The sequence below is a fragment of the Erinaceus europaeus genome, chromosome 1, assembly GCF_950295315.1.
Source record: "Erinaceus europaeus chromosome 1, mEriEur2.1, whole genome shotgun sequence".
Classification (NCBI taxonomy): Eukaryota; Metazoa; Chordata; class Mammalia; order Eulipotyphla; family Erinaceidae; genus Erinaceus; species Erinaceus europaeus.
The window spans coordinates 64,426,634-64,658,098 of record NC_080162.1 but is presented as its reverse complement, the minus strand read 5'-3'; the positions used below and the strand labels follow the sequence as shown (position 1 = coordinate 64,658,098).

Below are 231,465 nucleotides of genomic sequence, written 5' to 3'. Positions count from 1 at the left end.
AACTCCACACACTTCCCACCACCAGAACTCTGCATCCCATCCCCTCCCCTGATAGCTTTCCTATTCTTTATCCCTCTGGGAGTATGGATCAAGGGTCATTATGAGGTAAAGAAGGTGGAAGGTCTGGCTCCTGTAATTGAAGCGTAGCCTAGTTGACTCTTAGCCTTTTTGAGGCTGTGTTTCATTGCAAAAACAGTTGCTATTGCCTGTAGCAATGCCCAGAGACAAGTTCACATCACAAGGAATAAGGTGATTAAATTTAGCCTTTGTCTTGTGGAATATTCAGGAGGTAGAACTAGGTAAGTGGAAGACCAATAATCAAGAGTTTAGGCATCTCCTTAGTGAAGTGAAAAAAAAAAAAAAAAATCCAGATCCTGCAGGTATTCCCCAATCTGTGATCAGGGGTGCCTAAAGGGCAGGTGTCTTTTAGGAGGCTGGAGAGATGATCCCAAACCAGAAGAGAAACTGACAGGAGTCAGGACAGCAAACTACTTGGCCTTTTTCTCTCCTAGAAACCCCAAGAGCTCTAAAAGTCTGATATCTGAGGCAGCAGTAGTACAACCTTATCCCTGCTTGAAGCATTTTTCTTAATAAGAAATAAGATTGGGAGTCAGGCAGTAGTGTAGCGGGTTAAGCGCAAATGGCAAGGACCGGAGTAAGAATCTCAGTTCGAGCCCCTGGCTCCCCACCTGCAGGGGAGTCGCTTCACAGGCGATGAAGCAGGTCTGTAGGTGTCTATCTTTCTCTCCCCTCTCTGTCTTCCCCTCCTCTCTCCATTTCTCGCTGTCTTATCTAACAATGACATCAATAACAACAATAACTACAACAACAATAAAAAAACAAGGGCAACAAAAGGGAATATATATATGAAATAGGATCTTCTTTACTTCAAAATAACCATTTTAGGACTAGAGACTATCCAGTGGCATTCACTGTTCTCACTGATGCTTGATAAAAACTTTGCCAGAGGAGTCGAACTACGCATTATGACTATTTCTATGACTGTCATAACAAAGTGCTACAAACCGGGTAGTTTTAAAAAACAGAAATGTATTGTCTCACAGTTCTGGAGGCTAAATGTTCAAAATCAGAGTGTTGACATGGCCATATTTCCTCTGAGACTTTAGGTAGACTTCTTTCTTGTCTCTCCCTATGTTCATGTGGTAACTGTCAGTACATGGTGTTTATGGGCTAGAGCTATATCATGCCAGTATCTGTCATTGTCATTACATAGACTTTTCCCTGTGTGTCTCTATCTTCATAAGGATGCTTCCCTCTTCATAAACTAACTCCAACCTTACAGATTAGGACCCATCTTAATTACTTCATTTATCTTTGTTACATCTGAGAAGATCCTATTTCTGCAAAGATTGCAGGTACTGGGATTTGGGATGTCTACATTATCTTGTGGAGGAGAGAGAGAGAATTCAACTATAATGGGCAAGAATTACTATCTCTGTTTACTTTTAGAAGAAAAGTGAGACTCAGAGAAATAAGGATTTGTACAACATCATTAGGTGGATACTAGTAGCTTCAATTTTTTTTTCATGACTGTACATCTTTTGATAGTATCTTTCTATTTTAATTCATTTTGATTTTATTTGTATAAAATAGATTTTAAATATTATTTATTTTGTTTCCATGAGTGAAAGAGACAGAGAAGTACCAGTTCTGGCATCTGGCAGTGCTAGAAATTAAACTTGAGACTACAGGAGACTCAGCCAGGCAAGTCTACTGCACTACTGTGATGCTATCTTCCTAGCTCCCAGGAGTGCTTTTCCACACTGACTCTGGGTCCAGCTATATGACTTGCTTCGGTTGATGGGACAGAGCAAATATGATGTAAGCAGAGGCTTGAAAAGTATTTACACTTTAGGATTTACTACTCTTTCATAATCCTAGAGCTCTGTGGCCATCATGTGAATAAGTTTAGGTTAGCCTGCTGGGTGGTGAATGATCATATGGAAAAGCATATTTCACAATGAATAAATAAGGGTAACAGGTCTGGAGATTAGATACAACTTAATATTTAAGCAAGTCAAGTATCACCTCCCACCCTCCACTAAATTTTTAGCCCATTTTTAGTCTTATTAATTGGGCCATTTCATTTGCACAAATGTCACCTTTTTGTCATTTCTACTGGAGCCTAATAATTTACAGTACAGTTGACACATGGGTACAACTTCTCATATACTCAAGATAGGTGTCTGCAAAAAGTCGCACTTTCTTAAGTGTTTGCTACTTGAAAAGTTTGTTTTTCAGTTAGGGTTTGAGGTAGGTACAGATGCATGTGACAGAACATCTAAAATCATAGTGACTTATGCTCTATTTTACATCAGAAGAATCTGATTAATCCAGAGCATATTTGGAACAAAATGATGCCAAGAACCCAGGCACCTATTTACTTTGTAAAGTGAAATACCATGAGGAAATATCAGTAATCTCAGATATATAAAGTCATTACAATTCCTCAATATCTTTTTCCTTTCTTCTTTAACCATAGAACAGTATAATCTTAGTTGAGCATATGAACCTCCCCTGAGAACAAGTTATATTCCTCAGCTTTCCTTGAAATTAGCTATGGTCATGGGATCATACTTTGGTCAATGCCATTAAAGATGTGATGTTAGGTGTAACTGATGGGGCATTTTCCTAAAGAGTCTCTTACTCAGGCCACCAAAATAATTGAACCTGATAATGTACCTGCTTTATTATTTACATATTTCAGCTCCCTCATTGTACCCCTTTGCTTAGTCTTTTTCTCTTTGGAAATCACTGGAGAGAGAGAGACAGAGAGAGAACACTGTACTTTCAGTATGTTCTCTCTTCCAATCTCACAGCTCTCAGTTTCCCAAGGTATAAAATGAGGAAAGTGAAACCAGCCTCATAGGCTTATTATAAGGGTTGTTTGGAAAATAATTGGCAAACTGTCCGGAATCCATCTCTACTTGATGTGCATTATTAGTTCATATCTACTCATCCTTTTGGTAACAACATAAAGCAATCAGTTGTAAAGACACACTTCCACAAGACAACATGCTCAGTCTGGCAAGATATTTAAGGTTATGACATGATAGCTATTTGCCACTTGTAGCTATTAAGCCACACTGGAAATGTGTCTGCTAATCTAGGAACTACATTTTAAATTTTATTTCATTTTAAGTTTTTGAATTTAACTTTTAAAATCTCATACTTGACTCACTATTAGAAAGTGTTTATAGCAACTTACCTATACAAATCTCCCTTTTTGACTAAAATCTAAGTACAGGTTAAGTATTTCCTCTGAAACTCTAGCAGTCAGATTAAGATGTACAGAGTGTCAAACACCAAATTTCAAAATTTTACCATGAAAAATAGGACATAAACTACCACATTAATAACTTCTAGGTTGAGTTTTTATTGATTACATATGAAATCTTATTTTGAATGTATACATTATGATGTTGATCTCATCTGTTTCTTTGTACACTTTCATGTGGCATCTAGCACATTAAGCATTACATAAGTGGCTTGTATGTTATTCCTACTGAGCAATTCTTGGTGAGGGATAGTGAATAATCAATTGGATTGGATTTTCTTGCCAGACAAACTGGCAATTTTGACATTTTTCAGTACTCACTAACTACACATCTATTTAGTGTTAAAAGTAGCAACTGAATGAGAAAACAAACAAAAAAGTATCAAAGAAAACATTATAGGGGCCAGGTAGTGGTGCACCTGTTTGAGAGCACATGTTACAGTGCACATAGACCAGAGTTCAAGCCCCCAGACACAGCTGCAGGGGTAAAGTTGCAGGAGTAGTGAAGCAGGGCTACAGGTGTCTCTCTCCCTCTCTCCCTCTCTATATCCCCCTTCATCTCGATTTCTGGATGTCTCTATCAAATAAACAAAGATAATAAACAAAAAAAAGACGTGAAAATAGTTTAAGGGTGTCGGGCAGTAACACAGAGGGTTAAGCACACATGGCGCAAAGCACAAGGACTGTAAGGATCCTAGTTTGAGCCTCCGGTTCCCCACCTGCAAGGGGGGTCACTTCACAGGCTGTGAAGCAGGTCTGCAGGTGTCTATCTTTCCCTCACCCTCTCTGTCTTCCCTTTCTCTCTGTCCTATCTAACTACAATAACCACATCAATAACAACAACAACAATAACTACAACAACAATAAAAAAACAGCAAGGGCAACAAAAGGGAAAGTAAATAAATATTTTTAAAATAGTTTAAAAAGACATTATAAATAAGGACATCACAAATAATTACCATGAATGAAAGGAAGAAAATAAATACAGTAAGAAATTGGCCAGAGACGCAGGTGGTTGCCTTATGTGAGAGAATAAACAAAGAAGGCCTTTCAAGGGAAGACATTTGAATTACGATTTGAATAATAAAATTGAGCTAAAAGTGCAGTAGCCTAGATTAGAGGTACATTTTATAGACATAGTCAATGTCTGCTCAAGTCCAGACAACTTTCAAAAATCAGATTAGGACTACATAAGCAGCTTATTTTGTCCCCAGAGTTTGTGATTGCAACCATTTGTGAGAGATGCTAGTTTTGCCTCTGATAATATTGTCAAAGTTGTCTAATGGAACACAACTACTGACAGTGATTAACTACTCTCCTCCTAGCCAATCAGATAGAACCAGCCTTATATGTTATTTCCCAGTTAAATTCCCAAGGGCAGGAATCCAGAACAGTTGATGTGCTGCATAGTTGGATGAAATCTGAAATCCTTTTCTACTCTTTTCAGCATTTTGACTGTTAATGACAAGAACCAATTACAAAGATTGCATGAATGATTTCTGAGGAGAGGAGTTAAGCAGGTATATCTTTCTAAAACTGACTTAATGGGGTCAGACTAACAAGTCTAAAAGATAAAAAATGACCTTGTGAGAAAAATAATAATAATTTTTAAAGAAAAAATAATATGGATTGGGGGGCAGGAGGCTAATCAGCACTATAGTCTCATGGGAAGTTATTAGATCTGGAAGAACACTCCTCCCTTGGGGCTTTTTAGAATGAAAAATGCATATAATATGATACATGAGGTTCAGAATTTTATAGATAGAATAGATGATATGCACTATCATTTTTTTCAGATTTTGAGTCTCCAATATTTTTCTTGAACTCCTGGGGGAGTCTATGAAATTAAAAATGTATAGTGTGAGGCCACTTAAATAACAGACATTGATTGTTTTTATCTGATGCTGCAACTAACAGCCCAGAAATCTGGTTAGTTTTTGCTTCACTTCACAGAAGCAATGAGCTAAGGAAAATTATCATAGGATCACAAATGAAACAGTGGTCAGGAAAAGTGAACCCAGCACTGTGTGAAGAAGCCTGGAATTAAAATGACTGAAGAAATTCAACAAAATATACAAGCCTGGAGAAAGGCAGATGTAGACAAAAGGGTAATTCAAGTTGAAAAAAAAAGTGGAAGAGTAATTTTATCTTACTCAGATCTCTCTCCTAAGTTCCAGACTTGCAGATCCAATTACCCACTGATATCCAACCACCAATAGAAAGCAGAATAGAAAGAAAGGGAGAGCTAGAGAGGTAGCATGGCGGTTCTGCAATCAACTTTCATGCCTGAGGTTCTAAGATCTCAGGTTCAATCCCAGGCACCATCATTAACTAGAACTAATAAGTGCTAGGGAAAAAAAAAGTAGGATAGTTCAGTCATCCCAAGTATTACATGACTAAAATATAACTGTTGGTTTCTTTGCTTAGTTTTTGCCAACTAGGGAAAGTAACAGTATTGAATTGTATGCCATTTATAGCTATTCTTTCATGAAGTCTAGGAAATTTTACCTTCTGTGTGAGTTTCAAACTTCCTTCCATCTCTTGAATTATCCAGTCCAAGCCATCTTTATTCTATTTTTTGAAACAGTCATCCATTTTATATTTTTGTTACCCAGCATCAACCAATTCTTCAGGTAGTAGTCATTGCCTGTCCCAATCCAGGGAAGGTGACATGAATTCTCAAATTCTTAATGAAAAATCAGTCAAAGGATTTGTAGCCATTTTAAAAGCTACCATACTCAATTTTAAGAAAAGCATGGTTATTAGGTATAGACCAGGTCCCATAAGATACGGCATATGTTCACATGTATCCATAAATTAGGGCAAAATATATGCAAAGCAAAAATACACAATAGTCTGCAGTGAGTCAATATATGCAGCAAGTAGACAGACCTAGAAAGACACCATAAATGTCCTAATGAAATAGTTTCTACTTAGACCTAGATACCCTCCTCACCTACTTCCAATTACACTTCCCTCAGTCACTCCAAAGCTAATCTTATCAAAGTAAGGACTGCAAAAGCTGAATAAGGGCAAGAGACTGGCATACCTTAACAATGACACTCTAGTCACTATCAGGCCACCTCATCAGCTGGGGTCCTACTCAGGGAGTCCTGAGATTCCCAAACAGACATGATGGGCCTAGACCTTGAATAGATCCCTCTCTCCATTGTTACCAGTCATTTCTATCAGGAACAACACAATAGACCCCTTTGTGGGCCCCCATAGGACCTTGCCCTCAGCGTGGATCAACAATAGTAAAGAATGTTCCATCCTCCGGAAGGAGGCTGGGCAACATACTCTGTCATCCACCTGAAGAAGATGGGTCTTGAAACTGGGTCAGCTTGGAACATTCCTACACACGAGCACAGAATGTGAAGTCAGATCTACAGGGATGCAGAGGCTACATAGGCTCCTAAGCTGAATATGGGTCCCAGATCAGATCAAATTGATGGCGTTTACAGTCAACAATATCTATACACCTTTCCCATATTTGGGAGCTACTCTCTTCCCTGACCCAGCTTTCTGATCCTTTTTCTAGCCATGACATCATCTCCCCAGACAATAACTTGAATCCACCTGCATATCAGATGTCAGGCTCAGGGAAAAAAAAAAAAACTAGTAGTCAGGAGCCCTTTGGAATACAGCTAAAATAGGCCTACTAGCTATCTACAAAATGGAGACCCTCCCAAATCTTCATCTGAACTATTCCAGCCTTTAGGTTTATGATTAGTCAACATTTTATTTGGCTTTATATGTTAACTCTTCTTTCAGCCACCAGGTACCAGATGCTAACATGATGCCAACCAGACTACCCTGGGCAGATGACTCTACAAATGTGTCCTAGAGCCCCGCTTCCCCAGAGCCCCACCCACTAGGAAAAGAGAGAGACAGGTTGGGAGTATGGCTCGACCTGCCAATGCCCATGTTCAGTGGGGAAGCAATTGCAGAAGCCAGACCTTCCACCTTCTGCTCCCCATAATGACCCTGGGTCCATACTCACAGAGGGATAAAGAATAGGAAAGTTATCAGGGGAGGGGATGGGATACAGAGTTCTGGTGGTGGGAATTGTGTGGAATTGTACCTCTCTTATCCTATGGTTTTAGTCAGTGTTTCCTTTTTATTTTATTTTATTTATTTATTTTTTATTTTTTTTATTTAAGAAAGAATTAACTAACAAAACCATAGGGTAGGAGGGGTACAACTCCACACAATTCCCACCACCCAATCTCCATATCCCACCCCCTCCCCTGATAGCTTTCCCATTCTCTATCCCTCTGGGAGCATGGACCCAGGGTCATTGTGGGTTGCAGAAGGTAGAAGGTCTGGCTTCTGTAATTGCCTCCCCGCTGAACATGGACGTTGACTGGTCGGTCCATACTCCCAGTCTGCCTCTCTCTTTCCCTAGTAGGGTGTGTCTCTGGGGAAGCTGAGCTCCAGGACACATTGATGGGGTCTTCAATACAGGGAAGCCTGACCAGCATCCTGATGGCATCTGGAACCTGGTGACTGAAAAGAGAGTTAACATACGAAGCCAAACAAATTGTTGAGTCTTTAGGTCCATGATTGTTCAACAATTTGTTTGGCTTTGTATGTTAACTCTCTTTTCAGCCACCAGGTTCCGGATGCTGACCAGACTTCCCCGGACAGACGACCCTATCAATGTGTACTGGAGCGCCACTTCCTCAGAGCTCCACCCTACTAGGGAAAGAGAGAGACAGGCTGGGAGTATGAATCGACCAGTCAACGCCCATGTTCAGCAGGGAAGCAATTACAGAAGCCAGACCTTCCACCCTCTGCAACCCACAACGACCCTGGATCCATACTCCCAGAGAGACAGAGAATGGGAAGGCTATCAGGGGAGGAGGTGGGATGTGGAGATCGGGTTATGGGAATTGTGTGGAACTGTACCCCTCTCATTCTATGGCTTTGTTAATGTCTCCTTTCTTAAATAAATAAATAAATACCTCCCCTCCTCTCTCCATTTTTCTCTCTCCTATCCAACAATAATGACATCAATAACAATAACTACAACAATAGAACAAGGACCAAAAAAGGGAATGAGTAAATAAATAAACAAACATAAAACAGATATATTTGGAGACTCCAACCCATGGAACAAACAACAAGGGGAACAAACAAATAAAAATAAGAAACTGGGACTATATCAGATTGAAAAGCTTCTACACATCAAAAGAAAATTCCATAAAGATAAGCAGTAAGCCCAGAAAATGGGAAAAGATATTCAGATAATACACTTCAGACAAGTGGTTGATATCAAACATCTATAAAGAACTCATACAGCTCAACAAAAAGAACAACCCCCCCAAAAAGTGGGCAGAAGATATGAATAGACCATTCTCTAAACAAGAGATACACATGGCCCACAGACATGTGGAAATGTTAGAGAAATGCACATTAAAAGCACACTGAGGTTCCACCTCACACCTGTCAGGATGGCTTTCATCAATAAAACAAGAGAAGATAAGTGTTGGAAAGGATGTGGAAAGAGAGGGGATCTCTACTACACTGCTGTGGGAATGCAAATTGGTGCAGCTATTATGAAAGACATGATAGAGAATCCTTAAAAATTTACTTTATGATCCAGCAATTTCACTCCTAAGCATTTACCCAAAAGATATAATAACACTGATTCAGACGGATATTGGCACCCCCATAAAGGCTTATTCACAAAAGGAAAATCTTGGAAACAACCAAAATGCCTTTTGACAGATGACTGGATAAAAAAGTTATGAAACACATACTCAACTGAGTATTACTCAGCAATAAAAAAAAAAAAAAATTGTATTGTGTCGTTTGAGATAAACTGGATGGAACTAGAGAAGATTATGCTTAGTGGAGCAAGTAAGGAGGTAAAGAATTAAAGGATAGTTACAGAATGGTTTTACTCAAATGAGGACTATAGAGAATTGAACATATGTATGTAAAAAAAATATATTGACCTCTATCTAAGATTTGGGAGAACTATAGTGTTTATTTATGGGATTAGAGATGGGGACACAGATCTTTGGTGATGGGAGTGGTTAGAAGGAAAAAAAGGAGATATAGTGATATTATCCACAATATTCTTCAGTATTAAATGTATTTTAGCAGTGATTTTTGAAACATAAAAACTATAAGTAAAAGATACACTTGAAACACTGCAAAAAATTGCTTGTATAAAGGCTTTTGGTTGGTTAAAAAAAAAAAAAGAACCTGCCATACTCACCATTATACAATTTAATATCTACTGTTAACAATTTTTTTCAACATTCCTACAGCAGGTCTTTCCCAACATGGGGGTGCGGGGAACCATGCCAACTGCATCTTACAGAAAATCAGTTTGTGCATAGCTTCTACAAAAACACAACAAGCTTCTCTGTTTAGCCCTGTCATTGTCAGATCTTCAGTGTCCTTCAGAAATTATTTGATCTCTCTAGGCATTGGTTTCCCATTTGAATTAAAGACTTTTATATCTCATTTTCTCTACATGCCTTGCAATTTAACCAATTCTCATCATTTAGTCACTAATCATGCTTACAAATGAAAGATACATAGTGATTTTTACTTGCATTAGGTATAAGAGAATATCTTATTTCAACTTTTCATAGAACATGGCACAAGTCTTCTGAGATATCTTGTTATCCTTCCTCCCTTACATCATTACATCATTCAAACCAAGTTTAGAGGCCATGATTACTTTTATTTATTTATTTATTTATTCCCTTTTGTTGCCCTTGTTGTTTTATTGTTGTAGTTATTCTTATTGTTGTTGGATAGGACAGAGAGAAATGGAGAGAGGAGGGGAAGACAGAGAGGGAGAGAGAAAGATAGACACCTGCAGACCTAACCCGCCATACTACCGGCAGACTCCTCCATGATTACTTTTATAGTCAGTCTTTTTTTTTGCTTCCAGGGTTATTGCTGGAGCTTGATGCCTGCACTACAAATGCACTGCTCCTATAGCCAGTTTTTCAATTTTTTTTTTTTTGATAGGACAGAGAAATTGAGAGGGGAAGGGAAGGGAGGAGAAGATAGAGAGGGAGAAAGAAAGACAGATACCAGCAGACCTGCTTCACCACTGCTTGTGAAGAGACCCCCATCCCCTGCAGATGGGGAACTGACGGGGTGGGGGTTCTTGAATGAGTTCCTTGAGCAGGTCCTTATGCTTTTGTACTTTGTTCATTTAACCCGGTATGCCAACGCTTGACCCCCTATAGTCAATTTTCTTCTCTCTCTCTCTTCCCCTCACTCCCTCCTCCTCTCCCATCTCCTCCTCTCTCTTTGACATAGCCAATTTGTCCTAATTCCAGTTTCTAAGCAAGCCCCTATCTAAATTGGCTTTATAAAAATCCTGCAAGGTCTTTCTAATTTTGTTCTTCAGTTGTATTATTCAAAAGAAGCTTCATACCTTTTGTTAGCACAAATTTATAACACAAAGCAATTTCTCTTATATGAATTTGCCTTTGCTCTTGTGTTAAAAATACAACACATGCTGAAGCAAAGAACTAATTTTTTTTTATACACATTGGGAGTTCATGTAAGTTGAGGTAGAATATGGGTAGTTTATTAAAAAAATTTAAATCCATCACAAATAACTTACTTGTAATAAGAAAGAATATATAATAACCAAGCCTCTTTTTCTAAATTTTGGTCCTAAAATACATATGAATTTTAATATAACAAAATTATATATTTAAAAGTGCATATTGAAATATAAAATAATTATAGAAATGCATTAATATTACAAAATTAACTTCTTTTAAAAATATTTATTTATTTATTCCCTTTTGTTCCCTTGTTTTTGTTGTTGCTGTTGTAATTATTATTGTTGTCATCATTGTTGGATAGGACAGAGAGAAACGGAGAGAGGAGGGGATGACAGAAAGGGGGAGAGAAAGACAGACACCTACAGACCTGCTTTACCTCTTGTGAAGCAACTCCTCTGCAGGTGGAGAGCCAGGGGCTCCAACCGGGATATTTACTTATGCCGCCGTTTCTTGTGCTTTGTGCCAAGTTCCAACTGGGATATTTACTTATGCCGCCGTTTCTTGTGCTTTGTGCCAATTGCACTTAACCTGCTGTGCTACCGCCTGACTCCCTCCAAAAGTAACTTCTTCTAAACTTGCTTTTTAGTAAAAACAAAACACTATAAATAGACATTTACTACATTTTTTTTAACTATCAGGCATTAACAATCTAAGATTTTAATTGGGTTTTATAAACTTTTATATTTTACTATATCAGCCACATAGATGGTTGAACAAATAAGTGTATGATTTGAGAAGCTTTTCACAAGCTGTAAACACTAATGTAGTCAGTCAAAGGGTTGACTTTCTTTTTTTTACCTCCAGGGTTATTGCTGGGGCTTGGTGCCTGCACTACAAATCCTCTGCTCCTGGAGGCCATTTTTCCCATTTTGTTGCCCTTGTTGTTGTTGTCATTATTATTATTGCCGTTGCTATTGTTGTCAGATAGGGCAGAGAGAAATCGAGAGAGGAGGGGAGACAGAGGGGAAGAGAGAAAGATAGACACCTGAAGACCTGCTTCACCACTTGTGACGTGATCCCCCAGCAGGTGGGGAGCCAGGGGCTCGAACAGGGTTCCTTACATGGGTCCTTGCACTTAGCGCTATGTGCTCTTAACCCGCTGCACTACCACCAGACCCGCAAAGGGCTGACTTTTATCTTGCTGAGGTACACTCCAGAAACATGTGTAATCTTGTCTTACATTGTTCTTAACCTTATTGTTACTGACTTTAAGAGGTTATCCTTCTAGCTAAATTTTACCATCAACATGGTTTCTACAGTAGAAGCATAGCTTATATATTTTATGTTTTAATTTTTTCTATTGCAGAATAAACTTAATGTCCTGAACTGAGACACACTCAGTAAGTGAATATGAACTACATTCAGATTTAGTTTATTAAATGTTAATATATGCAAATATCTGTTTAACATACTTCTATCTCCTATTTACCTTTTACATTTCTGGTTGTTTCTACTAAATCTTTTTGCTAGTCCCAAACTCACTGGGAAATTTCAGAGTTTCTTAGAACTCTTTTCTTAAGCTACACTTTCTGAACTCATTTTTTGTTCTGTAACTTTGAATAAAATCAATATGCTGGAGATTTTTTTTTCCCCTAACTGGGGCATCCTATTCTCATGAAGAAAAAATACAGTGCCAGAATTTTATTGGGGGAGGGTTAATAGTTTACCATACAGTTGTTGACACATAGGTAAAACTTCACATCTCACTATGATGGGTGTCTACAAAATACTCTCACACCAAACTTAGGCCCTTTTCCATCATCATGCACCAGAACTCCCACCCCCCACCCCCCAAGCTCTTCATTTGCTTTGGTGCAACACACCAAGCCAGTCCAAGTTTTACTTTGTGTTGTCTCTTTCTGTTCTTGTTTCTTAAGTTCTACCTACTAATGAAATCATCCCATATTCATCCTTCTCCTTCTGGCTTATCTCACTTAACATGATTCCTTCAAGTTCCATCCAATATGAGGCGAAGAAGGTGAATTCATCATTTTAAATAGTTGAGTAGTAGTCCATTGTGTATATATAGCACAACATTCTTAGCCATTCATCTGTTGTTGGACACCTGGGTTGCTTCAAATTTTGGACTATTACAAATTGTGCTGTTATGAATATAGGTATACAAAAATCTTTTGGGGTCGGTGTGTTTGTTTCATTAGGATATATCCCCAAGAGAAGGATTGCCTACTCAAAAAGTAGGTCCATTCCTAGCTTTCTGAGAGTTCTCCATACTGCTCTCCCCTGGGGTTGGACCAATTTACATTCCCACAAGCACAGAGGGATCCTATCCAACATTTATTGTTACTGTGTTTTCTGATGTATAACATTCTCACAAAAGAGAAGTGGCATCTCATAGTGTCTTTATTTGCATTTGTCTTATAACCATTGACCTTGGACATTTTTCATATATATGTTGGCTCTCTGGATCTCTTCTTTGGTGAATATTCTGTCCATATTCTCTCCCCATTTTTGGATAGAGTAGTTTTTGTTGCTGAGTTGAATAAGCTTTTTAAATATTTTAGTTATTAGCCTTTTGTCTGATACACAGCATAAAAAGTGCTTCCTTCCTGTTTAGGTGCTAGTTTCTTTTACTATGCAGAAGTTTTCCAATTTAATGTAGTCCCATTTGTTTATTTTTGTTTTCCTTGTGAATGGACTGGAGTCAAATTTGAAAGTTAAATTGAAAAAGAGCTCTGCCAATGTTTTCCTTTAAATATTTGATGGATTCTGGTTTAATATCCAAATCCTTGATCTATTTGGAGTTTGCTTTTGTGTGTGGTGAGGTCCACTTCATTCTTGCATTCTGCATATTTCAACCCAATTTTTCCAACACCATTAGTTGAAGAGACTCTTTCCATTTAATATTTCAAGCCACCTTGTCAAAAAATTAGATGTCCATTGGTATAGGGCCTGCACATTCTTAAACTGTAACACGCACCTTAGTCAACTAATTGTACTGACTACTTTAAGTAATAGTGTCTCTGTATTCAAACTTGTTTCCAATATGTCATTGCAATAGCTCCTTTATGAGGAGGAATCTATTCCTTCATTCAATGAATCTGGAATGACTTTATAACTATTTTTGGTCAACAGATTGCCGGAACAGTAATGCTGTACCAACACTATTTACTCTTAGAACTTTCCTTTTAGCATATGAACAATCACAAGGCTGCTCACTAAAGAATGAAAAAACATAAATCATCACAACAGCTGACAATTAACCAGTGCCCAGAAGCAAAGAATTAGCTAATTCACAGCTGACCAGTGATGCATCAGGGAACCCAGATGAAGCCAAGTAAAATCCCCAATTTAGCTCAGGGATATTTTCAACTCTGTATCAATACAAAGTAACAAAATAATTATGGTTTAAGTTGCAGACTTTTGTCACCAACAAATAAATCATAATTATTTCCAGTCACTGTCTACAATCTCACCTGCTGTTATTATAGTTCAGTCACCCTAGTCCTTTCTCTCATAAACCAAGCTCCTTTTGGAGCTGTTTAATCTGTTGTAGCATCTTTTACCTTCCTCCCTACCTGTTTTTTTTTTCTTCCTTCTCAAATGACTTCATTCAAGTCTTCAGTATTAAGTGCCATTTTCTGCCTCACTCATTTTCTTCCAGCATCTCATCTTGTTCAGCTCATTGAAATTATTACTATTTCTTATCCTGTCTACATTTAACAACTTATTTAATATTTTAATAAAATTTAATAAGTATACTTTAATAAAATTAACCAATTTCATCTACAAATCAAACATATATTTTATTTATCTAATAATTACTATTTTTATTTCTTTCTTGTCTTCTCTCTCTCTCTTTTTTTTTTTTTTTGCCTCCAGGGTTATCACTGGGGCTCAGTGCTGGCACTACAAATCCACTGCTCCTGAAGGCCATTTTTTTCTATTTTATAGGATAGGACAGAGAGAAATTGATAAAGGAGGGGAAGATGGGGGAGGGAGAAAGACAGACACCTGCAAACCTGCTTCACTATGTGTGAAGCCATCCCCCTGCAGGTAGGGAGCCAGGGGTTCTTTCTTGTCTTCTCTATCAGGGCAGAAGTTGCACAAGGAAAGGGGACCATGTCTACTGTGTTCATTATTATACCCAGTGGTTACCACAATTTGGGGTTCACAATAGGCACTCAGTAAATATTGGTGGGGGAAAAAAGAAGTGAATCTTATACAGCCCTTCTGATGATACTCTTCTTTTTAAATATTTTATTGATTTATTTTCCTTTTTTGTTGCCCTTGTTTTTATCATTGTTGTGGTTATTATTGTTGTTGTTATTGATTTTGTTGTTGCCAGATAGGACAGAGACATGGAGAAAGGAGGGGAAGGCAGAGATGGGGAGGGAAAGATAGACACCTGCAGACCTGCTTCACCGCCTGTGAAGCAACATGCAGGTGGGGGGGGGGGGAGAGCTGGAACGGGGCTCCTTAAGCTTGTGCCATGTGAGCTTAACCCGTCATGCTACAGCCTGATCTCCTAATGATATTCTTCAATGACAGCAGCAAATAGTTTTTATAACCTTAGTTCTACAAATAAGGAATATAGGGGTTAATGTTATTTGTATTATCCTTTCTCAAAATAGGTAGAAAAGATAGAAATTAGTTATTTTCAGAAAAAGACTGGCAAAACTGAACCTCAGTAAATCTACAGGGAACCTTATAGCCCAATCCTAAATTCCTCAACTCTAGTAATGGGAAACAAGCAGCCCTGCACTGTTAGAAAGGAGTGTTTCAAAGGGGTACAAAAAATGAATAAATAAGACATCCCACTCGATTTAGCTGTTCCTGACGTTTGGACTGCTGCTGCAATTCTCAGAATCATGTCCATATACAACTAAGTCCAGATGTGGGAAGGAAAAAGCTGATGGTAATGGCTTTTTTCCCAGCACATCTCTATAGCCAGAGAAGAAAATATCTTCCAGAGACCTCCAACAGATTTTTAATTAAATTTCATTAGCCAGAATTTGATTTTGTTTCTGCTTCTAGACAAATCATTTGCAAAGGAGATTGCCAAGATTGCCATGTCTGACTTCCACTTATCCCCATTCATCACCCAGGATAGGCTTGTTGCCACACAAATACATCAAGATTTGGTATCTATGACAGAGGGGAGGAGAGCTATTGATCATGAAAGCAGTATCTTCTGCCACAGTAATTCAATTACCCTGTGCTCTTCTGTCACACTTTATCCTAGAAAGCACAGGTGCCATGGATTGAGTCCATGAACTAAGAAATCTAGAGCTCAGTACAATGACATTGAAGGTCAGCAAGATTACAGCCTACTTTTCTCAGAAATTGATAAACCCATATATATTACTCAGACAATGTCAACTCTCTCCTCCTAGCAATGACTGGACTTAAATGTCAGGCACAGTGTAACAAAACCAAACAATATAAGTAGGCACTGCCCTGATGATCAACGTAGAACTGGTCTGATGAGTCTAGTTATGTTTTAAATTCAGTATTTTACCAACAATCTAAATACATTAACATCAACATGAGTCACTTCAGGAAATGTTGCCTTCCTTGTGAAGACAATTATTTTCCATATAAGTCAGCCTGTGTGCTTCTGTTTACTGTCAAGCAGACAAGAGTTACTGAAAAACATATTGACTAACAGAGGTCATTTAGGCCAGCTTGAGTCAGTCTCAGACTAAAATTTGGGAGATTAGGATATAGTCCTGGCACTTCCCCAAACTGTGTGAATTTAGGCAAGTCACTTAATTCCTTCCTCTATGAAATGAAGAGATTAAAATGACATCTTTCTAAATTCTAAAATATTTCTGACAAAAGAGATAGCTTGGGTGGAGGAGGGGGAGGCCCACTGATGGTGGAGTAATGGAAATAATGCCTATGGTGTCTCTATTTGTGTGTCTCCTTGTGTACCTTTTCATTTCTTCTCTGTGTATATATATCAGAGATAAAAACAGAATGAAAAAAAATCAGTCTTGAGTGGTAGGATTATGCATACATGAGGCCCTGAGCACCAAAAAATAATTAAAATAAATATATCTGTGTCTACAGTTATATATATTGTCCTTTTATATTCATATTGAATGTCTAAGTTGAAGCAAACTGTTTATGTGCATTAAGGTAATTGATACCATTAATTACAAAAAAAAACATGTTAGTGGCCTAACACAGTGAATATTTATTTCTTACCTAATAGCCCAGTTGGATTTGTGATGTTTTCTTGGTGTCTTGATGAAGCAGTCTTTCAACTATCCAACTCCATTTATCTTATTATGCTCCTACACTTGATTTGCTTTTGCTTTTCCTGATTCCTGTAAGGAATAAAATAACATGAAAACTAAAACAGGAAGTTTTATAGTAGGAATGTCAATTTAACTTGATACACTAACCAGGGCCTTTTCATGCGGTTTCAGACTAAATAAAAATGGTCTTTATCCTGTGTTCTAGTGCCCCATATTATCACTGTGCTTTATATTGGACTTTCTTTCTTTTGCAGAGTCAGACACAGCCTTGCTTGTGTGCCATTTCACTGTTCCAGGAAAGGAAGGGAGAGAGGGAGGGAGTGAATGAACAGAGGGAAGGAGGAAGGGAGGAACACCGCAGTGTCATAGTACATAGTGCTGGAGCCCAAACCTGGGCCATGTATAGCAAGACTTGTACCCTATCTGGTGAGCTATCTCTCTAGCCTTCATGAACTAATTTCCACTGTGAATTTCCACAAGTCAATTTCCACTGTGGGTTGGAATTCCCTGAATCATCCTGTCTGATTCATCTCTTTTCCCTGAGTGGCACATTTATGGGCTAGACATCCAGGACAGTGAGAAAAGAGAAGAAGTTTTGGGAGTCGGGCGGTGGCGCAGCGGGTTAAGCGCACGTGGCGCAAATCGCCAGGACCTGCGTAAGGATCCCAGTTCAAGGCCCCGGCTCTCCCCCTGCACGGGAGTCGCTTCACAAGCGATGAAGCAGGTCTGCAGGTGTCTGTCTTTCTCTCCTCCTCTCTGTCTTCCCCTCCTCTCTCCATTTCTCTCTGTCCTATCCAACAACAACGACATTAATAACCACAACAATGTTAAACAACAAGGGCAAGAAAAAGGAAAATAAATAAATAAATAAACCTTAATTTATAAAAAAAAAAAGAGAGAGAGAGAAGAAGTTTCTCAACTTCTTTATCTTGTTTACAGTGGTGGTTGGTGTCTACTCTCAAATATCTATACTAAGGAAAGATGTCTGTAAGGTGAGTATTAGACTTTGTATGTATATGTGTTTGGTAGGAGCATACAGCTATATTTAGTTAATAATGGAGAAAAATTTGCGAAAACCACAAACATCCTTTCAAGGAATAATAAAGAAAATTTACTAAAATTGGGTTGGAGAAGTTAAAGTACAACTTTGACCCTGCATATAAATAATGATAATAGTGATAATAAGTAATAGGATGACTATATGTTTGTGAAGCTCAAGTCCTTTGCAGCACAAACTGACAGGGCATTCTCCTTGGCCACCACATACCATTTGCCTGAGCCCAAGGGAATTACCAGGGTCTGCAATCAGAATTGGAATCACTACTAGGAAATTGCTGACATTGCCCTCAATTCTTTCCCAAAGACCAGCATTCCACCTAACAGGACCTAGAGTAGAGTCATTGTTCAAAGAAATAATGCTGCAAGTTGCCTGAATTTGAAAAAAGGCCTAGCCTCAAAATTAGAATACATCTCATGGCAGTTGCAGATTTTCAATAGACCCATCAATGATGTACATGTAAGATTCCTTTATTTCAGGAAAAAGGTGCATTTTAGCTTGAAAAAAAATCAAAAAACACTTAATGAAAGATTAACTTCTAAAACAGAACTATTCCATAATAGTGGCTACTAACTTCATGGTGGCTGTTGAGGTTTCATTTGGAACTAATTAAAATTGAATAAAATTTGAAATACATTTTCTCAGTCACATTAACCCCCTGTTAAATGCTACATAGCCACCCGTATCTCATAGCTAGCTACCTTGGTGGGCAGTGCAGCTATAAAAAACTTTCTGGAATTTGAGAAAATGCTATGTATAGCATTACTCTGGAAATTGCCTCCGTAAAGTTAGCATATCCAGCTTTTTTTTTTTTAGATCAAGCTGTCTCAACTTATTTGACAGAAAATATGACAAACTTTAGAGAATAAAATGAGTACCTGTATTTAGCTAAAAACTTAGCCATTTGCATGTAGTTCTTAAAATTTACATATTCAGTTCACCTTGGAAAACTATACTTCATAACTATAATATGAAGAAATAAATTGATATTTTATTTTAATGAGAGAGAGACCCCCCCAGAGCGTTGTTCTGCTCTGGCTTATGATGGTGATAGGGGAATTGGGACTTTAGAACCTCAGGCTTGAAATTCTTTTACATTACCACTATGCCAGCACGGGGGGAGGAGAGAGGAAGGGAGACAGGGAAAGAGAGAGAGAGAGAGAGAGAACCTAGGAATCACTCTGGCACATGAGATGCCAGGAATGTAACTCAGGACCTCTGCATGGAAGTTCAGAATAATACCACCTCCTCACCTCCTAGGCCTCTGAAGAAACTTTTAACTGCCTGAATCTCAGTGATCATTATAGATGAGAGGTTAAAGTAATAAGCTAATGTCTCCTGACTAAACTACCTTCCCACCAGTAGTACAGAAGGGTTCCTTTGCCACCAAAACCTCTCCACCATTTGTTGTTACTGTCCTTTCTGATGTAAGACATTCTCACAGTAGTGAAGAGGTATCTCACTGTAGTTTTTATTTGCATTTATCTGATAACCAATGACTTGGATAATTTTTTTTCATATATCTGTTGGCCTTTTAGATATCCTCTCCCCACCTTTGGATAGGGTCATTTTTGCTATTGTTTTTGTTGTTGCTGCTGGTGTTGCTAGTGTTGTTGCTGTATTTAATGAGTTCTTTATATATTCAGGTTCTTAGCCTTTTGTCTGATGTATGGCATGTAAATATCTTCTCCCATTCCGTAAGGAGTCTCTTTGTTTGGGTGGTCGTTTCTTTTACAGTGCAGAAGCTTTCTTGCTAAAATACTGAACAAAATTCTAGCCAACTGAATACAGTAGCATATTAAAAAGGTTGCACATCATGACCAAGTGGGATTTTTTCCAAAGGATTCAAGGCTGGCTCAATATACATAAATCAGTCAATGTGATCCACCACATCAATAAAAGAGAAATCAAAAACCACATGATATCTCAGTAGATGCAGAGAAAGCCTGTGATAAAATCTAACATACCTTCATCATCAAAACAATACAAAAAATGAGAATAGTCCATATACAGAAAACTTACAACCAACATCATATTCAATGATGAGAAACTGAAAGCATTCTCCTCTCAGATCAGGTACTAGACAGGGCTTCCCACTAATTACCATTACTATTCAGCATAGTATTGAAAGTTCTTGTCACAGAAGATCTCATAGCTGATCTCAAACTATATTATAGGACCATTGTAATCAAAACTGTCTGGCACTGGAACAAAAATAGACACACTGTCCAGTGGGATAGATCTGAAAAACCAGAAATAAACTCCCACACCTATGAATATTTAGCTTTTGACAAGGGAGCCCAAACTATTAAGTGGAGAAAGGAAAATCTCTTCAACAAATGGTGTTGGGAGAATTGGGTTGAAATGTATAGAAGAATGAAACTGAACTGCTACATTTAACCAGACACAAAAGTAAACTCCAAATGGATCAAAGACTTAGATGTTAGAACAGAACTATCAAATACTTAAAAGAAAATATTGGCAGAACTCTTTTCCATCTAGGTTTTACAGGCATCTTCTATGGCATCATTTTTACCTAAGAAACTGACCCACCCAAAGGGAAAATGAATTGCTGGGAAATCTTTCATTAGTAGTCCAGGTTAGGCAATGGCCCTACCTGATCATGAAGAGGGGAGGCCATCTCAGCTGTTCATAAAAATGTCTGGCTCTACCTCTTCAAGAATATGGGCTGGGGGGTAGGGGGTGGGGCACACACATCAGTTAGTTTGCATAGTTAATTATGAGCAGAACTAGCATATGTTTCTTCAATGAAAGTATTAAATTTCTTGAATTTGGGGGCTGGATGGTGGCACAACTGGTTAAATGCACACATCATAGTGCACAAGGACCTGGGTTCCAGACCCCAATCCCCACTTGCCAGGGGAAAGCTTCACAAGTGGTGAAGCAGGTTTGTAAGTGTCTCTCTGTCTTTCTCCCTCCTTATTTCCTTCTTCCCTCTAAATTTATCTGTCCTATCAAATATATATATTCTTTTATTTGGCCTATTCCCTATTTCTCCCTACAATGACTACATGGAAGCCCATATTGGATTCTCCATCAGGGGAAATTCATTAGTAACTGTGACTATGAAAGGTCCTATTAACCTGCATGTACAAGTAGCAGAATAAATTTTGTTTTGTTAAGTCATCATATGAGCATGAGAATATTTGCCACTGCAGTATAACAGACTGTCTTCTGACTATTACATCTACCAAATCCAGGCCACGGGGCTCAAAATGGAAACAGTGGGCTTTGAGTCCTTTTTTTTTTTTTATGAATAAAAGTAGAAAAGCTACCTATGCACATATCTGGAAATAGAATAAGGCAAGGAATTAAGTTTGACAAGGTCAGTTCTAGTCTTGATTTCCTATAGCACATACCTATGAATTTAAGTAAAATTATAAATGTATTTAAATTCTACTGTGAGCTTGAATCTGTTTCCCTGCCTTCATGAGGAAAAATATCATTTAGGCTATTTATACCCAAGATGCTTTTCCTACAAGAGTTTAAAATTTTTCATTCTCCTCATTCTAGAGAGGATGTTGCTAAGGGAATTTGTTTTTTCTTTAAGACAAACCACGAAGATTAACATTCAGCTTGCTGAGTCACTTGTATTCTGCTTGAATTTTAACTACAGAGATCTGAAGGCACCAGGGACACACAGAGAGATGGGGCGGGGGGAGAGAGAGAAAGGGAGGGAGGGAGATGAGCTTTAGAAAGAAATGAGAAATTAAGTCAAATGGACAAAGCAAAAAACAATCTTTGAAAGACTTGGTTAAGACACTTTTATTCAGAAACCATGAAAACAGTATTGTAATGGAAACTAATATGATTAAGTTTTGGACTGTATTTCAATAGTGGAAAGAGCAAGTTTGTAAGAATAAAAAAAAAATTAAAAGCCTGCTTACATGCTTATGTTTTTTTATCTCAAGGCCACCACTATTAACTGTCTGACTTTGTCAAAGTCATCTGACAAAGTCATCTCGAGTCATGGTTTCTTTATTATATATATAAAAAAAACAATGAAACTTAACCACACAAATTAGAGTAGAAAAGAGAATGCTATAAAACATATCAAAGGACACGGTAAAGTGCCTGAAACCAAGCAGAAATAACAAAATGTTTTTGTTTTTGTCTTTCTCAAACCATCTTTCCTTTATTCTACCACAAAGTCTCTTTCGCTATAATATTTCTCAAAGGCCAACTATAGGAGAAAAAAACTATAGTTTAAATTCTGCCACTTATTGGAATACTGTATTGTATTTTTTACCTACTTCATTATTTAATATCTACAACAACACTATCCCCCTCATACAGGGTGAGGGGGTAAAAATCTCAAGTTCATACAGATAATTTTTTAGTAATATACCACTTTAAACATACAGAACTTTATTTTTTATTATTTCTTTATTGGGGGATTAATGGTTTATAGTCAACAGTAAAATATAATAGTTTGTACATGTATAACATTTCCACATAACAATACAACCCCCACTACATCCTCCTCTGCCATCATGTTCCAGGACTTAAACCCTCAGAGACTTTTACTTTGGTATAGTATACCAACTCCAGTCCAATTCTAAACATACAGAATTTTAAACTTATTCCAAACTTCATGTCTGATAGCATCAGTCATTTGGACTGACTAGTCAACCTGGAAGTCAACCAGGAAGTTCTACTGATTTAAATTGACCTCAGCAGGGCCCACTCAGGCAACTACAGCTGTCTGGAGTTTGGCATATCTCTCTAGCCTATGGCTAAAGAAAAATATGCCAAAGCAAGAAGTGGAGTAATCTCTGGCTCCTTTTTTGAATAAAATTCTGATTGTGACCCTACAGCTAATTGGCCCCTACAACCTAAGACAGGGATCTCCTTTTGTCCATTACCTTAAGCCCATCAAACTTGGAGCAGAGGAGCAAGGAAGCCTGTTATTTTTGTAGAAAGGCTGCCTCTACCACCATGTTACCCTTGAAAGAGGCGACTAATAGCAGAACAGAGCCTACTAAGCACATACACACACTTCTAATTCCCCATCATCTCAAGAAAAGAGTGGAAGAGCTGAGGAAGTCATCAGAATAGATAACTGAAGTTGGTACTTGAAACATAAAGCTTCAATATAATGAAACAATATATAAAGAAACCAGTAGCATTCGTATCAATTGGAAATTTATTAGAAAGACAGATTATTGGACTCTACCTGAGGCCTCCCAATTCAGAATCTGAGAAGCACAGCTTTAGCATAAATCACAGTAGGGCCAAAGCATTTGAATAATATCTGTAGCTTGATGCTCTACTAGTAGTGAATCTTTTAATATTTATTTATTTATTTTTCCCTTTTTGTTGCCTTTATTGTTTTTTATTGTTGTAGTTATTATTGTTGTTGTTATTGATGCCATCATTGTTGGATAGGACAGAGAGAAATGGAGAGAGGAGGGGAAGACAGAGAGGGGGAGATAAAGATAGATACCTGCAGACCTGTTCCACCGCTTGTGAATCCACTCCCATGCAGGTGGGGAGCCGGGGGGCTCCAACCGGATCTTCACGCAGGTCCTTGCGCTTTGTACCACCTGCGCTTAACCCGCTGCGCTACCCTTAGTAGTGAATCTTTTAAGCCCTGACACTTTGTTGGGAGTTTCTGACTTCCAATCCAAACTCTTAGTAGCTTTAGTTACTCAAATGGCCCTATTCCCTGAAATGAGCTTCTGTTATATTAGCTTTCTTACTATTTATTAGTAAGAAAGCTAATTCTTACCTTATTCTGCATTCAAATGAGTTCACCCCTGAGCTCTACATCCTTGTTTACCTCATTCTGGGTTTTTTTGGGTGGGAATTATCCATGGATTTTGGATGAGACTTGTAATGGTTCTAGAAATGGACATGTGACACAAACTAACAAATTAGAGCACAATAGCTTTCCAGTTAGTGATTGGTTTTACTATTTATTTATTTATTTATTTATTTATTTTTATTATTGGATAAAGACAGAGAGAAATTGAGAGGGGAGGGGAGATAGAGAAGGAAAGGGATACCTGCAGCCCTGTCTCACCACTCATGAAGGTTTCCTCCTGCAGGTGGGGAGCTGGGAGCTTGAACCAGGATCCTTGCATTTAGTATTACTATGTATGTGCACTTAACCCAGTGTGCCATTGCCCAGCCCCTGAGATAATCTTCTTTTTTAAAAATGAGGAAACAAGCTCAGAGATGTTAAGTGGTTTTCAAATGACAACACAGTAAAGACATAGTAAAGAAAGCACATTGTGTCAATAATGTGTCCTGGAAATTCACCTCCCCAGAGGTCTACCCCACTAAGGAAAGAAACAGGCTGGGGATATGGATTGACCTGTCAATGCCCATGTCAAGTAGAGAAGCAATTACAGAAGCCAGACCTTCCACCTTCTTCTCCCCATAAAGATCTTTGGTCCATATTCCCAGAGGGATAAAGAACAGGAAAACTTCCAGTGTAAGGGAGGGGATATGGAACTGTGGTAGCGGGAATTACATTGAATTGTACCCCTCTCATCCCACAATCTTGTCAATCATTATTAAATCACTAGTAAAAAAAAAAGTAAGTTGAAAATAAGAAAACAAAAAAACAGAACTTGGACTGGGTTTGGTATATTGCACCAAAGTAAAAGGCTCTGGGGGGAGGGAGGAGGGTTCAGGTCCTGTAACATGATGGCAGAGGAGGACCTAGTGGGGGTTGAATTGTTTTGTGAAAAACATAACAAAACAATTTCTCTAACTGGTGGCAGAGAAATGTTACACATGTACAAACTACTGTAGTTTACTGTTGGTTGTAAATCATTAATTTACACATACCCCCGATAAAAGAAAGGAAAAAATAAGGTATTAGGGGAAAAGGAACATCTGAAGAAAGAAAGAAAGAAAGAAAGAAAGAAAGAAAGAAAGAAAGAAAGAAAGAAAGAAAGGAAGGAAGGAAGGAAGGAAGGAAGGAAGGAAGGAAGGAAGGAAGGAAGGAAGAAAGAAAGGAAGGAAGAAAGAAAAAAAAAAACATATCCTAACCTTAACCAGAACCCTAGACATGGTAGTGATTGCACACACTAGAGCAGGTGTGTCTGTTTCCTAATACTTACTACTAAGTGTCCTAGGGTAAAATAGTTAACTTCACTGTATCTGAGATTATTCATCTGAGCAACAGGTAATAATAGAAAAAAACTAAGCCCTGGGTGGTGATTCATCCAGCTGAGCACACACATTATCATGCATAAAGACCTGGGTTTGAGCCCCCACTTCCCACTTTCAGGTGAGGCTTCATGAATAGTGAAGCAGCTCTGCAGGTGTGTATCTCTCTACCTCTCTATCTTCCTCTGCCCTCTCAATTTCTCATCCTATCAAATAAAATGGGGGGGGGGGGAAGCAGGGAAAAATGGCTGCCAGGAGAGGTAGATTCATAGTACTGTGATAAGCCTGGTGGTAGAAAAAAAAATAAAAAGCTATGAAACAAACTTAATGAAGTACAAAGTTAAATCTGCAAAGTGTCTAGAATTATGCCAGCAGCATATAACATTTTCATGTAGTAAGTCCTTTCTTAACATTATAGACAATTTCTTGGAAACTGTGAAATAAATTATGGGGCCAGGTAGTGACGCACCTGGTTAAGTGCACACACTACAGCTTTCAGGGACCTGGGTTCAAGCCACTGGCCCCACCTATATGGGGGACAGCTTCATAAATGGTGAAGCAAGGCTGCAGGTGTCTCTCTCCCTCTCTGTCCCCCTCCCCTCTCAAATTCTCTCTGTCACTATCCAATAATAAACAAATAAAAAGAAATTTAAAAAAAAACTAATTCTGCCATAGTATAAATGATATAGATAAGAGCTCGTCACTCAGGATATTTCTGGGCACAAAACATCACCAAGCTTAAAAATAAAGAGGCTTTATTTAAAGGACCCAAGCACTTATAATGTTAAAGAACTATTTGGGGGGCCAGGCAGTGGTGCACCCGGTTAAGCACACATTATCACCAGGCATAAGGACCCGGGTTAGAGCCTCTGCAGGGGGAATGCTTCATGAGCTGTGAAGCAGGGTGCAGGTGTCTTTCTTTCTCCCTTTCTACCTCCCCTCTCCTATTAGCAGCTGGAGAAAACCCAACAGACATAAAGAATATATAAGCTCTACACATTCAATGACCCCACTTGGAACTGACTAGTTCTTTTATCAAAGTATAATGAATTGATGTTGAACAAAGCAATATTATTTGAAGACTTGATGTGTGTGTTCATTAAATATAAATAAATAAATAAATAAATAAATAAATAAATAAATAAATAAATAAACTCTGACTGTCTAGCCTTCCCTCCAGAGTAAACTGGAGCCCCCTGTGCCTGAAATGCTTCCTCTTTCCCTCCTAAGATTTCCTTAGGAATCTACCTAGATAGTTCAGCATTAAAACATAGGACTTGCTGAGTAAGGCATGCATTAGACCCCAGGTTTAGTCCCTAACATTACATTCTTTTTTCTTTCTTTTCCTCAAAGTAGATACTCTTATTTGGCCTTTCTTTGATTTTGCTGCTTCTCCCTTTTACCAGCTTAAATCAGATATTGTACTCTTCTAGTGAATTTTTCACTTCAGTTATTATACTTTGAAACTCAAGTGTTTCTATTTGGTTTCCTTTTAAAAATAATTTCTATTTTTTAATATTACTTACTTGGTGAGTAATATTTATATTTTCCTTTATCTTAGAGATTTCTTTTAGTTCTTGAACATACTTATAATCTCTGATTTTAAGTACTTGTTCAATTAAGTTCAGTCTCTAGGTGTCCTCATGGGCATATAATATTGATGGTTTTTATCCATTAATGACCGCTGTATATGGTCTAAAATATCTACTCAGCTAAATTAGTTATTAGTTTATGAATGAACAGATTTCTATAAGTACCTTGTACCAGTATGTCTTACAGTCTTTGCAGGAAGGGTGTGTGTGTGTGTGTATGTGTGTGTGTGTGTGTAGTTTTTAACATACTAGTGATAAATTTATAAATCTGCCTTAATTTATGCAGAATCATTAGGTTATATGAAGATGAAATAACAATCCCTTTTCAAATCTCTTCTGGGAAGGCACAAAGTCCTGTGTATGTTCATAGTCTTTTAGATTCCTGAGTCTACATTGGACTCAGTTTTTTAAATTTTATTTATGCAGTGCCAGGGCCTAACATATGCACAATACCACTATTCAGTGAACTTCTCTGTGTCATGTATATTAAAGACACAAAAAGAATAATGAGAGACGCATATAGCATCACTCTCCCACCCATGAAGTTCCCCTTGGGCCATTCATGGTGCTTCTATGTAGTAACCAAGCTTGAACCCAGGGCACACATATATTTTACTCTAGGGTTACTGCTGGGGCTCAGTGCCTGCACTATCAATCCACTACTCCTGTGACATTTTTTTTTTTTCTTTTCTTTTCTTTTTTTTTTTTTTTTGGATAAGACAGAAATTGAGAGAGATGGGGAAAGATAGACTACAGAACCCTGCCTCACTAGGGAAAGGCAGAAACAGGCTGGAGGTATGGATTGACCTGCCAATGTCCAATTCCAGCAAAGAAGCAATTTCAGAAACCAGAACTCCTACTTTCTGCACCTCCAAAACAACTTTGATCTATGCTCCCAGTGAGGGAGATGTAATAGGAAGAGGATAAGAGGGCTCTGATTTCCAGCTACATCAGGTCCCAGAAAGACAGGGTGAAAAGGAGAGAAATATTTGAATGTAGTAATAGGATGATATGTGGCTTGGAGGGTAACAGAGGACTGGACCTGGAAGAAAAAAGGGGTACATATCTACAAATATAGACAGACAGTTGTAGAAATGACAGTTAACCCATATCTGCAGCCTTGGGAGAATCGTGGTGGTTTGCAATGGAAGGACTTGGGATTCAGAACTCTGGTGGTGGGAACGGTGTAGAATTATACATCTGTTGACATGTACTTTTGTAAATCAATACCGAATCTCTAATAAAAAGAGGGTGGGGGAGAAAGGACAAACACCTGCACAACTGCTTCACAAGCTCCTCTGCTGGTGGGGAGCCCTGGGCTCAAACCAGGACCTTTGCTTGGATCCTTGCACTTCCTACTATGAGCATTTAACCCAGTGTGCTACCGCCTGGCCCCCTAAGGCACACATTCTATCATGTAAAATATCTCCTGACTCCCATATTGAAGCTTTTAAGAAACTTCTGTATACATTTTCCAGTATTTTCTTTCAAATTTTGATCAGTTTTTTGTTCCCCCAACTATTAAGTTACCACTCTCTCAGGTATCTGCTATGTGAAGTATTTCCTGCTGATTGTTTTTGACAAATGCCCTGGGGGGAAAAATGTGCACACAGAGTGAGCTCGAATATAGACAAAGTCTAAAAGGCTGGCTCAAAAAAAAAAAAAAAAAAAAAACCACTTCCAAATAGTCCAGGCAGTGACAATTCCCTGTGTGAGCCTCTGGGGAGCTACAATCTAATTATGCTCCTTTCCATTGGCCTTTAAGCTACTACAAAATTGGAAAGAGAAGGTGAGAATAAGAAAAGTTAAATGCCACAGAGTTTGCTGCTCTTATCTAGATTTAGTCTTTTTTTTAATAAATGCTCCTCTGTTGAAAAATTTTTTTTTCATTTTCAGAGTCCCCAAATGTTGATATTTACAATTTTGCTAGTTCTCTCATTGCTTTTAAGAAAGATTAGATTTTAGAGGCCTTTACCCCATCATTTCAAAAGCTATTGATCCACAATCATAAGTTTATATTAAAATGTGGACTTTAGGAGATCTCCTACCCAGACCTGAGATCTCATATCTATCTTATTTCTCAGTCTTAATCCAGACTCTCATTAGTATTACCCACAAAAAAACAAATGGATTGGTTACATAAGCATTTCAGTGAATCTTTTTCCTTCTCTATATTAAAAGGCAAGTGCTGTTTTTAATAGGTTGAATAGCAATTTTTTAGAACTGCCACGGTATTATCAGATAGATGTTACATGTAGAACATTTCAATTGGGAGTGGGTGGTAACGCAGCGAGTTAAGCGCACATGGCACAAAGCCCAAGGACCTGTGGCATAAGGATCCCGGTTCAAGCCCCTGGCTCCCCACCTGCAGGGGAGTAGCTTCACAAGCGGTGAAGCAGGTCTGAAGGTGTCTATCTTTCTCTCCCCCTTTGTCTTTCCCTCCTCTCTCCATTTCTCTCTGTCCTATCCAACAACGACGACGACAACAATAATAACTACAACAATAAAATAACAAGGGCAACAAAAGGGAACAAATAAATAATTTTTTTAAAAAAGAACATTACAATCTACTAAACCAGGAGCACTGGGTTAAGGGAACTTTGAAATTTCTATTCTTATTAAAAAGTAATAAATTCATATAAACAGCAAGATTGTACACCTTACTATTATCCTTCCACAAAGAAAGCATCTTTAAGCATTTAAGTATTAAGTTCTTTTACATGTTTTAAATATTAATTTTAAATTATATACTTCTCTTTGATTTGCAAATTTTCAATAATATGTATTAATTTTTTTTATTAAAAATTAGGATGTAATTGAATTGGTTCTTTCTCCCTAATTCCTACACCCAAACTTTTTTACTTATATATTAATTTTTGGTCTTTGGTTTACTTTATATTGTAATACATAAGATTTTACTAAATAATTATGTAATGTGATTAAACTTTTTTTTACCAGTTTTATACCAATTCTACTAAGCTGCTACCAATTAAATGAGTGATCTAGGATTTCTGCACTAAATAATATTTCTTCGCTTTGTTACCCCTTTACTCCTCTCCAATTACCACATTCTGACAGCACTAACACCACTTTAAACATTAGGCCTTACAGAAGTTGAAAAACAAGATCAGAAGAGAAAACTCAAGTACAACCTGAACTGGAATTGGCTTATTGCACCAAAGTAAAAGACTCTGGGTGGGGGTGGGGGGCGGAGAATACAGATCCAGAAAGTATGACGGTTCAAGCCCCCAGCTTCCCACCTGCAGGGGAGTCGCTTCACAAGCGGTGAAGCAGGTCTGCAGTTGTCTATCTTTCTCTCCCCCTCTCTGTCTTCCCCTCCTCTCTCCATTTCCTTCTGTCCTGTCCAACAACGACGACATCAGTAACAACTACAATAATAACTACAACAATAAACAAGGGCAACAAAAGGGAATAAATAAATAAATAGTAAATATATATATGTATATATCTATATTAGGCCTTATAACATGTAGATTGTATTAGATAAACATAAAATTTTTATGTTTGACCTAAAGCTGGTTTATAAATTTCAAAAATCAACAAATATCACTTATAGCATTGTGATTATATAAACACTACGATTTGAAAATTTTTACTAGAGCACCACTTGTCTCAAGCGGCCTCCCCCAGGGCTCTGTTCTGGCTCCTACGCTATTTAATATTTACATCAATGACCTCCCAGAAACTTCTTCAAGGAAGTTCATCTACACCGATGACATCTGCTGTGCAACTCAGGCATCCAAGTTCGACATCCTCGAGGAAACACTCACGAAAGACATGTCTCTGATATCTGATTACTGTAAAAAGTGGCGACTAATCCCTAGCACTGCAAAAACGGTATGATCTGTTTTCCATCTACACCATGCCTCGGCCTCACGTGAGCTTAATGTGCAGCTTGGCAATACGAGAATCCGGCATAAAGCCCAGCCAGTCTATCTTGGCATTACTCTCGATCGCACCCTGTCATTTCACGAACATCTCATAAAAACTGCAGCAAAGGTGGGCGCAAGGAATAACATCATTGCAAGACTGGCCAGCTCCTCATGGGGCGCAAGCGCTTCCACACTACGATCATCATCTCTGGCATTATGCTATTCCACTGCAGAATACTGTGCCCCAGTATGGTTCCGTAGCCCCCATGTCCACTTGGTCGATTCCAAATTATATTCCTCCATGAGAATAATTTCTGGAACCATCCGTTCCACCCCGGTTCCATGGCTGCCAGTTCTTAGCAACATCGCCCCGCCAGATATTCGTCGGGATGCGGCATCATCTAAGTTCATTTCCCACGTCTACGCTCGACCGGACCTGCCAATATACGTGGATATCTTCGCCCACCCTGTCCAACGCTTGACGTCTCGTCACCCAATCTGGTCCCCTACGCCAACACTGAACTTCTCTGTTCCAGTCTCTTGGAAACAGAGTTGGCAGTCAGCTGAGGTAAAGAACAAACACCTCATCACAGACCCCTGCAAGTGTCAACCCGGCTTTGACCTAGCACGTTATGATTGGGCCCTCCTCAATCGCTATGGAACAGGCCATGGCCGGTGCACGGCTATGTTCCATCGCTGGGGAGCCAGAGACGACCCGAACTGCCCCTGCGGCTACAGACAGACTATGACCCACATAGTCAACGACTGCCACCTCTCCAGATTCAAAGGAGGTCTCGAAACTTTACATCAGGCTCAACCTGATGCTGTTGACTGGCTACGGAAGAAGGGCAAACGCTAGAAGAAGAAGAAGAGCACCACTCAGCTCATCCTGTGATATTAACTTACCAGTGAACATTACTTATCTAGTCATTTCAGTGTCTGAATTTTTATTTAACAAAAAATTATGGTATTGAGAGAATGAGGACAGAAAGAGGGCTGTAAGTGATTTTAATTATCATTTTCTATAACAGAAAGTCAAATAATTGATTTTATAAACTAGAATTAGCAACATTTGCAACATGTATACTCTACCAACCAATTGCATGACCACTGACTAGGCAACATTATTCAGAAACCAGAAAGAATCTACCCAAAAGAAAAGCTAATGTCATTGAAACTTAATGCCTCTTAAAAATAAGGTATAAGGAAATAAACAAAGGTATAATGTCATGAGGAGAAAGGTGATATGAAGAACAATAATTCAGGACAAGAGAACAAAGAATTATAGTGAATTGTTCGAGCCCCTGGCTCCCCACCTGCAGGGGAGTGGCTTCACAGGCGGTGAAGCAGGTCTACAGGTGTCTATCTTCCTCTTCCCCTCTTGGTCTTCCCCTCCTCTCTCTATTTCTCTCTATCCTATCCAACAACTATGAATCAATAACAACAACAATAATAACTACAACAATACAACAACAAGGGCAACAAAAGGGAATAAATAAATATTTTTTTAAAAAGAATTATAGTGAATTATAGCTTAATGTGTTCGGTAGTTTGGATTGTCAAAGAAGGCTCCTTTTAAAAAGTAACACTGAGGTGGTCCAGGAGGTGGCACAGTGGATAAAGCATCAGACTCTGAAGCATGAGGTCCTGAGTTCAATTCCTGGCAGCACATGTACCAGAGTAATGTCTGGTTCTTTCTCTCTCTCTCTCTCTCTCCTTCTCTCTTCATGAATAAATAAATAAAATCTTAAAAAAAAAAAAAAAAGTAACACTGAGAAAGTGAGACACGAAAAGATCTTGGCAAGAGTATTTCCAGTAAGATAATAGTAGAAGCAAGGTTCTGATGTGTGTTTGATTATACAATAGTGATAGAAAGCCAGTGTGATTGCAACAGAAATAAGTAAAGGGTGAGTACTGTGGAGAATATATGAAGAGGAGCCCAAGAACATGATCTTTTAGGGTATGAAAATTTCCAAATGTGTTGCAAAAGGCTTGTTTGATAAATATATCATTGTGGCAATTATGTGGAGGAGTAAAGAAAGACTAGAAGACAATTTAGGAGGTTACTAGCATAGGCCAAGTGAGTGATTGTCATAGTTTAAACTGTGGAGTAAGTGAGAGTTTGAGAAATTATTGGATTTGGGAATGTTACTGAAAGTGGAGCAATGTTACTCATGAGTTAGAGGTGAATATGAGAGATCAGTGCAGTAAGACAAAATACTCATCCTGAGGAACTAGGTGAGTCTAATAGTTACCCTTTGCTAGGATCAGGAACACTGGAGCTGTTTACAAGTCTAAAATTAACAAATAGTTGAGAAAATTGGGTTGAAATGGGCAGAAGAATGAAACAGGGTCACCATATATCACCATGCACAAAAGTAAATTTCAAATGAATGAAATACATGGACATTAAACCAGAAACTATGAAATATATAAAGGAAAACATTGGCATAGTGTCTCATAATGTATGGTTCAGAAATGTGTTTAAAAACTTGAGTCCAACAGTAAAGAAAACAAAGACAAAATAATTCAATAAAACTACATCAAACTTGGGAGTCAGGCGGTAGCGCAGCGAGTTAAGCGCACTTGGCACATAAGGATCTGGGTTCGAGCCCCCAGCTCCCCACCTGTAGGGGCACCACTTCACAAACGGTGTTTTTATTGTTGTTATAGTTGTTGTTGTTGATGTTGTCATTGTTGGATAGGACAGAGAGAAATGGAGAGAGGAGAGGAAGACACAGAGGGGGAGAGAATACCTGTAGACTTGCTTCACCACCTGTGAAGCGACTCCCCTGCAGGTGAGGAGCAGGGGGCTCGAACTAGGATCATTCTCTGGTCCTTGAGCTTTGCACCATGTGTGTTTAACCCACTGCGCTACCGCCAGACTCCCTGGACATAATTTTCACCAAAGAGATCCAGAGGGCCAACAGACATAGGAGAAAATACTAAAAGTGACTGATTATCAGAAAAATGCAAATAAAAACAACAATGAGATAACACTTTACTCCTGTGAACATACCATATATTAGAAAGGACAGAAATAAGTGTTGGAGAGAATATGGGGCAGGGGGAAAGTGAGAGGAACCCTTCTAAACTTCTGGTAGAAATGCAAATTGGTCCAACCCCTGTGAAAATAGTCTAGAGATTTCTCAGAACACTAGAAATGAACCTGCACTATAATCTGACAATTTTTTCTGCTGGGGATTTACCCAAAGCAAGCAAAGGCATATATACAAAAAGAACTATGTATACCTATGACCACAGCGGCACAATTTGTAATATCCCAAACTTGGAAGCAACCCAGATGGCTAACAGCAGGTGAGTAGCTAAGAAAGTTGTGGTACATATACACAATTGAATACTACTCAATTGTTAAAAAATAAAGTCATCTCCTTTACCTTCTTTGACTCTTGAGGAAAAAAAAATTTTTAAGTAAGATAAGCTAAAAAGAAAAGGTTGAATACCAGATGATCTCACTTATAGGTGATACTAGGGACAGAAAAGGTAACCACAAAGTGAAATCTGAACTACATGTAGTGTATTACACCAAAGCAAAGTGCTACAAGGAAGGCTATACAGAGGGCATTGGTGGCCTGGTGCATGTCGGTGGAAAAGGACCTACGTTGCAGACAACTATCATATAGAGACGAGAAATTGTACCTATGTGTCAACAACTATACTGTAACCCATAACACCACCACCAATAAAATGATTCAGAAAAAAAAAAGTTAAAAATCACAAATTTTCCTACACACATGCTAGATTATATAGTCATTTTGACTTTTATTTACTTAAAGGTTTCAAGTAGGACATTCAATATCCAAGTTGGAAGACAGAAGATAATATAGTGCTGGATATGTAAATATGAATGTACTAACACAGAGATTCTACTGGGGGTTCTAAACTTGGGTAAGATCAATAAGAAATAAGCATATAGAGGAAACAAAAAGATCTATGACCTGAACACACTGAGTTGGAGAGATAAGACAAAGTGAAAGAAGAATGAAATTAAGGTGCTTCTGAATAGCAATTTAGTAAATAAGCCACATGGTGAGATATTAATTAAAAACGTAAAGGAAAAAGAAAGAAGAAACCAAGCGATGCATATACATGCTCAGTTTGGAGTGTCTGATCCTTCTGATGAAAATATTCAGTTAGAAGATAGGACTATGAACCCAAAGCTCATGAGACAAGATGGAACTGGGGATATAAAATCTGTAATCATTTACATGTAAGTGATGGTTGAATTAAAGGACAGAGATCATACCTTTTCAGACACATATGAAAGCAGGAATAAAACATTGGGTTCTTTTATTGTACCACCACCAGTATGTGTGTCTAAAATAAATTAACATTCTCATTTATTCGTTGAGAATTAAAATAATAATCAGGGAGTTAGGAGGTAGCGCAGCAGGTTAAGCGCACGTGGCATGAAGCACAAGGATCAGAATAAAGATGCCAGTTGGAGCCCATGGTTCCCCACCTGCAGGGGAGTCACTTCACAGGCAGTGAAGCAGGTCTGCAGGTGTTTATCTTTCTCTCCCCCTCTGTCTTCCCTTCCTCTCTCTATTTCTCTCTGTCCTATCTAACAATGACGACATCAATAACAACAATAACTTAAATAAAACAATAAAAAAATAACAAGGCAACAAAAGGGAAATAATATATAACAATAAAAACAACAAGGGCAACAAAAGGGAAAATAAATAAATATAAAAATTAATAATCATCATTCTATACACACCTAAAAAGTCAGAATGAAAGGAAATTATGTATGACTGTGCTTTACTTAGTATAGGATTACATGAATTCATGATGTTCATTTTTCTTCCCTTTGGCTTAGAGCACAGAAGCTTTCATGGCCAAGAGTCAGGACACATTCCATGGACATATGGAGCTCCCAGAGGGCTTGAGTGGGGCTCAGGGAAATGTCCAGCTTAACCTGCTGTGCATCACAATTCTTCTTTTTCAACCCATCTGCCATGGAAAATGAGGTGTACCTTGTCCAGCCTGGTGCCTGGTAGCTGACAGAAATACTCAGCCCTTCATGGGAAGTACTGGTAGAATGACTCCAGATTTCTTTATCCCAATCCCAGCCAAATCCTGGTTATTTATCACTTCTCCCCATTTTAACCTGATTGTCACTGTCAGAGTTCCTTGCCATTGAAATCAACTCCTATTTAAAAACCTCATATTACCCCTGAAAAAACAGTGGTTAATACTACTGCTCTACTCTGACCTTCAGTTAACTCTCAAGTATATTTTTGGTATATCTGATACAGTTCTTACTTATGCTGCTTATTAAATATCAATCTCTGAATTTTCATCTTGATTGTACTTGGCACTCTTCTCCTTTGAATATAAGCTTGCTACTTACTCTAGGTCATATTCTTGCCAGCCTAGATCTCTATCTTACATTCCACCTCAGTAAAAACTTTGTAATCAGTGGTCCATAGACTCATGCCATCAGGAAAAGGAATTCTATGACTATTCATGGAAAATCACACACAAACTACAATAAGTGAATGTAGATATATTAGTTATAAAGGGAAAGCATAACTAACTTTATGTGTCAACTTAACTGGGTCATGAGATAATCCAGATAATAACATTATTTTGGGTGTTTCTTCAATGATAACTCTTGGGTAAAATTAACACTGAAATCTGTATAACCAGTAAAGCAGACTGAACTCCCAAATATGGTGGGCCACATGCAATCAGCTGAAGATCAAAATAGAACAAAATGATTCATTCTCCATCTCCCAACAGGAATTCCACTTGTCTGTCTTTAAACTTGACACTGAATTATTCCTATGTTACAATTCAAATAACTATTCTTCCTGGGTCTTCAACCTGCTGGCCTCAGTGAAACTACACTCCTGTTTGACACTTACCAACTTTTCAGGTCTCCAGTTTGCCTGAAATTCTTGGAACTTGGGACTTGTCAGCCTTCATAATCATTATGTAGCCTTCATTGGCTTCATAAGCCAATTCATTATAATACATCTCTTTCTGTGTTTATAGAGGTGTGTGTGTTTATACACAAACATTTTACTAGTTGCTTATCATGTAAACCCTAATGTAGAAGGGGTGAGCATGATAGGAATTAAAGAATCTGTATTTTAAAAGTATAGCAGCTACAAGTTGGGTTTAATAGTTAAACTCTAGTTATGCCATTAACTGTTCCCATTGTCCAGTTATTTAACCCCTCCAACCCTCAATTCCTATCTCTTTCATCTAAATTCCAATAAATTTTCAGTGTCAAGTATAGGCAGGTATTAGATGTTAAGTAAATGAGGAAATATACATAAGTAAACCAAATCTCAGTGATTAAATGAGGTACATCTAGTTATCACATAATAAAAAATATCAAACCTCCATATGATGTAAGCCATATACTATTTTTATAGAAAGTTAAAGTCTCATCAAACTGATAATTATTATTTAGCCAATACCTCATAATGCAAGACATGATTCTGAGTGCTTCAATATTCCCTTATGGGTTGGCTATAGTTATTATACCCATTTTACCAATGAGATAATTATATTTATTTTATCAATGAGATATAGAAAGGTTACAGAGTTATAAGACTTAAAATACTAGAGAATTGCCATCATGTCTTCCGAGTAGCCTTTCAAATAGTTTGCTAATTTTGAGACCACTATTTTTTCCTTTCCTCTTTCCCTGTCACAGGTTCTCCAACCCTACTTGGGTTGGGATGGGGATGAAAAGGGTCCTAGGATACATTCCTATATGAAGCAGAATCTGTAATTGTGATTCATTAAACAACAGGAGCATGAAAGCACTCTTCTGGTTGCTGAACACTTTCCTCCTTCTTTTCTATAGTGCAGTTCTTAATAAAGAACAGTGTTATTTAAAATTCTGAGTGTATGGTCTTTTTTTTCTCAGCATGGCAAGCCAGCGGCAGAAATAAATATTCTTGGTTCTCTTTCTAAATTTCACAAGTTATATATCTATACAACAGAGGCTTCAGGAAACAAGGACAGCATGAGAAATTTAGATGTAGAGCATATTATTGTTTGAAAGATATTACTATCTTACTGTTTATAAATGGGTGAGGACTGGGGTAAGGGTTAAAAGAGCATTTAACCCCTCCTACACCTATGGATATCTAATTTTTGACAAGAGGGCCAAAACTGTTAAATGGAGAAATGACAGTCTCTCAACAAATAGTGTTGAAAAAACTGGGTTGAAACATACACAAAAATAAAACTAAACCAAACACAAACATTTTACCACCCACAAAATAAACTCCAAATGGATCAAGGACTTGGATTTTAGACCAGAAACTATCGAATACTTAGAGGAAAATACTGCCAGAACCCTTTTCTATCTAATTTTTATAGACGTCTTCAATGATATAATTGCAAAGAAGACTAGAACAAAAATAAACCAATGGGACTACACCAAATTAAGAAGCTTATGCATGTAAAACCATTACCCAAACAAAGAGAGTCCTTATAGAATGTGAGATCTTTACATGTCATACATATGGCAAAAGACTAATAACCAAAATAACATGAGCTCACCAAAATCAGCAACAAAACACAAATGACCCCATCTATAAGTGAGTAGAAGATATAAACAAAATATTGACCAAACGGGAGATCCCGAAGACCAACAGACATAGGGAAAAATGCTCCAAGTCATTAATTGTCAGAGAAATGCAAATAAAGACAATGAGATAGCACTTCACCTCCCCCCTCCCCCCACCATGAGACTGTCATAAATCAGAAACTATAGCAACAGAAAATGGTGGAGGGGTTGTATGATAAAGGAACCCTCCTGCACTGCTGGCATGAATGTAAATTGGTCAAACCCTATTGAAAAGTAATCTGAAGAACTCACAGTATGCTAGGAACAGTAGTATGACCTGGTAATTCCTCTACTGGGAATATATCCTAAAGAATCAAACATACTCATCCAAAGAGATCTGTGTATACTTATGTTCATAGCAGCACAATTTGTAATAGCCAAAACCTGGAAGCAACCCAGATGTCCAACAACAGATGAGTGGCTAAGAAAGCTGTGGTATATATACACAATGGAATACTACTCAGCTATTAAAAATGGTGACTTCACCCTCTTCACCTCATCTTGGATGGAGCTTGAAGGAATCATGTCAAGTGAGGTAAGTCAGAAACAGAAGGATGAATATGGGATGATCTCACTCATGGACATAAGTTGAGAAAGAAAAACCAAAAGGAAACACAAAGCAGAACTTGGCCTGGATTTGGTACACTGCACCAACATAAAGGACTCTAAAGTGGGAATACAGATTAAGGGCCTGGAGCACAATGGTGGAGGAGGACCTAGGGAGGGGCTTAGAGTGTTTTGCAGAAAACTGAGAAATTTTACACATGTACCAAGAACTGTATTTACTGTTAACTATAAACCATTAATCCCCTCCCCCCGCTCCCCAACTGCAGGAGAGTTGCTTCACAGGTGGTGAAGCAGGTCTGCAGGTGTCTAGCTTTCTCTCCTCCTCTGTCTTCCCCTCCTCTCTCCATTTCTCTCTGTCTTATCCAGCAACAACAACAATAATAACTACAACAATAAAATAATAAGGGTAACAAAAGGGAATAAATATACAAAAAAATTAATCCCTCCAATAAAATTTTTAATAAGCAAACAAAAAGCATTTATGTATGTCTTACATGTAAAAGTTATCAATAAATTCACCTTAAGCCTCCAAAAAAAGAGTATTTAAAGATAAAGTGTCAATGCAGTTATTTAGAAGGTAAACCAAAATTATCAAAATCATGGATGAGTTAAACTGCCTTATGTTCTTGAAATATTCTCATAGAGTTCTAAACATGTCCCAGAGAAGGACTTTGGAAAGGAGATTCTAATATGAGCTAGTTCTAAACTGTTTGCAAATTGACTTTGAAAGATCATATATCTTATAGAAGTATTTCTTATTCTGTATGAAGTTGTAATTGTTGAGTCAATAAGGAGCCTTGGACCTTACCTCAGAAGTGTAAGTTTAACAACTGAATTGAAAGCTATTACACACCATAATACTTTGGGACATGGTGTACCTGCAAAAGCTTTTAGAGTCTGAATTATATAGTGTAAATACCCATCCAGCAAAGCAAGTAGTTTCCTCATTACTATTCAAATGAGTTCCTAGGTATTAGTTACCCTATATGTTGGTACTTTGTAGAAATAACTTACAGAAAACTGAATCATTTTTTTAAAAAGATGAGAGTGAAACACAAATACAGAGAGAGAGAGAGAGAGAGAGAAGACTATCAACACTTCCTTTAAGCTCAAACCTGGACAGCAGACTATCCAAGTTAGCTATTCAATGGGGCCCAGAGCAAAAATTCCACGTCTTTCTTCCTCTGTATTTTAGGGCCTTTAGAGTCTAGACTCCCTTACTCTCTTAACGTGCTGGTTAATCCTGCCAGAATGACTATGGATTTTACCCAAGTGGTGAGAAAAAACCCAGGGGTAATTTTTCATTATCATATCAAAAATCCATTAGAGCTATCTGGTCACTTCAAGTAAACATATTTCGGCAAATTAGACTACACAGTATTTTCATAAAGGAAACAAAGAACCTTTAAACAGCATCAATTCAACACAAGCATAGAAAAATGTAAATACTGCTGCCGCCACTAGATAATTCTGCAGGTTTCTGGTATTTTCAGTGATACTTTGAATCAGCCTGTCTTGTCTTATGTGTAATTTTCAAAGATGTCAGTGTGGGACATCAGCAGCTGAGAATTCAAAAAACCAAGTCAATCCTACTCCCTGACTACCACATAGCTTTTCCCTATAACCTACATCACTGACATAGTTGCTATTTTTTTTAATCTGGAGATCCCCCCACCTCCCTCATTCCTTTACACAGTTTTGGTCTGAATGACAGTCTAAAGGGTATACACATATTTCATCATTTTGCTAGTTCCCCACCACCACAAAAACAAACAAAAAACCTGCAACATGTTAAAAAAAAAAAAAGTGTCATGTTTTAGGAAACAAAATCTTGGTTTTGGGAAAAAATGGTTTTGTACTATTGCATTCCAGCAAGCTTTATTATGAATGAAAGTGCCACAAATAAGAGTTTTATTGGTAATAAATATTGAACTGCTATATATTTTCTTGGGGTGGTGGTGTCAAAAACCATTTTACTGAGGGGGTTCTGGGAAAGAGTTCAAAAGCCTGGGCCTGTTTGGAATCTTCCCTGATCAGTCACAGAAAAGTCTTTTCTTTTGGGAATGAAAGAGTAGGAGTAAGAGGCACAGAGATAGAAAGAGGCAATCACCAAAGTACTGCCTCCCATGCATGAAATTCCCTTGGTACTGTCCATGATGCTCCCATGTGATACCAAGGCTTGATCCTAGGGTTTCACACATGGCAAAAACATGTGCTCTGTCCACTAAGCCAGTCCCAGCAAACTCCCCTGCCCCACTCCAGGCTTGCTTGCTTTCTTACTTCCTTTCTCTCTTTCTTCCTTTCTTTTCTTTTCTGTTCTTTTTGTATAAAAACCTAAAATGTTTAGAGAATATTTACGAAAAATCTTTAACAACATGCCTTATATTAATAATTCCACTCTAGTAGAAACCCAAACATTTGCTAATTATTATAGAAAAATCAGTATTTTAAAATAACATTTTGGTCAGTCTTTAAGAAACAATGACTTCTATTTATTAAAACTATAGATCCTTTATTACATTCCTTGCTAACTCTAACGCTATCCTTTTATAACTGTTTTCCTCTTTTTCTTCCTTTCCTGGGATTCATTTTCTCCCTTGCTCTCTTCAATAGCTTGCACTTGGAAACATAAGCCATAGCTCTTTGGTGTGTGTTGGTCGGGAAGGGAGAGGGTGAGTTTACATTGTTTTTCTGGACCCAGCTCTAAATGATTTCTTCTAAAAGAGACAAGGATTTTTCCATCACCCAAAAGAGGCCATCAAGATTCAACACTGGGAGGCACGACTTCTAATCGCATCCTTCCCGGGAAAAGTACAAACAGTTCCTCAGCAGAGGACCCTACCTCCCACTCACTCCCCAGCTCGCTCTCCCTGCCGAGAGGCCCGCGACAGCCTCCTCAACACCTGTGAATCATCCCAGAGGCTGGCACCGTGGAAACATTCGCATAACCCCCCTTCCAGAACATCTAATGCACGGCATAGGAGGGCAGTTAGGATAATTGTTTTATGATTATTATTTTTCATTCCCTCGTATAACCAATGTAAATGGCCTTTTTTTCATACAAGCCCTATTTTGAGGATCAACTCTCCTCCCCACCCCCTGTCAGCCCTGACTGGTACCCGATGTTTGCACACAGAATAAACCTCCAGGATTTGGTAGTGTTCCAGTGATGCTTGTACCCATAACTCACCACACCCGCTCCCTCCACCACCCCCACCTCGCACCCCGGAAGTCTGGACAGTTCTATAAAGCGAGCACGTGTCTCTGTAAACTATTCCTGAGAAACTCAACAACAACAAAAATCTCAGGCTCTGATTGCAAATTGAACCAAAAACAACGTCATTTATTTTGCCTTTCGGCAAACAGCTGTAAACATCAAGTCTTGAACTCCAACTCCAAGGCAAACACACGCTGTTAGGGTTAAACTTCCCTCCTGTTCCCCAAATCTTTTTTGCTCTCAGTGGTAATTGCTCTGACGTACTTTAAAATACCAATCTCTCTCCTCAACTGGCCACATCAATGCGAACTCTTAAGTTCCAGATGCCTACTTGATAAAATGAATAAATCACTCATAAAAATAGCAACCTACGTAGTCTGGCCATAAATGGAGCTGATAAGGGTTGACAGGGAGGCCCCTTAGAACCCTCATCTTAAAAAAAAAATGTGCATGTAAAATCTACCCTCCTGCTCCTCATCTTTTAGCCCTCCTCTACCTTCCCTTCTATGACTCAAACGCTGTTTAAAAGATAAAAATTACACACATATATCTATATATATATATGTACACATATATACATAACACGCACATATGCATACAAACAATCACACGTACTCACACACAGGCACATCATAAACATCAGAAAAACAGCAGCATGATAAATGTATTTCCCAGAGACTGGGTGTTAAAATGGAGTCTTAAGTATTGCCACTGTTCAGGTGTTTATAAAAGACTAAAATATAAAGGTTTGCATTAAAGCGCTCAGGGTGTTGAGTCAAATGCACGGCACCTCGCACTCCTCCCCCTCTACCCCTCCCCCCTTCTCCTCCACCTCCGCAGCCCTCCCGCCCCCCTCCTCCCTCCTCCCTCTCCCTAAACACACTTCCTCCCCGCCCCTCCAGGAGACGGCTATTAAAAGCTGCTGACGTCAAAAGGAACGGCCATCTTTGATGAGGGCAGAGCTCACGTTGCATTGAAGACGAAACCTCGGGGAGGTCAGGCACTGTCTTTCCTTCCTTCCCTGCTTGGCGGTTCTTCCACACTTGAAACCTGCAAAGTCCGGGCGAACATCCTCCTCTGGAGAAGCAAAGGTAAGGAGCTCCCTTCCCAGGTCATACTTCTGGCACTGCATAGCTGCATACCCAGAGGGGACCACAACTGGGCGGACCAAATAAACATAGGCAAAAGCAAGTATTTGTGCACGTTGGGTGCGGTATTTCGAGTGTGTGTGTGTGTGTGTGTGTGTGTGTGTGTGTGTGTGTGTGTGTACGCGCGCCTCTCCCTGGACTCCCGCCCGAGGCTTTACAAAGTATTTTTGAGATGAGATGCTTGTGGAAAAGGTGAATGGGGCCACTGCAGATAGAGTGATGGGGAGGAAGCGAGAGAATACGTGCCGAATAATAACTTACTCTTTTGAAACAGTAGCGGGACTCTCCCATTTTGCGATGCAGTTTTCAGAGATGGTTAGCTTGTGGGGTTTGTTGTAGACCAAAACAAAATTTTATGACTCTCAGAATTATTCTGACTGTTGATGCTGGGGAGCTGATACCCAGGAAGGAATTAAGGGGAAGGCAGGGTGTGGACACTGGAGAAGCGAAAAAAGAAGAGCAAGCTGAGCTGCAACAGCTACAGCAGCCTCCATGCCTCACGGACTTCATTTATGCTGCCTGCTCCACGTCAACTGCAGGCGGGCGGATTGTACTGGTTGGGAGGGATCTGCGGAGAGCTGCCGGGGTGGGCTCGCCTTGGGGACTGCGGCTGCCAGCACTTAGCACCCTGGACAGCAGACCGAGCACCCGCGTCGGCGTCCGCGACCTTTCAGCACCACGGACAGGAGCCCGGCCGCAGCTCTCCGTGTATCTGTCTGTGGCAGAGATGCTTAGTCAGGGCTGGATGTTTCAGGGCTGAAGGCCAAATTGCTTCTCTGAAACCCAAGTCTCACAAAAAAAGTAGGCAGAATAAGATTTAAAAAGATAGAAAAATAAATCCTGCCCTGCCCATAGGGTCGCCTTTACAGAGACGTACCTGCTCCCATCCTTCTCACCTACTGTATTATTTCAGGTGATGATGATGATGATAGCCTATGTGTGGAAATTTTTCTGTGTTACACTATTCCCTCTTTAAGATAGAATATATATCTCTCTATATATAGATAGATATATAGATATATACATGTATATAGATATAGATATATATATATACACACACACATATATACATTCTGCATTTATCTTCCAGTCAAAGATCAAGGGGTTCATTTCTTTTAATTTTTTAACACTACATAGATTTGTCTACAGGTCTTGGGTTGGAATGAGTGAAGTATGTATGAAAATACCAACACTATCTGCTTATAGGAGGCATATAGTTCCATGTATATTTCTATTTAATAAAAATAGAAGTGTAGATAAACTACTCAGAATCAATTTCAAGAATGAATCTGATCTTTTTTTACTTCTCATCATTGTATTTAGACATGAATATAAACAAGCACACCCATTCACAAAAAAATACATCTTTGAGAAATATTACAGATTCTAAAGTGTATAGATTTAATCTCTCTGACCATGGTTTCAGGTTGAGTGGAACTATTTCCTATGGACATTTGCCTATCTCAGGCTGGTAGTTTCTAAATTTGACCATATTAACTTATTTTCCTCAGAAGAATCCAAATGTGTCCTTCAGGGTAATGCAGATGAAGGGATCAGGTATTACAGTGAAACTGGACTCTCACCTAAAGATGTACTGCAATTTCTGTTATATCACTGCGGGATTTTGCTAAGGCAGTGATAAGTACCCTAGCCATTTTCTACTCTGAGGCTTGGATCCTCTGATGAACAGAAATTATCATAGGAATATTTCCAGATGTCTGACATAAATAAAACTGGCATAAAATAGTCAGGAACAAAACTGTTCTATTCCAGTAGTGAGTTAAGTAAGAATAACAGTGTCATACATACAAATATATATATATGAAAATATATATGATGCAGTAAGGAAATACTATTATTATCCCCTAAAAAATATCAGAATAAGGTCTTGGATTGTGCTTAATCATAATTCTAATTGTTTATATAACAGAAGTACTACCAATAATATGTCCTGTCCAGATAGTAAAGATCACTTCATTCCCATCTGTTTATTTCCTAGGATTTTTTTTTATTCTAATAGGTGTGCATGTGCTTCTATATAAGTACAAACTGTTGTTGCATATAGATGTAAAATGACCTGGGCAAAAATTTATTTAAGAGTATGTATGTGCATGGTGGAAATTTACAACTCTGTGATATGAAGAAGAAACAAACGACTGTGTTTTAGTGATAGGAGGAGGGGAGAGAAGATGGGTAAGAATCTTGAAAATGCTTTGATTTCATGTTGCATGTCCAATCAGCTCTCTGCATACTTGAGTCAACTGAAAAGCCAAATGCTGCCAGAATTATGTGCTTGGACATCAGCAATTACTGCTGGGTTTGTTTGCTAGCAGCAGAGTGAGCTGGAGCCAAGGTGTGTGGGGGGAGGCAGTGAGGGGGCAGTCAGAGAACAGCAGTGGTGTTGGCAAAGGGCACAGACCTGGGTGGAAGTGGTGATGTACACAATTATGGGGCTAAATCTAGAACACTTTCCTAAGAAATTAAAGAAAAACACAATTGAACCATGATTTTAACATTTACATTCTTGAAAAGTTTCAAGAAAAAAAAAATCAAGGTATTTTTATTTCAAGTCTTAAAATTTAAAAACCCGGGGCAGCACAGTGAGAGGAGGAAGGAACAGCAGTATATAAGGTTTTATCAAGAAACATACATGCACACATTTTGATAGTACCTGCTTGTTTGTTCTTCGTATGCTATGCATTATCACCTCAACACTGAGACTATACAATTTACAATCTTCTTAATTTCTTCATAATGAGTCTCCCAAGCATTAATAATTTTGTTTTTGCTTTGGTAAATACACACAATCACTTCTGCACACGCTCAGTATAGACTGTTCTTTAATTAGCTTGTCTAAAGATAGTTCTAAACTGTAAGTGTTAACCCCAAGGGGGTGGTTATCAACCAAAAAACTGATGCTTTTACCAGCACCAGGTCTTACCAAAGCAACTGGCCTTCAGTGGGATATGTAGACTTTAATGATTAGTAGAAATTAGAGATCACTTGAGGAAAGGGTCAAGAAAAGAAATACAAAGAAATAAAAGAAAAAAGATAAATCTGATTTTTATATGATGTACTATGAAGAAGTGATTTATGTCATATTATGGAGCTGCTGTAAAGGTAAGAAAAATCGATATTTTTAATTGCAGTGCTAGCTAAGTCTTTGTAATATCATTTCTTGTCAGCAGGAAAAAAGACTTTGAACAATCAGCACCATAGAGGATATATAAAGTCTCATATTTGCATGGTCACTAGGTTTACATTATCAGTAAGTTTAGCATCTGATTATTCTAATGTAAAAAGCAATGATTAATAAATATCAAAATGAAGATGCAATAAGATAATTGAAAATATGAGAGAATATGCTATTATCTGCCAAGTAAATATAACCAAAAATTTACAGAGGTATAGAGCAGTGGGCTGGAGGGAGCTGCATGAGGAAACAGGACTTCAGCTAGTTTCTGGAGGCTGAAGAGAAATTCTGCTAAATAAAAATTAAAATACATGTCAAGCTTCAAGTTATGTAAACACAACCTATGGTCAGTAAACCCTAAAAATATTCACTTGGGTGCAGTGGAATGCTTGTCTTGGGGAATGTGCTAGTACAGACACAGATTTCTTTGGAAAGTCTTTAATTTCAAACTGAGAATTAGTTTTATACTTTATCCTCTATGGTTTAATTTCTGAGAAGAAGCTGCTATGAAAAAATTATCAAGTCCCTTTTAAAATCTTGGAATTATTACTGACAAGGTTGATTTAATTTGCATTCTTCCAGAAATGAGAACAAATCAATATTATAAAGGATGATTAATTTAGAAAAAAAATGTCGGCTCTTGTTTAGGTATTTTAAAAAAATCACTCATCAGGATAATTCATGCTTGGTTAACTGTAAATTTCAGTCTTCTGTTGTTGACTAGAACAGACTGTTCAGCATAAACACCTAGCAGAAAGATTGAAAAGCAGCTAATAAGTCTGCGAAGATATTTTTGAATGATAAACATGCACTACCTTCTACTCACCCTCTGAGGATTCTACAACATCAAATACAATAAAGTATGGTTAAATATGGATTTTAAAAAATGCCAGTTTTTCTAGGATTGAAAAAAAATGTGCTATGGTAAAATTGTGGAAAACAAAGGTCAGGCAGGCATTATATCTTATTTGTTTTCCCATTATTCATGCTGACTTCTGCTGGATTGACTACAGGTCCAGCTGCAGGTCCGAACCTTACATATAATAGTAATTATTCTCACAGTAGAACGTCTAAATTCCAAATGCTGGTAAAACTTCTGAAGTCAAACAGCCAATGATGCTATGTGGAAGAATAAATTTCAGTCACAGACATACATCTTAATACTATTTCATTTTTGACTCTAAAGTGTCAAAAGACTATTCATATCAACACTTTACCAAAACACTGGCAGGAGAGACAGCCTTAAGATAACATGTTGATTTCCAAGCTGACTCCCTAAGGGGAAATTCAGAGGTAGTGGCGTATGATGAGTTATAAGAAGGTCAGACTGGATATAATTAAATGGAATCTATAGGGTTTTCCAAGCCCATCAAGTAAAAGGGAAGGGAATGCAACATAGCATTGATGAAGCTGGACATAGTAGGTAGAGAGACAGTTTTAAAAAATTAGTCTTGTGAAAAGAAAGAGACTCCAGGGAAATTTCCAGAGCACCCTGATGGCTGTGAACTTTCGTTACAGCTGTTGCTACTGTGACAATTATAGCTGTCTATTTCTGCATAGTTTTATTCACAAGGATCTCAAAGCACTTCATCCAGTTAAAAAAAAAAAAAAAGTCCTATCATTTTCTGATTTCTAAATGAATGATGCAAACTACCATCATATGCATTCAGATATATTAGATGATGTTTAGTATACCATAAATCTAACTGAGGAGTACGAAGATACCCAAAACAGCAATAATTAGAATAGGCCCATGGTAGAGGGGGAGGGGAGAAGGGTGAGCCAATACTAAAAGTTTTTTTACCTATACTAGCTCACTGAATCTGCATAGCAACTCTATATTCAGGTTACTATTATTATTTCCATTTCACAGATAAAGAAAATGAGGCATGGAAAGATTAAATAACTTATCTAACACTGAGCAGCAGAATCAAGATCTAAATGTAATCAGTCTGACTCCACTAATTTATATCCATCAAATCAGTATTGGAGAACTATAACAAGAGATAATATACTATGAAACCTTTTGCATCACCCACAACTTTCAGATGTGCCCCAGATAATATAAATATATATATTTTAGTATCTTTCCCTTCTCATCTAAGCAATAGGATGTGATGATAGGGAAATTAGGAATCAGGAGACTGGGGTCTAGATCTGAAACAACTGCTTATAATTTTCTGTTTTTCAATCTGTTTAAATATGTTTCTCAGTCACTTGAGTTCAGTTTTTTCATCTGCCAAATGAGACAATTGAATCAATATTTTCCAGTAGCTCTACCATTCAGAAATGAAGGAAATAAGTGCTGAAAACTATGGGTAATGGATCTGGTTCCAGTGACCCCATGGTCTCAGGGGATGTGACCTGAATGCTACTTCTATAACTGATTTTACTTTGCTTACATGGTAAGATTAACTATATCCACAGCCTCTTTGCTCCTCAGCCCCTTTCCCTGCCCTTTTAATAAATTGTTGGGCACCTTTCTCATTAAGCTTAAGAGATCCTTCTTCCTCAAAGATCTGATCTGAGTCATTACTGCTTTGGGATCTTCCATCTTTCTCAATCAGATTTATTGTTTCTTGGTATAGACTGTTTCCTAAAGTCTACCTAAAATTTTTTAATTATCTTTTTTAACCCAACTAACTGTTTTTTTTTATAATTAATTTAGACACCCCTATTGAGCATGTATGTCTGACTTGAAACAATTTACTAGCTGCTAGTTCCTCTCTTCTCTCCTTTCGTTCATTACCACTTTCAAAAAGGGGAGAAAGATGTTTTCATTAAATCTGAACTCTGAAAGATTTAAAAAGTAACATTGCAGATTATCTAAATTAACTTATATTTGAAGCCAATTCAAAATGTATCAAATTTGAAGAATTTGGGGATATATTAACATTTTTAAAAAGCTTTAAGGACAGGGACAATAAAAAATGGAATCTTTAAAATCTATGAGATTTAGATTTCAGAGGCCAACAGCTACCAGTTGTTCCAGAAAAGAGCATGTTCTCCTTGTGTTGCAACCTCATTCCTACTGCAGATTTCTGCATCTTCCCACCTAGGTCAAGTCTTATAATGAAAGAGGAGGTTCTGATTTTCTTACTGCTGATTTACAGAGGTTAACCTCAGTAGTAAATAGCTGTGACAAGACAAATCTGTACCCCTCAAAACATATGGAGGAAAACCCTGTCTAATGATTAGTGTTTCCTTTTAAGTGATTAGTAATTATTCTAGGAAAATTCAAAGTGAATTACAGTATTATCACAGGATTGCTGCTGAATGACAGGTGCACTAGATTATGAATTGCTTTCTTTGGTTACAGGAAAACATATTTGATCTTTTTAACTAGTAAAGGAATACAAATAGTGGTCCATGGGAAGGGAAAGCTAAATCACTTTTCTTTTTTACCATTTTGAGTTTTATGTTATTATTCATCTGATTTTATTGCTAGCCAAAGATAGCAAATTCTCCTGTCTTAAACTTAGAGTAAGTCCAGCTTCTGCTGATTCATCTCACCTGATCTTCTTCTATAATCTATTTTATATTTGAACAATAAGGACATTTTCTTGTTAAAACAATCGGTTTTTTAAAAAGGCCATTTGATCCCTACTTCCCCTTCACTTCCTATATCTGAATGAGGCAAGTTATATATTTTTGAACTTGGGAGATGACTTTTCATACCTGCAGGCTTGAAATAGTGGCTTCTGTCCTTTAGTGATGACAGCATGTATGAAAATGAAAGCTTCTTAGGTGCCCTCTTGAGGCCAAAGTCACCCTCTACCATTGCCTCATTGCTATTTTAAAGAAATTCCTTACTGAAGCTCAGAAAGTCCTGCAAATTGGATAAATCCCTTCTCTGTGGAGAACTGTACACAAAACTGCTGCTCTCCTTTATTCATATATGTTGCAAAAGAGCATATTTCTTAAATTGTTTTGCCACAAGTTCAAGATTGACTTGCCAGCTAGCTGTAAATAAATCACATTGGAATTGTACCATCACTAAATAGAACTGGAGTGAAGTAAATTCCCATAAGTCTGTGAGGAAGAACACTGGGAAAAGATTCCAATATATAGTAATCTTGTTGGTGTTTTTTTTTTATTTTAATGGAAAATCCATTAGAATTTCCCCATAACATTAAAAGTCAAGACAGTCTTCCAGAGTTGATGCAATATCCACTTTTGATAATTTCCTGTAGTCCTCAGATATAAATCAGCTCTTGTTATGGGATTCATTCATTAAACAAATATTTACTGAGTACCTGCCTGTACCAAGAAAGCACTTTATATGTTACCAAAGATAAAGCAATAAATAAATTAAACATGTTTATAACCATCAATATATTTTAGTAGGCATCTCCTCATACAGTATTATTATTTTAGAGAACAGGTTTCACTTAAATCCTTTATAGTATCTAAGACATTAACCCAGTTTAAAAAAGAATTAGGCTCACTATCCAAAATATGCAAATGATCAAAAGGTTCTTTACTTGGTGAATATCCATAGACATACTGCTACAAAATCAGTAGCCTTTAATACTTATTAAAGAACCAGCCTGGGTTATCAAACAACTTAGTAATTATCTTAAGTTATGCCCTTGTATGAATTTGTTTCTATTTATGCATGACAGCCAACTAGGATGCCACTAAAATGATCCTTAAATGTATGCCTGTATTCCAGTACCCTAATCTAGTAGAACCTCTGACTATATTGACATTTTGCCACCCTATATGGGAAGAATGGGACAAGTTTCAGGAAAACATAACACTTCTTAGGTCAGCAACCATAGTCTCAACTCTGGAATTCATGAAACACTGCAAGAACAGGATGATCAGCAGAAACATCTTTGAAATGATAGTACTAACCAGGCCAGCTATTTCCCTTTTCTGAAAACCCCTTATCATTACAGAAGCTTCAAACAGTTAGGCTCAAGTCAACATAATATATTATTAGTCCCTCATCTGTGCACTTAGAGATGTATCTCTTCTTATCAATGAGCAATACTTTCATCTCCCATTTAAGATTTATCACACTGCTTGATAATTATATACTGCGTTTCATTTTCTTAATTGACTATGGAAATCTATGAGAACAAGGATAATATCTTAACCATCTTTGAAATCTTAGTACCTGAAAGAGTGCCTGTCTTATGACAATATGAAGCAATTAAGTCCCATTTATCTTTTTTGTATTTCTGTAATGTGAATGCTTAACCAAGTGTGTCACTGCCTGGCCCCTCTTTTTGTATTTCTCTTTCCCCTAATCCTTCTAGTGAAACAAGTCTAAAACCACTATAAGTTATGATGCACTCTTATTTTCTCCAGGTGAGAATGAAGATACTATCTGGTGACCACAGAAAATCATAGTTATTGAATGCCTCTGGTATGCCTGCCACATTATCTCATTTAATTTCCATGGAAATCTTCGAGTTTGGAAATGTTTTTTCTATGATTACAAAATTAATCTTCTTCCCCACCATTCTATAAAGTTCCCCATAAGTTGCCCACAATCCACTGAGATCTTTTTGTAGAACACATGCTCCTGGCATGTAGAATACAAATAGCAAAATTAAAGGAACTCAGCTGTATGGTCTAAAAGGTCAGACAGAGCATGGTGGTACCAGCAACCAGCAGAAACAAGTCCAGACAAGCTCCCTGAGCACTGGATTAAGAGTCAGATAGCTGCATACTTAAGCCAGCTCTATCACTTTAGTTGTATGGCTTTGACTTAGCTCATCTGAGCTAAATCTCAATTTTCACATGTATAAAAGGAAATAAATCACTATCAGGTATAGGTCCCATAGATATCATGAAACCGAGTGGAACTAAATGCTTCTGAAATACTTTTAGTGCCACTAATCTTAAAAAGGAGGTAAAGGGGGTCAGGCAGTAGTGCAGCGATTAAGCACACACAGCGCGAAGCACAAGGACCAGCATAAGGATCCTGGTGCAAGCCCCTGGCTCCCCACCTGCAGGGGAGTCGCTTCACAGGCGGTGAAGCAGGTCTGCAGGTGTCTCTCTTTCTCTCCCCCTCTCTGTCTTCCCCCCCTCTCCCTATTTCTCTCTGTCCTATCCAACAACGACAACATCAACAGTAATAACTACAACAACAGTAAAAAACAAGGGCAACAAAAGGAAAAATAAATAATAATAATAATAATTTTTTTTTAAAAAGGGAGGTAAAAGGGACTGGGCAGTGGTGCACCAGGTTAAGTGCACATAGTAAGAGGGAGGTAAGAACTACAGTTATCATGTTCTGTTATTCATCATTTGTTATGCATATTTCCAGTGTTGATTGCACATTATGTGAAGGCCATATAAAATGCTGAGTTTGGTTAAGAACCAACTGGTCTTGGTATCACATTATTTTTTAGTATGAGCAACAAAAGCTACAAAATGTAAAATATGTCAACAGTTTTTGTTTTCCTATTTTAGGGAGGATTTTAAAATGCCTTTGTGTGTGATCTCTGCTTTGAAAATTGCCTCATGATTCTCAAGATAATGTTTGGAAACCAGAAGAGGTTCCATTGTAGTTTAATTAAACAGTACCCCAACCCTTGCCTAATGCCTTCAATTTTAAAACCCTTAAGGGCTTAAAGAGAGATAATATTTCTGTGACCGTGATAAAAATACTGCAGTTTCCAGTGCAGGGAATGGGAACACAGATTTATGGTGGTGGGAACGGTGTGGAACTATACCCCTATTATCTCAAAAATTTGTAACTTAATACTAAATCACTAATAATTTTTTAAAGTGCACTATAATTTCCCTTTCCTATTTGTTCTTACTCATAGGTGGAATTAGTAGAGTTTTTTTTAATATTTATTTATTTATTGTCTCTTGTTACCCTTGTTGTTTTTTTGTTGTAGTTATTATTGCTATTGTTATCGATGTTGTCATTGTTGGGTAGTACAAAGAGAAATGGAGAGAGGAGGGTAAGACAGAGAGGGAGAGAGAAAGACACCAGCAGACCTGCTTCAGTGCCCCTGCAGGTGGGAAGCCGGGGGCTCGAACCTGAATTCTTACTCCTGTCCTTGTGCTTTGAGCCACGTGTGCTTAACCTGCTGGCTACCACCCAACTCCCGGAATTAGTAGTTTTGTAGATTGGTTTTGCAATAGGAATTGCAGGGCTTTGTGTCATTAAAAGTGTCAAGAAATCAAATAAATAAATATAATATGATATGCAAAATTACCTGCTACTGAGAAAACTAATTAGTGAACCATTACTGAAGATACATCTGTTGACTTCATTTTGTATTCAGTTATGTCTGAAGGGTTCTATGTGTCTGTTGTTGTGGGGAAGGATTGGATTACTTGTTTGATATTGTGTGTGCATGTGTATTCTTGTGTGTGCACTCCTGTGCACGCAGAAGTGCAAATTCAAACTCTTTCTTGCAATCAGCTTTGGATACATGGTTCCAAAATGTATTGTTATAATCTATTTAGAAGTCAATAAAATGTATGAAAAATGTATGCTCCTAAACCACATTCACAAAATGATTCCCTTTCGAAGTAGAAAAAAAAACATTCGAGGATCCCAGTTCCAGCCCCCAACTCCCCACCTGCAGGGGAGTTGCTTCACAAGTGGTGAAGCAGGTCTGCAGGAGTCTTTCTCCCCCCCCTCTATCTTCCCTTCCTCTCTCCATTTCTCTGTCCTATCCAACAACGATGACATCAATAACAGCAACAATAAAAACCACAACAACAATAAAAAACAAGGGCAACAAAAGGGAAAATAAATAAGTAAATATTTTAAAAATATCTTTAAAAAAAAAAAGGGAGTCGGGCTGTAGCGCAGCGGGTTAAGCGCAGGTGGCGCAAAGCGCAAGGACCGGCGTAAGGTTCCCCCAGGGGAGTCGCTTCACCTGCAGGGGAGTCGCTTCACAGGCAGTGAAGCAGATCTGCAGGCGTCTGTCTTTCTCTCCCCCTCTCTGTCTTCCCCTCCTCTCTCCATTTCTCTCTGTCCTATCCAACAACGATGACATCAATAACTACAAGAATGAAACAATAAGGGCAACAAAAGGGAATCAATAAAATAAATTTAAAAAAAAGAAAAGAAAACATTCGAAAACAACCCTGTATGTACAATGACTTCAAACTTTACTTTTTCTTTGGAAGAGGGGAGAATTATTGCAAATCTATTCCTATAGGACAAGAGAGCTTGCTGGAAAAGGTTTTGAAGCCCACATTATTTTTTCGTCTTTTCATTCTTACTAGGACAGAAAAATTGAGATGGGAGGGAAAAGAAGAAAAAGAAAAACACCCGAAGACCTACTTCACCACTCGTGAAGCTTTGCCCTCCCCCCACCCCAACACACACACACACACACACACACACACACACACACAGGTATGGAGAGGGGGCTCAAACCCAGGTCCTTGTACATGGTAACATGTACAATTAACTGGGTGTGCCATTGCCCCAGCCCCCACCACATTACCATTTGTATATCTACAGTGTGCTGGTTATCTTATTATAGCTAACACACACACACACACACACATACACACACATATCTACTCTAGCTGGATTATATTTCATCTCTATAGCAATCTCTCTAGAAGTGAGTATTATTTTTTGCTCTTGACTCAGAGAAAATACTCTTTGGTGGTAAATATCTTACCAAGGATTCCAAGGTATGAACTGTCTCCCCTCTCCACTTCATGAACCAACTGATAACATAAATAGGGCTTAACACTATTATGGTACTGTCTCTACTTCTTATCCTTGCTTCTTTCTGTGAAATGATTTCACTTTATCATGTTAGGCAGTTTTCCCATATACCATAAACACGAGTGAATACTCAGTTTGGAGTTTTTCCTGGTGGTTTTTTTTTTTTTTTTTTTTTTTTTTTTTTTTTTTTTTTTGCCTCCAGGGTTATTGCCGGGCTTGGACCACGAATCCACTGCTCCTGGAGACCATTTTTTCCCCTTTTGTTGTCCTTGTTTTATCATTGTTGTGGTTATTATTGTTGTTGTTCTTGTTGCTGTCTTTGGATAGGACTGAGAGAAATTGAGAAAGGAAGACAGAGAGGGGAGAGAAAGATAGACACCTGAAGACCTGCTTCACCGCCTGTGAAGCTACTCCCTGCAGGTGGGAAGCGGGGGGGGGGGCTTGAACCAGGATCCCTACACTGGTCCTTGCACTTCCAGCCACATGTGATTAACCTGCTGTGCTACTGCCTGACTCATGGACTTTCTGTACATTTAATATAGAAAAGTGAGTTCCAAGCAGGGCAGATATCAGAATGGTTATACAAATAGACCCACATGCCTGAGGATCTGTACCACCATAAGCCAGAGCCAGTGTCAGCTAGCTCCTTGATAACTACTTAAGCTGTGTCTCATCTGAACTTTATATGGTCTTGTATGATCCAGTGGGAGAAGATATAAGTGTAAGCCCTAGTACTAGCCAACCATAATACTGAATCATACCACAATATTGCCTGAATACAATGAGGAGAAAAGAAAAGGGGGATGAAAGGGAAATTGTCCTATTTCTGCATTAAATGAAATCCATCTATTTATCAATCACCAGAAAGTCTCAGTTTAAAAGCAGGTCATCCCTGGCCTAGTGAGAGTGTAAATAAGCAGAGATGGCATCTGAAGTCATAATTGAGTACAGGAAGGTACACATATTATAGAAAAAGCAAGTCCCCAAATGTTGCCAGACAATAAGACCTTTTTAATCTGTGTGAGAAAATTTAGGTTCAAGCTTATGTTCTCATTCTATTTGCTTCAGACGCTTCTTGCTTTTGTATTCCAGGAATATGACTTCATAGTCTTCTGTTATTATTATTCATTACGGTTTGTTTTCAACTTTAGTTTCCTAAATGCAACAGTTATTTATTTACTTATTGCTAATGTCATTGTCGTTGGATAGGACAGAGAGAAATGGAGAGAGGAGGGGAAGACAGAGAGGGGAGAGAAAGATAGCCACCTGTAAACCTGTTTCACCACTTGTGAAGCAACCCCCCCCTGCAACACCACCCCTCCCGCCCCCACAGGTGCAGAGCCCGAGCTCTACCCAGGATCCAGTCCTTGCACTTTGTGCCATGCATGCTTAAACTGCTGCACTACCGCCCAACCCCCGCAACTTTCATTTATTATTCAGTTAAGAATTAACCCTCCAGGAACCAGGTGGTATCTCATTCTGTATCTCACCCTTATCATGATGGGGTCCTGGGTTCAGCCACAACAACACATGCAGCACTTGCAGAGTTTCATGAATAGTTGAGCACTTTTGTGGTATCTCTCTTTGTGTTTCTCTGTCTTCTCTCTGCCTCCACTCACCCCCCCATCAATAAAATGTGTGCCCCAGAGACTGTTCAGTTGTATTGTTCCCATGCATATGCAAGGCCCTGAGTTCATTCCTCGGTGGCTCATTTAAAGAAGTAATCTTTCAGATTAGGCTTTGAGACTCACATAAGTCTTTTATGTTCCCCCACCCCAGTCCCAGTTCTACTAATAACTCTGGTCAAATTAACCAAAGTTGACCTTTCAGTGAAGTAGGCAAGGACTACTAATCATTTTTTAAAATGGCTATTTTTGATTCAATAAGCTAATGACTTGACAAAAATGATGTCCTTGTATTGCACCAAAGTAAAAGACTCTGGGGATGGGGGTAGTGTTCAGGTCCTGGAATATCATAGAGGAGGACCTAGGTGTGGTGTGTTAGAATGTTATATGGAAAACAGAGACATGTTATACTATTGTATTTTACTATACTATTACTATTATTATAATTTACTATTGTATTTTACTATCAACTGTAAGCCATTAACTCCTCCAATAAAGGAAAAATAAATTCAACAAAAGTTATGTCCTATATGCACAGACTTTATTTTTGCTAGGTCAGTTACCAAACAATTATTTTGATCTAGCCTGCCTCTGTTTCACGACTCTTTTATCCTAATAATTCTCCAAATTATGGTCTGTAAATTTTAAGCTCCATGAGATCTCTAGAAAAAGAAGACATTTTACAGATTAAAAAAATCTCAGGAATAATACATCTGACTGCCTTGGAAAAGAACACCTAATCAATGACAGGTTAACCAATGTAGTTGTGAAAGTTGACCAGATGCCCAGTATTATTACTAATCCATGGAAAGAAAATTATTGATTTCTAGAATTACTATTATTTGCAACCTGATTTTATTGTTTAGTATTGAATTTCCAAACATCTTCAATCTGAGCGCCTCTTCTATTTATCACAGAGCCTAAGTTGCTTCCACTGCCTACTAAATACATAGCATTCCTAGTGGTTCTTTCTTCTGCCAGAATCAGATATAAATAGAATTTATCTTGGTTATTTTGCCACAACTTTTTCAAGATACCACAGGATTTATGCCAATATCTTGAAAGACAAGCTAGAGTGAATAAATTGCACTAGATAGATCAACTTTTTTTTTTAATCTGAGAAGAATCAGGTTTTTTTTTCCTACTGACCCACTAACAGCCTGATGGAGTCTATTGCAGGGTGATATTTTTAATGCATAAACTGTTACAATTTCATAATAAATCAATTATGTTTAAGTAAAGCTATGAACACATTTCTAAATTTTTTGATATAGTAACATAAAGTCTTTTCAAAAGTCAAACTATCAGTAACAACTCACAATAATGAGTTTATTAACTATCGTGGATTTAAGCTGGTGACGAAAAAATATATTGAAATAACTATAACAAAAAAAAAGAGATATGGGAGGCCGGGTGGTGGCACACCTGGTTGAGCGCACATGTCACAGTGCACAAGGACCCAGGTTCGAACCCCCGGTTCCCACCTGCAGGGGGAAAACTTCATGAGTGGTGAGGCAGGGCTGCAGGTGTCTGTCTCTTTTCCTCTCTATCACCCCCTTCCCTCTCAATTTCTGGCTGTTTCTATCCAATAAATAAAGAGAATAAAAAAAATTTAAAAAGAGATATGAAGACATCTAAGATTTCTACTGGTACCATACCAAGGTTTGAAGCTTCCTAGTGGTAGGATGGAAGGAAGCCATTGGTGTGGAGGTAGTATGCATCTGCATGTCATCTAGGAACCACTGATATCTGGGAGCAATTGTTTTTGTTATATAGCAAATCACCCTAAAACTTAATAGATGAAAAAGCAGCCATTTCTTATTGCCCATGAGCCTATGAGTTACTAGGTAGTTTTCAGTGAGATTGACTAATAAGGTCATATTGGTCTTTGATGTCTTCAATTCCATGAGTATTGGTTGTTGTGAGCTCTCAACTGTGGTGTTAGGCATGACTAGATCACATGTTTCATCATTTAAAATTAGCAAGAGAAAGCAATCCCCAATATATCAGCACTTTTCAAGTCCTTATAGGCCACACTTGCTACTGTCTTATCGATCAGAGTAAAATGGCCACACACAGAATCAGCAAGGAAGGGCTCACCATTGCCCCACCAATCTTAGGCATGTAAGTCAAAAAAGCCCTTCTATCTACCATTAGCTAGGGACTAGGTTCTACCTGTCCATACAGGGACTATATAGTTTCTACTAAATTTCACAAAGCAGGGAATGCAGACATGGCTTATTATTCCTTGCTGCCATCTACTTTCTTTTTCAAAAACATTTTTATTGTCTTTATTTTTTTATTAGATAAAGAAAGCCATATATTGAGAAGAAAGGAGGGGGGGGAGAGAGAGACAGACAGACAGACAGAGAGAGAGACACCAGCAGCACTCCTTCACCACTTGTGAATCTTTGCCCCTGCAAATGGTGTCCGGGGGCTAGAACCTGGGTCCTTGCATATGTGACATATGCACTCAACTAGGTGAGCCACCACCAGCCCCTAACCCAACCCCCACCCCCCAACCACTTTTCAATTCCCCAGTTTTAGGGCTAATGCTCGATGACATCATCATGTCAAGAGAACACTGGAACATCTCATTGCATCTCTCCAGATAGCTAGGTAATCACAGACCAGATGTGTGGTATATTCAGGAGAGAATCAAAGGGAAAAATTTCTCCTCTGAATACTGAAGATAAGCAGACACTTCTAGATTCAAACTGGGGGGGAAAAACTGCTTCTTACAGTTTTGTGATAATGTTTATCTGAAATTTCACATGGGCTTGTTTTGGTGACAACAATTGTATTTGAAGGGGGTTTTGTTGTTGTTTTGTTTTGTTTTTCTCTTCTATCCTTCCGGAAGTTACGTTTTTTTTAAGGAGACCTTTCTTTCTCCTCTAATTGCAAGGACTCCCCCATAATGACAGAAACAATGATCAGCCAGCCCTATGCCCCAATGAGCACTTTAGAAATGGGAACCCAAGAGAGGCGGCAATGGAAAAAACCCTGAAGGCTTTTCAACTGTGCTGCTGAGTCATGGAAAACAATCCAGGCACCTGCTTCAGGGCTTCACAGCAGGCCTCAGCAGAGTCTTCACCTTAGTTAGTCCATAGATTAGCAGGGGGCGACTGATTCACTGCCGTCTAGTCAAGCACTTTCAAAGACTATATTTTCTTAGCTCACTTCATGCATCAGATGGCAGGCCCCTGGGGATCAACTTCTAGACAGAACACTCTAGTCTTTCTTGTGATCAGCTTCAAGGAGGGGGGGGAGTAGAGGCTTTAATTTATTTTTATTATTTTTTTTTTTTCTTTCTTACTCCAGAACACTACTCTGGTAATCAGAACTGGCTTCTGGTGATCAAGGGATTCAACATGGGACTTTGGAGCCTAAGGCATAAGAATCCTTTTGTCTAACCATTATGTATCTCCCCTGCCCAAAACTTATAAATTCTTTAATTAGAATGCTACCTTTAGTTGGATCCTCCCAGAAGTAGACCTGAGCGGGTGTATATATACATTTTATTTGAGAAGTGATGCTAGGATGCACCAGTAGATGAGCGGGGGAAATGAGGCAGCAATGTGAATCAGATTAAGAGGCATTAGTGAACTGGTGAGCAATAATGAACTGGGGGTAAATCCTGCTAGGGCTTTCTCTGAGGGAATACACAACAAACATACCTGCATAGTCATACCCAAATGAAAAGCAAGAAATATGGATTATTTATGTAGCAATGCAGCCTGTCCAGAGGGAAGCACGTCTACTCCTATAACTAGAGACCAAGGAAGCCCTTAAGGTAGCAAGCCTTGGGTGCTTACAGGAAAGAATCCTGGAATATACAGAAAAGGTTAATGCTAAAGAAATACAGGGGGTCAAGTGGTGGCACACTTGGTTAAGTGTACACACTAATGTGCACAGAGACCCAGGTTCAAGCCCCTGGTCCCCACCTGTAGGGGAAAAGCTTCATAAATGGTGAATTAGAGCTGTAGGTGTCTCTCCATCTCTCTATTTCCCACTCCCCTCTTAATTTCTTTCTGTCTCAATCCAATAATAAAATAAAAAGATTTAAAAAAAAAAAATTGGAAATACAGGTGGAGTGGCAGGAGTAGCTACTTCAGTTTTGCAAAATGTCATCTCCAAACATGCCAGACATACCAGACATCACACAGCTGTCTTAGCATCAGTGCACTAATATTTTAACCCTTCATTTATTCAGCACCATCACTGAGTTCCTTCTGGGTATATTATTCAACTTAGTGGCAGGCAGTCTGGTTTTGTTTGTTTGTTTGTTTTATCTTCTTATTTGATTCCCATAACAGCCTGCAGGGTATTATTAGTTTTGCTTCACTAAGAAAACTGAGTGAGGTGAGATTACATGAATCACTTGAAATTCCTTAACCAGGTTCACTTTCAAGATTAAACTCCATCCTCTATAATCCCACTCCAGTTAGATGAAGCATTCTGTTCTCCTGCTAGTTTGAAAGAAGTCCCAGCATGCCTCTGTACCACCATTTCATCAAATCCTTCTCATGTCCTTTCATTGCCTCCCCAAATCCTTTTTTATTTTCTTTTTTAATTTACTTATTATTGGACAGAGACAGAGAGAAAATGAGGGTTGGGGAGAGGGAGAGAGACAGAGAGATACCTGAAGCTCTACTTCACTACTCCTGAAGCTTTCCCCCAGCAGGTGGAACCAGGGGCTTGTACACTGTAATGTGTGCAATTAACCAGGTGTGCCACCACCTGGTCCCTGTAGCTCCAATTTCTTATTCTCTTGTTCTAAAATTAGATATTTGGAATTGAGTCCTGCCCCTTTAGGGTTTTTTCTCCAAAGATTTAATTATTAATGTTCAAAAGAGAAGAGAGAACCAGAACATCACTCTGGCATATGAGATACCAGGGATCAACCAAGACCTAATACTTTCAAGTCCAGCCTTCTAGCCACTGTGCTCCTCCCAGGCTACCCTACAGAGTTTTGTTTTGGTTTTTTTGATTACCTTTATTTATTTATTGGCTAGAGACAGCCATAAATTGAGAGGAAGGGGGAGACAGAGAGGGAGGGAGACAGCGAGATACCTCCATCACTGTTTCACCACTCAGGAAGCTTTCCCCCTGCAGGTGGGGACTGGGGGCTTGAACCCAGGTCTTTGCACATCGTAACATGTACACTCAACCAGGTATGCCACCACCCAGCCCCTGACCTACATAATTTTAAACTTTTCTCAGGAATGGAAGCTGTCCATCAATCTTAAAGGCCTCCTCACCTTAGATACTGTGGTCACTTTCTCTAGTCCTTTTACATATCAAATCTTTGGGTCTCTAAACACCCTCCAACTCACACCCACACATGCTCTTTGCTCCTTTAACCAGCATCTGTGAGGAACTTCACTAGGCCCTGCTTCCTCTGGCTCCTACTGAAGAGCCATCTCTTTATGACACCTTGTGACTTTAGGGCTTATTTCACCCCTGGGCCTCAAACAAATAGAACCAAGTGGTTTGCTTTTAAGCATCAGACCAAGATGGCAAGTCCCAACTTAATGTCATTAATATTTTAGAAATAAAATGCCATGGGATAGGCAAGAGAAAGAATAATTAATTCCAACCTGCCAGCAGGAGAGTGGGAGGGAGGCAGCAGCATTCACAGTTTCAGAGAGAATCCTGCAGCAGTAAACACATAACTTCAGCTTCCAGGTGGCAAAATATAGAGAGACGCGGGTGGGGGTGTGAGGAGAATGTTGCTTAGCACCATTTTAGAGCTGAAGTAGCCAACTTCATGAGAATTGTTTTGAAGAACCATTGCCCCCAAGGTCCTTCTGTAGCATCAGTATCGATGCCACTCCTAGCACTCTGAAGCCAACAACGGAGAATGGCTGCTTCTCTCCACCCTTCACAGGACAAAAACAGAAAATAAATTTGAAATTTAAAGAACCAGGAGATAGCTCACCCAGCAGAGCATCTTACCATGCATGAGGTCTTGGGTTTGAGCCTTGACACTAAATGGGAACATCACAACACAGGGGTAGCTCTGTGGATGGTACAGCAGTGCTCCAGTTTTCACTCCCTCCCTCCTTCCTTCTTCCTCCCTTCCTACCTCCCTTCCTTCTTTTTTTCCTTCCTACTTTCCTTCCTTCCTTCCCTACTTCCTCTATCTAAAACAGAAAGAATGAGAAAGTTGTCCTGGGAGTGGTGGTAGGGTGCATGCGTGGGTCCTGGCACCACAAAAGCAAATAAATAAGTAAACAAACAAGTTTTTTGTTTGCTTGCTTCCATTTTTTTTTAATCTGGGAATCATTTATTCTTTTCTTTCTTTCTTTTTTTTTTTTTGCCTTCAGGGTTATCTCTGGGGCTCAGTACCTGCACTATGATATGAATCTACTGCTCCTGGAGGCTATTTTTCCCTTTTTGTTGCCCTTGTTGTTTATCGTTGTTGCTATCATTGCTGTTGGATAGAACAGAGAGAAATCAAGAGAGGAGGGGAAGACAGAGGTGGGGAGAGAAAGATAGACACCTACAGACCTGCTTCACTGCTTGTGAAGCAACCCCCCTGCAGGTGGGGAGCCAGGGGCTCGAACCAGGTCCTTGTGCTTCACACCATGTGCGCTTAACCCGCTGCTCTACCGCCTGACCCTCAGGAATCATTTATAAAGAAAAACCTTAAGTGCTCCAATCCCCAAAAATGTAATGTAGCAGATCAAACCAAATGGGCATATTTTATCTTCAAATATCTGGGTGACCCTGAATAAGGTAAACTTTGGAGACCCCTAGGGTACAGGTAGAGAGAGTTACAAGATCTTGGACATATGCTTTCAATAGGTTCCAGGGGTGAAGTGCTTTGCCATTCCTGGGCTAAATTCAGATTGGTTATTTAAAGCCAAGTAGACTAGGATTTTGGTAAACTTCCCAGAGTCTTATCTAAGAGGCACATTAAGGGAAAGCATTGGAGACCGTGGAGACTTGCTCACAAGGGCTTTTGGGAGTTGTATCAGCAGACTAGATTTGCCTGTGACTCTGAGAGGGCTGTTATCTAGGGCATGCCCTCACAAAACGGGTGAGTGTCAGTTCCCACACCCCTGCAGGCTGTTTGGCACCCATAATGGGCCCTGAGGCATCAACAGCCTAGAGTGGTTTAAACTCTCAACAGATAACAAAACCCAGAAACCTCATCACATTATGCAAGGTAGCATAGCAAAATTTTGTCAAAATCAAGATTACAGCTCAGGTCATACTTAATACTTCCTCAGCTGTCCTTTGCACTGACCTCCCATAGGTCTGCCAATTTCTAATTCTTCTGTGCACTCTGTCTCATACTGGGTTCATCTGCTTCTGTACAGATTCAGTCATTATTGAATGAGCACCTACTGAGTGCTCAGTACTAAGCTACAGAACAGAGATACAGTAGAGAACAAAACTGAAATCCTGCCCACATGGAGCTTAGATTCTAATGTGAAAAATGAACAGCAAATAGATATGTCTCTGGTAATGACAGAAATACACAAGGAAAAAAAATGTACGACACTGTCTAATACCAAACCACAGGCCAAATGTAACTATTTAAATTTGAAAAAATAAATAAATAAACCAGGTCTTTGGCCACACAAGTCACCTTTCAGTGACTGAATGTGGTCAGGCTTCTGTAATGAACAGCATAGGCTAACTTTATTTCCACCATCAAAGAAATATCCACTGACAGAGACTGGGTCAAGAGTGGTAGTGTTCAGAGTTTGTCTACAACTTGACCATGGAGGCCAGAGCTGAACTCTAGGCAATCATTCTCTGAAGTTTGTGACAGACAGCAATGCAGGTAGAGGACAATTATTTCAAGGAGTAGCTTCAGACTTCAGGTATACCTAAGCATCTATCTGAGAATAATGCTTGAAATAATTTTTTTTAATTCCTCATTAAAAACTGCCTTCAAAAATGCAGAAACCTAAGTGTTAGTAAAAACTGACATTTACCCTGGACTTTCAAAGGTAAAATCCAATTTCAACAGATCTACCTGAAAACTGGAGAGAGGACAGCTGCCACTGATACCCCCACACACACACACACACAAATACACCCTCTTTTTAGAAATAATAACTGTCCAATCACATCTGAACCTGACATGGTCTGGAGTTTCTCAAGAAAAAGCAAAAGGTTAATAATTCCCTCGTTTTAGCCCTCTTCTTCTTTTTGTCTACTCAACCTTTACCTGCAACATTCCAGAACAGTTAGGTTTTATATTTATACATAAAATCCACAAACGCATCATATGTGACATTTCAGGCAATTAAATGCTCTGAAGATAAACAAAGCAAAGAGAACCCAGAGAGAGTGACAGGGTTGCACCTCAAAATACAAACTAGGCTCAACTTGTCTAGATGACTATAGGCTGGGAAACAAGCAGTAGAGAATTATCCAGGAGACAATTTTGATCCAGACTCTCAGTGGGGAAGAAGTGATAGGAGGAAGAGGATAAGAGGGCTCTAAACTCCAGCTCCATCAGCACCCAGAGAGAGGAGGAAAAAGGGAGGGACATTTAGATGAAGTAGCAGTGTGTGTGGCTTGGCAGGGAAGAGAGGACAAGACCCTGAAGAAAAAGGGGCAATTAAGTACAAGTGTAGACAGACAGTTGTAGAGATGATAGTTAAACCATGTCTGCAACCTTAGGAGAACTGCTGTAGCTTACAATGGAGGGATTGGGGGTTCAGAACTCTGGTGGTGGGAACGGTATGGAATCATATCCGTGTTGACATGTAATTCTGTAAATCAATATCAAATCACTAATAAAATTTTAAGATAAATAAATAATAATAAAATAAACTTTTGAAAAAAAGAATTATTTTGAGGAAGTAACTATAGGGTTGCCAAAACTGCTCAATTGCATAGTGCACCGGCTTTGCCAAGCACACAACCCAGATTTGCACCAAGTCCCTACCACATTGGGGGAAACTTTAGTGCTATGGTATCTTTCTTTTCCCTATCCCTCATCTTTCTAGCTCTCTGTTTCTTTACGTCTTGTTGGAATAGTCTGCCCAGAGCAGTGATGCTCAACAATAATGACAAAAAAACAAAAAACTACAAACCAAGGGCTTTAAGTATATGAAGTCACTTACTATTCACCCTGACCCTCTCAATTTTTATTCATTGAAGGGCATTTGGGATACCCTGGAGTGGCACTACCAATCAGTGGAGAGGTATTACTGAAACCTGAATAACCTTGAGTCAAAGGCCTTAAGGACAGGAGAACAAAATAGGTTTGGAAGCCTCTGATTTCATAGAGATGGCATCAGGGCCCTAGAGAGGGCCCCTTTTGGAGCCTGGGTATATATAATAATGTCACCACAAACCTAGTGGGTTAATGTACCACACATTTATACCTCACACCTGCCATGGACTTCAAGTCTGGGCACAACATAGTTGTGATATTTGACCAGGGTCTTAGAAGCTGCTCCCCTCCCAGAGGTCACCAAAAGCTTCATAATCATCTGGAGCCTGAAATGTGCTGCTGTGCTCATTCAAGTTGTAGGTGAAACTCAACAACTTGAGCCTACTGTTTCCTGGCTGACTGCCAGCTGGGGACTACTGTCAGTTCCTTTCAGCATAGTCCCTGCACAAAGTCCTTTCACAACATCACAGAACACAATTCTATTTCTTCAAGGTCTGCAGAAGAGTCTTTTTCTTCTGGAAAGGTCAGATCTATCTTTTCACCTGATTAGGAAAAGCCCTCCCCCCCCACCCTCCCACCTCACCCCCCACCCCCTGTAATCTCCCTTTTGTGTCTTTAGAAGTCAACTGACTGGGGACCTTAGTTGTGGAATTCTTTTATGTTTTCCATATAACAAAACCTAATCACAGAGTGACATCATATTCACAAATGTTTCCCACAAGCTGTGGAAGGAGATTAAGCACAGAGTATGTATGCCAGAGAGGTAGGAATCTGGAGAGTCCTTTTAGAACTCTGCTTCCCAGAATTGGGGGGAGCCGGATTTAATTTCCTTTAGCTATCTATATGCCCCTGTCCAACAGAGCCACTGGACCTACATCACACAGCCAGAGACCTCCCATTTGACCACTACTCAGTGGCCAGCTTTCTGAACTGGATAATTCTGATGTTTTTCAGACCCACCCGCCTGCCAGAGTTAAAAACCCACTGGTGTTTTTCTGGCCTTGATTGCCTCAATCCATAATCATCACTACAAAAGAGGCAAAATGCTGAAAGAGCAGGCAAGAGCTTTAGAGGATCTGACTTTCAGTGTTTGCTGTTAGAGACGTGGGGCGTCATGTGAATGACTTCAATCACTCTATGGAGTCAGCAATCACTGTGGGCTTGGGGTGGGGGTCACTGAACATAAGCTTTAGAAAGGCTTCTGTGAAGAGAATTGGGAAAGCCCCACAGTCTTTGATCTGAGGCTGTTATGCCCACTCAGTGGAGCCAGTGGAGTGGCAGAGACCAGAACATAGTGAGTCCTGGTCAAGCTGGGCTGTCTGAGCCAAAAAGAGCAGCAAAATCTTTGGTCAGAGTTGGACCATACTTTAAGGGGAAGTGTGGTGTCTTTTGAGATTTATATGTAAACTGCCGATGCCTCTCGAACCTCTCCTCAGAGGCTTGGGCTGGATTGTGCACTATGGATCCTCATCTTGCAAGTTTAGAACTGCCAACCACCCCTCCTCCCTCTTCCTGTCACATTTACTGAGCACCTACTGCATACCAAGTGACATGACTGGGAAGATCATATCAGGCAAAGTCTCCTGTCATGGAGATGGCATCTTAATAGGAAGAGCTGAGCAAGGAACAAGAACAACATTAGACAGAGATGAGAGCCACACAGGAGATTAAATTGGGGGGAGGGGGGGTGAAGGGGTAATGAGAGATGGAGGTACTGGAAGGGCTCTCTGAGGAGATGACAGCTAAGATCCTGATGAGGGGAAGGACCTTTAAGAAAGTCATGGGGGAAGTATTTCAGACTGTTGGTACCAAACCCTGTAGGAGCAAGACTGATGTCAGTCCTTGGGCAAAAATGGGCAGTAGAATGGTGGTGAGAAATGAGGCCAGAAGGACCAGTCGTCAGGGTCTGTTGAGCAGTCTAGCTTTTGCTTGAGAGCACAGGAAAAGGAAAGGCCCTGAGTAACAGTTGGGGGTTTAAAGAAGATCAGTGTAGAGATCTGATTTCTTAAAATCATTCTGTAGTAGAGCAAGAGTGGAAACAAGGAGCCTGCTAGGAGGCAACTGCAGCTTGGAGATGTGGCTAAGATGAAGACATTTAGAGCTAGAGAGCTAAGCTGCTTTACCAGAGCCTTCCAGCTATACAGAGGTGATCAGCGAGTTAGCATCATCAGGTGGGTCCACAAGAGAACTCTCACTGTTGTTCTCTCAGCCTGGAGTGAATGCAAGCAGATAGAAACAAGGTTGCCTGGTGGCCCTGGAATTGGTGTGCAAGTGATTAGGGAAAGGGAGGAAACTCAAGTGTAGCCCATAAAGATACCAGAAAAGCAGATGGGAAAGATTGCAACAAGTTCAAGTCCCACCTGAAGACTATGTTCAGCCTAATTCCATGGGGAGCTCCAGAAGGCAGAATATATCAAAGTTCATCCAGTTTTTTTGGTTTTTAACTATTCCTTCTTTTTTTTTTTTTATTTATTGGGTAGAGACAGAAGTCAAAAGGGAAGGGGGAGAGACACTTGTAGCACTGCTTCACCACTCACAAAGCTTCTCTCCTGCAGATGGGGACTTGGGGCTTAAACCTGGATCCTTTGTATCATGTACACTCAACCAGTTGCTCCACTACTCCCAGTCACCACTTCATTCAGGTTTTTTTTTTTTTTTTTGCCTCCAGGGTTATTGCTGGGGCTCTGTGCCTGCACCATGAATCCACTGCTCCTAGAGCCCATTTTTTTCCCCTTTTGTTGCCCTTGTTGTTGTAGCCTTGTTGTGGTTATTATTGTTGTTGATGTCATTCATTGTTGGATAGGACAGAGAGAAATAGAGAGAGATAGGAAAGACAGAGAGGGGGAGAGAAAGATAGACCCCTGCAGACCTGCTTCACTGCTTGTGAAGCAACTCCCCTGCAGGTGGAGAGCCCGGGCTTGAACCGGGATCCTTACGCTGGTCCTTGCACTTTACGCCATGTGCGCTTAACCCGCTGCACTACCGCCCAACCCCCCTTCATTCAGTTTTGAAGCAAGGAGGACATAAGTCTGGAAACCCTTTCACAGGCCAGCACAGGTTGTAGGGGTTTGTCAGTCCCAAGTATGTTAGGGGAGGTGGCCCCAGCCAACCATGGATGGGTGGGGATCAGAAATCACAAGTGTAAACTGTGAGCCATAGCAGGTTCAGTACCCAGGGAGATGGTGCAGCACTTGCCAGTAAAGAGTGACAGGAATCTGGGAAGGGCACCTCTGTGGTCCTCTACAATAATCATGGCTTTCCTGAGTAAGACTAAGTAGTCTTGTGACAAGAAATAACACCCAGTTTTTATAAATAGAGTGAGTTAGCCGGGGAGGCTTGTTAGACTAGGAACTTCTCCTTGTCTACAGGTTTGCTTCAAAATACCTTTAAATAGTTAACTCCCACTGTGCTCTTAAAGTAGGAATTGATTTACAGTGCTGTATTCACCCAGATTCTCAGAAACAAATCCACTGCATGCTGGAAGGCTAGCACTATGTTTATTCGAGTGCACCACCGCTCAGCCCCAGATCTGCCCTCTTTTTACATCAGAAGTTTGGTAATGCAAAGGAAGTTTCTGATTTTAAGATTAGATTAACTATCAAATTATATTTCAGGAGAACAAATGTTCATTTGAGTTTGAGAGTCTTAAGAAAAGCACTATCTCTCAATCTATGGCTTCAAAGTATTGCATTTATCAAAGTATTGCATTAGTGTAGCTCACTGGAATTTATTTTATGCTTGAATATGTTGTCATCACTTGACTATGACGTCTGCTGGGAAAAATAATTCCAGTGGTTTCCTGGGAACAAAATGATACTAAACTGTTATGTTTCAGTGACAGTTTCAGGGCCAGAGGGATGACTCAATAGTAGAACACATGACTTATATGCACGAAGTCCTGGATTCTAGTCTTGGGAACAAATGAAATGATGGGGAAGTGTACTGTCCCTTTCTCCAAAAATTGTTAATAAAAGTAAAGTACAGTCTTAAATTGAATTTTTATACTTTAGAGGAAAAAAACTGTATGTGGTTTGTACATTGCTACAGTTGTGTGAGTGAGGGAAAAATAAAGACAAAAGTGGCCAACTTATTTACTGAGAAGTAGAACAGGTAACACACAGTTCCTTTCTTCAAATTATTGATTAACTATCAAATTATATTCCAGGAGAACAAATGCTCATTTGAGCTTGAGAGCCTAACAAAAAGCACTCTCTGAAACTATGACTACCAAAGTATTAAAGTTCAGGAAGTTTTGTTATTTGGTTAAAACAGAGAGAAGAAAAGAAAGAGGCAAGCCACAATGGCAGGAGCAGCCGTGTATGAGGGGTTACATTTGTCATCCACCAAGTCCAGTTTTTTTTTTAATTTTTTTATATTTATTTATTTATTTTCCCTTTTGTTGCTCTTGTTTTTATTGTTATTAATGTCATCGTTGTTGGATAGGACAGAGAGAAATGGAGAGAGGAGGGGAAGACAGAGAGGGGGAGAGAAAGACACCTGCAGACCTGCTTCACTGCCTGTGAAGCGACTCCCCTGCAGGTGGGGAGCCAGGGGCTCTAACCCATATCCTTAGGCCAGTGTTTTTGCTTGTGCGCTTAACCTGCTGTGCTACCACCCGACTGACTCCCTGTCCAGAATCTTTTTAAGTTCCATATATTGATACAATCCAAAAGAGACTCTGCAGGAAACATACATACTTGCTGAGAAAGTTTACTTCCCAGACATCTCTCCTAAACTTCCTACTAGATTGGTTTTTAACCTGTGAAGAGTTTTATAGCTCCCTTGAAATCTAATAAGAATTAATATTCTGAGTAGCTTTTTAAGTAAAAAGATAGGAAAAGACGAGGAGAATAAATCAGTGTTCATCATTAATATTCATTCTCTGGGAGTATTACCAGCCCCTGAGTACAACACTCCTATCAGGGCTCATTTAGTCAGTCAGTCACAGTATTTCTTCAACACCCGCCCTGCCCCGCCCCCAACACCCATGTCTCTGTCATTGTCTTGGTAAATGGATGTGATCGAATGTTGGGTTAATGGTCCATCCTCTGATATCAGATCTAAAAGGGAATTATTTAACATGCCTGTTCCTCAGCGTCTTCAAGCATAGAGACTGATAATAGGGTTATTGTGGGGATAAGCACATATGAAGAGGTTAGATACTCTCTGATATGCAATGAATCAACTTTGTGTCTACTAAGCTATTTGTAGATGCTCAAAATAGTCAAATTAATCTCACTAAAATCAATTTGACCCACAATTTAGAAATGAATACTTTCTTTTTTTTAACATTTATTTTCCCTTTTGTTGCCGTTGTTTTATTGTAGTTATTGTTGTTTTTATTGATGTCATTGTTGTTGGATAGGACAGAGAGAAATGGAGAGAGGAGGGGAAGACAAAGGGGGAGAGAAAGATAAACACCTGCAGACCTGCTTCACTGTCTGTGAAGCGACTCCCCTGTAGGTGTGGAGCCGGGGGCTCAAACCAGGATCCTTAAGCTGGTCCTTGCGCTTTGTGCCACCGGCGCTTAACCTGCTGTGCTACCGCCCGACTCCCGAATAAATACTTTCTTGATAGCTAATGGGAAAAGCTTTGTTACTCTCCAAAGGGTGGATGAAGCTGCTGAGAATACCTTAATTCAACCAGAATGTTGTATCTCCGTACCCATTAATCAGTGGTTATCAGCAGGGAAATAAAGAGATGCCATTGGGGACCCAAGCGATAGCACATCGGATTAAGGGCACAGGGCACATAGTGATGAGCGCAAGGACCAGCTCAAGGATCCCAGTTCGAGGCCCCGGCTCCCCACCTGCAGGGGGTTCGCTTCGCAAGCAGTGAAGCAGGTCTGCAGGTGTCAATCTTTCTCTGCTCCTCTCTGTCTTCCCCTCCTCTCTCAATTTCTCTCAGTCCTACAGGGCAGCAGCAACAACAATGGAGAAAAATATGGCTACCAGGAGTAGTGGATTCGTAGTGCAGGCATCAAGCCCCAGCAATAACCCTGGAGGCAAAAAAGAGAGAGAGATGCCATTTAAAATCACTTTGCCAGAGTGCAGTGGCACACCTGGTTAAGCACACACATTACAGTGTGCAAGGACCCAGGTGCAAACCCCTGGTCCCCACCTGCAGAGGGAAAGCTTCACAGTGGTGAAACAGTGCTGCAGGTATCTCTCTTGCCTTCCCTTTCTCCCTCCTCCTCCCTTCTCAAGCTCTCTGTCTCTATCAGTAAATTAGAAATCACTTTGGCAGGTCAGTGATGACCTTTGAGTCCACCCATTGATATGTTTAGGCTCCCAAGTGAAATTTGATGACAGCACTTTATCAATGACCCTCCTCCTGTCCTGAACCATAACTTTAGTATTCCATTTTTGAGCAAGATAGACATTAAACTGGAAATAAATTCCAGCTTCAGTGAAGGAAAAGTCTAAGAATAGAATCACTGGTTGTTCCTGAGATGCCATATGAAAATTTTATTTTAATTCAAGCTCCTTTGTTTTTATTCTCTTGGCCTATTTTCTTCTATTAAAGGATGTGAAAACAGCGCCTTCCATCACTGATGTGGCTTCCAAGCATGCTTTCTTTCTGCTCTATTTACTGCCTGCTGCTTACTCATACTGATGGTCCAACTGTCTGTAAAACTCTTAACATAAAAGAGTGAAAAGAAATTTGGCTGCTGGGTATAGAGCAGAAGTAATGATTATACCATAGAAAACTCTTGAGGTTCTACCTAGTATATCAGTTAGAGTTTATTGCATAACTAGTAATCCCTAAATGTAGTTGTTTTTGTACATTCATTTATTGAGTTCATCCTATAGATCAGCAATTTGGGCTAAGTTTTAACTGGATAGTTTTCCCAACACCAGCTTGTCTCTTAAATTGCTGGGTTAGCATTTTTTAACAACCACGTAGGAGCTTGATGATCTAGAGTCATCTTACCTATGATGACTTATCTGTGTTTCACAGAGTCTGTATCATGGCCCACTGGCTAGCTTGGGTTTATTTATCTAGAGATTACACAGATATAAGGTAGGAGGGAGAACAACTCAATCCATTCAGTCATTGAAAGTCCATGCCTATGTGTGATGAGGCCTAAGTTGTTCTTGGTTGATTACATGGGAATGACAAAACTCACAAACATGTTTAGAAGCTAATGAGAGTTATGCTCGCTTGTAAGGACAAAAGCATGGGTACAGGGAGGCCCATGAAGTCCCACATAATAATGAATCATAATACTTCACCAAACTCAGTTCCTAACATTTTTCTTCCTTTAACAGAAATAATTTTTATAATTTCTTTTTCTGATTTTACAACCAGAAAATATTAATTTCTGGAAAAAAATATAAAGAAAAGCATTAAGAAATCAACCATAAGCCTGTAAGATAGCAAACCTGGACAGGTGTGTGTTTTGCCATGTGTCAAAACCCAGGTTCGAGTACTGCTCCAATAGCATTGGGAGAAACTTCAGTGCTGTGGTGTCTGTCCCTTCCTCTCTACTTCTATATCTCTCTATCTGAAAAAGTCAGGATCATGAAGCTCTTGTGATAAGTTAAAAATGAAGAAAAGAAAAAGCATCATGACCTCATTAATAAGACAATAATTATATAAACATTATTATATTATACAAATGGTATAGCATTGGCCTGCTGCCTGCTATCTACCTATCTTTATATACTATTATCACAAGGATTTCACTACTTGACTTTTTCAGAGAGAGAGAGAAGGTAGTATAGCACCAAAGCCTTCAGTGCAACAGGATCCAGGCTTGAACTTAGGTCATATGCATGACAAAACATAGACAATTCAGGTGAGCTAGCTTGCTGGCCCTCTTTAATACAATTTGTTACCTAATAATAATATTGTTGTTGGGAGTCAGGTAGTAGCGCAGCAGGTTAAGCGCAGGCAGCGCAAAGCACAAGGACCAGCTTAAGGATCCTGGTCCAAGCCCCCGGCTCCCCACCTACAGGGAAGTTGCTTCACAAGCAGTGAAGCAGGTCTGCAGGTGTCTATCCTTCTCTCCCCCTCTCTGTCTTCCCCTCCTCTTTCTAGTTCTCTCTGTCCTATCCAACAACAACATCAATAATAACTACAACAATAAAACAAGGGCAACAAAAGGGAATAAATAAATAAATATTTAAAAAATAGCAATATTGTTGTCTACTAATAATACAATTTGTTGATTCATACAGATCAGATCTCTGACAACTCCTTTACATGTGTTAATTTATTCAAGCCTTACAACAACAATCATCCTTCAAAAGAAATAAATGATTCACAGAGAGGCTGCACATCTTGCCTAAGAATGCAAAGCAAGTGGCAAAGCCAGCATTTGAAGCAGTACAGTCTGTTTGTTTTTATTGCCACCAGGGTTATCCCTGGGGCTCAGTATCAACACTATGGATCCACCACTCCCGGTGACCAGTTTTTCCTTTTTTTTTCCTTTCTATTTTATTTTATAGGACAGATAGTAACTGAGACAGAAGGATGAGATAGAGAAGGAGAAAGATAAACACCTGTAGGCTTGCTTCAGTACTTATGAAGCATCCCCCACTACAGGTGGGGAGAGGGGACTGGAGGCTCAGTCACTGTGCATGGTAACATGTACGTTCAGCCAGGTATACCACCTCCTAACCCCCTAAACTGTAATGTTCTTAAGACTCTGTTACAAGGCTCATGAAAGCACAGATTCCAAGCCACACCTTTAGCTGTCATGATTCAACTGCTCTGGGGTAGAGAGTGAGAACTGACATTTCTAACAGATTCCCCAGGAAATGCTGGTGTTTCCAACCCATGAACCACCTTGGTAGCACTGTTTACAGAGGCACTGGGGTATGTGCTCTTAATTCTGCTTCACAGATGAATAAGGACAGACATTCAGAGAGGTTTAGTATCTATAACAGTGAACAGACAGCAGGTCTACTCAATGTTAGATACTTTTCCCTGTTCACTCACAAGGAAAACAATGTGCCTGGGAAATTTTCACCTTATTTTTAGTCCATGATTTTCTTTGATGGGGCTGCAGTACTCAAGAATATAATTCAGGGGAGTCAGGCGGTAGCGCAGCAGGTTAAGCGCAGGTGGCACAAAGCGCAAGGACTGGCGTAAGATCCTAGTTCAAGCCCCCAGCTCCCCACCTACAGGGGAGTCACTTCACAGACGGTCAAGCAGGCCTGCAGGTGTCTATCTTTCTCTCTCCCTTTCTGTCTTCCCCTCCTCTCTCCATTTCTCTCTGTCCTATCCAACAGTTGCCTTTTGAAGCTACAGAAAAGAATTTGCTCATAGTACCTTTATGCTATTTTTAAACAGCAAAGAGTCTGGTGCTACCACTGGTTTTCTTTTTTAAAAATAACTTTTAATTATATTTTTATTTATTATTTCATAGATACAAAGAAAAACTGAGAGGAGATAGACAGGGAGAGAAACAGAGAGCTATCTGTGGCCCTGCTTCACCACTCATGAAACATCCCCCTGCAGCTGGGAACCAGGGGCTTGATCCCAGATCCTTGTGCACTATAATGTGTGCACTTAACCAGGTGCACTACCACCTAGCCCCAGCCACTGACTTTCTCATAGAAAAACAAAAATTTAAAAAAAAGAAAGAAAGAAAGAAAAGAAAAGAAAGCCCTCCTCTGTTCACTGAGCTTTCCTGATGCTCTCACTAGATGGAGTGTAGCTTTTGTAGAATTTTGTGGAATTAACTGATAGCTTTCTCACTATTTGTCTTGGCTACACAATATATGGTTCAGGGACAAGAAGAATCACTGTGCAACTTGACAAAAATATAAACCACTAAGACCCGACCCAAACCTGCTAGTTATGATCTCAAAGGTAGAAGCCCAAGACTCTTGTATTATAAAGTGCTCTCCTGGTGACTTTATGCAGCTAAATTTTTTTTTATATTTATTTTATGTTCAATTTATTCCCGGGCCATAAGTTTTTGTTTCTTTAGTTTCTTCTGGGATATCTTTTTCTTCTGTGCAACCTCCTCCTCCGGTTTAGGGACAATCTGCTCTTTTTCAGTGAGGATCATCTCAATGTGGCAGGGAGAGCTCTGTAAGTTTGGCGCCTCATCTTCGGGGCTTTGTTCACCTGGATATGTTCAATGACCAGGGAATCTACATCTAGGCCCTTAAGTTCAGCGTTGCTCTCTGTGTTTTTAAGCATATGCAGCAGAAACTCAGCACTCTTCTTGGGCCAACGACCTTGAGTCCAGCCCCATTGTTTGGCCTGGGCACACCTACCAACGCCACCATTGTAACAACGGAATGGCACACATTGCTTCTGTAGAGTGACATCCTTCAGATACTTGGTGGCTTTTAGGATATGCATGCCTTTGATGACCTGGGCAGTTTCTTGAGTGTTCTTGAAATGCACGCGGAGGTTGGAGCCTCTGGACTTGCATGATTTTGTTGGGTTTTCTGGGTCAAGCGAGTAGCGGACCATTGTGGGGGGGGTCACCTAAGCCGCCTGAGGGAAGAGGAAGGCAGCTAAATTTTTAGAAGCTCTGATCTACTGACAACTCTTGCAAAACTAATTAATTTTCTTACCAAGAAGGACAGCTAACCCTTTAGAAAGTTTTATATCTGCACATTTTCAATTTTTATTTTTATTATTTTTTAACCAGAGCACTGTTCAGTTCTAGCTTATGGTGGTGCAGGGGATTGAACCTGGGACTTTGGAGCCTCAGGCATGAGAGTCTGTTTGCATAACCATTATGCTATCGACCCTCCACCCGAGCTGCATGGTTTCAAATTAGTGATCATTAGGATCAGGTAGGAATCTTTGTTAAGATAGAAATTTGTGAGCCACACATTAGAGAGTCTTCATCTCAAGTAGTCCCATAAATCTGAACTCCTAATAGGCCCTGTTGTTGATAACAATGCTGCAGGCCCTGGGGCACACTCCAACTAACCAATCTACTTCTTAAAAAGAAAAGATGGGGTTGGGCGGTAGCGCAGAGGTTTAAGTGAACATAGCTAGTGCCAAGTTTAGTGTTATTTGCTCTTTCACTCTGTCTCCATTAAAAAAAAAAAAAAAAGAAAGATGATGAACTATGATATTGTTCGCATTTACTTAGGGTTTTCTGTGTACAAGTCATTGGAACTATAAGGGTAGCTTCTGAGACCTGGTTCAGTAAGATGGGGGGGGGGGGTGCAGGTAACAAAAGCTAGTGTAACAGGAGTGAGAAATGCTAAGACAGGACACCTGAGAGCACTTGCAAGCCAAAGGGCTACTGAGCCAGGGTCATCAACCCCCTCCATTTGATGGTATTTGTGCTGAAATTTGAAGGCAAGTGGCAATGAATTATATAAGGAATGCAAACAGGATTGGGGGGTGATTATTATGGCAATTGAAATAACAGAGATTTAGAGGATTACAGTAAAAGTAAGGAGGTAAGCATTTCCATTAGATTTGCTCCTGAGGTAGCAACAACTAGTAAGTATGAGATCTGATTCTTTGGAAAATGTTAAGCAAACCTGCTGTAACCCTGTCAAGGAATACATGAGTCTGTTTGAATGGAGCCATGTTTGCACTTGTGATTAAAGCTGACTAACCTTTCCTGGGTGACTTTTGTCTTTTCATTTTGTTATTCATGAAATCTTTCATTTTTATCATGTTCCCTTGAGGTTCTAGCTCAGTGAACTGCTGGTCCAGCAAAGCCTGTTTACCTACAATATATCCCTTAGAAAGTAAATTTATGGAAATTTTAGATATTTGTGAAACTACAGGGAAGGAAATCTCAAGTGTGGGAGAATGGAAGGACCAGGAATATGCAGAGAATAAATGCATGCAGTCTGTGCATTTGTGTTTGCCAGGTCACTCCACTAGTACTTGACAAATACCATAACCATGACCTTCTCAAACCATCAAGAGTTTTATCCTTAGGTAGATAAAGCAGTAGATGTCCTGACTTGCTATCTAGAAGGGCTTAGGCTGCACAGGGAGACAATGACACATTTTGAGACATACACAACATGCAAACTCTGTTGTGGCAAATGATAATTCCAAAAGAGTAAAAAATATGATTCTCGTATCAATTTTTGTAAAAATACACTTGGTAGATAGAAAGATCTTAGATTAAGAATGAGGCTTTTTACAGTCAACAATATTTATACCCCTTTCCCATATTAGGCAGCTACTCTCTTCCCTGATCCAGCTTTCTGGTCCTTTTTCCAGCCATGACATCATCCCCCCAGACAATAACTTGGATCCACCTGTATATAAGATTTCAGGCTCAGGGAAAAAAAGAAAAAAAAAAAAAAAACTAGTATAGCCACAGGCCCTTTGGAATATAACTAAAATATGCCTACTTGCTATCTACAAAATGGAGTAACCCCCCACAATGCTTCATCTGCACTATTCCAGCCTTTAGGTTCATGATTGGTCAACAATTTGTTTGGCTTTGTATGTTGACTCTCTTTTCAGTCACCAGGTTTCAGATGCTAGCATGATGCCGACCAGACTTCCCTGGACAGACAACCCCACCAATGTGTCCTGGAGCTCTGATTCCCTAGAATCCCACCCCACTAGGGAAAGAGAGAGGCAGACTGGGAGTATGGATCGACTAGTCAACACCCATGTTCAGCAGGGAAGCAATTACAGAAGCCAGACCTTCCACCTTCTGCAACCCACAAGGACCCTGGGTCCATACTCCCAGAGAGATAGTGGGAAAGCTATCAGGGGAGGGGATGGGATATGGAAATCCGGTGGTGGGAATTGTGTGGAACTGTACCCCTCTTATCTTATGGTTTCGTTAATGTCTCCTTTCTTAAATAAAAAAGGGGGAAATAATAAAAATTTAAATTTAAATTAAAAAAAAAAAGAATGAGGCTTTAGGGAGCCAGGGGGTGGTGCAGCGGGTTAAGTGCACATGGCGGAAAGCAAACGGACCAGAATCCGGATCCCAGTTTGAGCCCCCAGCTTCCCACCTGCAAAGGGTTCATTTCACAGGTCTGCAGGTGTCTATCTTTTCTCTCCCCTCTCTGTCTTCCCCTCCTTTCTGGATTTTTCTCTGTCTTATCCAATAACAACTACAGCAGTAACAACAACAATGACGACGATAAACAAGGGCAACAAAAGGGAAAATAAATTTTTAAAAAAATAATTAAAAATAAAATTAAATAAAAATTTAAAAAGTCAAAAAAAAAAAAAAAAAGAATGAGGCTTTATGGGACTAGGTGGCACACATTACCAGGGACCTGGGAAGAGGTTGCATGAGCAGAAAAACAGGACTGCAGTTGTCTTTCTGTCTCTCTTTCTCTCTCTATCCCCTTTTCTGTTTATCTCTGTCTCTATAAAAATAAGTAGAGGCCAAGTGGTGACACACATTATCATGCCCAAGGACCCAGGTTTGACACCTGCAAGAGGGAAGCTTCATAATCATTAAAGCGGGTCTACAGGTGTCTTTCTCTCTCCTTCTGTATCTACCCCTCCCCATCTTGAGAGTCCAATGCTTTATGCACTGTGCCACCTCCTGGACCACTGTATCTCTCTCTCTCTTTCTCCCTCTCTCTCTCCCCCCTCTCTCTCCCTTTCTCTCTCTTTCTCTCTCTCCCTCCCTCTCCTACCAGAACCGCTCCCCAGAATGAAGAAGCTCCAACTCTGACAAAAAAAAAAAAGTTGAAATTGTCTCACACATAATTTTTTGGTGCTGAAATTTCAGTTTTTGTTACTTAAAGCATCTTTTGTCAATGCCTGCTCCCCCCAGTGACAAGCACCATCCTAAATTTTTTAGTGCAGGTTGGATGAGAGAAGGTAAGGAGTAACTGTTAGCTCCTCTCATTTTTCTGAAATAGTAACAGCAGCAGGAACAACACCAACAGACACAAACATCTTTCTGACTTTCAGGTTGTAGAAATTCAGGAAGGTCAGCTATTCCTCTTTGTAATGCAAAATTACTAGTGACCTGCACAAGGTGTTGTAACAGCAGAATTACAATAAAGCTTTCTCAGACTCTCAAAGCTAATAAAGCATAATTGTGCTAGTAAAGTACAACTTATTTCACTGAGCTAGTCTTTTCAGTTATTTAACAGAGTTGCCTAGTGGAAGATTTAACATATTCATTGGGGATTTTTCTGCTTACTTGAGCATAACTTAAAGTTCTGGTTTCTTTTCTTTTGTAGTGTGGCTTTGATAACTTTCTGCTCTCTGGGGCCTAACAGAACTTGATTTAGTGATTTTTAAATAGGAATAGTATGCAAAGAATAATGAAATTATAGATCTCTATATTACAGAAATTAATTGTAGAAGTATGTTTCAATTAAATATTGAACAAATATATATAAACATTTCATTAAATTGGGGATATAGGACTTTATTTAGAAAATAGATATCATAGATAATATAAGAGTATAACCAGTATTAGAGAGGAAGACTGACTATTCAAAGTAGAGCAGATGGATTTAAGCAGGTCTGTTACTGGCAAAGTTGCAAGCTGCATGCAGACAAATTAAAGCCATCTTAGAGAGGATGAGCTTTGAGTTGCTTTTCAACACCCAAGGGTTCTCTATAAGTGAGAGTCATATTTTTAACTTTTTGAAACTGTTCCTTGAAACTAGACATGATCAAACATATATTTGATGAAAGAAGCAAGCGTAGAAAACTCACACTGAATCATGATTTATCCAACTAGAAACTGATATCTCTAAGAAACAGTAATAGTTAAAGTTGAGAAAAGAAAAGTAATTTTTCGTGTGCTTCTGAGAGTCTATTCACTATTACAAAGTGCAGTTAACTAGCCTAGATATATTTTTAGAGTTTTTTGAATCATAAACTAGTAGAGAAAAAATAAATCATTTTGAAAATTATATTGAGAAAAGAACTGTTTGGGAAAATATCAAATTAAAGCTTTAACTCTTCCTGAATATAAACTAAAATATATTTTAGCTGAAATAAAAAGTTACAAATATACATTGAGAAAATTTTTTAATGACTTACTTTTTCTTTGAATATGCAAATGGTCTATAAATAAAAATCAAGGAAGTTATCTTAAAATTAGAAAATAAAAGTATGGATGCATATCTAAGAAATCCACTAAGGTTTATTTAATTCTCCGTTTAACTTACTATTAACTTTTGACCTGACTCCAGACTATTCTACATGCTTGTTAATTTGAGGATTTTTGTGTGCTAAAAATATAAATTATTTCTGCCTCATAGAAAATATAACTATAAAAGGTAGTTTTATCACCCTATTAAATATTACCTAGCTTTGGATCTAACTTAGCAATCTCATCCCAGCATTATTACCTATATAAATTATCTTTGAGGGAGTCGGGCAGTAGCACAACAGGTTAAGCACATGTGGCGCAAAGCTCAAAGACCAGCATAAGGATCCCGGATTGAGCTCCCCAGGCTCCCCACCTGTAGGGGAGTCGCTTCACAAGTGATGAAGCAGGTCTACAGGTATCTATCTTTCTCTCCCTCTCTGTCTTCCCCTCCTCTCTCCATTTCCCTCTGTCTTATCCAACAACAACAACATCAATAATAATAACTACAACAATAAAACAAGGACAACAAAAAGGGAATAAATAAATATTTTTTGAAAGCTTTAAAAAATTTTTTTAAATTATCTTTGAGCCAGCTTTATCATTCGCTCGCAAATGAGTTAAATAAATCTTTGGCATACATTCACTATTTTTATGATAATGATGTTTTTAACTATTTGAAACTATGTGTAATCACAGATTAATGATAGAAGTGAACATAGGAAATTTACATTGAATAGAAATCTATCTGACCTGTTAGCTCCAGAAAACTTCCCTCTGATGTTTTCAATACTCTGTGATTTGTTATAGATCCTCAGACTCTGTCCATATTCATGATAGTGAATGGCAAAGTGAGTATCTGAAGAGGCCAAATTTATACAGCGGGGTAGTGACTGTTATACTGGTTACTCATTTTAACCAAATGGATGGAGACTTGGGTAAATTTAATTTTACAAATTGGTTTTCTGTTCTCATGGACTTACATAGAATCACTTCAGATTTAAACACATTTTATCATCAGTTGGAACTCTTGTGCCAGCAGCTGAAACTCATGATACTTTGGCTAGCTAGACTTTTTTTTTCACTCCCACTCTCTTTGTCAAGTAGTTAAGTATGAAATGATCTGTAAAATCTGAATGTAAGCTAGGAGCTTTGCTATTTAAAGAAACCCTGAAGTGGATTTATTTCTAAAGTAAATAATTTTCTAGTGAGTATCTTAGCTTAGCTGCTTAGTAGGTTGATATGTAATGGATTTGTTTGGAGTGGGTTGTGTTTGAAGGTCTTAGTTGCTATAAGGAGAGAATAACAGAACTGTTATCTAAAGAAACAAATAATAATAAGGCTTTATCAGAAGTTGCAATTATAAAGCCCAGGCTAAAAACTGGTTGATATGAGATGCCAGATTGGTCTAAGAATTAACCATATGTTTGAGTTGATCATGTGGATACACAGCCTATTTTGACGGGAATGGGGTTATTATCTCTTTTGGTCTTAGATTCTGTATATACACTCCTGAGTGGAATCATCTTATCTAGGCTGTTTTCAATCAGCCAGTTGTTTCTCCAACCAGATTTGTAATTCTCTCAGGAACTGGCTCAGGTGCTTGGGATAGAAATACTTTATCAGTTCTGTCATAAACAAAAGTGAAGGAAGAGATCTGGAAAGCACCAGACTTGTACCCAAAACTCTAGAACCATCCCTTGGAGGCAGCAGTCCACTCCAGCTGCATGACAGATGTGGCTGCTAAATGGCTGAACCAATTAATGATTTGCTTTGACTATCAGGGTAAATGAGATGAGGTTTGGTCCCGCCCTCCCCTCTTTCCTGGTAAGTATATCCTCTCTATGCTTTGGGTTTCAAGTAAACAAACAGGAACTGTTACATAATACAAACCCCAGCGCTAAATATCCATTTGGCTGTATTTGCAAAACAGACAAAGGAAACATTGGCATTGTTGAAAGGGGGAGATTTAGGCATAATCAGTGTTGGTTGTGGCTGACTGCCTTGTTGCAATTAAGAGATGCCAAAGCAAGTGCATTGAAATGCCACACCACCCCAGACCAGAACCCTAAAAAACAAAAACCATTCAATTTCATCTGAACCATGATATTCTTAATCCTAGACTATTCCTGAAAGAAGGCTTACTAGGGATAGTAGGTGGTTTATGTAGCCACATACACAGATATGAAAGCCCCCTTTAGGAATGGTATAGGGTTCAGTGGCTGTGAAAGTAAGTCAAGTTAGAGGAAGTAAGGTGAAAAGGGAGTCTAAACATAGCCCCTTTTAAAGACACTGAAGGGAACAGTGAAATTCTGTGAGGTGGTTGAAATTTCTGTCACTTGGGATGGTTCTTATGTAAATTTTTTGGGGAAATGTATTAGTACATGATTCACCTTGCATATACTACGTCATCAAATACTGAGAAGAACATGGTAAAGAGAAAAAAAGGTTACCTCAGATTAAGTGACCTCCTGAATGATGGGGAGCCATATACTAGGATTTTTAGATTTTTTTTTTTTATGATCAGAATTTTCCACTGGATACTGGTAAAAGTTTTTAGTCTTAGATAATGCTGCACACAGATCTCCCATTAAGGCAGCATAAAAAAGAACCTATAATTTTTGCTAAAAATATATAAAATTTGATCTACCTTCATAGATTTTGTTCCCTTTATGGTGTGACTAGGAATCTGCACTAAAAGGTTCTGAGTTGTGAGAGGAATGAGATCTCCCACAAGTTGAATGTATATTATTGACTTGCTACTGTTGTCTTGGTTTGTTTTATGAACATGAAATAGATAAAGATAAGATGTATTTTCCAGTGTCGACAAAATTGCTCATTTGAATGTTGAACTTGCTTTGTTATATGTGTAATCCATATTTCTGAGCCTGGCCCTGGCACCATTGGAGGAAGCTTTGGTGCTGAGCCATCTTATTTCTGTCTGAAAAACTTGGTCCAGAGCAGTGAAGCCCTGGCAACAACAACAAAAAGACGTAAATTCCAAACCCATGAATAAAGTCAAATTTGTGGAACATAAGTAAAATAGTGGAATGGTGTATATGGAAGTCATATTAACCTTTAGTATTGATTAAAGCTGAATTCCATCTTGAAAAAGTAGCAGTCATATACACACAAACTTTGATGAATATACAGCATCAGAATCATAAAAAGCAAAAACAGCTGAAATATAAGAAGTATATAAACAGAATAAGAAGCACCAGCATTGCTGGGGGAATTGTCAGAAATGTAAAATCCAAGCCATTATCTCAAATGGACTAACTAATCTGTTTAACAAAATTTCTGGTAGTTTGTCTCATTCATTCATATCCATTCATTCATTCATTCATTCATTCATTTAATAAATCAGTTGACATTACCTACTGGGGGTCAAACTCTATCATCAACCATGTGATTTGGGATAGTGGGATTCTGTTGGACACTTAATGGTTTATAGTTTGCTTTACATCCTTACATCAGAGCCCCAGGGAATATCTGTGAGGGGTTTTGTTTCTGATTTCCTTACTATCTAAACAAGTCTGGACTGGGACCTTACTATCTAAACAAGTCTGGCTTGAGCAGCACACAGGGTGAAAGTTTACTATGCTAACACCAATGAAGTGTTTGTTACTTACTGCCTGATTAACAAATGCCATTTCACTATTAGCAGCCTGTGAGTCACTGAAATTACTATCAATCAGCTAGCTTCAGTATGCCTCTTCAGGTACTGTACCTTAGAATGTTAATATTCTTTAAGCAATCATTCTTTATTTTTTAAATATTTATTTATTCCCTTTTGTTGTCCTTGTTGTTTATCGTTATTGTTGTTGTTATTGCTGTTATTGTTGTTGGATAGCAAAGAAATGGAGAGAGGAGGGGAAGACAGAGATGGGGAGAGAAAGAGAGACACCTGTAGACCTGTTTAACTGTCTGTGAAGTGACTACCCTGGAGGTGGGGAGCTGGGGGCTCAACTGGTATCCTTACGCCAGTCCTTGCGCTTTGTGCCACCTGTGCTTAACCCGCTGTGCTACTGCCTTGCAGGGTTCTCCTTGGGGGACTATCTCAGGTCCAGCTCCCTCTGCGTGACCATCCTGTTGGCCACTGGAGATGGGTGCAGATAAGAACTTATCCTGAGGCAGCAGGGTGGGCACACTGGGGTACCTCTTTGCGGCAAGAGAGGAGACCAAAGATCACCCCAGGGGGCTATGGCAGCAGATAACCCCTTTATTGAGTGGCAGAACAGAGTTTTTAAAGGGTGGTAGGGAGATGCAAAGGGTGGCAGGAGGAAGCAGTTTGTTTTACCTTAAAGCACCAGGAGGTTGAGAAAGGGTGGGTGGTCCGGCTGGTTTGGGAATGAGGAGGTGAGATTATCAGCAGGTACACAAGGAGAGAGGGGGGAGGAGGGTCATTGTGTGGGCAGGGGGAATGTGGCCATATATGGTCAAAAGGAATGGGAGACAGGGAAGTGATGAGGGGGCTACTAACTGTAGTAAGCAGACCAACTGGTTTGGGAATAAGGAAGTGAACTATTGCTTTAGAGAATGTGGGGCCCTTGTGGTGTGGGGGAGTCTGACAAAATCCTGGAGGCCGAGGCCCCCCTGCTCGACCCGGGTGGGGGGTGGGGGAGACTGACTGACAGAGTGGCTGTACCTCCAGGCACCCATTTTTTTCTCAGGCAGTCCACACCATGCTCAATCTCAGCCTCACAATTCCCCACACTGCCTGACTCCCAGAATGTTAATATTCTTAGGTGTGGGGTTTATGAGACAATATATCAAAAGCTAGCAATAAACATTCTAGCAGGGTACCTGCAGGTGCACTCTTTCCTGCTTTCTTTCCAGTCTATTAGGAGAGTGAACACTTGCTTTCAAGTTTTGGAGACCAGTGCATTTGAGACCTGTCAGATTCACCAGTCCTCCTCCCAAGTTACAGACACGCCCACACACTTAGAGCAGAACAGACTTGGAACTCCTGTTGGGACAGTCAAATTGGTGATAAACAAGATTTCTACCATGGTGCCAACTGCCCATCAGCAGGACTCCCAATGTAAAGCCAGTGGACCTTGCATTTGCTCTTCAGGTGCTTAAAATAGCAGCTTCAAAAGGATATTGCTAAGGGAACACAAGAAGGGAGAGAAAGCCTCCATCAGCAAACCCAGACAAGTAAGAAATAGCAGTAGCACTAAAGGTCTGAAATCATACAGACCTCTACCTTATTTATTTATTATTAGATAGAGACAGAAATTTCAAGGGGATAGAGATAAGGAAAAACACAGAGAGAAACCTACAGCCCTTCTTCACCATTTGTGAAGCTTTCCCCTGCAGTTCAGGACCAGGGGCTTGAACCCAGGTTCTTGTGCACTGTAATGTGTACACTTAACTAGGTGCAGTACCACCTGCCCCCCTATACCTCTACCTTCTAATAAACAGACTTGTTTTAAAAAAATGTCATTTGTTTGCTCAGGCTGTCAGAAGAAGCTTCCCTAAGGAAACTAGCAGCAACATACAGAGATAGAGAACAGAGCAAGACGGCACTCTTGTTTGTCTCCACATAGTAATCCTGTGAGAGGCACCACTGGGAGACTGGAGGCGTGAAGCACGCTGCTGGTTTCCCTGGTTTCAGGCTGCCATGGGTGCTCAGCATCACAGCAACCCACTTCATGCCCAGTCACTAGTGCAGAAAAGCTAATTAATAAATATTGGATCTGTTCCAATCTTAGCAGAGGGCATGGACTTATTTTAAACAAGTAAGATTTTTCTGAATATGCTCCCACTTCTGCTTCACAAATTAAAGAGTTGGTCAGAATCTTCTGCAATATGTTCTCCCTTCACAAGTAAGTGAAACTTGGGTGTTAACTTGCTCTGTTGGGAAAACTAAGACTCAGAATAAATGATAACCTTGCCCAGGGTAACCCAGCCCACTGTATTCTGGAGACAACAGTTCAACTATTTTTCTGACATCATAGCCCTGTCCATTTCAGTAAGTGGCAACACACAAATTACTCAGGGCTCAAATGTTTCTACTGGTCCACTATTTTTTTGGAGGGCAAGTCTAGTTTATGAAATATAAGAAGTATATATAAGAAATATAAACAGGGAGTCGGGCGGTAGCACAGCGGGTTAAGCGCATGTGGAGCAAAACGCAAGGACTGGCGTTAAGGATCCCAGTTCGAGCCCCAGGCTCCCCACCTGCAGGGGACTTGCTTCACAGGCGGTGAAGCAGGTCTACAGGTGTCTCCCTCTCTCTGTCTTCCCTTTCTCTCTCCATTTCTCTCTGTCCTATCCAACAATGACAATATCAATGACAACAACAATAATAACTATAACAATAAAACAACAAGGACAACAAAAGGAATAAAAAAAATAATAAAGAAATATAAACAGAGGGAGTTGGGCAGTAGCACCACAGGTTAAGCGTAGGTGGTGCAAAGCACAAGGACCATTGTAAGGATCCCGGTTCGAGCCCCCCCCCCCCCAGCTCCCCACCTACAGGGGAGTCGCTTCACAGGTGGTGAAGCAGGTCTGCAGGTGTCTCTCTTTCTCTCCCCCTCTCTCCATTTCTCTCTGTCCTATCCAACAATGATGACATCAATAACAATAACTACAACAATAAGACAAGGGCAACAAAAGGGAATAAATAAATATTAAAAAAGGAATGTTAAAAAAAAAAGAAATATAAACAGAATAAAAAGCACCAGCATTTCTGGGGGAATTGTCAGAAATGTAGAATCCAAGCCATCATCTCAGATGGACTAACAAGACTGTTTAACAAAATCTCTTGTAGTTTGTCTCATTCATTCATATTCATTCATTCTGAAACTTTGCAATTTTGTTTCTGCTTATGTCAGGGTTTAGGAGTGACAGTATTATATTCTTCCATCTTCAATTTCCCAGATATTTATTTTAGTTCCAAAATGGATATCTGAATTTGTTTTAACTTATTTATCGGATAGAAACAGCAGTTGAGATGGAAGAGGTAACAGAAAGGGGGAAGAGGAGGATGGAGGAGAGAGTCCTGGGGGACCATTCATAAAGCTTCCTCCCTGCAGTTGCAGACTGGGGGCTTGAACCCAGGCCCTTGCACATGGTAAGACTGGGTGTGCCACCACCCAGTCCCATCTGAATTTTTTTAATCTTTATTTTTGGATAGAGACAGCTATAAATTGAGGAAAAGGGGGAGATAGGGAGACAGACACCTGCAGCTCTGCTTCACCACTTGTGAAGCTTTCCCCCTGCAGGTGGGGACCGGACGCTTGAACCTGGGTCCTTGCACACTATAACATGTGTGCTCAACCAGGTGCGCCACCACCTGGCCCCCTGAATTTTTTTTTAAGTAAAACAAAAAATATTTAAAAGTCAGCATCACATCATGAGCACTTACTCTGATAATCAGGAAAGACAATATAAAATTATCAGATTCCTGTTATGATGCCCTATAGTTGTTTTTTTTTAAGTGATTGCTCATAAAACTAATCTACATACTGCCTTCTTTAAAATATTCTGCCAGTAGAATGCAACCTTGAAGTTTTGTTCTTCCTCTTTTTGTGTGAGATTTCATATTTGACATCTCCTACCCAAGAATCACTGAGTAAAAAGAACTGTGCAATCTATTATCTTCAATAAGTTTTGTTTTAGCATTCTGACCTAGGATCCCTGAATAGCATCATTATTTCACAAGATAATTGTGAAGGAGTCTAGTAGGACATACTAAATTAAATTCCTAAAAAGGAATTCATTCCTAATTTTTGAGACAACAATGTAACAGTGAGTCTGGAAAATGGGTCATCCAGCCTGATCTCCCAGGTTTATGTTGAGGGACTGCTTCTGAAAATCTTTATTCTTCTGCCTGTTAATTAGTACCTATTTTTTTTAATTGCCACCAGGGTTATCACAGAAACATGGTGCCAACATTATGAATCCATTTCTCTCAGTTGCCATAATTTTTTTGTTTTCTTCTGATAGAGACAGAAATTGAGAGGGAAGGTGGAAATAGGAAGAGAGATACCTACAACACTGCTTCGCCACTTGTGAAGCTCACCTCCCTGCAGGTGGGATAGGGGACTTGAACCCAGGTCCTTGTGCATAGGAACGTATGCATACTACTGAATGTGTCACTCTCCAGCCTCACTCCTGAATCTTTTTAATGAATGGTTTTTATTTTATTTTATTTTTGCAAAATGTGCTTCTCATTCACATAATAATAATAGTAGCAATGTAATACATGGTATTACATCCAATTCCCTAAATCTGATTTCTTCTTCAGAATTATTCATGCTATTTTTCAATAGAAAGTAAATATAAATATGCTTTTGTTTTATTTTCCACCAGGCCTTTTGCACTGTAATCATTCCATTGCTCCAGGTGAACTTTTTTTTAGTTGTTGTTTTACTTTCATTATCAGATGGGAGAGACAAAGAGGGATAGAGACGAAAAGGGAGAGAAGCAGACAGAGAGATACCACAACACTGGTTAATTTCCCCTATGCAAGTTGCTCCCATGTGTATCTAATGACTTGAACCCGAGTCCTTGTGCCTGTAAGCGTGTATATTCTACCTGCTGACCTTTCCCCTGGCATCTAAGTTGTTTTTTAATATATATAAATGCATTAAGATGCCAAGCTCTCATCAATGTATTATTCCATTTAAGTTTCTTACGATTTTCCTTGGTTAGTACATCACCACCTGCTTGAATAAAACAATGTGGCACCTCGGTACTCATTATTGATTCCAGAAGGTGTGACAAGTGGTAAAAACAGTGAGTACCAAACACAATTTTCCATAAGAAGTAAAGAAAACTGAAGTAATTCATTTCTGAATCCCAGAAATTTCACATATTACTTGGGAGTTTATAAGCTGGAGTCATCCTTTGATACAAAACCTCAAAACTAGACAGACATAAATAAAAACAATAATTAGATTTAAATAGCATTTCACTTTACCTGTACCAACAGGAGGTTATGGCCTAATGGGGTGGTGGCAAGGTAGAGGAGGAGAAGGAACTGCTTGCTTAGAGGTTCTCAGCTTCAGGCCTTTGGAGAAGTGACCAGCCTGCAGATAGTGAGTGAGACAGTGGGTGCTGAGTGGTGACCCCGCCTCACTTCTGGCACACTAGGTGACCCTCCTACAGGTAGTAGTAGCCTCACATTGTGGTGCAGTATGAACGTCCTGTCCAAATGATGCTCTTCTCCTCCTAGTTGATCATGTCCTGGAGGAGGAGAGCAGGGCCAGTTTCATGAGCTGGTCATGCAACCCGTTCTCCTATGCAAGAGGGGAATGGCACCACCAGACACTTGCACGCAACCATTTTGTCCCGGGTACTCAGTGCTGTTCACCTCTACTGACAGATATGGCCGGGTCCTCTCCCTGCCATATAGATGCTGCAGGAAATGGTGGGTGTGACATCCGAAAAACCACGTGAGGGACTTTCTCGGTAGTGGGAACTGGCTGGAACATTTATACAACCGCAGAAATGTCCCAAGAGTTCCTGTGAAGGTTCCATTGTCCACAAAGTCCACACAGCCATCGAGCTTCAACACTTGCTAAGAGCCGCCAGGCAGTGAACACACCCCCAGGGGGTGAAGAGCGCGGTTTGCATAAGCGGGTGGCACGCCAAGGCCTGGACGCCCTTGGAGAAGTGCAAGGCCTGTCACATTCCTCTTGCCTCTCATACATACATGTCCAAATCTGCTTCTTCCCAGGTTCTGTGGACAAAGCCATTACTGATTCCCTAGCCCCCGCGATCCGCCAGACCCCACCACAAACATGGCCGAAGATGCAGACATGCGCAATGAGTTGGAGGAGATGCAGAGAAGAGCGGACCAGCTGGCTGATGAGGTGAGTAATAAAGACATTTTTAGAAGGGAGCAAAAATGGGGAAGGAGTTGACTTCTCATTCAGATTCCAGTGAGCAAAGAGCTTCTTCTGACATCTCAGAGACCAAATTCTTATACTCTTCTGACCTCTACAGACAGGTATCGTCATAAAATTTACACATAAACTAGTGCCATAGCCTAAACTCCCAATTTCTAGGAATCTACAGAAATCCAAATCCTCTAAGAAGTATCTCTGGGTGTCATACATCCCAAGAGTAGTGTAAGCTCAAAATATGGGGCTGACACAGTTCTGAGAGTTGATTGTTACATCTTCTGGAATCTTGCAAACTGGTATTAAAATGGAATTTTATAGCAACCATGGAGGTGGCAGCAGTGGTATATTGCTGGACTTGTCTGCTTGAGGTTCCATCCCTGGTGCCACATACACCAGAGTGATACTTTGGTTCTCTTTTTTCTCTATCTCATTCATTCTAACTAATTACAACATAAATGGAATTATATAGTCTGACAAATATATTAAATTCCAAGGCAGTAAACTCTTAAATTTGACTATATTTTTCTACTATCTGTGAACTCAAAGTTCTTGACATGTGTTATATGATGCCGTTCTTATGCAAATATTACTAAATATATTTTCAGTGATGTTATCCATGATCAGTATAAGGGACTGGTAGAGCACATACTTTACCATACATGAGAACCAGGATTGAAGCCCCTGACCACAGAGGAGCACCATGTATGAAAGATGCTGTGGTGCTTTCCCTTTCCTCCCTGTCACTATCTTAAATTCAAAAATAAAAGGATCTGCTTGAATAGATAAAAATACCAGAATGCAAAAAAGTAGGGGTGGGAGAAGAGAAAGAAAAATGAAAAAAATAACAATAACAACAACAAAAAATCAGAGAAAGAGTATTTATGCCATGGGACTTTATAAACACTACCAATCAGGACTTATTGTCCTATTGATTGCCTAAACTTCTGTAAGAAGCTACTAATGGCATAGATTAAACTTAAAATGTATATCTATAGTCATCAAATTATAAAATTGTATGCATACATACACTTGAAGGAATTATAATTTGTACATATGCATACACTTGAAGAAATCTCCCAATATTTGAAAACTAGCGTTGTCTATCAAACTAGTATGTCTTTATTGTTTCACTTTCCTCTTGATAATTAATATAAGTGAAAATATGTTAGCATTCATCCCAGAACTATATTTGTTCTATGCTTGCTTAGCTGGTGAAGAAATTTAACCAAAATCAACAAATAAATTGACTCTATATAATTTTTGATAGAGACTATTGTGTTTTTATTATTACTGGTAAACATACATTCATATTTTATATAAGTAAAGTAACAAATGTAAACATGTACATATACTCATCACCCCCCACCCCAAGAGAGAGCCAATTGTTATACATATACTAGTATACCACTGTTGAATCATACTGTTTCTAAAATCAGCCTACTGAAAACTTTCCTGGGAAAGCTAGCATTCATCATGTTATGGTAGAATTTTGTTGAGAATAAGCTGTCATTTAAAAGTACAGCTTTCAGAACAGACACTAGTTGCTGTATTCTAGTAGTTTCAAAGGAACTGAGAGGAAACAAAGCGACAACACTGTGCCTGAGGGATCAACATAAATGCAGACTTTTCACCTAATTTTTTCTTATCTCATGATAAAGATAATTATTCTAGCTGACTCCTATAGGTTAGCATTTTAAACATGTTTGATTTTTTTTCTTGCCCAAAGGCAACAGCTTAATTTGTATTGATAAGAAAATACAACTGTGCTTCTAAGAGTTTTATAAGAATCTTAATGTTAGATTCATCTCAGTTCATGAAAAAAAAAAATGTTTGTGTTTAAAATTTAATATTCTTAGTTCAGGGAGGCCAAATTGGTCCTCTGAGCATTGAGATAATTTTTCATGCATCCTGCACATGCAAACTTATCTTTTCCAGGTTACTTTTCCTTTGGTATCAGCTTCATATGGTTCTAATTTTATGAAGATCAATTTTAATGTGATTGCTTTAGGGAATTTTATTATGTAGAAAACCTGATAAGAAAAAGACTGAAAATGGTGAGACCTTTTTTATGTTTCAGTTGCAAACATAAAAGTGTATGTGATAGCAAGCCAGCAAGATAGCCACTTGAATAGTGCACCTGCTTTGCCACACACATGGTCCAAGTTCAAGCCAGATCCCTTCTTATTACAGGAAGCACAGTCTGCTGTGGTGTATTTCTCTGCCTCTCTATAACTGACTTTCTATTTGACAAAAGAAAAAGTTCACCTGGAACAGTGAAGCCCCAGCAGTGAGGGAAAAAAGTATATGACAGCAATCTTTTGTGTTTCTTAAGAAAGTATTTCTGATTTTCTAAAAGCTTTAGAACCTGCACTTATCATATTTTACATATTTTATCATAGTCACTGGAAAGCACCCGTCGAATGCTGCAACTGGTGGAAGAGGTAAGAAATGATCCATTTTAATATAAACTAATCCCTCTTGCTGACATATTATTGTCCTAGACCTTACTGCCTTTCACAGGAATTTGATCCCACTGATTGCTGTATGAATGTGTCCTTTCAGGAAGTCACAAAAAAGAGACTTCCTGGACAGAAGTTGCCACGTAGCCATTAAAGTATTCACTTTCCCTCCCAGCCCAAACTCCCTTAATAGTCTGAGAAACAGAGAAAAATAATATTCCAAGCACTAATATTTCTACATGTTTCCTCCCCCCCAAAAAAAATCACAAAAGATTGAATCACTTAAAGCATATCAGAATGGTTTTTAATATACAAAGACTTGTCTATATAAACACTTTATAATGATTTTGATGCTTCTGTGTTACATTTAATCTTGACACTCTGTTCTGACTTTAGCCACACATGACTCTTAAAATGAATCCATATTAATTCTAGCATTAAAATTCATGGAACAATTGAAAATCTTTAATTAAGAGAAATGCCTAATCCAATATCAGCTCTTTTATATTCCTGACTCTGAATTAAATATCCATTTGTGAGACATAGTTAATGAATCCCAAACTGTCTTTAAATGGGTAAAATAAGGCAGAAAGCAATAATGGAATCAAAGGAGCAATTGCAATAAACCTTGCTCATTCTAATTTGGGAGGGCAGCAGTCAACCAGGAAGAATAAATGCATGAATAGAATTTGTCTGTTGGGAGAAACAAAGTAGAAAGAGAATGGACTGAGTTATATTCATCTTAATTGAATAAAACAAACAAACCTAATAGTTTTTATTCAGTGAGATGCTGTTTTTGCTATGCTTTGAATCTGCTTATCAGTGTATAAATGCATGAGTGGTTGGCAGGGTTTGTTTTTTTTTTTCAAATGATTAAATGAATCTACTTGCCTCATCCTACTGTAAACTGCTTAAGCAGTGACATGAGAGGAAGAAAAGATCAATTTTTCAAGGCTGAAAGGAAAGGCTTCATCTGCTTCTCACTCTGTAGAAGCCAACATCTTCCCTTATTTCTGTAGCTTTAGCTACTTACCTAGGAAAGAAGCATGGATAAATGTAAATTGCTGTAGGGAGAATGAGGAGAAGATAACAACCATAAGCTCCCCAGGATGCCAGAGGAGAGTAGGAAGGAACACTTAATGAAATAGGTTACCATGAAAAATGACAATTTGAAGCTTCATTGTAGTTAGTACAAATTGCTCCCCACAGGAAGGAAGGCCAGTAAGGAACCCTAAACAACACAGGAAAGCAGGGGTTGTTGTTTGCCGTTTGTTCTCTTATCTCTAAATGAAGAGAAATGTCTTTGCTCGAATCTAGAAACACTTCTTATGCAGAAATACTTGAGGACCAGGAAGGAAGCAGGCTTTCTAAATCTAGGGTAGTGAATAAGCTTTCAGAGAGGACTTGTTGTCCCTCAACCCCTCATAAAAATAGAAGAAAGTAACAAATCTTAGTGACATTTCTGTCCTTGCACTCCAGATATCGACCTGAGTGGAGTCTGGAAGTGAGCTAGCATAATTATTTTACTCCCTCTTTATGAACTTTAACTGTAAACTCCAAGGTCATTTTTCATTTTCATTTAAATATATGCACATGTGAAATCAATCAGTAAAATAGAACTATCACCAAATTGACCATCTGTGCAATATGGCAACACTATCTGGCATATGGAATGTGCTGCGGCAAATACCTCAAAACACACCCACTTTGAATTGATCCCAAAGTTATCAAGTCTTTGGGTCACAGTCACTTCTTTTTTTCTATGTTTTCTTTTTTATAATATCTTATTTATTTAATACTGGATAGAGTCAGAGAGAAACTGAGAGGGGAAAGGGAGATAGAGAAGAAAAGAGACAGAGACACCTGCAGCCCTGCTTCACCACTCATGAAGTTTTCCTCCCTGCAGGTGAGGACCAGGTGCTTGAACCCAAGTCCTTGTGCTCTGTAATGTGTGCACTTAACCTTGTTTGTCACCACCTAATACCTCTATGTATTTTTTTTTTGCCTCCAGGATTAATGCTGGGGCTCAGTGCCTGCACTGTGAATCCACTGCTCCTGGAGACCATTTTTGCCCTTGTTATTATTGTCATTGCTGTTGTTGGATAGGCTAGAAAGAAATAGAAAGAAGAGGGAAAGACAGAGAAGTGGAGAGAAAGACAGACCCCTGTATACTTGCTTCACTGCTTATGAAGCAACCCCCCTGGAGGTAGGTAGGAAGTCTGGGGCTCTAACTGGGATTCTTACACCAGCCCCCACTTCTATGTATTCTTATATTGCAGGCAGTATTAGCCAATCTTTAGGAAGGTGTATAATTCTAATTTATTTTGCAGAAAAAAAAATCATTTCAAAAGTGAAAAAAAAATCAAAAAGGATTTTTAAATCATACACTTTTGTTTCTCCTGAAGTGTTTTTTGATCAGGCATGAAGTTGCATATTAGAAGTAAAACAGATGGAAGCTATCTCCTACCTTTAATAAATGAGAGGAGCTGTTAAATCCTACTCATAGGAAATTATGAGCAAGACATTAGTGGAATAGATTGATTTGCTCTTACTTCCTCCAGGGATATTTTATATTTATGGTGAAACACCCCTATGTCTAGAGCATTGACTATTCAAATTATATTCGGCTTTTCAATCTAAAAGGAAATTCTTTTAAAGAGAATCAATATTAAATATTCATCAAGAGCAGAAATCATTTTAAAAATCTGAGCGCTGAAATAAATACCAGGACTGTGCCCATGATCCCAAAGTGTACCTGCTATATAATTTGAATTAAACTGAATAGTTATTGAAATTCACTTTCGAAGACAGGAAAGGTTAATAAGTGTGTGAAATGTCCCGAGGGCAAACAAGCTCCCCTTCAGTGGATGGGCTAACCTTGTGGCATACTTCTGGGCTTTACAATGCAGCAAAGTGTCAGTGGTAGAGGCATAAAGAAGTTTTAAGGAATGCCATCAACAAAGTATCAAGAACAATGTAAAATTACACAGGGGTCAAATTTCAGAAAAGCTTAGAGGTCTTTCACAGGTTAAAAAGCTAAAAATCCTTGATTTGCAGTCTGGAGCTAGAAACTATCTTTTTGGTGGATTTATTTCAGCAAATATTTCTAGAGTTTCTAACTATGGAAATGAGGGGAAAGTATATATAATAAATTGACATCATGCAGAAAAATATGTATGAAAACACCTCTCTAAATTCAAAGCTGTAATTGCCTTTGGATCCTGAAGCAAGGAACAATCAATTTTGTTAGGAGAGTTAGGAATGTATCCTCAGGGGCCAGGTGGCAGTGCACCTGGTTAAGCGTATGTATTACAGATGAGGACATCAAGAACAACAACAGTAAAACAAGGGCAACAAAAGGGAATAAATATAATAAATATTTAAAAAAAAAAAAAGAAAAATAGAGCTCAAAGTAGTAATGAAAGGTGATATAGCAAGGATTACTAAGGTAATATATGCTTCATGATAATAGTTCTGAGCACACTCACCAGCACATAGTAGGTTCTTAATAAATGTCAATTTACATTTGGCTTCGATTTTTTGCTGACTGCTTTTTATCAAAATAACTGGATTGTTCTGTGAGTTAGAAACACAATGGAGAATGGCAGGGATGGAAGCAGTGTCTCTGAGGAGGCAGAATGTTACAGATGGACTAAAAATATTGTTTGGGGGGGGTCGGGCGGTAGCTCAGTGGGTTAAGCGCACGTGGTGCAAAGCACAAGGACCTGCTTAAGGATCCCGGTTCAAGCCCCAGCTTTCCACCTGCAAGGGAGTCGTTTCACAGGTGGTGAAGCAGGTCTGCAGGTGTCTTTCTCTCCCCCTCTGTCTTCCCCTTCCTCTCCCCATTTCTTTCTGTCCTATCTAACAATGATGACATCAATAACAACAACAATAATAACTACAACAACAATAAAAAAGAGCAACAAAAGGGAAAATAAATAAATATAAAAAAAAATTTAAATGTTAAAAAAAAAATAAGAAAAGATGCTAAAACAGACATGAAATGTTAGAGAACCCTCAGTAAATGCTCCATGAAAGCTCATTCTAGCAGCTTTGAGTTGGTCTGCCATAAAGCATTGTGGGGATTTTGTGGGGGTAGTTTTCCCAGCCCAAGGCTTTCATATGCAAATTTCACTTCCTGCATTTAGTGTAAAGAGAGTCAACCTTTTTTATTTTTATTTGGAATCAAATACTTGCTCCTTGAGGACACATTCCTTTTTTTTTTAAGTCTTTTTTTTGAAATTTATTATCTTTATTTATTGGATAGAGACAGCCAGAAATCAAGAGGGAAGGGGATGATAGAGAGGAAGAGACAGACAGACACCTGCAGCCCTGCTTCACCACTCCCTTCATCTTTTCTTATTTTATGTTAATCTATCTTTCAAAACATTTTGGCTACATGAATAAATAGGCATTTTAAAATGATGTGTGTGCTACACTAGATTTTCTACTAAACATGGAAAAGTCAAACTTCAGTTTTCAGATAAGCAGATGGGGGTTTCTGAGACTAGCAGCTCAGGGAGTGCCTGTGTGTCCTACTTTTAGCTCAGATGTGTTGGGTTTGGGGACAGCACTTCATAATAACAAAATTAAAACTTTTAAATAGTTCTATAAATCTGGTATTCATTTACCTGCAAGAAAGAAAAATTAAAAGAAATGAAAAGAAAAAAAAAAAACCTCATGCTTTCAACTATACTGTTTTTCCCAGTAATCTCAAATGGAAACGAAGAATTGAAATAAAATAGAAATAGAACCACCTCCACTCATACCTAGTTATTATTAAAAGATAATACTCTTTAAGATGAAAGAGAAAGTAACATTCTGCCTCCTCAGAGACCCTGCTTCTGTCCTGCCATTCTCCATTGTGTTTCTAATTCTCTCACAGAACAATCCAGTTATTTTGATAAAAAGCAGTCAGCAAAAAATCGAAGCCAAATGTAAATTGGCATTTAAGAACCTACTGTGTGCTGGCTAGTGTGCTCAGAACTATTATCATGAAGCATATATTACCTTAGTAATCCTTGCTATATCACCTTTCATTACTACTTTGAGCTCTATTCTTCTTTTTTTAAAAAATATTTATTATATTTATTCCCTTTTGTTGCCCTTGTTTTACTGTTGTTGTTCTTGATGTCCTCGTCATTGTTCGATAGGACAGAGAGAAATGGAGAGAGGAGGAGAAGACAGAGAAGGGGAGAGAAAGACAGACATCTGCAGAACTGTTTCACCACCTGTGAAGCGGCTCCCCTGCAGGTGGGGAGCCGGGGGCTCTAACCGGGATCCTTATGCTCGTCCATTAAGTGGCACTTGCACTTAACCCGCTGCACCCAACTCCCTTGAGCTCTATTTTTCTAAGGAGGAATGTGAAATACACAGTGGCTAAGTAACTTTCTTGAGAAAAACAGATACAAATGACAGAAAAATTATACCCAGATCCACCTAATTCCAGAGTATAAATTCTTATATGCAGCACTTAAGTTTTCTTTCCATCTGTAACTTCTACATTATTTACTTATTTCTTTTCTTTTTTTAGTCTATTTTTAAAATTTTTATTATTTATGCGAGTTTTTTTGTTTGTTTGCTTGTTTGTTTTTTACCAGAGCACTGTTCAACTCTGGTTTATGGTGGTGCGGGGGATTGAATCTGGGACTTGGGAACCTCAGGCATGAGAGTCTCTTTATATAACCATTATGCTATCTCCCCCACCCTTTACTTTTTTCTTTAATTTTTTTTTATTTAAAAAAAAATACTTAGGTCATCCTAAAATGATTCACATTTTACTCAAATTAAATATGTTGCACCATGTACTCACTCTTGAACCACAACCCAAAGAGTTGATCTTTTTTTTAACTTTTTGTTCTGTAACTCCTTTCATCCTCCTTTAACTACTCTGCAGAGCAAGAGGAGTTATTCCTGTCCCCACTTGACAGCTGGAGAAACTGAGACACAGAACAGTGAATCTAAAACAAGAGTACTGCAAAGATAAGCCTAGGATTTAGAATTACCAACTCCCAGATCCCAACTTTGCCCACGAGATCAAACTGTCTCACACTGTAAAAACAGTTGTGAAATCATGAATTTGTCCTCCCCTTTAGTGCCTAAAAAGCAGAGAATCAATAACATCTGGGGAATTAATAGTAAATAAAATAAATGAATGAACAAGTGAGTGAGTAAATTTAGTCTACCAACCAACCAATCTCTTCTTGCACCTTAAGGAGAAAAGTCAGGTCTCCCAGTGAATTACTGGCTGAGCTAAGAGCACAATCCAGCTTCCTGATTCTGCCCTCACAAATTCTTAGTGCTGGGAGTCGGCGGTAGCGCAGCGGGTTAAGCGCAAGCGGCACAAAGCCCAAGGACCAGCGTAAGGACCGGGGTTCGAGCACCCCGCTCCCCACTTGCAGGGGCGTCGCTTCACAGGTGGTGAAGCAGGTCTGCAAGTGTCTATCTTTCTCTCCCCCTCTGTCTTCCCCTCCTCTCTCCATTTCTCTCTGTCCTATCCAACAACGATGACATCAACAACAATAAAAACAAAGGAAACAAAAAGGACATAAATAAATATTTTTAAAAAATAAAAAATAAAAAAACTCTTAGTGCTTCAAATTATTTCTGTAAATCATTCCAGTGCTGAAATATTGACAGCAAATTGGACAAATGTGAAGTTACTCTTCCATGTAAAATAAATTTATAATGCTGTATTAAACGCTTATACAATGTCATAAATCAACATTGCTTTAATAAAAATGTTTCTTTTAAAAGAAAAAAAGAAAGAGATGTGTGTGTGTGGGGGGAGCTGTTCTAAATGAATCTCCACCTCAGCAACATCAAAGATCTTATTCAAATACAAACTCTTAGGCTCCATTCATATTAACAAATCAGGACCTGCACTTTATAAATATGTTTCCTATGCAAGAGTTTCACATACATATTTTAGAAGTAATGGCTTAGAATAATCTTATGATTATTGGTAATGCTGACATTTCTAGTCTGTATAAAAAACCCGGTTACAAGGGAGTGGGGCAGTAGTGCAGTGGGTTAAATGCATGGGGTGCAAAGCGCAAGGACTGGTATAAGGATCCCGGTTCTAGCCCCCCACTCCCCATCTGCAGGGGAGTTCGTTTCACAGGCGGTGAAGGAGATCTGCAGGTGTCTGCCTTTCTCTCTCCCTCTCTGTCTTCCCCTCCTCTCTCCATTTCTCTCTGTCCTATCTAACAACGACGACGACATCAATAACACCAACAATAATAACTAAAAAAACAACAAAAGGGAAAATAAATAAATATAAAAAAAATTTAAAAACCCAGTTACAGATGCATTTTTCCAAAGGTGTTTATTTTATAAATAATTAGATAAAGCATGTTATAGACCAGGATCATGTCAGCATGTGCCCCGTATTAATTTATTTGATTTGTACAATCCAGTGAGGTATTAACTATTATCACTGCTATGTGACACATGACCATACTGAAGGGCAGAGCAATTAAAATATTGGCCAGGATTTGATAGTTAGGAAATGAAACCACTGGAGTTTTGGGGCATAGTCTGGCTCCCAAATCTATTCAGTTAGTGATTCCTAAAGTCATCTTGAGCCATCACTCTCCTACCACATCCTAATGTTGTAAGTAAAGCCTATCAATGAATACTCAAAAACTGTTCTGTCCCAGAAAGACAACTGCACACATTCATCAAAATGATGAATTTTATAAAAAAAAAAAAAAAAAAAAACTCTTAGATACCATTTTAAGTGTTTTATTTTTTAGAAGCACTACTGGAACTGACTTGGTAAATTAGTTTAAAAAAGAAAAAAACTCATTGACCTCCACTAATATTTCTCTTTTCTTCCTTCCTTTCTCTTCATTCTTTCTTTCTTCCTTCCTTTCTTTCTAGTTCAGAATAAATTACTGGGACCTAGAGTAATAGCAACAGACTTCCATAGCTAAAGTGTGGTAGTCTCAGGTTCAGTGTTTGACACCACTAGAGTTGAGCAATGTAGTGGTAAACAAATGGGGCTACAAGAGATGTCTTATTTTAAAATTTACTATAAGAGCCACAGTGAACTCTACTTTAAAAAACCATTTAGTATTTACTAACAGTCTTCCAGTAAAGTGTACAGTCTTTGCTTAACTGATTAAAAGTCCTAGAAATGTTCATTCCTGAGTAATAACCAGGCACATGCAGATATCTGTACTCCTCCATCACTTACTTTCTAAATCCAGTTCTCCTCAATCAAATTGTTCAGAATGCACTGCTGTTTTTTTTTTTACAATAACTTCTGTACAAAAGGATTGTAATAAAGCTTGAAGCTTGCAGATGAATTATTTTCTCAGGCTGCATTACTGTAAAAATCTTAGATTTCAGAGTAATGAGTCCTTATTTCTCATCTGCCAATCCCTTCTCTAAATCTTGCAGAATGTCTCTCTATAGAGAGAAAATGGAAGAGCAGCTTCCATTTGAGCTTTATTTTGGAAATTTGGTGAAATAATAATTTCTTTTGATAAACTCAAAAAAAAAAAAATCTCACCCATCAAGATTCTTCCACATCTTCCCAGTAGAGTGTACCCCACCTCCCTGCAACCCACTGATAGATTTTCTGTTATGTCATGCCAGAAAGAAGAAAAAAAATATATTGTAGACAATTTGAAAGATTTGCTTTCTGTTGGTGTTATAAAAACTATGTGGTGGCAGCACACCTGGTTGAGCACACATGTTACAATGTGCAAGGACCATGGTTCAAGCCCTCAGTCCCCCCAGTCCTGTAGGGGGGGGAAGAAGCTTCACGAGTGGTAAAGCAGGGCTGCAGGTATCTCTCCCCTTCTCTACCTCCCCCATCCTCTCAATTTCTGGCTGTCTATATCCAATCAGTAAAGATAACAAAAAAAAATTATTTTAACTGTGCATTTCTATCTTCCACATATAAAGTCACAATATAATTTCAAGTATGTGTATTCCACTGTCATGCTAAGGCCCATCTACACAGACAGTGCTATACCTTCTTCCTTTACCCAGAAGTCCAGACATAACCCATTTCTCTGAAGCCTTTACAATTCCCTATTTAATACCCTTATCGTATTTCCTCCTATTGTTTTTTCTTTGGTCCTTCTTCATTTTCCATTTCTAAGGCTAATTGTTCCCTAACTGACTTCTTTTTCTAACTCTTTTTCAACTTTGCTACCATTATTGGAATGTAGAGTAAAGATGCTGGTATCAGGACTTTGGTTATGTTGGATGAACAAGGAGGTAAGTTGAGATTTCTTCAGTAAGAATATTTTCTCATCGAATAAAATGCATTTTTAATAATTGTATAGACATAGGTGGTCATTCTGGTGTGTTGCATACACACACACACACATCCAAATATCTGTGTATGTGAACCTTCTGTAATTTTCATTATCTTGCTTTCTTACCTCTTTTGAAAAGATTAGTAAATATATGGAAATGTTGAAAACTTCCTGGCTGAATGAAAGAAGTTTAAAGGCAAATGTCATTTGTGTGGAATTTTTTTAATGATAGTATTTTGGACAGTGTGAGTATTATCTTCTTCTTCTTCTTTTCCTCAATCTTGCCCTATAATTTTGGTCTTCTAATAATTTCTAGATAGAATGAGATTGGTATATTATGCTATCCATTTCTCTGAATGTTTTATTTCTGTACCTGACAATTTTGATTTCTAAGTCATTGTGAATCATCAGAGAAGAATAATTGGGAAATAAAAATCTGGACAAATTGAAATATTTGGACAAATTATTTGTTTTGAACTATTATGGAGATGCTAGAATCATGAAAATCAAAGGTCCAACATTTTAATGTAGCATAGTTATACTCTTGAGTAAGTGGCCATACCAATTTTTTTCTTTGTTTAATAGATCTACTCATATGGTAATACTTTATCAGTCCTAGTCACAAGTTAATTATTTGGTTCCATTCTCAGTTCTTAACAGACTTTTAAGAACCTTTCTCACTATTTACATTTTACGAAAACATTAGCAAATTCTTAGGAATCATGCTTTTTTTTAATATCAAAGGTAAGAAAATTAAAATATAGTATAAACAATATAAAACTCTAAATATAAAACTACTTATGGGGATAAATTGCCATACAGATAATAGAACAATAGTCATTTCTCTAAAATGCAGAGGGACCTTACATATTATCAAAGAAAGAGACAACAAAGAAAAAAATGGATGTAGGCTATAAATCACCAGTTCAGGGGCTGGGCAGTGACACACTCAGTGAAGTGCACATACTGCTATAAATCACCAGTTCAAAGGAGAAATATGAAACCACACTTCAGCCAATAGTAACAAAGAGGTACCACTCTAGCAGACTAGCACAAATTTTTTCACTGATAACTAATGCTGTGAATATGTTTGGGAGAACTGGAGCTCTCATTCTATAGATGGTTATAAACTGATACAGATGTTTAAAGAGTAAATTGATAATATTTTATTTTTATTTTTTTAATATTTATTTATTCCCTTTTGTTGCCCTTGTTGTTTTGTTGTTGTAGTTGTTACTGTTGTTATTGATGTCATCGTTGTTGGATAGGACAGAGAGAAATGGAGAGAGGAAGGGAAGACAGAGAGGGGGAGAGAAAGATAGATATCTGCAGACCTGCTTCTTGTGAAGCAACTCCCCTGGAGATGGGGAGCCAGGGGCTCGAACCAGGATCCTTGCACTTTGTGCCATGTGCACTTAACCCACTCCCCTACTGCCCGACTCCCAATTGATAATATTTTTAAGTTTTGAAATGCACCCATCTTTAACTTCTAGAGTTTTACATTTTGAATCCACTTAAAACTGTAAGAAGAAAAATGTGTATCACTCACCTATAATAATGTGAAACTGGAGACAGCCTAAAATATTTTAGAGGGGAAGCCAACCAAATGAATTATGGGATGGTTGTAAAAGGAATATTCTTCAACCACTGTAAGTGAGATAAGTTTTTATATTTACTGAGTTCTGAGGAGTTAGGGGTAGAATAGGAGGAACTGGAAAAAAGTGTATAACCAGAGAACTCTGGGAAGTAAACGGTAAGCATTCAGTATTAGTGTGCAATTTATTTGGGACATCAAGGAGAGGGGAATGGGAATAGACAGGGAAAGCCATAGTCAAGAAGTGCATCCAAGACTTATAAGCAATTATGGGGGGGGAGGTGAAGTGGAAGAAAATTATGTAGCAAAGGCCTTAGATGCAGCATTCTGAAGAGGCCAACCAGGTTGATGGGAAACCAGAAGCAGCCTCATGTTTGTTAGGAATCTGTCAGTTCTAGTAACCCCACTATGATCGGCCATTGGCTAGAGGCACACAAGAAAGTGTGGAGCTCTATCTCACTGGCAGAGCAGCCAAAGGGTCTATTACTTCTGCCTCCCTGCCATAGGAGGGAGATGTCCTTCCCACTCAGAGAGAGACCTGATAGGCACACTCTCATGACTGTCATGTAAGGACTTTTGCTTCTGTATGTTTAAAATTTTTCCAGTATATACACACAAATCAATTTTTACAACTCATGAAAAAGTTGTTGGGGATTTTTTTTAACACATTAGTAAAGGAAGATAAAGCTATCTGCATGGGTGTCACCCCAGGAAGACTTTTTCATTCTTTGTTTTAGAGCTATAGAGGAGAGGAGGAGAGAGAGAGAGACAGAGAGAGAAGAGACAGTTCAGCACTGCTTCACCATATAGAATTCCCCCTAGTGCTGTCTGTGGTGCTCCTAAAAGGTGCAGGGTTCCTAACCCAGGTCCTGATATTGAGTAAGTCATTTTTCTAGTCAATGATTTATCTCCCAGCCCTCCTCCAAAAAAAAAAAAAAAAATTGCTAAAAAACAATAGAATGGGGTCCAGATGGTAGCGTAGCAGGTTAACTGCACATGGTGCAAAGTGCAAGGCCCAACAGTCAAGGATCCCGGTTGGAGCCTCTGGCTCCCTACCTGCAGAGGGGGGGTCACTTTGCAAGCAGTTAAGTAGGTCTGCAGGTGTCTTATCTTTCTCTCCCCTCTGTCTTCCCCTCCTCTATTTCTCTCTATCCTCTCCAGCAACAACAACAGCAGTGGCAACAATAACAACAACAAGGGCAACAAAATGGGAAAAATGGCCTCTAGGAACAGTGGATTCGTAGTGCAGGCACCAAGCCCCAGCAATAACCCTGGAGGCAAAAAAAAAAAGATAGAACAGCATTCATGCTTTACCCTTACCACCACCACCATTTTTAAAACGTTGGCAAAATTCCCATGCAAATAACAGAATCTAATGGAGTCTCATTATGAGGAAATCACAGTAGTTGTGGCTATCTTCAGAACTCCCCCCCAAATGAAATTTTAAAACTGCTGGCTTGATGTGCAATGGCTGAGTTTTTGAAATTCAGTATTTAGGAAACTGTTGCTTTAAAAAGTAAATAAGCAGCCAGCTGGCAGCATTGCTCACGTGAATAGTGCACTGCTTTGCTATATGCATGACCCAGGTTCAAGTGCAGCACCCACTGCATTGAAGGAAGTTTCAGTGCTGTGGTCTTTTGGGTCTATAGCTCCATATAAAAAAATAAAAACAGACCAACAAACAAAACAGTAGGTGCCCATTTGAAGAGTGGTACTTCATTTCTAGAACAAGATATATATCAAGTTAGATATATATGTACTCAAATAATCAACATTCCCACCTCAGTAATTCTTCTGCTGCATAAGATATTAACTTTTTAGTTAGTTTTCATGCAAAGAGGTTAGAAAATGATATATTGAAATTAGAGGAAAAGGTTTGGAAAAGTTTCATAATAATGCCTTCCCTATTAAGAAGCATTGATACAGAAACTTGGAACACAGTATCTACAAATATGGAGTCAACAAGAGAGAAACTGAATAACATACTTACTGTTGTTGCAAATTTTATTATACTCTGAAGAAAATTTAGGTGAAAGTGTGCTGAAATCTCCATACAAACACAAAAACATGTTACTCCTGAGGCACAAATTATTCCTAGAAACACATGTATTATTCGTTGAGAAATTAAGCAGAATAGCAGAACACACATACAGGATAGTTATTACAGCCAGATAAAAAAAAATGTTCTGCTGCTGTCTACACCACAACAAATGCTGCTCTCCTAGGTTAAATGTACTTTCTAGAGTAGCCTGAGTTTTATTAGATGCATCATGACTAGATTGCTCCTGATCAGAAACACACACCTGTAAAATCTGCAAGAATGGGTGGCTTCTGCCAGATCTTGCATGTTCATTTATACCATTAAAGGAGATGCGGACATTGTAAAATAGAGATGAACATGAGTCAACAACTATCTCCACTGCCATCATAAATGCATTTTAATTCTGCATATGTCTTGTTTAGTTGTTTGTATCAGTACCTGCCTTAAAATTTCTCTCCTCTTATGTTCTGCTAATCCTGTCTGTGTCTGAATACCAATAGTGTTGACTGCTTCTATCCTGCAGCTACACAAGATTCTCAAGAAACAGCTGCCATTTGGAAAGAACCAATGGTTGGAAAGAACCATTCCAGGTTGTCCAGCTAAATAGTTGCACTCAGAACTCCTTATGGGATTCTTGTTTTATACTCAGGTATCAGGAGACACCAAGGATCACTGAGCTTAACAGATTGCTCTGTATATGTACCAAGTACTTGGATTTTTATTTCTCTAGAAAACTTCTTCAAAGTGAAGTTCCCACGAACTAATGTGTGATTATTTAAATTCACTTTTGTATATCTTACTGGTCTTTTCTGGGTCATATGTTTCAATCCTGAAGAAGTGACACTTGGAAAAAAAAAAATCCTTAGGATCAACTTCACACTTAACAGCTAAGCCTTTGACCTCTACCTGATAGAGTGAAGGCAGAGAAAAACCCAAAAAAGTTCAAGTTTATGTCCCAACTAATAGTGCTATGCATTATAATAACTCTCCCTACCCCAAATACAATGCCTCTCTGAAACTACGGGAATAAACAGATAACCAGGAGTTAGGTTAGAGAGGTAAGGAATAGTCAATTCCATGTGGTACATTGCAACAGCGTCCAAAAATGGTAGTTTGCTCTCCTTCAGAACAGAATAAAGACATTGGTTGCTTTGGGATTTCCTGAGAAGTCACTGGTGTGCTATGAACTCCCTAAATGTCAAATATATGTCAGTATACTCTGAAAGTTGGCACTATTATTAGGCTATCTAGGAAGTAGTCACATGGTATTTTTTAAATTAATAATTTGACTTGTAATTGTGTATAAAGATACAGTCAACCAATTTTGGTTACTGTAAAATACATTTTAAATAAAAATTTCTGAAAGTGCTTCAGAGTCCTCCCTAAACTATGGACTTTGCTGATCATTACTAGAAATTCATGGCAGAACCCAGCTCTCAGAAATATGGATTAGGGCCTGCCTGAATATTTTAATTTCCTCATTTAAATTCTCTAATGCAGAAAATCCAACACTTGTGAATCAATCCTGGTGGTAATACTACCTCCTAATCCCCGAAGGCATAGTGGATGGAGCTCCTAAAATGTTGTATTTAATATTTTGGTTAAAAATAAAACTCAGAAGAAACATAGGAAAAGTACACCACATCAGAATCCCTGTGCCATATCTGTGCATATTGCAGCTGTCATTAGTTGACTTCAACATGCTGTCTTTCCGAATTCCTTTAGTCTTCAACCCAATGTTAAGCCACAAGTAATTATTCACCTATTTCTGTCTATTCTTAACTTGATTCTTCTTTTGACATTGTTGTCTTTCTCCTCCACCCCACCCCACCTCAGAAGTCCCCTCATTCAATAGTTAATTTTATCTACAAACTAGTTTTTTACATTCTTTAAAGTTAACTGGAATAAAGCCTTCAGGAAATCTTCTGAAATGTAAAACATAATCATCTACTTAGTCCTATTATGAACCTCTTCTAGCCAGGTGGTGGCACACCTGGTTAAGCATTCACATTACAGTGTGCAAGGACCCGGGTTCGAGCCCCTGGTCCCCACCTGAGGAGAAAGGCTTCACAAGTGGTGAAGCAGAGCTGCAGGTGTCTCTCTGTCTCTTTATCTCTCTATCTCACCCTCCTCTCTCAATTTCTGTCTCTATCTAATATTAAATAAATTAGAATATTAAGAACAAAACAAGAACTTTCTCCTTTTACTTATTCTTGTGATGCTAGAGCCATGTGCATGGATGATTTCAGTGGTCCTGAGCTTGTCTACCAGTCCATTCTTTTTATTTGAGACAGAGAGAGAAAGATGCAATAGCAACAGAGCTTCCCTGAGTGCTATGGAACTGCCATATAGTACCAGGGCCCAAACCTGGGCCTGGTAAGTCAAGTACCTTATAGGTTGAGCTCAGGATTTTCTCAAAGATATCATTATATTTGCTATATTTATTCAGCAAAAGGTTGTCAGTACTAATTATACTTATTCCCTCCAGTGATTCAGTGATGGATAAATGCTACTATTTAGTTTTCACTGGTCATTTGAAAAGCATCACAGATACAACAGATTCCAAACAGACTGGTTTCCATTACTCAGTCTTCCAAAAAAGAACACAGTAGGCTCACATTTTCCAAATGGACAGTCTCCCAGTTTGGGGCACTCTTCAAACTTAATTTTGTTTTGTTTTTTATAATTTCCTCTGTATGATTTAATGTGAAGTTATCTCAAAATGGTTGCCCACTTAGACCATAAATATAGATATAAATAGTTTTTGCTCTAATCATATATTTATTCCCTGGTATCATGGAAATGCTTTCATGTCAATGCAGATGAAGAGGACTGGAAATTTAATTAGGTTTTGTAATTAGGCAGCTAAGATACCCATTGCTGCTTCTGTTTAATGGTTGTAAAAGCTGTCTTAAGCAATCCTTTCTTTGCACTTTCAGCTTACTCAATCTGATGACACAACTTTTGAGAAATTAATTAAGTACATGTTTGTAACCCTGGCAACCCAGCAGTATGATTAATTTTTTACAGCTATTGATCACTGCCATAAATCCACTAAGATCAGGTCTGTTGAAGAAATGATGTAGGGCTGTACAATGTTCCTATCTGTTGCTCCTCCCCCAGAGACCTATGCAGTCAATCTCCCTGATTTCTCTCTCCCTGCCTGAGATTGGTATTTAGCACTCCCCATGGGGGGGGGGGGGGAGATCAGGAGGCATAGAAGTGAAATGACTTTCAGAGCAAGGAAGTCATAGGATAAGCTTGGAATCAGAGTATTTCAATTCTTGTAACATCACTATATTGTCTTTCCTGTCTTTTCTTATCTTCCCTTTTCTTCTTTTTCTTTCTTTCTTTCTTTTTTTTTTTTTTAATTTTGCATCCAGGGTAACTTCTGGGGTTTGTTGTCTGCACAACTCCATCTCCATTCCTAGTGATCATTTTCCTTTCCTCTTTCACCCTCTCTCAATTTCTCTCTCTCCTTTATTTCTTTCTTTTCCTTCCTTCTTAGCATTCTTGCTTTCTTCCTTCATTCCTTTTGATAGAGACTAAGAGACAGGGAGAAATAGACTAGAGAGAAAGTTAGGTGAATAGACACCTGCAGTAGTACTCCACCAATCGTGAAGCTTCCTTTCTACAGATGAGGACTAGAGGTTTGAACCCAGTTCCTTGCACTTGGTAGTTGTGTATCCTCTACCAGGTGTGTCACCTCCTAAATCCCTGGCACTCCTTTTCTTATAACCTCTAAATTTAAGTTTTAAAAATCAAGAACTGCCCATAGGATACTATTTCTAGAGGGGGAAAAAGATTCAGTAGCCACTGCTAATTATCATTGTAGCTGTTGCTTTTCTCTCCCCAAAAGAAAGATGGGTCCTATTTTTACCTTACTTGGTTGAGGATGTGTTAAAAAAAAAAAAAACATGCAGCTATTTTGAAGTTGAGTAGATACTGTCTCCAGTGACATTAAATCTGAATGCTTGAAAGATAAACTAACACCCTATTTTTCTTTCTCTTGGGTTTCACTGATCTGAGTAAGTGAATCTGCCATGCTGTTTTCCCGGACTCCCAGAATCAAACAGGCCTACCTACTCCATCCCATCATGTCTGACTTACAAACTATTTTGAACATCGATTTGTTCATTTCCTCCACCTATACCTGTGAAGAGCAGCGGCAGCAGTCTACAACAATGCATCCTCCTGGAAAATGCATTGTAATCTCTCTCTCTCTTTCAAATTCCGTTTCACATAGTCATTTCACATGTTTTGTTAGAAACCCAAAAAAAATTCATTCCACACTGTCATCCCTTTGTCCTAACCAGAACAACTCGATCGTGTTGAAGAAGGCATGAACCATATCAACCAAGACATGAAGGAGGCCGAGAAAAATTTAAAAGATTTAGGGAAATGCTGTGGCCTTTTCATATGTCCTTGTAACAAGTAGGTACTGGGTACCAGCTCTAATCTGTGGCGTCCAGTTTTCTTTCTTTCTTTTTCTTTTCTTCTTTTTTTTTTAATGTCAAAGTGAATGTCTGAAGTTTTGTCTTTTTTTCTTTGTCCTTTTCCATCTGCTTCATTCTGTGGGGATAAAATACTTGTGTTTAATCAGAACAACTGGAACGCATTGAGGAAGGGATGGACCAAATCAATAAGGACATGAAAGAAGCAGAAAAGAATTTGACGGACCTAGGAAAATTCTGCGGGCTTTGTGTCTGTCCCTGTAACAAGTAGGTGCTGCCTGCCTGCCTGAAGCTTTGGTTTCCCAAGGCCCATCTTCAAGCCTTGACAAGCTCATTCCTGCCAGGCACAGAGGCAGGATGAGCATGTGGCATGCAGAACAGATCAATACCGTCTCCAATGCATTCATCTCATAGCATAGATTTTATTAGTGGGAGTTATTGTTGATGCATTAAAAATCAGGCATACTACAGTGAAAGCTTCACTGTCAGCAATTTTTATTGATGAGCATTTCAACATTTTCCATAAAGTGTACCTAAAGACAAGTGATGAACCTCAAAAAAAAGACAATTAAGGAAACTTCTTCCCCACCCCCCCAACACCAAGAGCCAAAATTGCTGATTTAGAAAAGACAGGAAATAAGACTGCACGATGAGAGTAAAAAAAAAGATAGGTATCGCTTCTTGGCCTTTTGGCTAAGATCAAGTGTAAAAAAGATAGGTAATTTGGCCCAAGTAAGCATTATATAATCTATAATATGACAGATGTTTCTCCTTCCAGTTGCCCCCCCCCCCCCCCCGTTGCCAAATCTGGTCAGCTGTGACTGTATCCAGCACAGATATGGCAGGTCTTTTGGCAAGGAGAGCTCTAGCCTTAACCAAATTGTATTCATCCCCCTCAAACTCTTCTTGCAAAATCTGCCTGTACACTGGTTGAAATGTTGAAATGTATAGATTTTGCATGCACAACATCACAAAACATTCAACTGTTCTCAAGATTCTGCAACGCTTTTTTTTGGAATGTAGCAGAAATGTGACATGTGGTTATAAAGGTTTGCAACAGAAGGAACATGAAAATGAGAGTTGTGTAAGATAGTCTCATTTGACTAGCAGTGAAAAAGAATGCATGAGCGTGGATTATCTGACATGCATTTGAAAAATTAAACCCCTTATCCCATCTCCCTCATCCCTTTCACTTCCCTTTGAACAGAAGCCTTTTCCCTAAAAACTCTCCTGATCCTAGTACTTAGAATAGCAATTGATGTCATTTATAGCTGATTATATGACCACTCACATCCTTTAAACTTTGAGGCTGATTTCAAATATCCCACTTCCTGTTTGGGAGGGGGAGGGGCTCAACTTACCAAAAAAAAAATTAGACTTAAAAAAAATGATCTATAGTAAAACCTGACTAACTGGAATCAAGCTAACCAGAACCCTTGACAATATTTATGCTTTTGCTCTCTCCCACTTTTAGCAAAAAGAGACAAATAAGCAAAGAAGAAAAATCATATTGAAGATTTAAAATAAGTTTCTCAGAGGGAAATCCCAGGGAGTTTGTATTCTCTCACTCATTCTTCATCCTATAGTTGCTATATTTTAGAAGACCAAATAGTAAGAGTTGATTGTCAGGGAAAACACCATCAAGAGAAACCAAGGAAAGATTTGATTATGTTCACTACCCTAACAATCTCAGGCAGGAAAGTGACTCAAGAGTCAATAAATATCCAATAACCTTTAAAACAAAACTTTTCTCAAAAGCCCATTATTTTTAAAAAATTATATAACTAACCAGCTTGACTCATTGGTAAGCATTCCAGTTAGTCACGATTTAACTGTGTATCTTTTTCTGTGGCATCCTGCCCCCAGGTGAGATTCCCACCTAATTCGTGATAAATCCCAACAGATGCATTTTCCCCTTTAATTGATGTGTGGGGGAAAGTTAGAGGCAGACCCCTGGGATGGATTCTAACATTTGGATGACGTGATGGCCCCTAAGAGTTCCCCATATTAGTTGGCACTAATTCCTTATTGCACAAGAGACCCTAACTGAGCTTCAAAGCTTGACTGAAGTGTTCCCTATTGTGTGTGAATAATGCTTTAAAAACCATGTGTCACAACGCAGTGGCTGGTGGTGCCCTGGACTCTCTGAGGGCTTTGCCCGGTCTCGGCATGTTTCGAAGGACTATGATAGATGTACGGCACTTCTGTGAGTCTATGTGCAGCATTGTGGGTGCAGTGATTCGCCTTCTTTCAGAAACGCAAACTTTCCTATCTTCTTGACATTGCCAAAGATGGTATACCAGATGTTTTACATAGCAGAAAGCATCACAAAGTCCATAGAATGTCACTTAAAGGAGGAGGGAGGAGGAAGTGGGGGTGGAGAAATGACAAAGCTAGACACTAAACTTAATTTAATGAGTTTTTGCATTCTATACCACTGAGTGGGCCCATCGCTCTTGAGCACAGTAAATTCTGAGGGCTGTAGCATTGCACATCAATTGTGGGAGTTACTGGAATTAAATTTGTACAGGTTTCTAATTTGTCTCCAGAGCTGCTCCATCCCAATCTGCAAATATTAGTAGTAGAGTCAAGTTTTAATATATGACTGTGTTCTTCTAGTGAATCAAAATAAAAGACAACTCAATTTTGGTGTTTATTTTTTAAAAATGGGATCAAACAGTTCTTTTGTTTTTGGACTACAATGAGTGTGGTTTCTACTATGCAAAGAACCTAAAAACATCTTTGATTGCTTCAAATTACAACACACCCACCAAGATATGCTGCACATGTACATATTGGGCACCCCAGGTATGCCTGGATTTTAAGTTTTTCTCCAAGGCAGCTCAGTGAAATATGGCCCATGGAGACCACACCATTTCCAGATCACAATCTCTTCCACATCCCAGAATAGTTTGAAGTAGGAATTTGTAGTCACTCCCACCCTGCCTTTTAGTCCAGCAAAGAAGCTATTGAACCTGCGTTTCAAATCCTCACGAAGGCTATTACTGTCCTGCTAGTGCCTTTTTCAAGAATGGTCAACTTCTGGAGTAGTTTGGCTTAAATGAGAATGCTTCACTTTCTACTCATGCCTGTAGCTGGTGCATGAAGAAGACGTAGAGGGACTTCCCTTTTTGGTGCTAGATGGCTTGTTCTCTCTTCTGTCTTCCTGCATTCATTCCACTATGCTTCTTTTACTTTTTGTCTCTGTGGACAAAGGTTTGTACATCAACTCTGGATGTATGGTGACTGTTTGGAAGTACCGATATATTATCTAACTCAAATCAAACTAGAGGCAACTCAAAGACCATCACCCTTGGCCAACCACCAATCCTTTATGTCCTTCATGCAGAGTTAAAATGGTTAGTTCCACACATGTGTTGGGGGTGGAAATTAAACAGGGAATTTTTGCATGATGGTGTGTAAAGACTTGCTCAAGTATGTTTTTCTTGAAACCAATGTGTTGTGGTGTGATGTACACACTCTATTTGGCAGTCTTGTTTTGTGTGTGTCTGCCAGTATGTTTTTTTTTCTGTATGTTCTGTGTCTCAAAATATGTCACTGAAATAGAACTGAATGTCCTCCAGCTACCTTAATCCATGTCTTAAATCCAACTAAACTACAAAGACAGACCAAAATAAGAACAGCCTTTGTGTGGGCAAAGGATGCATTTTTGACAACTGCAATTGACTCCATTGGACATGAAATGCTGAGTACCTGTGTGTGGCATGGTGGTGGCCAACTGTTTGGGTCCTGATCATGATATATCGGTATTCTCTAATGCCTCAGATTAAAACTTATTCGCTTGGTTCAATTCTTCACTTGAAGAGGTAACCACTGTTGTGAGCTTGATGTTCCACCCCCTTGCCTTGGCATTCACCCTCTCTTTTGCATAGGCTTAAATCAAGTGATGCTTACAAGAAAGCCTGGGGCAATAATCAGGACGGAGTGGTGGCCAGCCAGCCTGCTCGTGTAGTGGATGAACGGGAGCAGATGGCCATCAGTGGTGGCTTCATTCGCAGGTGAGCCTCATGCAGACAGTATTGCAACAGTTGTCTGTTCACTAATAACAAATCACTCTCAAGATATGTAGTTCTTTAAAATAGCTATCTCATGACTTATGAATCTATATGTTGTCTAAACAATTCTTCTGAGAGCCTTTCCTGGGCTCACTCATCACATACAACTAGTTGCAGTTGGGGGCAGGGAATTGGATGGTGGTGCAGTGGAGTAAGTACACATAGCACATATCACAAGGACTTGCGCAAGGATCCCAGTTTGAGGCCCTGGCTCCCCACCTGCAAGGGGGGTGGTTTGCTTTGCAAGCAGTGAAGTAGGTCTGCAGGTGTCTCTCTGTCTTTCTCCCTCTCCATCTCCCCCGTCATCTCAATTTCTCTGTGTCCTATCCAATAAAAATGAAAAGTGACCACCAGAAGCAGTGATGATGAGCTCTTTGTACAATGGCCCAGGCCATTCTAATTGATGTTGTCAGCCACTAACAAAGATTCAGATTGCAGAGCTCTGCCCCTTAGATATATGGTCTGGATCTACTTAAATTCTCATGTATGACAATGCTGTCTTCCCACGGAATCTAGACAAGGTTTTTTTTTAAGTATTATTATTATTTTTTAAATAAATTATTTATTCCCTTTTGTTGCCCTTGTTGTTTTATTGTTGTAGTTATTGGTGTTATCGATGTTGGATATGACAGAGAGAAATGGAGAGAGGAGGGGAAGACAGAGAGGGGGAGAGAAAGACAGACACCTGCAGACCTGCTTCACCACCTGTGAAGCGACTCCCCTGCAGGTGGGGAGCCGGGGGCTCGAACCGGGATCCTTATGCCGATCTTTGTGCTTTGCGCCACCTGCGTTTAACCCGCTGCACTACCGCCTGACTCCCTTTTTTAAGTATTATTATTCTTTTATTTAATAATGATCGACAAGACCATAAGATAAGAGGGATACAATTCCACACAGTTCCCAACACCAGAGTTCCGTATCCCATCTCCTCCATTGGAAGCTTTCCTGTTCTTTATCCCTCTGGGAGTATGGACCTAGGATTATTATGGTGTACAGAAGGTAGAAGATCTGGCTTCTGTAATTGCTTCTCCACTAGACATAGGCATTGGCAAATTGATCCATACTCCCAGCTTTAAACAGAGATTCTTAATCGTGGCTGCACCTGAGGTGATACTTTTATTCTTTTCAGTATCAATGCCTTGGCTTAAACCTCAGCAACTGAATCAGAGTCTCCGGAAATGGTACCCAGGGATTTGTGGCTTCTAAAACCCCTTGTGTGATTGTAATTGCAGTCAGGACTAAGAAACATAACCTCTGGCTTTGCTGTTGATCATTCAAATAAACCTCTTTTCTACATAAGGAAACTAGGAAGTTTCCCTTTACTTTTCTCTGGCCTGGGCTGCTTTAAAATCCTTAGTAGGAAAATAAAATAAAATAAAATCCTTGGTGGGTCGGCCTACATTGGAAACCATGGAGAAGATTGTTAACCCATATCTGTGGTGAGAAAATGCTTAATAAGAATATTCTGGGAGTCGGGCAGTAGCACAGCAGATTAAGCGCATGTGGCACAAAGCGCAAGGACCAACTTAAGGATCCGGGTTCGAGTGCCAGGCTCTCCACCTGTAGGGGCGTCGCTTCACAGGTGGTGAAGCAGGTTTGTAGGTGTCTTTCTCTCCCCCTCTGTCTTCCCCTCCTCTCTCCATTTCTCTATCCAACAACAATGACATCAATAACAACAACAATAAAAAGACAACAAGGGCAACAAAAGGGAAAATAAATAAATAAAATTTAAAAAAAAAGAATATTCTGAGCTGGGACCGGGTGGTGGTGCACCTGGTTGAGCCCACATGTTACAGTGCACAAGGACCCGGGTTCAAGCCCCTGGTTCCTACCTGCAGAAGGAAAGCTTTGCAAGTAGTGAAGCAGGGCTACAGGTGTCTCTCTTTCTCTCTCCCTCTCTATCTCCCCTACCCTCTGGATTTCTGACTGTCTCTAGCCAATAAATAAAGATAATAAAAAAATGTTAAAAAAAAGAATATTCTGAGCTAAAAAACAAAAAAGAATACTCAGGGCTAAGAACCTACCACTTGCAATAAAGACTTTAGACCTTTTTCATTTTGAAGCTGGAATGTGAACAAAATGGCAAGATAGTAAGGCACCATTCCACCCTACTCAAAATGCAACTTCATCAATGTTCTCCCCTGAAATCACCCCTTTACAATGCCATCAAAAACCCCACAGCATTGAAATCAGACCAAAGGAAATTCATCTTGAACAAGTAGCTCTGTTTGAAGTTTTTAGGAACAAGCAGGAAACAAGGGAAAGATTGTAATATCCATTAATCTTTCTATTGATACTGGTTCCAAACGGAAAAAAAGATGCGCAGAGAAATTCTTTGACGTAGCACAATAAGCTTTTTCTTTCATCTCATAAATTTAACTTTTGGAGATTCTTATTAAAAATACAGTTCCTTCCTTCCTCCCTCCCTTCTTCCTTTCTTTTATAGAAACAAGTAGAGAGAGTGAAAGAGACCACAGTACCAAATATTCCTTCAATGTGGTATTGCAGCCGAGGTTCAAATCTGGGTCACACATAAGCAGTGCATTATCCAGTGAGCTATTTGCTGGCCTGAAAAATACAGTTTTTAATAGTTCTGTCTTTAGTCTTAGACTTAAAATCCTCCCAATAAAATTATTTTATCTTTTAAAAAATGAAAATTTATCTCAGATTCAATATCCAGCACCACCATAAGCCAGAGATAAGCAATGCTCTGTTAAAATCATAAAATAATAAACTAAATAAATAAATTGTGAATGAGCATGCCCACCCCCCAACCCACTGAATCAGATTTATCAGAGGCTGTGGTTACTCATTTTACAGAAGACATCACAGAAAAAAAAATAATACCTTTGAGTCTGAATAAAAGGGACTTCTGCTATTTCAGGGCTCTGGATAACCTGGACAACTAACCTTCTGAGTGATATTTTTCACCTTTAAGGAATTGTTTATGCAGACACATCTAAATGGAAAGTGGAATAGTGGGGGAAAATATTTTGAGTCAGAGAGTAAGTGAGAATTTCATTTGTGGTATATTTAATGCAGTAGACAGAATTATGTTGTCATTACAAAGTTGTTATGAAGGCATGAACTTGAAAAAATAGTCCATATCTAAAACCTTAGGAGAAGTGTGGTTCTCAAAGGGGGACAGGGTTGGAGAGGGCAGGCACAGAACTTTGGTGGTGGGAATGATGTGGAATTATACCCTTACTGTTTTATGGTCTTATAAATCACTAATAAAATTATAAGAAGAATAAAATAAAAGTACTCAGGCAGAAAAAAATTGGGATAAACATGAAAAGAAGAATGATGTGCTGTTAGGAATGAGACAAATAGATAATTAACATATTTAATATGCTTTCTTTAAAAGAAAAATTGCAAGGACTGAATAATATGATTTTAAAAATGGGTTTTAATATATAGAAGTTAAATCATGTTCTCATGTTGAGTGAGGATTAAAGATGGGCCTCTATTCCTAGAAGAATGGAGATTTTCCTTAAATTTTGGCTCCTTGGTATTTAACTTTTTTCATTCTTTCCCTTCTAAAAATTGCTCTTCGACTCATAGGGTAACAAATGATGCCCGAGAAAATGAAATGGATGAAAACCTGGAGCAAGTGAGCGGCATCATTGGAAACCTCCGTCACATGGCCCTAGATATGGGTAATGAAATTGATACACAGAATCGCCAGATCGACAGGATCATGGAGAAGGTAAGCATGCAGCAGTCAGCAAGTCTCCACTGCTTATTATTTCTCCTGAAATAACCAATGAGGAATAGCCAACCCTGTAGGACATCATAAGACCTCCAAACCGTGACACTAGCACTGCTATCAATAAATGGAAATTTTCTCCTTAACTTCCAAGACATGACTTCACGAACAGATAAGTAAGCAAGAGGGTAGAATTTAATCTAGCAGGGTGACCTCTGTTTCAGAGTGAGGGACACATAAAGGTGAGAAAGACACCATTGCACTGCCAAGAAACCCATCCTATAAAAGGCAATGAGTCTCTATATAAATTACACCAAATATAATTAGTCAAGACATGCATATGTAAAATGTTAAGTAGCATTGGATAAAAAAAGGTTTCAAGGGTCAGGGGATGGAGAAATCTCCTAAAAAAAAATTAATTGAATCTTGAAGGATAGTTTGGAGCTTGTCAAGTATAGTTAATGCAGGAATAAAAAGAAGAAGTGGAGAAAGAATACTTTAAGCTAGTCAAAAGATGAATACAACCTTAGTATTTATAAATGTTAAGTCTTTAAGTTCAGAAAGTCTCAGGGGCCAGACCGTGGCATGCCCAATTGGGCACATACATTACCATGTGACGAGATCCAAGTTTGAGCCCCTGGTCCCCACCTATGGGGGGAGGGAGTTTCATGAGCAGTGAAACAGGTCTGCAGGTTAGTCTCTCTCCCACTCTATCTCCCCTGCCAATTTCTCTGTCTTATCAAATAAAAAGGGGGAAATATATATATATAAAGCAGGGCAGTGGGGAGAGCCATCAGGAGCAGTGGATTCCTAGTGCAGTCACTGAGCTCCAGTGATAACCCTGGTGGCAATTTTAAAAGTTTGAGATTCCATTTCTGGTTCAATAGCTTACCCATTCATATCTCAAACTAGGGTTCCTATTTTGATTAATTTCACAAAGGGAAATCAGATGTGGCTCTAAGACTAAGCCCTCCAATATCAATAAGAATATAAGGAAGAGTGTAAAGAGTAGAATGAAAATAGAGGTGAAGCTTGAGATTAAGAGGGGACAAAAACACTATAAAGATTTTATTAAAAGCATATCAGGCATCAAGTCACAGTTTTCCACATTATGAAAAACTGACATCATGCCCTTCTAGTTTGTCCTCCTAGTAAGCAAAATTCTCATTATTGGTACAGTCTCTTAAAGATGTACAAATGCCTCATGAAATATAGATTTTATAGTAATTGTACATGAATAATCAATTCCTGAGTGCTCTGTGAATTTATTCCTTGGGAGATATTAAAATTTGAATCTGAAACACTGAATTTCTTTTTAATAATTGGTTCCACTTTTGTGAGCAGGGAAGAATATGATAAGGTTAAATACTAAGTGTTTTCTGGTACCCAAATCAACTGATTTAAAAAATATATATATATATTAAGTGAGATAAAGCAAAATGAGAAGGGTAAATATGGGATGAGATGATCTCACTCATAGATGGAACTTATGAAACAAGGACAGAAAGGGAAAACACAAAGTGAAAGTTGGACTGGTTTTGGTATATGCAAAGCAAAGGACTCAGAAAGGAAGGGGCTAGGTGGGCAGTGCTTTGGGGTCACAATGCATAATGGTAGAAAAGGATCTAAATTGCAGGTCAAGAATATTTTGCAGACACCTATTCCAGGGACATGAGATACTGTTCTCGTGTCAATGATTGTACTGTAATCCATTAACTCTCCAAGAAAAAAAGAAAAGACAAAGAAGTGACTAAACAGAAAAGGAACACTTTGTTCTCGTGCTCTGCATTCCTATTAAAAATATTTGATTGTGTTATATTTTGCCTAATCAATACTGAACTACACATATGTCAGTGTTGGTTGGCATAATGCTTATTCTTAGCTTGCTTTCATAAGTCATGACATACTTGTCATTATTAGGAAACCTTCAATATGTTAAAGCTTTTAAAGCTTTGCAAATCAACATTTTAGAAGAATACGGAGAGATTTTAAAAGCACAGGAGCCAACACAATCTGGCCTAGTCTATTATGCCCCAGAAAAATAGACTAAGAAATAATTGCTAAACTGTCTTCCAAAAGAGTAAAAATGATTGGAAAAACAAGAGAACTGTTTATTTCTATCAGTGAACCCAATTTATTCACACATGTAGGGGGACAATGTATTAATCCCATTAGAGCTCCAAAAAGTACACACTACAGAAAGGTAAAACCTTTATGACATTTCAGGGCTACAAGCGGGGGTAGGGGGGAGGGCAGGAAGGAAGAAGGAAGGAAGAAAAGAAAGGAAGAAAGGTCCCTGGAAAGGCAGCAGGAAAAAAAAGTGTCCCTGGAAAAGCAAGTGGCGTCTTAAGTCTCCCACTTTGTATTTCTAGTTCACTTCTCTGGGGAACAAGATCTTGTCCTGAGTCCAATTTACTAAAGGATACAGATAGATGCAATTCTAAGTCAAACAAAAGTCAGACTAGTGGGAGGGAAATAGTCGTTAAAGATTGTATCCTGAATACTGAAGTGAATTGTTTAAGCAGTTGAGGAGGGGCTTAGTTGCCTTTAAAATAACTAACCTTTGGTTATTTGGGGATAGCATAATGGCTGTACAAAAATATTTTCATGCTTGAGGCTCTGAGATCCTGGATTCAATTCCCAGGGCCACTATAAGCCAGAGCTGAGCTATATTCTTTTCTGCAGTCACCATCTGAACATGATTTAGATAAATCACATTTCAACCCAGCACTGTCCTCAAGTATAAATGTTAAATGAGCTGCACAATTATTAATATATTTCCATCTTCTTATATAATTGCTTCCTTCTGATAGCAGAAAACTGTGTAAGTATCCTGCATATTCAAGACTGAATTAAAATCATAATGTGTAGGATCAAAGAGAATAATTTTCTGATATTTCTCCCATATTTTCTAATGACCTCCAAGAACAATCTTGACCCAACTTTATTCATTTTGAGCCTTTCTTATGACTCCAATTAGTGATGAAGTCTCAGAAGGCCAAAGCAGTGCAGCTTTACCCATGGAAAATACTGGTTTTGTTTGTTTATTTGTTTGTTTTAATGTATTTATTTATAAAATGGAAACACTGACAATTCCTGCCACCAGAGCTCCATCTCCCCTCCCCTCCCCTGATAACTCTTCTATTCTTTAATCCTCTGGGAGTATGGACCCAGGGTCATTATGGGGCGCAGAAGGTAGAAGATCTGGTGACCTACTTTTCTTTTCTTTTTTTATTTATAAAAAGGAAACACTGGCAAAACCATAGGATAAGAGGGGTACAACTCCACACAGTTCCCACCACCAGAACTCTGTATCCCATCCCATCCCCTGATAGCTTTCCTATTCTTTAACCCTCTGGGAGTATGGGCCCAAGTCATTGTGGGATGCAGAAGGTTGAAGGTCTGGCTTCTGTAATTGCTTCCCTGCTGAGCATGGATATAGACAGGTTGATCCATACTCCCAGCCTGCTTCTCTCTTGCCCTAGTGGGATGGGGTTCTGGGGAATCGGTGCTCTAGGACACATTGGTGGGATTGTCTGTCTAGGGAAGTCTGGTTGGCATCATGGTAGCATTTGGAACCTGGTGACTGAAAAGAGAGTTAACATATAAAGCCAAACAAGTTGTTAACCAGTCATTTCTTCTTCTTCTAGCATTTGCCCTTCTTCCGTAGACAGTCAACAGCGTCAGGTTGAGCCTGATGTAAAGTTTTGAGACCAGTCATGAACCTAAAGGTTGGAGTAGTGCAGATGAAGAGTTGGGAGGGGGTCTCCGTTTTGTAGATAGCTAGTAGGCATATTTTAGTTATATTCCAAAGGGCCTGTGGCTATACTAGTTGTGTTTTTTTTTCCCCTGAGCCTGAAATCTGATATGCCAGTGGATCCAAGTTATTGTCTGGGGAGATGATGTCATGGCTGGAAAAAAAAGACCAGAAAGCTGGATCAGGGAAGAGAGTAGCTCCCTAATATAGGAAAGGTGTATAAATATTGTTGACTGTAAACCCCATCAATTTGATGTGATCTGGGGCCCATATTCTGCTTAGGAGCCTCAGCATCCCTGCAGATCTGAGCTCACATTCTGTGGTCAAGAGTAGGAATGTTCCAAGATGCCCCAGTATCAGGACCCATCTTCTTCAGGTGTAGCATAGAGTATGTTGCCCAGCCTCCCTTCGGAGGATGGACAACATTCTCTGCTGTTGTTGATCCATGTTGAGGGCAAAGTCCTATGGGGAGCCACAAAGGGGTCTATTTTGTTGTTCCTGATAAGAGATGACCGGTAACAAAGGAGAGAGGGATTTATTCAAGGTCTAGGCCCATCATGTCTGAGAATCTCAGGACTCCCCAAATAGGGCCCCAGCTGATGGGGTGGCCTGATAGTGACGAAAGAGTCATCATTAAAGTATGCCAGTCTCTTGCCCTTATTCAGCTTTTGCAGTCCTTACTTTGAGAAGGATAGCTTGGGAATGAGTGAGGGAATTGTAATAGGAAATAGGTGAGGAGGTGACCTACTTTTCTCATCTCAAAGTGGAAAGTGAATGGTGCAAACTTCAGATGAGAACAGGTTGTCATGTAGAGTAGTGCACATCCACTTCTAGAAGTCTGAGCAAGTGCCTAACACTACCTGCCATGGTTTGTAGTAGATATTTCCAGTGTTTACAAAGGGTGGGCTAGATAGATCCTTCTAACTTTCTCAGTGGTTCTTCACTGTTTACCCTGGATTTCCCACATAAAAAATAATGCACCATTTCTTGATTATACCAGTGAGGTTAGGATCCCATATACAGGAATATAAAAACTAGGATGGGTCATATTCTGTAAATAAAATTCTAAGACATATACATAGGAAAAATACAGAGACACATTCTCCAAATACCAAGAAGACATCTAAAAGTTTTTTTTTCTAAAAGGCATTGTGAATAATAATGTAATATAATATAATAAATATGTAGTACCATTAGTGTCAACTATTAAATGGGTTAGAATTTTGATAATGCTTCAGAGGAAATTTAGGTGGAGGCCACAGATGCTCATTGAACACAGTTCTGTTCCAGCTCAGTTACTTTGAGGATAATCTAAAGAATAACTTCATGCTCCACTTAAAAATATCCCTTTGCACCAGCCGGTGACTGCTCACCAGTGCATCCTTAATGCAAGACATTCTAGAATCCTAGAAAATTTGCCTCCAGAAATGCCGTGTATTTTTAAATGGATGGTATTTTTCATTTGAGTTTATCTCAGAGTTCAGTTTTGAAAAATATTCAGTGTAATTCAATCTGGTCAGAACCTGTAATTTTCCTTTGCATTAAAATGTCATTATTTCGGGGAGTGGGGGCAGTAGCGCATGGTCCAAAGTGCAAGGACTAGTGTAAGGATTCCCCAGCTCCTTACCTGCAGGGGAGGTTGCTTCACAGGTGGTAAAGCAGGTCTGCAGGTGTCTATCTTTCTCTCCCCCTCTCTGTTCCCCTCCTCTCTCTGTTTCTCACTGTCCTATCCAACAACAACGACAGCAATAACAACAGCAATAAGAGAAAATAGCCTCCAGGAGCAGTGGATTCGTAGTGCAGGCACCGAGCCGCAGCAATAACCCTGGAGGAAAAAAAAAGTCATTATTTCCTGTGAGACCTATAGCTGAAGAGGAAAGATTTAAGGGCCCAATACAAATGGATAAAAACCTATTTTCCAACTTAGGAAGCTATTGCAAAAAAAAAAAAAAGGACCCTCTAGGTCAAAATAAGGAACATTAATTTTTTGAAAATCAAATGTTGATGCTTCTAACAGCAGGTAGAGAACTATTACTAGACATTCAGCATTATAAAAATCATGAAATCTGTGGGAGTTGGGCAGTAGCATAGCGGGTTAAGCACACGTGGCGCAAAGCTCAAGGACCAGCATAAGCATCCTGGTTCTAGCCCCAGAGGGGAGTCACTTCACAGGCGGTGAAGCAGGTCTGCAAGTATCTATCTTTCTCTCCCCCTCTCTGTCTTCCCCTCCTTTCTCCATTTCTCTCTGTCCTATCCAATAATGACGATAATAATAATTACAAGGCTAAAACAACAAGGGCAACAAAAGGGAATAAATAAATATAAAAATAAAATTAAAAAATTAATAAATAAGTAAAAAATAAATCATGAAATCACTCTACTTCAATTTGGCATATTTGTATTTAAATAGGAAAAATCTATTTCCTCAAGTCACAAAGTGAATAAAGAAAATCCAACTTAGTAGAGATTAGAAAACACCAAGAACAGTAGTAATTGAAAAAAAATCAATAATTATTAATAAAATAATGACAAACCCCAAAAATGCTTCAGTATCCTTATATTGCCTCTCAGCTTCCTCTTCCTTTTCTGCTCATATCCGAGAGAAATAAGCATTACCAATCACAATATAACAAAACAAAACCTAATCAAGATCTTTGTATTTGCCTCTACTTGCTGACTCAGATCGTGCTTAGTAATGCTGGGAGTAGTTTATTTTTCTGGGATTAGAAAGTCTATCCTGGTAGCAGCCCAGGCAGGAACTTATGTTGCATTAGGGTAACATGCAATGAGAAGATCAACCAAAACAAAATTATGGCAAATGTGCGCATGCTAAAACAAGCTAGTAATCACATTCATGCAAGTCAATATTTAGAAGTTTAGGGGTAGGGAGATAGCATAGTGGTAATGCATCAGACATTCATGGCTTTGGCTCAGAGGCTCTAGGTTCAATCCCCACCAATTCCACCATAAGTCAGAGCTTTGCAGTGGTCTGATTTCATACTCTTATGTCTCTCATTAAAAGAAATAAGTAAATCCCTTTAAAAAAAATACTATATGACTCACAGTTGATAGTAATCTTGGTGTTGTTAAAATTGAATGAATGAAACAGTGTAGATCTTCATGTACATAAGTTGTATTCATTATTGTCTCCAGCTAATAGACAAGAAAACTGAGGTCCTGTGATGTTAAGTAATTTGTCCAAAATGATACTATTAGTAAGTTAGGCATGATTTATAGCCATAAATCAGCCATACCACTAGGTACTAAATCAACTAGGTTCAAACGATGTGAATCTGTACCGTAGAGGCTACTGGCTGTCATTCCATTAGAGAAAGATAATAGATATAACTCTATCCTCAAAAGGATATTTTCTGATGGTGAAAAAGCAACTAAGATTAGTTTTTCTATAGTCATACTCAGTATAGCCATTAGCAGTGGTTCTGGGAACAGAAAGAAAGCATGGTCAATTCTGATAGGGAAAATGTTTAAATGAGTTCATGTAAAAAGAAACATCTGAAATAAATCCAGAAGGATGAATGGGATGTTAAGGGGTAACCTGAGTTTTGTTTTCTCTCCCCTTTTCTAGGCTGATTCCAACAAAACCAGAATTGATGAGGCCAACCAACGTGCAACAAAGATGCTGGGGAGTGGTTAAATGTGTCCACCCATGTTCTCTTCCAAATGCTGTCGGGCAAGATAGCACCTTCATGCTTTTCTCATGGTATTATCTAATAGGTCTGCATACATACACTCATCAGTTCTCCCCCATTGTGAATGTTGTCTTGTGTCATTCATCAGCTTCCAATACTGTGTGTCATTTGTTCTTTCTGGGTATCTTTCCAAAGGCTGTATATAGTGGTCATTTGGTGGCTCTAACTCCCTACATGAGATGTCTTGGACTTCATTTTTCCATTTTTTCTTCTCAATGGTGTTTGCTGAATGACAAAAATTTAGGAATGCTCAACATGCTGTTGATTATTTCAATACACAGTATTGTTCTTGTAAAACTGTGACATTCCACAGAGCTACTGCCATGGTCCTTTCTTTGGGTGTCAGGCTCTGAACCTCTCAAATTTTTCTGTCTTTGGCTCCTCATGGCTATCATCTGTCTTTATGATCTCATTATTAGACAATGTGGAATTACATAACAGGCATTGCACTAAAAGTGATGTGATTTATGCATTTATGCATGAGAACTAAATAGATTTTTAGATTCCTACTTAAACAAAATCTTACCATGACAGTAGCATACTGATGAGAAAACACACAAACAACAGCAAAATGATAACAACAAAGCATGCTCAGTATTGAGACACTGTCAAGATTAAGTTATACAGCAAAACTGAATAGTGTCACTTTCTTTCTTTCAACATATAGATTTATCAATCATACCCATCCTTTTGTTAAAAAAAAATTAAGAAAAAGATGGATTTGACACACTCACAATTTAATCATTTCCAAGCAAAATATGTTTCACTGAAAATATATCAAATGGATGTAATATACGGTTCGTTTGCTGCTTTTGAAGGCTCTGTTTTGGAAAAAGCAATCTTGCTGTTACATAGTGTGGACATGTAAATTTTGTAAGGCTGACTCTTAGTAATCACCATTTTCCCTGTGGTTTGTTATCAGTACGATTCTCTGTTGCTTAATCTAGAGCTATGCACACCAAATTGCTAAGATGTTTAGTAGCTGATAAAGAAACCTTTAAAAATTATATAAATGAATGAACTATAGATAAACTGTGAGATAAATATCATTACAGCATGTAATATTAAATTCCTCCTGTCTCCTTTGTTGGTTTGTGAAGTGATTGACATTTTGTAGCTAGTTTAAAATTATTAAAAATTATAGACCCCAGATGTCTGCTTTAATTTATTCACAGACTCCATCTGACTTTGGACTCACAAGAAAAGAGGAAACATGAACATTTTGCCCCATAGTCCATAAGATAGCCAGTTCTGTGTGCAGTAAATGAACATTGTGTGGAAAAATCAAGGTGTCTGTTTTAGACACCCAATGACAGATTGGCTTGATGTTTATACTGTTTCAGAAATACCAGTGTATAGATTCAGTGTTAGCTATGGGCAGATAGCTAGTTTTCAGGTAGATACTTTAAAACAAACAAACAAAAAAAAGTAGTCCGTGCAAAAACATCAGTAACACTCAAAGTTGGTCATACATATACTCAGGTGCCAGTCAAATAATATCTTTCTTCTTCTCTTCAAAAATCCCACCACCAAAATTGAGCCACTATGACTACCACTACTGTCGTCTCCATTTTAACAGCTTTATTTGCATACCATATAATTTATCCATTTAAATTACATAATTTAATATACTCTTTAATAGATTCATAATTACGTAACAATTTGGTTTTTATCATCCCCCAGGGATACTCCACATCTGTTGCAGCCACTCCCATGTCACTTCTGCCCAGACAACAACCACTAATTTATGTTATTTCTCCATAGATTTGAATATTTCATAAAAGTAGAATTATATGTGATCCTTTGTGATTTGATTTTTTTTAATTTAGCATAATGCTTTTAAGGTTCATCAAGTTGGATCATGTAAAGATCCCCATTCTTTTTTATGTCCAAATAATACTCATTGATGGAAAGTACATTCTCCTGTATATCCATTAATTCATTACACATTTGATTGGCTTTTGTGGAGTAGCCAGTTGGGGGCATATTATCCATTTCAAAGAAATTCATATATATATATTTTGTATCTTGACATATGTTTTTAATTCTCTTAACACTATTTTACCACATTATTGACTCTACCATCAACCCATTCACCGCTGTCATCTCCACTAGCAAGTATTTCTACTAACCTGAACCCCACCCCCACCTCTACACACACAGCCTTAACTAACATCACCTTCATCTTTCTACTACTGCCACTACCACTTCTCTACCCTCTTAACTAGCAACTCTGCTTCTCTACCTTTATGATAGAGAAGCACCACCTTCTCAGTCATCATCATCACTGCCATCACTATTCCCATCACATCCATCTACTTCACCACTATCACATCTCTTCTCTCTACCATCCTCTCTGTTCTTCTCCCCTATTGCTTAACACAATGAAGATGAATTTATCCTTGCTCACTTGGTTGATAGCCAGATGATTTAACTAGCAGCTCTGTAGATGTGGTTAGAGCATAACTGAAAGTGAAAATAATCATAACAAAATTCTCTTTGTCAGTAAGTTCTTACAGTATTTTAGCTTCTTCCAAAGCCTTAATATAGATTCTGGAAATACTCAAATCCTCAGTATCTGGGAATTCTCAAATACTCTAAGAAACATCTACGGGAGTCGGGCTGTAGCGCAGCAAGTTAAGCGCAGGTGGCGCAAAGCGCAGAGACCGGAGTAAAGATCCGGGTTCGAGCCCCCGGCTCCCCTCCTGCAGGGGAGTCGCTTCATAGGCGGTGAAGCAGGTCTGCAGGTGTCTATCTTTCTCTCCCCCTCTCTGTCTCCCCTCCTCTCTCCATTTCTCTCTGTCCTATCCAACAACAACGACATCAATAACAACAACAATAAAACAACAAGGGCAACAAAAGGAAATAAATAAATAAAATTTAAAATAACAAAAGAAACATCTACAACAAAATAGCTATTCCTTAAAAATCAGGTAGAGGGAGTGCGGTGGTAGCACAGTGGGTTAAGCGCACATGGTGCAAAGCACCAGGACCGGTGTGAGGACCGGCATAAGGATCCTGGTTCCAGCCTCTGGCTCCCCACCTGCAGGTGTCTATCTTCCTCTTCTCCTGTCTTCCCCTCCTCCCTCCATTTCTCTATGTCCTATCCAAAAACAACAACATCAATAACTACAACAATAAACAAAAAGGGCAACAAAAGGGAATAAATACATATTTAAAAAATAAAAATAAAAATCAGGTAGTAAGAAGACACTAGAAATGGAGAAAAAGAATGCCATCTGCCAGTAAACTAAGCTATGAAAGTAACTCCATGTTCTTAATTGTAGTGAATGGTGTGGTAAATTTTTCACCATTAAAGTTTAGTTAGTTTTAGCTTTATCCAAAAGTCATAAAATGAAGGGTACTCATACTATCTTTTTTATTATTAATGTCTAAATTAGGAATAATTCCCACAGATGTTCTTAAGAGAACCAAATGAGTCAAACACAGTTTAGTTCAGTCATAATACTACTTCCTATTATTACGATTGCCAGCACCACTAATGATAGTAAGAGAAGCCAAGTAAAGGATCTAAAGAGTAGAATAGAGGCTGTGAGCCTCTAACAGTTGGGTTATTGCTAGGTAACAAAACTGACCCAAAACCTGTGTTACAGCTGTTAGTTCAAAAGTCTGCAGTTTGACATTTTGGACTGGGTTTAGTTAGCAGTTTCTCTGGTCTTGACTAAACTTTTTTTTTTAATTTCAGGGTTTTTTTTTTTTTTGGTTATTTAATAATGACTGACGAGATTGTGGGATAAGAGGGGTATAATTCCATACAATTCAGTTCCTACCACCTGAGTTCCATATCCCTCTCCCACCTTCGAAGTTTCCTTATTCTTCACAAGTGGTAAAGCAGTCTGTAGGTGTCTATCTTTCTCTCCCCTTCTCTGTGTTCCCCTCCTCTCTCAATTTCTCTCAGTCCTACCGAACAACAATAACATTGATAATAACAATAAGGGCAACAAGGGCAACAAAACATGGGCAAAATGGCCTCTAGGAGCAGTGGATTCGTAGTGCAGGCACCAAACCTCAGCAATAACCCTGGAGACAAAAAAAAAAAGAAAAAAGAAAAAAGAAAAAAGAAAAACCAAACTCTTGTTAATAAGCTACAGGTTCTCATCTCTACAACCACACTGGCTAAAATAAATGATAGACTAGTTCAGTTTCAAGAGATAAAGCAAATATGCTCTACCTCTTGTTAGAAAAATGTGCAAAGTCATATAGCAAAGAAGGTGAATTCAGAGAAGGATGAATAATGTGGCTATTTTTGCAACCAATCTGCAATAACCCCAAAGACAATATGAAATTCTCATTTGGTCCACTAAATCTTATGGAAATAAAGTTAAAGGAGGGCCATCTTTGTGTCTTCAAATGGGTACATGTTAACATTCTTCCCCTTAACTGATACTTAAGAAAATTTATATGGACCGGGGCCAGGCGGTGGTGCACCTGGTTAAGCACACACATTACAGTGCACAAGGATCTGGGTTCAAGCCCCTGGCCCCCACCTGCAGAGGGAAAGCTTCACGAGTGGTGAAGCAGGTCTGCAGGTGTCTCTCTGTCTCTCTCCAGCTCTATTTCCCCTTCCCTCACAATTTCTGTCTCTATTCAAAATAAATAAATGAAGATTAAAATTTAAGAAAGAAAGAAAGAAAGAAAGAAAGAAAGAAAGAAAGAAAGAAAGAAAGAAAGAAAGAAAGAAAGAAAGAAGGAAAGAAAATTTATATGGACCAATGAATACTTCATCCAGTAGGGCATGTGCCCTGTCAACCGTGTGCTAGGTTCAAACCTTGTCACCACATGGAAGTTCCAGTGCTATGGTATCTCTCCTCTCTCACTCTGTGTTTCTCTGTCCATCTCTCTCTATCTGGAGTGGGGAAAAAAATTGAAAAAGTCAGCCAGGGATTGATGAAGTTGTGCATACATGAAGCCCTGACACCCCACACATACACATAAATAATAAGAAGAAAGGAAAAGGGAAACGGTAGCATTTAAAGGGCCATCTGGCAGAGAAAAGATTTGACAACCATGAACAGAGTGACTTTGGAACTGGCAACTGCTGACTGGCTGTGGCAGCCTGACCTTAATCCTGAAATAAGGAAACTAATCCTTTCTATTCAGAGCCATGGAGTTTCAGTGCGATCATTAACCCCTACACAACAGAATTTGGAGGAATAAAAAAAAAAAAAAACTTTAAAATGATCAAAATAGAACTGGTTCCTCAATCTTGACTTGATCTGTACCCTTCCTTAGAAACATCTTTGATTTTTCCCCTACCATCTTTTGTTTGTTGCTATGTTGTGGAAATTTACACTGAAATGGAGTGGGGGGTGGCTTTCTTTTATTTTCTATTCTCCCTATTTATTATGTATAAAAATATACTGTTCTCTTTGCTAAGAGGATAAAAAAGACTGATTACTCAGGGATGAAAAAGAAATTATGTGTGTCAGAGACAGCTTAAGTATACACAGGATGTATCCTGGGTGTCTGGGGGAGTGGGGGTGTGGGAGGTGACTGCTGTCTTCTGGGGTACTGCCTTACTTCTCTAAAAGAACCATGACAACCACCAGTTTAGGAATGATGAGACAAGTGCTAATGATTTGTGTTTTTAAACTTGCAGAGGCTGTGGAGATAGAAAGCCCTAGAGACCTAAATTTGTATTCTCATTTGTTATTAAAGGCAAAACTCCAAACAAGGCCGAATAGATTCTCTAAGGGGCTAATACACCCTTTTGATGTGAAAGACCAGGGAGAGGAAGGGTGGGCGTGCAAAGCACAGCTCTCCCAACTTTATAGTGTACATTGTTTGCTTGCTTACTTGTTTGACCTGCCTTTTTTTTTTTTCTTTTTTTTGCCTTTAGGGCTATCTCTGGGGTTCAGGGCCAGCACTCTGAATCCTCTGCTCCTGAAGGCCATTTTTTTCCATTTTTTTGCCCCTGTTATTGCCCTTGCTGTTATTATTGTTGTTGTTGCTGTTGGATAGGACAAAGAGAAATCAAGAGAGGAGGGGAAGACAGAGAGAGAGATACCTGCAGACCTGCTTCACCGTTTATGAAGCGACCTCCCTGCAGGTGGGAAGCAAGAGGCATGAACCAGGATCCTTAAGCCAGTCTGTGGCTTTGCTTGCACCATCTGTACTTAATCCCCTGCGCTACCGCCTAGCTGCTGCTTTAACTGCTTTTACGCAGTACCTAGGATTGAACCCAGGTCATTATACATACAGGGCATGTACTTTGTCACTGAACCATCTCACCAGTCCCAACGTGCTAGAACTTTTTTTATAAGTTTCCACCACAAATCTTTGTTTTCCAAAGGTATTGAATTAACCATCATAATGGATCATTTGAAAGTCTACCCTATGGACTTTGATGCATGTACCTTGAATGCAAATAGCCTACTCAGCTCTGAGAATAATGAGCAATTTTTCAGTCAAGGTATCTCTGACAGCTCTCAGCATAATTTAGTTCCAGAGCAATGGTTTCAAAGCAAGAGTGCTTTGCAATGGCTTCCCCCCACCACTTAGGGGATGAGTTCAAAATCAGTATAAACTGGCACCTCAGAAAAAAAAATTTGTAAACAGGGCCATAAGTCTAGCCAACTTATCTAAGAGTGTGATTCTAAGGAACAGAAATGAGGGATGGCAGAGTAAGCTGGTAAAGGAAGGAAAGCCAGTGAAAGGACGCATTAAAGTTAGTCAATGCTGCAAACACTGGGGGTTGATTCCCATGGGGAGCTAGAAGTCTTATAAAATGTCTATCATAGGCCAAGAAAGGAAGAAAATTGGCCAATCCACTTCAATCACTTTTTGGTTGAGGGTAAACACAATATATAAATATCTTAACTCCCCTGTATACATGTGTATTTGTTTGTACATGTGAATTTTGTTTCTTGAGACAAAGGATTCTCTTCAAAGACACTCTATACAAGAAATCAAAGAAGTTCCCGGGCAGAAATGAGAGACAGGACTGGGGTGAGCACTGCCCACATTTGTGTAAAGTTGATTGAAGTCAATATGTAATTGATTACCTTGGTGTGACCACAGTAAAGCACATATGTTTTATACACATATGTGTATGTGTGGACATATGTGGTACCATGCTTACTACAATAGGTGAATTAATGCACCCACCACCTCACATAATTCAAGTGTGTGTTGAGTGTGTTTGTGTGCATGCACATATGCACGACATGAGAATATTTAAGATCTGCTCTCTTAGCCATTTTCAAGTATATAATACAGTATTATTAGACACATACAATTCATCATGCAAAATGTCAGATTCTCAGAACTTAATCATTTTTAAAAATATATTTATTTATTTCCTTTTGTTGCCCTTGTTTTTATTGTTGTAGTTATTATTGATGTTCATTGTTGTTGGATAGGACAGAGAGAAATGGGAGAGAGAGGGGAGGGAAAGACAGAGGGGGGAGAGAGAGATAGACACCTGCAGACCTGCTTCACCGCTTGTGAAGGGACTCCCCTGCAGGTGGGGAGCTGGGGGCTTGAACTGGGATCGTTCTGCCAGTCTTTGCGCTTTGCCACATGCGCTTAACCCACTGTGCTACCACCTGAATCCCATAAACTTAGTCATTTTATGGCTGGAAGTTCATCACTGCCCAATAGTCCCCATTTCTTCCATATTTGAATGATGCCAACCACACTTTACTTTGTGTGTGTTCAACTTTTTCTAGATTCCACATAAGATCTTGTAGTACCTTTCTCTGTCTACCTTATTTTCTTCAGCATAATGACCTCGAGGCCCTCCATGTTGTGGCAGATTTTGCTTTTTATATCTCAGTAGTATTCTACTATGTGCATGTATGGTGACATATCACTAAAATGTAGTTAGGTAAAATGCATACCATGTATACATTGGTCCCATTAAGTCATACTATACAACCTAGGGGTATGGTAGAGACTATACCATCTAGGTTTGAGCAACTATGCTGTATGATATCTGCAGGACAAAGTTGCCTAATGACAAAGCTGAAAATATATATCATGTTGCCATGCTTTGGATATTGTGAAGAATGTAAAACAGAAACTTTTGTTCATTAATGCTCCTCATTATGAATATAGGGTTGTTCTTTACTGTAATCAGGTGTTAGTCCTTACATAATTCCAACTTGTACAGTACCAAAAAAAGTTCTCATGAGTGTTCATGGCATTAGAAACCCTGGAGAAAAGGAAAACTAAAAAATTTCAACACAGAGGTTAGATGCTCCCTGCTTGAAGTGAGGCAAAACTACACAGAAGTACTTAAAAATTCATGGCTAAAGTCAATTGAGGTAAAGAGAGCAGGGCTGGTTCCTCTACTGAGCAGTAAATAACCATTATGGTTCCTGTTCTCTTGTCTACTCAGTGCCATGTTTTTTTATCCTCCTTTCTCAGGTCACCATGAAACTCATTCATAGTTTTGGGTTTCAAGACAAATAACCAAACAATGTACTTGTCAATCCTCCACGCTCTGGCCTCTTTAGCACAGTTGATACTGTTAACCTCTAACTCCAGCACTCCTCCGTTTGTAAAGTTTACTTTCCTCTAATTCTCTGACTTCTCTTTTCAGTCACCTTCAGTTTCACTTCCTCTGTCCATCTTTTAGATATTGTTCCCTTAAGGTACTAAGTTCATTTTGCTTATCTACATAATCTAGCCTTGTTACCTGTGGTAGCTTCTCCTACAACCTCCATGTGGATGATATCCAAAACTAGATAACTGCTTCAGACTGCTTCTGAGGACCAAGACCACATTTTTACCAGTTTACTCTACACTTTCCAGCTCACCCACAGGGACTACAAACTCATCATGGCCCACATTAATGTGCTCACCATCCACTTTCCAAATGTCTCTGTTTCAAGGCTGAAGCCAGATACTACCCCTTCATTAGAGTTGTGCAGTTGTGAAGCCCAGTCTGCACTACCTCCTGTCCCTATCCTTCTTACTTCCAACAGCCATTTCTGGAAGAACACAGATTAAAAATTCCCTAATTCTTCTCTGCTCCATAGATTCTCATGGTGAATTTATTAAACCACCAATCTGATTATGCAATGTTTCTTCAATCCTTACATGGTTGCTTAAAAAAAAAATAAAAAAGAAAGAAATATATGTATTTATTTTAATGAGAGAGGGACCAGTGTCCTACTGAGTCTATATTGAACCTGAGACTGTGGTTATGAAAAAGCTAGTGCACAACTCCTGTGATATATCCCTAGCCCCTTAGATGGTTACTTTTAACATTAACAGATAATAAAATTTTAAAAATTAATTAATTAATTTTAAAAATACCTTTAGGATTTAAGAGATTGTACATCTGGTAGAGTATAAAAGTCTCATTGTACTCTGGTATTGACTTCAGCACCATATAGAAACACAAAGGACAGTACCAGAGTCAGCTTCATGAGTGGTAGTATAGTACTGTGGTATCTCTTCTCTCTCTCTCTCTCTGTCTCTCCCTTTCAAAAATGATGAATGAAAAAAACTATCCCAAAGAAGACACTCAGAGGTGGTATTGCACCTTTTCCCACCACTCTTAAATCCTCTTTTCTTCACAATCCCATGATTATGCTATATGACTTCTATGCTTCCATGTTTCCTACAACCTCTCTGTAGTACACTCAAATACTAGGTGGTGTTTTATCCACAGGGTAACACTGTCCTGTCCTTTTGTCTGCCCTTCTCTCTCTCCTTTGTGTGTGTGATTTCACTGCTCTAGGCAAATTTTTTTCAGATACACAGAGAGAGAGATGACAGCACCATAGTTCCTATACAGTATCCTGGGGGCTCAAACCATGACCATATGCATAGCAAGGCAAGCACCATACCAGGTGAGCTATCTCACTGGCCCAGGTTATGCTTCTATTGAGTTATTTCACTAAAAAATTATTCTGGTGGTTTAAAATAACTACACATTTTTAAATATATTTTTATTATTTATTGTATAAAAGAGAAATTGAGAGAAGAGGGAGGTTGCAAGGGAAAAAGACACCTGCATCACTGCCTCATCACTCATGAAGCCTCCTCCCTGCAAGTGGGGAGTAGGAACTTAAACTCAGGTCCTTGTGCATGACAACATGTGCATTCAACCAGGTGCGCCATTACCTGGCCCTGATATCTACACATTTTTGACAGTCCTCCAAAAAGGCAAAACCCAATTCCTTTCCTGTTAAGAATGGGCTTAGTAACTCAACTCTCAGGAACAGAAAAATGGCAGAAGTGTATAATTTGAAATTTGGTTTGCAAAGGCTTTGTGCCTTCTTCCTTCCCTTCTCTTGGTCACTTACTCAAGGAGAAACCAGCGGCCATGTCAGAAAGACACTCAAACAAGGTCAGAGAGTGCCCTGCATGACATAAAACAGAGGCCTTCAGCCAACAGGCATATGAATAAGTTTCTTTGGCAGAAGTTACTCCAGCTCTTTCTGTAAACTGAAGACTTACATAGAATTGACCCCAACCAACATCTTGAGTGTAACCACAAGAAAGTCTACACCAGAACACGCTACTCCTATATCCTTGCCTCAGAAATGTGGTGACATAATAAATGCTGTTGTTTTCAGCTGATGGCTTTTAGGATAGTTTGTTTAGAAACAATGATAATTAACTCAATCATTATGTGAATAAATCATTACACCCACCCCCAAAGCTCAGGTTCCAAAATTACACTGTCCCAGTGTTTTTAAATAGATTTAGGGGATAAAGTAAATCCCACTTCTACCGCCACTTACCATAGGAATCCCTCTACCTAGTATTTAAAAAGAAGCAAAACAATTAATCTACCTTCCCTGAGGTCAATAGAAAACTGTTACGTTTTAGAAGGGACTGTTAAATTTGACTTCAAATGTCCAGCAAGTCTAAGTTAGGAAATGAATTTGTAGAGTCAAAATTGAAAAGATTCTAACTTCATCCTTTCTGACTGAAGCTCAATCCCTGATTTTTAAAGTCCATGTCTGGCTGCAACCTTGTCAACTAGATTACTGTAATTCAAATGTGACCTTTAGTTTATCAAACTGTCACTTGGTTTGTGTTCACCAACTTGGTCTGGAGAAATAAGACTCAGTCTTATTCCAGCCTGAAGGTGGTAATGAGGGAGATCATGTAGCTCTTCAAAATAATGAAGAAAAAAAGAAAGCAGTATTTGAGTTTGTGAGTCACTGTTGTTTGGGAGGCAGGGGAAGAAGAGTCAAGAAAAGAAGACTATAAAAAAAACACACAGAAAATAAAACACAGCTCAGCAGATGTAAAAGTAAAGGAAACAACCCTGATCTCAGATAGGTTGAACAAAAGGGTTGGATGGCAAATTGAGGGTGGGGGTGGTGGTGGTGGTGGTGGTGGTTGCATGTGGCTGACTTGGCCAAGGTGGTTCCGGGCAATGAATATGAGACTTTTATGAGTCCTGAATCTCCATGTTAGCTACTAGACAACAGCATTTGCCTTCTCCTCGTGGTAAGAAACAAATATTCACAAAACAGCCACTTTACACTTAACATTTCCCTCTGCAAAGTCCAGTGGGTTGGAAAACAAAGGAAAAAGTCTCTTAGGCATTTAGATTTCAACAGGGAAACTGACATGGGTATGACCATACAAATAAATAGGCAAATGCACTGAGGATTGTTTAAGAAGTTGTGGAGCCAGAGAGAGGGTTGCATACTCAGTCAAGGAGCTAGAGGTGGTAGAAGAGGAGGGAGATCTGGGCATCTATACAACTACCCAGAAGATATGGCATATAAGTTACAAAGATAGACTTTTATTAGGTTCCAGCCTCAGGCCACCACAAGATAGCACCTGAAGTGGGGAAGCTTCACAGGCACTGAGATGATGTTGAGATGTTTCTCCTTCTCTTTTTATCTCTGTCTATCTTTCATTCTGTATTTAGAATAAAGGAAAGGAAAAGAAGAAGAGAGGAGAGGAGGTGAGGGGAGAGGAGGCTAGAGGAGGGGAGAGGAGAGGAGAAGAAGGGAGGGGAAAGGAGGGGAGGGGAAAGGAGTGGAGAGCAAGAGAAGGAAGGGAAGGAGAAGGGAGGGGAGAAGAGGAGAGGAGAGGAGGGCAGAGGGGAGGAGAGGAGAGGAGAGGAGGACAGAGGGGAGGAGAGGAGAGGAGGGCAGAGGGGAGGAGAGAAGAGGAGAGCAGAGGGGAGGAGAGGAGAGGAGGGCAGAGGGGAGAGCAGAGGGGAGGAGAGGAGAGGAGGGCAGAGGGGAGGAGAGGAGAGCAGAGGGGAGGAGAGGGGAGGAAAAGAAAGGGAAGGGAAGGGAAAGGAGATGAGAGGAGCTCAGAGGGGAGGAGAGGAGAGGAGAGGAGGGCAGAGGGGAGGAGAGGAAAGGAGAGGAGAGGAGGGCAGAGGGGAGGAGAGGAGAGGAGGGCAGAGGGGAGGAGAGGAGAGGAGGGCAGAGGGGAGGAGAGGAGAGGAAAAGAAAGGGAGAGGGAAGGAGAGGGGAGGAAAAGAAAGGGAAGGGAAGGGAAGGGAAGGGGAGGGAAGGGAAGGGAAGGGGAAGGGGAAGGGGAAGGAGAGGAGAGGAGAGGAGAGGAGAGGAGAGGAGAGGAGAGGAGAGGAGAGGAGAGGAGAGGAGAGGAGAGGAGAGGAGAGGAGAGGAGAGGAGAGGAGAGGAGGAGAGAGGAGAGGAGAGGAGAAGAGAGGAAAGGAGAGGAAAGGAAAGGAAAAGATGGTAACTAAAAGTGGTTGACTCTTGCAGACACTAAGCCTCAGTGATAACCTTGGTGGTAAAAACAAAGACACCAAAAACAAACAACTAGGTTGAGAATCATGTGTTGCAGGAAAACGGAGGCTCCAGTGATTTCAGAAACTGTATAGTTTCCCATGGTAGCTATGCCAAATTACAACTATGTTCTTTAAACAGAAGAGTTTTGTTCTCTTGCTATTCTGCAGGTTTGAAATCTGAAATCAAGATGTTGACAGAGTAATTTTCCCTTAGAGATGACTCTAAGAGAAAAATCTATTTTACCTTCTTCTAGTTTCTGACAACTGGATTATTCCAGTGTCTGTCTTCACATCACCACTTCCTCTGCCGTGAAATTAGCCTCTGCCTTTATTTTTTTTCCCAGAGCTCTATGCAGATCAGGCTTATGGTGGTGCTGGAATTGAACCTGGGATTATTTATTTATTTATTTATTTTCCCTTTTGTTGCCCTTTTTTTTTAATGTTGTTGTAGTTATTGATGTCAGTGTTGGATAGGACAGAGAGAAATGGAGAGAGGAGGGGAAGACAGAGGAGAGAAAGATAGACACCTGCAGACCTGCTTCACTGATTTTGAAGTGACTCCCCTGTAGGTGGGGAGTGGGGTCTTGAACCGGAATCCTTATGCAGTCCTTGGGCTTCATGCCACCTGTGTTTCACCTGCTGCGCTACCGCCCTACTCCCAATCTGGGATTTTTAGTGCCTCAGGCATGAAAAGCTTTTTGCATAACCACTATGTTATCTCCCCAACCCTGTCACTGACTTTTCAAAACACACATGATTGCATTTAAAGTCCACTTGAGTGTTCTAGAATAATCTGTACATTCCAAGATGTTCAGCAATCATATCTGCAAAGACCCTTTCTATAAAGTAAGACTGTCAGTTTCTAGGGGTTTGGCCCTAACTCCCTTGGGTGGTCAGTTTTGGTTTGTTTGTTTAGCACACTACCATCTCCTAAGACCTGGTGAGCAGAGATATTAGCATTCCTCAGTCTTCAGGAGGAGTGAGAGGTCAGATGGGTAGATATGAGAGCATGAAGGCTCTTAAAACCAGAACAAGAGGGGGTCAGGCTGTAGCACAGTGGATTAAGCGCACATGGCACAAAACACTAAGTAAGGAGGCTCCTCACCTGCAAGGGGGTTGCTTCATAAGCGGTGAAGCTATCACAATCTTTCTCTCCCCTACTCTCTGTCTTCTTCTCCTCTCTCCATTTCTCTCTGTCCTATCCAACAATGACAACATCAATAACAACAGTAATAATAACCATAATAATTTTGTAAAAGGAGGGGGCAACAAAAGGAAAAAAAATAGCCTCCAGGAGCAGTGGATTCATGGTGCAGGCACAGAGCCCCAGCAATAACCCTGAAGGCAAAAAAAAAAAAAAAAAAAAAACAGAACAAGAGCTTTGGACTTTACCCTGGGGATGGCAGTCATCTACTAAAGACTATGATAGTGGAGTAAACTTTCTTTAGTGTTTAAAGTAGACTTTCTTTAATGAGGGTTCCTGAGTTACAGTGCAGAGTAGGGTAAGGTAAAGCTAAATTTGAAAATCAGGCCAATAAGCTTTAAACTGGATAAATGACAGGAGTCTGGATTTGGAGAAAGAGTGCCAGGGTTCTTGTTCTAGGCACCAGGTCTAATTCATCATCAAGTGATGTCATTGTGGACTTAGAGAATACTTAATGTTTCAAATACTTAGTGTTTCAAATATGTGGATGATACATACTTGGTATCATACGTACATACACACATACATACATACATCATACATACTTGATACATACATACTTGGTAAATCATGTATTGTTTGTTTTACAAAGAATGTTGGAGTCAGAATGGAAATGGGGGGAAGCCAGGCATAGTGAACCACGATAGAGGTACTCCTTGGCTTTCAAGGCCCTTGAAAGCGCGTGCTGACTAGAGCAGCAGTGCTCTGAAGAGGACACCCCTCTACTTCAGGATAACTTACTATCAATGAATGGCTGGTGTGAGAGTACTAGAAGTCTGATGTCTGGCTCAAGATCATGGTGTCTTTCATGCCCCAGAGCTCTCAAGTGAGACTACAGCTAAGACGACTACTTTGCTTTGCTTCGCCCTACCATGTCCCATTTTCTGCACCCAGTCACAGAGTTCTCTAAAAATTCTCCCTAAATAAATCACCTACATCTTCATCTTGGGCATTGCTCTGAGGAACTGACCTAAGGAAGCTTCTCTCCCCTTAAATATGCAGCTCTCAGGACAAGCTTAGCTGAGAGACAGGTCAACAATCAGAGGTTCAAACCAACCATCAACGAGTCCTGGGAGATGTTAATTCTGTACATACTATGATGAAGGAAGATCATTTTATAAGCCAACTTAGTGCTTAATAAGTACATGGCAAAAGCCTGATGGTCTACACTCAAGTGTTGTTGTTGTTATTTTATTATTTCCCAGAGCTGATTTCTAATTAAAGACTTTCTTTAACACATCTCTCATTCTTCCCTGCACTGAGAATTTATGACACATGTTTCTGTGATATATTATTGTTTTCAATAACTAAATTCCTAAGTTATTCAGGGAAGGGCTCAGAGTGATAGTTCACTGGGTAGGGTTTGACTCTTGCCATGTGCACTACTCAGGTTCAAACCCCCACACCACAAGACAGGTGCTATGATACCAGAGGAAACACTGGGGCTGTGATGTCTCTCTCTCTCTGCTTTTCTAGTCAAACAAAAAAAAAAATGCAGTGAAATTGTGCATGTGCGCACACACATAAACACCCCAGAGCTCCACAAAAAAAAAAAAATTATAAATTAATACAATCTTTTTTTTTTGCCTCCTAGGTTATTGCTGGGTGCCTACACTAAGAATCCACTGCTCCTGGAGGCTATTTTTTCCCCTGGTTGTTGTTGTTATTATTGTTGTTGCTTTTGTTGTTGATGGATAGGACAGAGAGAAATCAAGAAAGGAAGGGAAGGCAGAGAGGGGGAGAGAAAGATCGACACTTACAGACCTGCTTCACCACCCATGAAGCGACCTCCCTGAAGGTGGGGAGCCAGGGCTCGAACCAGGATCCTTATCCTGGTCCTTGTGCTTTGCACCATGTGCACTCAACCCGCTGTACTACCACCCAGCCCCCCTTGTAGAGCATTTTATACACTAAATGTCTGGTCCATGGAATGCAACATCAGTACTACCTGAGAACTTGTTTGGAACTCAGATTTGTAATCCCCCTGCTCAGATCTGCCAAGTGGGAATTTGTAATGTGGGCCACATAATCTGTGTTTTAATGAAGTCTCCTGCTGAGTCTATGGCACTGAGGGTTGGAAACCAGTGGCATATGTCTATTTATTCTACTTATTGAAAGATGGATTGATTGAGGAGTGGATCATCACAGGAAGCCACAAAGTGCAACAGCTGCAGTAGCTGACTTTCAGCAAACTTGTCTCCATTTATGTACAAACTGCTGGCGTACTAGGCTAGGCCAACACTGACCACACCACCACAGGGACTCCATCACTTACTTCTTTTGGCTATTTCCCTCATTACTAAAATGGACACACTCTTCATATTACCTCACTCTAGCTTAATAAGTTATGACACAGTTACACAAAGGAATATTAAGTAAACTGACGGATGAGGAAGGCTCACATCTAGTGTTATAAGAAGATAATTCACTTTACAGTTTTGGTGCCAGGAAGTGGTATACCTGGTTAATCACATACATCACAGTGTGCAAGGACACAGATTCAAGCCCCTGATCCCCACCTACAGGGGGAATACTTCACAAGTGGTAAAACAGTGCTGCAGGTGTCTCTGTTGTTCTCCCTCTCTATTTATCTCTGTCTCCTCCCCTCTTAATATCTCTCAGTCATGTGTGTATCAAGTTAGACAAAAAGACTTATTAGTAAAACCATACAGATATGTATCTTATATGTATGCATGTAGGGGCCCCCTGGTTTTAATTTCATATATACATATTCATGAAGCACCAACTACAGTTATGATACTGGAAATATCCATCAAAGTAATAAAATCAAAATCTTGTCTCTCTAGAAAGATAGCCAACAATGATGCAAATGCATAAAAAGGAAAATTACAGATTGTAGTTAATGTTCTGAAAGGAACTGTCTGGATGGTGTGATTACATCTAGATGGGAAGAGTCCTACTGGAAAGTGGAAGGGGCCTCTAGGAGGATGTGTTGTTTAAGCAGAAAGTGACAGAAGACACAGCAATATGATTAGACTTGCTGGTGAAAAGTCATGCCAGGCAGAGGATGCAGCATGGCAAAACCTCTAAGAGTAAGAGGGGTTTGCTTAATTAAGGATAAAATAGGACAGATCAGTGAAATAAAAGGCTAGTAAGAGAACTGGATAGTGTTTAAATGTCTGGGTGAATAAACAGTGTGTAAATTGGATAACTGTATTTACATACTTCATTTTAGTGTAAGAGCAAGGAAAATTCATTAAAAGGTTTTTCCAGGGGACTGATATAATTTGGTTTATGTTTTCAAAAGAGACTTTGGCAAGTGAGTGGACATAAGTACACAGGGAAGCAATAGGGAAGGTAGGATATCATCTAGAAGGCATGACAAAATTCAGGTGAATACAACTCAGGTAGCTGGGGAGAAAGGTGAAAACCAGGTAGGAGCATAGTTGGAACTAAAATCATAATTGGAAAATGAAAAGGAAGATGAAGAGCTGGCATGAAAGTAAGCTGGCTGTTAGCTGAGCTAGATTACCTGGGACAAATGGAACAATTCAGTTGTATTCCACATGCCTCTTTCTTCAGGTGGATAGCCTGAACAACTGCTCATGAAGAGAACAGAGGCCCAACCACTGTGGGCATAAGTAAACTGTTTTTCAAGTCCCTGATTGCATTATATTGGTTAATATTCCATTAGTCAAAGAAAGTCACATGGATGAAATCAGAATGCAAACACATGAAAATAGATTCATTCTTTAGATGGGGGAACTGCAATAACACAGGAAAAGGAGTATGGGTACAGGAAGAATTGAACCATGAGAAGGCAGTTCTCTTTTTTGTTAATTTAATTTTATATTTTTCATTAATAGTCACAAGATTGTAAGATTACAATGTATAGCTCCACACCACACCCACCACCAGAGTTCTATATCCCCACCTTCCAACCTCCCAAAGATAACCACCAAATTTCTCACAAATTATACAGTTTTCTTCCTTCTGTTTTGTTTTATTTTTTTTCAAGTTCATGTGTGTCAGTTTTCTAGATTCCACATATGAATGAAACTATCTGGTAGTTGGCTTTCATATCTTTACTTATTTTGCTAAGCATAATCACCTCCAGTTCCATCCATTTTCTTCCAAAGGACACCATATCATCTTCTATTTATTGCAGAGTAGTATTCCATGGAGTACATATCCCATAACTTCTTTAGCCAGTCAGCTGTTGGTATTCATTTAGGCTGTTTCCACTCTTTGGTTATTGTGAATAATGCAGCTATGAACATAGAAGTGCATATGTCCCTTCAAATTCAGTGTTCTTTGGATAAATACCTAAGAGTGGTATTGCTAGACCATAAGGTAATTCCATTTTTATTTGTTTAAGGATTCTCCATACAGTCTTCCAAATGGACTGCACAGTTTGCATTTCTTTCTTTTTTTGCCTCCAGGTTTATTGCTGGGGCTCCCTGCACTATGAATCCACTATTCCTGGAGGCTGTTTTTCCCCATTTTGTTGCCCATGTTGTTGTCCTTACTGTTGCTATTGATGTTGTTGTTGTTGGATAGAACAGAGAGAAATTGAGAGGGGAGGAGAGACAGAAAGGGGGAGAGAAAGACAGACACCTGCAGACCTGTTTCAGCACTTGTGAAACAACTCCCCTGCAGGTGCAGAGCCGGGGCCTGGAACCGGGTCTTCTTACGCTGGTCCTTGCGCTTCGTGTCATGTGTGCTTAACCTGCTGTGCTACTTACTTGCCCGACCCTCCACAGTTTGCATTTTTACCAGCGGTGTAGCAAATTTCCCCTTTGTCAACAACCTCATCAACACCTAAGATAGTACTTTTTAAAGGACTAACAGTTCTACATCAGCATCCTGGGGCAGGAGACAACATAAGTTGATCTAGCTGTGGAATGTTAAAAATGATAAACATCAACTAGTTAATGAAGTCAACCTATCAGTCAGTTAAGGAAGCCAATAACTGAACTTATAAATAAATCTTAAACCATGAAATATGATAGGGACCAAGGGTATGTCCAAATAAGATTCTATGCTCCATAGCCCAGTTTGTGTTATCACAATGCACCAGAAACTTCAGGAAAGCTTGAGTTCTACTGACAAGTTCATTCTCCCATCACACACAATTTATAGGTGTTTCCAGTTATTAATAACATGATGCATTCCATAAGTGTGACTCTCCAGAGCACCCCAGTTAGTTTACTTCCATCCGAAGACCTTAGTCATTTCTCTAGAGGAAGCAGAGTTCCTGCTACGACCCTATAGGCAACCTTTTCTAATGGCTGGGTCAGTGGCATCAGTTATACATTTTACCCTTATTGAAACAAGAAAGGACAAGCATATCTCCACAATTTCTAGACATATAAATAGTAAGGAAACAGGATGTTTAAACAAACAAGAGCTTTCAGCAGAAGGTCTGCAGATGTTGCACGTTTCTCTCCATCAGTGTAGATCTGTGGCCTGGCTCTGAGAAAGAAGGGGCAGGAAGCCTTGGGGCGCCTTACTAAAGAACAGTAGATAAAAGTCATGGTCTGGCAATCCCATCTGCTTCCTTGAAGAAGGAAATATTATAAAACAGTAATGTCAGAGCCCCTGGCAGTGCAGTTTCCCAAGGGTCTCTGGGTTAACTCAACCAACATGTCTTACATGTAAACTTGGAATCGCAGTGGGGGTAGGGAAGACAGCTGAATACACTGATTATGTTGGAGTGTGGTGCAAATAAGAAGGGACCATCTGTGCCACTGCTGAAAAAATGATGATGCATAAATGTGACTGTTTTAATGTTCCGTCTGAGTACAGAATTGCCTCTTTAAAATAAAAACATCTAGTCTCTCAGCCAGAACTACCATTTCCTAGCAAATTGTTGAGATGACCAGCACAAAATGAAAAAAGGAGAAGCAGTTACCATTCTCTCTAGACCCTCTAGAAACACAGAGATGTTCCTCTAATCCTATACATGTGAGTTTACAAGAAAAGTGATGGTGTAGACATACAGGGAATGGCATAGTTCTAAAAAAAGAATATCCCACAAATGTCATCATGGCAAAACTAGAAAAGTCTACACTGTTGTCCAGCCTGCTGTTGGCATTGTTGTAAACAAACAAGGGTAAGAGCCTTGCCAAGTGAATTTTTTTTTTCTTCAGGGTTTTGCTGGGGCTCGGTGGCTGCACTATGAATCCACTGCTCCTGTGGCCACTATTTATTTATTTATTTATTTATTTATTTATTTGATAAGATAGAGAAATTGAGTGAGGAGGGGGAGATAGAAAGAGAGAAAGACAGATACCTGCAGACCTACCTCACCACTTGTGATGCTAGCCCACTATGGGTGGAAAGTTGGGGGTTCAAACCAGGATGTACCAGCCCCTTTTTATAATATTTTTTAATCTTTTAATTAATTTATTGTTGGATAGAGACAGAGAGAAATTGAGGGGGTCAGAAAAAGAATGAGGAAGAGAGGTAGAAAGACACATGCAGCCCTGTATCACAGCCCGTGAAGCTTTCCCCCATGCAGGTGGGGACCATGGACTTGAACCTGCATCCTTACATACTATAATGTGTGCGCTTAACCAAGTGCACCAGTGCCTGACCCCGAGAGTTAATGTTTATATGGAGCACACTAAGCACTAAAAATAGAGATAGCAGGCCAGGTAGTGGCACACCTGGTTGAGTGCACATGTTACAATGCGCAAGGACTGGGTTTTGAGCCCCTGGTCCTCACCTGCAGGGGGAAAGCTTTCAAGTGGTGAAGCACTGTTGCAGGTGTCTCTGTCCTTCTCCCTATCACCCCTTTCCCTCTCGATTTCTGGCTATCTCTATCTGACAACTAAAACAAACAAACAAAAAATGGAGATTGCTTCTTGAAATGTGATGGAAAATTTTACAAAAAAAAAAATGTTGAAAGTCAAAGAGTAGAAAAGGCACATGATTTCACCTGAACAGTCAGCCTGCTCTACCCAGAGAAGCACACTTAGTGAAAACCAATGGTGAAGAACCCAAGTGCTGAAGGATATCTACATTGCATATATATATATCCACATCCATTATTGTCATAGTCTTTAAATAACCTTTGTTATTTCTGTTATTTTATATCATGAGAAGAAAGAGCTAAAAGATTAAAAGTTAGAAACAAAAGTCTCTAGGGGCATGACAGTGGTGCTACTTCTTTGGATGACCTTGTCTTTGTTTGGTTGGTTTTGTTTGTCAGTACAAAAAATATTTTCTAAAAAAATTCTTCTAAGGGGATGTGTGCACACATGGTTGAATGCACAAGTTTTCTTGGACCAAGGTTCAAGAACCCAACCCCCACTTATAGTGGGGAAGCTTCATAAGCAATGCAAAAGGGTTGCACATTTTGCTCTCTTCGTCTTTCTCCTTCCCTATCCCTTCTTCCCCTCTTCATTTCTCTTTGTCCTGTCAAAGAAAAAAAAAAATCCCAGTGCTTTCTATATGAAAAATTCCCTCTCATCCCCAACCAAAAATGCAATGACTGTATAACTGTATAAACAGGGAGTGGAATACCCACCTGCGATCTATATTCAGGAGGGAAATATGACATAAATTTCCTAGCTTCCCACAATTCCCAACCTAGAAAAGTCACAATTAATTTTCTTTCATTTGGCTCTAAAGGACATTCTGTGAATACTAAGAAGAGTAATTATAAATATAACTTAAATTCAGAGTGACTTGCTTCAGAAGCATTAAAGGCAAAAAAGAGAACAAAAGTAGGTGGTAAAAACTCCAACTTGCTTCTCCCCAGGTACAATTATGGATATGAAATCTGTTGTTACCTTGCCATGGCAACCTTCGTACTTCATTTCCCAAATGTTCAATTTCTGTTATCTTATTCCTTTGGGGAAGTCTTTCAACTACTGCTTTCCCTGAGTTCATGCTGTGTCATAGCCTTGAATACCTAACATTTCTCTGAGTACATGCTCTGAGCTCCCTTTCCCAGACAAAGAATAACAGTAAAGACTAGGAAGAATTTGGCTATAACCCAAAGGAAAAAAGCAACAATATTTAGATGTTTCCTCTCTGACTGACGGAAACCAATCATTGAATCTAACTCCAAAGTTGAACATTGATTCCAAAGCATTAGGGCCAGAGCCAGAAGACAGCTTACCCAGCACAATGTCTGTCTCATCAGGTGCAAGCCCCTGGTTTCAAGCCAAGACAACATGTGAGAACACCATGGATGGCAACAAGGGAGCTATATGGATAGTGAAACAGTACTGAGGTATCTGTCCTTTCTCTCTGTTTCTTTCTCCCTCACTTTCTAAAAAAAATAAAATATAAAAAAAACAGACTCAGAGGAAGATCAGTAGTATTATACACTGCACACGAAGAAAAAAAGCACAGGTACCAACTTTGAAAGCAGAAATCTAATATCTTGTTCTTTTCAACTCCATTTTTAAAAAATTTTATTTTTATTTTACTTTTTTCTTCTTTTTTAAAAAATATTTATTTATTCCCTTTTGTTGCCCTTGTTTTTTTTTGTTCTTTTTTTATGTTTTTTTATTTAAGAAAGGAAACATTAACAAAACCATAGAACAAGAGGGGTACAATTCTGCACAATTCCCATAACCCGACCTCCACATCCCACCCCCTCCCCTGATAGCCTTCCCATTCTCTATCTCTCTGGGAGCATGGATCCAGGGTCATTGTGGGTTGCAGAAGGTGGAAGGTCTGGCTTCTGTAATTGCTTCCCCGCTGAACATGGGCTTTGACTGGTCAGTCCATACTCCCAGTCTGCCTCTCTCTTTCCCTAGTAGGGTGGGGCTCTGAGGAAGTGGAGCTCCAGTACACATTGATGGGGTCGTCTGTCCAGGGAAGTCTGGTCAGCATCTCACTGTCATCCGGAACCTGGTGGCTGAAAAGAGAGTTAACATACAAAGCCAAACAAATTGTTGAACAGTCATGGACCTAAAGACTGGAATAGTGCAGATGAAGTGTTGGGGGTATTCCCTGCAGGCTCTTGTGTACTTCTGCTTTCAGGTATATATTTTCCCCCTAGTTTATGGGCACGGGTGAACCTATGCTTTATCTCAGGGGACCTGGACTATATCTAGGTTTGGGGACTTTACTGGGGAGTGGAACACCTGGAATGGAATTAGAGAATATTATGAAAGGAAAGGTCTCACCCGAGTGATGAAGCTGAAGGATTGTCATTCCACACCTGAAGTCTCTGGTCACAGTCTGAAGTGCAGCATGCTGGGGTGGCACTCCTTGTGTTGATTAGGTTGCAATCCGCAGATGCAATATTATTTGATTTGAATTGAGAGCAGCATGAAGAAAAGTGAACCCCACCCTAAGGTTCTAGGACTGGGGTAAATATAGGCTCTATAGTGGAAATGTGAGGTTCCTGTTGTCTTAGGGTTCAAGAAGACAATGGATAGTTATTGTTATCATCACATTATCATCACAGGTACCAACTTTGAAAGCAGAAATCTAATATCTTGTTCTTTTCAACTCTATTTTTTAAAAATTTTATTTTTATTTTACTTTTTTCTTCTTTTTCAAAAAATATTTATTTATTCCCTTTTGTTGCCCTTGTTTTATTGTTGCGGTTACTATTATTATTGTTGTTATTGATGTCGTCGTTGTTGGATAGGGCAGAGTGAAATGGAGGGAGGGAAGACAGAGAGAAGGAGAGAAAAATAGACACCTGAAGACCTACTTCACCGCTTGTGAAGTGACCCCTGCCCCCTGCAAGTGGGGAGCGGGGCCTCTAACCCGGAACCTTTGGCTTTGTGTCATGTGCGCTAACCAGCTGCGCTACCGCCCCACCCCCAATTTTTTTTTAAGCAAAAAGGAAAGAGAAGAAGGAGGAGATGGAGAAGGCATTTACAGTGTAGGAGAATGAGATTCAGATAACCAGGAAGAGGTTCTCAGTGTATGAGTCCCAGATGAGTAGCAGCAATATCACTTGGTTTTGTTAGAAATGCAGATTCTTGGGCCTCAACCCTGATTTTCTCACCCAGAGTCTCTGGGAGTTGGGCTTAACAATCTGTGTTTCTGCAATTCTTTCAGAAAATTATGATGCTTCCTAAAATCAGAGAAGTTCTACTATAAAGCAAAAGAGCAACAGCACCGTAAGAGAGAGAAAAAGTCTTTAAAAGAAAAGTTATGCCTAGTTCAGGAGAACTTCTTGGATTTGACAGTGTTTTCAATCTTTGAAAGTAAGCAAAGATCGGAAGGGAAGTAGGAAGAGCGTATTATGGGTGAGTGAAAGATAAGCCACTTAAGAAAATAATGTGCCGGGGGTCGGGCGGTGGTGCAGTGAGTTAAGCGCATATGGCGCAAGGTGCAGGGACCGGCATAAGGATCCCGGTTCGAGCCCCCGGCTCCCCACCTGCAGGGGAGTCGCTTCACAAGCGGTGAAGCAGGTCTGCGGGTGTCTATCTTTCTCTCCCCCTCTCTGTCTTCCCCTCCTCTCTCCATTTCTCTCTGTCATGTCCAACAACTAGCAACATCAACAATGGCAATAATGATAACCACAAGGAGGCTGCAACAAAAGGGGGGGGGGAGGATATGGCCTCCAGAAGCGGTGAATTCATGGTGCAGGCACAGAGCCCAGCAATAACCCTGGAAGGGGAAAAAAAAAAAAAAGAAAAGAATGTGCCAGGAGAAAGTTTACCAGGTACCATGCACAGATATCTGGGTTCACATCCCAGTCCTATTAGAAATAAAATTTACCCATTCACCCCCAAAATGGACTAAGGAGACTTGAGAAAGACAGGAAGTGAGACAGTTCATTTGATTCTGCAGAATCTGGCGCTGACCCAACCTGGGTACACCATGTTGGTGCACATCAGGCAGAGACCATAACCAAGTATTTATTCCATAATGCAGGTTGAAACCTATTTTCCATAGATTGTATACACAGATTCACAGTCTTATCATGATTGGCTAAGAGAAGGCGGGGAGGTTCTTTTTTTTTAGGTTTGGGGCCTCATTTGGCTTACATGACCCTCTTTACATAAAACTGTGTAGGATTCCTTAGAAGATGGGTGTCTAAGATAAGTAGTTCAATAACTGTCAGTAGGTACTCAGCCTGGAACTCTTTTTCTTGGAAGGCACTTGAGGATGGGGAGTGTGAAACACTAGGATAGCACATGTCCTATTCTGAATATATATTATTCAGTAATTGCATTCCCCATATGGGAACAGTAAGAAAAGGAAAATAGCACATGCAGTGGAGCAATGGAATCCCAACAAAATAAAAACAGTAGTTGGCGACTAAACAGAAAAAAAAGAAATAGAATACAAATTAAAACAGCCTAGAGGGAGTCAGGCGGCAGAGCAGTGGGTTAAGTGCATGTGGCACAAAGCGAAAAGGAACGTCCTAAGGTTCCCAGTTCAAGCCCCTGCCTCCCCACCTGCAGGGGGGTCTTTACAAGAGGTGAAACAGGTCTGCGTATGTCTTTCTCTCCCCCCTTCCCCTCCTCTCTCCATTTCTCTCTGTCCTATCCAACAACAATGACATCAATAACTATAACAATAAAACAACAAGGGCAACAAAATGGAATAATAATATTTTTTTAAAAAAAGGCCTAGAAAGATTATCATGGAAGTAGGTGGAGAAGGTCAGCAGAAGGCAGGTTGAGGTATCAAGTGCCAGGTTAGGGAGTATTAACTCAATGGGAGATTAACAGATCACTTGGCTTTTATTCAGAAGAGTAGTAAAGTTAGATTAATACTTTAGGAGGGTCCAGTTCAGGACTACTGATAGATAATCTGGAATAGGAAGGTACACATGAAGTAGTGAAACTGAGTTAACAACTGCAATATTGGATATGTGATCATGAAAGTTTTAAGTAGGAAGCTTGCAGGGGAAATACATAAGTGAATTAACTGGAGAAAATATAGAAGGACTAGATCAATAGGATTTAGCAACTGATTCAACATGAGAAGGAAAAGCAAAACTGTGATTAACAAAAGATTGGTTAGGTCATAAACCAAAGAATAAGCAAGTTGGAATCAGGAGCTGGTTGGTTTGGGTAGGGCAGAGTAAACATTCTGTGGTGTGGGGGCTTATAAAATTGAGAACACAGGCACAAAGTTTAGAATACCTATAATGTTCTGACCACTATAATATTTTGACAATACTGTCTGGTATTAAACATTTCTTATGCAAACCTTACACCAAATTTATGAGAAAGGAAGTACTATATCCATATTTATTATTTAAAGTATATTCTGTTGAATATAACAAAAAATTCTAAATAACAATTATAAACATACAGGGTTTATTCAAGCATGCTGGAGGAATTAAGAGGTAGACAGGACTGAGTAGATATGGCCACTCCAATGAAGTCATCAGTGAGTTAAATTCCACTCATGTCCTACTTTCATATCCTTCCTTAGGAAATTCCATTCCCAAGCATATTTTACCATTCAAGATTTTTGCTAAAGTTCCAGCCATTGGGGAGGTGATGACTGAAAATATGGGAATGGGTGCTTGTTGATAAAATGAATATAAAGAAAGGGAAGTTGTAAGAAAGAACTTTGGAGAAAGGCCATAGCAAAGACCAAATAGAAAGCACAGTGAACAACTTAACAGTACCACATCAATAAAAGGCAAAAACTACAATTCAGAAGGTAAAGAGCTAAGGGATTCCAATGATACAGCCCATTAGGATTGTGGGGTTGTAACAGATGTCCTTAGCGTTCAATCTTCAGAACAGTCACTTAGTTAGTTAGACTACGACAACAGATGCTAGAGTAAAGGAAATACTAAACACTGAAGTAAGGAAGCAATAATGTATCTTTAAGAAGTTGGTGATACAGGAAAAGATGAATTGTAGTAGTGACTGAGCTCAATAGTGCTGAGGTAATGTTTTCATAGATTAGAAGACTAGAACACAATTTCCCCCTATGATGTCAGGTCTCTTTGGAGATAAGATTTAAATCCTTTGAGTGTGTGGGATAAGACAACAAAGCACTTCTTCCTTGATCAGCAGCAACAATACAATTCCTCCCAAAGAAAGTGAAACAAATGTTGACTGATATCATACTAAAAGGGTAATGTTACATTTTATAAAGGCTGGCTGATAAGCTGCTAATTCATTTTCATTTTTTGTCATCAAAAGCTGAAAGGAAACCTGGCTATGTCTGACTTGGGTTCTAAAAGGAGAATACAATAACAAAAGGAAGGAGGTTTCATTAGACTTCTGCACTCCCCCAAAGTCAGGGAAGACTTTCTGAGTGTTCTATGGGGCCAAAACTGAATGGCAAGACTGGCTTCATTCTAGCAAAAATAAATATTAGATTACAACATACTGTTTTTACAGTTGATGAGGGTTTTTTTTGTTGTTGTTGTTGTTGTTTGTTTGTTTGTTTTGAGTGGATATTTCAATCTGCAAACAAATAAAGAGAAATTGCTGGCAGGGAAAAATGCAATGTCTGCATCATTTCTTTATGGAACCATTTTCTCTCTTCACAGAGTATAATCCTAAAGGAGCTCCCTCCCCCCTACAAACAGCTGATGCCTATGAAAGGCTCAGCAGGTCTGGCTGGCTGCAAAGGCTGTTAAAAACAAAGAGAGTTCCAAATTGAGAGCAAGGTCCTGTAGGGACTGCCCCACTCTCTGCAGGGAGGTTGGGTCAATATATTCTGCCACTCGAGGAGGACGACTGGATGACAAATCTTGAAATGAATGCAGCCTAGTTTGCTATGACCACGGAATTCGAGCTCAGACCTACAGGGATGCAAATGTTACATAGGCTCTGTGCTGAATATGGGCCCCAGATCAGATCAATGGGGTTTACAGTTAATATATTTCTCTCATTTGGGGGAGCTCCTTTCTTCTTTGATCCAGTTTTTTAGTCTTATTTCTAACTCTGACACCATATCCCCAGACAATATCTTTAGCTCACTTGCATGTCAGTCTCAGGCAAAAATTAGTGAAGTCGTGGGTTCATTGGAATATACCTAAAATAGACTTCCTAACTTTTTCTAAAATGGAGAGCCCAAGTCTCATCTGCTCTATTCTTATCTTTAGGTTCCTGATTATTAAACAATCTGTTCTGTTTTATATCTTAATGCTTTTTCAGCCACCAAGTTGCAGATGCTACCATGATGCCAACCTGACTTCACTGGACAGACGACCTCACCAATGTACCCTAGAACCCCACCTATCCAGACCTCTGCCCCACTAGGGAAAGATAGAAACAGGCTGGAAGTATGGATTGACCTGCCAAGGCCCATATCCTGTGGAGAAGCAATTACAGAAGCCAGACCTTCCACCTGCACCCCATAATGAGCCTGGGTCCATGTTCCCAGAGGGATAAAGAATAGGAAAACTTCCAGTGGAAGGGATGGGATACAGAACTCTGGCAGTGGGAATTGTGTGGAATTATCACCCTCTTATCTTACAATCTTGTGGATCATTATTAAATAAAAGAGAGAGAGAGAGAGAGACTTGGACCAGTTCTCCTGGCACCTTTCAGTCCTTCCTCCTTAACTTTCTACCCTCAACATTATCTCCCTCCCTGAAGGCACTGAGTACTAAGAAATTATGAAAGAATGGCAGACCACAGTATGTGTTTTGCAATTCTAATTTTTCTAACCTGAATCTAGTGAGCCATAAAACCCTAGGAGCTAGAAGCTGAATGAGACAAACCCCAAATCTTCTGGCCTTAAAATAGCAATACATCTTTTTAGCATTTTAACGATAGTATTTTGAGGTAACTTTTCATGCACATGCATGCTCACTGAAATTAAATGCATTCGATTTCATCCTTTTTACCTTCTGGAGAGATAACATATTTGAGAGGCACACTTAATTTCTATCTCTGAAGTTAGAGAATGAATTTGAATGTTCAGGTAGGCATTAAGTTACCTGTGAATTTTCTATCTAGCTTGATTAGGTCTGGTTCTACATTGGAAATTAGGGCATATTTAGGAAATGGAGTCGTTCTACTTGAGTCTGCCTTGTAATGTAGTGGAATTTGTCACAGGTCTTAACTGGGATTCCCTTGAATCAAATACTATATTGAATAGAAGACAAAAAGCTTATTTAGGAAGTGGTTACATAAAATATTGATAAGAGAAATAGGAAGTTAGGGAGGTCAGAGGGAACAGCCAATAAAGAGTGTTTTAATGAGGACAGACAAGGTAGCTCACTTGCTTTGTCATGCACAGGACCCCAGTTTAAGCCTGTCCTTATCACAGAGAATAAAGCTTCAGTCTTTCTATCATTGTCTCTGTCTTTCTACCTGAAAAAGTTGGCCTGGAGCAGTAAAGCCCTAGTAATAACAAAAATAAAACAAGCAATGTTTTAATGAGAGTTCATTGTAAGCGCGACTCATGCTTAACCTTTCAGAGTTCTCGAGTGTGGGAAATGTTTGAACATTTATCAACCAACTTCTATTAGTTATTGACAAACCTGAAGTAGAGATGGCAACTTTTCTCAATTCCATCTAGAGATTCAATGCAATTTCAGTCAACATCCCAGCAACGGCTTTATAAATATCAACAAACTGATTCAAAAATGTCTTATCAAAAGCAAAATAGGTGATGAGAATAATCCACCTGGGATTTGACTGACTGCTTTACCTTGTTGGTAACTCAGGTTTGAACCTGGCTCCCACAGCACTGGTGAAAGCCTCAGTGATGTAAAAAGTCTTTCACTCTCTTCCTCTCTTTTATCTAAAAAGGTCAGTTTGAAGTGATAAAGCCCTGATTTTGATAAAAGAAATAATTACAACAAATAACAACAGACTAAGAATAACTAAGATAGTACTAAAAAAGGGCTGGGGAACTTAAACTACTCGATTTCAATATTTATTATAAAGATAGAATAATAAAAATAGATTGAGGAACAGCAAAAGAAACCACTACCCAAACCAAGAAACACCTCACAGAATGGGAGAAGATCTTTACATCCCATACATGAGACAAGAGTTGAATAACCAACATATATAAAGAGCTTGCCAAACTCAACAACAAGACAACAAATAACCCCATACAAAAATGGGGGGAGGACTTGGACAGAATATTCACCACAGAAGAGATCCAAAAGGCCGAGAAACATGAAAAAATGCTTCAAGTCTCTGATTATCAGAGAAATGCAAATAAAGACAACAATGAGATACCACTTCACTCCTGTGAGAATGTCATACATCAGAAAAGGTAACAGCAGCAAATGCTGGAGAGGGTGTGGGGTCAAAGGAACCCTCCTACACTGCTGGTGGGAATGTCAGTTGGTCCAGCCTCTGTGGAGAACAGTCTGGAGAACTCTCAGAAGGCTAGAAATGGACCTACCCTATGACCCTGCAATTCCTCTCCTCAGGATATATCCTAAGGAACCCAACACATCCATCCAAAAAGATCTGTGTACACATATGTTCTTAGCAGCACAATTTGTAATAGCCAAAACCTGGAAGCAACCCAGGTGTCCAACAACAGATGAGTAGCTGAGCAAGTTGTGGTCTATATACACAATGGAATACTACTCAGCTATAAAAAATGGTGACTTCACCGTTTCCAGCCAATCTTGGACGGACCTTGAAAAATTCCTGTTAAGTGAAAGAAGTCAGAAACAGAAGGATGAATATGGGATGATCTCACTCTCAGGCAGAAGTTGAAAAACAAGATCAGAAAAAAAAACAGAAGTAGAACCTGAAATGGAATTGGCGTATTGCACCAAAGTAAAAGACTCTGGCGTGGGGGTTGGGGGGTGGGTGGGGAGAATACAGGTCCAAGAAGGATGACAGAGAACCTAGTGGGGGTTGTATTGTTATATGGGAAACTGGGGAATGTTATGCATGTACAAACTATTGCATTTACTGTTGAATGTAAAACATTAATTCCCCAATAAAGAAATAAAAAAAATAGATTGAGGAGATAACAATGGTTATGCATAAGACTTTTATTGTAGCCTAAGGCAGCAATTTTCCAGGCTCAATCCCCAGCACCACCATAAAATACAGCTGAGCAGTGCTCTGGTCTCTCTATATATCTTTTTCTCTGTATCTCAGTCTCTTACTCATTAAAATGCAATTAAAATATTTTTAAAATAATAATTAAAATAGGGTGGTAATGATAATATGGACATGCAGATCAGCTGAGCAGACCAGGGAACATAGAAATAGATTTGTGCACATAATAAACTCATTTTGACAAAATCTCAAAAGTAGTTCAATGGAGAACATATATATTTTTAAACAAATGGTTCTTTTTAAACTATGTGTGTGTGTGTGTTATTATCTTTATATTTCTTTATTGGCTAGATAGTAGAAATTGGGAGGGAAGGGGGTGATAGAAAAAGACAGAGTCATCAGCAACACTGTTTTACCACTCACAAATCTTTCCTCCTGCAGGTACAGACTGGGGGCTAAAACCTTAAGAATTTTAACATGTGCACTCAACCAGGTGTGCCATTACCCTGCTCCCAAATGGCTCTGAACCTATAAAACCGTAAATTTTCTTTTTCTTTCTTTCTTTCTTTCTTCCTTCCTTCCTTCCTTCCTTCCTTTTTTTTTTTTTTTGTGCCACTGGGGTTATTGCTGGGGCTTCTGTGCCTGAACTATGATTCTACTTCTCCTGGAGGCTATTTTTTTCCCCTTTGTTGTCTTTTTTTTTTTTTAATCATTGTTGTGGTTATTATTGTTGTTATTGATGCCGTTGTTGTTGGATAGGACAGAGAGAAATAGAGAGAGGAAGGGGAAGACAGAGGGGGGAGATAAAGAAAGATACCTGCAGACCTGCTTCATCGCTTGTGAGGCAAGCCCCCTGCAGGTGGGGAGCCCACGGTGTGAACTGGAGGCTGGAGCCTAGATCCTTACTCTGATCCTTGCGCTTGGCGCTATGTGCCCTACCGCCCAACCCCCACACCTTAACTTTTCTGTAATAATTAACTCAAGTAGGGCGGTAGCACAGCGGGTTAAGCGCCCGTGGCGCCAAGCACAAGGACCCACATAAGAATCCTGGTTCGAGCCCCCGGCTCCCCACCTGAAGGGGGGGGGTCGCTTCACAGGCGGTGAAGTAGGTCAGCAGGTTTCTGTCTTTCTCTCTCCCTCTCTGTCTTCACCTCCTCTCTCCATTTCTCTCTGACTATGACATCATCAGCAACAATAATAATAACTACAACAATAAAAACAACAAGAAATTTGGGAGTCTGGCGGTAGCACAGCGGGTTAAGCACAAGTGGCGCAAAGTGCAAGGACCAGAGTAAGGATCCTGGTTCAAGCCCCTGGCTCCCCACCTGCAGGGGAGTCGCTTCACAAGCGGTGAAGCAGGGCTGCAGGTGTCTACCTTTCTCTTCTCTCAGTCTTCCCCTCCTCTCTCCATTTCTCTCTGTCCTATCCAACAACGACGACATCAGTAATAACTAAAACAATAAAACAAGGGCAACAAAAGGAAATAAATAAATATATTTTTAAAATTAACTCAAAATAAGGCATAGACCTAATTGTGAAATTCAAAATAAAAAAAGCTTCTCAAAGAAAATATTTTAAAAATTTCCAGGAGAAAAATCTTTATTACTATATTAAGTTAATTACATTTCTAAGTCTTACATGCATCTCAACCTTGGGTTGAGATGAGCTCTTAGATATACTACAAGCATAAACTATGAAGGGCAAAATATAATAAGAACTTTATTAAAACTTATGTTCTACAAAAAACATTGCTAAGAATGTGAAAGACAGTATGAAAGAAAATAATTGCAGGGGTCAGTGGTGGTGCACCTGGTTGAGCATACATGTTACAGTGTGCAAGGACTCAGGTTCAAGTCCCCTGTCCCCACCTGTAGAGGGAAAGCTTTGCAAGTGGTGAAGCAGTTTTGCAAGTGACTCTCTGTCTCTCTCCCTCTTTATCACCTCCTCCACTTCTATTTCTGGTAGTCTGTATCCAGTTTATTATTTATTAATAAATAAAAGATAGTTTAAACATTTTTTTAAAGAAAGAAAATAATTGGGGGCTGGGCGGTAGCACAACAGGTTAAGCGCACACGGTGTGAAGCACAAAGACAGGAATAAGGATCCTGGTTGAAGCCCCTGGCTCCCCACCTGTAGGGGGGTCGCTTCACAGGCGGTGAAGAAAGTCTGCAGGTGTCTGTCTTTCTCTCCCCCTCTCTGTCTTCCCTTCCTCTCTCCCTTCCTCTCTATCCTATCCAGCAACAACAACAGCAATGGCAACTACAACAAGGGCAATAAAATGGGAAAAACGGCCTCCAGGAGCAGTGGATTCATAGTGCAGGCACCAAGCCCCAGTTATAACCCTGGAGGCAAAATAAATAAGTAAATAAATAAATATTAAAAAATAAAAATAAAAGAATTGCAAACAAAACACATAAATGACAAAGAAATTTAAATCCAAAATATACAAAGGAATCCCAAAAATCAACAATAAGAAAAAAAAGCTAAGTTAAAAATTCACTTCTGTGGTGCCTTTTTTTTTTTGCTCAGCTCTGGCTTATGGTGGTGCAGGGGATTGAACCTGTAGCCTCATGTATGAGAGCCTCTTTGTATAAGCATTATGCTCTCTACCCTCACCCCGGTGGTGTTTTTCTATCTCACTTCTGTCTCTGTCTTTTTAGCTAAAAATGTTGGTCTGGAGGGGTAAAGCCCCAAGACCATTAAAATGTGTATGTGTGTGTTCAAATTCAATTAAAAAGAATCTGTGATCTTGGGTTAATAATAATCATAATACGTAGGAAAGCCTTTTGTCAAGTCATGTCCTTTATTCTCTTCTTCTTTTTTTAAATATTTATTTATTTATTTATTCCCTTTTGTTGCCCTTGCTGTTGTATTGTTGTAGTCATTATTGATATCATTGTTGGATAAGACAGAGAGAAATGAAGAGAGGAGGAGAAGACAGAAAGGGAGAGAGAAAGATAGACACCTGCAGACTTGCTTCGCCTGTGAAGTGACTCCCCTGCAGGTGGGGAGTCAAACCGGGATCCTTATGCCGGTCCTTGCGCTTTGCGCCACCTGCACTTAACCCGCTGTGCTACAGCCCGACTCCCTATTCTCTTTTTCAAAGGAAAATTGTTAACCATAAACAGTTGATTCTTTTTCTTTTTAACTTAAGAAAAAGGGATTATAATAGAAGGAATTACAAGAGAGAGAGAGAAGGGTTAGGAGAGATATTTCCCCCTGTGCCTTACTATAGTAAACTCTGAATATTAGGATTATAAATAAGTACTTTTTTGTTTTTTCTTTACTTAGCTATGCTTTCCAATTTCTGTACAATGAGAATGTATTACTGACAAGACTAGGGAAGAAAAGGTGGCCTGTACACAGTATAGCACCTAGATTTTAGACACACATAGAGCTGAATTTGAATGACTAACTTTTCTTATTAGGTAAATCTGAGAAAGTTATATTTCTTTTTTTTTTTTCCCTTTTGTTGCCCTTGTTGTTTTATTGTGGTATTGTTGTTGTTATTGATGTTGTTGTTGGATAGGACAGAGAGAAATGGAGAGAGGAGAGGAAGACAGAGAGGGGGAAAGATAGACATCTGTAGACCTGCTTCACCTCTTGGAAGTGACTGCCCTGTAGGTGGGGAGCTAGGGGCTCAAACCCGGATCCTTATGCTGATCCTAGCGTTTGGCCCTATGTACGCTTAACCAGCTGCGCTACCTTCCAACTCCCAAGTTATTTCTATTTCTAAGTCTCATACACTTCTCCCTGAATGTAAATGATGCTAATCTTGTAGAATTATTATAGGTATTATAATAAGTTTACAAAAAGAACACAGAGGACTGGGGAGACAGCATAATGGTTATGGAAAAGCCTTTCAAGCCTGATGCTCTGAGATCCCAGGTTTAATCCCCAGCACCACCATAAACCAGAACTGAGCAGTGGTAAAGCAGTTCTGCAGGTGTTTCTTTCCCTCTCCCTCTCTCTCTTTCACCTTCCTTCGCGATTTCTGGATGTCTCTATCCAATAAATAAATAAAGATAATACAAACAAAATTTAAATAATAATTTTGGTCCACACTCCCAGAGGGACAAATATTAGAGGAAGATGACCATAGCACTCTGAACTCTAATTCCATCAGGAACTGGTGAAAGAAAGGGAAAGGGGGAGGTAGGAGGGGAGGACACTCAGAAGTAGTAGATGTGACTTAGAAAGGAAGAGAACTCAAGACCAAGAAGTCGGGAGGTGGTGCACCATGTTAAACGCACAAGTACGAAGTGCAAAGACATACCTGAATCCCCGTTCCAGCCCCGGCTCCCCACCTGCAGAGGGGTCACTTCACAAGTGGTAAAGCAGATCTGCAGGTGTCTATCTCTCCTCATCTCTACCCTTCCTCTCTTGATTTCTCTCTGTCCTATCCAATAAAATGGAAAAAAAAAAAAAGATTACCAAGAGCAATGTATTCATAGTGTAGGCACTGAGACCCAGTGATAATACTAAAGGTAAAAAAAAAAAAAAAGCTGTAGAATTACACTGCTGTTATCTTAAAATTTTGTAAATCAATCATTACTAATAGTTTTTTAAGTGGACAGGTCTCACTCTATGACTGAAGTAGATTGCATACAATTATAAAAAATATTTTATGAAGGGTCCATATTACAAAAATACAAGTATCTAAGTACAGTAAAAGTGGGGAGAAAGAGCCACAAGCCATTTAAGATGGAGGCGCCAGAAAGAGACTCATTAGCAAAAAGTAGTGGAGGTCCTAAGATTACTTCACTGCTGTCACTTCACAGGGAGGATGAGCTCACTGAAGAAGCTTTAAGGCCATGAGCAGAGCATAAAAAAGCCTCAGTCTGGCCCAATTGGATGCCTAAATTTATATTATATTTCGAAGATGTGCTAACAGGACCACTTGCTGGTTTAATTTAGATGGGTTGGGTGGAGGGATGCAGGGTGTTGGAGAACAGCAAAACTGAACTGGCCTTTCATAGTTTATGAGTCTCCACTGTGTACATCTCCAATGAATTCAAGGGATACAGTTAGGATCCAGGCAACATTTTTTATCTCTGACATTTGGTTGACTTTCAAGCAACACAGGGTATGAAAAAAAAAAAAAGCCATGAATCCAAAATGAAATGATTTTTTCAGCTTGGCACTCCTTCATCCAGTCTAATGTAAAAGAAAATTCATTTCATTTCTCTACTGCCTGATGATTGGCATGAACACAGCTATCTTTCAAAGGTTCTGTCTCCCCAGAAAGCAGGTACAATCAACAGAAGAGTTGGAATTAACTCAAATTCCCCCAAGAGGCACTCAGGAGACAGGGAAATGGCTGTATTTAATGAATGGTGTCAGCTACACTGAGCATTTTTTAAATTCTGTTTTACTTTTATTTATGACAGTGGAGTTAACATCAGAGATGTATGCTGACAACTTCCAGAAGTAAATACCTGTCATCTTCATATGAATGAATGTAGCCAGACAATAGAAAATGATGACGAGGTTTACTTTGTTCACATGATCCCATCAGGATTAGCATCACATACCATACACATTTGTAGCAGAAGAAATCTACAGTCTCTTGCTTCTACTTTTCTAGGTTTTCCACTGGGACCCATTTAATGAAAGAAAGTTAAAAAAAAGACAAGACAAACAAGGGAGTCGGGCTGTAGCGCAGCGGCTTAAGCGCAGGTGGCGCAAAGCACAAGGATCAGCATAAGGATCCCGGTTCGAACCCCGGCTCCCCACCTGCGGGGGAGTCGCTTCACAGGCGGTGAAGCAGGTCTGCAGGTGTCTATCTTTCTCTCCTCCTCTCTGTCTTTCCCTCCTCTCTCCATTTCTCTCTATCCTATCCAACAACGACGACAACAACAATAATAACTACAACAATAAAACAAGGGCAACAAAAGGGAATAAATAAAATAAATATTAAAAAAATAAAAAACAAACAAAAAAAGAAAGACAAGACAAACAAACAAACAAAAAAACCCAAGTTCATCAACATATATATCTTTTTTTTTTCCCTTTTTTTTTATTTAAGAAAGGATTAATTAACAAAACCATAGGGTAGGAGGGGTACAACTCCACACAATTCCCACTGCCCAATCTCCATATCCCACCCCCTCCCCCAATAGCTTTCCCATTCTCTATCCCTCTGGGAGCATGGACCCAGTGTCATTGAGGGTTGCAGAAGGTAGAAGGTCTGGCTTCTGTAATTGCTTCCTCGCTGAACATGGGCGTTGACTGGTCAGTCCATACTCCCAGTCTGCCTCTCTCTTTCCCTAGTAGGATGGGTCTCTGGGGAAGCTGAGCTCCAGGACACATTGGTGGTGTCTTCAATCCAGGGAAGTCTGGCCGGCATCCTGATGATACCTGGATCCTGGTGACTGAAAAGAGAGTTAACATACAAAGCCAAACAAATTGTTGAGCAATCATGGACCCAAAGCTTGGAAAAGTGGAGAGGAAGTATTAGGGAGGTACTCACTGCAAACTCTAGTATACTTCTGCTTTCTCACTTTGGTGCCATACTCCAAACTCAGTCAATTTCTGCTTTGCGTTTCTACTTCTTTTTTTTTTTTTTTTTACATGCATAACATTCCCCAGATTCCCATTTAGCAATAAAACCCCCACTATTTCATTCATCATTTTTCATGGACCTGTATTCTCCCCACCCAGCCACCCACCCACCCCAGAGTCTTTTACTTTGGTGTAATACTCCAATTCCATTTCAGGTTCGACTTGTGTTTTCTTTTCTAATCTTGTTTTTCAACTTCGGCCTGAGAGTGAGATCATCCCATATTCATCCTTCTGTTTCTGACTTATTTCACTCAACATGATTTTTTCAAGGTCCATCCAAGATCGGCTGAAAACGGTGAAGTCACCATTTTTTACAGCTGAGTAGTATTCCATTGTGTATATATACCACAACTTGCTCTGAATGACTCTGAAAATGTCCAATAGTTCTAGGTTATCTATCTCTTCATTTAGCTCCCTTATGTCTTTACTGATTTTCTTCCTGGATGATCTGTCAAGTTGAGATAGTGGGGTGTTGAAGTCCCCTACTATGATTGTGTTACTGTTAATATATTGCTGTAGCTCTTTCAGTAGAAGTTTGATGTATTTAGATGGCTTCTCATTGGGTGCATAGATATTAATAATTGTTAAGTCCTCTTGATTGACTGATCCTCTGAGCATTAAGTAGTGTCCATTCCTATCTTTTTTAATCTTATGTATTTTAAAGTCTATCATGTCAGATATGAGAATAGCTGTTCCTGCCCTTTTTTTGTGGGCCATTGGCTTGAATGATAGTTTTCCATCCTTTCACTTTAAGTCTGTGTTTGTCTTGTTGCGTTAGGTGAGTTTCCTGTAGACAACATATTGTTGGGTTGTGTTTTCTGATCCATCTTCCTACTCTGTGTCTTTTAATAGGTGAATTCAGGCCATTCACATTTATTGATATCAAAGATTGAAGATATTTTAACGCCATTCTTGTAGAGTTTTAGAGTGTTTTGATATATGTTCTATTTGTGGTGGTCTGGTTGTTTATAGGAAACCTTTCAGAACTTCTTTCAAGGCAGGCTTGGTGATGGTTGCTTCCTTCAACTGTTGCTTGTCTGAGAAGGTTTTGATGCTTCCATCTAGTCTGAATGACAATCTAGCAGGATATAGTATTCTTGGCTGAAAGCCTTTCTCTTTGAGCACTCGATAGATATCTTGCCATTCTCTTCTGGCCTGTAGTGTTTGTATGGAGAAGTCTGCTGCTAATCTTATGGGTTTTCCTTTGTAGGTGACTCTTTGTTTTTCTCTTGCAGCCTTGAGGATCCTTTCTTTATCCTTATTCCTTTCCAATCTAAGTATGACATGTCTTGGTGTCTTTAGGTCTGGGTTAATTCTGTTTGGGACCCTCTGGGCTTCTTGAATCTTTATGTCTTTGGTGTTGTCTAGACTAGAGAAATTTTCAGCTATTATGGCCTGGAGAATGCTTTCTTCCTCCCCTTCTCTTTCTTCCTCTGGTAAGCCAATAATGCGTATATTGTTTCTTTTGAAGTCATCCCATACGACTCTGTTGTTGTTTTCAGCATCTCTTAATCTCTTTTTGAGATCTCTTACTTCTTCTTTAGTTGTCTCTAATTCATCCTCAATCTTGCTAATTCTGTCTTCAGCCTCATTGATTCTATTCTCTCTGCCCTCTACTGCTTTCTGGAGTTCATCTATTTTGTTGCCCTGCTCTGATACTGTTTTAGCTTGTTCAGCTAGTTGCCTTCTTAGCTCAGCAATTTCAGCTTTCAGCTCTCTAATAACCATGAGATTATTAGAATTTTCTTCCATATTCTCATTTGTTGTTCCTGCAGTTCTGATTACAATTTTTTCAAATTCTTTACTCACTCCTGTTATTATTTCCTTAGCTAATGTTTGGATGTTGAACTCGTTGTTTTGTGCTTCACCCTCTGGAGGACTTTTAGCTAGACTCTTGTCCTGGTTCGAGTCTCCATTATTTTTTCTTGTTGTTTTAACCATTTTATATAAGTTAAGAGGTTTTTCAATCCCTGAGTTGGAGTTCAGTGGTGTAAAAGCCTTTTTTTTTTCCCCTGTAGGCTATGGTAGCCTGAGGGCTTTTAAACTATCAATAGGCTTCTTGGCTTAATCAATGACGCCTGACCAAGAGATAAAGCAGGGTGTGGCAGAGATAATCCAGTGGTTATGCAAAGAGACTTTCACAGCCCTTCAGCTATGCCACCGAGGTATAGGTCTTCTCCTGAGTTTCCTGGTTAGATCTCTGTGCCCTGGTGTCCCTCCCTGTTGCTGCTCCAGATTCTGAGGGTAGTAGCAATGGAGACTCAGAGTTGTACTTGGTGAGTCTCTGGGGAGTCCTTTCCTCCCTTCAGCTGTCCCCTTGTTGGTGGAGCAGACTGGAGGTGGTGTCTCCACTGACAAACTGTCGAACTGTTAGCAGTCACTTAATCTCTCCTTAGGCCCCTCTCTCCTCTCTGTCACCAGCCACGCGTGTTTGTACTCACGGGTGATTTACTGGGTTTCTGTGGTCATTCTAGTCCTGTCTTGTTTCGGTCCGGGTGGTCTCCTTTGGTATTCCTAGTTGATCCGGGAGAGGAGAGGAGAAGAGAGAAAGCGATCTGCTGCTCGTAGCTCCGCCTCCGGAAGTCCCCTCTTTTTTTTTTTTTTTTTTGCCTCCAGGGTTATTGCTGGGGCTCAGTGTCTGCACTATGAATCCACTACTCCTGAAGGCTATTTTTCCCTTTTTTGTTTATCATTATTGTAGTTATTATTCTTGCTGTTGTTGTTGGATAGGACAAAGAGAAATCTAGAGAGGAGGGGAAGACAGAGAAGGGGAGAGTAGACACCTGCAGACCTGCTTCACCGCTTGTGAATCGGCCCTGTGTGCTGGGGGCTCCAACCCGGGATCCTTGAGCCGGTCCCTCTGCTTTGCTCCATGTGCGCTTAAGCCGCTGCATTACGGCTGGCCCCCAAACATATTATGCATACAAGATAATATTTCTGAGGGAAAACCAGAAGTAAGTAGTTCTAAAAGGTTCTAGAATTTGGACTTAGAAACTAGCTTTAGCTAAAACAAAGGAAGACTAGTACACCAGAAACAAGTTTTTGCTAGGTGAACAGGAAAAGTACAATAAACCAGGATAAAGTTGGGGTTGGCTGGTTGTGCACCAGGATAAGCATACATGGTGGGAAGCTCAAGGACTGGTTCAAAGATCCCAGTTAGAACCCTGGGTTCCACACCTGTAGCGGAGACGCTTCACAAGCTGTGAAGCAGGCCTGCAGGTTACTTTCTCTTCCCCTCTTTGTCTTGCCCATCTCTCTCAATTTCTCTCTGTCCTAACCAGTAATAACACCACCAACAACAAAATGAAAAAAAAAAAAAAAGTCCTCTAGGAACAGTGGATTCATAGTAGGCAATGAGCCCCAGTGATAACCCTAGAGGAAAAAAAAAAAAAAAAAAGAAAAAACAAGGGTAAAGTCTGTTATTTATAAATGTGTATATACCTTAGAAAGCATTATTTATACTGTGCCCTTAGAGTTTCTCTGGTGTCTGCTATTTCACAGAATAATTAACATTATTTCTTAAATTAACTCTATATATAAATACTTAAGTACCAGAGACCATTTTGGACCTTTGCCATGGCTTCACTGCTCAGAGCCAACATTTCTCTCTTTCTCTTTCTCTCTCTCTTTTTCTCTTTCTCTCTATCTCTCTTTCAGATAGAAGCAGAGATAGAGGGAAGGCAGGAAAAGACATCACAGCACTGAAAATCCTCCCAGTAGCTGGTGGGGTATGGGGAAGGCAACTCACCTGGGTCTCATACATAGTAAAGCAGCCACCTTCCCTGCTGTCTCACTGGATCAAAAAAGATATAATTTTTGAAGTGGTATATTCAGCTCTCTTTTATCCTTTACTAATACCAAACCTGAAGTCATGACTGCGACGGGACCCATCTACTGAACAGCTGTGTGACTGCACATGTTTCTCCTCACTACTCACTATCCTTATTTATTTATTTATTTATTATCCTTATTTATATATAAATAAACACTTGACTGAGATATTGGTGCTCAGATTGGTAAATTTTACACCAGCCACTGCAGACAAACAATTAACCTGAACAATTAACCTTAATGGAGTCTTGTTGTAAAGCATGTTAAAGAATAAGTAGACAAATTAAGGTACAAATCAACTAAGATGGGACTGGAGAGACCACATAACGGCTATTTAAAAGACTTTCATGCCTGAATTTCTGAGGTCCCAGGTTCAGTCCTAGCTCCACCATACCAGTGCTGAGTAGTGCTTTGGTTTCTCTCCCTGTCTCTCTCTCTCTGCACCTCTCTCTCTCAAATAAATAAGTAAAGTATATATAAAAAAAAAATACTTAAGATGTAGAAAAATAACAGCCTGGGGCCAGGTGGTGGCGTATCTGGTTGAGCACACATTACAATGTGCAAAGACCTAGATTCAAGCCACCGGTCCCCACCTGCAGGAAGGAAGCTTTGTGAGTGGTGAAGCAGTGCTTCAGGTATCTCTGTTTCTCTCCCTATCTCCCCCTTTTCTCTCTCAATTTCTGGCTGTTGCTATCCAATTAAAAAAAAATTAAAGGGAGTCTGGCAGAAGCTCAGAGGGTTAAGTGCACATGGTGCCGAGCACAAGGACCTGCATAAGAATCCCTGTTCAAACCACTGCTCCTTACCTGCAGAGGAGTCACTTCATAGTCACAGGCAGTGAAGCAGGTCTGCAGATGTCTTTCTCTCCCCTTCTCTGTCTTCCCCTCCTCTTCCCATTTCTCTCTGTCTTATCTAACAATGACGACATCAATAACAACAATAAAAAAACAACAAGGGCAACAAAAGCGAAAAATTAAGTAAATATATAAAAAAATTAAAAGGAAAAGAAAGAAAAAAACTACAGCCTAAAATTAAGATGGTTTCTTGAGACATCAGTGTTGTATCTTTTCAGATCTTCCAGCATCTAATTAAATCTGTTCTTCTCCCACCATCTCTCACTTCTCAGATAACTGGTCTTTCAAGCAGAAAGTGACTCAAAGCTTCACTTTGAACTGGTAACGCCGTTGTCTAACATAGGAAGTAAAAATGACACAATCTTTTCCCCCTCTTACTTGAAAGTTTTAGAAGATGCTTTCTCTTCACAGTATTAATCTAAAAGTATGAGAATAAAATCAGAAAAAAAAAATCTTCAGGGAAAAAGGTATGTCAGAGGCAATTTAAATATTAAATACTTCTATGGCAAAACTTGTATGAATTGAAGTCAGCTTGACAGATTTATAGATTCTCAGAATCTCCTTCAGGATCAGTGACATATATTGAAAGCAGAGAAATACTAAGTTCTTTATTTCTAAGAAGAAATTTCATGACTAATTTATATTCTCAGCATTCCAAATTACTCACTTCCTTTTGATTAAAAACTTAAGCTAGATTTTAGTATTCAGTTCACCCATACTCCCTTCCTGGCAATATATATTTTTTTCAGGAAGATGATGACAGTTATCAAAGGAAATTGCACTTCCAAAACAGTCGTTTATAACTTTATCCTGAAAACTTTATCTATAAAAGTAGATACAGAGGGATTAGGTAGTGGCACACTTGGTTGAGCACAAATGTTAAGAGTAGAATTTTTAGTGGTCTGGGAGGTGGTGCAGTGGTAAAGTATTGAATTCTCAAGCATGAGGTCCCGAGTTCAATCCCAGGCAGCACATATACCAGAGTGATGTCTGGTTTTTTCTCTCTCCTCCTGTCTTTCTCATAAATAAATAAATAAATTCTAAAAAAATAGAAATAAAAAAAGTAGATTTTTAAAAATATCAGTCTGGACTTACTCAGTCTATGCTGTCTTTAGAGACAATGCCTCCTACCACCCATTAATACACTGTAACTAGTGCCAATCACATACACCTATAAAATTGTATATATTCTTTCTTTATTTTTTTTAATTTTTTAATTTCTTTATTGGGGGATTAATGTTTTACATTCGACAGTAAGAAAATTGTATATATTCTATGATCCTCAACTACAAGGCAAAATGCCACCATAAAATCCAATTCAAAGAAGTAGATATTGACAAAATGTTATCAGGGTTGAGTTGTACCAAAAATTAATTAATTAATTAAGTCATAACATTTAAGTATCAGCTGTAACTAACCATGATTACAGCATCCTTAGACAATCTTTTGTATATTCTATCTATTCTCTCTAGTAACCCAAAGCCAGTCAGATACTAAAAGGACTGTTTATTTTTAAGTCACCAGAGCACCACTAAGTTCTGATTATTGGTGATGCTGAGGATGAAACCTAGGACCTTTTAAGTGCAAGTCTTTTTTTTTTTAAAAAAGGGGTTTTGTTGTTATTGTTTGTTTTTTAGATTTTATTTATTTATGAGAAAGATAGGAGTAGAGAGAAAAAAACAGACATCACTTTGGCACATACGCTGCCAGGGATCATACTCGGGACCTCATGCTTGAGAGTCCAAAGCTTTACCACTGCACCACCTCCCAAACCACCAAAAGCCAGTCTTATACACTACTGCTTCACCATCTCTCAGTTAGCATTCAGTAAAGAGCTAATGAAAACTAACCTGTCTATACTACCTTGTGAGCTAAATCTTTTACATTTTACCCTCGTGTTATTAATACATTGCCAAATTGCTCATAGTCACTTTACAGTTAAGTTTCTCTCTGCATTCACCAGTCACATCTCAAAACAACCCCCCCTCCACCACCCCATTGCCAAACCATTTCTAAGCACCAGCTTTTATGGTGGTAATGGGGATTGAATCTAGGACATTTGGTGCCTTGGGCATTAAAGAAATTTTATTTCATACAAAATGGAATCTGGACAGCCCAGTATAAATCTTTAAAAATAGCAAGTGTTGAGGCTAGGAGGTAACTCACCCAATAGAGTGTGAACCCAAGTAACACTTGAACACGAGCACTATGGACAGCACCAGGAAAGTCCACTGATGTTGGAGAAGTGCTGTAGTATCTCTCCTCTATCTATTCCTCTATTCCTTTCTCTCTCTCTCTTTTTTTTTTTTTTGCCTCCAGGGTTATTGCTGGGGCTTGGTGCCTGAACTGTAATCCACTGCTCCTGGAGGCCATTTTACCCTTTTGTTGCCCTTGTTGCTATCATTGCTGTTGTTGTTGTTGGACAGGACAGAGAGAAATGGAGAGAGAAAGGAAAGACATAGAGGGGGAGAGAAAGACATACACCTGCAGACCTGCTTCAATGCTTGAGAAGCAACTCCCCTGCAGGTGGGGAGCCGGGGGCTCAAGACAGGATTCTTGAGCCATCATTGTACTTCATACCATGTGGGCTTAACCACTGCACTACCGCCTGACCCCCTCCTTTGTCCTTTCTCCAAAATTTTAAAAGAACAGAAAATTGCAAGGGAAAACCACACTACAGTTTTATATGGCTCCATCCACAGTGCCACACTGAAATTAAAAAAAAAAAAAATGGGGTTAGGGGCCGGGTGGTGGCGCATCTGGTTGAGCGCACGTATTACAATGTGCAAGGACCCAGGTTTGAGCCACCGGTACCCACCTGCAGAGGGAAAGCTTCATGAGTGGTGAAGCAGGGCAGCAGGTGTCTCTATGTCTCTCTCCCTCTCTATCACCCCCTCTTGATTTCTGGCTGTCTCTATCCAATAAATAAAGATAATTAAAAAAAATTTTAAAAATTGGGGTCAAATTGTAAGAAAAAACAGAGTGAACATATACAATATCCAAACTTTTTTTTTTTGCCTCCAGGGTTATTGGGAAGCTCAGTGCACCACGAATCTACTGCTTCTGGAGGCCATTTTCCCCATTTTTCTTGTCTTTGTTGTTATTTTATTGTTGTTGTTGAATAGGACAAAGAGAAATCGAAGAGGAGGGGAAGAACAAGAGAGGGAGAGAAAGACAGACACCTGCGACCTGCTTTACCATTTGTGAATCGACCCTGTGCAGGTGGAGAGCTAGGGACTTGAACCACACTTCATGCCATTTGTGCTTAACTCACTACCTACCACTCGTTCCTCAACAGTATCTAATCTTAGCTCACATCCAGTGTATTTGAATGATGAAAAATTATGAAAATTACTTTTTTAAAGAATTATTTATTCATGAGAAAGAGAAAGAACCAAAGCTTCATTCTAAAACATGTGATGTCAGGGATCAAACTCAGGACCTCATGTTTAAGAGTCCAACACTTTATCCACTCTGCCACCTCCCAGGCTCCTATAAATAATGGACTCTAAGCATAATCAAGACAAGACTGAGTTGAAAAGCTGTACAGCCTAGTCTAGTAAAAAGAACTAAAGAATTTATATATCAGTTGGCAGAATGGGTTCCTTTTGAGGAGAATATAGAAACAGAAAATAGAAAAATGAAATAAGGAAGTTGGGGGAAAAACCCCTCAGATTTCATACTTCTGCTCAATCCTACTTGTATTTCCAGAAAAGCTCATCCAACTGAATGCTAAACTTGAACAGTGAAGATCAAATGCTGCTTGTGTCCCATATATACCTCCCTAGCTTTAATAGTTATGTGTACATTAGCCCAACTTACAACAGTCAGCCTTTCATTGTCCACAGGAGTCCCTTAAGCTATTGGTATAATTGTCCCACATCCTTTGACCTCTTGTGGGTTAACCCTAGAGTAATCAGCATTAGTTTTCAAAGGGTGCCCAACAGAATTAACTTCAAATTATCTATAACAGGAAATACTTAGCATACATCACTAGTTCCTTTCCTGTACCCTGTCCTACCTACAAAAATCCCAAATTCATGCTTTCTTTATCTCTTAAATAAGCACACATTAAACCACTCCCAAATTAAACTCAAATACTTCACTTAGAATCTATTAAGCAGAATAATCCCCAGTCCCTTCTGCCCCAAAAGGTAAGTGCTCAAGAAGAGTTCATTCACTCATTCTAGCCTTTTTATTGCCCTCTCTTTTTTTTTTGGAATTTATTGAGGCTTTTTGTGTCTTAATTTTTTTTAAATGTGGTCAGTTTTCATGAATAGTTTATGAGCAGTTGGAGACATTCACTTTATTTTCAGCATATGGTGATATGCCCCCTCCTTTTTTAAAAGATAGAAACAGAGAGGCAAAGAAGGATAAAGTGAAAAAAAAAAAACACATCACCTGAGTTGTACACATGGCAAAACAGTACACTACCCAAGTGAGCTATTTCACAGGCCCAAAATAGGATTTATTCATTTGTTTATTAAAGGGAGACACAAATAGAGTTGGCATATGCAATGCTGGGGATCAAAGCTGGGGATCCCATGTTTGAGAGTCCAATGCTTTATCTACTATACCACTTCCTGGTCTTATTTTTTTTTTCCTTCCAGGGTTATTGTGGGGCCTCTGTGCTGGCACTACGAATCCACTGTTCCCCACAACCATTTTTTCCTTCTATTTTTTTTCTTTCTATTTTTATTTAATAGCACAAAGAGAACTTGAGGAGAAAGAGAGATAGAGAAGGGAAGAGAGAGACACCTGCAGACCTGCTTCACCACTAATGAAATTTCCTCCTTGTGTGTGAGGAACCTGGGCTTGAATCTGGGTCCTTGTACATGATATATGCTCAGCCAGATGTGCCACTACCCTGGTCTCCACTGGGCTTGTTTAAAATCATTACTTAGAACTTCCATGTCCCTTTTTATTTTTCATCTACTCACACTACTGTAGACTAAAAGAACTAATTTCATTTAAAATTTTCTGCTTCAGCAAGGGCAACAAAAGAGAATAAATAAATATTTAAATTTTTTCTGCTATATGAGTGCTATTATTTATCTTTATATTCTATAGTTTCAGCTATGATTTTCATTGCAATGTTGTCTAATATCTAGGTATTTGTTTGTTTTAAATTTTTTATTATCTTTATTTATTTATTGGATAGAAGCAGCCAGAAATTGAGAGGAATTGGGGGGGTTAGAGAGGGAGAGAGACAGAGAGACACCTACAGTCCTGCTTCACCACTTGCATAGCTTTTCCCCTGCAGATGGAGACTGGGAGCTTGAACCTGGGTCCTTGCACATTATAACATGTGCACTCAACCAGATGTGTCACCACCCAACCGCTATACTTACTTTATTTATATAGATATTTATAACTTATTTTTTTACATGTAACATGCCTATCAAAACTACAAAACATCTATGGTTTGGGGGACTAAATCAAAATCTTTCTGATAAAAATTATCATCTTAGGTTTTTATTTTTATTTATTTATTCCTTTTTGTTGCCCTTGTTTTATTGTTGTAGTTATTATTGTTGTTGATGTCATTGTTGTTGGATAGGACAGAGAGAAATGGAGAGAGGAGGGGAGACAGAGAAGAAGAAAAAAAGACCTGCTTCACCACTTGTGAAGCAACTCCCCTGCAGGCGGGGAGGTGGGGGCTCAAAATGGGATCCTTACACCCCTCCTGGTGCTTTGTGCTACCTGCACTTAGCCCGCTGCGCTACTGCCTGACTCCCAGTCCTAGGTTTTCAAAGATGGTCTTCCCCTGATAGTGCTTGCCATCATTCCAATGTTTTTGTAAAATATTTTATTAATTTTTATTCATTGGACAGAGACAGAGTTAAAAAATGAGAGGGAAGGAGAGGTTGTGAGAAGAGATAGACACAGCACTGTTTCACTCCTTGTGAAGTTTTCTTTCTGCATTTGGGGATGGAAGCTTGATCTCAGGTTTTTGCACGTTGTAACATGTGCTGTCAACCAAGTGTACCACTATCTGCCACCCCCCCATCATTTTATTTTTATCATCATGAATCAGTGTGTATGTGTGTGTATATGTGACTTATGTATGGTATAAGGCTTGCATTTGTTTTTGTGCCTGTGGAAACATGTCTATCCAGCTTGGTTCTTCAGAGGCTGGACATTATAATCAAGAAAGTATATAAAATAAATTGATAAGAATAAAAGCAAGGATGAAATTATTAATAGCATGTATATATCCTGTAGATATGAGAAAGACCCAGAAATTCTGAGACAGACACTTACAGTACTTGCTTCATTGCTTGTAAAGTTTCCCCATGCAGATGGGAGAGCAGGAGCTCAAACAAGGGCCCTTTGCACATGGTAACCTAACCAGATGCACAAGTACCCACCCTTAAGTTATATTTTTCAAGAAAATTTTGCCAACACTTTTTTGTTCTTGGAAGATGAATGTTTTGTGTTTATAATCACTCCCTTAATTTTTTAATTGACATAATTATAATGTTCAACTTTGAAGTGACAGTGAATATTTTCATTTGGAGTACTTTGGGAATAGTAAATAAAGTAGGAAAGTTCTGGGAGTCAGGCGGTAGTGCAGCGGGTTAAGCGCAAGTGGTGCGAAGCGCAAGGACCGGCTAAATGATCCTGATTCAAGTCCCGGCTCCCCACCTGCAGGGATGTAACTTCATGGGTGGTGAAGCAGATCTGCTGGTGTCTTTCTTTCTCCCTCTCTGTCTTCCCCTCCTTTCTCCATTTCTCTCTGTCCTATCTAACAATGACGACATCAGTAACAACAACAATAATAACTACAACAACAATAAAAAACAACAAAGGCAACAAAAGGGAAGATAAATAAAGTAGGAAAGTTCTGATTGCCTATAAGAAGGATGAGGAATCTTTTTTTAAGATTTTTAAAATATTTATTTATTGATTGATTGATTCCCTTTTTTTGTTGCCCTTGTTTTTTATTGTTGTAGTTATCGATGCCGTTGTTGTTGAATAGGACAGAGAGAATGAGGAGAGGAGGGGAAGACAGAGAGGGGGAAAAATAGACACCTGCAGACCTGCTTAACCGCTTGTGAAGAGATCACCCTGTAGGTGGGGAGCTGGGGGCTCTAACAGGATCCTTATTCCCGTCCTTACGCTTGGCGCTATGTGTGCTTAATCCACTGTTTTACTGCCCAACTACTGAGGGATCTTTTTTCTGCTATGAGTCATTTTGTATATTTATAACATTATTCCCAGGTCGTACATAATTATCAACTTTAAAAGTGACATTTAATGTTGCTATGTCCCACCTGTGGCCACACTGGCAGAGCCAGATCAGATGTTTCCCACCCCAGGTCTGTAAAGTTAAACTGAGGAGAAGACAACCTACTGTTTAATTTATGGCTAGTTATGGTTAGTAACTGCAATTTCTCCTTCTTTCTAAAACATCTGTCCAAATTCTGTGAAGTTGTAAGAAGTGTCTGATGTTATTAAGAAAAATCTAGGTCACTGTATGCTATAGGCTAGAGAATCTGACTACTAACAGAATCTTAATGGTCAATTTTGCAAATGTAGAATATTCCAATAAAAAAGCTTTTCATGCCTTGACATTTCAGTGGGCATAATGAGTACTTAAGGTAAGGGGAAACACTATGGTGTTATAGAACAAAAAGCAAGTCTTTGGAGTCAGAAGCTCATGGGTTTGAATCCCATCTGCAACATATCCTATGCCTCTGATATTCAAAGTGCATATATTACTGTGTTTGAGTCCCTGGGTTCAAATCCCTGTTCCTCATCTCACTGAAGAAGCTTCACAAGCAGTGGATGTCTCTCTTTCTCACATGACCCCCATTTCTATCTCTATCAGAAAATATAGAATAAAAGAAAAAGGATGCTATGAGGAATGGAGTTGTCATACAGGTAGTGAGTTCCAGCAATAACCCTGGTGGCTAAATAAATAAATATAAACGGCTATAATACTACAAAGCAATAATAATAAAAACAGATGGACAGACCAGTGGAACAGAATTGAGAACTGTATATATAGCACAATGATAAAGCATATGCGTGTATGAAGCTATGAGTTCAGTCCCCAGTACCAAATACAAATAAATAAGAACAGACTTGTTCAACTAATTCATGGCATAAAAGTCAAGAGCATCCAACAAAGCAAATAAATAAATTTCAATAAATCATGTTGGGAAAGCTGGAGAGCTATATGTGAAAGAATGAAACTGAACATCTCATACTATATACAAAAATTATTGCAAAATAGATTAAGCATGTGAATGTAAGATATGAAATATATAGAAGAAAACAAGTGATATACTCATGACATTGACTTGAGAGATAACATATCAGTTCTACAGCAAGGGAATTAAACATATATATGTATGTTTTTTTTTTTTACTAGAGCGTTCTTCAGTTATGGCTTATGGTAGTGCTAGAAATTGAACCTTGGACTTCAGAACCTCAGATATGAAAGTCATTTGTATAATATGCTGTTTCCTCTTTGACATGTTCATTCATCAAATCCATCCCAGCAGATAACCAATGGAACTTGTCAAATTTGTAAGAAATATAAACTTTTAAGTATTTAAAAAACAAATTTGAGGCAATTTTCTTTTTTTCATAGTGGAAAATATTATATTAGCTTAATGACTGGGACTTATTCATAGAAAGTCAATGTTCCACTTCTGCTGAGCAGACAACCCCAATCAATCCATTAGCTGAATAGAAATCTGAAGTTCAGAACATCCCAAATGTCTTCCTATCATTACCCTTGTCAAAAAATAGTTAAGTCTTACCTGGAAATCCATGGAAAGTTAAGTGCTTTCTAAGTCGTTACACAATTTTTTTTTTTAGATTTTATTTATTTATTAATAAGAAAGATAGAGGAGAGAGAGAAAGAACCAGACATCATTCTGGTACATGTGCTGCCAGGGACTGAACTCAGGACCTTACACCTGAGAGTCCGATGCCCTATCCACTGCGCCATCTCTCGGATCACCATTATACAATTTTTATTTCCTGAATTTTACTACCAACTGTGTTTAGTAACTGACTAAAGGTAAAACAAACAAACAAACAAACTTTTAAACAACTTCCTGTGTGGACAGAATACTGATAGAGTATAAACATCTTGAGCGCAGTGATCTCTGTCAGTTGTATTCACCATATGATAAATGCCTGACACATAATGTATGTTCAACAAGTACTTGTTGAATAGTTTTAAAGTTGAAAACATCTTTTATATCCATTATTTTTGTCATATGTTTTGTTTTATTTTTAGTACATCTTTGATCTGACACATTTCTGCTTAGATTCATTTTGTAGAAGACAATGACAAAAGAAGTCTTCGGGAAATATACTGAGAGAGAAAAGTAGCATATGTTTCTTCAAGTTGGGCTCCAGCCTCAGAATTTCTACCTTCTTTTTTCTAACTCATTAAACTCCTTAATAAAAAGCCAGTTAAATAACGATAGGAGTCTCAAGAGATCCCTTATTTCTTCCTTACAAGGAAAACAGTCAAAGAGCAGAAAAGACCCAGAGGATTTTGAATACAAAATCAAAAGATCTGTAGAAAAGCCATGAGATTTCTAAAAGACTTCAAGAACAATGGACCCATCCAAGGGTGGGCAAGACATCCTGAACCACCCACTTTTAATGGTATTGACTTACTTGAATTAAAAGAAAGGCAGAAATAAAAGGAACCAGCTGTAAACTGCTAGGCAGATGAATCATCATTGAAAATGATTACCCCACATGCAAGATGCCATTTCTAGGTGCTCCCAAAACTTTTTAGTACTCCCTTACCTAAAAACTCTCTCCCTAAAAGCTGTCACCGATTCAAATCCATCTGTTTTTATTGCAAGGTCTTCTGTTTAAGGCCCTCCAAAGGTCACATAGTTTGTATTCCACATCCAATAGCCTAGAGTGAAAAAGGCTTTTAAATGAGTCTTTCTTGGTTTACACCACTGCTCTGCTGCCGCTCATTTTTCCCCCCAGGTTTTTCCCCAGCTAAATTGACTCTTATTTTCACAGTAACTTAGAATGTAGACTTTCACCCATATGACTCAAACAGGAAAAAAGAAAATACTGAAAGGTATGTTTCCCTTATATTTCCTGACAAAATCAGGGGGTTAGGTGGAGGCACACCTGGTTAAGTGCACATATTACTGTGCACAAGGAACCAGGTTCAACTCTCCCCTCTCTCCCTCCCTACCTCTCAATTTCTCTCTGTTCTATCAAATACAATGAAGTATTAAAAAATCATAACTTGGGAGTCAGGCAATGGTGCAGCAGGTTAAGCGTACGTGGCTTAAAGTGTAAGGACCCGAGTAAGGATCCCGGTTAGAGCCCCCAGCTCCCCACCTGCAGGGGAGTCACTTCATAGGCGGTGAAGCAGGTCTGCAGGTGTCTATCCTTCCTCCTCCATCTGTCTTCCCCTCCTCTTTCCATTTCTTTCTGTCCTGTCTAACAACAATGACATCAATAACAACAATAATAACTGCAACAATAATAAAAAAAGGGCAACAAAAAATCATAACTTACAAAAAGCTATAATGTCTATTTACCGCCCTGTGATTTTTTTATATTTCATTGCAGAGACTTGTTGTACATATTACATGATACTAATAGTTTTAGCCTTTCCTGGGAATGTAATGAAATATGCCATATATGCACTGTATTACCTTTCTACACTCCAGCAAATTCAAATTCCAAAGTACATCTGGGATTGTGGAGCTGTAATCAAGATTTTCTTGTCAAGAATAGAGATGAGCTTATTCAGATGCTGAAGGGATTTAGTTAAATGTAAGCAATAGTCTTATATCCTGAAGAGTTGGTGAGCATGGGGATTTTCGTACGAAACTGTGCTGTATTAAGAGATCAGAACCAGTATTAACCTAGAGTTTGTTGCCCTCAAACAAAGCAATCAGTTATTTTGAAAATAGAATGTGTTTAGAAACAAAAACAACAGGAGAGGAGGCAGATAGAGTTCATTCATGCCCGGGGTCAACTATGCTTTCTTTCATCTTTGTGTCACACAACCAATATACCCTCTGGGGGATTACATTCTCAGTTCCCCAGGAAGGGGAAACAGTGAGAGGTGTAAGGCATTCAGAGCCCAATAGTTTGTTAACTTATGCATATGTAAGCTCTTTTTCTAGCCTCCCGACCTCATTTCCATATGGATCTAAATATTAATGTCCAGTGGTTCAAACAAAAATGTGCAACGGGTCTCTCCTAAAGGGTAAGATAGCCATTTCCCAACATGTCCTTAGTAAGACTTTTCCAATATTTGTCACCTTGGTATGTGTAAATAAAATCAACTGTGGCTCTGCACCTCAGAAGAAACTGTTAGCACTGCATAAAGAAAGCAATTTATTTTTTTTAATTGAAAATAGTGGAGACCCTGGAGGTTATGAAGAAATTCTGGTATTTCCTTTAAGCCTAATTGAAAAGATGAATGCTGGAGGTTAGGAGTATTTTTCAGGAACATATTTCTCAGTGTGCATATCCTCTCTAAGAGGGAAGCTAAAGACAGTCCCTCCTTGTCATGTAAAACTGCTCATCTCCTTGCTAGATTCCATAGGTCCCTTAAACAGGATATATATCTCTTGCTTGCTTCATTTTACTTTAGAATTTATAAACTACGTAAATTCTCCATGTGTATATTATTAAATTTTAGCTCTTTCTTCTATTAATCTTTCTCTCTCTCTTTTTTAAAGATTTTATTTATTTATTAATGAGAAAGATAGGAGGAGAGAGAAAGAGCTAGACATCACTCCGGTATATGTGCTGCCAGGGATTGAACTTGGGTCCTCCTGCTTGAAAAGTCCAGTGCTTTATCCACTGCGCCACCTCCTGGACCACTCTTCTACTAATCTCTCTGATGCTCATTGGTCTATTTTCCCATATACCCAAAGTTCATTACAACCTGCCTACAGAATTCTGACCCTCCTATAGATTTTTGTTTTCTTTATAAGATAAGGTAGTGAATTTGGGAATGTGACTCAACATATTTGTGACACTGGACTAGGATATAGCAAAAATAAGATATGTATTATAGCAAACACTGGCTCTTCCTCCAGCAGCTAGAAAAAAAATCCACTTCTACTCTTGACAAGCAAATTTTGGTGACACACAGACTCACAATCATAGATGTACTTTGCAATTTCAAATTGGAGTTTTAAATTTTTGGTGCACATATGGCATATTGTATTCTATTTTCAGGAAAGAGTAAAGCAATATCTTGTGATAAACACATTGAAATCTCTGTAATGAGACATAAAAATTCACAGTAAGTGAGATGAGCAGACAGTAAACAATTTCATGTGAATTCTGATTTCTAGGATTTTGACATTTACTGAAACCTTGTTCTCTATTAAATTTGTAAAAATTAATATGGAGAAATCTATTAAACTAGAAGAGGACAGAACCACCGCACTTCTTTTTTAAAATAAATATATTTTTATTCATTTATTATTGGATAGAGAGAAATTGAGAGGGGGTGAAGAGAGAGAGAAAGGGACAGAAAGACACTTGAAGCCCTGCTTCACCACTCATGAAGCTTTCCCCCTGCAGGTGGGGACCAGGAGCCTGAACCTGGGTCTTTGTGCTCTGTAATGTGAGCGCTAACCAGGTGCCCCAGCACCTGGCCCCACTGGCACTTCTTTAGGCAGCCTTCTCTCTACATGCAGTGGTTTTTCGTTTTTCCTTTATTGTATGGATAAATGGTTTGTAGCTGACAGTATAAATACAGTAATTGGTACATACATAACATTTCTCAGTTGGTGGAGGCGACATCACGGCTGCTGTGAGACAAAGTCCGAGCAAGCCAGGACCAAACTAAAACTATTCATCCTTTTTGTGCAATGGCAGAGGTAATGTCACGTCTGTTGCCAAACAAAGTCCAAACAGGCTGGAACCTACTGCAGAGAGGGAAAGTCTAGACTGAACCGAAGCTTTTTGTTTTTAATTACAATTATAATTTGAGGACGTATTGGTTATATTGAAAATACACAAATAATACCTGGGGACAATAGAAATAGATTCCCCAGGGGGAGTACACAGTGACAACAATTATGGCAGTGAATGTGACCAGACCAAAAATGGCCTAGGAGCAGAAGCTACTGTACCCATTGAAAGGCTTTCAGAAAAAGAGTTATTTGCCACCACTACAGCTTCTCTATTAGCTGGACTCAGACCAAAAGCCAGAACTTTGGGTGGCTTATAGTATGAATGACAGTCTCAATTTACCATGAATGGACTAGGAGTAAGGTTTTGTACTAATCCTTATCTTGCTTCATAGTTTTATGTGAACTTGTAAAATATATCAATAAAGTGTGCCATGAGAAAAGAAAAAAAAAGGTTGCAAATTAAACTATGACATGATGCAAAAATCACTGATTATAAGATTTGCCTTTATTCCAGAAATATTAAAATGTCTAGGAAAATTAATGACTTGTAATTAGTAAAATACTGTATTTTGATTGCCTCATATAATGATAATAATTAGCATTTCCCTAATGAATGCACATGAAGATAAGATCAAGAAACTAATAACCAGTTCTTATTCTCAGTCTAGCTTGAACTGCACAACAGGGAATGTTAGCTTCCCAGGTAGAATGTTTTCTAATGACTGCTCCTGTCAAAGTAGCTTAAAGAGAGGTTAAACTTTCTTTCTTCTTTTTTTTTTTTTAGATTTTTAAAAATATTTATTTATTCCCTTTTGTTGCCCTTGTTTTATTGTTGTAGTTTTATTCTTGACGTCTTATTGTTGGATAGGATAGAGAAATGGAGAGAGGAGGAGAAGACAAAGAGGGAAAGAGAAAAATGGACACTTGCAGACCTGCTTCACCTCTTGTGAAGGGACTCCCCTCCAGGTGGGGAGCTGGGGGCTCCAACTGGGACCCTTATGCCAGTCCTTGCACTTTGCACCACGTGTGCTTAACCCACTGCTCTACCGCCTGACTCCCTAAACTTTCTTTTAATCATTGTAAGACAAGTATTTAGGATTCCTCTCATGTGAACTATCTAAAAGACTCAAAATTAGGGTAGGGGTATATAGCATAATGGTTATAGAAAGAGACTCTCATGCCTGAGGCTCCAAAGTCTTGGGTTCTATCATAAACCAGAGTTGAGGAGTGTCCTGATTAAAAAAAAAAAATTATAGAAATGAGAACTACAAAGGTGACTACCAAGAGCTGGAAGTAGTGAAGAAAGGTAAATAGAATTTTGTGCTACAAGATAAAAAAAAAAAATCTGTAAATTTATTGTAAGCAATGTAAATATCTTTAACACTATTGAACTATACACTTAAAAGTGATTAAGGTGGTAATTTTAATGTTACACATGCTTTGCCACACTAAAAATATTCTTACAGTCTTTTTAAAATATTATTTTCTGTGTGGGTCAAGATTAAGTCAGTTGTGAATACTATAAATCAATAAAGATGAATATCTTTATTGTTATAGTGTTCCAGAGTCTGGTGTTGTTTAAGCAGAAATTAGCCAGATATATGATCAAGTATCATCTACCAGCTCATCCATCCATAGACATATTCATCCATTCATTTGTTTACTCAGCATTTGTTGAATTTCTATTTAATGCCAGGTACTGGGATAAATGTTGAGAGAGCAAAGATTTAAAAATAACTTCTTGTTTTCAAAAAGATACTAAAATACTTCAGTGCTCTACTTGCTAAGAAATAAACTTTTTATTCACCTCAAATCTCTGGAAAAATTATCTTCTCTTTTTTTCACATAGATTGCTCAACACTTCTGACTATTCAAATCCTATCCATTTTTTCAAAAGGCCAAGTCATGTCTGTCTGTTATAATATGTCTTTTTGGTTCTCTCTTTCCCAGCCCCTAAAGTGCTGAAATTATTTGATTTGGTTATTGAGTAGTAAAAGTATATTATGTTACATATATATAGTAAGGAGACAAGTCAAGCTGGGATGTCTAGGAGAAACTTTAAATAAGGTGGATAAAATGTTGTTCTCTTGAGCATAAGGTCTCAAATTTGACCCTTGGCATCACATGTGATGCCTCTCTCTCTTCCTCTTTCTCTCTCACCTCTCTCCTCTCTGCCTCATTAATATTTAACCTAAAATACACTTGCTAACTTTTTTCACCCTTAAATTTCTACTCCTATCTACTTTATCTATCTATCTATCTATCTATCTATCTATCTATCTATCTATCAGAAACCATGGGATGGATATCTGTGACCTTGGGAGAACTACTGTAGTTTCCAGTGGGGGGGAATGGGGACACAAACTCTGATGGTAGGAACATAATCCCTATTACATTGTTATTTTGTAAATCAATATTAAATAACTAATAAAAAATTTAAAGATAGATGAAAAATAAACACACATTTAAATAAAGAGAAGTAGTAAAACTTCAAATGTATTTATAAGTGGGCTGTTAGGATTTTCTGATGATCAGACATGGGATATGAAAGAGAACCAGGGTTGACACTTGAGCAAACAGGAGGATAAATCAACTATTAGTTGAGATTGGGAAGGTAGTGAGAGGTTCAGGGTTTAGAGAAAACATAATAGATTAGTTTTGTACATGTTTGAGAGAAATATAAGGCATATAAGTGGTGATACTGATTTGGCAAGTGAGAGTAAGAAGAAGCGAGGTTCAAAGATGTCCACTTTAGAGTACTGATACAATATCTGAAGTCATAATATTAATAAAAACATACAAGGTGAGAATAAGTTGAGAAAAGAGAAAAGATACAAAGGCTGAACATTATCAATATTGTTGAAATTATCTCCATTAGAATAGAATACTTTGACCTACTAGAATGAAGTGCTACCCAAGTCTTCATGATCCTTAAAATGGATAGGATAGGAAATCCTCTGAAGTGGAAATCATAAATGTTCACTGGGCATTTCTGACATTAGGAAGAAAATGGAAAAGAGCTTTGTTCATAAGAATAGAATGCTCTGAGCATTTTATAATAACCTGTAAGCTGGCCCCACATGAAATATCCCCTTTTATGTGAGAAAATAATAGGAATTTAAAACTTTACTTAGTAATAAAAAAAAAAAAAAACGAGTGTCAAAGGATGTGATTGCTTGACACCACCTCTTGACACCACCTTTATTAGCATTATTATTAACTTTAATTTTTTGCCACCAGAGATATTGCTGGGGCTCAGTGCCTACATGATGAACCCATCATTCCTTGTAACACTTTTTTTTCTTAAAAAAAACAGAGGGAGTCGAGCAGTAGTGCAGCGAGTTAAGCGCAGGTGGTGCAAAGCACCAAGACTGGCGTAAGGATCCTGGTTCAAGCCCCTGGCTCCCCACCTGCAGAGGAGTCACTTCACAAGTGGTGAAGCAGGTCTGCAGCTATCTATCTTTCACTCCCCCTCTCTGTCTTCCCTCCTCTCTCCATTTCTCTTGTCCTATCCAACAACGACGACAACAATAATAACTACAACAACAGCACACACAAAAAAAGGGCAAAAAAAGGGAATAAATAAATAAATATTTTTTAAAAAAGAAACAAAGAGAAAGTGAGGTGAGGGTGGAGGAGGTGCCTGCATAATGAACCCACAGCTCCAGGTGGCCATTTTGCCTTTCCTTTTTTCTTTCTTTCTTTCTTTCTTTCTTTCTTTCTTTCTTTCTTTCTTTCTTTCTTTCTTCCTTCCTTCCTTCCTTCCTTCCTTTCTTTCTTCCTTTCTTCTTTTCTTTCTTTCTTTCTTTTTTTTAACTTAATTTTATTTTGCTAGGACAGAGAGAAATTCAGAGGGGGAGGAAGTGGTAAGGTGAGAGAAAGGGAGATGGCTGCAACCCCACTATTCAACTCTACTTGCCTCTGTAGGTGGGGACAAGGGCTTGCATATGGTTCCTTACATATGATAATACATGTGTTCAGCCAGGTGCCCCACCAGCTAGCCTCTGTCCTTTCTTAAGTATTAAACTTCTATAATTAGACTTTTCATTTACAGCAGATAACAATAAAAGATTGATCATTTTGACATTTCACACTGTGTGTAAAGGCATATAAAAAGCTTTTAGCCCATGGGGTGTTAAATCTTCATTATGTGATTTAAGAAAAAAAGAGTAAATTCTCAGCAATTAATGCCAAGATTGAGCAAATTGGCTTGAAATACTCTAAATTCCTCAGTAAGTGAATCTCTCTCAGGAAATGTCAAACCTTTTTTAAAGTTTTGCTTTGGACAATTGCCTATCACTGATAATTTCCCCTCTCTATTTCTAGGCATGAGGATAACTTAAATGATGTTCTGTAGTTTCTAACCTAGACTTTTAAAAAGTTAAAAAAACTAAAAAATTGTCTGCTCTTTTGGTTTCTCATGCTTCTCTGGTCCTTCCTAGGTCAACCCTTGTCTCTGAACTTGATGGTAGCTGATAGTATTATTGTGTCTGTATTTCTCTGGGTGGTTTCTAAAGCAAGAAAGACTGAGCAATCATAAGGATATGAGGCAGAAAAAATTTTGTTTCATTGTAGAAAGAGTGATCACTTCATAGGCTTCGGTAAAGCAGGTCTGCAGGTGTCTATCTTTCTCTCTCCCTCTCTGTTTTCCCCTCCCTTCTCCAACAAACAACAGCAATGACGACAACAACATAGGTCAACAAGGGCAACAAAATGGGAAAAAAATAGCCTCCAAGGCCAGTGGATTCTTAGTGTAGGCACCGAGCCAAGCCCTGGAGGAAAAAAAAAATGGGAAGGGAGGTGGAGATAAAGAGGGAGAAAAACCAAAAGAGAGAGAGAGAGAGAGATCTGCAGACCTGCTTCACTGCTCATGAAACTTCCCCCTTGCAGTTAGTCGGGGGGGGGGGGTGTCCAAACCCAGGTCCTTGCACATGTTAGTATGTACATGTAACCATTGCACCACCACCTGGACCCCATTACTGTGCATTTTTCACACAAGCTTATTTGTGTTGTATATCAATGGTAAGCTGAATTCAATAAATTTTTCCATCTAATGAAGAAAAAGAGGTAATTTTTTTTTCTTTTTTTTTTATTTTTAAATTTTTTATTTAAGAAAGGATTAGTGAACAAAAGCATAAGGTAGGAGGGGTACAACTCCACACAATTCCCACCACCCAATCCCCATAACCCACCCCCTCCCATGGAAGCTTTCCCATTCTCTATCCCTCTGGGAGCATGGACCCAGGGTCGTTGAGGGTTGCAGAAGGTAGAAGGTCTGGCTTCTGTAATTGCTTCCCCGCTGAACATGGGCGTTGACTGGTCGGTCCATACCCCCAGTCTGCCTCTCTGAAAAAGAGGTAATTTATAGGTGGATGGAAAATCTTGCATTGAGCTATTCTCTTGTTCAGGACCAATGATGATGGGTAGGAGTAAGACAGGGATGCAGGTGGGAAGTAAGATGCATTTTAAAATACTCTGAGTGGGTGAGCATCAACACATTCCCTTTTCTTCCTCCCCCATCAAATACATCTCACTTTTAGTTCTTTCAAAATGATTAAGTCTCTCCTCATCTCTCCCTCTACCACCCACAAACCACAAGGTTGATTACCTGATCTTGTGATATTGGTGGCTGGCTTTAAGGTAAATGGGCAAAGAATGGTCTTTCAATGAATAGTGCTAAGTATATACATCAAATTTTTTGATCATTTGTCTATACTTGAAACCTGTAAAGTGACAGGGGGTGTGTGTGGTGTGCTAGAGGATTTCCAAAATTCTTACTAATAGAACATGACTGAACACTCACTCTGTAGTTTAGCTCAAGTCAGAGGATAGTCTCCATTATTTCATTATTGAAAACCAAAATAGGGCCTATAAAATAGCTCACTTGGACAGTGTGCCTGCTTAGCCATACACATGACTCAGGTTTGAACCTAGCCCCCACTGTGTGCAGGAAGCTTTGGTACTGTGGTGCCCTCCCCTCCTAAGATCCCCATAAAGTTGTATTAAAGCAGTGAAGTCCTGGTAAGGACAGTGAAAAATGAAGAAAAAGAAAACCAATATACATTGTCACTGAAAATATTAATAAGTTGTCACTTCTGCAAATGTTTTCTTTACAAAGTATATATATTATTTTATTTTATTTTACTTTATTTACTTATTTGGCCTTTAGGGTTATTGCTAGGACTTGGTGCCTGCTCCATGAATCCACTGCTCCTGGAGGCTATCTTTTTCCCTTTTGTTGCCCTTGTTGTTTTATTGTTGTGATTATTATTTTGTTGTTGGGTAGGACAGACAGAAATGGAGAGAGGAAGTGAAGACAGAGAGGCGGAGAGAAAGATAGACACCTGCAGACCTGCTTCACCACCTGTGAATAGCTTTTCTTCTTAACCCATTCTTGGATGGGTCTAAGTAACACTTTTCTAATATTTAGCAAACTGTCTACCTAAAGAAATCATCTGCTGTAAAGTAAGCACACACCATGAATGCTCTCTTCTAGCTAACACTAGCTGTTGTTTTCGCCGGGCTGGCTTCACGGGCGGGTAACAGATGACCAGAAACACATGGCTGAGCTGAGAACGCAGTTTTTTACCTTTATTCACAAGCAGGCAAACAGTCCAACACCTAATCACTACACAGATCTGTCCTGCATCTTTCTCCTCCTGTGGCAGTGTCAGGAACTCAGGAAATACGAGAAGCGCGAAACTAGCAAGGGCTAAACCAAATCTCCCGGACATGGGGGTAGTGAGACCAAACCAGTGTAATAGAAAAGACCATGTAAATAGACCACAATGTCAAGCAATGTAACAGAAGCAGAACTAGAAGCATACCAACAACTAGCTTCTATCCATTAACCCTTACATTAGCTATTTAACTACACAACTTCTATCTACATATCATAGATACCTGTAAGTGGAAACAGGGGTTCTGTGGGTGAGGGAAAATAATAGGGCCTCTTTATAATTAGGTGGAGACCACAGTCTGTCATTCATACTATAAGCCACCCGTAATTCTGGCTATTGGTCTGAATCCAGCTAATAGAGAAGCCATAGTGGTGGCAAGTAGCTCTTTTTCTGAAAGCCTTTCAATGGGTTCAGCAGCCTTTGCCTTTAGGCCATATTTAGTCCTGTCACACTCACTGCCATAACTGTTGTCACTGTGTACTTCCCCTGGGGAATCTCTATTGTCCCCAGGTAATATTTGTGTATTTTAAATATAGCAAATAAGTTCTCAAGTTATCAATGTAATTCAAAACAAATAGCTTCAGTTTAGTCTAGAACTTCCCAATCTGCAGTAGGTTCCAGGCTATTCGGACTTTGGCAACAGACGTGACGTCACCTCCACCATAAAACTTAGAGCGTTACAAAAAAAAAAAATTAAGAGAAGGGGGTCAGGTGGTAGCTGCAGTGGGTTAAGTGCACATGGCACGAAGCACAAGGACTTGGCATAAGGCATAAGGTTCAAGCCCCAGGCTCCCCACCTGCAGGGTGGTCACAGGTGTCTTTCTCTGCAGGTGTATTTCTCTCCTCTTCTCTGTCTTCCCCTCCTCTGTCTATTTCTCTCTGTCTTACCTAACAACAACGACATCAATAACAACAATAATAACTATAATAACAATAAAAACAAGGGCAACAAAAGGGAAAATAAATAAATAAAAAAATGAAAATTTTAAAAAATTAATTGATTAAAGGGAGTCAGCAAATGGCTCACCAAATAGAGCATGAATGTTACCATGTATGATGACCGAGGTTTGAGTTCCAGACCACTACATAGGAAGAGAGCCTGCAAGAGAGAAGTTGCATGGTGCAGGAGCAGTGTCTCTTCTTCTCTGTTTCTACCTCACCATCCATCTTTCTCACTCTATCTCTCTGAAAAGGAGAAGGAGGAGGAGAAGAAAGAGAAGGGGGAGAAGAAAAATAGTAGTGCAGGCAGGGAGACCCAGTGATAGCCCTGCTGGCAAAACAAATAATATCTCAAAAACAATTTAGAAGGATTATGATCAAAATCATTCTTCTGGCAAGTTCTGTCCTCCACAATCATCTTATGATTAAAATAATACAGGCAGGGCATGCATTTCAAGCACTATCAAATGCCAGGGCCAAGCTGTGCTTTAGTTTCTCATCTTTTTCTCTGATATAAAAAATAAGAACAGGGGAGCCCTCCGTCCATAGCGCAGCGGGTTAAGTGCACATGGCCCAAATCGCAAGGACTGGGGACTGGCATAAGGATCACGGTTAGAGGCTCGGTTCCCCACCTGCCGGGGGGGGGGGGGGGGGGGGGGCTCTGGTCGATTCACAAGTGGTGAAGCAGGTCTGCAGGTGTCTAGCTTTCTCTCCCTCTCTCTGTCTTCTCCTCTTCTCTCCATTCCTCTCTGTCCTATCCAACAACAATGACAGTAATAACAACTATAATAATATCAACAACAGTGAAAAACAAGGGCAACAAAAGGGGAAAACAGAGCCTCCAGGAGCAGTGGATTCATAGTGCAGGCGCCCAGCCCCAGTGATAACCTCGGAGGCAATAAATAAATAAATAAATAAAAACACTGTAGCCTAGGAGGTGGTGCAGCAGGTAAAATGCTAGATTTACAAGCATAAGATCCTGAGTCTAATCCTCAGTGTTCCAAGTACCAAAGTGATGTATGGTTCATTCTCTCTATGTTAAATAAGTTGTTGTTCAATGGTAGAGAATGTTCCATCTTCTGAAGAATGGATGAACATACTCTATGCTACACCTGAGGAAGATGGGTCGATATTGGGGCTGCTTGGAATGTTCCTACTCATGACCACAGAATGTGAGCTCAGATCTAGAGGGATGTAGAGGTCACATATGCTCCTAAGCTGATTATGGGCCCCAGATCACATAAATCGATGGGGTTTACAGTCAACAATATTTATACCCCTTTCCTATATTAGGGAGCTACTCTCTCCCCTGATCCAGCTTTCTGGTCCTTTTTCCAGCCATGACATCATCCCCCCATACAATAACTTGGATCCAATGGCATAGCAGATTTCAGACTCAGAGGCAAAAAGAAAAAGGAAACGAACAAAAAAAACTAGTATAGCCATAGGCCCTTTGGAATTTAACTAAAATATATCTACTAGCTATCTACAAAATGGAGCACCCCCCCCCAACTCTTCATCTGCACTATTCCAGCCCTTAGGTCCATGATTGGTCAACAATTTGTTTGGCTTTGTATGTTAACTCTCTTGTCAACCACCAGATTCCAGATGCTAGCATGATGCCGACCAGACTTCCCTGGACAGACAACCCCACCAATATGTCCTGGAGCTCCGCTTCCCCAGAGGCCTTCCCCACTGGGGAAAGAGAGAGACAGGTTGGGAGTATCAATTGACCTGTCAATGCCCATGTTCAGCAGACCTTCCACCTTCTGCATCCCACAATGACCTTGGGGCCATACTGCCAGAGGGTTAAAGAATAGGAAAGCTATCAGGGAAGGGGATGGGATACAGAGTTCTGGTGGTGGGAATTGTGCAAAGTTGTACCCTCTTATCCTATGGTTTAGTCAGTTTCCATTTTAAAAATTAAAAATTTAAAAAAATAAGTTGTTGTTATTGCTACTAGGGTTGTTTGTGGGTCTCAGCACTTACATTACAAATCCACTGCGCATGATTTTTCTTTCTTTTGTATTTTTGTTTCATAAGACAGAGAGAAATTGACAGGGGAGGGGAAAAATAAAAAGGGAGAGAAATAGACACCCGCATACCTGCTTCACTACTAGTAAAGCTTCAGCCCTGCAGGTGTAAGTGGGGGCTTGAACCTGGGTCCTTTTTTTTTTAATATTTATTTATTTATTCCCTTTTGTTACCCTTGTTTTATTGTTATAGTATTATTGATATCATCATTGTTGGATAGGACAGAAAAAAATGGAGAGAGGAGGGGAAGACGGGGCGGGGGGGAGAAAGACTGACACCTGCAGACCTGCTTCACCGCTTGTGAAGTGACTCCCCTGCAGGTGGGGAGCCCAGGGCTCAAACTAGGATCCTTAGCCAGTCTCTGCGCTTTGTGCCACGTGCGCTTAACACACTGCGCTACCGCCCAACTCTCTCCCCTGTCAATTTCTATTTATCTTATAAAAAATAAATAAATAAAAAGAGGGTGGGGATTCATCATGCAGGCACCAAGCTCCAGCAATAAGCCCGGTAGCAAAAAAAAAAAAAAAAAAAGATTCAAGATCTATAATGATGAACTTTAAAACTTATTAATATAATGAAACAAAATCTGAACTAGTAGAATACCTGCCATAGTCTTACATAAACTAATTTGAGTCAAAATTCCAAAGTGGTAATTTTTCCAGAATATAATATCTAAATTCAATTTCAAACACAACTCAATTGACAATTACATAAAAACAATCTATAAAAGTATCTATAAAAGTACAACTTAAAAGGATATATGAAGGAAAAATATAGTTAAGCAAGGTCTTCTTTTATCAGATATGAAAATTTCATAAAACTATTATAATTAATGAGTGTGGTATTGAGTTAAGAAAAAGCAAATAGGGAGTCGGGCTGTAGTGCAGCGGGTTAAGCGCAGGTGGCTCTAAGCTCAAGGACCGGCATCAGGATCCCGGTTCGAGCCCCCGGCTCCCCACCTTCAGGCAGGTCCCTTCACAGGCGGTGAAGCAGGTCTGCAGGTGTCTGTCTTTCTCTCCCCCTCTCTGTCTTCCCCTCCTCTCTCCATTTCTCTCTGTCCTATCCCACAACAATGACATCAATAATAACTACAACAATAAAACAACAAGGGCAACAAAAGGGAATAAATAAATAAAATAAAAATAAAATAAAATAATTTAAAAAAATAACATTCACTAAAAAAAAAAAAAAAGAAAAAGCAAATAAATCCATGGAACATAAAGATAGTTTAGAAAAATATCTCTGAAAATGCAATAATTTAATTTATGACAATGGCAGTATTTCGGTTCATTGAGAAAAGGATGGTTTCCTTAATAAATATCTGCAAAACTGGTTCTCCAGTTTTACTTAATGTCATATGTAAAAATGAATGACAGATGGATTAAAAATTAAATGTACAAGGTTAAACTCTAACCAAGGCAAGAAATCCAGAAGCTACAAACATAGATGTAGTTGATTATAAAAAAAAAAAAAGATTTTAAAATGGTAAAATTTTCATTAAGTGAAATCAATATGAAACAATTTGCAAAAATATATTTGTTAAATTCTACTTTAAGATCAGGGTTCTTACCCCCCCCCCCCCAGCCCCCATACTTTTCCACCAGCGTTACTCCTGAGGCTAGGTGGTTGCATGACAAATTCAAGGCTCCTGATGGCCTTTCCCCCCCCGCCCCCCGTCGGTTTTATTGAGGAGTTAGTGATTTGCAGTATGGTTGACATATGACCCTTTTCACACACTCTCAAAACCTCCCCCTCCAGAGTCTTTTGCTTTTGTGCAGTACACCCTACCCAGTACAAGATTTGCTTTGTGTTTTCCTTTTTAGGATTATTTCTTAAGTTTCACTTATAAGTGAGATCATCTAGTATTTATCATTCTCTGTTTTCAGTTATTTCACTTAACATAACATTTAAGGGCAGTTTTAAGTTCACAGCAAAAGGGAAGTACAACCTCTCCCAGTATCAACACCCCCCACTAGAATGGTACATTTTTACAATCAGCAAACCGCCATTAACACATCAGTATCACCCAAAGTCCGTAATTTAGTTAGGGTTCATTGCTGACATGCATTATATGGGATGGGTTTCAGCAAATGTAGTTACCGGGGTCAGCAGTAGCGCAGTGGGGTTAAGCACACATGGCGCAAAGCACCAGGACTGGCGGAAGGATGCCAGTTCGAGCCCCCAGCTCCCCACTTGCAGGGGGATCGCTTCATAAGCGGTGAAGCAGGTCTGCAGGTGTCTATCTTTTTCTCCCCCTCTCTGTCTTCACCTTCTCTCTCCATTTCTCTCTGTCCTACCCAACAATGGCAGCAGTGACAACAACAATAACAACAATGACGATGATGAACAACTAAACAACAAGGTCAACAAAAAGGAAAAAATAGCCTCCAGGAGCAGTGGTTTCATAGTGCAGGCACGGAGCCCCAGTGATAACCCTGGAGACAAAAAAAAAAAAAGTACAATTACATCTATCTACCTTTATAGTACTATGCCGCGGACCACCACAGTGGATGAGCAGCAGGAGGGTCAGGGGTCTTGAAGGCAACCTCCCAGGTAGGTCAGGAGTCGGCGCGAGGGAGAACAGATAGACACCACACTCTATTGGAGGGTGAATCTGGACTCATTTTAATAGTGAAACTGCATTAGCTTTTATACTTTTTTCAGGTTACATTCAGGTTGCCTAAGCAACCAGCTTAGTCTTGTGGCTTTGGCAAGCCATATGTTACTCCCCTATTTCCGTAAAGAATGGTACAATGCTTAGTATCGTTCTGTTCTCAGAGGAGGTCATACCCAGAATTGTTTTAGACTTTTGCTGAAGGCTATCTCTACCATTCATCTTCTATGGGGGGCATACAGATCTTTGCCTAGTCGTGGACCACTGCTCATCTAGGTCTGGTACAGTTTAACTATTACTCTTTCTTTGTTTCAATACGTCAACTTGTACCTGGGAGGCCTCAATCTCTGTATTCTTTCTATGAGGGGCAAGTCATAACATGACTTCTTTTGTCCGTCTATGTTGACCCACCTTCCCCACTTTCATAATGTAACTTTCAAATATGCCCCTGTGTAAGGGAGAGGGGGTGCTTCTGACTCTCCATTTTCACCAGGCACTGCCAAAGCACTATTAATCAATTGTGACAGTATAATTATTTGTAACAATAACGGGGGGAGAATGCGTCGTCCCACTCTCGTCCTTTCTGCCCAGCTTCCTTGAAGTCTGAATGCAGGTCCAGAGGAGATGACCCTGTCAGGCTCCCTGGCGTTCGTGACGGGGGGGCACCGCAGTACGAAACTTAGAGTGTGCCCCTAAATCATCTGTGCTCTGCCTACTAACCTTTTCCTTTCCACTCCCCCAACATGGCTAAACGTGAATATTTAGGCTATTGCTACAGTTTTACCTTTTCTTTTTTCTTTTTTTATTGATTTAATAATTATCGACAAGACCATAGGATAAGAGGGGTGCAATTCCACACAATTCCCACCACCAGAGTTCCGTATCCCACCCCCTCCCCTGGAAGCTTTCCTGTTCATTATTCCTCTGGGAGTGGATCATTATGGGGTGTAGAAGGTGAGAGGTCTGGCTTCTGTAATTGCTTCTGCACTGAACATGGGCATTGGCAGGTAGATCCATACCCCTAGCTTGTGTCTATCTTTCCCTATTGGGGCAGGGGTCTGGAGAGGTGGCCACGGTACATTGGTGAGGTCATCTGCCTAGTGAAGTCAGGTTGGCCATGGTAGCACCTGCAATTGTTAAGCCATTTCTAAAATGGCATACAATTGGAACCATATAATAAGCAACCTTTACAGATTGACTTCTTTCATTTAGTAATATTTATGAAAATATTCATATATTTTCACATCTTGACAGCTGACATCTTTTTAGTAGTGAATAATACTTCCTAGATGTGCCATGGTTTGTTCACCTAAGGAAGAATTCTTAATGAAAAGACAAAGCAAACAAAAATTTATTTGCTTGAATTTTTGGCATGCATCTTATTTGGTGTTTTCTAAACTTCCTATATCTATACTTTGATGTCTGACTTTAATTTTGGAGGAAACTCTTAGTATTGAGGTTTGATATACATAGCAAATTTGATGCTATAAAACATTAAAATTTTTTTTTTCTGTTCCATTTTCCCTATAGTCTAAAGAGGTATTTTAATTGAAAAGTCAAGTGACACAGCCCATACCTACAAATGTGACCTTACTTGGAAATAGGGACTTTGCTGTTCTAAGTAAAGTTCTTAAAACATGTATCATTCTGGCTACAGAATGGGCCTAACTGGGGGCCGGGTGGTGGCACACCTGGCTGAGCGCATGTTACTGTGCACAAGGATCCAGGTTCGAGCCCTCAGTCCCCATCAGCAGGGGGAAAGCTTTGCAAGTGGTGAAGCAGTGTTGCAGGTGTCTCTTTGTCTCTCCCTCTTTATCAACTCTTCCCTCTCGATTTCTGGCTGTCTCTATCCAGCAAATAAAATAAAAAGATAATAAAAAATTTTAAAAAAGAATAGGCCTAACTTCAATGGTTGGTGTCCTTAGGGGAAAAAAAAGTGTGTGTGGGGGGGACTTGAGACACAGAGGGGGAAAGGCATTATGAAGATGGAGCAGAGTAGAATGATTTGTCCCCAAGTCAAGAAATGTTGAAGATCACCAGAAACTAGATGAGGCAAAAAATAGCAACTGATAGGACTTTAGCCAGTATAGGTGACATAATCCTATCAATACTGGATTTTTAGACTCCATAACAGTTGTTTTAAATGATCACATTTGTGGTAATTTTTTATCGAAGCTCTAGCTAAATAATGGATTGTTCCATTTTACAGGCATCTTATTAAAAAGCTATGCAGTAAAAATTCAGGAGCAATCATTCCCATTATTTCAATTTATCATACTATATAGGTACTTCGCTAATGTTTAGAATTGATAGATCATTGGAAACTTACAAAACTATGCCATTAAGAAAGCATGAAGTAGCATGAAGTGCAAGGACTGCCACAAGGATTCCAGTTTGAGCCCTCTGTGGGGGTGTTGGTTTACAAGCTGTGAAGTAGGTTTGCAGGAGTCTTTCTCTCCCCATCTCTGTCTTCCCCCCTTCTTTTAATCTCTCTGTGTCCTATCCAACAGCAACAACAACAACAATAGAAAAAAGATGGCCCTCAAGAGCAGTGGATTCATAGTGCAGGCACTGAGCCCAGCAATAACCCTAGAGGCAAAAAAAAAAAAAAAAAGACCATGACAAAAAAAGCATCATGTTGGGGCCAGGTGGTAGGACACCTGGTTGAGTGCATCCCTTATAATGCACAAAGATTCAGGTTCAAACCCTGGGTCCTCACCTGCAGGGGGGAAGCTTCACCAACAATGAAACAGTGTTGCAGGCGTCTCTCCCTACTAATCTCTCCCTTCTCTCTCAATTCTATCCAAAATAAATTTGAAAAATTAAATAAATAATTAAAGAATGAGAGAAAGAAAGAAAAGAAGAACCAGGTTTGGCTCATGTATGTTCAGCAGTTTAGAAGATGGAGACCATGGAGAGGCAGTTGCTTTAAAAATTTTTTAAAGATTTATTTATTTATTCATGAGAAAGACAGGAAGAAAGAACCAGACATCACTCTGGCACATGTACTGCGGGGTATTGAACTCGGGACCTCATACTTGAGAGACCAGTACTTTATCCACTGCGCCACCTCCCGAACCACAACTTTAAAATTTTCTTTTTGCAGCTGTGGAGGTTGGATCTTGTGTGCCTGAGATGCCAGATGGGATCCTTGACATATGGGAGCAGTAAGCTGGTGTGTGTGTGTGTGTGTGTGTGTGTGTGTGTGTGAATGTTTAGGGGCAGGGAGATGTCTCTCATGTAAAAAAATAACTTTACCTCTCTTATAAGTACATATCTATAGTTAAGTCTGAGAGAAAATAAATAACATTAATACATATGAGAAAGAAGATCTCAAAAAAATACAGATCTGGGAGTCGGGCGGTAGCACAGCGGTTAAGCGCAGGTGGCGCAAAGCACAATGACCGGCGAGAAGATCCCGGTTCAAGCAACCGGCTCCCCACCTTCAGGGGAGTCGTTTCACAAGCGGTAAAGCAGGTCTGCAGGTGTCTATCTTTCTCTTCCCTCTCTATCTCCCCCTCCTCTCTCCATTTCTCTCTGTCCTATCCTACAACGAAGACATAAATAACAACAACAATAATAACTACAACAATAAAACAACAAGGGCAAAAACAAAGGAAAAATGAATAAATAAATATAAAAAAAAACAGTTAAAAAAAATACAGATCCAAGAAGGATGACAGAGGACCTAGTGGGGATTGTATTGTTATATGGAATACTGAGAAATATTATGCATGTACAAACTATTGTATTTACTGTCAAATGTAAAACATTAATTCCCCAATTAAAAAAAAAAAGAGCTTGGGAGTCGGGCGGTAGCACAGCAGGTTGAGCGCAGGTGGTGCAAAGCGCAAGGACGGGCATAAGGATCCCGGTTCAAGCCTCCGGCTCTCCACCTTCGGGGGAGTCGCTTCACAAGCGGTGAAGCAGGTCTGCAGGTGTCTATCGTTCTCTCCCCCTCTCTGTCTTCCCCTCCTCTCTCGATTTCTCTCTGTCCTATCCAACAACAACGACATCAATAATAACAACTACAACAATAAAAAATAAGGGCAACAAAAGGGAATATTTTTTTAAAAAAGAGTTGAAGCCTCAACATGTCACTTAAAAAAAAAAAATTATCCTTATTTATTGTAGACAGCCAGAAATTGAGAGGGAAGGGGGTGATAGAGAGGGAGAGAGACAGAAAGACACCTGCAGTCCTGTTTCACCACTCACAAAGCTTTCCCCCTTCAGGTGGGGACAAGGGGCTCAAACCTGGGTCCTTGCGTACTATAATGTGTATTCTCAATCAGGTATGCCACCACCTGTACCCTCAACATGTCACTTCTTTCTCTTAAAGAGAGGGGAGAGGCACCACAGCATCAAAGCATCCTTCAGTGCCAGTAGCACCTCTCACGATGTTCCAGGCCTCAAACCTGAGCCACACACATGACGACAGCTAATTCTGGCCCAGAAAAATGAAGTTTTGAAAGAACATGAAACATTTAACAAAAAAGGTGCTGACATGAAAAACTGTTACCATATTAATAATTTTTAGATTTTGAATAAAAAAAGGACTCCATTTTCATTTATTGACAAAGACAATATGTAGTATTGGTCAAAGTTCAAAGAAGTGAATACCATCACACACTGTAATTAGAATTTATTGATGGAGCATTTCCGGAAGACAATGAGACAAAATATATTAATAGCCTGTCTAATTTAAATATACTTGATCTCAGAAATCTTAATTTTATTTATCTTGAGGAAAGTTATTCCTATGGGAAAAGGCTATATATAAGATGTGCACTGTATTTTTTGCTTGTAATAACAACAACAAAAAGTTGAAAACAGCCCAAAGGTATGCTAATAAAGCTCACTGACTAACTCTACGACTTAAAAAAATTTTCTCCCCTTTTTAAAATTTTTTTTTGCCAAAAGTTATTACTATTATTTTTCTTTTTACCAGAGCACTGATTAGCTCTGATTTGTGGTGGTACGGGGGACTGAACACGAGTCTTTAGAGCCTCAGGCATGATGAGTCTCTTTGCATAACCATTATGTTATATACCTCCACCTGAAACTAAAGTTAGTGCAGAGGCTCAGTGCCTGCATGACAGATGTATTGCTCTTAGCAGCCACTGTTTCTTTTCTTCCCACTATTTGCTAGGTCAGAGAGAAATTGAGAAGGGAGGGGGTATAGAGAGAGTAAAACCTCTAGTCCTTGCTCATGAAGCTTTCCTCATGAAGGTGGGGGCTGGGGGCTTGAACCTGGGTCCTTACACATGGTGATGTGTGTGCTCAACTAGGTACACCACTGCCCATCCTCAAAAACTTAAATTTCTTTTTAGAAGACATTTACTAACAACACAAGGGCAACATCTGGGAAGAATGGCCTCACAGGAGCAGTGGATTTGTAATGCAGGCACCAAGCCCCAGCAATAATCCTGAAGGCAAAGAAAAAAAAAATTATTTAATGACAGAAACAGAACCAAGTGCTGACCTCTGTGGGTTACCTCCTGCCTCTACAACTGAATTTTTTTCAGGCATTAAAAAAACGTAACGTGGGTGCCTAGCAGTAGCGTACTGGGTTAAAAGCACATAGTGGGAAGTGCAAGGACTAGAACAAAGATGCCCTTTGAGCACCTGGCTCCCCACCTGAGGGAGGTTGCTTCCTTGAAGCTGGTCTGCAGGTGTCTATCTTCTTTCCCTTTCAATTTCTCTCTGTCCCATCCAACAACAGCAGCAGCAACAATAACAACAATGGGGGGAAAAGAAGATGGCGCCAGGAGCAGTGGAGTCATAGTACAGGCAAAAAAACCTGTAACCCTGGAGGCAAAAAAAAAAAAAAATCCCAACATATATCAACGCAACGAGTGCCACCTCAACATGCTTCACTTCAGACTGTGTCCAGAGACTTCAGGTGTGGAATGACAACCCTTCAGCTTCATCACTCAGGTGAGACCTTTCCATTCATAGTATTCTCTAATTCCATTCCAGGTGGTCCACGCCCCACCCCCCCCCCATGAAGTCCCCAAACCTAGATATAGTCCAGGTCTCCTGAGATAGAGCATATGTTCACACGTGCCCATAAACCAGGGAAAAATATATACCTGAAAGCAGTACACAAGAGTTGCAGGGAGTATCTGTCCCTCCACCCCAACACTTCATCTGCACTATTCTAGCCTTTAGGTCCATGATTGTTCAACAATTTGTTTGACTTTGTATGTTAACTCTCTTTTCAGCCACCAGGTTCTGGGTGCCAGCATGATGCTGACCAGACTTCCCTGGACTGAAGACCCCACCAATGTGTCCTCCACACATTGGAAGCTCTGCTTCCCCAGAGCCCCACCCTACTAGGGAAAGAGAATGGGAAAGCTGGGGGGTGGTGGTGGTGAGGAATGGGATATGGAGATCGAGTTGTGGGAATTGTGTGGAGCTGTACCCCTCTTATCCTACGGTTTTGTTAATGTCTCCTTTCTGAAATAATAAAAAAAACCAACAACATATATATATATAAAGACAGTTATAGAAAGCCCAATTTCACGTTTTTTTACGGTTCATTCACTATACATTAGGTAGATGGAATATAAACTATAAATTTTACTTGTATGATCATATTTTTGAAATGTATATACAAAAACAAAACTGCAAATATATATATAAACATAAAATGGCTATTTTTGAGTAGGGCTATAATTGACTTTATTTTCTCTTTGTGTATGCATCTAAATTTTATAACATATTTAAAATATCTTGACTCAAAAAATATATGTATTTGAGTTTCATACAAGGAAGAGGGGAGGGAGAGGAGCCAGAATGACTGGTAGTATATATATGTAGTGCTGGGGATTGAACTAAAAGCTTCAGACATGCAACTCCTATGCAGCTCGGTATGAGCTGAGCTATTTCCCCTGCTGCAGGTGACCTTTTTTTTTTTAAAAGAAAAATATTTTAAAAATGTCTTGCTGAATCCATCATCTGTTCCTTGAGATCAATAAACTTAAAAAAAATTGGGGGAGTCGGGCTGTAGCGCAGCGGGTTAAGCACAGGTGGCGCAAAGTGCAAGGACCAGCATAAGTATCCCAGTTCGAGACCTGGCTCCCCACCTGCAGGTGAGTCGCTTCACAGGTGGTGAAGCAGGTCTGCAGGTGTCTTTCTCTCCCCATCTGCCTTCCCCCCTCTTCATTTCTGTCCTATCCAACAACGATGACAACAATAATAACTATAACAATAAAAGGAGGGCAACAAAAGGGAATAAATAAAATTAATATTGAAAAAAAATTGGGGGTCTGGCGGTAGTGCAGTGGGTTAAGTGCATATGGCGCCAAGAACAAGAACCAGTGTAAAGGGAGTTGGGCAGTAGCCCAGCGGGTTAAGTGCATGGACAAGAACAAGCACAAGGACAGCATAAGGATTCAGGTTCGTGCCCCTGGCTCCCCACCTGCAGGGGAGTCACTTCACAAGTGAAGGTCTGCAGGTGTCTTTCTTTCCCCCCTCTGTCTTCCCCTCCTCTCTCCACTTCTGTCTGTCCTATCCAACGAGGACATCAATAACAACAATAACTACAACAATAAAACAAGGGCAACAAAAGGGAAGAAATATTTTTTTTAAATCTTAAAAAAAAAAAAAAAAGTGTAAGGATCCCAGTTTGAGTCCCACTCCCCACCTGCAGGAGGGTCACTTCAAGGGTAGTGAAGCAGGTCTGCAGGTGTCTTTCTCCCTCTGTCGATTTCTCTCTGTCCTATGCAACAACAGCTATATCAGCAATAACAAGGGCAACAAAATGGGGGAAAATGAACTCCAGTAGTGGATTGGTAGTGCAGGCAGGAGCCCCAGCAATAACCCTGGAAGCAAAAAAGAAAAAGAAAAAAAACTCCACTACCATTGACTATGATTGTCTACAAATATAGTTTCAAATACATTTATGCAAATGAAGTAATACTACAGGTCTCAAATACACTGTATAAATACATCATTGTGAATATTCAATATTGTTAAGTTACTTTATCTCTGAGAACGTCCATTATAAATAGTTCCTTAATGTGAGTTCTTAACAGGAAATCACCAAATTGCCTTTTTTTTCTCTATATAGATAGTATTCTGGTGCCTTTACTGCACTACTTTACTTCACTAATTATTTCTCTATTAAGTCTTGTTTCATATAAAGTGATTCCAATTTTTCATGAGTTTCTATGGTTAACAATACATAAATCTGCTGTCATTTAAAATACTAACACTAGGTTTATATGTGACTCAATTAAAATATTTTAGCAGACTGGCAAAAAATTCTAAGATTTAAGTTATACTAGTATTGCAGAATGGAAACACTTAAATGGAAAAAAAAGTATCAAGATATCAGATGTTTAAACTTGTTTTTTTGGGGGGTCAGGTGCTAGTGTACCTGTTTGAGCATACATGTCACAATGCACAAGGACCAGGGTTGGTTCAAGTCACTGGTTCCCACCTACAGGGGGATAGCTTTGCAAGAGGTGAAGCAGGGCTACAAGTGTCTTTCTTCTCCTTCCCTCTTGATTTCTGGCTGACTCTATCAAATAAAGATAACAACAAAAACCCCAAATAAACTTGTCTTTTTTTTCAAATAAAGATATAGATTTAATTAGACACCTGTAATAGGGTCATGTAAAAGATATTTAGTCTCATTGACTAGTTCTCCGAGATCATCAGAAAGAAACACCCTAAATAGAATGTTTTGACAGGGTCTTTAATTATTAAAGTGATTATTACACATATTACATATTGACCTATGTAATTTATGTGACTGCAAACATCAACTTTATTTAAAAATTACCCAAAGAACAGTTCAACATGGTAAGAATACAGACCAGAATGGATATTACAGAGGCATTTAAATTTCCATCATGTAAATGAGTTTTGATTATACAATCTAAAGCAAATTCAAAGATATCTGTAACAAAAAACACCGATAGGTAATTTAAACAGCCTATGAAAACTATCTTGCTTTAATTGCTTATTTAAACTGTCTACATGAAAAGATCCTTTAGTACAGAACAAATCAAGAATTAAGGAATGAGGTGTTTATAACAACAAATAAGTAATTTGATTTAAAAGAATCTTGTAGTATGCATTAATTCTTCAGGTTTTTTTTTTTGCATGTAGCCAAAATTCCAACATCTGATTACTAAAATGATAATCTTGTTGGATTCTTATAAAATCTTCAGAAAACTCTAATACATGTCCTCTAAATTCCACACTAGTATTAAGAAACTGTCTGACTTCATTCTCTTCTGTATTTTTTCCTTTCCTTTTTTGTAACACATGAATTTTAGCACCATACTTACTTGTTTTTCAACCATTCTGTTTTGTGTGTTTGTCTAAAACCAAATTACATTATTTGTGACATTCCTTGGTGAGACATCATTGTCTATACTTTGATACTGGGAGTCATTCTAGTTCCCCTTTTTTAAACTATATTTTTGTTTATTAATAGAGAGAGAGAAATTTTTGTTTATTAGTAGAGATAGAGAAATTCAGATTTGGAGAGGGAAAGAGACACCTGTGGCATTGCTTCTTGACTCATGAAGCTTTCCCCCTGCTGGTGGGGATTGTCTTTCTTTGTTTTTGCACAATTAAATAAATTAGAGGGAAAAATATTTTTTCTAGCTGCTTTCCTAAGTCTTGATAGAATGTATACTTTCTAACTTTTTCTATCTACAAAAGTCAACCAAAGACAGCTCAACTCTTCAGGGGAATATCTGGCAATGTCTGGAGACATTTTCAACTGATACCACTAGGTCAAGGTACTGGTGCGTGCTGGCCAAGAATGCTTTTAAACTTCCTATAGTGCATAGAACATCCATCATACAACAAATATAGGACTTTAGATAGTCCTATATTCAGGACTGTCCTATATTCAGGATAGTCCTATATTCAGTCCTATAATTCAGGACTTTAGATAGTCCTGAATGCCAAAAGTACCAAAGTTGAGAAATTATGGAATGAAACAAACTAGTTATTCTTCCCATGTAATGTGAAGACTTTACAAAATTTTTTCAGCTTAGTTAACTATATAGATGCATTTCTTTTTTTTTAATCAGTGATTTATTTACTCACAATAACAAACTGGTATAAAATGGCAGTTGATGGCAGATTAGGTTGTATATCAACTACCTAACTACTGAATAATAAACACTGAGAAAACTGATTATTTCCAAACTTTGCAATCTGAAGACTTCTTTTGGTTGGGCAATATATATAGGTGCTCTGTGATACTTTGGAATTTAATTTTAAACTTCACACATATTAATTAAAATATCTATCATAAGTACACTCAAACCAGACCACAGCTTGGGAATTAAAATTTTAGTTTTGTATGTTCTTCGAATAATGCTAGATGTTAACAGTGACAGTAGTAGTTTACCAGGTACATTCAGAATTTCTAAGATAATTACATTTTTAATTGTAATGTTTCATATTATATGAGATTTCTAGTTAAGAAGCATACTTTTCCCCCTTAAATGAGTAAATATAATTTTATGAATTATCTGCATAAATATGCAGAGCAGGCCTTTGAGAAGGAACAGGTACAGTCTGTGTTTTTCATAGTTGGCAACATTTTTTTGGGCACTGAAAAAAAATGCTCTAATATAAACATTTTCCTTAATTTTGATCTTCAATGATATATGAAAGGTCTAAAATCATATTAGCAGTCTCCACAGCCATTTGTAGTCCACTAAGCTTAGCAGTATAACAGTCCAAGATTAACTTGTTAGCTGAAATTACAGTTTCCTGTGGAAGGCAGGTTTGTGGCACAAAAGAATGCTGAGTACTCTTTAAGAAAGACCATTTGAGTTCTTCTTGGCTACTGTATAGTCCACAGCCACATCTTGAAAGCAAATCTTGCCAGTTAATAGAAGGGGGAGAATTTGTCTGAGCTAACCAAAAGTGTCCATATTTCATGTCTGTGAGAATATCACCACCATCATGTTCTAAAGAGCCGGCAAGAGATTCCAGTGCACTGCAATATGCTCCAACAACTAGCTGAAGTTCTGTTTGAGAATATCCATCTTTGAGGATGCTTTCTGGCTCACGACAAGCCTAAGGAATAATAAAACCATGGGAAATACATACTGAATGGTTAATATTAAAAAACATAAGAATAGAAGATACAATTCTTATTCATAAAATTACTACTTACTTTCATTCTCTTAGAGGTTTACAAATGTATGAACCAACTGAACTAGCTATAATCTCTTAACCTAGTTGGTTATAGTAAACATACATATACTATTGATATTATTCATTGTTACTAATGTGAATCAGAATAAACCATATTATCAACTAATTCTGAATGAATGCCCAGTGATGCCTCCTTAATTTATAAAGGACAAGATACAATGAATGCATGCATCACAGATTTTTTTTTTTTATTTATTCCCTTTTGTCAGCCTTGTTTTTTTGTAGTTGTTATTGCTGTTACTGATGTCTTCGCTGCTGGATAGGACAGAGAGAAATGGAGAGAGGAGGGGAAGACAGAGAGGGGGAGATAAAGATAGACTGCAGACCTGCCTCACTGCCTGTGAAGCGACTCCCCTGTGCAGGTGGGAAGCCGGGGGCTCGAACCGGGATACTTAAGCCGGTCCTTGAACTTTGCGCCACGTGCGCTTAACCCACTGCACTACCGCCCAACTCTCACATCACAGATTTTTATACAAATAGAAGTTAGTACCTAAATGCGTATACTCAGCAAAATGTTGGAAGATTTATTTAAAATGAGAATACACATATTGTCAAGACAGAAACTCACTTAGAAGCATGAATAATTTTCACATCAGTGTTTTAAAAAATGAGTATTCTCATTAATGAAAAGGTATATACTTTTACAGTAGATTTTTTTCTGTTCTACCATCCTAAAGTTTACACACAAAATTTCATGATAGAAATGAAAAATAACATGCTAACAAATTAATAACCAAGTTACAGTTAAAAATCCCTGTCCCAACTAAGTGACCACTTTTTGAATGTTTTTACCCAGGAGGTATGAACCACATGAGAACATTTCTACTGCAATTTCCCTTCCCATTCATCCCAATATCTTTAACTTTGCAAAGTTTCTCCAAAACCCTACTCAATGTGTCTTCTCGCTATAAAACACTTTTTCAAGTTCATTCAACTCCATTTGCAGACTATATAGTACTGTCTAATCAGCACTGGTAGCTTGACATTAATTTGGCTTTATTTATAACATAATCTTATACATCCTATGGAATTATAACCTATTTCAGGTATACAACATAATTGTTAGTTTCAAACATATAATACAGTTATTCAGTATACATATGTGTATATGCATATGCATATGTAAAGACAATTATAATAAATCTGATTAATATCTGACACCATGTTACATAGTCACAAAATATTTTCTCTTATGATAAAAAACTTTTCAAGTTTATTCTCTTAACTTTCATAAACAACCTACAGTATTGTTGACTATAGCCACTATGATGTACATTTCATCTCTTATTTACTTATAGCTAGAAGTTTATATCCTTGACACTTTTTACTTATTTTATACACTACCTCTAACTTCCACTTTCTGCAATCACCAACCTGTTTTTTGTTATCAGTGAGCTGTTTTTTTTCTGTCTGAATTATTTCACTTAGCATGTTGACTTTAAGATTTACATATGTAGGGTGGAGGGGAGAGAACATAATGGTTATGTAAACAGCCTGAGGCTTCACAATCCCAGGTTCAAATCTCCACCACCACCACTATAACCCAGAGCTGAACAGTGTTCTGGTTAAATAAATAAACGAATAAAATAAAATTCACATATGTTATCACAAATGGCCAGATTCCTTTTTTTTTTTTTTAAAGTGAGAGAGATAGAGAGAGAAAGTCACAGAGAGGGACAGACCAGAGAGGGCTCAGCTCTAGCTTACAATGGTGCAGGGGATTAAGCCTGGAATTTTAAAGCATCAGGCATATAAGTCTTTTGATTAACTATTGTACTATTCCACCCTTCCTCCCAAGATTCTTTTTTTTTTATGACTAATATCTTATGTTGCTAGAATTGTAACATGAGAAGGTTTTTTAAAATAATCATATTACAGAAAACTATTTTTACCAGATAGATGCTTGGTTTCATATCTACATTTTTATACATTTAGCTTTTCAAATTGACATTCAAGAACAGATAAAATCAAGTTTATCTTAATTATATGTGTGTTGAATTTTCTTCTTCCATTCACCCATTGGTGAACACAAGAAAATTTTCCTGAATTAAACATCACTTTTCATGAATTGACTTAATTATCAAATAGATTTTTAAGTTCTCTGAGGAAGCAGCATTAGACATGGCTAGTTATGTATATTCTCACTGACATCAGTCATCTAAAAAAGGCATTTCAAACCTCTTAGTCACTTGACAACATTCCCCTTAACCAAAGAATCAACTGCATTTCTTTAGAAAAGACAAAAGAGTGCCAGAGTTCGAGAGTAAGAGAGAGGGTTCCTGAGTTCGAGAGTGCCAGAGTTCCTGAGTTCCTGAGTTCGAGAGTTTCAGGGATACAGAGTAAGAGAGAGTGCCAGAGAGACAGAGTTCCTGGGTTCCTGAGTTCGAGAGTGACAGAATACAAGAGTTCCTGAGTTCGAGAGTTGCAGAGTTACAGAGTAAGAGAGAGTTCCACAGTAGAAGAGTTTCAGAGGGTTCCCGAGTACGAGAGTTCGAGAGTTCCTGAGTTCGAGAGTAAGGGAGAAGGTTCGAGTTCCAGAGAAAAGGAAAGAGTGCTTGCGCCGCCGCAAAGAGACAGCCGAGTTCTGTTTGGTGATTAGTTTGTCTTAGTTTGTGAATCGTTGTTCCTGAATAAAGAAATACAGCTTCCCTGCCCAGCCGTTGTCTCCGCGTCTCTGTTACCCGCCCGTGAAGCTAGACCCGCCCGGCAAGAGCCTCCGAATTTTAACAACACCTTTTTGTGTCCATTTTCAAATAAAGAATATCAGAATTCATGAAAATATACATTTACCTCACAATTGGCAGGAAACGGAATTTTCTACTTAATAATTTATTTAGTAGAATTATCACAAACTATAAGTATCAGTTTAAAATTATAACATGACCTAATATGTCAGAATGTTTCAACGAAATCATATTTTGAACATCAATTATTATTGCAACACAGAAGTCAAGATTTGTGATAACTTCCTATTAACATAATACTCGTTTCAATATTGAATATATTTAAACAATACTCAAGAGTATAATAGTTTGCTAGAAAGTTTAGCTAATAAAATTGTGATACAAGATATATTTCTGTTACTTTCCACAAGTGATCTCAAGTATGACACTTAATTTACGAATATATTACCAAGAAATTAAGAACTAAAGGTTCCAGGGTGTTATGATTTGGCTCATTACTTCATAAAATGAATGCTGCTGAGAATTCATATAATTTGAGGACTATTTAACTTACCTTGTGTCTGATATATGCAGCCAAATGAGTTTCAGTACAGCCACCTCCTAGCAAAACCCATGGTTCCTTGATAGTTAATTGTAAGACATGCAGTGCAGTTTGACATGTGAGCTAAAAACAAAAATCAGGATTAGACATTCACATCAGATACACAGATGAATGTACCCATTCTCTAAGACAATAGTCAACAGATTCAGAACTTAATTTTCATAACAACAACAAACAAAAACTGTGTTGTTAGGGTTGTAATGTTATCAATTTTGGAACGATAAAGACAAGACTACAGGAAAACTTTATAGACACCTGTTTAGCTTTATGGATATCAACATTTTCCTTTTTTTGCTATCAGGGTTATTGATGGCGCTTGGTGCCTGCACAACAAATCCACTGCTCCTGGCAGCCATTTTTCTTTTCTTTTTTTATAGTTTGATAGGACAGATAGAAATTGAGAGGTGAGGAGGAAATGGAGAGAAAGAGACACCCCTACAGACTTGCTTCACTACTTGTGAAGCTTCCCCTTGAGGTGGGGTATGGTGGCTTAGACATGGGTTCTCATGCATGTCACTGTGTATGCTCCACCGGTTTTACCACTGCTTGGTATCTCAGTTATCTACTTTTATATGCACTTAGCTTCTCAAATCGAGATTCACGAATAGATGAGCTCAAAATAGCTGGGTCTGTAAGGTTTACTAGTTATTCTACTAAAAAAAAAAAATTCTGTCTATATAAATTACATATATAAATGTTACAGGATTTACTTCAGGTTGCCATGGAAATAGTAATAATTCAATAGTGATAAACAAAATACACAACCCTTTAATATTCATCAAAGAGATATCCTTGAGCATGTGAATTGTCAAGCTTATGACAAGTAGCATAGGTTATTACTTCCATTACATAAAAGTTATATGTGTCATTGCTGGTAGACAACAGATTCAATTTAAGGAGATAGATGATCGGTATGGTTGAGAAATCCTTTATCTATGTGAATTATTCACACATATTCGTATCAAATACTACACATTTAAGTCAATTCTATAAGAAAATTTCATGTCAAGGACCTTTTTTTCTATTACTTGTAAATACTAGAAAGAATAAATGACAACACCTATTGTACTGCCAAACCTATTGTACTGCCACTCAATAGGTCAGCTTCAGATTTTAATAACTCTGTTATTTCTGTGATATGTGCTTTCTATATAATGTAGAAAAAGATAGCTGACCAACCAATATGAAAAAAAAAAGTTAAACTGCCTAAGTACCTGGATATGGAATTCAAAATTTGTTACCTACCTTCAGTTCATCCCAAGTAGTCTCATTTCTGTTGCAGAGAAGAAAGCTGCAGATAGTTGATTCATAAGTAATTAGATGTAAAAAATGTTTTGAGCCAAATCTTGCAGAGGACAAATCTTTCACACTTCCGTAACTACTAGGAGAGACTGAGTCCAGGGAGCCAATAGGCTGTGTTCCTATTTTTTAAAGTTTAGAAAACACAAAATATATTGGCACGGTACATTTAAAATATATTTCTAGCCAATATAAAAATTTCTAAAACTTAAACTATAATATAGGATAAGATCTGAAGAATATGAAATATATAAAAAAGGAGAGGTTCTTTTTGCTAGCAGGTGTCTTTGAATATCTTTATAAGCTATTTTCCACCCTCAAAAGAATCACCAAGTTTTGCATAAATTTTCTAGGAATAAAGAAATTCAGGAAGTTGGGGAGTTGGGCAGTAGTGCAGCTGGTTAAGTGCAGGTGGCACAAAGCGCAAGGACCTGCCTAAGGCTCCCTATTCGAGGCCCTGGCTCCCCACCTGCAGGGGAGTCCTTTCACAAGTGGTGAAGTAGGTCTGCAGGTGTCTATCTTTTTCTTCCTTTCTCTGTCTTTCCCTCCTCTCTCCATTTCTCTCTGTCCTATCCAACAACGACATCAATAACTACAACAATAAAAACCAACAAGGGCAACAAAAGGGAAAAATAAAAAATAAAAATAAAATAAAAAAAAGAAATTAAGCAAGTCCATCCAGGGACCAGAGACCCCAAATTCAGAGCCTTATTAATCTGATAAAGTACAGGACAGGCTATTTTCTAAGGCATGATTTTCATTTTAAGACACACACGCTTTCAAAAGAGCTGTGCAAGAGTTTTTGATAAATTAAATATTTTGCCTTCCCTCTTACATACAAAATAATAAAGATTAGCCAAAATATGAATAAATGAGGTTAATACAGCTTCAAGACTTCCAAAATTCTGTAAATATAATTAGATTATGTAAGAAAAGCAATGAACTTTTTTTTTTTTTTTAACCAGAGCACTGATCAGCTCTGGTTTAGGGTGGTGCAGGGGATTGAACCTGAGACTTTGAAGCCTCAGGCATTACAGTCTGTTTGCATAACCATTATGCTATCTACCCCTGCCCAGAACCAAACTTTTATAACAGAAATCCCTTAAAGTCCTAAGAATGAAGCTGAAAATAAACAATGCATTCCTTCCTATCAGTTTCCTAACATAGCTTTTAAAAATGGAATTAACACAATATCTAAAAATAAACCTTCAGCTTAGTAATGTGTAAAAAATTAGAAATGACGGAAAAACTCACTACTTTGAATATCCTTTACACATGAAACCTGTAAGAATACTCAACTGATCTTAACAACAACAAAAAAAGTCAAAATCCTATTTAATTTCAAGTGTTGGAAATCTGTACCAAAAAAGATCTAATTTTATGACTTTTTAGCCATAGGATGTTGAACAAGACTTGTGTCATTTAATTCTGGAGGAAGTTTCCTCATATGAGAGCAAAATGGGGATCACACTGGCTACCCAAATAAATCAAGTGTTAAAAATGCTCTTTAATAAACCTCAAATATATCACTTGCCCATGAACAGTAAGTTCACCATATATGCCAGATCATCAATAAAGAGTACATTAGGTGAGCATAATGGTTATGCAAAGACTCTCATGCATGAAGCTCTGAGGTCCTAGGTTCAATGTCCCACCAGATAAGCCAGAGATGAGCAGGGCTCTGGGAAATAAACAAACAAAACTACCATCAACAAAACCCATCAGGAAACAGGAAGATGGGCCTCAACTTGGCTTATCCTAAGTTTATTTAGTCATGAGTGTGGTATAGTAATTTGCTGTCACCTTGTTTTTTGTTTTTCCCTAGAGGTCTCTGTTCTAATCATCTGATACTAAAGTTCTGTCTATTAAATCTACACTGTAGTTACATATAAAATACATAAATATTTCAAATATATAAGTATTTGACTGGCATGCAAAATCTGTTCCCATTTGTACATTAGTTTTTTTCATTTACACACACACACACACACACACACACAATCTTTATTTTGCTTGCTAGAAACAGCCAGAAATCAAGAGGGAAGGGGGGGTGATAGAGAGAGAGGCAGAGACACCTGCAACACTACTTCACCACTTGCAAAGCTTTCCCCCTGCAGGTGGGGACCAGGGACTTGAACCTGAGTCCTTGCGCACTGCAATGTGTGTGCTCAACTAGGTGTACCACATTTATACATCTGTATGGGAAAATATTTTATATTTTTAAAATTAGTTAATTTATAATATACAATGCTTATCACTTGGGAATCAACTGACTGATGAAAAGCTAGTAAATGTTTAAAGATGAGTCTGACCCACGCCAATGATGAATTTCAAAAAATCTACTTCCCTTACTAATAATTTCCACTTTGATGATCATTTGAGTCTCACTAAAGTAGGGCAACAATCCAGAGACAATTCACACTTTGCATACATAGGAATCTGTTCTCATTACTTACAAAAAGACTAAAAATAGTGAGTTCCAAAAATGGCTTAATTCTACCATTTAATAAATGTAGGTGATGAGAATGAAATGATCATCTCTGAGACAGGATGTCAATATAATTAAAGGGAAACTGAAGTGACTCAGATCAGCTCTCCAGTATGATATCTCTCTTTGGTTCTAATAGGATATAAACCTTAATCTTGCTTTTCATGTGCTGAATTTGTGAAATAGGGTGATTTTCTAATCTGTTATAATTCTATATATTAATAGACTACTGTCAATATTAACATTTCAGATCACCTATTGTGACCTGGACGGTTTTAACTGCTGAAAATAAAAGATGGTTCCAGTTTTCAAGATTTAAAGCTAGAACATAATACTAGCTCACCTTAGGAACTACTCAGTACCTTGTCCTAAGTAGTGTTGCTCACTGCAGTTATAGAAAAGCAAAGATAATAGGATATTACAGCTGCAAAATAACCTTCTGAACATATGGATTCAGAGTTTTGAAAAACTCAAGTAGAAGAATTTTGTTTGAAGTGTGAAAGATTTTAAGGATTATGAGGATGTCAGACTTCTCAATGATCAATATGTAGATTCTCAATGTACAATATGTAGGGATTACATTTTAGGCTATGGCAGTTTCTGCAGCACATTTTGCGACTGAAAAATGCATGGAAAATAATGAGCCATTCAGTTTTTAGTAAGTGAACAGAGGGACAACCTTTGATGTCAGGAATAACTCGTTTGCTATGAAGTTGGAAATTTCTAAACTTTTTCAAGATGTAGCACACACCAAGAGTATCTGCTAAAAAGAAAAACAACAACAAACCCAGTGTGATTTATTAAGTATAAGGGGCAAAAGTCAAGAATACTTTTTACCTGTCACTTTACTCAGGGGTTCCATAAGAGCCGCTCCAAGTCTGTCAATAACGATAACATGATGTGTACTGAGAAACTGTTTCAAAGATGGATGTACAACTTTTTGGCACATGACAAGATCTACATGGTCATTAACCAGCTGATTTCCGAGGTTAAGCAACTGGTCCAGGGCTGCATTTTCAAGAGAAACTCCGTAAGTGACCACCATACTCCCTTCTCCAGTACCAGTAAGGTCTCCAGATAAAGATGCACAAAAGAGTGCCACCTTGAGGGAATCTGAGTTTTTGGTAGGTAACATCTTCATCAACTGAACATCTGATATTTCAATAAGGATTCCAGGTAGTACAGTAGAATCTATAACTCTCTGACCTTTTAGAGGCACAATTATACTTTTCCCTAAAATGACACGGTCTTGAACATTTTCTGGAATTGTAAGTAAAAAGGATTTTAGGATCAAAGCACTGACATGGTCTACTTCCTTGTGGGTGAGCATACAGGCAGGCTTACTTGTTAATATGCTACGTACCAAGCAAAGAAGCATCTCTGTATTACTAAAGTTGACTGGGATCCGACAGCCACAGAACTCAGATTTCAAGTAATTAGTGGAGAGGCTCAAAAGATGTTTATTTAACTTGATGACAGTGGTGGGTGGCAAGCCTATTCTCAGAACATTTTCAATCAAGTTGCAGCAAAGAATGGCTGTGAATAAGCCACAGTCACTAAAGCATGACACGTGATTCTGCATAGCGGTTGTCAGGATCTTTAGAATGGGATGGGTGACAGAAAGGTGAGCAAGTAGGGCCGATGACTGTGAAGTTGTGCACACATAGCCTCCAAGGCCATTGTGCAACTGTTTCAACCGGCCTGAAGGGCCATAGCATGATGTTATGATTCCTTTCAAGACAGACAGTGTGGCCCTGACCCTCTCACTTGTCAGTGGTTCACTTTCACACAACGATGGTTTTTTAGCTTCTAAACGAGACATCTTGTTTCAGGTTTTAATTTGTGAAGATGGTTTTTAACACTGAAAAATCATCCTTCAGTAACACAATCTAAAAATGAGTATTGTGGCGATATAATAGTTCCTTGTTTAAGAAAGTAACCAACAAGTAATGATTTAACAGTGTACTAGTAATTTCACATATTTATTTTAAAATCAGTCTTCACTACTCTTTTGCTTGACTCCAGACTGAGATTTTACAGAATGTTTTGCAGTCCTTTGTAGCAAGTATGTTCCAAGATGAACACCTATGAAAGAAACCCCAGCTACAAGAAGCCAGTTCTTTCTAATCCAACTGGTATTTTTCATCTCTTTTTTCCAATATCAAGCTCCAACTCAAAGCTGCTTCTTTCTATAAGAAACAAACAAACAAGGACATTTTAAGGAAAAGCATTCTCAAGTACTTTATTGAGAACTGCTATCAGCCCTGACTCCACATTTATTTCTTTATTCTTGTATTAAGTAACCAACAAAAGAGCTGATATTCTGAAATACACAACAGCACAGCTAGAGAAATTATAAAGTATGGGCTGGGTGGTGGCGCACCTGGTTGAATGTGCATGTTATAGTGCGCAAGGAACCAGGTTCGAACCCCCCAGCCCCCACTTGCAGGGGGAAGCTCATGAGTGGTGAAGCAGTGCTGCAGGTGTCTTTCTGTCTTTCCCTATCACACCCTTCCTTCTCAATTTCTGTCACTATCCAATAAAGGTAATACAAAAAAAATTTTTTTAAGAGAGAAATTAAAGTATAACTTTTTGAATATGACATTTTTCTATATGAGAATTGCTATATTCTATAATTCAGAATTTGTCCTCTGAGTCATAAAAAAGCACCAACGTTGTTATTCTCTTTCATCAAAATTCACTGGTATGCTTTTTAATATAATTTTGGGATGCCTGAAAGTCCTAGCTTTGAACATACGTGTGTTTACATCAAACCCTGCTTTATAAATTATTAGGAAAACAAAATTTTCAGTACTCCTACTGATGTACAGTTTATAACTATCTAAATCTGCACAGTACACCCCATCAAATTAAAAAAAAATGCTTTAAATATAAGCTAAAACTAGGGTATATCCTGGATTTGATTTGCAATTTGATCTTAAAGAGTCTAAATGCTACGTCAATAGCCAGTTGCATTAGCTCTTGCACTGGTTTCTTTAACAAGGCTGTAAAATAAGCCTTGAGGCATAAAATCCTGACAATTCAATAGTGTGTGGGAAAAATTAAACTCTCAGGTCAGGAACCTTATCTTTTGAAGCTTGCTGCTTTAAAGATGAATCAATTGCATTAATGTTTATTTTCAGGCATATGCTAACAATGGTAACCACTTGAACAGAGTTTTGCATAAGTGAAGTTAACATAACAACTCAGACTAAATTACTACCTTAAAGCAAACTTAATAGAGTATAAGCAAATCAAACTAAAAAGGTGATATTTACAGATGGACAGAAATATGACAAAAATGAGGCAATGTGAAGTCTTATCTTGACTATCACTCTTTCCAATTTAAAGGGCTTTAGCCATGGCAAGTGAGCCCAAATAAACTTAAGGTAGTGATGGTCAAATTTCTTCCTATAATGACAAAGCCACACTCATTTATATATTTTTGAAGGAGGAACAAAACTGTTCATTTTATACAACAGCCAAGGTACTTAATATATTTCAAATGTTATTCTGGATTAAGCAAAATTCTGTGCAGTACATTTAAACAAAGTCACGACAAAATGACTTCATTAGAAACTGATAAAAGGTGATCAATAAAATGTCTCTAGTTAAAAAATGACAAATTTTAAAAAGTTGAATATTAAGTTGGTGCCTCTACTAATCTTGTAGTAGTGAGACCAGTAGCTACTTCTCTTGGCTACTATTTTAATAAAGGGAGAAAAAAAGTCATTGAAAGTATTAATGACTCCCCAATCATCTGGGGATGTTAAAGCTAGGTGACTTGTATTCACAGGTCTAGGCCTGGACTGAGTAAGACCCATAAAAAAGATAAGAAAACAAACACTGCATTAGCTTATATGTTTAGAAGTGTTGGTCAATTCTATAAAACCTAAATAATGAGGGGGCTGGGCGGCGGCGGCAGCACAGTGGGTTAAGCGCACATGGCATGAAGCGCAAGGACCAGCGCAAGGATCCCAGTTCAAGCCTGTTTCCCCACCTGCAGGGGGGCTGCCTCACAAGCAGTGAAGCAGGTCTGCAGGTATCTATCATTCCCTCTCTCTGTCTTTCCCTCCTCTCTCGATTTCTCACTGTCCTAGCCAACAACAATGACAGCAATAATAACAACAATAAACAACAAGGGGAACAAAAGGGAAAAATAGCCTCCAGGAGCAGTGGATTCATAGTGTGACCCATAATTCCAAAAGTTACCATCAAATGAATGGTTCTAAATGTTCTTGGCTGCATAGGTTGCCACATGGAACTTTGCAACGATGGGTAACTTAATAAAAAAACAAAACAAGACTGTATGATGAATTTGGAGATGGGTTATAAAAGATGTAAACAGGGCTAAATTTTCTCTTAAAAGGAATCCTTGAAGAAATGGCAGATTTTAGGTCTGTGACACAAGATAAATTGGAACTTTTTTTTGTCAAAAAGTGAGACTGTCTTAAAAGATTGTTTAAGTCTTATCAAGAGGACACAGGAACTAACTTGGAGGGAATACAAGATGGGACAATTTGAGACTTTAGGAGAGTAATTATTATTACAGCAAACTGAGGTAATTTAGATATGCATAACCCATGAAATCAAACTGTTCTCAAAAACAAAACCCCTCAAACATTCACATTTAAATACTACTACTTGAATCTTTATTTAAAAACATAGATTATAGTCATGAGATCAAGTTTAACCACAAAAGGAGTTATAATACCTTTTGGACTTTTCAGATTTTAGAATCATGAGTAAGAGCTCAACCAGTAGAGTATATACTTCCCTATGTGTGAGGTCCTGGGTTCAGGCCCCCAGCACTATATGAGATCACCAGGGACAGCACCAAAGGTAACAGAGAGGGGAGGTGTCACGAACCTTCTCTACCTGTAATCATCAGATGGGAAACTCCAGTGGGCACTTTAAGGAAATACAGACATAAGTTATATAACTGCATCCTTTTATATTAGTAATTCTTAAAAATTATTTTTATTAATATTTTTATTATCTTTATTTATTTATTGGATAGAGACGGCCATAAATCAAGAGGGAAGGGGGGATAGAGAGGAAGAGAGACAGAGAGACACCTGCAGCACTGCTTCACCACTTGTGAAGCTTTCTCCCTGCAGGTAGATACCGGGGACTTGAACCAGGGTCTTTGTGCATTGTAACATGTGCGCTCAACCAGGTGCGCCACCACCCGGCCCCTCAAAAATTATTATTAAACTAATATATGATAGTGAAGTATGAAGCTAAAAATCATACTAAGGAATATAATTAGTCTTGTTTCAAAAAAGGGGTCAATAATAACAGTACTAATGAACCTTTTGAAAGTTGTATTTGTGTATGATTTAGAATGAATTTGTAATCAGAAAACAGATCCTCTTTTGGACTCATTCATGATCCAGGTGACATTTAGTGCAGAATAACAATAAGAACTGATTGTTGAGCCCTCACACCTATGGACAGCTAATCTTTGACAAAGGGGCTCAAACTATTAAATGGGGAAAGCAGAGTCTCTTCAACAAATGGTGTTGGAAACAATGGGTTGAAACATGCAGAAGAATGAAACTGAACCACTGTATTTCACCAAATACAAAAGTAAATTCCAAGTGGATCAAGGACTTGGATGTTAGACCACAAACTATCAGATACTTAGAGGAAAATATTGGCAGAACTCTTTTCCTCATAAATTTTAAAGACATCTTCAATGAAACGAATCCAATTACAAAGAAGACTAAGGCAAGTAGAAACCTATGGGACTACATCAAATTAAAAAGCTTCTTTCTTCACAGCAAAAGAAACCACTACCCAAACCAAGAGACCTCTCATAGAATGGGAGAAGATCTTTACATGCCATACATCAGACAAGAGTTTAATAACCAACATACATAAAGAGCTTGCCAAACTCAACAACAAGACAATAAATGACCCCATCCAAAAATGGGGGGAGGACATGGACAGAATATTCACCACAGAAGAGATCCAAAAGGCCGAGAAACATATGAAAAAATGCTTCAAGTCTCTGATTGTCAGAGAAATGCAAATAAAGACAACAATGAGATACCACTTCACTCCTGTGAGAATGTCATACATCAGAAAAGGTAACAGCAGCAAATGCTGGAGAGGGTGTGGGGTCAAAGGAACCCTCCTACACTGCTGGTGGGAATGTCAATTAGTCCAACCTCTATGGAGAACAGTCTGGAGAACTCTCAGAAGGCTAGAAATGGACCTATCCTATGACCCTGCAATTCCTCTCCTCGGGATATATCCTAAGGAACCCAGCACATCCATCCAAAAAGATCTGTGTACACATATGTTCTTAGCAGCACAATTTGTAAAAGCCAAAACATGGAAGCAACCCAGGTGTCCAACAACAGATGAGTGGCTGACCAAGTTGTGGTCTATATACACAATGGAATACTACTCAGCTGTAAAAAATGGTGACTTCACCGTTTTCAGCCGATCTTGGATGGACCTTGAAAAAATCATGTTGAGTGAAATAAGTCAGAAACAGAAGGATGAATATGGGATGATCTGACTCTCAGAAAAGAAAAGAAAACACAAGTAGAACCTGAAATGGAATTGGCGTATTGCACCAAAGTAAAAGACTCTGGGGTGGATGGGTGGGGAGAATACAGGTCCATGAAGGATGATAAATGACACAGTGGGGGTTGTTTTGTTAAATGGGAAACTGGGGAATGTTATGCATGTACAAACTATTGTATTTACTGTTGAATGTAAAAACATTAATTCCCCAATAAAGAAATAAATTTAAAAAAAAAAAGAAAAAAAAAGTTTATGTTAAGTGAAATAAGTCAGAAACAGAAGGATGAATATGGGATGATCTCACTCTCAGGCAGAAGTTGAAAAACAAGATCAGAAGAAAAAAAAAAAACGCAAGTAGAACCTGAAATGGAATTGGTGCATCGCACCAAAGTAAAAGACTCTGGGGGGTGGGGGGTGGGGAGAATACAGGTCCAAGAAGGATTCAGAGGACCTAGTGGGGGTTGTATTGTTATATGGGAAACTGGGGAATGTTATGCATGTACAAACTATTGTACTTACTGTTGAATGTAAAACATTAATTCCCCAATTAAAAAAAATAAAACAATTAAAAAAACAATAAAAAAAACAACAATAAAAAAAAGGGTCTCCTCTCCCGGATCAACTAGGAATACCAAAGGAGACCACCCGGACCGAAACAAGACAGGACTAGAATGACCACAGAAACCCAGTAAATCACCCGTGAGTACAAACACGCGTGGCTGGTGACAGAGAGGAGAGAGGGGCCTAAGGAGAGATTAAGTGACTGCTAACAGTTCGACAGTTTGTCAGTGGAGACACCACCTCCAGTCTGCTCCACCAACAAGGGGACAGCTGAAGGGAGGAAAGGACTCCCCAGAGACTCACCAAGTACAACTCTGAGTCTCCATTGCTACTACCCTCAGAATCTGGAGCAGCAACAGGTAGGGACACCAGGGCACAGAGATCTAACCGGGAAACTCAGGAGAAGACCTATACCTCGGTGGCATAGCTGAAGGGCTGTGAAAGTCTCTTTGCATAACCACTGGATTATCTCTGCCACACCCTGCTTTATCTCTTGGTCAGGCGTCATTGATTAAGCCAAGAAGCCTATTGATAGTTTAAAAGCCCTCAGGCTACCATAGCCTACAGGGGAAAAAAAAAAAGGCTTTTACACCACTGAACTCCAACTCAGGGATTGAAAAACCTCTTAACTTATATAAAATGGTTAAAACAACAAGAAAAAATAATGGAGACTCGAACCAGGACAAGAGTCCAGCTAAAAGTCCTCCAGAGGGTGAAGCACAAAACAACGAGTTCAACATCCAAACATTAGCTAAGGAAATAATAACAGGAGTGAGTAAAGAATTTGAAAAAATTGTAATCAGAACTGCAGGAACAACAAATGAGAATATGGAAGAAAATTCTAATAATCTCATGGTTATTAGAGAGCTGAAAGCTGAAATTGCTGAGCTAAGAAGGCAACTAGCTGAACAAGCTAAAACAGTATCAGAGCAGGGCAACAAAATAGATGAACTCCAGAAAACAGTAGAGGGCAGAGAGAATAGAATCAATGAGGCTGAAGACAGAATTAACAAGATTGAGGATGAATTAGAGACAACTAAAGAAGAAGTAAGAGATCTCAAAAAGAGATTAAGAGATGCTGAAAACAACAACAGAGTCCTATGGGATGACTTCAAAAGAAACAATATACGCATTATTGGCTTACCAGAGGAAGAAAGAGAAGGGGAGGAAGAAAGCGTTCTCCAGGCCATAATAGCTGAAAATTTCTCTAGTCTAGACAACACCAAAGACATAAAGATTCAAGAAGCCCAGAGGGTCCCAAACAGAATTAACCCAGACCTAAAGACACCAAGACATGTCATACTTAGATTGGAAAGGAATAAGGATAAAGAAAGGATCCTCAAGGCTGCAAGAGAAAAACAAAGAGTCACCTACAAAGGAAAACCCATAAGATTAGCAGCAGACTTCTCCATACAAACACTACAGGCCAGAAGAGAATGGCAAGATATCTATCGAGTGCTCAATGAGAAAGGCTTTCAGCCAAGAATACTATATCCTGCTAGATTGTCATTCAGACTAGATGGAAGCATCAAAACCTTCTCAGACAAGCAACAGTTGAAGGAAGCAACCATCACCAAGCCTGCCTTGAAAGAAGTTCTGAAAGGTTTCCTATAAACAACCAGACCACCACAAATAGAACATATATCAAAACACTCAAACTCTACAAGAATGGCGTTAAAATATCTTCAATCTTTGATATCAATAAATGTGAATGACCTGAATTCACCTATTAAAAGACACAGAGTAGGAAGATGGATCAGAAAACACAACCCAACAATATGTTGTCTACAGGAAACTCACCTAACGCAACAAGACAAACACAGACTTAAAGTGAAAGGATGGAAAACTATCATTCAAGCCAATGGCCCACAAAAAAGGGCAGGAACAGCTATTCTCATATCTGACATGATAGACTTTAAAATACATAAGATTAAAAAAGATAGGAATGGACACTACTTAATGCTCAGAGGATCAGTCAATCAAGAGGACTTAACAATTATTAATATCTATGCACCCAATGAGAAGCCATCTAAATACATCAAACTTCTACTGAAAGAGCTACAGCAATATATTAACAGTAACACAATCATAGTAGGGGACTTCAACACCCCACTATCTCAACTTGACAGATCATCCAGGAAGAAAATCAGTAAAGACATAAGGGAGCTAAATGAAGAGATAGATAAACTAGAACTATTGGACATTTTCAGAGTCATTCATCCCAAGAAACTGGAATACACATTTTACTCAAATCCACATGGATCATTCTCAAGGATAGACCATATGTTAGGCCACAAAGACAGCATCAGCCTATTCAAGAGCACTGAAATCATCCCAAGCATCTTCTCAGACCACAGTGGAATTAAACTAACACTTAACAATCAACAAAAGATTAGTAACAGAGCCAAAATGTGGAAGCTCAACAGTACACTTCTTAACAACTTCTGGGTCAAAGAGGAAATCAAGGAAGAAATCAAAATGTTTCGAGAGTTCAATGAAAATGAAGACACAAGCTATCAAAATATTTGGGACACAGCTAAAGCAGTCCTAAGAGGGAAGTTCATAGCTATACAAGCACACATTAGGAAACAAGAAAAGGCACAAAAAAACAGCCTGATTGCACATCTTAAAGACCTAGAAGAAGAATAACAAAGGAACCCTAAAGCAACCAGAAGGACAGAAATTACTAAAGTTAGGGCAGAAATAAATAACATTGAGAATAGGAAAACCATACAAAAGATCAATGAAAGTAAATGTTGGTTCTTCGAAAGAGTAAACAAAATCGACAAACCTTTAGCCAGACTCACAAAACAAAAAAGGGAGAAGACCCAAATAAATCGGATAGTAAATGAAAGAGGAGATATCACAACAGACACTGCAGAAATTCAACATATCATGCGAGGCTTCTATGAACAACTATATGCCACCAAGTTAGAGAACCTGGAAGAAATGAATGATTTCCTAGATACCTACCAACTTCCAAAACTAAGTAAAGAGGAAGTGGACAACATGAACAGGCCCATCACAGCTAATGATATTGAAACAGTTATCAAAAATCTTCCCAAAAATAAAATAAAAAAAAAAAAAAAAAGGGAGTCGGGCAGTAGCGCAGCGGGTTAAGCGCAGGTGGCGCAAAGTGCAAGGACCGGCTAAAGATCCCCGACTCCCCACCTGCAGGGGGAGTCGCTTCACAAGTGGTGAAGCAGGTCTGCAGGTGTCTGTCTGTCTCTCCCCCTCTGTCTTCCCCTCCTCTCTCCATTTCTCTCTGTCCTATCCAACAATGAACAACATCAACAACAACAATAATAACCACAGCAAGGCTACAACAAGGGCAACAAAAGGGAATAAATAAATAAAAGGAAATAAATTTAAAAAAAAAGAACTGATTGTTATTTCTACTTTCATCCAAATGACTCTGTCAAAGTGTCAAAGGTCTCTGTCCACAAACTTTTCTAGAAGCTACCTTAGAAAAATGTGTTGTCAATAGGCTATAATGAAAACAAATGAATGATAGCTTACTAACCGAAGTTTTTGTTTTTGTTTTTGTTTTTGCTCTATCTTATTTCTCACTGCTAGAATACACTATTTGGCTGACTAGATTAAAAAACTTACCTGAAGACTGGAAGCTAGTTATTTCCCTTGGATGTGGTTCTTGTGAGAACTTGCAAGTGCCAGACTATCTGACTCAGGAATGTCGTCCTTATTTGGTATTTGGAAAGCTGGGCTGCTTTTGATCCTGTACCATCCAATATGTATGAGTCCAATCATAGGTACCATAATAAGCATAACTTTGTAGTTTCTCCAGAGTTTCTGAAAAGGCATAGTACTTCAGCATCAAAGCACCTAGGAAAATGGCCAATAGTTAAAAAGAAAAAACAGGGCAGTGGACACAGCACAAAGGTTATGCAAATGCTTTTCCTGTTAGGGTCTCTGACCTCCCAGGTTCAGTCCCTAGTTCCACCACAAACCAGAGTTGAACAGAGCACTGGTAAAAATAAACTCGTATTTAAACATAAATAGGGGCCAGGCGGTGGTGCATCTGGTTGAGTACACATATTACAGCAGCAAGGACCAGGGTTCAAGCCCCTGGTTACCTCCAGCAGGGAGGAAGCTTCAGGAATGGTGAAGCAGTACTTTAGGTCTCTTCTCTCTCTCTCTTCCTCTCAATTTCTGTCTTTATTCAAAATAAGTAAAACGTAAAAAGAGAAAAAAAAACAAAATCAGAAACCTTTCAAGTTACATTTACAAACTACACACACACAAATAATACTTATGAATAAAAGCTGAATGTTAAAAGACATTTTCAGCTATAATATCATACAGTTCTTGTTAACAAAAAAGGGATGTGTTCTTCAAAGCAGGACCTCGGGAAACTTAAGAAGCAATTTTGAACTTTGTTGTCGGGTACTCAATACCCAATAATGAAGAGACTTGAATTGTTGCGAGTAGTGTGCAGACATCTACCATGGGGAGATAAGAAACTGTATTCATGTATCAGTAACTGCCCTGTAAGACATTATTTCCTCAATAAAATGATCTGGAAAAAAAAAAAGGCTTAAAAGGAGCAACATTACCTGCTGGGAAAACTATGAATCTTTAGAAATAACCATGTCTGGATATAATTTTCTTTATATAATTACATTTTCTTAGAACTGTAAATGTAGCTAATTTTTGAAATATTAAATTTAAGACACAATTACAACAGAAGAATCAAATGGTCATTCTTGACTATGCAGTAAGATCTTAGGTTCTGCATACTGCAGAATACAAATAATGTGTTTCTGATGCACACCTCAGGAACAGAAGAGGTTAACAGTGACTGTACTATTTTGTCCAAAAATCAGTGAGCACTTTTGCTCTCTTTACTTATTCTTTCTGTATTTTCTAGACACTTATGTATGACCCAATAGTAAAGATCAGCTGTGCTGATTTTATTAGTTTTCTTTAGCTTAGTTCTTTAGCCCAGAACAACTAGGGCTAGATTAATAAACAGAATAGGAAGACAGACGCTTGCTGTAACTCCACTTCATTAAAATAGCATAAACTTTTTGAGAACACATTAAGGCCAAGAAAGGAACACATTAAACACATACTTCAGACCACCAATAGCCTTTGATGTTAAGACAGTACAGTGTACAGAACAACAACTTTCTGTTCTCCTAATTTATATTTACAGAGATCAATAGCTCTTCAATTTCTACCACTGAGGTTTCCAGTAGATTTATTACAATTTATTATATGCACTAAGCTAAATAAGTGTCCTTATTTATTTCCTTCTTAGCCTCAATTTTTAACACAGCTGCTTAAATGTTGTTTTTTTTTTGTGAACAATTAGCAATGACTGCATGACTGCCTTCATGTTTGTTCAACAGACTAGCATGCTAAAGAGAACAATAGTTTTCCTTTTAAATTTTCTTCCCTACTTAACGTCATCTAAATTAACAGTTTAGCTTAATTCTTCCAGTCTTATAAACACACACACCCCAAAAACATTACTGTCAACTTCTGATAATTAAATGAATCATACCTCAGTTTTAAAGTTTCCATTCAGCAATATCCTAACATTTTCCTACGCTACCTTTCAAGGTCATCTTGACCCACATTCATTGACTGCTGACAGCACAGCCTAATCAGGAGGCCCCCCCACCCATATACACTACGTTTATGAAAAAAATAATATACTGAAAACATCACAAATTTTATATGAGGGCTTTATGAATTGTTGGCAATGCAAAATATGAAGAGTGAGTGAGAGAGAGGTTGGAATCAATGTCTGATTCACTATGAGAAAAATCAGCTTAGTGGCAGACTGTGAATTATCAAGACAGATTGCTGTAGTGTTGCTTAAAGAGTTTTCAGTGTTTATGAGGTTATTATTTTGTCTAAGAACCTTTCTATCCCTTGTCGCTTTTAAAAAAAGGTTTTTTTTTATTAATATTAGACAGAGACAGAGAAATTGAGAAGGCAGGAGGAGAAGGTAGAGAGGGTAAGAGACAGAGACACCTGCAGCCCTGCTTCACCACACTTGTGAAGCTTCCCCTGCAGGTGGGGACCAGGGGCTCGAAACCAGGTCCTTGTGCACTGTAATGTGTGCGCTCAACCAGGTGTGCCACCACCTGGCCCCTGCTTTTTTTTTTCTTTCTTTTTTTTCTCCAGAGTTATTGCTGGGGCTCCGTGCCTGCACTACAATTCCATTGCTCCTGGAGGCCATTTTTCCCTCTTTTGTTGCCCTTGTTATTGCTGTTGTTGTTGGATATGACAGAGAAATTGAGGAAAAGGAAGACAGAGGGGGGAGAGAAAGACACCTGCAGACCCACTTCACCACCTGTGAAGTGAACCCCCTGCAGGTGGGGAGCCACTTTAAGCCATGTGCTTTAGGCCATGTGCTTAACCCACTGCCACCAACACCCAGCCCTCCAACCCCTAGCCCATTCTTATACCTTGCTGACATTTGATGCTGAGAATGGGGGGGGGAAGGGGAGAAGCTGTCAAGCAAGTAGATTTTTCCAGATTAAAATTAGACCTTTTGTGCGACAATTAATGTATGTACTCTGTGTAGAACTACTTTATGTACCCATGTCAGTTCTGAATCCCTCAATGGCCAATTTTTATCTTCATCATTTTTGAGACTTCTATTTTACTTTCAGACTGTGATTCTACATATAACCTACTGTCTAGAGGAAATGTGGCTACTAGTTATTAGCACCACATGTTAACACCTAGGCATCTCACAGCTATTGTTTAAACTTCTTTCCTCATCTCAGAGAAAGGGCTGGTACTCTGCTACCCATGCTCTAGTCAGTTTTATCCTCCTTTGAGGCTCCACAAGCCTCTCTCTTCCACAGCCCACTAGTAATGAGTCTTCCTCCTTTGCATTGTTTGACCATCTTTTTCCACCAAGAGGAATCCTAATTTGTTTATTTCTACTTTACTTGGAAGCTCATTGTGGTATTCCTGACTAGCAGGTAAAATATCAGTTTCTTAATACTACATAAACAATTGGCTAGGGCAAATGTTAGGGGAAGATGACCAGAGGGTTCTAAACTCCAATTTCATTAGGACCCAGAGAAAGGAGAGAGAGAGATAGAGAGATAGAGAGCAAAAAGACATTCAGTAGCAGGTGTGACTTAGCAAGAGAAAGCAGGATCATAAAAAAAAAAAGGGCAAATATATAAATATAGGGAGTCCGGCGGTAGCATAGCGGGTTAAGCGTAGGTGGCACAAAACTCAAGGACCAGCGTAAGGATCCCAGTTTGAGCCCCTGGCTCCCTACCTGCAGGGGAGTCGTGTCACAAGCGGTGAAGCAGGTCTGCAGGTGTCTGTCTTTCTCTCCCCCTCTCTGTCTGTCTTCTCCTCCTCTCTCCATTTCACTCTGTCCTACCCAACAACAATAATAACTACAACAATAAAACAAGGGCAACAAAAGGGAATGAACAAATAAATATTTAGTTTAGAAACAATAGTAAACCCATATCTATTATCCTGGGAGAACTATTGAAGTTTTCAAGTGGTCACAGAACTCTGGTGGTGGGAAAGGTGTGAAATTATACCCGTTATCTTATAATTTTGTAAATCAATATTAAATCAGGAATAAAACTTAAAAAGTTGATCAGGATGTAGTTCCTGCCCACCAGCTTTCAGAAGTACATAATGTTAGTAAGAACTGTGTAATGATTGAAGAGATAAGTTGTGGAACCCTACTGCCTGAGTTTTCAATCTCCAAATTCCTACTTGACAAGTGGCTGTGTGACCTTGGATATCTCATGTAATTTCTGTTCAATCATCCATCAGGATAATAACAATGGCTTCCATATCATGAAGCTACTGTATATTTCACAATGTCTGGAATTGAGTCTAGGTTCAGCAATCATCTGCTATTTTTATTATTCTGAGTATTTGAAAAGGGGGAAAAAACATGACAGAAGTCAGGCTGTAGCTCAGTGGGTTAAACACATGTGGCGGCGCAAAGCACAAGGACCGGCATAAGGATCCCAGTTCCAACCCCCGGCTTCCCAACTGCAAGGGAGTCCCTTCACAGGCGGTGAAGCAGGTCTGCAGGTGTCTATCTTTCTCTCCACCTCTCTGTCTCCCCCTCCTCTCTCCATTTCTCTCTGTCCTATCCAACAATGATGACATCAGTAACTACAACAATAAAACAAGGGCAACAAAAGGGAATAAATAAATAAATATTTAAAAAAAACAAAAAAAAACATGACCGAAGTCAACATGGAATATATCAAGAGCAGGAAAGGACAGGAACAGGACAGGAAAAACTGCTTAGACTAGGGATATGGTCCTCATAAAGGAGGCCTGCTTCTTTGTCTAGCTTTAGTTAGTCAAGGTATGAATAAGATATCCAGAGTCTTAAATAAGTTCTATCAAGGCTCTTAGGAAAGAGATTTAGAGGTATTTGGAGCTATTTTGACTACAGAAGGGTGGGTCTACAATGAGTTTCCAGGATATTATAGGAAAGATAACAGACCAACACTTTAAGTGAGCACCAGGAAAGCTAATCATGAAGGAAATAGGAAAACTCAAGGACAGAGCAAAGTAGCAAAAATAGGGTGAATAAGGCCCTATTTGTTTTCTCTGATAAGAGATTTAATAGTTGCCAAGTGGTTAAAAATGAGTCATACTGTGTGATGAAACTTGGACTACATTTTCAAAAATGTTGGCTACTTGAGAATGGCTCACCCAGTACAGTTCACATGTTACTATACACAAGGACTTGATTTTGAGCCTTGGATCACATGGAAGCCACCTGGAGAGGGGAGCTTGAGGAGTGAAGTCTCTCAATCTCTCTCACGCTCTATCTATAGGCGAGAAAATAGTCACTGGGAGAGGTAGAGTTGTGCAGTCACTGAGCTCTAGCAATAACCCTGGTGGCAAAAATTTATATTAAAAAAAAAAGTACAAAAGCTTTCAGTAATGTTGGAAATCAAATCCTGACTACTGTAAACTATCAATAGTTATCACAATCTTAGGCACATTCTTTCCTACCTAAATTCCATAACCTGCAAGATGAGGGTACATTATGAAGATCAGTGTCTACTGATTTATGTACAGTGTCTACTATGTGGACAGTACCTAATACACAGCAGCTATATTATCACGGGAAGTAAACAAATCACATTTAAAAATAGGTACCTGTTGGGAGTCGGGCGGTAGCACAGTGGGTTAAACGCACTTGGCGCAAAGCGCAAGGACAGGAGTAAGGATCACGGTTCGAGACCCCGGCTCCCCACCTGCAGGGGAGTCGCTTCACAAGTGGTGAAGCTGGTCTGCAGGTGTCTTTCTCTCACCTTCTCTGTCTTCCCCTCCTCTCTCCATTTCTCTCTGTCCTATTCAACAAAGACGACATCAAGAACAACAACAATAATAATTACAACAATAAAACAAGGGCAACAAAAGGGAATAAATATATAAAAAAAAAGATAGGTTCCTTTCATGGTCCGGGAGGTGGCGCAGTGATGATAAAGCACTGGACTCTCAAGCGTGAGGTCCAGAGTTTGATTCCCGCAGCACATGTGCCAGAATGATATCTGGTTCTTTCTCTCTCTCTCTCTCTCTCTCCTATCTTTCTCATGAATAAATAAAATCTTTAAAAAAAAAAAAGGTACCTTTGGAGATTTCGGATTGTCCCAGAGTAGCTGTATGTTATTATCTAATATGCAATTAGTATTTGATAATTCATAAAACTGGAGAACAATGTAAAGACATATCAAAACATAACTATATCTACAATATTTACACAACTAAGGATTCTCAATTTTCCCTTCAAATTTCGGTTGAGATTAATTAGATGTTTGGTTAGAATGAATTTAGTTACTAGATGCTATAAGACAATAGGCTAGGAATAGCTTTATTCATTCATGAAGATGACTAAGGCATGCTTCCTGTCTTCAAAGAAAATACAGGCTTGAGAAGTGAAAGGCACAATCTTTTTTTTTTAATATTTATTTATTCCCTTTTGTTGCCTTTGTTGTTTTATTGTTCTAGTTATTCTTGTTGTTATTGATGTTGTTGTTGGATAGGACATAGAAATGGAGAGAGGAGGGGAAGACAAGAGAGGGGGAGAGAAAGACACCTGCACACCTGCTTTACCGCCTGTGAAGTGATTCCCCTGCAGGTGGGGAGCTGGGGGCTCGAACTGGGATCCTTACGCCAGTCCTTGCACTTCGTGCCACGTGCGTTTAACCCACTGTACTACCACCCGACTCCCCACAATCTTTTTTTTTTAAAAATTATCTTTGGGAGTCGGGCTGTAGCGCAGCGGGTTAAGCACAGGTGGTGCAAAGCACAAGGACCGGCATAAGGATCCCGCTTCCAACCACGGCTCCCCACCTGCAGGGGAGTCACTTCACAGGTGGTGAAGCAGGTCTGCAGGTGTCTATCTTTCTCTCCCCCTCTCTGTCTTCCCCTCCTCTCTCCATTTCTCTCTGTCCTATCCAACAACGACAACAACAATAGTAACTACAACAATAAAACAACAAGGGCAACAAAAGGGAATAAATAAAATAAATATTAAATAAATAAATAACCTTTATTTATTTATTTATTGGATAGAGACAGCCAGAAATTGAGAGGGGAGGAGATAGACACCTACAAAGCTGCTCACAAAGCTTTCCCTCTGCAGGTGGGCACTGGGGACTTGAACCTGGGTCCTTGTCAATTATAACAGGTGCTCTCAACCAGGTGCACCACCACCCGGACCCTGAAAAGCACAATTTTAATAAAGCACGGTTAAATGCTATATAAGGAAAAATACTACATGGAATGAGTCTACCAATCTGACTGATTCTTCAAAACCGTATTTATTATTTATTATTTGCTCCTTTATATTCCTGAGAATTAGTCTCGGTCAATTTTTACTTCATCTTTTGTTAAAATGGGAAATCAATACCTATAAAAACTGGTGACTGCCAGCCACTATAACAGAAAGCAGAACATATTTGTTTTTAGTGCACTGCAGAAAAGGAAGAGCTATTCCCTGGCTTACACAGGGTAACTCATTCTCTAGTCTCAACTCATAGTTCAGATGCCACCTATCCAGAGAAGCTTTTCCTGTGTATCCCGTCTGGTTTCTTCCCTTTTCCACCCCTGTTCGTTTCTAGCACATCTCACCTTTACCTCTGAAACTCTAATGGTGTGTGCTGTGACGTGCCATTTTAAAAAATGTATTTATCATTTACTTATTAATAGAGAGAAATTGAGAGAGAAAGGGGAGATAGAGAGCACTGTGTCACCACCCATAAAGTTCCCCCCACCTGCAGGTGGGGACTGGGAGCTTAAACCCAGGTCCATAGGCATGTAATGTGTGTCCAATCAGATGTGCCACCACTCAACCAATGATGTGTATCATTTGTCTACTTATTTATCTATAACAGAGGCAGGGATATTGAGAAGAAAGGGGAGAGACACCTGCAGCTCATATTTCCCCCATGCAGATGGGGTCTGGGAGGCTTGAGCTTGGGTCCTTGCGCACTATAATGTGTACACTCTTAGCAGTGATGTGCATTTCTTCTTTTTTTTGTCTGGGGGCTCGGTGCCTGCACTATGAATCCACTGCTCCTGGAGGCCATTTTTCCCATTTTGTTGCCCTTGTTATTGTTGTTGTTGTTGTTGGATTAAGACAGAGAGAAATCGAGAGAGGGGGAAAACAGAGGGGGAGAGATAGACAACTGCAGACCTGCTTCACCACTTGTGAAGTGACACTTCCTGCAGGTTGGGAGCCCTGGGGTTCCCACTGGGATCTTTATGCTGATGTGCACTTGGTGCCATGTACACTTAGCCCACTGCTCTACTGCCTGGCCCCCTAGTGATGTGTATTTTGACCCACTTAAGAACTTACTTTTCCAGCTTCTCCTGGGAGTGCCGAGACAGCCCTAAACCATATATTTCATCTCAGGGCTGACTTGGCAGACCCAAGAAGTACAGAAGTTCCATGGGAAAACCTTATGTCTTCCTTGAGACTGCAATGCAGCTCAATTTTTATCTACTTCTAATTTTTTTCTTTAACTTTTCATTATCTTTATTTATTTATTGGATAAAGACAGTCAGAAATCAAGAGGGAAGGGGAAGATAGTGAGAGAGACAGACACACCTGCCACACTGCTTCACCACTCACAAAGCTTTCCTCCTGCAGGTGGGGGGGGGGGGACTCGAACCGGTCCTTGCACATTTGTGCTCATGGTCCTTGTAACATGTGTGCTCAACCAGGTGTGCCACCACGTGGCCCCTGCAGCTCAATTTTTATTCTGTCTACTCAACACTACTTCCTCTTTTCACTGCAGACAAAAAAAAAAGAAAAAAAAAAAAGCCTCACTAATAAATGCCCTAACCATAAATCCACTCAGAAATCGTTCAATGACTTCTGGAAACTGCCTGCTTGGTTATATTGGTTATAAAGGCACTGGCTGCTTCTCCCAATACTAGTAAATATGCATCATATCAGATCTATCTCTCTTCTGGATGAATGAAACCGCTAATACTGAGTCTCAGAAACAGTCACTGGAATTTGGGAGCTGACTCCTCACTTTAGCCTTCCTTGCTCTCAAAACAATTATTTCCACCTCCATAAGGTCAGGAGCACTGAGTCCTGTTCCTGCTTGCTCACAGTACACAAGGTGTGACATTGAGTTCAAGACAGGGCTGCTCCTCGCCTCTCAGGTAGAAAGTCATATAGTGCAAGGCCCCTTCCTAGAGTGGCCAAGAGGCATCGTTTGCAGCTAGGGGGCAGCACAGGTATAAAGGGTGCAAACCTTTTCATCGACTTCACAGCGTGGCGGGGCAGGTGGGGGAGTGAGAAGGCTCTACTCCTGAAACCCTGCTCACAGTCCTGTGACATCGCCTCCCAGGGCACTCTACCTGCCATCAAGGATTTACTGCTTGCAGATGCATCAAAGACAAGTTTTCAGCTTTCCAAGGAGCCAGACTTCTCCATCCCCCGCCCCCCCCACCAGGAGCCTTCCCAGAGGGCAACCAGTGACCTTTCTGAAAGGGAGCCGGAGGCATGAACAAGCTTCGCTCTTCTCTCCAGTTGCTGGGCTAGAAGGCTAACTTTTG

At 39.1% G+C, this 231,465-nt stretch overlaps 2 protein-coding genes and 1 pseudogene across 3 annotated transcripts; 1 reads left to right on the top strand and 2 right to left on the bottom strand.

Annotated features, from left to right (window-relative positions):
- Window positions 1-43,100: 43,100 nt before the first annotated feature.
- Window positions 43,101-127,006, top strand: SNAP25 (synaptosome associated protein 25). Of its 2 annotated transcripts, none has more exons than XM_007524719.3 (8): window positions 43,101-43,250; window positions 90,613-90,748; window positions 93,181-93,222; window positions 102,426-102,474; window positions 110,467-110,584; window positions 114,498-114,623; window positions 118,245-118,389; window positions 125,733-127,006. In XM_007524719.3, the coding sequence occupies exons 2-8, from the start codon at window positions 90,677-90,679 to the stop codon at window positions 125,799-125,801; spliced, it is 621 nt and encodes a 206-aa protein (XP_007524781.1). In that variant the 5' UTR covers window positions 43,101-43,250; window positions 90,613-90,676; the 3' UTR covers window positions 125,802-127,006. The 2 variants fall into 2 exon arrangements, with proteins under 2 accessions (XP_007524781.1, XP_007524780.1); XM_007524718.3 differs by lacking the exon at window positions 110,467-110,584 and adding an exon at window positions 110,754-110,871 and having other exon boundaries at window positions 43,102-43,250.
- LOC103114979 (large ribosomal subunit protein uL22-like) lies at window positions 75,836-76,411 on the bottom strand (annotated as a pseudogene).
- A 74,705-nt stretch (window positions 127,007-201,711) lies between the features above and the next one.
- Window positions 201,712-213,123, bottom strand: MKKS (MKKS centrosomal shuttling protein). The gene is made up of 4 exons (XM_007524717.3): window positions 212,137-213,123; window positions 208,758-208,933; window positions 207,465-207,575; window positions 201,712-204,086 (listed from the first exon to the last, which is right to left on the bottom strand). Exons 1-4 carry the CDS (start codon window positions 213,119-213,121, stop codon window positions 203,649-203,651), a joined length of 1,710 nt encoding a protein of 569 aa, XP_007524779.1. The 5' UTR covers window positions 213,122-213,123; the 3' UTR covers window positions 201,712-203,648.
- Window positions 213,124-231,465: the final 18,342 nt, after the last annotated feature.

Coding starts and splice junctions, on each gene's coding strand:
- SNAP25 (XM_007524719.3), top strand. CDS start 90,677: ATGGCCGAAGATGCAGACATGCGCAATGAGTTGGAGGAGATGCAGAGA. Junction 110,585..114,497: donor TTCATATGTCCTTGTAACAA/GTAGGTACTGGG, acceptor TCTTTTGCATAG/GCTTAAATCAAGTGATGCTT. Junction 118,390..125,732: donor TCGACAGGATCATGGAGAAG/GTAAGCATGCAG, acceptor CCCCTTTTCTAG/GCTGATTCCAACAAAACCAG.
- MKKS (XM_007524717.3), bottom strand. CDS start 213,121: ATGTCTCGTTTAGAAGCTAAAAAACCATCGTTGTGTGAAAGTGAACCA. Junction 208,934..212,136: donor ACCCCTGAGTAAAGTGACAG/GTAAAAAGTATT, acceptor TTTAAAAAATAG/GAACACAGCCTATTGGCTCC. Junction 207,576..208,757: donor CTACTTGGGATGAACTGAAG/GTAGGTAACAAA, acceptor TTTTGTTTTTAG/CTCACATGTCAAACTGCACT.